The sequence below is a fragment of the Kogia breviceps genome, chromosome 12 (assembly GCF_026419965.1).
Source record: "Kogia breviceps isolate mKogBre1 chromosome 12, mKogBre1 haplotype 1, whole genome shotgun sequence".
NCBI classification, from domain to species: Eukaryota; Metazoa; Chordata; class Mammalia; order Artiodactyla; family Physeteridae; genus Kogia; species Kogia breviceps.
In genome coordinates this window covers 10,324,557-10,560,954 of record NC_081321.1, presented here as the reverse complement: position 1 = coordinate 10,560,954, position 236,398 = coordinate 10,324,557, and the positions used below count along the sequence as shown (strand labels likewise).

Genomic DNA, 236,398 nt, shown 5'->3' with positions numbered 1-236,398 from the left:
AAAACAGATAGGATCAGACTAAAAGAGAGAATAGTAGCCCAAAGCAATTGTAGAGGAGGACTGATGGAAAAGGTAGGAAGGGTTCTGGGGGAGCTCCAAACTCAGGAGGAGCAGATAAAGGGGCAAGAGAGAATCTTAGCATTAATCAACCCTAGGGTGGAGGCTACCATTGCCAATGAGAGTACACAGACTTAGGGGGAATGGAGCCAGCTCAAACCCTGTCCTGGCTCTGCCTCTGACCAAGGCTGAGGCAGCCATTGCCAGCACGCACATTCCTGCCCACACCTGGGAGGAGGGGAACTAGCTGCAGGTAGGAGACCACCGAAACCAGCGGGAGCGAAACCAGCTGAGTAGTGTGGCAACAGCCCCACTGGCCCTGACCCAGCCTCTAACCAAGTCACACATACCAGGGAAAAAGTGAAGCCAGCACAAAAGTGCAGCCCCAAACCCTCAGGGCCTGGCTATGATGCAAACCAAGGTAGAGACTACCACCACATCTGGGAGAAACCCAACTCCCTCAGGGCTCCTGCTTCAGCCCCTTGGGTCCCAACTCCACTCCTGACGGGGTGATAACAGCCATTGAGCATAGGAGAAGCTCCAGCTTGCACCTGCCTCTGGCTCTAGCTGCTCCAGCTCCAGCCCTACCTCCTACCAAGGTGGGGCTGCCAGCACACCTGTGGGAAGACATGCTCATTTCAGATCCAGCTCTCCCACCAAAGCCACTGGGTACCAGAGACTGTACAGGATGCTCCATTCAAGGACACCCCTTCAAGACCACAAAAAGTAACTGTTTCACTAATTTCATGGGGACAGAGAAAGTTAAACAAATTGAGGGGCTTCCCTGGTGGCGCAGCGGTTGAGAGTCCGCCTGCCGAGCAGGGGACACGGGTTCGTGCCCCGGTCCGGGAAGATGACCCATGGCCGCTGAGCCTGCACATCCGGAGCCTGTGCTCTGCAACGGAAGAGGCCACAACAGTGAGAGGTACCGCAGAAACAAAAAACAACAACAACAACAAAAACAAAACATATTGAGAAGACAAAGGAATTTGTTTAAAATGAAAGAACAAGAAAGAAAAGAAACCCAAATGAAGCAGAGATAAATAATTTACCAGATAAAGAGTTCAAAGCATTAGTAATAAGAATGCTAACTGAACTTGGGAAAAAAATAGATGAACACAGTGGAAATTTTGACAAGGAACTAGAAAATATAAAAAAGAACCAGTCATCACTGAAGAATACAGTAACTAAAATGAAAAATATACTAGAAGGAATTAACGGCAGATTAGTTGATACAGAAGAACACATAAGTGACCTAGAAGATAGAATAATGGAAATCACCCAATCCGAATACAATAAGAAAAACAAATTTAAAAAATGAGGATACATAAGGATAGCATAAGGGACTTCTGGGACAACATCAATCATACTAACATTAGCATTATAGCAGTCCCAGAAGGAGAGGAGAGAGAGCAAGGGGTAGAAGGTGTATTTGATGAAATTGTGTCTGAAAACTCTCTGAACCTGAGGAAGGCAATAGATTTCCAGGTACAGGAAGCACAGAGAGTCATCAAGCAAGATGAATCCAAAGAGACCCGTATAAGACATCTCATAATTAAAATGACAAAAGCTAAAGAGAATTTTAAAGGCAGCAAGAGAAAAACAAAGTCACATATAAGGTAACCCCCATAAGGCTAACCGCTGATTTTTCTGCAGAAACTTTGCAGGCCAGAAGGGAGTGGCATGACATATTTAAAGTTTTAAAAGGGAAAACCTACAACTTAAGATACTATACCTTCAAGGTTATCATTCAGAATTGGAGAGATAAAGAGCTTCTCAGAAAAGCAAAAACTAAAAGAGTTCATCAGTACTAACCCAACCTTAAAAGAAGTGTTAAAGGGTCTTCTTTAAGTGAAAAAAGAAAAGGCTACAACAAAAAATAAGAAATCATAGGAAAGGAAAAATTCCACTGGTAAAGGCAAATATATAGTAGAGGCTGTGGATCAACCACTTAAATAAGCTAGTATGAAGGTTAAAAGACAAAAAGTATAAAATCAACTATAACTACAATAAATAGTTAAGGGATAAACATGAAAATGTAAAATATGATATCAAAAACAAAACATGGGGGAAGAGAGTAAAAAATGTAGATCTATTAGAATGTGTATGAACATAAATGACTACCATTTTAAAACTAGTAGATATAGTTATAGTTCAATGTATATGAAGTCCACAGGAACCACAAATCAAAAACCTATAATAGATACACAAAAAACAGAGAGAAAGGAACACAAAGATAACACAAAAGGAGTCACCAAACCACAAAGGAAGAGACTAAAAGAAGGAAGAAACAGAGGAGAACTACAAATACAATGAGAAAACAAGTAACAAAATGGCAATAAGTGCATACCTATCAGACATTACTTTAAATGTTGACAGACTATATATGCTCCAATCAAAAGACATAGGGTGGTTGATTGGACTAAAAAATTACCCATCTATATGCTGCCTACAGAAGACTCACTTCAGAGCTAAAGATAAACACAGACTGAAATTGAGGGAATTAAAAAACATATTCCATACAAATAGAAATGAAAAGGAAGTTGGGGTACCAATACTCTTATCAAAGTAGACTTTAAAACAAAATAGATAGATAGATATAGATAAATGTACATGTATTCTATATACTAACCCACTGGTAGGACCTAGCAGTTGTGACACCCAAATAGCAATGAACACAACTAGTGTCCAGATTGTTGCTTCTAAATACCATTGCCAAAAGGAATGAGGGCTCCTTGCAGAAGTGATTGATTTTAAGACTAGGGCAGGAGGGAGTTCCCTGGTGGCTGAGTGGCTAGGATTCCAGTCTCTCACTGCCGTGGCCTGGATTCAATCCCTAGTTGGCAAACTGAGATGCCACAAGCCATGTGGCACAGCCAAGAAAAAAAAAAAATACCCTTAAAAAAAAAAAAAAAGACTAGGGCAGAAAAAATACAAAATAAACCTGGAGCACCTTGTGTTGACAGAAAGTAATGAAGTGCTCAAAAACAAACCAAAAAAAGTTGGGGGCATGTCAAAATGACACAGAAGCCAACCTGAAAGAACTCCCTAATGGTTAAAGCTGGAAGAAATTTAGCAATAAAATAAATAATGAAACTTAAAGGATAAAGTAGATATCCATGATTCCATACCAAAATAAATGTGATTAAATATACAAATAAATGATGGAGATGAGATAACACTTCCTTATGGGATAATCCAATTAAGAAGTGTAGAAAAATGCAGGAAAAAGAAAATGGCTATGAGAACACCAGAGTAATAATTTTTACAGATGAGATCCATCAATTAATGCTAAAATTAGTGGGTGACAGTTTAAGGACAAACAGGATGTTTGTATAGTTTCAAAGTATCTCCCCTCGAATGTTTATTATTACAAAGGGAAAGTAGTCATTTAAAGTGGAAAAGCCTCCGACACCACCTTAACCAGATAATTAAACCTAACTTCACCGGTAACAAGACATATTAACATCCTGTACCCCCTCATACAATGTCTTGAGAGGGTTTCTTCACCTATGAGATATTTTTCCTTAATATGCATAACCTCAATCTCATCATGAGAAAACATCAGACAAAATCAATTTGAGGGACGTTCTACAAAATACTTGACCAGTTCTAGGAATAAAGTTGGAGGAAATAGTGAGACCCTATGAGAATTAGCTTAGGAGATTCTATCCTAGGTTGAAGGACTAGGAAATGAAAAATGTTTGAAGTTACAGAGATGATCAGTAGAGGTACTGATGGGGATGGAAAAAGATATTCCATGCAAATGGAAATCAAAAGAAAGCTGGAGTAGCAATACTCATATCAGACAAAATAGACTTTAAAATAAAGACTGTCACAAGAGACAAGGAAGGACACTACATAATTATCAAGGGATCAATCCAAGAAGATATAACAGTTGTAAATATTTATGCACCCAACATAGGAGCACCTCAATACATAAGGCAGATGCTAACAACCATAAAAAGGGAAATTGACAGTAACACAGTAATAGTGGGGGACTTTCACACTCCACTTACACCAATGGATAGATCATCCAGACAGAAAATTAAGGAAACACAAGCCTTAAATGACACATTAGACCAGATAGACTTAATTGATATTTATAGGATATTCCATCCAAAAGCAGCAGAATACACTTTCTTCTGAAGTACACACGGAACATTCTCCAGGATAGATCACTTCTTGGGTCACAAATCAAGCCTCGGTAAATTTAAGAAGATTCAAATCACACCAAGCATCTTTTCCGACCACAATGCTATGAGATTAGAAATCAATTACAGGGAAAAACAACTGTAAAAAACACAGACACTTGGAGGCTAAACAATACGCTACTAAAGAACCAAGAGATCACTGAAGAAATCAAAGAGGACATTTTAAAATACCTAGAAACAAATAACAACGAAAACACGACAACCCAAAACCTATGGGATGCAGCAAAAGCAGTTCTAAGAGGGAAGTTTATAGCAATAGAGGTGCTGATACCATTGATAATGGAAGAAGGTGGAGAACAAGGTAGAGAGTATTGTAGGTGAGCCAACTCTTTGTTTATCCTAGCAGGAAGTCAGATAATGTCGGATTGATAAAACAAGAAACAATAGTATAGGCATATTGGCTTGATTGATGCTGACACCTTCCAAAGACCTAAAAACAGAAATAGTAAAAAGGGACAACCTCAGAGACATTGTACTAGAGGAAGAGAAGTGCAGGTCAGGTGATTTGCTTCTCATTATAAACACTGATTATATTCTTATTCTTTAAACTATGTGCATTAATTGCTTAGATTATTTTAAAAAATAAATAACGGGGAGGGGCAATATAGGGGTAGGGAATTAAGAGTTACAAATTATTAGGTATAAAATAAGCTACAAGGATATATTGTACAACACAGGGAATATGGCAAATATTTTATAATAACTATAAATGGAGTAGAACCTTTAAAAATAGTGAATCACTATATTGTACACCTATAACTTATATAATGTTATACATCGACTATAAAAATAAATTTTAAAAAATACAAAAATAAATAACAGATAGTATTCCATAAAAATTGGGACTACTATGTTTTTGAAAGACTCAGAATAAAATTTGTTTAAAAATTAGATGTTCCCCATGCATAGAAAATGAGATTTAATAAAACAAAGAAAAAATAATTCATGCAAATTTTTTTCAGAAACCTACCTATTGCACAAATGAAGTACACATGTCTTTCTGAGAGCATCTTTTAAATGATCACATAGCCTTTGTTTTTGTAAATGAGAAAAAAACAACAGAAATGATGTGGGAAATTGCTCCTTTTGTGCTTGAGTCACATGAATTTTTATTCAGCCAGCAGATGGTAGACCAGATGTTGGATAATATGTTCTGAAAATGACCTTGTTTTATTAAGTGGTGATAAGTTAACCATTATAGAAATAGAAGACTTTCCAGCCTAGAATTCTCATGGAGACTTTGTATTTGCAGCAATAGCACATTGTTTTCATGTTTGCTAAAAATGCCATTATCTTTTCTATATTTTTATAGAATATAAAACTTTGCATATGTGTTTACATATATCATACAATGCAATCCCAGTTAAAACACATCTTATCTAGCACCTTTAAATAATTGCAGTTTAACATTGTGTAGATTATTCCATCAAATTGTTTAATGTATTAACCTGACTGCAGTGTAAATAGAGCTCACAGCAGAGAAACCAGTGACACACTCCTGGTTTATGTCCTAATATTTGAGCAGACCCATGACTCAAAACTCACATTTGTTACAAAAGACATGAGTTATCACTTCCAGTTCCATATTTCTTTTGAAATAAATAATCACATCTTGTGGTTTGTGATAGGGCAGATGTTTGGTAAGAATGGGAATTGCACAAGAACCTTCTGCAACTTCTGAAGAGATCCTAAATTACTCAGTCACTCATTCAGCTTAGAAACAAACATTATATAGAGCAGTATTTCTCACTCTGTGATTCTGTGATCAGGGATCTTTTTTCATTTCAAATTGACCAGAGAATGATACTTTTATAAAACACAGAAGCACATGCTTAGATATTATGGCAATGTCCATCTGCCATTGCAAATCAGGACTGGCCTGCAGAGCCCCTAGTAGAGAGGACCATACATTCAGAAATGTAGATTTCAGTCTCAGCTTTGCCACAAGCTAAACCAAGAGCTTCTGGGCCAGTTGCTTAACCCTCAGGGCTGCTGCGAAGACCAAAGGAGTTTTTATAGATGAAAGCTTTGTAAAGAGAGGAGAACTATATTCATATTCCTTATTATTCTGAAACCCTCTGGACCTCAATTTCAATCTGACTCGAAGAGAATGGAAGGAAGTGATCTGTATAGTACTTTAAACTTTAATGATTCTGTGTATTGATGCATTTGTTTAAAGCAAGAAGGGTGGACAGTGTGTGGATACAGTGTAGTGCCAAGAGGTTTCTAGGAACTGGGCATAGAGCAGATAGTGCCTGGCCCCTCCTGTCTCCTCCCCCTTGGCTCCCTGGGTTGACTGATAAGAAGACATCCGAACAAAGGCTGCTCTTGGACACTTACAGGCTCCACTTGGAAGAGAACTTTTGTGAATCCTGACCAGCAAGTTGGGCACGGGACTCAGCATTACCATGGGATCAAGAAGTCCTACATCCCACCACCCAGTCCCCTCCATGAGGCCCTTTTCTCCAGAGGAACAGTGTCCTGCCTTGATTCTGCCTTGTTGCTTGTAAACTTCTTCCCCAGAAAGAAGGCCCTGTTTCTCAGCTACAGGGAGAAGAGTCTACTCCAGCTAGTTTAAAAGTAAGGAGTTCACCAGTAGCTCCCCCAGTCTCTGGAAGAGCAGGAGAAGCAGACCTAGAGGCCACAAAACCAGGAGTCTGCAAAAATGAAACCTGGATTGTCACACAGAGAACTGTTTCAGCGAAGCACCACAGGACCCTGCTCCCCAGCACTGTTAAGAACTGTAATCCAGAAACCCACTACATATGCCCCAGAGGACCAGATGCTTCTGCCATATGCACGCTGAAAATACCATCTCCCCAAACAAGGCCACCTCTCTCATTGCTCCAAGTTTTCCAGGATGATCTGCTCCATTTCCATACGGACATGCCATATGCCACCACCAACCTGTCTCAACCAGTGAGAAGGAAGCCACGTAGTTCTTAAAAAAAAAAAAAAAAAAAATCCCAAAACAAAGCAAAAAAAAACAAACTCAAACAAAAAACCTATCCCGTAGTATTACATATAGGAGGTAATCAATAACACAGGTTGATGATTTCACTGCTGATATTGATCATGACTTTGCTTGTGCTGATTCCACTGCGTAGAAATCTCTCCCACATTCTTCACTTGTGCTTTGAGATTCCTCTCAGGCATCGTCTCCTCTTGCAGGACTTCTGTGACCTCCCCCATCTCCTCCATGCCCAGTGCCCATCCTCTGTGCCCCCCAAAGCGCCCTGGCTTACCTCTATCACAGCACTTACCACCTGTGAAGTGAACTGCTGACCTTCTAGGCCCCTTCAGACCATGAACTCCTCAAAGGCAGGGGCTATGGTTCATTCATCTACAGCCACAGAGCCTAGCACAGTGCCTGGAGTACAGTAGTCCCTTCACATGTGCTTATTGAAATGCAACTGTGATGTAAATTGATTTGATTTTTTTAACTATCCTTTGGCTTAAAGTCAACTGGGCCTGAGATTTGTCAGGAGCTCGCTAGGCTGAGAGAAAGATCTGAGCTGCTCATCGTCTGTGTAGCTGATTAAAGCGGCAAGCCAACAAAGAGAGCGAAGCCTCTAATCATTTACTGAGATGGTACAAGCAAGAGTCTGAAACCAGAGGAAACACCACCTCCCCCTGTTGCATTTTCCCCCATGGAACAGCACACCTGGTAAGGGTCAGTGGACCAGCACGGATGGCATCATCTCACCGTTGAGGGAGCCTCTGCAACAAAAGGCTCTGGCTGTCTTACTGACTGTGGGGTCAAGAGAGGGCAAGGGGGCTTCCCTGGTGGCGCGGTGGTTGAGAGTCCGCCTGCCGATGCAGGGGACACGGGTTCGTGCCCCGGTCCGGGAAGATCCCACGTGCCGCGGAGCGGCTGGGCCCGTGAGCCATGGCCGCTGCGCCTGCGCGTCTGGAGCCTGTGCTCAGCAACGCGAGAAGCCGCGAGAGCGAGAGGTCCGCGTACCGCAAAAAAAAAAAAAAAAAAAAAAAAAAAAAAAAAAAAAAAAAAAAAAGGGCTTCCCTGATGGCGCAGTGGTTGAGAGTCCGCCTGCCGATGCAGGGGATACGGGTTCGTGCCCCGGTCCGGGAAGATCCCACGTGCCGCGGAGCGGCTGGGCCCGTGAGCCGTGGCCGCTGAGCCTGCGCGTCCGGAGCCTGTGCTCCGCAACGGGAGAGACCACAACGGTGAGAGGCCCGCGTACCGCAAAAAAAAAAAAAAAAAAAAAAGAGAGAGAGAGAGAGAGAGGGCAAGGGAGCAGGGCTAGGAGTGGAAAAGTGCTGGATCCTGGGTCAAAATAGGGTAAAGTGTCTTCAAGTTTTCCTCTTCCTCCTCCTGATAAGGAGGTCTCCACAGAAACACCTGGAGGGATTCTCTAGCCAAGGCTTCAGATAAAGAGACCTAGGAGGGAAGGCACTGGGCCAGGAATGCAAATGTGCAAACAGTACGATGGCCTGAGGGCCTGAGTCCTTGACTTCACCTCCCTCCAGAGATAGCGGTGCATGACCTGTGCACCAGGCCTGGTGTAGGGCAGGCAACGTTCCCTGTGAGGCCTGCCAGGAAGAGCCTATGGAACTGCCTACGGTCGGGCCTGAAAAAGTTCACACGTAAGTTTTTAACTAGGACCCATCCTCCTCAGTATTAAAAAACCAAAACACAGAAGCAATAACCGAGAATGTCACAGCTGCCTCCCAGGCCTTCCAGGGATGTGCACACAGTAGTATACCCCTCTAGGGACAAATTCCTGGGGGAGGAGTCCAGACCCACAGCTCAGCTAAAGTGAAGAAGGAATGCACGCTCCTGTAGTTAATTAGGAGAGGCCAACGAAACTGACCTAGAATTTATCTATACCTTGGAAAAACTGATGCAGTTCTTCTGTAAAAAAATAGAGTAATTAAGAAAGGAAACCCAAAAGTTAATATGTGAGTTGTTTCTTCTCAACACCAACAGCCAATTCTCTGACACCAACCGGTGACCAACAATTCAATTCTATTCTGACAGTAGCTACCAACTTAGCACCGACTCCACAGGTTAAGGGCTCGGTCTCACAAGACTCTCTCCACACCAGTTGCCTGTCACAAGTCCCAGAGGGCCACCCATATTCTGACTGAAGCTATAATCCAGAGGTTCCCATGACCCCCTCCTCAGGGTCCATAATTTGCTAGGACAATTCACAGAACTTGAGAAAACACTTTATGTTTCCCAGTTTATTATTGTTAAAAAAGAAACACCAGGCCCCAAATGGAGTCACTTGTGCTAAGCCCATGTCACCAAAGTAAGACTTAATATCTAACCTTATAGTCCCAACCCCTCAGGAAACTTCAACTAGTCGACCTGGAATTACCTAGTCTTGCCCTATAGACTCTTGCATTCCCTTTAGGAGGTGACCTTGCCTGAAATAATGCATTCTTTGCTAATAATTTGCCCCCTTTCTGCCTTTAAGAATCTTTCCTTTTGTACAGCTTAGCAGAACTCCCTTCTATTTGCTAGATGGGATACTGCCTGATTCATTAATTATTTAATAAAGCCACTTTGATCCTTAAATTAACTTAGTTGTATGTTTGTTATTTAATAGTTTGATGGCAGCAGCGGGACGGAGGGAGACTTTCAACAGCTTCAAAGACAAGGAGAAGCACAGGAGCGGTACCCGGTGACCTGTTTGAGTTCACTCTCTTTCTCACCGTTTCCAAGGCCCACGGGTAAGTCCCTTCTTGGTTCTCAGCTCTGCCCTCTTTGCCCGGAGCTCCTAATCTAATTGGCTTTTTCCGTAGTTACTTATTTGGTTGGAAACCCCAGCCCTTGGTTTTGTCCCCAGATCCCCAGTTCCACATCGGGAACTGCAGGTAGTTATTGGCCAGAGTTGGGCTGGGTCTGACTTAAAAGCCGGACTAGATCTGGATTCAGACTAGATCTGATTTAAGTAGGACTGGGTTCAGTGTGAGGCCTTGAGTGAATAAAATTTTAAGTAAAGGCTGTGTAGCTAATGGGAATCTCAGAAGTGTAAAAAAAAAAAAAATCACAAAATTGGTGAGCATGGGAAGAGCATTTAATAGAAGCTGTTAGAATATTCACCACCTAACCCAAGGACTCTGGTGTTAGGACAAGTTGGTCACAGAATGGGTTAGATCAACACTAGGTCACCTGCCAACCTCAAGAAAATTTCTGTGCTGTGAGGTACCCTGCAAAACACCACACAATCCCCAACCCGGCAGTACATCCCTTTTATGTATTATTTTGGCTCTGAAAGACCCAAAACCTTCTCTTAAAAAAAAAGGGGGGGGGAAATCCTTAAAACCCAAAGAGTTAAGCATGCCACCTTCCTACATACCTGCTTAAGAACTATGGTCCAAGAAGCTATAAATATCTACCAAAAATGGTCAAAATCTCGCTAAAGACAATCTGGAATTTTGTGTCCTGAGAACTTGCCTTGGTAACCGTCCGGTTGGGGGCCCCAAAATATGGCCAGACAGAAATGTGGGTTGAACACCATTTGGTAAGGGTCCTACCAAACTGCTGTCAGCCCTCAGGGAAATCACAGTGGCCACTATGAGGAATGTTCCAGTTGGAGAATATCATTTAAGAAGTGCATCTAAAAACACAAGGGATACATATTTTAATTGGTGTGAAGAAGCCTCCAAAATGTTTCAAAATTCCAAAAGAGCCCATTAAACGATTCATTGCAAAATGCTAAAATGAAAAAAGTAAGGACATAAAAGGCACCTAAAACAAAGGCTATAGGACTGATGTCATTCCTACGTCTCCACTGCATCCTCCTTTATTCGAGTACTTATTCTAGCAATCCTCTGTCTGAATTGCCTTTCTATGCTGAAAAGACTATTAAACAGTTACCTTTCAAAGAGCTTGGCCTGACTTTCTGCCTCCCTGGGACATGCAGGCTGTTTGTTCTTTCTTTTGGCTATCTTTGGGAGTAACTCTGGATCTTGAGAAGGCAGTACCTTTTTCACCCTCTTTGAGGATGACTTTGGGTCCATGAAGTTGTTTAATTTTGCTAGAAATATGTACTGTTTGTCCTGGCTGAAAACTGGCAAGACAGTTAAAATAATTTTTAAGTAGCTCTGTGGTCAAAAGTTGCTCAGAGATTGGAAGCTGATATTCAGATCCTGATAGGAATTTTTTTAAAGCCTTCTCCCCTAAAGAAATTAAAGATAATGCAGTTGGATGAGTAGATTAATCCATAATATCATTTAAGCCTCAACCCAATGTCTTATGGAATTGAGAACAACTGTCAAATTTTTACAAAACTAGGAAGACAGCTCTAGAGGCAATTCAAAAGTTCACTGTTCCTTTTTATCAATCCCCAAACCTCCCCTATTTATCTTAAAAGGCTTGTAACTTACATTGTTTCCCTCTGTCTCTGAGATGTAAATGTTGAAACACAAACTTCAGGGATATAATTCTTATAAGAAAAATGAAAGGGGGGAAGATCATTTGAAACTTAGGATCAAGAAAAAAAAAAACCCAACAACTTAGATCCAACTTCGTCAATAACTAGTAAAATGAAAACTATTTATTAGGTCTCTTTGTGTTTGGCTGTGTTTATGTGTTGTAGATGTGTGGCATTTACTACCTCTGGATGGTATTACTAAAATTAATAGTTTGTAAAAGAGCTCTATTTAATTGGCTTAAGTGCTTATATAAATATAGTATTCATAAAAATTCTTATAAATATAATAGAGACTAACCGAAATGTTTTTCAGGTTCACATGATCTGGGAAAATATTCAGTATTAACGCTAGTTTAAGTTTGCTGGTTTAATTAAAGCAAGCATGTCTTTAGGGTTATCAATGTTAAATGTAAAACTTTTATTCTACCTGGGTTTACTAATCAAATAAGGTCCTGTCATCTCTGTTACAAAATTTGTCTGCCAGAAAAATAACTTTGGATGATGGATGACTCTTGTCTAATGTGCCATGAAGTTCTTGTGGGTAGCTTAACCTAAATGTTGAGAACAAATAAATTAAATAGATAGGAGTTTCTAGGTAAACTTTCTAAGCCATTTTTTTCCAAATCTTTCTGATAACCTAAAACCTTAGAACTTTGCTAAGTTAAATTAAATGAGGGAAATTCACTGAATATTTAGATCATTTCTAAATAACAGACTGAAATATTAATTACTGACATAAGTTTATTCACTTTTTGTTTCCTTTTTTATAGAGGAATTAGACATATTTGGATCTATTAGGAAACATGTTTTGTGCCAAGCTGAGAAATTTACTATAAAAAAGCATGTCTCCAGAAATTACAAAAAATATAAATTTGCCAGGCCACAGAATGCTAATACAAAGGACAATTTACAATTGCTTATTTCTTAGCTTTCACTAAATATTAAGGGCTTCTAAGGATTAAAAATAATTCTAATATATGTGATTGAAGCTACTAAAAATAATAAGGAAAACATTTCCATATACAAGAAAAGATATGTGTTTTCAGTAAATAGGTATAAGGAATGGAAATGCATTTTGTTAAAGGAAAAGAAAATAATTTTGTCCTGGCTGGGAATAAGGGAAAAAATAGGACAAAAGTGAATCCAAAATGTATGTATGCAAAAAGAAAATTTGGAAGTTTGTGGAAAAGGAATATTCGAAAAAGAATTTTAGGTGTAGTCAGGACAGTCTATGAATTAAAATACATTTAATTAAGTAAATGAGCTTTCATATCAAAATTAAGCTGGTTCAAAATTATAATTTGGTTTTCTCTCTCTTTTTTGCCAAGTGTTCTTGGACTTTTGGTCTGCTTCTGATAATAACAGATTGTAAAAGATTTTTCTTTATCTTTTAAGTTACATACCCAGAAAACAAAGATTTTGTCTTTTATCAAAATAATTTCCTGTGCTTCATGTTATCTTTATCATCGGATCTTTGATTACTTAAGTAAATCTATCTTCTCAATATTGAAAAGAGATAAATTTTACTTAGAAGTGTATAATTTTTTTTTTTTTTTCTTTTTTTTTTTTTTTTTTTTTTTGCAGTATGCGGGCCTCTCACTGTTGTGGCCTCTCCCGTTGCGGAGCACAGGCTCCGGACGCGCAGGCTCAGTGGCCATGGCTCACGGGCCCAGCCGCTCTGCGGCATGTGGGATCTTCCCGGACTGGGGCACGAACCCGTGTCCCCTGCATCGGCAGGCGGACTCTCAATCACTGCGCCACCAGGGAAGCCCAGAAGTGTATAATTTTCTTTATTTGCCTCTGAAGTCTTTGTCACTTTGGTTAAGTAGATAACTGAGTATAGTTTCACAGTGACCTAGGATCTTATATTTGACCAAGTGTTTTAAAACCTTTTTTGACATTTTTCACAAACTTTCCAAAATTCAAATTCTAAATAATGTCTTTTTGACCTTGAACTAACTTGGGTTTTTCCAACTTAGAAAAACCCAAGTTAGAACATCTGAAAAGATTCATTCTTTCTCCTTATAGAAAGAGAGGTGTTACACTAATTAGACTTATCCGGCATATTAAATTACATGAGAAGCATTGTTAATTTAAATAAGTGATGATCAACCTTAGGTTATATTATGTGGGTGAATGTTACTAATATAAGTGTTCTAGACATTGTATAAAATTCCTAAAATTCAGATATGTCCTGCCATAATGTTATCTGTCATAAATCTAGTTATCTTGAAATGTTATGTGTCACAGAAATAACCAAATTTTCTTGTCAATTCCATTATAATGAACTTTCATCAGATCTTTAACAATGGGCATTTTAAGCCTTTTGTCATTTACAGGCAATTATTGTTTACTACAACAATTTTGCAAAAGTGTTCCTACAAAGGTGTTTGAGCTTTAGAAAAAATTCATAGAAAGTACTCTGACAGGTACTGTAGAATACAGTTTCTGATCTCTTTAAGATCATAAAACTGAACTGGGTAAAAATTTCCAGAATTAATGGAAAAACAATTCAAGCAGAATAAGAGTTAATAACATGGGGCTAAATGAAATGAAGATGATTATAATTTTTATGAATTTTGCTCGTTCTTTTATGTTTTGCTTTTCCAGATTTAAGGAAACCTTTCTCTCTTTTCTCTTAAAGCTATCAAGAATTTAGTAAGATATGCCTTTGGAAACAAAGATGAAACATTTACACTTTCTTCCTACCTAATCCCTCTAGAATTTGGAAACTTGTTCAGTATTCTTTTCATGGCAAAAGAGTTAGTTATTTGCTAAATTCAGTAAGAATCTGTTCTCCTTATAACAGAACACAGTTGGAAGTATTGACTATATCAACAAGGCTTTGACTGGAGTATCAAATTTGAGAGAAATATGCATAGACTCAGGTATGACCAGACAGCTTTAAGGAACGGCTTGAACTTTGGATTGGCTACTTGACCAGGAGAGATTTTATTAAGAGTTCAATCTATTATTCCTTATAAAAAGGCCTAGCAAAGCAGGCTTTAAAAAGCTTATATGGGGCTTCCCTGGTGGCGCAGTGGTTGGGGGTGCGCCTGCCGATGCAGGGTACACGGGTTCGTGCCCCGGTCCGGAAAGATCCCACATGCCGCGGAGCGGTTGGGCCCGTGAGCCATGGCCGCTGAGCCTGCGCGTCCGGAGCCTGTGCTCCGCAACGGGAGGGGCCACAACAGTGAGAGGCCCGCGTACTGCAAAAAAAAAAAGCTTATATGGTCAAGCACTAGTCTTGCTGCACCCATGTAAATAATCAGATGAGGTTTAATGCAAATAAATTAGTTTTATTTTGATTATCTTTGATTAAAAATGGGGGCAAGTGTAGAAAAAAAATTATTTTTGCGCCTTTTTAGATATCAGATTTTAGTCTTTAATGGTTTTGTTATCTCCCTGTAAACTGGACTGGATCCTGAATTCTTCTAGTTTCCTCAAACATCTGGCTACAACTTTCCAAACTAATGTTTTCCAACTTTCTCCCACCCTTCTAATTTAGAATCACTAAGAACAGAGACTACTCTTGAATCTCCTTAGAAGGGACTGTACCAGGTCCTCCTTACTACCCAGATAGCAGCCAGACTCACTCTCCAGTCCCTCTCCTCTCCCCAGAGGTGCAGGGGCAAGTCTGAAAGTTCTAACCCTCTAATCAATCCCCCGGTTGGTTTTTCTGGTGACCAGCCCTCATCCTGAAACTATCTAGGGGCCCCCAGCCTTGAATCATCTCATTAGCATACAAAAAATACTCTTACTGCTCAGAAAATTCTCAGGGTTTTAGAAGCTCTGTACCAGGAACAGGGGACAAAAACCAAATAGTTTTTTAAAATTATATCACTGTCAGGCTTGCAGAGGGTGGATATCTTGGGAATAGAATTGGGAGCTAACTTGCAGCTCCCAGAAACTGCTATCTTTTTATTTATTTATTTATTATTATTATTATTTTTTGCGGTACACGGGCCTCTCCCTGTTGTGGCCTCTCCCGTTGCGGAGCACAGGCTCCGGACGCGCAGGCTCAGCGGCCACGGCTCACGGGCCCAGCCGCTCCGCGGCACGTGGGACCTTCCCGGACCGGGGCGCGAACCCGTGTCCCCTGCATCGGCAGGCGGACTCTCAACCACTGCGCCACCAGGGAAGCCCAGAAACTGCTATCTTAAATATCATGCTCAATAGATGGACGATAGTAGTAGCAGTAGTACATATACTCATTATTTATGATTAAGGTTGACTGGATACTGCATTGATTCCCAGGGCTGTTTGTAACAAAACCATAAACTTGGTGACTTAAAACAACAGAAATGTATTCTCCCACAGTTTTAGATACTGGAGTCTGAAATTAAAGTGTCTGGGGGTTGTGCTTCCTCTGAAGTCTCTGAGGGAGACGGTTCCTCATCTCTTCTAGCTTCTGGTGGAGTAATCTCTGCCTCTGTTTTTACATGGCCTTCTCCTCTTCTCTCCAAGTCTATCCTCGTTGTCTCATATCTCTTAAAAGGACACTTGTCATTGAATTTAGGGCCCATCCAGATAGTTCAGAATAATCTCAAGATCTTTAATTTAATTACATCTGCAAAGATTCTTTTGCCAAATAAGGTCACATTCACAGAACATGGACATATCTTGGGGGCCATGGTTTGACCTACTATAGATACATCCTGCCCTACTCATATAATTTCAAAAGGGGGGCACAAGCCTTCCCCTTTTACTTTATTCATTCTCAAGGCAGAGAAATTTAGACACAAGTCTGGATGAAAGCCAGTGTGGAACCAGAGCATCCCTGCAGGAGACATGAATGCAGATCCTTGTTCTTTTCTTCCTCCTCTTGACTCTCTTGCTCCAGACTTCTGTGACCAGGAAGGCCCAGGGGACAAGGGTAAAATCCATTGAAAAGTACCACAGTGCTGGCTGCTGGAGATAGGAAATGATTACGCTTTAGGTGAGACGGGTAAAAGAAATTGAAATTCCTAAGTCCAGCTCCACTCATAAGAATGGCAGATCAGATTGAAATTTGAACGCCTCTCTGGCAGCTTTATCAGCACTATCTCATGAAGCTTCATGGTGATACTGCATTTTGTAACTGAGAAAACTGTGGCTCCGGGCACTTAAAGCAACAACTTGCTACTACTAATTGGTGGAGACAGGGCTTGAAACCAAGGTTGCCTGTCTGCAAAGTCTCTAAATCTGTCAAGCCCAGCCGGGAAATTGAATAGCATTCTGTGAAGAATGGTGATACTCAGCAGAAGTAGCCATCTATGGAGTTGTAAGGGGAAAACCTCCTAACCACAAGATATCTAAGACTGTGGGATAACCATTTCCCTTTTGCCAGAGATCTTACAAAATTAGAAAGGCCTTTTCCGGGACTTCCCTGGTGGCGCAGTGGTTGAGAGTCCGCCTGCCGATGCAGGTCCCTTGTGCCCTGGTCCGGGAGGATGCCACGTGCCGCGTAGCGGCTGGGCCCGTGAGCCATGGCCGCTGAGCCTGCGTGTCCGGAGCCTGTGCTCCGCAACGGGAGAGGCCACAACAGTGAGAGGCCCGCGTACCGCAAAAAAAAAAAAAAAAAGAAAGAAAGAATCCGTCTGCCAACGCAGGGGGCACAGGTTCGATCCCTGGTCTCGTAAGATCCCACATGCCGCGGAGCAACTAAGCCCGTGCGCCACAACTACTGAGCCTGCTCTCTAGAGCCCCTGAGCCACAGCTACTGAGCCCGCATGCCTAGAGCCCCTGCTCCGCTACAAGAGAAGCCACTGTGACAAAGAGTAACCCCCGCGAACCGCAACTAGAGAAAGGAAAGACCCAATGCAGCCAAATATAAATAAATAAATAAATAAAGATCATTCACTTATTTTTTTAAAAAAAAAAAAAAGAAAAGAAAAGAAAGGCCTTTTCCCAACTCATTCATTTCTGTCTGCATCCCCAGCTTTCTTCAGATTTACTATGTTTGTTAAACCTTAGGTACTAGAGATATCCTTTAATTCAATCCACTACAACCTCTTAAGTAACAATTATACAGACTCTGTAGCAATAAAGACAAGCAATTTGCCTAACATTACACAAGTACTGAAAGTACAGGCCAGTATTGGGACACAGGTTGCCCAGAGACCAAAGCCAATGTCGCAATTGAAACTTTGGGGTTACTATTCGCTCTCTCTTCTCAGTACCACTCATTTGGCACTTGTATTTATTCTTTAGTCATATTGGATATATATATACATATACAGTCATCATTGATTGGTCTAAAAGTTTCTTGCAGGCAGGACATTTGTCTTACACCTCCTTCACTCTTCTGTCACGCAGATACAGAAGTTTAGAGAGAGAAGTTTCTTCTCTATTTATTTGGGCTGGATGTCTTCTTTCTGTTCTCCAGATCCAATCTGCTTAGTATGGCAGCACCGAGGAGGAGAAGTAGTCAGATCCTGGGTGTATTCTGAAGGCAGATCCAGCAGGATTGGCTGACAGTTTAGAAGTGGAAATAAAAGAGTGGAGGTCAGTTCGATCAGCTGAAGGTATTTATCCTGAGGAACCGTAGGAAAGGAGTGGCCCTTTCCTGAGCTAAGGAGGACTGAGGGAGGAGCAGTTTGAAGGAATCAGTAGAGGTGATGGCAGTGCTTGAGAGTGAAAAGAAGATGGGCTCAAATCACTGAGGGCCTTGAACTTTACATTCATGGCTTTGGCCTGGTTTTTGTCAAGAAATGGGCGATCAGAGAATGACACAAAGGAAGATAAGTCTACATCAAGGAAGATGCAATAAAATGGCAGAGAACAAAAAGCCTCTTTCATTTTCAGCATCTGTGAGCAGACTTACCAGAGTCATGTACCTGGTGTGAGAGCAGTGAGAATTTGAAAATCCAAATAGAGAATCGACAGGATTTAGTGACTGATTAGAACTGGGGGATGAGGAAATGGGAAAAGTCAAATGGAACTCCAAGTTTTTGCGCCTATATGAGTGGAAGATAATACATTCCTGGTGGAACACAGACGTTCTGTTACCTCAGGAGACGTGACGTTGAGTATGGCTTTTGAGCTTTTGCAGGGTGGTGACCTTGTTTTATTCACCCAAATCCATCCCAAGGGCATGATAGGAAGCCAAAAATGTTTGTTAGATATTTTTAAATGATTGAATAAACAAATTCGGAGATGATGGAACAGATTGGAACTTAATGCTAGAATGGAAATGATAACAGACACTTACTGTAAACTTAGAAAGATATTTGCAAAGTATTAGTTGAGGTCTGTAGTGTAAACCCTGACAGATGTTTCTTTTTTTATTCTTTGTACTGCAAGTGCCTGACTTACACGCTTTGATTGCTGAGGCAACCATTTCAAAGGCAGATATCCCGAATAAACACACGGCCAGCCACACGACTAGATAAGAGCCAGACACCTCCCTGCACTGAGGCTCCTTTGTCTTAGAGGTCTTGACTGATTTAAGTACCTGACCATTGGAACCACTTGTTTTTTTCTCTTCCCACACTCTAAATTCCTGCTCTTATGTTTTAAAATGACTGATAGTGAGCCTGCAAAGCCCTAGTACCCCTACCCTAGACTCCAGTAAAAACAGGACGCCAGGCTCTTAACTCTCTTTCTCTACCTGTGACGGCACTGTGCGGCCCCAGGTGTGCTGTGTAATTTCTAGGTCCTGTAAGCAGTGAGCCTTTATTTTTTTTTCAAAGTTTCCTGATGGTTATTGCTGAAGGGTGTCTTGAGATCATAATAAGAACCACAACAATAACATTGGTTACTGATAGGCTGAGACCAGCACACAACAAGGTCACTAAGATAGATGAAACCTCTGTGGAAAATGAAGGACGAGAACAGAAACTTGAGGTCTCCTGCCTATAGCGGCAGGAAGCAGAAGGTCAATGAAAATGAGTGAAAGAAAATAAGAGGTGGCCTCATAAACACCAAAAAAGGAGGATGTTTGAAAATAGGGACCTGTCACCTGAGCCAAACACTGCAGAGGGCAAATAGAATCCAGATTTAAATTAAAAAATCAATGGTATGGCAATTAGGAGTAGACTTGTGAACTTCAAGAAGTTTCTGGAGAATGGGTGAAGGGCTCGCTATCAGATCAGAAAAGACTCCTGCCTGCCCTGAGACCTTGGTGTATCCTTAAAATCATAATTTAAATTTTAGCAAATAATTCCTCCTACAGAATGCATGCCGACAAAGAGAATTACAAAGTCGTGCTGCAATGCTGGGTCTTTGGGACCATCTGCTGACTTCCTCCCATTTGATCTAGACTTTGTGCCTCAGTGAAACCCCTAATGACTACATGTCATGGATATTTGGGACCTGTCTTTGATCATTTAAACTATGATTACTGAATCCACAAATGGCAGAGGTCTCCTGTATATCAAAGGAAACCACTCTGGAGCCTCCTGATTAAGATCTAACAAGGGTTGGGTAAAGGCTTTTGCTCCATGCCCAAGAAATCTACTAAAGTCAGTGGTTCTTCCGCTTTAATTAGATTCCCAAGCCTTACTGTAGAAATTCTGATGTCATAGAGACCAGGACTCTGTATTTTTGATAAGGATCTCAGGTGATTGTGAGGCTGGTGGTTGTTAGAACTGGTATTTGTGATATAATCAGAACTTTCCTAATGTTTATTATTTTTTAAAAAATGATGCCCTGAGAGTTGTGTCTAAGTTTCTGTTTTCTTGCTACAATTTCAATCTTAGACTAGTGATCATTCTTTCCTATGTCCTGTAGAGTTCTCTCTCTCTTTTTTTTTTAATACAAGGAACTGGATTGTTTTAACTTGGCTCCAAAGCCTAGGAGGGGATTTTGAAGGAGGACACAGGGTGGCCCTGAGGACAAGGGAAAAATCTTAGGTATGAGCTCAAAGATGCGTCTCTCAAGCATGCATGCCATCAGCCCAGGGTCTAGCCCTTTCACCTAGCTCCCCTTGACTACCCAGTCACCTGCCTCGTAACCAGGATGAGGTTCCTGTGGGCTAACCCCGGGTGTGAGGGCCCAGAAGGGCCGGAGCAGGATTTACTCCCCTGTCACACGGCCCTTTTCGAATTGGCTTCATCGTCTAAACCACAGGATGAAGAAAATTATTTGAGTGACTATTTTCTTAATTCCCCCAAAGATGGTACATAACTAACTACATTCTAGATGCATAAGAGAGGTTAACTCGTTACATACAAAGGACGTCTTTGGCCTTTTAGGGCTAGATTTTCTCAAGGAATCCTGTTGAAAAAGCCTGGAAGGTATCTGGGATACAACCATACTCACTCACCTTGGTTAGGCTTCTACACTCCTTAGAAGTGAGTCCTAAGAGAACACTCACCCCGACCCTGGCTCCCGGTGGAAAACTTCAACAGTCACTTAATTGTCATACAACTTCTAATTGAAATCAAACTAAAGTCTGTAAATTGGCCCTTATATTAAAATCCTTTTTTTTTCTTGGCCATGCCACGCAGCATGCGGGATCTTAGTTCCCCCGCCAGGGATAGCACCTGCTAGTGACCCCCTTCAGTGGAAGCGAGCCTTAACCACTGCACCGCCAGGGGAGTCCCTAAAAGTCATTTTTAATTTGGCAAAGCAATATATACTAGGTTCCATTCCATACATAAATAATGTAGAAAATGAAATTGATGGGCCCGACTTTAAATGCCTTAGTACACATTGGAAGCTCCACCCCACAACTTTGCTGAGAGAAACATGCATTATAAAAGGCCGCACCCCACAAGTTGTGAGAAGTAGCATTTTCAGTATCATGGAGTTCTAAGTATTGTCAAAGTTCCCTTATGATTTCTTCTGTCATCCATGAATTATTTAAATGTGTATTTTAAAATTTTTTAAATGTTTGAGGGAGGTTTTTGTTACCTTTGTGTTATTGATTCTGATTTAATTTTATTGTGATCTATTAATTCTTTGTAAGTTGTGGATACTTGCTTGATAGCCTAGAACATGCTCGATTTCCATAAATGACTCTAGTGTGCTCGAAAAATAATGTGTGCATTCTTTATGCAATTTAAATATTTTTGTTGCTGGCTCTGCCAACAGGAGGGGCATTTAAAACTCCTACTAAAAATAGTCCCTTCCTGTTTTTCAGTCCAAACCGAAAAGAAATTCCTTTCTATGCAGCAGCATGACCCTTTCTACATGCTTTTAAACGCACCCCTTTCCACTACCCTTCTTCGTGTTCCCTATGGTCTTTACCTGTTCACATCCAACACCATCCAAGCTGCACTACTATTAGCTGTTCCAGTGAATGTGGGAGACATTCGGTCTTTTTTCTCTCATGCTACTTTTTTCTAACTTTCTATTTCTTTATTGCATGAGTAGCACATTTTTATTCTAGAAAATTTTGAAATCACAGATAAAGCAAAAAGAAAATAAAGAACACCCATGTTTTCACATAGGTTTCTTTATATAGGAAAACCACTCCTAATATTTTATATTCACATCCATACTTATGCATCTATGCATCCACACTTAATTATTTTACGTAAATGGATAAGATGCATAATACTCTGAATTTATGTTAATATGATTTATCTAGCTCGCAAAGGTTCAGAGATATCCCACTTTCACAGCCAATGTGGCACTAATAATTTGGCAGGTATATGCTCCCTTGCTAATTTCTTTCCCCTGATGTTTCAACATGACCTCTGCCTCAGCAGGCGGTATTTGTGTCTATTCCAAAATGCATTCTGGTTAGATGCTTATGCCCCTAAGACCTACCCCTGTTTCCCGAGATCTCATCTTTCACATAACCGCAATCATGAGAATTTTTTTTAAGCTTTATTTATTTATTTATTTGCGGTACGCGGGCCTCTCACTGCTGTGGCCGCACCCGTCGCGGAGCACAGGCCCCGGACGCGCAGGCGCAGCGGCCATGGCTCATGGGCCCAGCCGCTCCGCGGCATGTGGGATCTTCCCGGACCGGGGCACGAACCCGCGTCCCCTGCATTGGCAGGCGGACTCCCAACTGCTGCGCCACCAGGGAAGCCCGAGAATTTTTTAATCTAAAAAATCACACAGATTGAGGTTTTGAAGAATCAGAACAGGAAATTGAGTCTATGTTCTGAACCAGACAGCTGCCCACTCTAGCTAATTGTTTTTGTTCTGACTTCAGGATCTCAAGACAACTGTTTAGCCTGCCTATATGGAGCATATGTACCAGTCACGACAACATGGGTATTTCAGTTTGCACAGATTTCCTATTTCTTATTATAAATGAATGCATTGTAGCTTTTACTTTCATCTCCTCTTTTTATTTTATTTATTTATTTATTTTTATTTAGTTTTGGCTGCATTGGGTCCTCATTGATGCACATGGGCTTTCTCTAGTTGCGGCGAGCGGGGGCTACTCTTCGTTGAGGTGCGCGGGCTTCTCATTGAGGTGGCTTCTCTTGTTGCGGAGCACGGGCTCTAGAGCACAGGCTCAGTAGTTGTGGCGCACGGGCTTATTTGCTCCGCGGCATGTGGGATCCTCCCGGACCAGGGATCGAACCCGAGTCTCCCGCATTGACAGGAGGACTCCTAACCACTGCGCCACCAGGGAAGTCCCTCATCTCCTGTTTTTAAATTGAAGCAGTCCTCAAGAGATTGGTCATCTCTTATTAGCTGACAGTCAACGTCCTGCACCATCAGAGCTGAGGACCATGGGACATCACTTAGGCAATTTCATCATTGGTAGTCGCCTGTCTGGGCTCCCAGCCAGGAGGTTCCTTGAGATACCTTGTGTCACTCTGTCTACAGCAGTTCCTGCTAAGTTCCACTCCCAATGAAACAAAAGTTTTGCCTCATCCTTGTATTATCACTTAATACCTTATTCTTTACATATCATTTGAATGATAGGCCAATGAATTTCAAATAACTTTTTAGTGGTACAATTTTTTCAACTAAATAAAGCATGGAATTCTCATGCTTTTGAGTTAAACTGTGTGGACAGAGGAACTTCAAAACCTTTCCCCTGTCTGCCTCCTCTTTCTTCTTCCTTTTTATTTTTTACTTTGTTTTATTGATTTTTTTTTTTATTGGGGTATAGTTGTTTTACAATGTTGTGTTAGTTTCTACTGTACAGTGAAGTGGAGTTCCCTGTGCTATACAGCAGGTTCTCATTAGTTATCTATTTTATACATATTAGTGTATATATATTAGTCCCAATCTCCCAGTTCATCCCACCCACCCACCCACTCCCCCCTTGGTGTCCATACGTTTGTTCTCTACATCTGTGTCTCTATTTCTGCCTTGCAAACCGGTTCATCTGTACCATTTTTCTAGATTCCACAAATACACACTAATATACAATATTTGTTTTTCTCTTTCTGACTTACTTCACTCTATATGCCAGTCTCTAGGTCCATCCACATCTCTACAAATGACCCAATGTTGTTCCTTTTTATGGCTGAGTAATATTCCATTGTATATATGTACCACATCTTTATCCATTCATCTGTCAATGGACATTTAGGTTGCTTCCATGTCCTGGCTGTTGTAAATAGTGCTGCAGTGAACATTGGGGTGCATGTGTCTTTCTGAATTATGGTTTTCTCTGGGTATATGCCCAGTAGTGGGATTGCTGGGTCACATGGTAATTCTACTTTTAGTTTTTTAAGGAACTTCCATACTGTTCTCCATAGTGGCTGAATCAATTTACATTCCCACCAACAGTTCAAGAGGGTTCCCTTTTCTCCACACCCTCTCCAGCATTTATTGTTGTAGATTTTTTGGTGATGGCCATTCTGACCTGTGTGAGATGATATTTCATGGTAGTTTTGATTTGCATTTCTTTTTTTTACACCTTTATTGGAGTATAATTGCTTTACAATGGTGTGTTAGTTTCTGCTTTATAACAAAGTGAATCAGGGCTTCCCTGGTGGCGCAGTGGTTGAGCGTCTGCCTGCCGACGCAGGGGACACGGGTTCATGCCCCGGTTCGGGAGGATCCCACATGCCGCGGAGCGGCTGGGCCCGTGAGCCATGGCCGCTGAGCCTGCGCGTCCAGAGCCTGTGCTCCGCAACGGGAGAGGCCACAGCAGTGAGGGGCCCGCGTACCGCAAAATAAATAAATAAACCATCTAATTAGTATTCAACTTGTACAGAAACTTATCTCCTAACCTCTGCTTCTTCTGCTTCAGTCAGCCCACGCTTGATTCACATCTCAACCCTATACCGTTGTCCCAAAGCCAAGACACGCTAGTGGCCTTACAATCACTGACCAATGGCAGCCCCACTTTTCTGTACCCAATTTACAAGACACCTGCAGTCTGGAAATTATAATGGATTGCAGCTTTTATAAAGCACGAGCAAATGAGTCGAAGAGAGGATAGGCAGACAGTACAGAATTGTATTGCAAGTCATCAAGGGACTTTCCTGGTGGCATAGTTCTTATAAGAATCCGCCTGCCAATGCAGGGGACATGGGTCTGATCCCTGGTCCGGGAAGATCCCACATGCCGTGGAGCAGCTAAGCCCGTGCACCACAACTACTGAACCTGCACTCTAGAGCCCGCGAGCCACAACTACTGAGCCCACGTGCTACAACTCCTAAAGCCCATGCGCCTAGAGCCTGTGCTCCGAAACAAAGAGAAGCCACCGCAATGAGAAGCCCGCACACGGCAACAAACAGCAGACCCCGCTCGCCGCAACTAGAGAAAGCCTGCGTGCAGCAAAGAAGACCCAACGCAGCCAAAAATAAATAAATAAATTTTAAAAAATAAGTTATCAAAACAAGCTCTGCAGGCATCAGGCTTGAGCCCAGGATTTCTGAGGAATGTCCATTTTTTCTTTGGTTCTGCAGCAGTTTGAACTCCATATTCTGATCCCCAAGTACCAAATGATCAGTTTAACTACCAAAACAACCTACACACAAAAAGATGGAGGAAAAGAACAAAAAAGAAAGGGAAAATTAACTACAGAAGTAAATATACAGAAGAGAAGTTGAATAGTAGTCTAAAATATTACCCTACACATTTTTCTTCTGAGAAATTCATGTTTGACTTAGTAAATTTTGCACTACTAGGTTAATTCTAAGAGGCTAAGGCTTATCGCTCAAGGAAGAAGAAAACAAAAAGACCAAAGAGTAAAATTTGTGGTCTTGCGTAGACACAAACCATAATCTTCAAAGCCATTAAAATGTAAGGTTTGTGCACCTGAGAAAGAAAAATGTTTTGAAATATTCAAAAGCTTGGCTTGGACACTTAAAAGACACAGTTGAAATAAAAGGCCATAAAGTATATTCAAGAACAACAAATTGGAATAAGGACATATAATAAGGTAATTTAGTAGATAATAAATGTTTGTAAGGTAATAATTTATAAGGATGTATAATAACTCTTATCCAAGCAAGTAAAAAGTTTGAAGAGTGGTTAAGAGAAATGCACAGTAGTCTGACGCAGGAACCAGCACCATCCTTCCTGTAGGGGTTGAGTTGCCTATTTGATGGGTGGGGCAGGATGTGGGAACATTTGGTAATAGAAACTCCAGTTAGGTCTAGAGTTAGCAGAGCAGAGGAGGTTGTGTTTAAACTTTCCAGAACGTAGCCCATGAACTTGCAAGCAGTTATGTCTCCTACATGACATCTGAGTTGTAGACAAGCAATGACCGAAGGCGGCATCTGGGGAGGCTGACTGACACACGCCAAGTCGGCGTATCTTTGACTCCCTTCTGCACACAGTCCCCCACAGGGCTCAGAGGGGTCTGATAATGAGCCAGAGGACCCAGCCGAATCCAAGTCCGGTTGGAGAGGTTGCCAAGAGTATTCAAAAACAGCTGGCTGACTTCCAAAGAAATGTGTGTTTTCTTTCCATACCAAGAGGCGACATCCCAGCTGGAGGCCGCATTTCCCGGCCTCTTTAGCATCTAGGTATGGCAGTATGTCTAGTTATTGCCAGTGGAATGTGGGCAGAAGTGATTAAGAAGCAGGAGAACTTTCCCATATCCTTTCCCCTTCTCTGGCTGGAAGAAGACATTCCAAGACCCCGAGTGATTGTTCCTGCATACAGTTGGACAAGCACGGTGAATTCACAAGGGGTACCTAGGATATACTAAATATTCACAGGAAATAATATTCTCAGTAGGACATACCACAGTGAACCAAAGGGGGCATTTGAGATATTATCAATCTTTGAGGAAAACATAGTACCATCTGGGACACCGAGTAAATTACTACTTCTAAATTGTTTGGCCCTAACTAATTAAAAACAGAAACGGTTAGATATTTCTTTGGGCCTGCAGCCCCAAGAATGTATTACTGAGATGCTCGGGGGACTATGAGAAAGGAAAGATTAGAACATCTGCCTTAGAGAACGGTGGAACCACAGGTGAAAGGACACCGGATTCTTACATTCTACATGAAAGAAAGCCATGGGCTTCCCTGGTGGCGCAGTGGTTGAGAGTCCGCCTGCTGATGCAGGGGACACGGGTTCGTGCCCCGGTCCGGGAAGATCCCACATGCCAAGGAGCGGCTGGGCCCGTGAGCCATGGCCGCTGAGCCTGCGCCGTCCGGAGCCTGTGCTCCGCAACGGGAGGGGCCGCGACAGTGAGAGGCCCGCGTACCGCAAAAAAAAAAAAAACAATAACAACAGCCAAAAAAAGAAAGCCAGCAACTAAGCACCTCCCACATTGGTCTGGAATATGAGTCAGAAATACATTTTGGTTGCATTAATCCATTGAGCTTTGGGAGTTGATTTGTCATTACCTAACTAATGCACAGAGCACATAGGAATCCAGACCTGAGGCCAAGAGCCTCAGACGTCAACGGTGGATTCCTGCCACTGTTGTGCCGCAAGGAGGACACAAGAGATGAACTTCATCTCACTGGAGGCCACCAAGCCAAGAAGGTGACTCACAGAATAGATGCCTCCTATTCAATGCCCAGTCAATCCAGAAGCCCCTGAAATGACGATCAACCTCAGGAAAGGGGGAAAGAATAAGGAGGAGGTGCAGTTTGCTTAGAATTTAGCCCAAATGAGACTGAGTAACCTTAAGTTTGGTATTCTCAAATTTCTACCATCGATGGATAAGTGTTTGAATGCTAAATTAAGTATACCTTTTGGAAAAACAACAAATTTACATGATGTACATTTTATTCTGGAACTGTAAAATTTTGAATCCACCACATACATGTTACAGCAAGGGAAGAAACACAGACAGAGGCCACTGCCTCTGTTTCTAAACCTGGTCCCCCAGCTCTCGTTATTCATGGCTTCTCTTGTCCTGTTCCCTTTGCTCTGGGCCAGCATCCCAGCTGGTTGGCGTTCTTTGCCCATCGGAGTGAGGGGCCTGAGTCACTGCGGTGGGGCGGCCGAGGCGAGGTGACAGCGCTTTAGTTAACCTTTCCAGGAGGACACGGTGATACAAGGGACTCTTCTGGGCTCCCTTCTGCTGAGCAGCAGCGCTGTATTCATTCAGCTGTCAGGCTCAGTCACTCTGACCGACACTATAATCCTATCCTTGCCCATTTCTTTCAGAGGAGCCCAATAAAGGCCAGGCACAAATTTAAAATTGCAGTTCAGTGAAACACTTATTGTGTCTCTTGGTGGAAACATATCTCCTCCCTTGCTCACTGAAACTTCAAAACCAATAGATTCATGAAAAATTGGTAATAGGAATTGGGTAATGAGTGGTAAGTAGCCCAAACCACACGTGTCTATCTGCTACAGAAGTGATAAAAACATTGCACAGTCAACATCTTCTTTGGTTCCCCCTCCCCTCAGCTTTGCTGAGTTTAGCTGCTTACCTCCCTCCTGGATATGTAAACTGACAATTTAAAGAAGGCAAAGTTTATCATCCTCGAATTCAGTGATTCTCAACTGAGGGCAATTTTGCCCCCTAGGGGAACGTGTGGCAATGTCTGAAGATGTTTCTGAGAGTCACAACTTAGAGGGAGGTTCGAGTGGATAAAGACCAGAGGATGCATAGGACCACACCCACAACAAAGAATTGCATGGTCCAAAATGTCACGGCACTGAGGCTGATAAACCCTGATCCACTTAATTTGTTTACATGTGTAACTTGCTTCCCGCACTAGAATGCAAGCTCTGTGAGGGCAGGGGGTTTGTCCTGTTTACTGTTCTGTGCCTGGAACGTGGAAGTCAGCAAATATTTGATGACTAAATAATAGATGAATGAGTGTCTCGCGTAGTTCTATCAGGCATTCTTACACATGATTGCATCCAACCGCTTGCTTCTTGGATTGGAAGGGTTATAGGGTGAAGGAGGGTGGTGGAGGGTAGCATGATTGAAATATTTGGGGTGGCACAACTTCCTTTTCTAAATGTTTTAAATCTATTTTACACATATTAGTGTGTATATGTCAATCCCAATCTCCTAATTCATCCCACCACCGCCCCCACCCCCGCTTTCCCCCCTTGGTGTCCTTATGTTTGTTCTCTATAACTGTGTCTCTATTTCCGCCTTGCAAACCGGTTCATCTGTACCATTTTTCTAGATTCCACATGTATGCGTTAATATACGATATTTGTTTTCCTCTTTCTGACTTACTTTCTGACTTCCTTGAATGTCCTAATATTCTCTTCCTGACACGGCAAAATCAAAATGTTCACAATTTTCCTTCACTTTTATTTTCTAACTTGAAGAAAAATGGACATAGCAATTTTTACAGTGTCCTCAATTCCTTCATTCATGTCTATTCATTACATGATATTATCATCCAAGTACTGTGATAGGTGTTGTCACCAAACAAAATTATGACTTAGGACTCGTGTTTAACATTTTGCACAGAGATTTGATGTAATTGTTCTGTATCTTTCCTAGCGATTACAAATGTGTTTCCCCTTCCAGGAAATGTGCCTCTTTTCCTCCCTTCCCCTTAACACTTCAGTTAAGCTTGGAAGAAAGATGGAGAAGAAGGGGGTGTCTAGGCCCCCAGCTGGGTTCCCTCACCGACCCTTAAGCAGAGCTCTATTGCAGCAATAACGCCAGCTTCCAGTACCTGTTTGTTTATACGGTTTTATCCCTGCCTGCCTGTCATAGACTTGCTGTTAATGGTCTTCATATCACTGGTACCTGACACAAAAGGTGGGCTCAACAGATGCTTACTGAATAAATAAAATGCCTTTTGCCTACTTCACAATGTCACCTAGGGCACCCTCTGCCAACTGCACAATGTTACCCAAGGCATCGTTTTGCCTACTTCACAATGTCACTTTCAACTGATCCTGCACAGAAATGGGGACTTCACAGGGGTCTGGGGGATATATCTGGTTTCAGACCCGTCTGAATCACTCGCCAGTGGTGGATCCAGCCAATGAAGAGAAAAGCAGACGATCCAAAGTCTTGAGCAACCGCCAATGGATTGGGGTTAGACGGCCTGAGATGGAAGGGCACTAGTCCTGGAGTTAGAAGGACCAGTGAAGACCGCTCCAGAATGGCGAGGAGTCGGAGCTGCGTGGAGGCAGGGGTATGCATTTCTCCACGGCCCAGGGGGTCTCCTCCCAGCTGCTGCAGACGAGCGGCCAGCCCTAGAGGCTAGCGGTGTGGACATGAACTGATTTGTTCCAGCCCTGGGCCGCCAAACCGCCCGACGAGTGAGGAGAACAAAAGCACGTAGCCTCGGCAGGTCCCAGAAGTTTAGGAGAGGAACAGTCCCCAGCCCTGCCCACAGGGCGCTAGAGGGTCAGAAAGGACCCGCCCTTCCCCGACTGGGGCTCAGCAGGGCGAAGGTTGTCCTCAAGGCCACGTGAGCCTTCCTCGCCTCTAAAAGCCCCAAACAGGCCGGGCTCATGAGAGAGGAAAGTTAAGGACGCCCCAACCTCTGCATCGCTGCGCCCCGCTACCGGCCGCGGAACCGCTCTGCCAACAGCCGCCTGGTCCAGCCGAGCGGAGATCGCGGCCGCCGAGCGATGTCCCGCCGCAGCCCGGACGGGAGCCTCGGGCTGCCCTCGCCGCCGGCCGCGCTGCTGCTGCTGCTGCTTCTGGCCGCCGTGGTGCCGCCGGGCCTGGCAGGTGAGCAGCGCGCCCCGCGGGCAGCCCAGGCGGGGGGCGCCGAGAGGGGCCCTGGACGCCCGCGCGCTCCCCGCTGCGCCCGCGCCGCTCGGTGAGCTCCAGAGTCTGGTCAAGTTTACTTCCCGCGGTTGTGTCCGTCTGGCTTCTGGGTGGGCGCCAAGGAACGCGCTTCTGCCGGGGTTGCTCCAGCCCTGCTGGAGCTCGGGGATGGCCCCAGACGAGGGCATAGGGTGTGTGCTTCTGCGAACTTAAGAAGAAGTGCTGGCCGGGATTCTTGGCAGACAAATCGGTTCGCTCCTGCTCGACTCTTGGCTTTGCTGAGCCTTGGCTGGTCCTAAAAGCGTCAGCCAAAGGACATCTGAATATATTTATTCGCACCATAGAGAGGTATGATCCCGAATGCCACTTTTTTTTTCTTTTGCCTTAATTGACGATGACTTTGGTTTAAAATGATGAGAAGTGCAGCCTGGTATTGTCAGCTTGATATGTGCCAGGCAGCTTGCAGAAGGATTTGTGTTCTTTTATATAATGCTCACTACATCCTAAGTAGGCTTATTATCCCCATAATACAGATGAGAAAGTTTGAGACTGAGAGAGTTCAGTAATTTGCATAAAGATACACAGCCAATGAAGGCAGAGCTGAAATGTAAAAGGCCATTTACTTGACTACTCCCCTCTTAGTAAAACAGGTTTTAAAACGGCTTTATTCCTACAGGCATTGACACTGACCCTTTGACTAAAGAAAAAAAAAAAAAGTTTGGGCTTTGTCACTTTCACTCCCAATGAGTAAAACCAAGATTAAGTAAAAAAAAAAAACAAAAAAACCTGAAAGCCGTGCGAAGTAATATTAAGAGAGGATTCATTTCATTTTATTTCCTAATCCCTTTTCTGTGCTGACCTTGTGCAAGACTAGGGTGGGGTTCGAGAGAGCCCTTCTTGTTCCTCCACCTTCCTTCAGCAAGGGTGTGCGCTCGCCAGATTTCAAGGGCTTTGCTTTAGCAACTTGCCCACTTACCATTCTTAAATCTTTCCAGTCTTTGAAGCTGCCTGGGCTTCTGAGCTCAGAAGTGACCAATCCCAGGCTCCTGACCCGTGACTTGCCTGCACATTCTGGAGGTGGCGGAGGCCCCGGGCCACGCCTTAGCCCATTGAGACTGCTCATTAGGACACACCTGGCACAGGCTAGGGAGTGCCCTGGAAGTGGAAATGGCTTCTGTGTCTGGAGTGCTGGTGGAATCTTCTCTCCCTTTCCTGTTCTTCTTTTGGCTTATTGGGATTGTTTTAAATGTTTCTGTAGATGCGAGGGGGCAGCCTGAGGAGTGAGGTGGAGACCTTGTTTTTCTGAAGATGGGGCACTGTTTATTCAAGAAAATATCAACCGACAAGAAACAGCTTCTTAAACTGAGTTCCCCAAATAAGAAGCTGAAGCCATGCCAGGTGGAGGGAGTCAAGGCAAAGAGTGAGGGCACTTCTGCTGCAGCTGATCCTGATGGCACTGTGCCCAGCAGTCCAGAAAGACGTCTTATCATGGCATTGGGGGATGACTGGTGAATCCCACGCTGACTGTCTCAAAAGATGCGATCTCTGTTTCCTTTGTTCCACCCATATTAACCTGCTTTCTAGTGCAGCTTTTGGGGTCTTTGTCTTACCCTCAACTGTTGGACTGCCAACAACTTTGGGGCAGAAATTGGGGCCTTTGCTACCCTTTGCTTTCCATGTTCTCTCTGAAATGCCTAGCTCAGTACTCGGCATTTAACGAGTGCCCGATAAACACTCAAGGGATTGTATTTTCAACCCCTTGGGATGAATTTTATATCTGCTAACATACACCTCTTTATCCAAAACCAACTTCTTTCATTTTTTGAAAGTTACGTTGTAGTTTCATCATACTAGAAATCGGCAAACAACTACCAATTCATCCTAGCCGTATATTTCAAACTATTAAAGACTTCAGACATATAATCGCATTGCCTTTATCTTTCCAGACTTTCAAGCCCCACATGTGTTTTTAGGATGTCTTGTGTAATTTTTCTTTTCTGTTTTTTTATTTATTTTATTTTATTTTTTTGCCGCATAGGTTACATCTCCTACCAGGGATTGAACTCGAGTTCTTGGCAGTGAAAGCTCTGAGTTCTAACCACTGGACCACCAGGGAATTACCAGTTTTTCTAAGTTGTATGTACAGTGCAGTCAGGTTGTCACCAGGGAAAGAGATGGGTTGGTTGCCAGGAGACCCGTAAGGTGGCGTGTGCCTTGGTAAAACTGGTTCCAGATCTGGCCCTGGGACTTGCAGGGCCAGACTCCAGAAATTCATTCTTTCCAGTTCTCCAGAGCTGGTCAGACACAAGGAAGCTGACTTGTCCTGATGAACACACGTCTATTCATCAAAATACGAATTGTTGTTCATTTTTATCAGACTGGTGATTTGTGTAGCCTGCTCCAGCCACATCCTCACTGTAATCAAACGACACAGGATAAAAGAACATCAGGGATTCTTAGGCTGGGAGCCTGATTCATCTGTGTCTCACTAGGACTGGACACTTCAGTCAGCCGATGGTTCCTCCTTACCAGACACTGCTTGCCCAAAAACCTGGTCACCAACTCCTTTTCCACTCTCCCATGACTCACCAGTGCCACGTGACACTAACCGATAGCCTCTCTAAAGAGGCTAATCCCTTTATGTGGCTGTCGAGGAGTTTACAGTCCTGGGAGTTGTTCAGTCTCCTTAACTGATGTAGCAGACGTATGGCTGAGGCCAACCTCAATTGATCCTTTATCTCTGAGAACTTTCTTCTTTCCAGATTCCCTGAGGAAGTCGCTCCATGTGTTCACTCTTTCTATGGCAGGTCTTCATTCTTGGAAGTCCAGTATTAGAGAGATATGATGGAATTCCAAGACAGAAGCCATAGAGCCAGACTGCCTATGTTTGAATCCTGGCTCCAATACTTACTAACCACATGACCTTCGGTCAGTTATCTAACCTCTCCATGCCTCAATGTCCTCGTCTGTAAAATGGGTATTATAATAATATCTATATCATACGTTTGTTGTGAGGAACAGTGCCTGGCACATAGTAGGGGCTATAGAACTGACCAGCCACTGGAGTTGCTTTTCTCTGAAAAGGCATCGTGGACCTCTTGATAAGGCAAAAAGATTACAAAAGGAGTATTATAAAAACAGAATTTTTTCTTAATCATGGCCTAGCCTTTCAGGGAGTTGGGGGCCATACCAGCACATTAAGCAGCCGTTTCAGAAAACACTTTCCTGGGTTATAACTGTCTGTAATCATCCTGATTATTTTTGCCGCAGTGCAATTTTTATTAACCATGGCTGCTTTCGAATTTCCCAACACTTTTCTGTCTTTCTGAGACTCACTAGGTCTTCCTACAGCTCATCCGCACTGTCTTAGTGTTTTAGACCCCGAAGAAGACAGTGCTCTGTGTGAACGCAAACATTTCCTTGTGCTCTTTCTATACTCGTTTTTTTTTTAATGTCGTATCTTTCTTTTTGAACTTTTAGTTTTATATTGGAGTATAGCCGATTAACAATGTTGTGATAGTTCCAGGTGCACAGACAGCAAAGCGACTCAGCCATACACGTATCCATTCTCCCCTTAACTGCCCCCCCATCCAGGCTGCCACATAACACTGAGCAGAGTTCCCTGTGCTATATGGTGGGTCCTGGCTGGTTACTGGTTTTCAATATAGCTGTGTGTATATGTCAATCCCAAACACCCTCACTATCCCTCCCCTCCACCCTTACCCCTGGTAACCATAACTTCATTCTCTAAGTCTGTGAGTTTGTTTCTGTCCTGTAAATAAGTTCATTTGTATCATTTCTTTTTATTTATTTATTTTTCTTTTGTATCATTTCTTTTTACTTTCCGCATATAAGCGATATCATACAGTATTTCTCTTTCTCTGTGTGACTTACTTCACTCAGTTTGACAATCTCTAGGTCCACCCATGTTGCTGCAAATGGCATTATTTCATTCTCTTTAATGGCTGAGTTGTATATATGTACCACATATTGTATATATGTACCACATCTTTATCCATTCCTCTGTTGCTGGACATTTAGGTTGCTTCCATATCTTGGCTATTGTAAACAGTGTTGCAACGAACATTGGGGTGCGTGTATACTTTTGAACCATGTTTTTCTCTGGGTATATGCCCAGGAGTGGGATTGCAGGGTCATATGGTAGCTCTATTTTTAGGTTTTTTTTGGGGGTTTTTTTTTTTTTAATATTTTATTTTTTAATGGATTGAAATCAACTATGAGCTTGCTTTTTATTTGTTTGTTTGTTGTACGCGGGCCTTTCACAGCTGTGGCCTCTGCCGTTGCGGAGCACAGGCTCCGGACGCGCAGGCTCAGCGGCCATGGCTCACGGGCCCAACCGCTCCGCGGCACGTGGGATCTTCCCGGACCGGGGCACGAACCTGTGTCCCCTACATCGGCAGGCAGACTCTCAACCACTGCGCCACCAGGGAAGCCCTATTTTTAGTTTTTTTAAGAAACCTCCATACTGTTCTCCACAGCGACTGCGCCAATTTACATTCCCACCAGCAGTGCAGGAGGGTTCCCTTCTCTCCACACCCTCTCCAGCATTTATTGTTTATGGGCTTTTTGATGATAGCCATTTTGACTGGTGTGAGGTGATATCTCACTGTAGTTTTGATTTGCATTTCTCTAAAAGTTTGCGATGTTGAACATCTTTTCATGTGCCTCTGGGCCATCTGTATGTCTTCTTTGGAGAAATGTCTATTTAGGTCTTCTGCCCATTTTTTGATTGGGTTGTTTGTTTTGATGATGTTAAGCCACATGAGCTGTTTGTATATTTTGGAGACTAATCCCTTGTCGGTCACATCATTTGCAAATATTTTCTCCCATTCTGTGGGTTGTCTTTTCATTGTGTATATGGTTTTCTTTGCTGTGCAAAAGCTTTTGAGTTTAATTAGGTCTCATTTGTTTATTCTTGTTCTTATTCCCATTACTCTGGGAGATGGATTGAAAAAGATATTGTTGCAATTTATGTCAGAGAGTGTTCTGCCTATGTTTTCCTCTAGGAGTTTTACAGTGTTTGGGCTCACATTTAGGTCTTTAATCCATTTTGAGCTTATTTTTCTGTATGGTGTTAAAGAATGATCTGATTTTACTTTTTTACATGCAGCTGTCCAGTTTTCCCAGCACCATTTGTTGAAGGGACTGTCTTCCCACCACTGTAGAGTCTTGCCTCCTTTGTCATAGATTAATTGACCATAGATGCATAGGTTTAATTTCTCTGATGAAGAGACAAAGCAAATCTAAAAATCAGGTATCAATTTACTGAAAGCCCTTTCGAAGAAGGAAAGCTGCAAAGCCAAGGTACACAGAGGGATGCTGAATGACCATGCTCATTGAGCATAAAAGAGAAAAGCAATTCAAGGATCACAGTCAGTAAACTATTAGCCAGAACCAATCTGGATAGATTAAGTTGCAATTTTATTGTTTTTATATTTTTCTCGGACATATCTGCCTCTGCTTTCTCATGTTTCTTTTTTTCTCTAACTGACTGACTATATCAGGCAAAAATGGTATTGCTCAGGGTTGAAAACTACTTCCTCTTTCATAAATGAGGTGCTAGCAAACTTAGGTTCCAAATATGGGAAAGAGTGATTTAGGCCACTTATGATTATCTTACAAATTCTAAGACAGGGTTAGGAATTTTTTTCCAATGGAAAACAATTAACTCATAGAAAATATTAGAATAAACAGGTAAATAAAAGAAATTCAATTTGGGTGTTTGGGATTTTAGAGAGAAATAGGAAAATGATGGGACCTCTTTAATATTTATTTACAGAAGAAAAATACTCTGTTTTAGAAAGTAATATTCCCATTCATTCAACAAATATTTATCAAGTGCATTGATTCTAAGGATGTTGATGTTAAAAAATGTTTAAATCTGGGACTTCCCTGATGGTGCAGTGGTTAAGAATCCTCCTGCCAATGCAGGGGACACAGGTTTGATCCCTGGTCCGGGAAGATCCCACATGCCGCGGAGCAGCTAAGCCCGTGCGCCACAACTACTGAGCCTGCACTCTAGAGCCTGTGCTCCGCAACAGGAGAAGCCACCACAATAAGAAGCCTATGCACCGCAGCGAAGAGTAGCTCCCGCTCGCCGCAACTAGAGAAAGCGCGTGCACAGCAATGAAGGCCCGACGCAGCCAAAAAAAAAAAAAAAAGTTTAAATCTCATTTTCATTTTCATGACTCTAGAGAAAATATCAACACGTGGCCTTTGCCCCTTGGGCATCTGAACGTCCTCTAGGCTCCTTACCCAAGCTTGAAGACATAGCGACTTGAGTTATTTTCGATTAACTTCTGTGAATGTTCAGATAAATTTCACTTTTGGGTCAAGAACACGCACAATTAAACTAGATTCATCACAGAAACATCACTGTGCCAGCTACAGCACTCCTAGGATATAGGGTCATAAGCAGAAGTGGCCCCTGCCTTCACAGAGCTTGTATCGAGCTAGATTATATTAGAATTATGTGATATTTTTCTACCTTTTTGCTATTACCCTTTCCACACCATTCGCCTCACAACATGGAGAAGTTTTTTTAAAAACAGAAAAGCATAAGGCTTAAGACTTGATACATGGAGGAAACATTGAGGAACGGAGGATATCAATTAGGGGTAGCAGGAGAAACTCAGATTTTGGCCTAATTCTCAAAGCATTTGCTAACTTGGTCACTATGTTAGCAGTAAATTTTTCTCATTGAATTCTCTTGAGGACTGGGTAAAGGTGTTTTTTTTTTTTCCATGCGTGGGGGCACATGAGTGTCAAAAAAGCACAGATTTACAGAAGTTTACTATTTGTGGTCAGAAAAGTAGGTAGTACCAGTAACAGTGAAACAGCCACCCTTTTTCATTTCATTTTTCATTTCCCCCAAAGCTCACTGGAGGTGAGGGTGGGAGAGAATGCATGAGAAAAGCTGGGGAAGGGCTGAGGCTGTGGCATTTGTGTCCCAAAATCAGTTTGGAAAACATACGTATTATATTTGGGAGGAGAAGAAAGGACGTATCTCTGGATGATGCCCACAGTTGCCCTGCTGTGGTCAGTTGACTCAGTAACAATTAGACTCATTCATCCCCAGGAGCCTGTTGACAAGTGTTCTGCGCCTGCCTATGTTTATGAATGCCGCTGCTTCCACTTTACCGTTTTTAAAGAAAGCCCACCAATATGGTCATGACTCAGTTCAGAATAAACTGAGTTTCCCGCTCAAGATCATTCTTTAAGGGTCATAATCAGCATGAGCTGATTAGCATAGCTTGACCAAGTCCCAGTGTATCACCCTCTCGGACCAAGGGGCCACGATGCTCCAGTATTAAGTTTCTAATTTTAGTGCTAACTTTCATAGACAATCTTTGCATCAAAAAGATAAAATACTGAGCCAGTTTTGAATGTGGAAAATAGATAACCATATGTAAATATTTAATCTGAGCTTTATAATATCTTAACCACTAAAAACTTAGTGTGTCCAAAACTAAACTCATATTCCCGCCCAGACCTGTTTCCCATCTGCTCCCTCTATCAGTGATGATACAACAACCATCTACTGAGTCACAGCCTAGAATCTGAGTCATTCTGGCCTCTTCCCACCTCTTTGATGACCTTAATATGTTTGTCTTTAACCTGAGCAGCTGTACAGTGGTTTCTTAGGCAGAGAAATAAATGCCCTACATACCATTTCTTTTCTTCATTTCGTCTTTTTTCTTTTCTCTCTCTTCCTAAGTCTTCCTTCCTTTCATAGATGTTTGTTGAGCACCTTTTGTGGGTCAGACACCGTATCAAACGCTGAGGAAACAACCTCTGGCCTCGAGTTCACAGGCTAGGAGCAGGGGCAGACATATAAATTACATTACAATGTGATAAAACTGGAAGAAGACCTGCTTTCAAGGTACATGGAGCTTGTAGAGCAAGTCAGTGCCTACAAAGGGAGTGTTGCTTCCTGAGTCTTAAATAGCAATTTTGAGATCGCTAGGTATTTAACAAGGGAGAAAATGTCAGACATAGGAAACAGCATATGCAAAGTCAGAGGTGCTGGACCAGCTCATGGCAGATTGGAGAGCTGTGTGTGCAATGGTTTCAAGATCACAAAGTGCATGGAGTGGTGGATGAAACTAGATAGGTAGGCAGAAACCAGGTCATGAATGTCCAGAGGGTAAGTCAAAGAATTTTCATTCTAGGAAGTAGAAGCCATTGAAGATTTGGGGTAATTAAGTAAACAAATCAGTTTTGCATTTTAGAAAGGTCACTCTGGCAAAGTATGAAGAATGGATTAACGGTCAGAGAGACCTGGAAAAAAAGCCTCTTCATAGTTCGGACAAGTTGTGTTACCGAAACTAGCATAGAAATGTAGAGCTAAAGAGGCACTTTCTAGTGGTAGAGATATTTTGGAGGTTTTGATTAAACATGAGTTATGCAGGAGAGAGGAAACCTGGATGGACTTGGGTTTCAGGCTGAAAGATCACAGAGCTAGGAAGCAGAGGATGGAGGATGGATTGGGAGAGAATATGAATTTTGTTTTGGCTATTTTAAATTTCTAGTGCTGATGGAATCATCCGGAAGGTGTTATCCGTTGTGCTGTTGGGTGTAAAGATAAAGAGGAACCCATGGGAGAAATAGGAAAAGGCAAGCAAAGGAGGAGGTGATCCAGGAGAGATTGTTGTTCCGGAGGCCATGGGAGGAAAGAGCTTGAAGAGTAAGTGGGCACCAAGGTCAAGTGCTTTCAGAAATTCACGTGACATTAGCATTAAAGGATTCCATTTGTGATCCAGAGGGGGCTGCTGTGGTTGGTTTGCTTTGAGCTGCAAGATAATGGAGCAAGTTAATATCCTAAAGGGGAATGAGCCACTGCAGAGAGAGAGCTTTAGGGTACAGGAGCAAGAAGATAGAGGATGGAACAAAGTTCCTAATGAAAGCGAGAGATCCACCTAAGGAAAGTGGTGGGATCCAGAGCACAGGTAGAGGGATTGAGGAGACCAAGAAGGGAGAGATGGACACAGGAGTTATGAGGATCAATTCACGAAATTATCAAGAATTTGAGGAATTCACAGGTGATAGTTTCTATCTTTTCTGCAAAATAAGAATCTCATGTCATTTGTGAAGAAGTAAGCAAGAGACCCCCACTTAAGTTGGAGGAGGCAGAAAGGCAACAACCATGAAGAAGGAGAAGTCAAGCCATCCGGGAAGAATTTCCCAGTCCTGGCTTCCAACAGCCCATGGAACCAGGGACTTGAACCAGCCCCGGCCAAAGACCTTCTCCCAATTCTACGCTTCCTGGGTTCTGCTAAGTTTTCACCAGGCCTTTTTTTGTTTGTTTGTTTGTTTTATACAAAAAAGAGAAGAGACTTTCCGATATTAGGGGAGGGAAACTAGAGCATAACATAAAATAGAGTTAATTTATTTTCAAAGCACACATAACATGTTCTTTTAAGAGTTAGTAGATTGAAGTGCAATGGAAATATTAAAAAATACTAGTGATTTTTTTAAGTGGAGGAGACCTAAGTATTTAAGACTCACCCATCCTCTTTTTTTTTTTTTTTTTTTTTTTTTTTGTGGTACGCGGGCCTCTCACCGCTGTGGCCTCTCCCGTTGCGCGGAGCACAGGCTCCGGACGCGCAGGCTCAGCGGCCATGGCTCACAGGCCCAGCCGCTCCGCGGCACGTGGGATCCTCCCGGACCGGGTCACGAACCCGTGTCCCCTGCATCGGCAGGCAGACTCTCAACCACTGTGCCACCAGGGAAGCCCTCCCCCATCCTTTTTTAAAAAATGTTTTTGACCAGTTGTCTCAAATTCATCTGATCTCCTATTACCTCAGTTTTGGAAACTGCCCACCACTGACACTCCAGGACAACACAGACAGGCTGAACACAACTTTTTGACCAAGAGCTGAACAAGATGTATTGTAAGAGGTTTCTATGTATCCTGAGAATAATTGGAACCACACTCCTTGGAGTTTCTCTCCTCCTTGGAATCACAACTGCTTATATCGTTGGCTACCAATTTATCCAAACAGATGATTACTCTTTCTCTTTTGGACTATACGGTGCCTTTTTGGCATCACACCTCCTCATCCAAAGCCTGTTTGCCTTTTTGGAGCACCGAAAAATGAAAAAAGTCTCTAGAAGCCCCCATTAAGTTGAAACAAAACTGTTGCTCTTTGCATCGCTGTGTATCAAGAAGACCTAGACTACTTATGGAAATGTTTGCAGTCTGTGAAAAGGCTGACCTCCCCTGGAATTCAAGTCGTCATGGTCATAGATGGAAACTCTGAAGATGACCTTTATATTATGGACACTTCAATGAAGTCACGGGCAGGGACAAATCAGCCACTTATATCTGGAAGAACAACTTCCACGTGAATGGTCCTGGCGAGACAGATGAGTCACATAAAAAAGCTCACAACATGTCACTCAGTTGGTCTTATCCAACAAGAGTATTTGCATCATGCAAAAATGGGGTGGAAAAAGAGAAGTCATGTACACAGCTCTCAGAGCACTGGGACAAAGTGTGGATTATGTACAGGTTTGTGATTCAGACACCATGCGTGACCCTGCCTCATCAGTGGAGATGGTAAAAGTTTTAGAAGAAGATCCCATGTTGGAGGTGTCGGGGGAGATGTCCAGATTTTAAACAAGTATGATTCCTGGATCTCCTTCCTCAGCAGTGTGAGATACTGGATGGCTTTTAACATAGAAAGGGCCTGTCCATCTTATTTTGGATGTGTCCAGTGCATTAGTGGACCTCTGGGAATGTACAGAAACTCCTTACTGCATGAATTTGTGGAAGACCGGTACAATCAAAAATTTATGGGCAGGGGACCATCCTGGTGGTCCAGTGAGTAGGACTCTGTGCTCCCAATGCAGGGGGCCCAGGTTCTGTCTCTGGTTGGGGAACTAGATCCCACGTGTATGCTGCAACTAAGGATCCCGCATGCCGCAACTAAAGACACGGCGTGAGCCAAAAATAAATAATAAACAAATAAATATTTTTTAAAAAATTTATGGGCAGCCACTGTAGTTTGGAGATGACAGGCATCTAACAAACCGAGTGCTGAGCCTGGGCTATGCAACAAAATACACAGCTCGATCCAAATGCCTTACTGAAACACCTAAGGGATGGTTAAACCAGCAGACCCGTTGGAGCAAGTCCTGCGTCCGAGAGTGGCTGTACAATGCAATGTGGTTTCATAAACATCACTTGCGGATGACCTATGGAACAGTCATCACTGGGTTCTTCCCTTTCTTTCTCATTGCCACAGTAATCCGGCTCTTCTACAGGAGTAAACTTTGGAACATGCTCCTTTTCTTGTTAACTGTCCAGTTAGTGGGTCTCATAAAATCATCTTCTGCCAGCTGCCTTAGAGGAAATATCATCATGGTCTTCATGTCCCTCTACTCAATGTTATACATGTCAAGTTTACTTCCCGCCAAGATGTTTGCAGTTGCAAAGATAAACAAAGCTGGGTGGGGCACATCTGGAAGGAAATCCATTGTTAATTTCATAGGACTCATTCCAGTATCAGTTTGGTATACAATCCTCCTGGGTGGTGTGATTTTCACCATTTATAAGGAATCTAAAAAGCCATCCTCAGAATCCAAACAGACAATTTTAATTGTTGGAACATGTCTCTATGCATGCTATTAGGTCATGTTTCTGACACTGTATGTGGTTCTCAACAAAAACTGTGGCAGGCAGGGGCTTCCCTGGTGGCTCAGTGGTTGAGAGTCCGCCTGCCAACACAGGGGACACGGGTTCGTGCCCTGGTCCGGGAGGATCCCACATGCCGTGGAGCAGCTGGGCCCGTGAGCCATGGCCGCTGGGCCTGCGCGACCGGAGCCTGTGCTCCGCAACGGGAGAGACCACAACAGTGAGAAGCCCGCGTACCACAAAAAAAAAAAAAAAAAAAATACATGAAGAACTCACATTTAATCTGATACTTATATGAAAATGGAAAGAATTCTTTGTTTATGCACTTTTTCCTTATTGCACATCCGCCTAACAGTGTTTTGCCCTATATACCTCACTAGTCATGCTTTATGTGGGTAACCATGGAAGAAGATTTTGGAAACTCAAGGAAAAGTTCTTTCAACATATACAACCTAACTTATGGACTGTGTTGATAGCTAATTTTTTTTTAAGAAAGTGTTTTCTGTTTAACTCTACCAGATGAAAGGCCGAAGGCAATTTTACAGGCCATTGTCTGTGCTGTATTTTTATATAATTGTACTGTGTTTTAAAATTCTGTATGCCAATTTTAAAACAAATTTTGTATATTTTATATTTTACTTCTCTGCCTAAATACACCTGTTCTTCCTTTTTTTAAAAAAATAAAATAGGTTCTGAGAAAATTCATACTTAAAAAATTTCTACCCAAAATGTGAAGCTTGGTTGACGGTGTTGTTCATGATGGAAAGAATAAAATGTTTTTCTCTCTCTCTCCCTTTAAAATTGAACAGTTTGTTTCTGTGAAAAAGTATTTAAACTTTCAATATTTTTAACTTTTTTTCATTTCTTTAGAAAAGGCCAATATACCTGTCACACTTCAGGAGGAGAAATTCATACTTATGTGTACAAAAAAGAAGTCACTGAAAATCAAGGCCAAAGGGGTAGAAAAGTACAATTTTTCATAAGATTGAAAAAAAAAGGGAATGCTGTTCTCAAAAGAAAACACTAGGCATCCAGCAGTGGACAAAATCTGGGTATTAAAGATAGTCTTTGGAGATTCTCACAGTGTTTTCCCAGGCTAAGTAAAAAGGAAAGTGGGAAAAAATTATCTGTACAATTTGGACAAATACAAAGCAGTTCATCATTTTGTTCTGTGACCTGTATTCACTGGATCCTGTCTATATATTGAACATACTTTACCTACCTTTTTTTTTTCCAGCCTGTCAGTTCACTTTACATGTTAGTATGAGGTTTATAGGGTTGAGTGGGATAAATTATAATAAGGCTAAGGCATAGAGCTTCAAAATTGGCAGAATCAAGCTCCACATGTCCTCTTTAACTTTCTAGGGAAGATTTTTTCTGAATTATACAGATAATTGCTTCATCTCTTCTGTTCCTGGCCTACATAAATGTGTTTACATAGTAGACATGATATCAAGGCTTAATAGTTATATCAAGAATTGGCACATAAAAAATTGATGGACCAGGTACCCTCAGCCTTGTTAATTTAGCTACTCTGGGGTCTCAGTTATCCAGTTTGACTTTTGACATGACCCATCTTGCCTTGTAGCTGGTGCTGTGTAGACCTGTGTTTAAAAACACAATTGAACACATGAAGAGTTGCATAAAAAGTATTGTGATGAAGCATAAATGTGGAGAAGTATTCAACCAAGTGTTTCTTGCATTTCTGCTTCCTTTTTATGCAGACACCTGTATTCCATCCATCCTGCTTAAGAAAAAACTGCACATTCTACCTTCAGAGTACAAAAAGTTACATAACGTTCTACAACTTAGATTCTCACTGATCGGACAGCTTGTGAGAAACAGACCATGCCATTAGATGAGACTAAAACTTGAGTTTGCCTTTTTGACTATTTATGTTCTAAGTTAAGCTTTGATAACATTCAAAGTCAAATTCTCTCATTCTCATAAAACATTGAATTAATTGCCTATATTTATTCTAGCAATTATTCAATGTATTTCCAGTATAGGATGTACAGTATAATTGAATTTTTTTGTAAATAAGATATTTTTGATAGGGAAAAAAAAAAGAATTAAGCAGGAGAGATAGGATAGAAAGTGAGAGCATATGGATGCTTTGGCCCAACTATTGAGGGGGGATGGAAAGGGTTGCAGACCAGGGATATGAACCCTATTCTTGGTTGAATGACAAGGTAGGTGAGAGCTCCAGCTCCTGCCTTGCCCAGAATCCCATCTCTAAGGATGAAGCACTTAGACCCACCTCTTTGATGCTCCAGCTACGCCCCTACCTTTGACCTGGTTCTTTGTGCTCTAGGCTCATCCCCCTTGGTCAAGGCTCTGTTTTTTTCCCACTTGTAACAAGGACAAACTATAGTGTGGCAGATTTCCCAATTCTGTTGTAATAGAACAGAACTCTTTAAAAGCAAATGTGCTGGAATTGTTGGTTACATAGAAAAAGAGAGTATCAGTAATTCAGTTCAATGACATCCTATCATTATTCCTTTTTCTTTTTTTCCAGGGGTCTACTATGCAACTGCATACTGGATGCCTACTGAGAAGAGAATACAAGTCAAACATGTCCTAGACAGGAATGGGGATGCCTACGGCTTTTACAATGACTCTGTGAAAACCACAGGCTGGGGCATCCTGGAGATCAGAGCGGGATACGGTTCTCAATCCCTGAGCAATGAGATCGTCATGTTTGCAGCCGGCTTTTTGGAGGGTTACCTCACTGCCCCGTAAGTACCCAGTCATGGTGGAGAACTGCCAGGCAACCTCTGTCCCTTTCTTTGCCCAACAGTGGTTTTTTCTTCTTGACTTTGTACACTAGAATTGGAAATTTGCCATGGTCTTTCTCATATGATAGAAAGATTATGAGAATTACATTTGAACCTGTAGTAGTCATACCTGCCTAGAAGGAGCGAAGCCCCCAACTGTGACACATTTTAAAATCTTTCCCTCTCATGAAACTCTTTTAAAAGACTGCTAAGCCATTTCCTCTTACTAGTCATTTATTGTTGGGTAGAAAGCAAATGGAGGTGGAGTGGCTCTTTGAGGACCACAAACAGAAGATTAATTCAAAATACAAATAAAATGTAACAGCATTTATTTTCAACCATCTTAGAACCATACTTTCAAATGGGAGAAGATTTTAAATTGAAATTTTAATGTCTAACATGAATGTTCTTTCCAACTCTATTGTTATTTAATTCTTGTGTTCTTCCCTTGTCTTATGGAAATAACAAAAAATGTACTTAATAATAATGCAATCATGACTCATCCTTTTTAGAGAACAGATCTTTGAGGAAAGGAAGTTGCAACTCATTTAAACAAGCCTCATTCTTCCTTTGATATAAAATGTCTTGAGGGCGTGGCTTCCTACTATTATGCTGTGACCTAGATTGCCGAGTGCAGTTTAACCAAACCTTATTTTGCACTGTTACCATCTTAGTCATAGTAAATGCAGTGCTGATCTTAATTTGTTTCTGAGTACTGGCAATTATATTACATGTTGAATGACTAATTACTGGACTCTTGCTGCTCTTTTTTAAAATTTAAACTAAAAATTCCTGGTTGGTTTTTTTTGGTTTTTTTTTTCCGGTACGCGGGCCTCTCACTGTTGTGGCCTCTCCCGTTGCGGAGCACAGGCTCCGGACGCGCAGGCTCAGCGGCCACAGCTCAACGGGCCCAGCCGCTCCGCGGCATGTGGGATCTTCCCGGACCGGGGCACGAACCCGCGTCCCCTGCATCGGCAGGCAGATTCTCAACCACTGCGCCACGCAGGGAAGCCCTGGTTTTGTTTTTATACCAAATTTTTGTTACCTTACCATACAAGTCCCCTTAATAGGGGCTCTCAATTTGGAGCTGTAGAAAACTTTATAAACTAAATACGATTTAAAAAACATGTTTAAAACTGTATTCAACATGTAAAAATCTGAACTTTTTCTTTTCCTACAAATCTTTATTTCGGGATCCACTGGTTTCTGATTGCATTCTTTAAATTGAGTTGCAAGTTTGGAGAAATAATTCAGATTGAAGTTGTGTGAACATAAATATATTCAGTGAAGTCATACGTAAGATACATATGAGTTATTAAGGGAAGCTATGTAACTTGAGTGGAGCATCTCTAATCTGTGTTAGAGATGCTAACATAGATTGAATGTTGAGAGCCTAAGCTTGTCTTCCTTGGACTTTGGCATCACTACTAGAGAGCTCGGGGAGTTTGACGGAGGAGACTTCTGACAAAAGTGACCCTTCTGTTATTCTTATGTCTCAGGGAAACCTAAGTTTTAACATCTCACTTTGGGAAGTAGCTCTATCATTTCTTCCTTATTCGTAATATAAAGTACTGACCTATCCTTGAGTTCCTTTATCCACGACCACAAGCTGTGCGGCTAAATAAATAAATAAATGCTACTATGTAAAAAAAAAAAAAGAAAGAAAGAAAGAAAGAAATACAACCAAAACCATCTTTAGAAGGGTATTTCCCAGAAGCTCCTTTTCAGAGGCTGTCATTCTGACTGCATTGCTGAAAAGTCCAATAAGTAGGGGAATTTCTGAATCAGCATGCATTCAAAGGCTCTGCTCTGTGCTTCGCTCAAAGCTCAGAATCGTGGGATGTGACCCAGCAAGCTTAAAAGAGACCCCTGGCAATGGGTTGGGGAAAAGGGAAGAGACAGAGGTGGTTACCAGCTTCCTGCCTTCCTCTTCTGATATGGTCTAGGAGGTGAAGGCTTACTACACATTCTGTTGCCCAAGAGTTTAATTTGGAGGAAGGAGAAATGCCAGATGGAGTAAAGAATCAGGGCTCACAGAGACAAGAGCTCTGGCAGGGAGATAGGGCAGAGGGGAGGCTGGAAGAATTCACATGATGGAGACCCCCAGACCCAAGGCGCCACCCAGGAAGGACGGAAGCTATTACGCACCCCGTGCACTGTCTCAACTGAGCAGAGAGGCATTGGGCCTCCCTCCGAGCAAAGGTATCCAGCATTCTCTGAAGCAAAGCAGCAGAGCTTAAAACGTCAACCCTCTGGAAGTTGTGACTGTAGCCGCAAACCAATGGCGGAGAAAGAATACAAGTCATAGGCTAAAGTTTTTTGTTTTCAGCTACACAGGGACAGTTGTATGAGAAGCAATAGCATCTTCATACACAGACATCATTTCATCAATTTAAAACATATACTGCTGGGGACTGTTTTGCAAAGGACAATTCCACGTACCAAGACACAGCCTTGGAGCCAGGGCAGAGAAGGTGAGTTTGCGCCAGAGGCCAAAAGAAAGAACTGCCTTGTTTTCCTCTCATCTTGCAGAGCTGCTCAGGCAGCTGCCAAGAGCAGTGCGAAGTACAGGGCTGCCACGTTTTTCCACATCACCACATTTAAAATGGAGTGGTGTGCCTTATATTCTCCCGCACCTCAGGGCGGGGGGAGATGTGTGAAAGGACGAACATCGTGGTATGAACGACTGAGACAGGCAGATAAGGACGTTGGTTTGACGGCCTCAGAAAATATAATTTGCTTTTTCCAACCTATGAAACACTCGAGAGACCAAATCAAAACACAAAGAAATACGCCCCTAACCTCCATCGCCGCCTTCGAAGCACGCAGCAATTTGTTGCTTCTTTGAGCTTTTACAACACTTTTACGACACTGTCCCGGGCCCGCCCTCTGGCCTGTATCCGGAAGCTCCTGGCCGTGTACCTGTGCGGCTCCTGCAGGGTTATCTCACCGTGTGCCGCGGAGGCAGATCCACCAGGGCCACAGCCTGCCACAGCCTGCGGTAGGCATTCACAATTTTCAGAAGCTTCTGTCGCTGTCTTGCTCTTCTTCACACTCTCTTCTCCCTCTTCAACTGCCCCACCCCCGGCGCCCGAGGAACCCCTCACCGCGTGATGCGCCGCGCAGACGTGCATTCCGGAGGGGCCCCTGAGGCTTGCTGTGATGCCCCTTCAGCCTCCCGCACAGCCCCTTCCTAGCATCTCTTAGAACTGTGATTCCTGAGAGCCAGACGCTGCCTCTTCCGTCTCCACCTATCAAACTCTTGCTCAACCTCCAAGACGCATCTCAGATGCGCTCTTCTTTTGTTTTATGCTTTTTTTTGGGAAATTACAGTATTTTGTATTGTGTGTCAATATGATGATACATTATATAGCTGTGAGAAATGACCTTGTTTTTATACATCTTTATTGGAGTATAATTGCTTTACGATGTTGTGTTAGTTTCTGCTGTACAACAAAGTGAATCAGTTATATGATGCTCTCTTCTTGATGAAGCTCTTTCTGATTCCATTTCCACTGGATCGGAGCCCCATCTCTCCCCTCCACCACCTGTTAGTGCCTTGAGGACAGGGTCCCCATCTTAATTCATCTTTATATACCCCAGACGCCTGGCACAGCACTTCTGCCCTCCAGTGGTTACTTAACTACAGCCTTATGAAGTTTAATTGAATCCTGTTGTTGTTCCAGTTTTATGAGAGATGAATCGGAAGTGTCAGCTACGTATTTCCGTGTAATGCATTGTCTAGCAGCCTTGGCCAAATGGAATTTATGCCTTCATTTTTTTTAACTCTACTGGGTGGCTCCCTAAGAGTTGCAAATTAAGAGTTTCTGATGGCTCACTAATGATGTAAAAGCTGATAAATAGGCATTGATTTTTAGTAAAATAAGTCAGGAAACCTTTCTGGAAAGAATGGTGATGGGGATGTGAGGACCCGGTCTGCTCTAGTTTTTAACAAAGTGGCTGATCTCTTGTGTTGCTGAGGCACGTGCAGAAATGACCTCCTCTGGAATTACCTAGCCAGGTTGGGTGCCACAGTTCAACGTGACACACCCTCGTTATACTACTTTGTGCCGGGCTCTGGGGATAGAGAGACAGTGAGGAGTGAGTTCCGGAGTACTCCCTCCACGCGTTTTAAGGTAATGTGTTGACACAACAGTTGCTAAAACTGTGATGAAAAGAGGTTCTAGCAAGATTATGGCGCAAATAGAGAGACTAGTCGAAGGTGGAACCTTTTGGGGCGTTTGTCTTACCACCTAGAGATACTTCAGGAATCTCCTCCGTACCCCCAACTTGCTCCTTCTGATATTAGAAACTGAATATGGCTCCAGGTCAAGGCTGTAGCCAAAGCAAAGGTAAGTAAGACACAGTCACACCCTCAAAATTATCAGATGACCCATCAATTGGTAATTATTTGGGACTTAACATGAACCACAAAATAGTGATGATGATGATGATGACGACTAGCACTTATATTTATATATATACACACACAGACAAATATATATATATATATATATATATATATATGTAATTTAAAATATGCCGGGCATTGTTCAAAACTTTTTTTTTTTTTTTTCCCCGGTACGCGGGCCTCTCTCACTGTTGTGGCCTCTCCCGTTGCGGAGCACAGGCTCCGGACGCGCAGGCTCAGCGGCCATGGCTCACGGGCCCAGCCGCTCCGCGGCACGTGGGATCCTCCCGGACCGGGGCACGAACCCGTGTCCCGTGCATCGGCAGGCGGACTCCCAACCACTGCGCCACCAGGGAAGCCCCAAAACATTTTATATATGTTAAATTATTTAATCCACAGCCACGCTGTGAGGTACATATTATTACTATCCCCATATTACTGATGAGAAAACTTGGGCACAGAGAAGTAAAGTAAGTAGCTGAAAGTCACAAAGCTAGTAAGCAGCAGCCAGAATTGGAAACCAGCTGTCCAGCTACGGAGTCCGTGCACATGCACACACACACACACACACAAATGGATTAATCGCAATGGGAAATACTAAAGGAGCCTAATGTGGTCTCAGACCCAGGAAGTAGGAAGTTGAAACAACTAGGAAAGAGTAGGAGAGATCACCTGACAAGCACTAAATGATATGGTATTAACATAATGCAAAAAAGGCTCAGGGAACAGTAGGTGTCCATATGTCTTTGTGATTGTCACGAAGCGTGTATGAGAGATGGAAAGATGGGGAGAGTCTCGGCCAACTTAGGAGGAAACTTACTGACTTTACACACCACGGGAGCTGAAACGAAATCTAACACATCCTCGACATGGAGGCTGGTCTTGGCTCTGTCTGATGAGAGTTCGGAAGCATGGAGAAGTTGGGGACCCTGCTTATGGTCGTAGAGCCTACAAGGAGTGGATGAAGCTTTGAGTTCAGAATTCAAAGCCTCTGCTCTTATCTGCTGGCCTGTGTTGCTCCAGCGCGCAAAAGTACAGGGCCCCAGGCTCAAAGGACAGAGAAGGGCCTCTACCTGCTCAGGGGACTGTGAGTGGATTTTGTTCCTCAGGGCCCCTGGGTGGGGCAGAATCAGGTGAAGCCTCCACTTCTGATCTCAAGGTACAGGTTTCTCTCCCCCAGTTCTGAATATCAGAATCCAAAAGTTTAGCCCCTCCCCCCACAAAAAAAAAAGAAAGAAAAAATTTTAATAATTCTGGCCTAGTTACTCTCCTTTATCTACATCTGTCTTTACTGTTACATGGACCTCCACCCAAGCAACCACCCCCAAGTCAGGATGAATGTTCCTCTGTTTCAGGGTTTCTCAACCTCAGCACTTTTGACATTTGGGATTGAATTATCCTCTGTTGGGCATTGTAGGAAGTTTAGCAGCATCCCTGGCCTCCACCCACTAGATGCCAGTTGCACCTTCCCTCCCCCTACTGTGACAACAAAATACGTCTCCAGACATTGCCAAATGCCCCCTTGGAGGGAATAAATCACTCCAGTTGAGAAACACAGCCCTTTATTGAAATAGGCTGAAAAATTGAGAGGATCTGGAACTCTGGGTGGAGCTGGGCAGGGTGCAGTGATGGAGACTTTAGGTAAAAAGTATGAATTTTTGTTTCTTTACCTGAGTGAGCATTGGTAGGTCAATAGCCCACAAATTATTTTTTCTAAAAACAGAGAACTTTATTTCCATTTAAATCATTTTAATTTTAAGAGCCCATTCCTCTACATGGCAGGAAATGTTACCATAGTCATTTCAATAGGGACAAAATATCATTGAAACTGAGTCAATCCAGAATGTTCCACTCCTCTTCCAAACACTTTTTTCCAGAATGGATTGGTGTTACTGAGACATCTTGGAGGGAGGGGAGATGTTTAAGCTGTGATTGTCCTGTGTCCTTCTCTGGCACATTTACTGAAGTGGAACAGTCTCATTGAGTCTTTAACTGGGGTGTTTCCCCACCTGACATCTGAAGAGGCTTCCATGGTCTCCCTGGTCTCCAGCTGCAAAATCAATGCCATCGAGGTTGCAGTAGTCACCCCAAGTATAAGTCCTCTGCCCCCAGGAGGTCCATCAACTCCCAGTGTCCTCTTATTCCACCCTAGGCCAGACAAGAAAGCCTTTGGCTGCTCCCTGAAACTCATGGCGGGGTGCAGGGGTGCTGCATTTGGCTCATGAGCCCACACAGTCCTGGCAGCCATCTCTACTTCCCCACGCAACCTCAGAGGGAAAACTGAAGGGCTTTTGCTTCCCTAAGCAGCTAAATCAAGCCATTCCACTCACCTGGAGTTTCTGCATTCCATTCGCCTGAATATGAGGCCAGAGCAGAGGGTCCCTTCCCTGTCACCCACATACCTGTCTAGCTTTATTGCTGTTCTCTCCCTCAGTTTTAGAGATGATAGAAAAGGGACCAACTTGATAGAAGAATAGGTGTGGCAGCATAAGAGATATATAAACAAAAGTTAAATATGATCATTCCGTTTTGAAAAAATATTGACAGATAATTTGAAGGAAAAGCACTCATGAAGTTTGTTGAATTCAAAGACCATAAAATAAAAGATTTCAAAGGATTTTAATGTTCTTTGCCTCACTGGCAGTAAAACTCTATCCTCATCAATTTCAGTTCTGGAAACTATTAGATAAAGATATCTAAAGTTCAGTGCTGGGGGCCAGATTCCCATTTTGGAAGCTGAGTCATGTCCTGCTTACAGTGCTGACCTCTAGGTCGATAAAAAGCATCAGATAAAAACCAGAACTCAGACTTCAGGTAAACTTCCAGTCCAGAGGGTGCAAGGGGCTCACAATTTGACCCACTTTGCTCCAAACTTGGAGCAAATAGTAGATAAAATGTATAGAAAGAGAGCATCATGGTAAAATAGCTGCCCCCCCCCAAACAAGATTAAAGATCTCTTGAACCAGAAATGAAGCAGAAAAGCGATGGGGTAGGGGTATGGATCTGCTGGGCCCTTAGCATGAAGCAGGCAGAGACAGCCACCCCTGCTGGTGGCTGAAGGCCTCGGTGATCTGAGGGAACTGAATCAAGCCTGGGAAGCAGAAGTAACCTTGCTGCTTTGGACTGTTTGGAAAATAGGAGGCCACAGAATAACTTCTGCTGCTGTGCACTCTGGTGTAGAGATTTATAAGCAACCGTGAGCTTGACGGGAGGCAGGGTGAGCAAAAGAACCAAATCATCCATATGTGCTTGTTCCAGTACACATATATGTGCAGCACTCCATGGGAAAGAAGTCCCCCAAAGCCGCTATAAGACCTGGTTCTCAGGGAGTCCGATGGAAGTGCCTAGAAGAAAATGAGAGGCAAGAAAGAGGGAGGGAGAAAGGAAGGGGGGGGAAGAATTTAAGAATGTAAACAAACACATAACTTAAAATGCCTGAATACCAAGTTCAAAAAAGCACAAAGAAATTGAATGCTAAGAAAAAGTCAGCAAAATCAACAATAAAGTCATTAATACACTCCAGATTAATTTTTTTTTTTTTTTTGTGGTACATGGGCCTCTCACTGTTGTGGCCTCTCCCGTTGCAGAGCACACGCTCCAGACGCGCAGGCTCAGCGGCCATGGCTCACGGGCCCAGCCGCTCCGCGGCATGTGGGATCTTCCCGGACCGGGGCACGAACCCGTGTCCCCTGCATCGGCAGGCGGACTCTCAACCACTGCGCCACCAGGGAAGCCCTCCAGATTAATTTTGTAGATGGGTTTAACACAGACTTTAAATATGCTTAAGGTACTCTAATTTTTAAATGAAGGAAAACTTGGAAATTCCCTGGTGGTCCAGTGGTTAGGACTCTGCGCTTTCACTGCCAAGGGCGCAGGTTCAGTCCCTGGTTGGGGAACTAAGATCACTCAAGCTGCAGGTCACAACAATGACAACAAAATATATGTGTATACACACACACACACACACACACACACACACATATGAAGGAAAACTTGAAAAATTTATGGAACAAAAAGGAAGAAATAAGAAGACAGGTATATATTTTAAAAGAACCTGCTTGAAATATCATAAATGGAAATTAATTTTTTAAAATATCAATAAGTGGGCAAACCCTGGACTAGACAAATTCAGAGAAATAATTTCTGAATCAGACATTAGTATTGAGGGATTTATACAGTACACTGCCCAAAGAGAGAAAGGGGTAAAAATAATGAGAGAGCTGTTATTAAATAGAGAAGTTTGATTGAGAAACTCCAACATGTGTCTATTAGGAGTCCCAGGAAAAGAAACTGGAGGGAATTGCAGATAAGCAATAGTTGACAGGGTAATAGTTGAGAATTGATCAAAATTGAGAAAGACACCAGTCCTTAGTTGGAAGACACAGCCTATCAAATTGCTACAACACAGAGGATGAAACTACAGAAAGTTGAGGATAAAGGGAATAATTTTAAAAGCTATCAGAAAGAAAAACATTGATTACAAAGGAATCTCAGCTTGACTGACAGCATACCTCTCATTAGCAACAATAGACCCAGAAGATATGAGGATGATATTTTTAAAGTACTGAGGAAGAATAACTAACTAGAGTTTTAAAACCGTTTAAATTATCCAAGAGCAAGGGCAAAATAAGGATATTTTTAGATATATAAGTTAAAATATTTTACCATGCACAGACTTCTATTAAACTATTATAGGACATACATTAACAAAAATAGCAAGAGGGAAGGAACATTTGGGATATAAGGAACAATAGTTAACACAAAAAACAAAGAAATTAATAAAATTTGATTGTAAAAGTTAAACAATAAAAATTATTTTAATTTTTTTTAATTGAAAAGGTAAAACTAAATCTTCGAACAATAACGTGATGGGTGATGTCAATGGATAGGTAAAGCTTGCTAAAATATGTATGTTTGGAGGAGGAGAGAAATAGAAAATTCATTTAGATTTTATATAAGAATTCCCTGGCAGTCCGGTGGGTAGGACTCCATGCTTCCATTGCAGGGGACACGGATGATCCCTGGTTGGGGAATTAAGATCCTGCATGCCGCGTGGTACTGCCCCCCCCCAAAAAAAAGTTATTTATATTTTATAATAAAATGCATAATAATGAATGTTTTCACAATTTTTAATGATGATCACTAATGGAATAGAAATGCAGCTGACCCTTGAACAATGCTGAGGTTAGAGATGCTGAGTCCTCACCCCCAACCCTGCACAGTCAAAAACCCTCATGTAGACTTACGGTCGGCCCTCCATATCCAAAGAGTATGTATTTGCTGAAAAAAATCCATGTATAAGTGGACCCTTGCTGTACAAACTCATGTTGTTCAAGAGTCAATTGTACATTTTATATAAAGCTTCTAAATTAGCAGAAGTAAAAAGAAGGATAATGAAAATGTTATTTAAACAGGGACAGCATAAAAGAGGGACCGAAAAAAGGGATGGTAAATGGAAAACAGAAGGGACTGCAGAAATAAATCCAAGTATATTAAAATCACAACAGATGTAAATGGATTATTTTCATCGATTCAAAAACGTTTAATTGAGGAGCTGTTGTTCAAGGATACAGACTTGCAACTAGTAGCTAAGAGTCCTGGAGAGCCAACGCACAGCATAATGATTATAGTCAACAGTATTGTATTGTAAACTTCAGAGTTTCTAAGAGATTAGCTCTTAATTGTTCTCACCACCAAAAAGAAATTACAATTACATGACATGGTAGAGGTGTTAGCTGATGCTATGGTGATAATCCCATTGCAATATATAAATGTACCAAATCATTATACAATGTTGTATGTCAATTATAGCTCACCAAAAATGTTTACTGTATAGCATATGAGGGACATTTAACTTTTGAAATAAGTTTTAAAGAATCTCAAACGGCCAGTAATGCTGAGGGGAATGGAAATTGAAACAAAGAATCATTTCAGATACAACAGACTGTTGAAAATTTGAAAGTCTGACTGTGCCAAGTGTTGGTGAGGCTAAGGAGCGAGGAGAGATCTAACATGCAGGTGGGGAGAACGTCATTTGTACCGTCACTGTGGAGAACAGCTTGGCAGTATCTAGTAACTATAGGTGTACAGAATATTCACCCCAGTGACTCTACTTGTATATGTATATCTACCCATACATACTAGAAAAACAGATGTGTAAAAAGAGACATTTACTCATGCAAGACTGCAGTTGCCTCTGGGGAGAAGGGAGGACAATTAGTGTCAGCGGTTGAGCTCTATCTTCTGTTTTATATCTTTTTTTAAAAATAGGAAGCAAATATGGCAAAATATAATGATTTTATATAGTTGGGCAGTGGATACTTGGGTGTTTGTTATAGTCTATGCTTTTCTATATGTCGGGAATATTTCCCAATTTTCTTTTTTAATTTTTTAAAAATTTATTTATTTATTTATTTATTTTTGGCTGCACTGGGTCTTCGTTGCTGTGCGCGGCTTTCACTAGTTGCGGCGAGCGGGGGCTACTCTTTGCTGAGGTGCGCGGGCTTCCCATTGCGGTGGCTTCTCTTATTGCAGAGCCCCGGCTCTAGAGCACAGTGTCAGCAGCTGTGGCGCACGGCCTTAGTTGCTCCATGGCCCGTGGGATCTTCTTGGACCAGGGATCGAACCCTTTTTCCCTGCATTGGCAGGAGGATTATTATTTCTTTTTAAATTTTATTTTTTATTGACGTATAGTAGAATTACAGTGTTGTGTGAACTACTGCTGTACAGGAAAGTGACTCAGTTATACATTTATATACATTCTTTTTCATATTCTTTTCCATTATGGTTTATCACAGGATATTGAATAGAGTTAGTTCCCTGTGCTATACAGTAGGACCTTTTTGGTTTTTTTAAAATACATCCACTTTAAAAAAAAATAAATGTATTTATTTATTTATTTTTGGCTGTGTTGGGTCTTCGTTGCTGCACGCGGGCTTTCTCTAGTTGCAGTGAGCGGGGGCTACTCTTCTTTGCGGTGCGCGGGCTTCTCATTGTGGTAGCTTCTCTTGTTGCAGAACACGGGCTCTAGGTGCATGGACTTCAGTAGTTGTGGCACACGGGCTTCAGTAGCTGTGACTCGCAGGCTCTAGAGCACAGTCTCAGTAGCTGTGGCACACGGGCTTAGTTGCTCCGCAGCATGTGGCATCTTCCCGGACCAGGGCCCGAACCCGTGTGCCCTGCATTGGCAGGCAGATTCTTAACCACTGCACCACCAGGGAAGTCCCGGCAGGCGGATTCTTAACCATTGCGCCACCAGGGAAGTCCCAATATTTCCCAATTTTAAATTGTGCATTTAATTTATAAAAGAAGATAGGGAAGGTTTGCTGTAGGGAACAACCCAGTTAGCCAAAATGCTGGGTAATTTACTGTGATGGGAAAATCCAAGAAGAAAAATGGAAATGTAATAATTTTCATCTCTCCTTTCAGACATATGCATGACCACTTCACAAACCTCTACCCACAGCTGATTGAGAAACATTCCATGGTGGATAAAGTACAGGAGTTTTTAACGTAAGTATAATAGCTTTCCTCTTCTTATTGCTGTTGAGGCTTCAGGACTTGAATCTTTCATTTCAAACAGCAATTACTCCTTCACCAATTTCTTTTCCATCTCTTAGGCAGGACTCTGGAGTAGTTCTTGTAGTTAAGTATAGCACCTTTTGGTGATGGCATGAAAACTGGTTGTGGACAAATGCCTTCTAATATGTGCTCTTTCAGAGGTCAGGTTGAATACCCCATTATCAATTGCTGACGCAACTAAAGGAAGACCTCACCAGTGCAAGACAGGCAAAGTCAAACCCCCGGATCTCTTCCACCTGGGGGCTCCTCTCCTTGCAGAAATCCCTCCTCCTCCCTCTGAAAGGTGCTTCCATTTCATGGACCTGGTGACTCATCCTAGCTGGGGAGTTAGCTCATATCTAAAGTATAATTCTTAACATCCTCTGAGAATATTTCCATTTTAGTAAAGTTTTCTGAAGACTAATAATTCTCAATATTCAGAAAACTTGTTTTATATTTGTGGGATGACAGACTATGAGACTAATTTGGGGATAAAGGAGCTCTTGGTTTGGCCCTCCAAATTATATACTAAGCAACCCCTTTGTCAGATGCTAAGGTCCTACAGAGCATCTGGGCTAGATCCCATGAAGCAGTGACACTGTATTTTTAAATTGATCTAGAGATAGCCTGAACACATCAGAAATAGCTTTTAGTATACAAATTTATATCAGCTCATCCTGCATAAAGTGCAGACAATAAAAAGAGAAGAGAGAATGAAAGGACTATTTTTTTTTTTTTTTTTTGCGGTACGCGGGCCTCTCACCGTCGTGGCCCCTCCCGTTGCAGAGCACAGGCTCGGGACGCGCAGGCTCAGCGGCCACGGCTCACGGGCCCAGCCGCTCCGCAACATGTGGGATCCTCCCGGACCGGGACACGAACCCGCGTCCCCTGCATCGGCAGGCGGACTCTCAACCACTGCGCCACCGCGGAAGCCCGAAAGGACTATTTTTAAAAAAGACTTTTTCCTTGGACAGAGGCATTGAGGCTGTTATTAGCGACAGCTGGAATAGGGCAAACCATAAACTACAAAAATGATCTGAGAGAAATACAAACACAAACCACCCTATCCTCAAGAGCTTTTGTTTTTCCCTGTTGTTTATCACTTCTATCTGCAAAGTAAAGTTAATCAACTTGTCCTTACCGATTTAGTGAAACATGATTTTATATAAGATATATTTGAACAGTCTATCCTCAACTTTCTTAGGTCTCAGTATCACAGATGAGTAAAAATTACACCTGTGTTTCTAGATAATTCTAGATAGAGCATGGGGGAAGTTATAATGGAAGAGTCATAGTCCTTGGGAGAAATTAAGAATCATTTAGATTTGCTCTGATATCCTTTCAAAGTGATTGGAATGTTATAAGATCCAGAGTTTAAATTATACTAGCTAGCATAAGTATCTGAATATATAATCTCTAAATACTTGGGTTTAATTTAGCTTTGGATGAACAACCATGGAGACCTCTAGTACAAATCTAATTTGTTTTCCAGGAAGCAAGATCAGTGGGCCCGGTATAACATCAAAAATTACAAGGATGACCCATTTTGGAGACATACAGGCTATGTTATGGCACAAATGGATGGGCTATATATAGGGGCAACGAAGAGGGCTATCGTAGAAGGAACAAAGGTAAGATTTTTTAAAAAACTACTCAGGACTTATATGGTATGGCAAGAATATTGAAACTTATCTTTAAAATTATTGATACATTCCAATTAAGGAGAAGATCAAATTAGGACTAGAGAATAAATTTCTTGCACAGAAGAACTGTCTTATCTATGTCATTACTAGCACCTGACTCAGTGTCAGGTTAACTCACAAATAAACCAGCTTGTTTCTGTGTTCTTTCAGTCTATACTCTGGGGTAGGTTAAAGAGCCCCATATGAATGTACTGGCTTTTTTTTTTTTTTTTTTTTTTGTGGAACGCGGGCCTCTCACTGTTGCGGCCCCTCCCGTTGCGGAGCACAGGCTCCGGACGCGCAGGCTCAGCGGCCACGGCTCACGGGCCCAGCCGCTCCGCGGCACGTGGGATCCTCCCGGACCGGGGCACAACCCCGCGTCCCCTGCATCGGCAGGCGGACTCTCAACCACTGCGCCACCAGGGAAGCCCCTGGCTATTTAATTAACCTAATAAAGCAAGTGTGTCAGACAATATTTTGTTAAAGAAAAATGTCTAAGTTTTACAAAATGTACAAGTTCTATGCTTTCATCCTCCATAGCACACACACACACACACACACACACACACACACACACACACACACACACACACATGCCCATGCATCATAATTTTTTTGAAAGGTTTACTGAATCATTGAGGATTGAAAGGCACCGTGTAATATACTTCCAAAAATTAGGAAGATTTTATTTCCTGGGGGTAATATATATACCATACACACACACACACTCTCACACTGGACAAAATATATAAAATAACAGTTTATAGAAAATAGATGCAAAAAATACTCTTAATCATATGAACTTGGCCTTGCTAATAAAATTAGAAATACAAATTAAAATCATACTGAGAAATACTTTCTCACTTATCAATTTGGCAAAAATTCCAAAGTGTGAGAGCATACTGCGTTGGCAAGGCAATGGAGGGAACAAGGTACTTTCCTAGAAGACTGGTGGGAATACAAAGTGGTGTGTCTGCTGTGGACAGGAGTTTTGGCACCCAGTACCAAAATCACTCAGTTACCCTCCGACCCAGTAATCCCATTTCTAGGATTATCACAAAGGTTCACCGGCAACAGTGCAAGCCTATTCATCACAGATAATTTATAATAACGAAAAGACTGAAAACAGCCAAATGCATGGAGGACTGGCTGCATAAATGATGTAGCTATAAACAGGAATAGGGTGGATCTCCGTGTACCGTTATGCAATGACCTTCAGAATCTGTTATTAAGTGTAAAAATGGAAAGACCAGTGTATATCATGTGCTACCTTTTGCATAAGAAACTGAGATAGATAGATAGATGGATAATAGATAGATAAATAGATAGATAATAGATAGATTTGCTCATTTTTTCAAGGAGAAACAACAGTGAAAGAATAAGCCAAAAACTAAAAAATAAATGATTACCTATAAAAGAAGGAAGAAAAGAGAGTGGAGGGAACAGAGATGAAAGCTACATTTCTCTGAATGAAATTTGCTTTTTACATTTGACTTTGGAACCATGTAAATGCTGTTCATACTTATAAAAAAATATTTAAAAGCAAAGCAGTTCCTAAGATCTGAAAATAAATTGACACAAATATACCTAATGGTGCATCAAGTTTGTGGCATAACCATACGGACAGCAGTTATTTCAAGTGACCTTAAAACACAGTTACTGCTGTACATCCTCAGTGGAATAGATGCTACAGACAAGAAGAATCACCAAAACCAAAACCAAAACAAACGACCTTGAATTATAATCTTACTTTAGTAAAAATATTGATATTGCTATTTTGAAATTTGATAGAGTTCACTTGATATAGTAAAATAAAGCAAATAAATATGTTAGATAACAAGATTTTCAGCATAAGAAAAATCAATGAAGTAAAGATCCTGTGTTTTTGTTTTTAAGTTGAAATATAGGTAGCAAATCATTACTTTTAAAAAATACACATTTCCCAGGAATTCCCTGGTGGTCTAGTGGTTAGGATTCGGCACTTCCACTGCTGTGGCCTGGGTTTAATCCCTGGTTGGGGAACTAAGATCCTGCAGACCTAATATCCTGCAGACCTCATGGCTCAGCCAAAAAAAAAAAAAAAAAAGTACACGTTTCCTTGCTTTGTCCCTTGAAAACCCTGGAAGTAATGACAATAGCCTAGACCCAGTATCATTCAGTCTTCACTAGCAGGATACGACATAAGATAGGCAACAATGTCTTAAGACACAAAAGCACTAACCATGAAGAAAAAGATTGACAAATTCAGCTAATTAAAATAAGAATTTCTTTTTATCAAAAGTAGCCACGTAGCACAGGGAGATCAGCTAGGTGGTTTGTGACCACCTAGAGGGGAGGGATATGGAGGGTGGGAGGGAGGGAGACACAGGAGGGAAGAGATATGGGAACATGTGTATACGTATAACTGATTTACTTTGTTATAAAGCAGAAACTAACATACCATTGTAAAGCAATTATACTCCAATAAAGATGTTAAAAAAAAAAAAAGACAGTATAGAGAGTGAAAAGGTAAGATGTAAACCAGGAGAAGATATTTGCAATACATTTAATTAACAAAGGATTTGTATCTAAAGTACATAAAGAACATCAACAAATTGTTAAAAAGAAAATACTCAGTAGAAAAATGGGCAGTGGGCAAAAACATCGAGAGGAATTTCATGGAAGAGGAAATACATATGGCCAATAAACAGGTGAAGAAATGCTCTATTTCAAGAAAATGCATAGTAAAACCACAGTGAGATCCTATTACACACCAGAACTGGGAAATCCCAAGCACTACTGGAGTAAGTAAACTATTACAGCCACTTTGGAAAAGGATTGGACATTACTTGAAACATTTGAGGATAACACATATTCTACAACCTGGCAGATCCACTCAGATGTTACATACTTTCTTGAATATGGGGCCCAAGTACGTAAAAGTTCACAGTACCATTGTTTTGCTGTGAACTGGAAACACCCCAGATATTTATCATAAGTATATTGTGACACTATATATTCATGTAATGGGATACCATATAGGAATGAAAATGAATGAACTATTTCCACATGATCAACATTGGTGAATGTCAAAAAATAATTTTGAGCAAAAGAATGAACACAGTATGATTCTATTTGTACATATTCAAAACCAGGAAAAGTTTTAAAAATAATTGTTTAAGGATTTATACATAGATGATAAAATAATAGAAAAGCAAGTAATGAACAACATGAAATTTAGTAAAGTGGTTACTACTTGTAGGGAAGGGAAGGGAAATGCGATTGGTGACTTCTAAGGCACAGCTAATATTCTATTTTTTAAACTGAGGTGGGTAATAGGAGTTTATTATTTTTCCTTAAACTGTGCATATACATCTTTATTCTTTCATATGTATGGTATCATTCTTAATTTTTAAAATAGGCAAAATATTTAAAAGCAAATTACTGAAAAGATAACTGAAAGATATATTGCAGTGCATCTCAGAGACAATGAACTAATCTCTCTAATACTTAAAGAACTCTTAAAAGTAGGTAAACAATGGGCTTCCCTGGTGGCGCAGTGGTTGAGAGTCCGCCTGCCGATGCAGGGGGCGCGGGTTCGTGCCCCGGTCCGGGAAGATCCCACGTGCCGCGGAGCGGCTGGGCCCATGGCCGCTGGGCCTGTGCGTCCGGAGCCTGCGCTCCGCAGCGGGAGAGGCCACAACAGTGAGAGGCCCGCATACCGCAAAAAAAAAAAAAAAAAAAAAAAAAAAAAAAAAAGTAGGTAAACAAGAATAACCTAGTAGAAAAACAGATAAAGCACATTCACAGTTCACAAAAAATAAATCCAAAGATTTTTAAACATATGCTCAGTGGTGCTCATAGTAGAAGAAATGCCAGTATAAACTACGAGATACTGTTTTTCACCTATCAAACTGGACATAAACTAATTGTTTAATATGTTGTTAGGCTGTACTAGTATAATTGAAATAAGCCCTATGAAGACAATTTGGAAATATCTATTAAAACCAAAATCATTTCTAGAGATCTATTCTACACAGACCCACACCCATACAAAATGATGTGTCCAAGTCTGACTATTGTTACATTATTTATATTAGCAAAAGACTAGAAACCACCTGTAAGTCTACCAATAAAATACTGGTTAAAAATATTATAATGCATCCATTCATTGAAATACTGTTTAAAAGAATGAGGATGAGGAAGATTTTTATATCAAATATGTAAAGGTTCCCAAGATATGAAAAGATATAAAGAGAAAAAAATCAAGGTGAAGAGAAGTACATATAACACACTATCATTTATGTTAAAAATGTATTTGTAAGACATTTTTATTTTATTTTATTTTTTTGTGGTATGCGGGCCTCTCACTGTTGTGGCCTCTCCCGTTGTGGAGCACAGGCTCCGGACGCGCAGGCTCAGCGGCCATGGCTCACGGGCCCAGCCGCTCCGCGGCATGTGGGATCTTCCCGGACCAGGGCACGAACCCGTGTCTCCTGCATCGGCAGGCGGATTCTCAACCACTGCGCCACCAGGGAAGCCCTTCAAGACATTTTTAAAAGTCTAGAGAGATACGCAAGAAACCAATAAAGGTGATAAGCTGGAGACAGGGTGGGTCTTGAGTGAACAGAGGATAGGAGTGAAGAGAATTTCCACTATAGATCTTATAGTTTTAAAAAATATTGAATGGGCTTCCCTGGTGGCGCAGTGGTTGAGAGTCCGCCTGCCGATGCAGGGGACACCGGTTCGCGCCCCGGTCCGGGAGGATCCCACATGCCGTGGAGCGGCTGGGCCCGTGAGCCATGGCCGCTGCGCCTGCGCGTCCGGAGCCTGTGCTCCGCGATGGGAGAGGCCACAACGGTGAGAGGCCTGCGTACCGCAAAAAAAAAAAAAAATTGAATAATGAATGGATTACTTATTCAAAAAAAACAGAGAATGTTTATATAAATAAATAATCAGGTGGTTTTTTTTTTCTTGCTTTTGCTTTTGTTAAAATTGTCATGTGTATTTGTCTTCTCATCACCTCTGCCTGAAAACCAATTTGTAGATGCCTAGCCCTGGGCGACTCTGGTGGTTTGAATCTTGCTGTAGCAGTGCTCTCTAGTTAACACAGAGTTCATGTTCAAGCCTGATAATTGCTTCAGGTTTAATGCTGTCAAGTCTGTTAGTCCTATATTAAACATACGATCAAAATCAAAAGCACCTTAGTTGAATATTTTTGCTGTAAAGCAGTGCTTCTCAGCTAAGAATGACTTCTCACTAGAGGACGTTTTGCAATGCCTAGAGACTTTTTGGGTTGTCAAAATTGGGGGGGTGCTACTGGTATCTAGTGGGTAGAAGTCTGGGATGCTGCTAAACTTCCTACAATGCCCAGCCCCCCTGCCCAACAAGAAAGACTTATTTTGCCCCAAATATCACTAGTGCCAAGACTGAAAAAACCTGCTGTAGAGGAATGCAAGCAGAGTGCTCTGTTTATTTTACTCTCATAGGACCCACTCCCCAAATCTGTGGCTAACAGGCTAAAACGTCTCACAAACTATAGCGTCATAAAAATCATTTTATAAACGACAATAAAATCTAGTGTATCTCTTACATTAGGGAACCTTCACAAAGGCATAATGTAATGGATACCTAACAAGAGGAGCCCTCACAATAGAAAATGACATCTGATTGTCTGCAGTCAATGTTAAGTGCAGTCTCTGTCTTTTCCCAGCCCATAACCCTGTTCCAGCTTCAGTTCCTGAATGCTGTTGGAGATCTGCTGGACCTGATTCCCTCACTTTCTCCCACAAAAAACTCCAGCGTGGAGGTTTTTAAGAGATGGGACATGGGGCATTGCTCTGCTCTTATTAAGGTGAGACATGCGGCAGCCTTTCTCTTTGTCCTTCTGGTCCATATGGACTTTTTCTGTATGTCACCCAAGTATGGTAACATCACTGCCAGCTATAGTTAGATATCAGGTTCCTCTGTCGTAGAAGTTAAGAACTGGAAGGAACTGATGGAATTGGATGTGCATGATGTTACCCGTTTCTTCCATCATTTTTCCCATGCTCTATGTACCTGCCACTCTCACCATCCAGAATCTTCCATTTTGGAAGCTAGGACAGACTCTGTCTGTTTTGTGCACATTAAAGGTTAATTTTCCAGTAACAAAAACAGCAATAAATGCCTTAATTGACATAATCCCTCTACACTTCCTACATTTGTAGTCAGTTATCTGTATACTTCACTATGATTCTGGCTATAGGTTCTTCCTGGATTTGAAAACATCTTTTTTGCTCACTCAAGCTGGTACACGTATGCTGCCATGCTCAGGATATATAAACACTGGGACTTCAACATCATTGATAAAGACACCAGCAGTAGTCGCCTCTCTTTCAGCAGTTACCCAGGTAAATAAATTTAGAGAGACATCTGAGTACTTTGAGTACTATTTCAGGATAAAACCTGAGTGATTTAGAGTAACTGGAATGGAAGAAGAAATGTTTGGTGATTAGCATACATTAATCAAAATTGGTTTTTAGAGTGCTATGAAGTATAGCTCTAATACTTGTATTTAATAGGATGTCATAAACTGTGTTAATAAGGTTGACAAAAATTCACTTCAACAAACGCCAGTTGAGTATTTATTAAGCACAAGGCACTTGCCCAGGCTCTGCAGTGGAATCAAAGGTGAGCGAGGTAGATCCTGAGCTCAGCATCTCCTGAGAGCCTGTCTCCATTTCTCTCTTTTTTTTTAAATTGGAGTATAGTTGATTTATCCATTTTTCTTATTCTTTGCAATATCCACAGATGTTTACCTAGTATGTGGCACCTAGTACTTAATAAATTTTTGCTGAATGGATGGGTGAATGAATGTACAAGCTTATGTATAGATCTTACACAAACAAGATAAGTACTATACAGATAAGAGCAATGTTATTACTGGATACTCTATAGGCTACAAAAGAAGTGTAAGAAATGTTGTGAGTATTCAAAATAGGGGCAGCTCACATCTGATTGTTGGGAAAAGGAAAAAGGTGGACATTTGAAATGAACCATGAATGATAGCTAGAATTTGAGCAGGTAGAGGTGGATGGGAAGGATGGTCTTTGTAGAGTTGGGATTGCAAACTCCTATACCTAAAGGAGACAGAAGATGACGCAAATGAATAAAGGGGCTGGTATAAGAAAATAGAAATGGAAACAATTGTAGCAAACACATGGTCCATTGACAGGGAGCCAGACGGCTCCCAGTGAGTATTGTCACCCAGCCATGTGGAGATCAGTATTTCCATGTCCTCTAGCTACTCAAGAGAGAAATATGGCTTTGAAAAACAAAACCCACCGTGTGAACCCCCAAACGTGTGTCTGCTAGCTGGAATTGCCCTCAACTGCAGGTTTGCAACCTCTTCGGGAAACACCATGAGCAAAGGCAAAGGGGAAATTCTTTCCAAACATCTAAGTGTCCGATGCAGTTGTGATGTGGGCGCTTTAGACCTTTAATTACATATATGCAACTTACAGGATGGTTATACCAACCACCTGTCACATCTAGCTGTGTAAGAGTATTTGTGTCAGAGTATTATTGTCCCTTCTGGCACTGTTGTTCTTCATAATATTAACATCACCCTATTGGGAATTCTGACCAGCGGAATAAAGTGATGTCTTTCTGTCCTTGTGATCTGATCCTTCCTTAGTTTGCTTAACTGTTTTAGTGCTGAGGGGGACTGAGAACTCCTTTCTCCAAGTTAGACTGTGCTTTGATTGATTCTTCTGTGTTCCTTTGGACTGAAATTTAACGACAGCAAGATACTGAGACAGATATGCGTACTCTTCCTCTTGTTTGTGATAAAATGCAAGGTTCAGCTGTTACCTGAAACGTTTGCTTTGAAATCTCTGCAGAATGGTGTTCTTCCACAGTCTTAATAGTCTTGAATCCCAAAGGCAGTGATGGAGAAGGACATGGAGGGATTTCCTATGAAACTTTTGACCTTGCTCATATTTGCATATATATCTTCCAGAATAGGTACATTTAGAAGTAGATATATAGATAATAGAGATTTTTAGAACAATTAAACAGAGAGAAAACAAAAGACTTTTTTTTTTTTCTCCAAGATGTTTTTACAGGAGCCAGTGGAGCAATGTCATTCATCATTTCTCTAACTGGACTGCTTTGTTCTCAACAACAAACATGAAAAAACATGTAGAATTTTATTTATATTACAAAGAATTGTTTAGTTATGGGATCAGCCAAACGGAATTCATCACATAGATATAAAACTAGGCTTTACCATGAACTTTATGCCATGTGTGTGTGCTTTTGATCCCAGAAATAAGCTAGGTGACTTGTTCTTCTTTGGTGCAGGAGTACCATGATAGATTGGGTGGGTTAGGAGCGTGGTGTCAGTTTTGTATTCAAAGGGGCAGGACCTGGAGGCTCTTCCTGATAACGGACAAGGATATTAAGAGTTATTGAGTCAGGGGCTTCCCCGGTGGCGCAGTGGTTGAGAATCCGCCTGCCGATGCAGGGGACACGGGTTCGTGCCCTGGTCTGGGAAGATCCCACATGCCGTGGAGCAACTGAGCCCGTGAGCCATGGCCGCTAGGCCTGCGCGTCCGGAGCCTGTGCTCCGCAACGGGAGAGGCCACAACAGTGAGAGGCCCGCATACCGCAAAAAAAAAAAAAAGAAAAAAAAAAAAAAAGAGTTATTGAGTCAGAACCGATAGATCAAGTCATGATATAATGCATTTATCTACAACTTTCTATTAAAATGTGCTAAGCAGAGTATTTGTGATAAAAAAACAGGACTAATGCAGCCCCTATTCTAACAAACTTTACATTCTGGTGAAAAATAGACACAAATAAAAAAGCAATGACTAAAGTGTGATTTGTGTAATAATAGAGGAGCCTAGTTTGGGGATGATGAGATAGCTTTTAGGAGAAAGTAAAATGTATGTTGAGACACAAAGGCAAGTGTAAATTCCCGAGGCCAATGGGGATAATGGGGTGATAGAATGTTCCCTGTGGAGCAAGCAGCACATGTAAAGGCCTATAGGCAAGAGGAAGTATGGAGAAGGCCAGGGAGAGGGGATGAAGGGCAATGCAAGACCATGAAAATGACAAGTGGAAGTGACATGAATAGACTGGCATTTTAGAATTACAAAATGTCTGGCCCACGAGAGGAGGACAAGAGAGGCTTCCAACAGAACATGTAGAAGCCTGAGGCAACAATCCGGGCAACTCAAACCACATAGCGTTTTGCAGATGGTCAGTCAATATACGGATGGAAGATTGATATTCCTCTTCAAGAAGAAAAACAAGATGTCAAAAATGACTGTGGAATTAATGTGGCAGTAATAGTGCTCCTGTTGTCCTTGCCAGAATCCTTGAGGGATAATTGCCTAATAAGAATTGTTAGAAGGGCAGTCCCAAAACTGTACTCTAGCGTAGGAGAATAGGAGGAACGATAGTAATCCTTCACAATACACTCATCAATATTGCAAAAGGATTTGCTGACCCCAGCTCACCCAGGCTTATCTAAGCTAATCTCATGCTCTGTGTCCACGAGAGTCCCAGCTGACTCCATACAAATACAGGTAGTTATTCAAGGAAAGAAATTAATATAATAACCTCCATCTTAATCTAGAAAGGATTTAAGGTGGGGTCCAAAGGGGCAGAGTAGGAAGATTCTGAGCTCACCCGCTCTTACAGACACACTAAATCTACAGCTACATTTGGATCATTTCCCTCTGAAAAAGATCTGAAAATGAAATGAACTGATTCCCACAACAGAGAATAAAAAGACCACACGGAGACAGGTAGGAGAGGTAGAGACACGGTCTTGCAAAAGACCCCACTTCATTGTGTGTAGCAACACGCGCTAAGGAGGGATCTCATGAGACAGGTGCTTCTCCAGGAGGAGCAAGGAATTTAGAATCTTTCTTCTGGTTGGTAATGAAGAAATCTATATTATTAATGAAGATTTAGATTACACCCCAGCCCCTGCGATCCACACCAGAACGATGAGCTCCCAAAACGTTTGGCTTAGAAACCCAACAGGGCTGATGTCCAAGGGTACCAAAGTGCTATAGGAAACTGAGATTCCCCTAGTAAAGGATTTGCACGTGGTCTTACTCACCCCAAGACCCAGCAAAATAACAACAGTTTGGAAAGTGCCATATGTGAGGAAGATTCATTTGCCAATCTAGAGGCTGGAGAGCCAGGGGACAGCAGAAGTGGTCCTGAAGGCAGAGGTGCTGGCGGAAGCCATTGGTGCATTCTCCACCTAGCATGCTAGCACAGGTGGGTGAGTTTGGATGCAGCACCCTCCCACTGCCTAGCTAAACAGGCAGGGGTGAGTGGTCATTGCAGTGTCCTACTTCCTTGCTGAAGTCTGCACACGCAGTGGTTGCAACACTCCCCTGCCCCCTGGCTGGGGCTGAAGAGCTGCCTTTCTGAAGCCAGTGAAGGGGGCCCCATCCCCTCCACTCTCCAGCTGCCCTGCTCAAGCCAGTGAGCACATTCAGTCCACACAGGGGACACCTCTTGATCCCCCGGCCTTGCTGGCCAGGGGCCCTGGCATTCCTGAGCTCCACAGGACGGTAACGATCAGAAAGACAGCTCTTGGCAGGCTACCACGCCCAGGGCACTGCACAGACAGCAAGCTGAAGTAACACCCAAGTATCCCTGTGAAAAAGACCTATTTACTTAGCCTGGTGCTTCAGCTTCAGACGGACTTCAGGTTTCCCACGCATCTAGAGGCTAAGGAGACATTGCCAGGGGACATAAGCTGGGAGACACCATCCTTGTACACCCCCTTGGCCTCACTACCGCTCGGCAACACTTCCCAGGTAAAAAGCATATACGCTTGTCCGGAGCCCCAATTTTTGCAACTGTCACTGGGCCCTAGGCTGCCAAAGGCCACGCTTACCCTTGGGCTTAAGCGTCTGCTTTCACCTGTGTTCTCACTGCCGTGCTGCTTCCTTTCTGCCCCAGGGCAGCAGGGGAGGTGACAAGTGAGCTTTACTCTGTCTGCTCCCCCACTGGCCCCTGTGGCAGTCACGGCACCCCCTGCAGGCTCCGCAGCACGTGTTCAGCAGTGCTGTGGGGAGGGCTGGCCCTGGCCCCTAAAAGGGCTTTAAAAACCTTGCTTTCTAACACAACCAGGCCTTTGTAACAGATCTCATGCCTCCAGCTGACGAGGTGACTTCCTACTCTCCCGAGTCGGTTACAAGTGGGATGGATATTCTGTGGAGCAGTTGAGGCTGCTCTTCTGGCTCCTGCCTCAGGCTTCTCACCTCTCCTGCCCACAGGTGGGAGTGTATCAAAGGTAGGGGTGTAGGCAGCATGGATAGAGTTCACATTCTAGAAGAGCGCTGATCATAGCATAAGAAGTCTGGGGGAAGACAGCCAAAAGTTGGAAATACGTTGATGTGTGTTTAGTGTATAAAATTGTGAATTAATTAATGACCAGAAAAAGAATTATCATTCACATTTTTCTTTAATTTATTTATTTTTGGCTACGTTGGTTCTTCGTTGCTGCGCTCGGGCTTTCTCTAGTTGCGGCGAGCGGGGGCTACTCTTCATGGCGGGTGTGCAGGCTTCTTATGCGGTGGCTTCTCTTGCTGTGGAGCACAGGCTCTAGGCACACGGGCTGAGTAGTTGTGGCTCACAGGCTCTAGAGCGCAGGCTCAGTAGTTGTGGCGCACGGGCTTAGTTGCTCCGCGGCATGTGCGATCTTCCCGGACCGGGGCACGAACCCGTGTCCCCTGCATTGGCAGGCGGATTCTTAACCACTGCGCCACCAGGGAAGCCCATTCACATTTTTCTTAATGCTGTGGGTAAGACTTGCCATTGTGGTCATGATTAACAAAGCACAGTAATGATTTCTGAGACAGTCATTAGAATTCAGTATTCACAGGTGACATGATAAACGTTGCAGAGTCATTAAGTAAATGGTGTTAAGGAACTGCAGAGGCAAAGAAATCTATGTTGTTTCAGTGCAGACAGGTTACAAAGAGTCATGGCTTTGAGAGTAATAATAGTATTGCTGCTTTTTTCTCATGAAGGGAGATATAAAATTTTCCAGAAATAATGCATCGGACTATAAAGAATACAAAGAGGTGGTACCGGGACATTACAAAGCATCTTCACATACACTGATTGGACGATAGACAAATACATTAGTATGTTTCTCTACTCATTATTCTAAATCTCCATTAATAAATCACTATGCCTCACATGGGCCCTTGAATTTTGTCATATATTTCTTAATCAAATTGTTTATATAGGCAGAGGCCCTGCAAAACTCACTTGCCTGAAGCTCTGGATACTCTAAGAAAGGTGGCCCTGTATTATTGAAGCAAAAAAAGAAGGTTTTGAATAGCCATGGTCTGTTTCAGCTAAGAGGTGACAGGGCAAAGGAAGATAAAAGCCCTAGCTAGTCCTCCGCCAGGATACTGTATACAGACAACTCTTGATATTGGCTATGCAGTCAAGAATCCCATAGGGAATGACAACACAGAAAAGGTAGGCATTACCACGGCATGAACACTGCAGTGCAGAGATCTACTTATCATCAAAAAGAGCACAAATAACAAATGTTGGCGAGGATGTTGAGAAAGGGAACCCTCGTACACTGCTGGTGGGAATGTAAATTGCTGCAGCCACTGTGGAAAGCATTATGGAAGTTTCTCAGAAAACTAAAAATACAACTACCATATGACCCAGGAATTCCGCTCCTGCGTATATATCCAAAGAAAAACAATAACACCAACTTGAAAACATACATGCACCCCAATGTTCATAGCAGCATTATTTACAATAGCCAAGACATGGAAGCACCCTAAGTGTCCAACAGATGAATGGATAAAGAAGATGTGGCACACATACACAATGGAATATTACTCAGCCATAATAGAGAATGAAGTCTGGACATTTGCAGCAACATGGATGGACTTGGAGGGCGTTACACTAAGTGAATTATTTCACTTATGTCAGACAGAGAAAGACAAATACTATGTGATATCACTTATATGTGGCATCTAAAAAATACAACAAACTAGTGAATTTAACAAAAAAGAAGCAGATTCACAGATACAGAGAACAAACTATGGTTACCAGTGGAGAGGTGGGGGAGGGGTTTACAGGGTAGGGGGAGTGGGAGGTACAAACTATTGGGTGTAAGACAGGCTACAAGGATGTATTGTACAACACGGGGAATATAGCCAGTGTTTTGTAATAACTGTAAGTGGAATGTGACCTTTAGAAATTGTGTTAAAAAATAAATAAAATTTGTTTATGTCAAGAAAAAGATCTGCTGATTTCCATTGCATTGAAGGTTTAAGTCAATCAGAGATAATCAACCTGTCAGTAATACTGAGTCTTCCAACCCACAAATATTGTTTCTCTATTTATTTAGGTCTTCTTTAATTTGAGCAATGCTTTGTAGTTTTTAGTACATGGGTCTTACATACCTTAAATTAATTTGAATCCTAAATGATTTTTGATGCTATTGTAATCAGAATCAGTTTTTTATTCCTTTTTCCAATTGTTCATTGCTTGTATATATGCATAAGTTATCTATCGCTACATAACAAATCACCCCCAAAATTAGTGACTTGAAATGACAATAACCATTTAGTATCTCATAGTCTCTATGGATAAGGAACTTAGATAGGGCCCAGTGAGGAGAGCTTGTCTCTACTTCACTATATCCGGGGCCTTAGCTGAAGACTCAGAGACTGAGGGGCTGAAATCTCTGGTAACTTAACTAAAGCTAAATGATGTACTTCCAAGGTGACTCACTTCCATGGTCAATAAGATGGTGCTGGGAAATTGATTCCCCTCCATGGGCCTCTTCACAGGACTGCTCAAGTATCCTCAGGACAGGATTCCTGGTTTCCCCCAGACCAAGTGATCTGAAAGAACACGGCAGAGACAGCAATACCTATTATGACCTAGTCTCAGAAGTCATATACTGTCACTTCCACCACATTCTATTTATTAGAAGGAGGTTATTATGATCAGCCCACATTCAGGAAAAGGAAGTTAGAATCTATCTTTTAAAGGGAAAATTGTCAAAGAATTTGTGGAAAGTTAAACACCACCACAATATAGAAATATTATTTTTTTGTATATTTACTTTTTCTCTTGAGAACTTTCTAAGTTCATATGTCAATCTAATAGCTTTTTTGTAGATTTCTTGGGATTTTTCTAGATACATAATCAGGCCATCTTTGCATAAAGACAGTTTTACTTCTCTCTTACCTTGTATGTCTTTGTTTTCTTTCATGAATGTACTGGATAAGACCTCCAAGGACACCATAGACTAGAAGTGGCATGGAAATCTTTGCCTAGTTCCTGATCTTAAGGGAAAAAGTATTTAGTCATTCACCATTAAGTATGATGTTAATTGTAGGCTTTCTGGATACCCTTTATAAGGTTAAAGAAGATCCCATCTCTTCCTACTTTGCTTAATGTTTTTATCATGAAGGAGTGCTGCATTTTGTGCAGTTGTCAGCTTCTATCTGTGATCATATGATATTCATCATGTATTAATATGGTGAGTTCCACTGATTAACTTTCAGATATTAAATGAACTTGGCATTCCTGGGATAAACCCCACTTAATCATAATATGTTATTCTTTTTTATTTATTTTTTATTCAACGTACTAATATTTTGTTAAGGATTTTTTCATCTAGTATTCATGAAACATATTGGACTGTGGCTTCCTTTTCTTTTAATAGTTTTGGTATTGGGATAAGCTTGTTCTTATAAACTGAGCTTGGAGTTATTTTTTCCCTCTGTGTTTTCTGAAAGAGTTTGTGTAGGACTGCAATTATTTTTTTATTTAAATGTTTTAAAGAATTCATTGCTTAAGCCATCTAGACATGGAATTTTATCTGTTGGAAAGTTTTTAACTATGAGTTCAATTTCTTTCATTAATATAGGTCTATTCAGGTTTTCTAATAACTTCTTGAGTCAGGTTTGAAAATTTGTGTCTTTGAAGGAATTTGCCCATTGACTCTAATTTATCATGTTTATTGATACAAAGTTATTTATAGTATTTTTATTTACCTTTTAATGTCTGCATGATCTGTAGCTAAGTACCCTTAATCATTCATGATATTATGTCTTTTTTCTTTATCAGTCTAGCTAGAGGTGTATAAATTTTATTGATATTTTCCAATAACCAGATTTTATTTTCATTGATTTGTTTCCTATTGTCCATTTTTCTTCCTCATTGATTTTCATTCTTATCTTTATGGTTTTCTTTTTTTCTACTTTGTGTCTAATCAGTGTAGTTTAATAAAGAGCCAAAGGTTTTGGCAGGGACTAGCTGAGATTTTAGAGCTAACTTTCTCTGTGGTTTTCTTGTTTCTAAGGTTTTCTCTAAATTCCCACTTGTTCTTCCAGCTCTGGATTTTGCCCTTTGATAGCTGAAGCAGTCTGAGCTGTATGTGAGCTCGGAGGGGAGCACCCTCTGTCAGAGTTGCAGCAGACTTGTATATCTCACCAGTAAGAATTCGGTCTTACAAGGGTAGATCTCTCAATTCTTTCCGGTTTTATCCCAAGCTCTTTGGCATCTCTCACATCCTTGCATAGTTAGTGGTCAGCCAGGAAGCTAGGCAGAACTTATGTTCAGATTTTGGATCTCTGCTCCTCTATACTTATTTCTTGCTTTCAAGTTTTCCCCCTTTGGGACTTTCCTGGTGGTCCAGTGGTTAAGACTCCCTGCTTCCACTGCAGGGGGCATGGGTTCGATCCCTGGTCCGGGAACCAAGATCCCGCATGCTGTGTGACACAGCCGAAAAAAAAAAAAAAAAAAAATTCCCCCTTAAATTCTCAGATATCTACAGCACTGAACTTTGAATACCATCTCAAGTCACTATGGCTGCAGTTTTCCACCACCAGAGCTGGCAGTGGGGGACTGAGGAACGCACTCAAGCAATGAAGCCACGTACTCATATTCTTTTTTAAAGAAATGTTTGTTTTGCCGCACTGTGCAGCATGCAGGATCTTAGTTCCCCCACCAGGCTTGACCCTGTGGCCCCTGCAGTGGAAGCGCAGAGTCTCAGCCACTGGACAACCAGGGAAGTCCCCGTGTGTGTGTGTGTTACGCGGGCCTCTCACCGCCGTGGCCTCTCCCGTTGCGGAGCACAGGCTCCGGACGCGCAGGCTCAGCGGCCATGGCTCACGGGCCCAGCCGCTCCGCGGCACGTGGGATCTTCCCGGACCGGGGCACGAACCCGCGTCCCCTGCATCGGCAGGCGGACTCTCAACCACCGCGCCACCAGGGAGGCCCTCATATTCTTAACTAATAGGATCAGTGCTCAGTTTTTCCCTGTCTTTGGTCATTTTCTAGTACCTTCAACTAGTCTATTTTGAGTAATTTTATACAGTGTTTATCATCTTTACTTGTGGGAGAAATCGTCTCATTTCTTTGTGCTGCCATTGGAATAGTCACCCTTGGTATGAGCATTTTTATTGCCTTTTAATGCGTTTTACCCAAGTGTTTTCCATATTAACAAAAGTATCACAAGAGCTCCGTGTTGAAGCCTTCGCTGATTTTCAGGCTGCAGCAGCTACCCCTCCTTTCAGCTTCCTCGGTGCCCTGTGCACAGTTTCTTCAGGGCCCACGTTCTGTATTCATGTCTGCATCCTTGCACATTGTAATCACTGAACAAATATTGATGCAAGCAAGGAGGAAAGGAGAAAAGGAAGGAAGGAGGAAAAGATAATGGGAAGAAAAAAGAAAGGAAACAGGCAGACAGGTTACAGATAACCCCTTCTGAGAAAGACAGCGGGGAAATGCAGTGAGAGGTGGAAGAGAGGCTGCCTGAGGGGTCATCATCTACCAGGACATCACAAGCTCATTGTTTTCTCTTCATCCTGCCCTCCCTTTTGCACCCTTTCTTTGGAAAGAAGAGTCTGAGATGTTCATGAATTGGTATCAAGGCATCTCAGATGCAAACCTGTGTGTTCAGCACAGGGATTGGACCTTTGCAGCTAATCCTTTGTAGCCACCCTGATTATGAATGACATGAATAGGACCCAACTAGTTTTATGGGAATTGGGCAACACCCAGGTTTTAAGTAAATCACCTTAAAATCATTTGTGCTTAACTTGTTATTGAAATAAAAAGGAAAGAAGTAATGTTTGTTTAGCTCCTATCTATGTGCCTGGCATTATAACTGACACTCTGTGTATGCATAATACACAGTTGGTGTGTGTCATGTCACTTAATTTTCATAAAAACCTAACAAGGAGGGTATTGTAGCAGCATTTTTCAAATAAAGAAACAGGTTCAGAGAAGTTAAATAGCCAGCTCAGAAGTTGGGCGCTGGGGTTCAAACACAACATATCTGACTATGAAATAAATACCCATTGTTTGTTTTCAGAAATGGTTCTGTTTTGTATCTAAGTTAAATGGTTAAAACTAAAAGAGCCATGAACTCAAAGGACCTCCTGGGATGCCAGGTGGGTGGAGCTTTTGTGTGGGAACAAAAGTTGGGACCTATTCAAAGTGTTTTAATTGAGGATTACAGTAAATAATGATGATCCCTATGAGGCTGAGGCTTCATGCTTAATTATCTGTAAGTGGAGCTCTCTGGAACACACTTAGTGTGTTTCACCAAGCATGCGTGTGTTCCTACTTTGCATCACATCTGGGCATCCCATCACCTCCCACACACATGTACATACCCCTTAAAATTTCCTCTGGAGCTTGCTAAAAATGCAGATTCTAAAGTGCCATCCATAAAAATTCGTATTTAGTTGATCTGGGCTGGTGCATTTGTAACAAGCACCCTAGGTGATTCTAACATATTGGGTCCAAACCCATCCTTTCAGACTCTGGCAGCCTTTCTGGTCTGGGTAGCCATGACTTTGCTCAGCCTCCTCCTGTTTGAAGTTCAAATACTTGAAAGTAAGGGCACAGGAAGATGAAAGAATAGTCTCAAAGCCCCGAGAAAATGTAGTCAAGTCTCCTTCGTAATCCGTAATGTTATTACTTTCATGTGTTATTAAATTGCCTCTGTAGTTGTAAACATTTTTAATGTAATAGTATAATTACTTTTATTAATTTCATGTTACCTCTTTTATCTTAGATCCTTTGATCATAAGGCTGAAATATATACAAACAGTCTGTGATTTAACACATGCCAAGATTCATATCTTCTGCCTTTAAAAAGTAGAACCAAAGCAGGAGAAGAAATAAAAGTCAAACTAGGGCACCCATTCCAAAGGACCATAGATAGATTTTGTAGCACTGCATTTCTGCTTTCCTAAGTATCAATACCTTTCTTTTGTTTTGTATTCCTCTTTGGCACCATCCCAGAATACTGATGACTTCTGCCAGGCCACAGCTGCCTTGAACATCTTTCCCCAGCTAGCTAAGGAAGCTTCCTCCCTTCTGTCTTTCCAGAGATCCCGCCTTATTTTCCACACTTTTCTTGACTGACTGGTCATAAGGTGATTTTCCGCAACTCCACCCTGTCTAAACATGCAACCCGCCATGATTCACTCTCTTCCCAATTGCTTCGAATGTATTTGCTCTATTGTGTATAAGTGTTGTCACTGTTTGCAGTGACTACCTATCTGTTTCCCTCACATCTGTCAGGCGTATGTTGTAGTGGAAAAGGCATGTGTTGAGGTTCAGTCCTAAATTGATTCCTGACAATGCTGTTTATTAGCTTTAAATAGCTAAATATTTTTTTTAATTAGCTCATCTAAGTGCTCTTTTTGTGAAGATCAAATGATGGTATCCATCCTTCTAAAGCAAGGTTTCTGGTGTGTCGGTAAATGTTCGTGACCACCATCTTCTCTTTCTTCCTTGGATTTAACAGTTATTTATTGAGCACCTACTATGTGTCAAATCCTTTTCTGGCGCTAGAGTGAAAAAGACAGAAAAAGTTCCTGCCCTGGTGGAACTTACATGCTATGGGATAGATGGAAAAGGAAACAGTAAACAAGCAAATAATATAACCTAAAATAAATAATTTATTATTGAAGAAAACCAATTTTATGTGGATAATAACAGAATATTGGTTAAATGTAAGCCACCCCTTCATAATTACTTTCTATAATCTTTAAGAGATTATTATCATTATCTTAGAATTAGAATTATACTAATTCTTTTATTTGGGCCACTGCAGGATATTCAAACTCCAGAGTATGGCTTCATGTGCTTGAGTATCTAACAGTATGCATCCTTCATTGGTCACCTTCCTATTGCAGGATTAAGCAGAAATTGTGCTAAAAAAATACATACTTGATAGAAGAATAATTACTGGAAAGTGAAGGGGAAATTGATTGGTTCCAGTTAGGATTTTGGCAGGAATGGTAGTAAATGAATGCCATTCTGGAAGGTAGGAAGACTGAGTCTATTGCAGAGTAGACAGAATAAACGGCTGGAGGGTTTCATGTCCTGGGATAACAAGGAGAGCACAGGCTGCCTTTGCTTAGGCAGGAAGCGGAAGACGTTCCAGCTGTAGACAGTAACCTTACACAGGAGTTCTGGTGGAGACTCAGAGGGGAGCAGAGGTGGGCAGAGGGCAGTGTGGGCATATGCCTTTTGAAGAAGCTCCTGAGGGAATTCTGGTACAGTCTCTGGGCTGAGACCCACTGCACAGTGCTTGAGATACAGTAAGTGTTTAATAAAAATTTACTGACTGTCAGACTGGCTTAGAGAAATCAGACAGCCCAGCATAGGTGGGTGCTTTCCACAGGTCTGAGAAGTGATACTGTTCCTCTTCAGCTGTGGGAAAAAGCTGAGCAGAAAGGCTGAGTACGGTGCCAAGATGTTATTTTGTTTTTTCTCTTTTTTTAAAAAAAAAAAGAAAAGAGTTCCCAAAATGTCACATCCATCTGTGTTAAAATCAAATGGCAGGGCTTCCCTGGTGGCGCAGTGCTTAAGAATCCGCCTGCCAATGCAGGAGACATGGGTTCGAGCCCTGGTCCGGGAAGATCTCTTAGTTGCCGCGGAGCAACTAAGCCCGTGCGCCACAACTACTGAGCCTGTGCTCTAGAGCCCGTGAGCCACAGCTACGGAGCCTGCATGCCACAACTACTGAGCCCGTGCACCTAGAGCCCATGCTCCGCAACAGGGGAAGCCACCACAGTGAGAAGACCGCGCACCGCTACGAAGAGTAGCTCCCGCTCCCTGCAACTGGAGAAAGCCCATGGGCAACAGTGAGGACCCAGCACAGCCAGAAATAAATAAATAAATAAATAAATAAATAAATAAATAAATTGTTTTAAAAAGAGAGAGAGAAAAGAATCAAAATAAAATTTAAAAATTTTAAAAATCAAATGGCAGTAAGACATTTCAAAACAAAATATGTTGTATAATTGGATTACTATTATTATATTAGCTACTGCTGAACCTCCAAATTTTGTGCTGGAAACGTGATTATTATTGCTTTTGAGTCCACACATCAGCTAAATGGTTCTTTCTGGTGTCTCTGCTGGGCACATCGTGCTTCTGAGGTTGGCTGGGGTTGGGTGGGCAGCTCTGCTGACCTTGGATGAACTCTCTAGCACTTTGGGGGACTGGCCAGCTAGAGGCCGGTCCTCCTGCACGTGGTCTCCCATCCCAGAGACTAAATCAGACTGGGCTGGTTTACACTGCTGTAACGGGGTTACAAGAGGTGAGAAGAAGTATGCAAGGTCTCCTGAGGCCTAGACTCAGAACTGGCGCATTTTGTTAGCCGAAGCGAGTTCTGGATCCAGCTCAGATTTAAGAGATGGGGAAACAGACAATGCCTCTTTCTGGGAGATGTTGCAAAGTCCCATTGCTGAGTACGGATAGTGAGGAGATGCAGCACAGCTATTTTTACAATCATGATCCACACTCCTGACCCTGAGCTGTATGTCATTTATGTCCTTTGTCAACACTGAATCTACTCTTTTGGAAGGAAGGAATGTGTGTGGTCTTCAGAGGTTTGGAGCAGGGAACGCATGTGATATGCAAATAAGCACATTTTAAATTTTTTATTTTTTAATGGTTTATAACATTGTATAAGTTTTTTGTGTACCTACATATTATATTTCGACTTCTGTATACACTACAGCATGCTCATTCCCAAAGGTTTAGCTTCCATTCATCACCATGCAGTTGACACCCTTTATCCATTTTGCCATCCCCCTGCCACCCTTCGCCTCTGGTAACTGCTACTCTGTTCACTGTATCTATGTGTTTGTTTTTGTTTGGTTTGTTCATTTATTTTTGTATTCCACATATGAGTGAAATCATATGATATTTGTCTTTCTCCATCTGACGTACTTCACTTAGCATAATACATTCAAGGTCCATCCATGCTTTCAGAAATGGCAAGATTTCATCTTTTTATGGGTTAGTAGTATTCCATCATACACACACACACACACACACACACACACACACACACACACACCCTCCACATCTTCTTCATCCATTCATGTGTCTATGGGCACTTAAGTTGTTTCCATATGTTAGCTATTTGTAAAGAATGCTGCAATGAGCATAGGGCCACATATATCTTTTTCCAATTAGTGTTTTCATATTCTTTCAATAAATACCCAGAAGTGGAATAGCTGGGTCATATGTTAGTTCTATTCTTAATTTTTTGAGGAACTTCCATATTGTTTTTCACTGTGGCTGCAGCACTTTACCTTCCCACCAATAGTGTATGAGGGTTCCCTTTTCTCCACGTTCTCTCCATCACTTGTTTTTTCTACCTTTTTGATGATAGCCATTCTAACAGGCATGAGGTGATATCTCATTGTGATATTGGTTTGCATTTCCCTAATAAGAGTGATGTTGAACTACTTTGTATGTGCCTGTTGGCCATCTGTATGTCTTCTTTGGAAAAATGTCTTTTTAGCTTCTCTGCCAATTTTAAAATTGGGTTGTTTGTTTTTCTGTTAAGTTGTATGAGTTCTTTATATATTTTGGACATTAACCTGTCATTGGATATATGATTTGCAAATATCTTCCCTCATTTGGTAGGTTGTCTTTTCAATTTATTAATGGTTTTTTATGTGGTGAAGAAGCTTTTCAGTTTGATGAGGTCCCATGTGTTTATTTTTGCTTTTGTTCCCCTTTCCTGAGGAGACATATTCAGAAAGATATTGCTAAAACCAGTATCAAAGAGCATCTTGCCTATGTTTACTTCTAGAAGTTTTGTGGTTTCAGATCTTACATTCAAGTCTTTAATCCATTGTGAGTTGATTTTTGTTTATAATGTAAGATAGTGGTCTAGTTTCGTTCTTTTGCATTTGTCTGTCCAGTTTTCCCAACACCATTTGTTAAACAGACTATTATGTTCTTTGTTCCTTTGTCATAAATTGATTGTCCATGTATGTGTAAGTTTATTTCTGGGCTCTCAATCGCTTCCATTGATCTCTGTGTTTGTTTTTCTGCCAGTATCATGCTGTTTCGAATACTATGGCTGTGTAATATCATTTGAAATCAAGGAGTGTGACACCTCCAGTTTTGTTCTTTTTTCTCAGGATTATTTTGGCTATCGGGGTCTTTTGTAGTTCCATATAAATTTTAGGATTTTTGTTCCATTTCTGTGAAAAATGTCATTGGAATTTTGATAAGGAGTGTACTGAATCCATAGATTGCTTTAAGTAATATGGACATTTTAACAATGTTAATTCTTTCAGTCAATGAGCACAGAATATCTTTCCATTTGTGTCATCTTCAATTTCTTTCAACAATGTCTTATAGTTTTCAGTGTACAGGTCTTTCATCTCCATGCTTGAATTTATTCTTAGGGATTTTATTCTTTTTATTTTTGGATTTTATTCTTTTTGATGCAATTATAAATGGAATTGATTTCTTAATTTCTCTTTCTGCACAACATGTATACTGATTTAGTACCCTGAAACTTGACTGTATTCATTTATTATTTCTCATAGTTTTTAGGTGATGTCTTTAGGGTTTTCTATACATAGTATCATGTCAACTGCCAACAGTGACAGTTTTACTTCTTCCTTTCCATTATGGATGCCTTTTATTTCTTTTTCTTGCTTAATTGATCTGGCTAGGACTTCCAGTATTATGTTGAATAAGAGTGGCAAGAGTGGATGCAGAAAAAGCTTTTGACAAAATTCAACATCCATTATGATAAAAACCGTCCAGAAAGTGGGCATAGAGGGAACATACCTCAACATAATAAGGGCCATATATGACAGATCCACAGCTAACATCATATTCAATGGTGAAAAGCTGAAAGCATGTCCTCTAAGATCAGGAACAAGACAAGGTTGCCTTCTCTCACCACTTTTATTCAACATAATATTGGAAGTCCTAGCCACAGCAGACCAGAAAAAGAAATAAAAGGAATCCAAATTGGAAAGGAAGAAGTAAAATTGTAACTGTTTGCAGATGGCATGATATTATACATAGAAAATTCTAAAGATGCTACTAAAAAAACTACTAGAGCTCAACAGTGAATTTGATAAAGTTGCAGGATGCAAAATTCATATACAGAAATCTGTTGCATTTCTGTATACTAACAACAAACTGTCAGAAAGAGTAATTAAGGGAACAATTCCATGTACAATAGCATCAAAAAGAATAAAATACCTAGGAATAAACCTATCTAAGGAGATAAAAAGACCTGTACTCAGAATACTATGACACTGATGAAAGAAATTGAAGACCACACAAACACATGGAAAGATATACCATATTCATGAATTGGAAGAATTAATATTGAAATGACCATACTACCCAAGGCAATCTACAGATTCAATGTAATCCCTATCAAAATACCAAAGGTCTTTTTCACAGAACCAGAACAAATAATTTAAAATTTTGTATGGAAACACAAAAGACCCTGAATAGCCAAAATAATCTTGAGGAAGAAGAATAGGGCTGGAGGAATCATGCACCCTGACTTTGGACTATACTACAAAGCTACAGTTATCAAAACAGTATGGTATTGGCACACCAAAAAAACAGATACATGGATCAGTGATACAGAATAGAGAGTCCAGAAATAAAACCACACACTTATGGTTAGTTAATCCACAACAAAGGAGGCAAGAATATACAATGGAGAAAAGACAGTCTCTTTAATAAGTGGTGCTGGAAAAACTTGACATCTACATGCAAAAGAATGAAATTAGAACATTCTCTAACACCATATAGAAAAATAAACTCAAAATGAATTAAAGACCTAAATGTAAGACTGGAAACCATAAAAGTACTAGAAAAAAACATAGGCAGGACACTCTTTGACGATATTTTTTGGATCTGTCTCCTCAGGGAAGGGAAACAAAAGCAAAAATAAACAAATGGAACCGAATTAAACTTTTGCACAGCAAAGGAAACCATTGACAAAACAAAAAGACAACCTACTGAATGAGAGAAAATATTTTCAAATGATACGACTCATAAGGAGTTAATATCCAAAATATATAAACAGCTCATATAACTCAACATTTTAAAAAACCCAACTTCATTAAAAATGGGCAGAAGATTTGAATAGAAGTTTTTCCAACAAGACATACAGATGGCCAACAGGCAGATGAAAAGATGTTCAAAATCATCAATCATCAGAGAAATGCAATTAAAACCACAATGAGGGCTTCCCTGGTGGCACAGCGGTTGAGAGTCCACCTGCCGATGCAGAGGACGTGGGTTCGTGCCCCGGTCCGGGAGGATCCCACATGCCGCGGAGTGGCTGGGCCCGTGAGCCGTGGCTGCTGAGCCTGCACGTCCGGAGCCTGTGCTCCGCGACGGGAGAGGCCACAGCGGTGAGAGGCCCACATACCACAAAAAAAAAAAAAAAAAAAAACCACAATGAGATATTACCTCACACCTGTCAGATGGCATCATCAAAAAGAACACAAATGACAAATGTCAGTGAGGATGTGGAGAAAGGGAACCTTTGTACATCGTTGGTGGGAATGTAATTGGTGCAGTCACTGTGGAAAACAGTATGGAGGTTTCTTAAAAACTTAAAAATAGAACTACTATATGACCCAGCAATTCCATTCCTGGGTATATATCAAAAAACCCCAAAAACTAACTTGAAAATATACATGCACTCCAATGTTTATAGCAGCATTATTTACAATTGTCAAGATATGAAAGCAACCTAAGTGTCCATAAACAGATAAATGGATAAAGAAGAAGATGTGGGATATATATATATATATATATATATATATATATATATACACACACACGCACACATATATGATGGAATGTTACTCAGCCATAAAAAAGAAATATTGCCATTTACAGTATTACTGGAATCTTCCCTCTTGATACTGCTTTTGCTTCATCCCATAGATTTTGGTAAGCTGTATTTCCATTTTCATTTGTCTCTAAGTTTTTTTCATTTCTCCTTTGATATCTTTGTTGACCCAATAATTGTTCAGTAGCATGTTGCCTAGTTGCCACATATTTGTGATATTTCTGGCTTTCTTCATGTAGTTGATCTCTAGTTTCACACCATTTTGATTGGAAAAGATGCTTGATATGATTTTAATCTTCCTAAATTTATTGAGACTGGTTTTGTGTCCCAACATATGGTCTGTCCCTGAGAATGTTCCATGTGCACTTGAGAATAATGTGTATTTGGCTGCATTTGGATAGAATGTTTTATATATGTCTATCAAATCCATCTGGTCTAAGGTTCATTTAAGGCTGCTGTTTCCTTGTTGACTTTCTGTCTGGATGATCTATTCACTGATGTAAATGGGGTATTAAAATCACCTACTATTATTTTGTTGTCTCCCTTTAGGTATGTTAATAATTGCTTTATATATTTTGGTGCTCCTATGTTAGGTCAATATAAATTAATAACTGTTATGTCTTCTTGACGAATTGTCCTCTTTACCATTACTTAATGTCCATCTTTGTCTCTTGCTACCATTTTTGCCTTGAAGTCTATTTTTTCCCATGTGAGAATGGCTACACCCACTTTCTTTTGGCTGTCATTTGCTTGGAATATCAACTTCCATTCCTTCACTTTGAGCCTGTGTTTCTCTTTAAAGCTGAGATATGTCTCCTGGAGGCAGCATATAGTTGGGTCTTATTTTCTAATCCATCCAGTTATTCTGTGTCTTTTGATTGGTAAATTCAATCCATTCACATTTAAGGTGACCGTTGATAGATGAGGACTTAGAACTGCCATTTTATCTTTTATTTTCTGGTCGCTCTGTATCTCCATTGTTCCTTATTTTTTTTTAAACATCTTTATTGGAGTATAATTGCTTTACAATAGTGTGTTAGTTTCTGCTGTATAACAAAGTGAATCAGCTATACGTATACATATATCCCCATATCTCCTCCCTCTTGCGTCTCCCTCCCACCCTCCCTATCCCAACTCTCTAGGTGGTCACAGAGCCCTGAGCTGATCTCCCTTGTTATGCAGCTGCTTCCCTCCGTTGTTCCTTTTTCCTTGTGTTTCTGTCTGCCATTTTAATATGGTGGTTTTCTATGATGTTTTTCCCGATTTCCTCTTGTTTTTATGTTTCCTCTCTCTGCTCTAGATTTATATTTCGTGGTTACCATGAGATTTGTATGAAACCTATCATGGATAAAATTGTTCTTTTTCTGTTGATAGTATCTTATCTTCATTTGCCTACATGGGTTTCCTCCTTTTCTTCTTCCATTTTTACATTTTCGTTGTCTTAAATTATTCCTTTTTGTGTTATTTGTTACTAAATTAAAGTAGCGGGAGTTATTTTTACTGCCTTTTTCCCTTTAATCTTTATGCTGTAATTAAGGTTTTGTTTTTTTTGTTTTTTTATTTATGGCTGTGTTGGGTCTTCGTTTCTGTGCGAGGGCTTTCTCTAGTTGCAGCAAGCGGGGGCCACTCTTCATCGCGGTGCGCAGGCCTCTCGCTATCACAGCCTCTCGTTGCGGAGCACAGGCTCCAGACGCACAGGCTCAGTAGTTGTGGCTCACGGGCCCAGTTGCTCCGCAGCATGTGGGATCTTCCCAGACCAGGGCTCGAACCCGTGTCCCCTGCATTGGCAGGCAGATTCTCAAGCACTGCGCCACCGGGGAAGCCCTGTAATTAAGTTTTTAACAACCTATTCTGATACAGAATAAGTTGCAATTTTTTTATTCTGTCTATCCATTTACCATTTGACTCAAAGTTTTGTGTACAGTACTTTTGCCTTTTCATTTCAGGTAGAAGAGCTTCTTTCAATGTTTCTTTTAAGACGCATCTAATGTTGATGAGCTCAGTCAGCTTTTGTTTGTCTGGGAACATCTTTATTTCTCCTTCATATCCGAAGGGTAACTTTGCTGGATAGAGTATTCTTGGGTGATGGTTTTTATCTTTCAGTATTTTGAGTATGTCATTCCACTCTCTCCTGGCCTGCAGAGTTTCTGCTGAGAAGTCTGCTGATAGACTGATGGGGATTCCTTTGTAGGTTACCATCCTTTTTTCCCTGGCTGCCTTTAGAATTTTCTTTCTTTGTCATTGACTTTTGACAGTTTTAATATACTGTGTCTTGAAGAAGGTCTTTTTGTATTGAGGTAATTAGAAGTTCTCTTGGCTTGGTGGACTTGTCCATCCAGTTCCCTCCCCAGGTTTGGGAAGTCCTCAGCTATTATTTCTTTAAATAAACCCTCTGCACTCTTCACTCTCCCTTCTCCTTCTGGGATACCCATTACTCTAATGATGGACTTCCTAAAAGAGTCAGATAGTTCTGTAGGATTTCTTTACTCTTTAGATCTTAATTCACTCTCCTCTTCTCCCTGTATCACTTCTAGATTTCAATCTTTAAGCTCACTAATTCTCTCTTCCATGTGGTCTGCTCTATTTCCAGTGCTTTCTAATGCATTCTTCATCTCATTTATTGAGTTCTTCAGCTCCAGAATTCCTATTTGGTGCTTTTAAAAAATTTCAATCTCTTTGGTAAATAATTCCTCCTGTTCATTAATTTCATTCCTGAGGTCGTTGAACTGCCTTTCGAAGTTTTCTTGTAGCTGGTTGAGTATCTTCATGACAGCTATTTTTAATTTTCTATCAGATCACAACATTCCATGACTTTAAATTTGGTTTCTGGAGGACTGTCATTTTCTTTTTGTGGTACTGTGTTACCATGGTTCTTCATGGTGCTTGAAGAACTCTGCCAGTGCATTTGAAGTGGTGAACATGTTTCTTCTTTAGGTAAAGCTTTTGTTTTTTTTCCCCTCACTTGATTATAACTATTCAGCAGGTTAGTAATTCGATGCCTTTCTTTTGTTTCCCAGTAGGTGGCGCTATAGCACAAGTTTTTGGTTTCTCTTACCCGCGCTGCCTCTGGTTATTTTTGAGAGCCGGCACTTTTCACCCTCCGCTGTCTGTGTCAGAAGTGTTGCCTGGTGCCCTCCTTGTCACTATTTCTGTCTCCAGGGTTGTTGCTTCCTTGCTGCTGCCGGTGTTGCTGACAATGCCGCCTGGGGCACGGAGATGGCAGGCACTGCCTTCACCGTCCCTCTGGTCCCACCTACTTCATGTGTTCCAGTCCACCCACCCTTAGATGACAGTACTTTTGCCTGTGGAACTCTCAGCATGCTGCTGTGTTGGGCCGAGGAACCTTTGTTGAGTTATGGATGTTTCACCGGTTTTACTGGTCGTAGATTGAAGGGGAGAGACAAAGGGAGTGTCTCACACCATGATGTTGATGTCAGTCTTCCAAATGGGCACGTTTTAAATACATTTGATAGGATAATAAGGGTAAACTTTTCTGTGTTGTACTAAGCAATAGATCTAAATGGAATCAGAGGAAAGTGGCCATTGTTAATGTTTACGATTCAAGTGGTTACGTATTTTTAAAGCCCTGAAAGATACTTTTATTAACTGTAAGGGTTCTTTTGTTTCTGAATTAAATTTAGCAAGAAGCTTACTATGAAATGTTATTTGCTGGCTGGCTTTCATACTGAAGTGTTTCACTTTACCCTGATCTAAAATAGTGTGCCTTCCAAAGCTACTAGTGACAGGTACGAGCAAGAATACAACTTTACATAGTCAAGGAACATTTGTTTCTCCTATAATGCACTGTTTCAGGACTTTGTCCTCTCTCTGGGCCTTTTCCTTTTTTAAATCTTAAACTCTAACCTGTAGAATTAAACTCCTTGACTAAAGTTTTCTGTAAGACAATTTATCTTCTTTGTTCCAGAAGTTTCGGTGGCCTACATTTTTTTTGTCTTCAACAAACAGTCTTGCTCTTGAATGAAAGACTTCTCCTTTCATGTTAGTATTAGTCACTCACACATATTAAAGAACGCCTGCCCTCTTGTGTCCATGGAGACTACAGTAAGGAGTGAATTAGCAAGTTTATGAAGCCGGAAATACAGAGTTCTAGCCTATGGAGATTTTCTACCAGAGTTTGCTCAAGGCTGCCAAGTACGGTTGTACAGTTCAAACACTGCAGAACAACCTCAGCCCAAGAGCTGAATGAACAGTCATCGAGGGACTTCCCTGGTGGCGCAGTGGTTAAGAATCCGCCTGCCAATGCAGGGCACGTGGGTTCGAGCCCTGGCCCGGAAAGATCCCACATGCCGCGGAGCAAGTAAGCCCGTGCCCCACAACTACTGAGTCCACACTCTAGAGCCCGCGAGCCACAAGTTCTGAAGCCCTGGCGCCTAGAGCCCACGCTCCACAACAAGAGAAGCCACTGCAATGAGAAGCCCGCACACCGCAACGAAGAGTAGCCCCCGCTCGCCGCAACTAGAGAAAAGCCCGCGCGCAGCAGTGAAACCCAACGCAGTCTAAATAAATTAATTAAATTTAAAAAAAAATAACAGCCATTGAAATTCATCTCGTACTTTGCTTGTCAATCACGCCTCCTACGTCTTAGGCTGTGTCTTCCCAGAGGAGTTGCCCATTAAGATTGCATTCAAGGCTGCCATCCCCTCACCAAGCTTCGCACCGCCCGAAGTGTGTATCCTTCTGTCATTTATGCAGATCTCCGTGTTGGCTAAGGACACAGCCTCGTGGAGGCTCATTGTGAGTTAGTTGTACACTGCTCTCATCATGTAACTTTCCTACTCAGAAATTTCCAGGAATTAAAATTCAAAATTGGAGGTGAATGACATCACCTGGTCCCAGGTTAGAGGAAGGGAGTAAGGAACAGGGAGGCAAGAGGAGAAGTGCTAAATCTGTTGGTGGCCATGCAGGGAAGTAAAATGCCGGCCTTCTGACTCCCAGCATATACGCTCTGAAGTCTTAGGCGATCCCGTTATTTTACCCCACCCCACCTATCCCTGTCAGGCCTAGAGTAAATGCACAATAGCTTGTTTGTTGAGTGAATGAATGACTGACTGTCTTTGCCCCGCTCCCAGAACACACACTCTCCTGTGCTACATCTCCTGCTGCTGTGCACCTTCCCTCATATTATTGTCCCCACCTGTGAAGCTCACTGCTCTCTACCTGGTCGACACTTACACAGGCTTCAGGACTCAGATGCACTTCCTCCATGAAGCTCTCCTCTTCGAGCCTTCGTTAAGCCAGAAGAGGGAGCGCCATGGAGGCTGAGCATAGGTGTTCAGACTTAGCGGAAGAGCCCTGGACTGGATCAAGGACCTGCATTCCAGGCCCAGGTCGGCCGGGAGCTGGCTCTGTGATCCTGGAGAGACCCCATCACCTCTCCTCTCGGAGCGCCACTCTGCTCTTTCTGGTTGTAAAGCGTCAGACAATATTGCTGTTGCTCAGTGCGTGGCATGCAGAGTTCTAGTGACGTGACATCAGGGAGCTTCTGAAAATGTATTTTTTTGCATGTTAATAGAAATGTATTTGCTTAAATGTACTGGTTTTGGCGGGGGGGGGGGGAACCAAAAAGATTAGACCCATGGTTCCTTGGATGTTATTTTATGTGATAAGGCTAAGTACTTTAAGTTCGAAAAGAGAGTTCATGTAAGGAAAAATATTAAGTAAAGCATAATATAAGTAGTAATCAGACATGGCAAAAATAATAAAGTAGTATAAAAATGGTGGGAGTTTGCAAAGCCCTGGAGGAGCTCACCACCCTGGTTCCCTTGAACTCTCCCTGGGCTCTTCTCTGACCTTAATGTAGCACCACCAGTTTGTCCATCACTGTTAGTTACTGACGACAGTATAGCCTCTCTCATTGTTACAGCTGTGTCTGATACTCCTTGATCTCTACCACACACATCACAATATAAATCACAAAATAGGCCTTTAAAAAAGACTTGTGGGCTTCCCTGGTGGCGCAGTGGTTAAGAATCTGCCTGCCAATGCACGGGACACGGGTTCGAGCCCTGGTCCGGGAAGATCCCACATGCCGCGGAGCAACTAAGCCCATGCGCCACAGCTACTGAGCCTGCACGCCATAACTACTGAAGCCCGCGTGCCTAGAGCCCGTGCTCCACAAGAGAAGCCATGACAATGAGAAGCCCGCGCACGACAACGAAGAGTAGCCCCCGCTCGCCGCAACTAAAGAAAGCCCGCGCACAGCAACGAAGACCCAACATAGCGAAAAATAAACACAAACAAATAAATAAATTTATTTTTAAAAAAGACTTGTGCCTCCGCTGATTTTCCAACATTTGTAAAACACATTGACCCAGAGTGTCAAAACCATGTTCACTTTTATACATGTAGATACTTTTTCTTCTTAAAAAAATTATGTAGACTCATTACATAAAATTTGGAAAATACAGAAAAGGAGAAAGAAAGAAGGCATCCGTATTCTTACTATCCAACAATGGATCCTGCTAATATCTCCCCCTAATTAAAAGTTCTCCTGGAAGATCCTAGCAAGTGAGGATCTACTCTGTTCGTCATTTTGGAAACTTGGAATAGTCCCGATTTAATGCATTCTTGTCACCCCAAATCATAAAGTCAAACATTTTCAATGGCAAACCCAGGGATGGAGGTCCACTGGCACCTTCAGAAACGGCAGTTGAGTAACTGCCACAGAGGGGAACCAAAGCTGGGAGAGGATAATAATAATAACGGACACTGCAAAATGCATTGTGTACACAAAGCTCTGTGCTAACACTGACGGCTCAATATTTTGCATGTGTGTTATGCTGATTTGTATATTCATGTTTCCTGTAGGGTTTCTGGAGTCTGTGGACGACTTTTACCTTCTCAGCAGTGGTTTGGTATTGCTGCAGACCACAAACAGCGTGTATAACAAAACCCTACTGCAGCACCTGGTACCCCAGTCTCTCCTGGCCTGGCAAAGAGTCCGGGTGGCCAATATGATGGCAAACGGAGGCAAGCAGTGGGCAGAGGTCTTCTCAAAATACAACTCTGGTAAGTGGCCCTGCAGAATAACTTTTAGGCACGTACATAACGTTTAGATCTGGAGTTAACCAGTGAAGCCATACCCACGCCCTGTCTTCATGTCTCCCGATATTTCAGGCACTTACAACAATCAGTACATGGTCCTGGACCTGAAGAAGGTAAATCTGAACCACAGCCTTGATAAAGGCACTCTGTACATCGTGGAGCAAATTCCTACATATGTAGAATATTCTGATCAAACCGATGTTCTGCGGACAGGTATTTTCTTCATGCTAGAAGTCTGGAAGCCTGACGTGCGTGTGTGTGTGACGGGTAGTATGTGGCGTGTGAATGTATGATGCGGGGAGCATACGGTGGGGAAGGAAGGAGGGGAATGCCATTGCTAGTCACACAGGGAAAGAATGACCAGGTTCAGCACAACGTGTAAAACCTGCGCCTCAAACTCTTACGTGACAGCATAGTCTGCTCTTACGCGTAGACTGGGACAAAGCCAGGCATATTCACAATCTTATGACTACTTATGGTTCCAATGTTACCTTCTCTCCTGGGTCCCCAAGTAAAACTTTTAGTTCAGCAACTATTTACGGGAGTGCTACTCCGGCCCAGGGACTAGAAACGCGTGGATGTAGAATCCCCAGCACCCAGTCTGATAGGGAAGCAAGGCACCTAAAGAAGCTCTTAGAACCCAGAAAGCAAACAGCAGTGATGAGCCCTGGTGTAGCAAACCTGGTGGTGAGGCTGTCAGTGGGAAGGGATGAGAGAAGTCGGTTCTGGAGGGCAAGGTCACAGCCCAGACGTTGGAAGTACTGGTTTTGGAGTCCCATTGCCTTGATTTGACTATCTGTTCCTCAAATTCTTATCCACTCTCTCCAAGCCTCACTTTCTTCATCTGTAAAACCTGACAGTAATGGTACAGGTCCCTAGTCACTTATTTGTAATTACAAAGTCTCAAAATTCTAAAAGTCCTTTGTTCCTTTGTTTTTTGTCCTAGCTCACTTGTGGTAGCAAAACATGACCTGATCTGAACTCACTCGATAGCAAAAAACTAACTTGAACTATTTATAGTCTCTATTTATTTCCTCTCCTCTGGAGAGAATTTATACATCAGGCTACAGAGCTATCAATGTCTTTGATTATGAGGGGCTCCCCCCAGAGACTGCACCATCACCTGTAATTTACACACCATTGCTGTTCTAAAATCTGGAAAACCCTGAATTCTGAAACACCTCTGGCCCCCAAGGGTTTTGTGATGTGGGAGTGTGGACCTTTGCGATTTCACAGGGTTGCCCCGATAATTAACTGAGGTCATTTTTGTCAGTTCTTGAACACACTGCTGACACTTAGCAAGTACTAACATCTTGCATTGAACATAGAGCCCAGCACACGTAAGAAGTCCTCACTGAATATTTGTTAAATAAGTGAAAGAGAAGATGAACGTCTGCGTGGAGGTTTACAGGCTAGAAAGGAGCTCAGCAATTTGACAAGGGGACAAGGTCAAACAAATAGAGGCATGAAGACCGTGGTGTGAAGGAGAAACTATTAGCCCAAGACAGCTAGAGAGAAGGCTGCGACCACAGAAGATAGATAGTCAGGGGCAGATACAGCCTTTGGATCCTGCTGAGCCGTCAGTTTAGCCTTTACAGAAAGCCCAGAGATAAACCCATGAACCTATGGTCACCTAATCTATGACAAAGGAGGCAAGGATATAAAATGGAGAAAAGACACTCTCTTCAATAAGTGGTGCTGGGAAAACTGGACAGCTACGTGTAAAAGAATGAAATTAGAACACTCCCTAACACCACACACAAAAATAAATTCAAAATGGATTAAAGACCTAAATGTAAGACTGGACACTATAAAACTCTTAGAGGAAAACACAGGCAGAACACTCTTTGACATAAATCGCAGCAAGATCTTTATTGACCCACCTACTAGAGTAACGGAAATAAAAACAAAAATAAACAAATGGCATCTAATTAAACTTAAAAGCTTTTGCACAGCAAAGGAAACCATAAGCAAAACAAAAAAACAGCCCTCAGAACGGGAGAAAATATTTGCAAACGAAGCAACCGACAAGGGATTAATTTCCAGAATATACAAACAGCTCATGCAGCTCAATATAAAAAAAAAAATAACCCAATCAAAAAATAGGCAGAAGACCTAAATAGATATTTCTCCAAAGAAAACATACAGATGGCCAAAAAAAGCACGTGAAAAAATGCCCAACATTACTATTAGAGAAATGCAAATCAAAACTATAACGAGGTATCAGCTCACACCGGTCAGAATGTCCAACATCAAAAACTCTAGAAACAATAAATGCTGGAGAGGGCGTGGAGAAAAGGGAACCCTCTTGCACTGCTGGTGGGAATGTAAATTGGTGCAGCCACTACGGAGAACAGTATGGAGGTTCCTTAAAAAACTAAAAATTAGCCTTCATCCTTTAGAAAACTGGAGTCTTTGAAAAGGGAGAACAGACAGGTCAGAGAGCAGACGAGGAGAATTAGGAAACTGTTGCAATAGATCAGCTGAGACACGAGAAGGAACAGAACCAAGATGAGGTATGGACCCTGGGGTCAGGGCTGGTCCTTCACTTCCCAGGTCCAAGAATCCATTTTGTAACGACACCCAGAGGGAACCGCCTCACTCCAGGGTGGCTCCTGCCAGCTAAATGCATATAATGTGCATAAAACAGAATTAATTAAGGTGGAAAATTCAATTGCCAAGAAGATCAGATGCTACCAAGTAGCGAACCTGCCTCCTCTTCTTGTTGGAAAATCCACCTGGGAAGTCAGATCATTAGGTGGTTACTTGGTTGGCATCGCAGTTCAAAACTGAGAGCCGAGCTGTCTGACTTGGTCCTAAGAGCCTCATAATAATAGGCAGCCGCCGATTATATGATGGTAGATTCAGGTTCTTTGCAATCCCAGTCCTAGATCCCACGAAGAAATCTACCCTGGGACTAAAACAAGTTGATGCTGATCTGTCTGTAGGTTGTTTTGTTTTGTTTTGTTTTGTTTTCCCCCAGAGGCAAGAAGAACACAGTTAAATTCATTGAGTGTCTACTATATACTTGACATACCTTTTACTTATATTCTTTTGTTTGACCTTCATAACATATTTCCAGATAAGTAGTATTGTCACCATCTTACTGTAAGGGAAGAAAGGCTCAGAAAGAAACATGTGATTTTCCTAAATAATTAAGCGATATCATATAGCCATTTAAAAAAAAAAAAAAAAGTCCCGCAGACCTCCTAGTATTTGGAAGCAGCTGTGATATGTCGATAGAAGCCCTGGGTGTTTTTAGTCAGAAGGAAGGCATTCGACCCCTCTGAACCTGTTTCTTCCTTTAGAAGGAGGGATGTAATATTTATACATCAGCAGGTGGTTGTGATATTGTACAAGATACTCTATTTTAAATCCTTTTTTAATCATGAAGCTTTATGAAAATGTGAAGTATAAAGCAGCCATCTCTATTATTCATTTGAGCTATTCACATGGAGAACTGTAATTCTAAAAGTTAACATTCATCTAGTGCTGACCAAGCACCAGACCCTGTTGTAAGCTGCTCCATCTGTTTGAGCTCATTTAATGCTCACAATGATCCTTACATAAGGTAAGTAACTATCATTGTTCACATTTTATAGATGAAGACACTGAGGCACAGAGAGGTTAAAAAATTCGTGTAAGGTCACACACCTAATAAGGGCAGGACCAGGCTTAAGATGCAGGCAGTCTACCTCCCAAGTTGTATAACCTAGGTATACTGCAATAATACATGTGACTTTTAGCCTGCGCTTTCAATGTTGTCTTTATCTCACTTCTTCCTGATGCTGGCTCTGTGCCCCAGGATCAGCAAGGTTGAATGTCTCGTCATTTGTTTTCTCTTAATAACTTCGCCCCCAGTAGAGGATCCTATAAAACAGTAAGAAGGGAAAAAGGCAGACAAGGGCTAAGAGAATATGGGAGTGGGAATTAATCCCTGAATGGTGAAGGTTGACTGACTGTCCTATAGGCAATGCCCTAGGCCACTGTAATCTGAGCTGTTCCTGAAATGTTGATTTTACTAAAAGTGTGTCACGTGTTGGACGCCTAGTGACGTTGGCATACTGTGAAGCTTTGAATGCAGCTGAGCCTTTATGAATGTTTAGCGTCAGAGGAGTTAAATGCCTACTGGAACCTTAAAGACCATCTCCATTCCCCTCACATTATGAACTCTTCCTTTCCCCCCTCCTGCTAAAAAAAGGGGTTGGGGGAATGAGGTTAACTGCCTACTGGTCTAGCTATTCAACCCTGAGCCTAGAATTCAGATTATCTTCTGCTTACTAGATTGCTTTAAGAATTTGGGGTGAAAAACCAAAGAATCCTGATGCTGTTCTTCCCCTGATGGAACAATCTAGAGGTTACCAAGTCTGTAAATTTCAAAGGATCTGTTTGATTGCCAGGGTTCAGAGTCATTATTTTCTACGTAGTATCATTTTGTAATTACACAGCTGCGCCAATTTTCAAAAGAAAGTACCACGAATAACATTTCTTTTGTTTCCTCTCTCTTCTGTCTTCCTCCCTGTCCATCCCACCCTTCCCTCCCTTCCATTCCAAATTAGGATACTGGCCCTCCTACAACATTCCTTTCCATGAAAATATCTACAACTGGAGTGGCTATCCAATGTTGGTTAAGAAGCTGGGTTTGGACTACTCTTATGATCTGGCTTCACGAGCCAAAATCTTCCGGCGTGACCAAGGGAAAGTGACCGATATGGAATCCATGAAATATATCATGCGCTACAACAGTACGTAGCACATTTCTCAAGAAGCATTCTTCAAAACTCCTTTTCTTCCCCATGGATAAAGAATCCATGTAATTTTATCATCTCTGTACTAGAAGGAATTGTAAGAAGTTATTGAATTATTTAGTATTCAGTTGATACTGTGCATATTATATACACAACAAATAGAATTTTGTCCTCTTTTATAAAAATGATAGGGAAGAAGATTCTACATATTTTTTTAACCGAAAAAGTTATATGTAAAACACAGAAGAAAGAACCCACGTAGGGTACTTTTTTTACCCTACCGTCCCAAACACAGATTTCCTTCCAAGGAGAAAAGCAGCTGCTAAAACAACAATTATTCATAAACACTTTATTTTTGACGAACAGTATCGAGTCAGATTTGTATTTATTTTGTTAAAAAAATGTACGTACATTTGTCCTCTGTTAACCTCTCTTGCATCCATTCTTCACCGTGCAAGGTTCTTGAGACCAGGCTGAGCCTGGAGCAGGGGACTTGCGGTTGCCTCTTCCCAGTGCAAGTCGGAGGTGACTTCTGTATATGGGAGCAGGCTGGGCCGAGGAGGCCTCTGGGATATACTCTCTGACCATTTAGGCTTTAACAGGCCCAGTTTACTGTGGCTGAGTGGATCTCAGAATGGTCAGTGCTCACTCTTTGCCCCGTCACTGTTTCCTAGATTACCAGAACGATACTTACAGTAAGGGTGATCCCTGCAATACCATCTGCTGCCGGGAGGACCTGAACTCCTTTAATCCAAGTCCTGGAGGTTGCTATGACACCAAGGTAACACGCTATTGGTTGGTTGGTTGGTTGGTTGGTTTTTTTTTTAACTTTTTGTTTTATACTGGAGTATATAGCCAATTAACAATGTTGTGATGGTTTCAGGAGCACAGCAAAGGGACTCAGCCATACATAACATGTATCCATTCTCCCCCAAACTCCCCTCCCATCCAGTCGCTATTGGTTTTTTAATTTAATTTCCACCAGTACCTAAGCCTTTTCAGAGGCAGAGCTGCAGAGGTTTTTATGGCATAAAACATAATAATGTCTCTAAACACAAACTCAATTCAGGAATCAGCTTTTTCAGAGATTCTGGTGGTAGGTCCTATTGCCTAACTTCCAGTTCCTGCCTGGCCACTCAGCTGTAAATCACATCATCTTTCTTAGGCTTCTGTTTCCTCATCTGAAAAATGGAAATTAAGAGTTCTTGCCTCAAGGGTTGTTGTGAAGAATCAACATTTAATAGCTACAAAACGTTCACAGCAGTACTTAGTGGGTTATTTGTAAATGTACACAATCATGATGACGATGACGGTGATATTGTGGAGGTTTTATGTTTTACCAGCCCGGCCCAAAGTCCAGAGACCATATTGAGCGCAGTGTGATTTCACGTTAAACAGGAATTGAATGTAGTTGAAGGAACAAGTATTGGACGGGACGCTCAAGCAATAGAGAGTGTTCGCGGTACTCGAATTGTTCAGTGCTGTCACGTGTCTCACGATGTAGGTAATGAAGAGTTTGCAGCGGGGCTGAAGCCCGCTCACAGAGGCTTGTGAGAACCAGTTGTTAAAATAGTTGACACCATGTTGACAGCTTGACATGGTGGAATATTTGCATCATGGAAGTCAGCACACACTACAGATTGGGATCTTTTTCCCTCAGAGAGCGAGTTAGTTCAGAATTTACCAGCACACTACTGGCTGCGGGATGTCCAAGGTTGTGAGTTAGCCCTCTAGTTAGTGGACGGAATCATTCTACCACATCCTTTTGCACTTTTGGCTTGGGCGTGTGTCTTTTCATTTGCATCTCCAGTCCTCAATTCTAGAAGAAATCTGTTACAAGCGGAGTTAACTGTTCTATCTGAAGCTCTGATAACTGTAAGAATGCCAACCCCCCCCCCCATACATTATTTTTTCTATCAGCTTAAGGTCTAAACAGAATATGCTTTAGAATAGTTTGAGCCAAGCTTTAGCCTTAATGACTCTCAAAATGTTGCGTAAGAAAAATTTAGTGGATGTAGCGAGCCTGGCACACGTGAAGCCCCAGTGAATGCTTTTGCATTTATTTCTTTTTAATGGTATTTGCAAACATTCAGTAAAGTGTGTGAAAAGTGTTATATCCATTCCAGAACACACAAAGAGAATTACTTGAACTGGGGAGAACCCAAGCCAAGCTTCCATCTGCCAAATTTTACTTTTGTCAGGAGACAAAGAGCCTGCCAATTTTTCATCAAAAGTCTCTGTTGAAGCATATACTTTAAAAATATCATTTTTCTTGAGCCATTTTGAATATGAGGTAAATCGGAAGTCATGAGACATTTCCTGCTTTTCCCTCTAAGCTTAAGATCTGCTGCCAACCCAATGTTCAAGTGTTTTTAAGAACCACGGACCTCACTTTTTATCGAGTTCCTTCTACTCTAATACTCGTCAGTGCCCTGATTAATAACAACTTTTACTGAGGAATTAATCTATTCTAGGCACTGCTTCAAGTATTTGCTCTCATTAATCCTTATGACAACTCTTCTATGAAGCAGAGTTCTTTACAAATGAGAAAACGGAGTCAAAATACGTTTTGGACCTAGAATTCCGAACATGAGTAACCTGATTCCAGATCTCACACTTTGGGTGGTTAATTTAACACACTTCTACTCGTCAGTGCACATTTCAATGCCAGAGGGATACAGAAGAGCATTATTGTGGAAGCGTGTTAAGATTTTACTTTAAGAGGAGCTAATATTGTGACTTTGGGCAAAGAGCGGGAACTGCAACAGGGATGTCGTCTAGCTTTTTCCCAATGGTTTCCTAAAATGTCCCCTCTTCTCTCTTTGCAGGTGGCAGATATCTACCTGGCATCCGAGTACACAGCCTATGCCATTAGCGGGCCCACAGTGCAAGGTGGCCTCCCTGTTTTTCACTGGAGCCGTTTCAACAAAACTCTCCATGAGGGCATGCCAGAGGCCTACAACTTTGATTTTATTACCATGAAACCAATTCTGTAACTTGACATAAAATGGAGGGAGATGAGATACCAAGGGCACTATTTTAACTACGTTTTCCCATTCAGAATCAGTCTTAATAAAATATATTCAATCCTGTCTATATCACTTTCATTTTTCACTGCCAATTTTGTCATTTTTAAAACAAGCATTTACTATAGGGTGGAGCACTGTAGAAGAAAACATTACATATGATAAATGACAATACCGTTGTAGCACACAAGTGTATACACAAGAAAGTATGGTAGAAATTGCTCCCTCACTCACCGCAATCCAGTCTCTGCTTTTAAGCCTGGCCCCGCAGACCACACCTCCCAGGCTCCCTTGGGCAGCTGTGCCACGTGGCAGAGTTCTTGCGAGTGGACTCTTCCCAAGCTCTTTCCCCTTCTCCCAGCCGGAGGTGCTTAATGACAAAGCCCTAGGGGGTGGTGGGACCTCCAATAGGAATACTCCAATAGTGTTCTTTTTCTGGTCATTAAGAAGCAACAAATGAGTCTTTTTCTGGCGCAGGATAGGCACATAATATAGCAAACTTCAATGTTGTCTCCCATTAGTTAAAAGCATCATATCTAGGAGCAACTCTGCATAACAAACTTTTCTTTCAAAGCTGGAGAACTGTATGTGGTTTGAGTACCGTGGTGCTGTCAAGTCAAGTTAAACGAACCATACTGAACAGTGTAACAGTGACTCTTAACAAGGTGAAAGACTCCCAAAAGAAAAAAAAAAAAAACACAAGGGCTGAGAATAATCAGAAGGAATCAGAGTACACAGGATGTTAAAAACCCAGTAGTTTATTTCAAAGTATAAATTTCAGGCTTGCTGAACAAAATCCCACTACAGTTAACACTTATACAGACAACACTCTACTGTACATTTAAAAAAGAAAAACCCCACAAAAACCTTCAAAACCTAATAAAAATAGGGCAACTTGCTATAGCCCAGTTTCTATTAGACATTAGGAAGGTCTTACATTGTCTTACTATTTACACTTTCAACTGCAATAAAGAAAAGTCAGGATGCAAGTTTACTACAAAGGAATTATTTTTATATTTCATTTTGAAATGGTTGATAAAACACTAAAGCCAGAATTTCTCAAAAGGTGTTTGATTGCCCAGTTACCGTATTTACAAACAAAATTTTTTTTAAAAGATGGCAATTAAATATAAATGATGGGTATTAACTGACTCTACATATAAAAAAAAATGAAAAACTTATTTAGCATGATAAAGTAATTTGACCAGAAGACAAAGCATGTGTTTGTATCATCCTATTCCTCCCCACTGGCTGGCTCAAGGGGAATAAGTTTTAGGAATTGGATAAACCTGCCGCACTAACAAAACACCTTATAGGAATTGTTCTAATCCTTTTTTTTTTTTTTTTTGTCCCAAAATTTAAAAAAAGGGGAGGGGGCATCATTTGCCCAGTGAATAGTAAGGCAGGCAGAATCATACATTGGTTTTAGATAGAGTTATTTTCAACAATCTAATACTGGGACATGGTTTTTCTGGAAATTAAAATAAAACAGGCCAATGATAAAGCTAAAGTAATGAAAAAATCATAGGATACTGAAATAGCCCAAGAAGGAAAGTCCCGGAGAACACTTGGAAGCGTTTGCCGTAAACTACTGTGCTAAGATCACAGTGTGTAACAGTGAGAGAGGAGGATACCACAGGCATTATTTCGTTAATTTTGTACAGTACTGGAAAATTCACAGGACAAAAGTGTATGCAGTATTAACACCTTGCTGCATAAATGATCATTTTGAAAATGTAAGCAAAAGAGCAAACAAAAATAAAAACTACGTTAACACTTAATCCAATACAGCAAGAGAACTGTATGGTGCGGCCCGCCTCAGGAGTTCTGCTGACAGATGGTCCTAAGATTCCAAGCTCCTTGCGTTAGGTCATTTTTTTCAATTAAACCTTTCATTTACTATCTGGCAACGGGGGTCAGGAGAGTGGGGAACACCTCTCTGAGGCAAGCGGTATCCCAATAAACACTCACTTCTCAAGGAAGAAAGCTCTACTCTTCACTTCTCTCATAAACTTCTACTGTGTTATACAGCACACAGTTTTCTGCATATTTTAAAAAGTGAGTCCGGAGAAGCAGAGGGATATAGTTACCTCATAAAGTTACCTGTTAACAACAGATGTCTTTGTATGTAATTTATAAATTTACTGGCAAGAACATAATTTTAAAATGTGAGGCTTACACTTAAAACAGGGTGAAGATTACTCTGACAAAGTGCAAAGTAGAGAGCAACAAACATCACAATTACCTTTAAATGTCATATAAACATTTAATCCTATATTTCAGGTTGAAGTATCAGAAGTTTCCAGGATTTCCAATAAGACAATACTTACACAAGTACTGTCAGGCTAAAAAGGTAGCAAACTTGCATTCCCAAAATGGGATTATCAAGCTAATTTATAACACTCTGTGAAAAGACATTGTGAAATTTAAAAAGGTACCATGGAGTGTGAATTGCTATTAAAAAAATCTGTAACCAGTAGCTATTTCTAGTTGAGTCCTCCATTCTCTGTCCCCAAAGAAACAAACCAAACAAAAAGAAAGCACTCCTCAACATTAAAACCTGCCCCAAATAAAAGCCTAGAGTTCTAGCCTAGCACCCATCAGTAACTCCAATATAGCTGTTGCCTATAAATCCCATGGCAGGCTAAGTGAAGGAGACCATCTTATAATATCTTTTCCCTCAAATAATCACAATTTCTCTTTGTACTTTCCCTCCACCACCTGTAATAAAGAGTTTTATTTTACTGTAGAAAATCTATTTTTAGGGTTATTATTTAAGTATTTTTTTTTCTCTGACACAATATAGGCTAAAATAATATTTTCATTCTACTGGGCTTTCTTCACCTGATTATATAATGCTATGAAAGCTTTAAAAAAAAAAGGATTAGTGAATATAAATAAAAAACGTTCACCAAGGGAACCTTTCTAGGCTAGGTAAGCAAATTATTATCAAGTGACCACAAAACCGGTCAATAAAGAACAATTTTGAACGTGGGCTTTCTATTCTGTAGACAGGAATGATCTTGAACACATAATCGACACTGCAACCATTGCAGGTAAAAACATATATACATGCAGATATAAGATAGGTGCTCACACACATCTAGAAGATCATCAATTTCTCCCTTTAAAATTGTTCATTGGCATGACATTGGCAACTTCTTTACCATCATCATTAGTCCTAGAATGAGTAATGTCTACATAGTTGGTTGGCAAATATGATTAGTGGAAACCTTAATTCTTATTGTGGTCTCATTTTCTGAAAGCAAAAGGAAGATTTTGGATTTACTTTTGGCAATCTGTAGGCTTTCTTCAGCATCAATCAAACTTCACACCCAACATGACAGTACACTGACTGGTAAAAGTCTCTAAAGAGTTTCTTTACAACTAGAATGCTTCCTTATAACAAGCCATCGAAGTTGCAAACAAAGCAGCATTAATATTGAAGCCATAGCTCCCGCCGATAATTCCAGGAAAAATTAATGACTAACTTATTTAAGAAGGTAGGAGTATGAATTCAAATATGATATGGGAAGATGACTTGAAAATTTGTTTCACAAACTCCACAAATTCCTTTCCAAGTATGGCCAACGACATTCACACCCCCCAAATTACACCAGCTCTCCTGTCTTAAGCTATCTACACTCAAACACATACCTGATACCACGTATAGCTGGCACTCAATGAAAATCCATGACCTAAGCTGAACTTGATTAAAACTTTGAAGAAGAACAGAGATGCACAGAAGTTATACCTAATTGTTACATAAAATGACTCCAAAGGATATACTTTAAAATCCTACCCAAAGCTGACTTACGGTAAATCAGACAAAACTTAGCACCATCAAAACAAAGTTAAAAGATTAAGACAGGAAGAATGATAGGAGAATAAAGAAGAAATGGAGCTTTCCCTTTGACAGTTTACTCACTGTATTTTGTGAATTTTACTATTTACTTCCTTTGAAAGAATACTATGCTTTGGGTGATAAGGTAAACTAGATTTGCTTTCATCATCTCTAAAACCTTGCGCAACATAGATACCAAAATATATGTGAAGGAAAATTTTCTTACACAACGTGGTCCAAAAATAAAAAGCATTTATATTCTTGGAAGAAAAGAGCAAGTCAACTTTTTGGAGTTAAATGTAGTGATGTCACTGATGAGACTTTATAAAAGGCTTGGTCTAAAATTTACTTGAGGGAGATGTGCTACGTTTGGTGGAGATAAAGGAGAAATGAGGGTGAAAGGCTGTCAGGGAAGAGTAAATAATAATGGACAAATGGCCCTGTTTACTTTTGTCGTTAATCTTTAAGGCACAAAATAAATGGAAAAACCAGATTAGAAAAGGGAGGGCCCATTGCAGATCTTTTTCATCTAATTGACAACCCAGAAGAGACAAAAGAAAAGATGAACAGACCCTTTCCTGTGTTCAAATTAACCTATTTTAAACTATTTAACCATTTTGCTTTTTATTTTTTCTTTGGGTTCCATTTAGAATCAGTTTAAATCATTTATCTATGAACCTACAGATCTCTGAGAAGCAGAATCATGCCAGATACATACCTCAAATCCTTTGATCTACTTACTTCACACTGGAAGAGAGGTAAATTTGAGAATGAAAGTGGGAGATTCCACTGCAATAAACATATAAATACAGAAAAGCACAAACACCCACACATATACCCCAGCCTCAAAACTAAAGCAAGGTGCACATTTACATTTCAAAACCTTGAAGCTTGAATTGTTCAGGAAAAGATTCTGCTTTATGGGCTGAGTTTATTCTGATTATAAACAAATGTAATGTATATACACATCTGTCCAAGAAATCTTGCACAGTGTGGATTTTACAATGGGTATCATGCACGAGATTAAAGCGAGACCCAAAAGTGGAACTTCTGAAAGAAGAAGAGATAAAGGCTCCAAGGTTTAACTGCTCTGGGAAGAAGAGATCACATCCGTTGACTGAGGATCGCAGAAAGGTCCGAAACGTCCATAAATATCCTTGGCTCGTACTGCAAAGTAGTATTTGCTGCCAGATACAAACTGGGTGAGAGTGCATGCCATGGGCAAGGGAAGCGCCTTGACTTCTCCAATCTTCTTCCACTGGGAGGGCACAGTGGCACTGGGCTCCTCGTGGTAAGCATACAGATGGTAGCTGTCGACAGCGGCACAGCTTCTGTCCACCTCGAGGACGCTCCAGGACAGCACAATGCCGTTTTGACTCTGCACCCGGGCTAACTTCAAGTGTGGCTTCTGAGGCGGTGACGTGCTGGCGGCCTCCGGCGGCAGGCGCTGCGGCTGCGGCGCTTCTGGCAAGGGCGCCGGGTGCACAGGGCGTGAGGGGGGCTCCTAGAGGAGGGAGAGGCACAGCCGTTTGCAATGGCCACAAAGAGAGCCGCCGCTGAAGGCCGAGCGCAGCACCGTAGGGAGCACTGAGAGGGGCTTCACCTCACGCCAAGGGCCCCGGCGGACACCAGGCCCCGTGCCGTTTCCGGCAAAGCTCTAGCTGATGATTTGCAACCGGTCACACCCCGCACGATGAGAGCTAAGGTTCCTCCCACTCTACGTGCGAGGTCTAAAATACTGAGTTTTCCTTGGGAAACAAAAGCCCTTGCTGATGGAACATCATCTTGATAAAAACTGAAATAAGCATCTGCTTCTAACAAAATAATTTATGATTTGATGATCTGGACTACAGATAGTTATTTTAATATAACATAACATTTTTAAATAACATGTGCGGCAGTCTATCATGTAAAATTTGAGTATCAACTCTACTTTCATTTTCCAACTGTTTTTCCATATAAAGACAGCAGCGTATTCTTATAAGTAAGCACATTTAATGCTGAATGTATACTTTGTTCTTGGTCAGTTCTTGGTCGGCGCGAAAAAGGTGACATTTATATTGGACTGTGAAAGATAGAATTTAGAAATGTAGAAATAGTCACGGACCTTTCTGCCGGTAGGAAAAGCATGAGCGAGGGCCTGGGGCCAGGCAAGTGAGGGGATTTATGGGCAAAGACAAGTATTCACTTTGATTTAGATATCGGGTATGTGAAGAAGAACGTACACATTTGGAAAGGTAAGTTAAGGCCAGATGACAAAAATGTATGAGGTATGACCTTGAGCCGGTCACTCAACCCCTCGGTACATTAGCTGCCATACCTATAATAAAGGTATTAAATAAAAACTAAGGTTAGAACGTGAAAAGATACTTTTTAAAATATCTTTTTAATACTCAAAAATGCTCTTTTTAATTTAACCATGAGTTTAAAATGGTCTATTTCACTTTGCATGCCCCAGATGTGGACTCTTTTTACACACTGTTCACCACCACAAGCAAACTCAATAATCCTCAACCATCATTCCCCACAAACATTTGCTCACAATGGTAAGGTCTATTTTCTTCAGTAAACACAGAAGACCTGTCATTTCCTTTCGATATAACCAGTTTAAAGAAAAAAGTGCCAACTGCAATGATATTTGACGGCTTTACAGGTGAGAATTTTGTGAAGCCAAGCACCACACTTACAGTATGCACTTGTGGTGGTCGGTGATGCACTGTGAGCTGAGGTCCTGTTGATCCCAGGGTTAATCCATTGTTTACAACGTATGTAGTTGCTTGAGGCACTCGAACTGTAACACCTATGAAAGAAAATTCAGTGACAAAATTAGAATTCTATTCCAAATTTGGTAGAACACTGAATGGAACATTTAAAGTCAGTAAAGTGATGTTTTTAAAATTCAAAAGGAAAAATATTTCTATTTTTCCTGTAAGTCTATACTCAGCTAAAGTATTATTTGAGCATGAGGATAAAGAAATTCTCACATATGCGAGCTACCAAAATAAAATCTACCTCCGTGAACTTTTCCTCAAGTAGCCACTGAAGGATATATGCTCCCCATGTGAGAGAGAAAATCAAGAAAGAGGAAAACAGGAGACACACACACACAGTGAACAGGAGATCCAGCACAGGAGAGAAATAAATGCAGTCCCTACCAAAAGGACTATAACCAAAAATCGTAGGCAACCCCGGAGGTCGACATGCACAAGGCCCACAGGTCAGCACGGAGCAGCATGACTCTGAAGAGAGAAAACTTGAAGCTATCTGCACAGAGACCTCTGCTGCCTCCAGGACAGGCAAGTTATCCTCGCCTTGTGTGAAGGAGGCTCCTCTTTCTTTCCATGCCCTGCTGATCAGCTGAGGACACTCACTTCATCCAACAGAAAACTCTTCTGACATACATCAGGGCAACAAAAGCAGAAAATTTAGAAGCCACCCACGCCTCAACCACATTCCTGCCGTACATTCAGTACCGCCATGCACCCTGACTGGGGTGGGCCCAGTTTCCCGGAATTCATTCACGACACTGTTGACTGATTTCCCCAGAGAAAGCTCTTGTAAACTTGAGAAAGCTGAAGCCAGAATGTGAACCAAAGACTCTGCTTAGTTTATTTTCTCCTAGAAGCCATCACCTAATAATGGCATTACTGAAGTTTCTTTAAACAGCTGGATTTGCCCTTGCTATTAAATTTTGCAAAACTAAATATTTTTAGTGATAGCTATATAGATTGCAAAACCATACAGAAAAACTGAAAGTAAGTAAGGATGATGGTTACCTCTGATGGAAAGGGAGAGGGATGCAATTCAGGGCGGGCATATAGTAGACTTTTGGATACTGATAAAGCTCTATTTCTTAGGCTGGTGGGGAGTTCATACATGGTTCATTTTGCCATTTTTCTTTAAACTTTAAATATATCTTTTACAGAAACTTGTTTGTATGATATATTTTACTACTGAAAAAATATATATTTTTTTTTCCATTTGTATACACATACATATACATATGGAAATTAACAAGTTACCTTTAACATTTTCCCATCTTTTATTTCTCAGCCACTTCCCATACCTTTAAGACTCTCTCATTGGAGGCTATCCTTTACCATTATCTCCATCTGGGCTGAGTCACAATTGATCATTCCCACTCTAACTAGGCAAGGTGTCTCTTAATAGAGTACAGACCAACATCGAATAGGGTACTGTGATAGTACAGGCCATAAATAATTAAATTGAAGACAATACCTAGAACACATATCATATAATATACAAGCCCAATGTTTCTGGTTAACTCTCCTAAGGGAAGAAAAATGAATTAATAATAGTTTTAACACGATATTTAGCACTTTTTGCTAAATCTAATGTCAATATAAGTGACCCCAACTAAGTGCTAAAGAACTACATGTAACTTGGAGCCCACATACAGGAAAGAAGTCTCTTACTATTTGGGGGATTGACCTGCCGAACAGCAGGAGCCTGCATAACGGTTCCTCGCAGGGGAGCCTGAGCTGGTGGTGCGGGGAGAGTTGTATAAACCACTTGATGGTTTGCAGGAGCTCTTGGTACAGGGAGCCTCGTGGTCACCTGAGTTACTGGACGATGTGTTACATTCACGGTGGTTGGAGCTAATGAAAAGCACAAAAATATATTAAAAATGCAGTAAATTCTATGCTAAGAAAACAGTATTAACTGATAATTAACTTTATACAAAATCTGATTTACTATAATAAAGAGAAATAGAAACAAGCGTCTCCTTCTGTAATCGTGAAAGGTAAGAATGATAGGGCCAATCAAACTTAATATTACTACAATCCAAGCTTCAGAAGAAAAGAGTACCTCAACCGGGTCCAGTGCCCTTCCTACTCTAGTTTAACTAGATAAATAAGCAAGTGAAGATGAAGAAAGGGTTTAGACCTTGAGAGTATGCTCTTATAGGAGTGATTTAAAAGAGTAAATTTTCCCTTCCTCAGTGTTAAATTATTCTTAGCAGAGTGGAACTTTCGGCCCTCCAGGCCTTCTACCGATAGGTATAAATCCAAGAGAGTAACTCTGTGTTCCCACAGTTCAAAAAAACTGGCTATTATAATTGACATTTTCTTCAGATGAGCCAAACTATCTCTTACTCAAAACAATAAAACACCCATTAAAATACAGGCTTCTTCCTTCTCTACTATGGCATTCCTCCTAATTTATGTTCCAGAGAGCATTAACGCCTTGAGTGATAGTAACACATACTTCTCAAAATATGAGTCCTAATGTTCAACTGACAGCATGGAAGTACAGTAATGATTTCAGGAGTTAACAGTTTCTTGTTGATAAATCTCTGAATTCAAATTACATTTTACAAATGACCACATATTAACTATATAATAAAAATCAATAATAAATATACTTTCATATGGAAAAATGGGCTCTATAATAAAATCAATTTGGAGGTAAACACTGGATATAATAAAGACAAAGAGACGGCTTAGTCTTTACATATCCTAACTTTCAACCTGAGTCTTTTGAAAGAGGAAAAAAATAAAGTATACAAGGAGGAATACTTATCTCTTCATCTCTTTATTCCCCATTTTACTATCTATATTGTTCATGGGTTTGCATAATGACATTTCCTTCTCAATTATCTAAATTAGGTGACCGTCATTTTAATTTATTTCACTGGATCAAATTCCATGTGAGCTCAAAGTATACCTTAATGAGGAGAGTGCTTATGTAAGCATTTTGCAGATAAATCTCTTAAGCAACAGGCTATTTTTTGAAGAAGACAACCTGTCTCGATTGGCTTCCAAACAGATTAGGAGATACAGGCGACATCTTGAAAATGTCTGATTTATAGCTTCTTGAGAGGTAGCAGGTAAAATATTAGTGGTTATCTTCTGACAGTAGTGTTAGGCCAGTTAAAACTATCTCTAGTTAAGAATCATTTAAAAATTCTTGTTTGATCAGTCAATTATAACTTCTTGGTTATAATCAGAATGAATCATTACACTCATCCTTTCCAGAGAAACTATATTCATTTCTGCTGTTTACAGTGGCAGATGACAAAGATATATAATTGAACTCTTCTTTATAACTATTCTGTATCAGTGCTGCTACTTAAGACTGTCCACAAAATTAAGTCATACTGCATTCAAAAACATACATTGCCTTCAAAATAACAATGAGGACTATTCTTAATTTTCTGTCTAAGCTTTTTAAAAAATAGTTTATAGTTTTAATAACTTATTACTAACATAATTAGGGTTAAAATCCAGTTCATCTCAAGGGAATGAGAAGACAAGCCACAGACTGGGACAAAATATCTGCAAAAGACATATCTGATAAAGGACTATTATCCAAAACATACAAAGAACTCCTAAAACTCAACAATAAGAAAATGAACAACCCGAATAAAAAGTGGACAAAGAATCTGAACAGACACCTCACTAAAGAAGATAACAGATGGCAAACAAGCACACGAAAAGATACTCAACATAACATGTCATTAGGGAGAGGCAAATCAAATACCAATGAGATTCCACTACACCTATTAGAATGGTGAAAATCTAAAACACCGACAACACCAAACGCTGGATGTGGAGCAACAGTGCCTCACACTCATTGCTGGCAGGAATGCAAAATGGTACAGCCACTCTGGAAGGCAGTGTCTCACAAAACCAAACGTATTCTTCCCGTATGATCCAGCAATCACGCTCATTGGTATTTACCTAAATGAGCTAATTTTCTCTCTAATCTTTCCACTCAATTTCATAGTCATATTTCATTGCAGGCAAAACTAAAGTTTCAGCTTAGTGATTCAGCACATGTACCTGTAGGTAGTAAGTGTATGGTTGTCTGAGATGGTCCACTTGTTGGCACCCCAGATGGCTGAAGAGGCGGTGCTGGCTGGATGGGTTGCAGTGGTCGAGATATAGGCTGAGAAGAGCTCATGGTTGACACAGGAGTGTGATTTATCTTTTTAGGGTCTGTTAATTAAAAGTGACACAATATAATTATTGATAGAAAAATATTAGAAATACAAGTTTATCCTTGCCATTCAGTCACATTTACCCCTAAGAGAACAATTCCTTTGTATTTTAATTAAGTGTACTTTTGCCAATTTGAAAACCAAGTCAGGACACTAGAAGCCCCTTCGCAGGCAGAGACTGCGGGTGGTGCAGGAGGAAGCTTCAGAACTACGGAGGAGAGCGCAGCCACAGGGGTGCGGAGGGCAGAGCGGAGAGATTCCCACAAGGAGGATCGGTGCCGACCAGCACTCACTAGCCTGAGGGGCTTGTCTGCTCACCCGCCGGGGCGGGCGGGGCTGGGAGCTGAGGCTCGGGCTTCAGTCGGATCCCAGAGAGAGGACTGGGGTTGGCGGCATGAACACAGCCTGAAGGAGCTAGTGCGCCACGGCTGGCCAGGAGGGAGTCTGGTTGAAGTCTGAAGCTGCTGAAGAGGCAAGAGACCTTTTCTTCCCTCTTTGCTTCCTGGGCGCGAGGAGAGGGGATTAAGCGCAGCGCTTAAAGGAGCCCCAGAAACGGGCGCGGAGCTGCCGAAGAGACAAGAGACTTTTTCTTGCCTCTTCGTTTCCTGGTGTGAGAGGAGAGGGGTTTAAGCGCGCCGCTTAAAGGAGCTCCAGAGACTGGCGTGGAGCCACGGCTGTCGGCGCGGACACCAGAGACGGGCGTGGGACGCTAGGGCTGCTGCTGCCGCCACCAAGAGGCCTGTGTGAGAGCATAGGTCACTCTCCACACCTCCCCTCCTGGGAGCCCGTGCAGCCCACCACTGCCAGGGTACCGGGATCCAGGGACAGCTTCCCCGGGAGAACACACGGCGCGCCTTGGGCTGGTGCAGCGTCACGCCGGCCTCGGACGTCACGGACTTGCCCCGCATCCGTGCCCCTCCCTCCCCCCGCCTGAGCCACAGCCCCCGAATCAGCTGCTCGTTTAACCCCGTCCTGTCTGAGAGAAGGGCAGACACCCTCGGACGACCTACGTGCAGAGGCGGGGCCAAGTCCAAAGCTGAACCTCAGGAGCTGTGTGAACAAAGAGGAGAGGGGGAGGTCTCTCCCAGCAGCCTCAGAAGCAGTGGATTAAAGCTCCACAATCAACTTGAAGTGCCCTGCATCTGTGGAATACCTGAGTAGACAGCAAATCACCCCCAAATGAGGAGGTGGACGTTGGGAGCAAGATATATTATTATATTCCCCTTTTTCTCTTTTTTAGTGAGTGTGTATGTGTGTGCTGCTGTGTGAGATTTTGTCTGTATAGCTTTGCTTTCACCATTTGTCCTAGGGTTCTGACCAACCTGGTTTTTTTTGTTTTTTGTTTTTTTTCCTTCTTTTATAAAATTTTTTTTCTTAATAATTATTTTTTATTTTAATAACTTTATTTTATCCTACTTTATTTTATCTTCTTCCTTCCTTTCTTCCTTCCTTTCTTCCCCCCTTCCTTCCTTCCTTCCTTTCTTGCTTTCTTCCTTCCTTCATTTCGTCCTTCCTTTCCTTTCTTCCTTCCTTCCTTCCTTTCTTTCCTTTATATTTTTTCTCCCTTTTGTTTTGAGCCATGTGGATTAAAGGCTCTAGGCGCTCCAGCCAGGCGTCAGGGCTGTGTCTCTGAGGTGGAAGAACCAACTTCAGGACACTGGTCCACAAGAGACCTCCCAGCTCCACGCAATATCAAATGGCGAAAATCTCCCGGAGATCTCCATCTCAACACCAAGGCCCAGCTTCACTCGACGACCACCAACGTACAGTGCTGGACAACCTATGCCCAACAAATAGCAAGACAGGACCACAGGCCCATCCATAAGCAGAGAGGCTGCCTAAAATCATAATAAGGCTACCGACATCCCCAAACACACCACCAGACGTGGACCTGCCCACCAGAAAGACAAGATCCAGCCTCATCCACCAGAACAGAGGCACTAGTCCCCCCCCCAACCAGGAAACCTACTCAACCCACTGAACCAACCTTAGCCACTGGGGACAGTCACCAAAAACAACGGGAACTACGAACCTGCAGCCTGCAAAAAGGAGACCCCAAACACAGTAAGATAAGCGAAATGAGAAGACAGAAAAATACACAGCAGATGAAGGAGCAAGATAAAAACACACCAGACCTAACAAATGAAGAGGAAATAGGCAGTCTACCTGAAAAAGAATTCAGAATAATGATAGTAAAGATGATCCAAAATCTTGGAAATAGAATAGACAAATTGCAAGAAACAGTTAACAAGGACCTAGAAGAAATAAAGAGGAAGCAAACAAAGATGAGCAACACAATAAATGAAATTAAAAATACTCTAGATGGGATCAAGAGCAGAATAACTGAGGTAGAAGAACGGATAAGTGACCTGGAAGATAAAATAGTGGAAATAACTACTGCAGAGCAGAATAAAGAAAAAAGAATGAAAAGAACTGAGGACAGTCTCAGAGACATCTGGGACAACATTAAACGCACCAACATTCGAATTATAGGGGTCCCAGAAGAAGAAGAGAAAAAGAAAGGGACTGAGAAAATGTTTGAAGAGATTATAGTTGAAAACTTCCCTAATATAGGAAAGGAAATAGTCAATCAAGTCCAGGAAGCACAGAGAGTCCCATACAGGACAAATCCAAGGAGAAACACGCCAAGACACATAATAATCAAACTGTCAAAAGTTAAATACAAAGAAAACATATTAAAAGCAGCAAGGGAAAAACAACAAATAACACACAAGGGAATCCCCATAAAGTTAACCTCTGATCTTTCAGCAGAAACTCTGCAAGCCAGAAGGGAGTGGCAGGACATATTTAAAGTGATGAAGGAGAAAAACCTACAACCAAGATTACTCTACCCAGCAAGGATCTCATTCAGATTTCATGGAGAAATTAAAACCTTTACAGACAAGCAAAAGCTGAGAGTTCAGCACCACCAAACCAGCTTTACAACAAATGCTAAAGGAACTTCTCTAGGCAACAAACACAAGAGAAGAAAAAGACCTATAAGAATAAACGTGAAAAAATTAAGTACATGGTAATAGGAACACACATATTGATAATTACCTTAAATGTAAATGGATTAAATGCTCCAAGCAAAAGACACAGACTTGCTGAATGGATACAAAAACAAGACCCATATATATGCTGTCTACAAGAGACCCACTTCAGACCTAGGGACACATACAGACTGAAAGTGAAGGGATGGAAAAAGATATTCCATGCAAATGGAAATCAGAAGAAAGCTGGAGTAGCAATTCTCATATCAGACAAAATAGACTTTAAAATAAAAACTATTACAAGAGACAAAGAAGGACACTACATAATGATCAAGGGATCGATCCAGGAAGAAGATATAACAATTGTAAATATTTATGCACCCAACATAGGAGCACCTCAATACATAAGGCAAATACTACCAGCCATAAAAGGGGAAATCGACAGTAACACAATCATAGTAGGGGACTTTAACACCCCACTTTCATCAATGGACAGATCATCCAAAATGAAAATAAATAAGGAAACACAAGCTTTAAATGATACATTACACAAGATGGACCTAATTGATATTTATAGGACATTCCATCCAAAAACAACAGAATACACATATTTCTCAAGTGCTCATGGAACATTCTCCAGGACAGATCATATCTTGGGTCAGAAATCTAGCGTTGGTAAATTTAAGAAAATTGAAATGGTATCAAGTATCTTTTCTGACCACAACACTGTGAGACTAGATATCAATTACAGGAAAAGATCTGTAAAAAGTACAAACACATGGAGGCTAAAGAATACACTACTTAATAACGAAGCGATCACTGAAGAAATCAAAGAGGAAATCAAAAAATACTTAGAAACAAATGACAATGGAGACACGATGACCCAAAACCTATGGGATGCAGCAAAAGTAATTCTAAGAGGGAAGTTTATAGCAATACAATCCTACCTTAAGAAACAGGAAACATCTCGAATAAACAACCAACTTTGCACCTAAAGCAATTAGAGAAAGAAGAACAAAAATCCCCAAATTTAGCAGAAGGAAAGAAATCCTAAAGATCAGATCAGAAATAAATGAAAAAGAAATGAAGGAAACGATAGCAAAGATCAATAAAACGAAAAGCTGGTTCTTTGAGAAGATAAATACAATTGATAAACCATTAGCCAGACTCATCAAGAAAAAAAGGGAGAAGACTCAAATCAATAGAATTGGAAATGAAAAAGGAGATGTAACAACTGACACTGCAGAAATACAAAGGATCATAACAGACTACTACAGCAACTGTATGCCAATAAAATGGACAACCTGGAAAAAATGGACAAATTCTTAGAAATGCACAACCTGCCAAGACTGAACCAGGAAGAAATAGAAAATATGAACAGACCAATCACAAGCACTGAAATTGAAACTGTGATTAAAAATCTTCCAACAAACAAAAGCCCAGGACCAGATGGCTTCACAGGTGAATTCTAACAAACATTTAGAGAAGAGCTAACACCTATCCTTCTCAAATTCTTCCAAAAGATAGCAGAGGGAGGAACACTCCCAAACTCATTCTACGAGGCCACCATCACCCTGATACCAAAACCAAACAAAGACGTCACAAAGAAAGAAAACTACAGACCAATAGCACTGAACATAGATACAAAAATCCTCAACAAAATATTAGCAAACAGAATCCAACAGCACATTAAAAGGATCATACACCATGATCAAGTGGGGTTTATCCCAGGAATGCAAGGATTCTTCAATATACGCAAATCAGTCAACATGATACACCATATCAACAAACTGAAGGAGAAAAACAATATGATCATCTCAATAGATGCAGACAAAGCGTTTGACAAAATTCAACACCCATTTATGATAAAAACCCTGCAGAAAGTAGGCATAGAGGGAACTTTCCTCAACATAATAAAGGCCATATATGACAAACCCACAGCCAGCATCGTTCTCAATGGTGAAAAACTGAAACCATTTCCACTAAGATCAGGAACAAGACAAGGTTGCGCACTCTCACCACTCTTATTCAACATAGTTTTGGAAGTTCTAGCCACAGCAATCAGAGAAGAAAAAGAAATAAAAGGAATCCAGATATGAAAAGAAGAAGTAAAGCTGTCACTGTTTGCAGATGACATGATACTATATATAGAGAATCCTAAGGATGCTACCAGAAAACTACTAGAGCTAATCAATGAATTTGGTAAAGTAGCAGGATACAAAATTAATGCACAGAAATCTCTGGCATTCTTATACACTAATGATGAAAAATCTGAGAATGAAATTAAGAAAACACTCCCATTTACTAGTGCAACAAACAGAATAAAATATCTAGGAATAAACCTACCTAAGGAGACAAAAGACCTGTATGCAGAAAATTATAAGACACTGATGAAAGAAATTAAAGATGATACAAATAGGTGGAGAAATATACCTTGTTCTTGGATTGGAAGAATCAACATTGTGAAAATGACTCTACTACCCAAAGCAATCTACAGATTCAATGCAATCCCTGTCAAACTACCACCGGCACTTTTTACAGAACTAGAACAAAAAATTTCACAATTTGTATGGAAACACAAAAGACCCCGAATAGCCAAAGTAATCTTGAAAACGAATAATAGAGCTGGAGGATTCAGGCTCCCTGACTTCAGACTATACTACAAAGCTACAGTAATCAAGACAGTATGGTACTGGCACAAAAACAGAAATATAGATCAATGGAACAGGATAGAAAGCCCAGAGATAAATCCACACACATATAGTCACCTTATCTTTGATAAAGGAGGGAAGAATATACAGTGGAGAAAAGAGAGCCTCTTCAATAAGTGTTGCTGGGAAAACTGGACAGCTACATGTAAAAGTATGAAATTAGAACACTCCCTAATACCATACGCAAAAATAAACTCAAAATGGGTTAAAGACCTACGTGTAAGGCCAGACACTATCAAAACTCTTAGAGGAAAACATAGGCAGAACACTCTATGACATAAATCACAGCAAGATCCTTTTTGACCCACCTCCTAGAGAAATGGAAATAAAAACAAAAATAAACAAATGGGACCTAATGAAACTTAAAAGCTTTTGCACAGCAAAGGATACCATAAACAAGACCAAAAGACAACCCTCAGAATGGGAGAAATAGTTGCAAATGAAGCAACTGACAAAGGATTAATCTCCAAAATTTATAAGCAACTCATGCAGCTCAATAACAGAAAACAAACAATCCAATCCAAAAATGGGCAGAACTAAATAGACATTTCTCCAAAGAAGATATACAGATTGCCAACAAAACACATGAAAGAATGCTCAACATCATTAATCATTAGAGAAATGCAAATCAAAACTACAATGAGATATCATCTCACACCAGTCAGATTGGCCATCATCAAAAACTCTAGAAACAATAAATGCTGGAGAGGGTGTGGAGAAAAGGGAACACTCTTGCACTGCTGGTGGGAATGTAAATTGATACAGCCACTATGGAGAACAGTATGGAGGTTCCTTAAAAAACTACAAATAGAACTATCGTACGACCCAGCAATCCCACTACTGGGCATATCCCCTGAGAAAACCATAATTCAAAGAGTCATGTACCAAAATGTTCATTGCAGCTCTATTTACAATAGCCAGGACATGGAAGCAACCTAAGTGTCCATCAACAGATGAATAGATAAAGAAGATGTGGCACATATATACAGTGGAATATTACTCAGCCATAAAAAGAAATGAAACTGAGTTATTTGTAATGAGGTGGATAGACCTGGAGTTTGTCATACAGAGTGAAGTAAGTCAGAAGGAGAAAAACAAATACTGTATGCTAACACACATATATGGAAACTAAGAAGAAAAAATGTCATGAAGAGACTAGGGGTAGGACGGGAATAAAACACAGACTACTAGAGCATGGACTTGAGGATATGGGGAGGGGGAAGGGTAAGCTGTGATGAAGTGAGAGAGTAGCATGGACATATATACAGTACCAAATGTAAAATAGATAGCTAGTGGGAAGCAGCCGCATAGCACAGGGAGATCAGCTCAGTGCTTTGTGACCACCTAGAGGGGTGCAATAGGGAGGGTGGGAGGGAGGGAGACGCAAGAGGGAAGAGATATGGGAACATGTGTATATGTATAACTGATTCACTTTGTTATAAAGCAGAAACTAACACACCATTGTAAAACAGTTATACTCCATTAAAGATGTTAAAAATAAAATAAAATAAATAAAAATTTAAAAAAAGAAAAAGAAAACCAAGTCAGGACCTTAAACAATTCACTGTTGGCTCTATCACAGATTCTAATTCACATTTAAAGAAAACACAGTTTTACTTTTTTTTGTTTTTTAATGAAAGAATCCTACTTCTAACTCAATACAACAAATTTAAGGCTTTAGCAACTGCTACTTTAATACCTGAGTGTTGATGAAGAACAATGCACTTTAGATGGGAGAATTTAAGTAACACCCAGTGGTGGGGCAATGGAAAGAGACTCCAAGAGGCAGGAGTGATAGAAAGGGAACTGGCAAGAGCGCTGATAACAATCTTCGCTTACTTTACTTTTTTATCTAGAACCAGCCCTACCTGTGTCTTCTCAAAAATAACCTGTACTTATTTTTGTGCTCTAGGAAATCCTTCCATTAAGATTTCTCTATTAAAAACAATAGTAAATTCAATACAGAAAACCTGAAACTCTTAAACAATAATCAGACGGGCATGAATTCAATGCTGACAAATGATGGCGCAAACCTTCCAATTTTACATCAGTTTTATAAAAAAAAAAATTGACTTTAATGTCATATAATGAATTGTATAGCTACTTAATTTTGTTTTCCTAAAACCAACTTAACTATCTTATTCCCTAAAATGTAATTTTAAAAAATCTTGTTTTTTAAAAAAATTTAATATCTTTAAGGTAAAATAATTAGCACCTGATCCTATTAGATTTTCCATATGTATTATACAATTACCACCACAAAGTTTTACAAATATGTCTGTGAACAAAGTTATTCCCAAATAAGTTTGAGAAATACTTTATAGCTTGAATCATTCTTGGATATTTACACTGTAAATTAGCATAGCAAAGGCTCGGAGTAATCTGTATTAAGGAAAAAAATCCATATAATTTTAACTCAGCATTTTCCAAGCATATTTAACCATGAACTTTTATTCACAGAACACCTATTAACACTGTGGAAGAATAACTGGGAATATTGGTTAATATCTAACCAATATAATTTCTAAATATTATAACAGATTAATATTGAGAATTCTGGGTGTGCATGGTTTTTAACATTACTTTCATTTAACATCTACATTAAAACACACACACACGGAAAAAACATTTAATTTAAAGTCAAAAGACCTGAGTTTAATTTGCACTCTGAATCTATCCTCAACTCTAAAATGAGCAATATAGTGTTATTGTAAGGATCAAGTGAAATAACAGATATAAAAGAAGAGGTGTTACACAAGTCAAATATTCTCCTAGTTGCTCTGTTTTCCTTTATGCCTTGCTCATATACATTCAAGATTTGATTTTTATTTTTTAACTCTAATCTTAAAAACCCTCTTTCTAAAAAGGATACAAATAATGGGGTAGAGATCTGTATTCACTGAATATAATGGATTAAGAGAGAAAAATGGTATCAAAGCATTCCTTAGTATGATTACTTATATTTAAGTACCTTGTGAAGCTCCACTGTCTTCATCATCCATTGTCAGATCAATGACCCCACCTGAATCGTTGCCTGTGGCTTTTCCACTCTGAAAAACAAAACATCTGCATTTTGCAAAGGAAACTCTGGCAAACATAAGGAAAACAAAATAATACTGAGGGGAAAAAAGGATAATGTATAGCCTGGTTCAATTTGGACAGCTAAATGGCTTTACCTGAAGAAAGAGAGTTTGTCAGATAAATGACCCAAGGATACTCATGAGCTAAATAACTGCCACACAAAAATAACTTTGAAATCTTTTCACAATAAATTCTTTTTTTTAATTACACTGTCAATTGCATACGATCAAGTGTTTTAAGTGATTAAATTGTAAACAATTCATTTTTTCTTTTTTTTTAACTTTTTCTCTCTTTTTTTTTTTTGATGTGGACCATTTTTAAAGTCTTTGCTGAGTCTGTTACAATATTGCCTCTGTTTTATGCCTTGGTTTTTGGCCCCGAGGCATGTGGGATCCCATCTCCCCAACGAGGGATTGAACCCATACCCCTCACATTGGAAGGTGAAGTCTCAACCACTGGACTGTCAGGGAAGCCCCATACAATCCATTTTCTAACATTTAAATGTTGACCAATCCTACACTTAATTATCAACATTAATTCACAAAAACACCAAAGGCAACTTTAAAGCCAGAATTAGGTTACATAAAATAATATATATTTTTTCCCTGAAGAATGCTGCCGTATGATAGGATTACATCAGTGCTGTAATCAACTGCCATCTAATTTGACTGAAGTCTACCCACTGTCCAAAATCATTAGAAATGTAATTTTAAAAAATTTTAACTATATAATAGCAACAAAAAAGGAGAACAGTACCAAACAGACCTAAAGAGCTAAGATCTTCAAGTCTAAAAAAAGACTGAGTGCATCTTTTAGTTCCAACACATACAAGCTATGTGAATTTATGATAAAAGGACATTTCCTCAATTTCCAAAATGTGGATATGAAGTCTATTATAAGGATTAATCCAAATATGCATACAAAGAGCTTAACACCAGGCATGATACATGGTAACTGCTTAATAAATGCTAATCATAATTACTTTATGATATATTACATCAACTCCAATTGATTAAGGCTTTCATCTACAAAACTCCAATTTTGCAAAATTAAAGAAAATAATTCTTTGATGTTAGATATTCAGGCCAAATCCAAACACAATGATGTAATTCTAAATCTTACACTTATAAACCTTTCTTTGATAATGACTTCATAGAAAATGACTGCTTTACAAACATCACAAATCTGAAAAATCCAAAATGAAAAGTTCTTAACAAACCCTTGAAGAATATAACAGAATCCACTTGCTACAACAGATCTATAAGGTCCACCTTTCAAAATAAGGTCCACTTTTTAAATTAAGTTTTAAATTCATCAAAAATTACTAGACAAACATGCAAACACAAGTAAAGTAGAACCCAACTAAAGACAAAAAGATAGTCAATAAAAATAACTCCAAGTGGAGCCAGATGTTGAATTCAGCAGACTTCAAAACAGCTGTTAAAAAATATGCTCAAAGAATTACTAGAACAAATAATCCTAAAATTTATATGGAATCACAAAAAACCCAGAAGTGCCAAAGCAATCCTGAGGGGAAAAAAACAAAGCTGGAGGACTGACACTTCCAACTTCAGACAATAAACAAAGCTACAGTAATCAAAACAGCATAGTATTGGCATAAAAACAGACATATGGATCAATGGATCAGAATAGAGAACCCAGAAATAAACCCACACACCTACGATCAATTAATCTTTGACAAAGGAGGCAAGAATGATACAATGGAGAAAAGACAGTCTCTTCAGTAAGTGATGCTGGGAAAGCTGGACGGCCACCTGTAAATCAATGAAGATAGAACACTCCCTCACACCATACACAAAAATAAACTAAAAATAGCTTAAGGACTTAAATATAAGACATGATACCATAAAACTCCTAGACAAGAACATAGGCAAAACATTCTTTGACATAAATCATAGCAATGTTTTCTTAGTTCAGTCTCCCAAGGCAACAGAAATAAAAGCAAAAATAAACAAATAGGATCTAAAGAAACTCATAAGCTTTTGCACAGCAAAGGAAACCATAAACAAAATGAAAAGACAACCTTTGGACTGGGAGAAAATATCTGCAAACGATATGACTGACAAGGGCTTAATTTACAAAATGTACAAACAGCTTATACAACTCAATAACCAAAAAACCAACAACCCAATCAAATGATGGGTAGAAGACTTAAATAGACATTTCTCCAAAGAAGACATACAGATGGCCAATAGGCACATGAAAAGATGCTCAACATCGTTAATTACCAGAGAAATGCAAATCAAAACTACAATGAGGTATCACCTCAAACTGGTAAGAATGGCCATCACTGAAAAGTCTACAAACAGTAAATGCTAGAGAGGGTATGGAGAAAAGGGAATTCTCCTACACTGTTGGTGGGAATGTAAACTGGTTCAACTGCTATGGAGAAAAATAAAGAGGCTCCTTAAAAAACTGAAAACAGAGTTGCCACATGATCCGGCCATCCCATTCCTGGGCATATATCTGGAGAAAACTCTAATTCAAAAAGATACATGCACCCCAATGTTCACAGCAGCACTATTTACAATAGCCAAGACATGGAAGCAACCTAAATGTCCACTGACAGACTGACAGATAACTGGATAAAGAAGATGTGGGATATATATATATATATATATATATATATATATATATATATAAACACATACACACACTCATATATACATATATATATAATGGAATACTACTCAGCCATAAAAAAGAATGAAATATTGCCATTTGCAGCAACTTGGATGGACCTAGAGATTATCGTACTAAGGGAAGTAAGTCAGACAGAAAGACAAATATATGATAACACATATGTGGAATCTAAAATATGATACAAATTGACTTATTTATGAAACAGAAACAGACTCACAGACATAGAAAAGAAACTTATGGTTACCAAAGGGGAAAAGTGGGGGAGGGATAAATTAGGAGTTTGGGATTAGCAGATACAAACTACTATATATAAAACAGATAAACAACAAGGTCCCACTGTATAGCACAGGGAACTATATTCAATATCTTGCAACAACCTATAATGAAAAAGAATATATACGTATGTATAACTGAATCACTTTGTTATACACCAGAATCTAACACAACATTGTAAATCAACTATACTTCCATTTTTAAAAAATGAAAAAAATATGTCAAAGAATTAAAGGAAAATACGATATTAACATGTGCAAATAAGAAATCTCAAAAGTAGAAAATGAAAAAAACATGAAGACAACAGAAAAATTAAGATGGAATATTTAAAAAATCAACACAAAATAAAAGCAGGAAAAAAGTACTCAGAAACAAAAAAATAGATGACTTTTTTTTTTTGGGGGTGGTACGTGGGCCTCTCACTGTTGTGGCCTCTCCCATTGCGGAGCACAGGCTCTGGACTCACAGGCTCAGCGGCCACGGCTCACAGGCCTAGCCGCTCCGCGGCATGTGGGATCCTCCCGGACCGGGGCACGAACCTGTGGTCCCCTGCATCGGCAGGTGGACTCTCAACCACTGTGCCACCAGGGAAGCCCGATGACATATTTTTAAAATTACAGAACAGAAGACCTAAATTCAACCATATCAATGACTATACTAACTAAATGGAATGAAGTTTCCTATCAAAATTAGGGATTGTCAGATGAAATAATATATCAAGAAATCAAGAAATAACTAGTTTTCTTCTCCTAGATACTCACTTTAAATACAAATACACAAACACACTAAAAAAAAGCAAGCATAAAAAAACTGTTGTAATCACATTAATGTTAGACAACATATAATGAGGTAAACCTTATAACGATAAGAGTCAATTTGTCTATTTCTTTTATTGTTTTCACTAATGTTTTGAAGCTCTATTATAAGGTGCATATTTTTCTATAATGTATAATCTAATAGGAAGAGAAGATCTATAATCAATGATCTAATCTACATTATATTTTTATTTACCATAACCTGACTGATAAAATTCATCTATTATCACATACTACAGGTAGTTTCCTGGTTATATTTTCTTCTTGAGAAATAAAATTGAATTATTTCAATAACTATTAACAGCAATTATAAGACAGTCATGGTAGCTGGCACTATTCCCATCAGGCTCTGTGCTAAGTGTTTTATCAATACATTCATTAACAAATTTAATCTTTACAATAATCCTGAGGTTGAGACCAGCATTAGCCATATTTCATAAGTAAGGAATCAAGGTGTTAGATGACTTATTCAAGGCTTAAACATTATTAAGTGACAGGAGCCACTGTCTGACTCTAGAGCATTATTTCTATGCCACTAGGTGCAAATTTATATATCTTCACATTTTTTCTGCCATCAATTCTGAGAAAACGTATGTCATCAGAGACATTACATGCCTGTATCTGCATTTACACACATTACAGAATTACTCAATTTGAAACTATTAAAAAACATCTTAGTTGTGTCAAATTGGTTTTAATACTAAGAATCTATTTTATTAAAAAGTTACTTAATCATGTGTCCTTCCCCCAAATGAGACCACTCTCATTAAGTGAACACTAAGAAAATTTCAAGAAAGCAAACATACTGGCTTTGTAGGTTTGGGTTTTTTTTTTTTTTTTTACTGAAAAAACAAGAACATATTTGAAAGGCAATAACTAGAACATATTTGAAAGGCTAGAGTAGGACGCTTCAACAATTGCAAGGGAAGTCATTAATACAGAAGAGCTGGTTGTTCACTCCACACACGTCTCTCCGAGGGGACTTGGGAACTATAGTCAGGCTTGGTTGGCTACCAGGAATGTGACCCTTAGACAGTTTACATTAATAAATGATAATTTTCTTATGTACACCTTAAACAGTGTCATACTGGCTTATCAGGATTGATCTGCACAAACATCAAGTCTGACAACGCACACCTGATTTCATTGTTGGGGTCCTGAGTTTTGACTGCCACGGCTGGTTACAAAGAACGACACAGCTCTATAGTCAGCTCAGACACTGATACTCAGTCAGGCTTCTCTGGGCAAAGACTATTGGCACATGTCCCTGCAGTTAATAACCAGAGAGACAGCACATCTGCACAGTTCTGGATAGGAGAGAACACGGAAGCCTCAGCCTGACCGCACTTAATCCCACTTGATCCATATTTTTTTCCTGCTGTTTTTGCCCTCTACCTTTTGCTGTGATAAACCATAACCATGAGTATAACCTGTCACAGGTCTTATGAGTCCTTATAGCAAACCAACAAAATTGAGGCTGATCTTGAGTCCCTCAAAAAAGTAATATAAAACTACAGATGCAGCAGAAAAAGATTTCTATACTGTTTTACAACATATGATGATACTTCGAATAAATAACTTTTTCCACCATATGAAATATATTTAGTAATGTACTGTATGAAATGAGATCTATGAATAAAATATGTAGTAATAACTCATTATATGGAATATGTTAATAAATATTTGGAGGACATCAGAGAAATCTTCATTCAAGGACTATAAAGAGAATATTTTACACATTTAATTATTTTCAAATTAGCTATATCTGAACAGCGATCATTTCCATACAAGCCATCCAGATTCATTCTAATTTATAATAGCCTTAAAGTGTTCAGAAGTACAACTAAGTAAGATTTGGCAGAGAAAAAAGAAGTTGGCAGAGTATACTTAGAAAGTTAACAGTCTAAAGAATCACAAGCTACCTGTTTCATACCAGATTCTACTTGCTACTAAGTAACATACAGGGGAAAAACCTAACGATAATTTCTTAATATATCTTCAAAAAACAATAGTGTTGGGGCTTCCTTGGTGGCGCAGTGGTTGGGAGTCCACCTGCCAATGAAGGGGACACGGGTTCGAGCCCTGATCCCAGAGGATCCCACGTGCTGCAGAGCGGCTGAGCCCGTGCACCACAACTACTGAGCCCGCGTGCCACATCTACTGAGGCCTGCACGCCTAGGGCCCGTGCTCCACAACGGGAGAGGCCACGGCAATGAGAAGCCCATGCAAGGGAGAGTAGCCCCCACTCGCCGCAACTAGAGAAGGCCTGCACGCAGCAACAAAGACCCAACGCAGCCAAAAATAAATAAATAAAATGAATAAATTTATTTAAAAAAAATAGTGTTACCTTAATCAAGGTATTCAGCACAACAACAAAAATTTTATTTGGGGCTTCCCTGGTGACGCAGTGGTTGAGAGTCTGCCTGCCGATGCAGGGGACATGGGTTCGTGCCCTGGTCCGGGAAGATCCCACATGCCGCGGAGCGGCTGGGCCCATGAGCCATGGCTGCTGAGCCTGCGCTCCGCAACGGGATAGGCCGCAGCAGTGAGAGGCCCGTGTACCGCAAAAAAAAAAAAAAAAAATTTTATTTGTAACCCAAAAGAGCCAGTAAAGCATCAATTTATAACTGGCAGCACATATATATTCCCAAAATGGTTTCTTATTATAATAAAACTTGCATATTATATTTATTATTTAAATCCATAACTGGTACTCATTCAAAGCTGAAAATCTTGCTTTTTTTGACCAGGCATGACTTTGGCACGTTAGCTCCCTAGTCATGCTACCTATATGTGTTTTTCATACAATGGTATTGAATTACTCTTCCTGTAAGCCAAATAAAATAACCACTGAGAACTTAATATTTGGTTGCACTGTCTCTTTGCTACCTGATGCAGTCACTATTTCAGGCATCTTTTGGATTGACTGGTACAAGTTGGTTCATCAAAATGTAAGTTATACAATACAATGTAAAGTAAAACATTTTAGATTCTAAAACCTGTGAAGTGGGGAGTAACACATAATGTTTTAGAATTTCTAGAACATAATAAGCAGCTGGGTGTGACTGGATTTTATATTATTTTGTTTTGTTGTTTTTCTTTAATTTAAAAAGGATATTTTTAACTAAAGAATTTTAAAAGTATAGCAAACTTTTATATCAATATTACATATACTTTATTTCAGCAATCCAGTATAACTTTTTGCAATGATGAAAATGTTCTGTATCTTTGTTTTCCAATATGGTAATTACTAGCTATATTTGGCTATTGAGCCTTGAAATGGGGCTACTGTGATATAGGAAGTAAATTTTTTTATTTAAGGCTAAGTTAAATTAAATTTTAATTTAAATGGCCAACATGTGATTAGTGGCTACCACATTAGAAAGTACAACTTTAGAAGAATTATCATTTTTAACAGCATAAAAACACAGCCATTACAATGTCCATTTTCATGTCTTGAAACATTACCTAGTGTGTCCAGACAAACAAGAAAAAAAATTACTGAGGGAAATAAAGTTGTTTGTAATTTCTTTGTTTAGTTTTAGGTTTACTTTATAAAGTAAGGCTAGACTTCCTATAAATGTTACATAAAAGTCACTGAATATATCAACATTTCCTATACCATGTGTCTTCCAGAAAGTACTCTATATACTTTTAATTAAAAACATAGCTACTACAAGACATCCTCAGAAGCAATCAAAACTCTGATCTTTAATATCATATAAAAAGACTGCTAAAATTTGTAAGAAATAAAATACGTCTAATAGTTTTCTATAAAGCATGGTGTACACCTATCTTTGGTTAAAAATCCATCATTTTAAAGGAAAACAGTCAAAATTAAAGATCATTATGCCCTTGTTTTAAAATTCATGTAATTTATTCATGCCTGACTTATTCAAGATTTTTTATTTTTTTGGAAAAAATATATGCATTTCTTGATATGATTAAGAGGAAGGGAAGAAAATAAAATTAGACTATCAACAACTTAATGACTTCCCTATAAATCTATTACACCTAAAGCAATACAGTAAAAGAAGTATGATGAACATTGTTAATTTAATACAAGAAAAAAGTAGTTACTCCATTCCTGAGTGATTCAAATTTAACATGAAAAAGTACCAGGACCGGCAAAGTGCTAATAAGCTATCAGAAAGACCAAGATTTTCTTTCCATAAAAGCTATCTCTGATCAGTTTGAAGAAACTAAAATGATGTCTCTGTGTGTGTTGGCAATGGCAGGACAGAGGATGGGTGGGGGGGACCCCCGCGGGGGAGGTAAACCAGTGAGACCTTCTTAAAAAGATAAGCCAGGAAGAAATTATACATGGAGACTTTAAACTTCACAATATATGAAGAAAAACAATTAGAATGTCCATTATATATAATCCAAGCAGTTAGTTAATTTAATAAACATATTATTTCTAAGAGAATTACTAAGGAAAAAAACTCAATTCTTGTCAAACAACACAGAGACACTGAAAATTTTTGGACAGTTGTAAAAAACAGAATAATTTTCATTTTACCAAAGAATATCGATAGAAATTCATTCTCTTATGGACTGTAATTAGAATTTTACTTTGAAACAGTAGGAAAAATCTTACCTGTGATGTGCTATCAGCTGCTTTCTTATTAATAGAAGCATCTATTGTTTTGTTTGTCTGGTTTTCTGAGGAGTCAAAAAACAAAACAAAGCAAAACTCAGAGCTATTCTTAAAGGCACCTACAAAATGTGAAAGGATGGGTTGCTTTACATACAACAATTCATGTTAAATTTTCTCCAATTTTTTTTGTCTGTCAACATGTTACATATGTAAATAGATCCTCCCATAGACCACCACTACAAAATCTTTCAGAAGGACAAATTCATAATAGAGATCAAAACACTTCACATACTCATTAACCAAAAATTTAAACTCTAACCTAAGGAATATTGCAGGGAAACAATTTAAGACATGTGTAACTTAAATGCTGTAACATGAATGGTTAAATAAAATATACTCCTTCCATACTATATACCTTTGGAGAAAAATAATTTAATAACATGGCAAAAATATAAAAATTCACTAGAAAAATAGTTACAAACAGTGATTTTGATGAAATATATATGGATAATCTCAGTAGGTCAATCACAGATGATTCTTCTTTATTCAGTTTTCAATTAACTTGTGTTGAGTTTGTGGCATATGTGTGTGCATGCATGTATGTACACACACACGCACACACATACATATGAAAGTTGTACATACAGAACTACAACTATATAGTTGTAAAAAAGATAGCTGAATGAAAAAACAGCACAGAAAAGAAACCAAGTAGGTTTTTCTGCCTCAATTTCTAAAGAGAAGGTATTAAATTTTATCAAATGTCTTGAGCATCTACTGAGGTGATTAATCAGTTTTTTCTCTTTGGTAATGTGGTCAATTATATTAATAGGAATTTTCTAATGTTGAAACATCCCTTCCTTGCTTTTTGTCGAAAAAAAACGGTCAAAATATGGCACTCCTTTCATCTGTAAATCTTCATAACACATATATAAAGTAAACCATTTATATTAAAAAAACAAAACCAGAAACAGGAGACAGAACCATGTTATTTCTACACATAAATCTGTATGTCAAAAAAATCAGGATAAATATCTACCTATTAAAAAAGAGGGTTTTCTAGGCTAGGCAAGTAAAAGGAGGCCCTTACAATTTCTCCCTACCCTATCTGAATTATCTTAGTTCCTTTCATAGGAAGAATATATATTTTATATATATATATATATATATTTAACTCTAACCTAAGGAATATCGCAGGGAAATAATTTAAGATATGTATAACTTTAAAAAGATATATACGTATCTTTAATACCTTAAAATTACTTCATTTACAATGAATCAGCTTCTGTTCTGGACTGTGAAGTTCCTGAAATACTACTTAATAAAAAACGAATTCCAGGGCACTGATCCTACATGGTTGAGTATTAAATTACACTTATGACAGTACCAAAACATCAGCAATTTACTACCAATTTTTAATACATATATACAATGTCAGAATACATTCATTTGGATTTAAAAGACATTTTCATTTTCAAATGAAAATAAAATGTAAATTCAGAAGCAAAGTACGTGAGGGAGCTTCATTTTTATTTTCTGTTGAAATATCCTCATACAATTATCCTCAAGATTCAGAGAAGATTTAGACTGCTTAATAAAATGTTTTAGTTCTTTACACACACACACACACACACACACACACACACACACACACAAACACACATTACTAACTATGAGAGTTTTGTTATCCAGAGTGATTCTTTGACCTAACTGTCTCAGGACAAAGAGTTAATTATTCACAGAGTTGTAATAATATTCCTTATTCTAGATTTTCAGTTAACTTCTCCTACCCCTTTATTACAGATTGTTTTCTTGATTCTTAATCATTTTATAGTCTCACTGCATCTTCTGTTTTCTTTTACTATAATATCTACTTTAGATAAATTCTGAAAGTAAAAAGTTACAAATCAATGTATCAAGCAATAAAATTGGCAGGGTGTAAAGTCAAAAATTGTATCTCAAATTCTTTCTGTCATATGGGAAACATCTCTATCTCTTTATTTTGAAAAGATATTGTCACTTTTTACCAACACTGCATTTTTACCAGAATAATAAAAAGGTTTTACAGGAGTGCCAATTAGTAGTATACCCCGGTAGGTGCTGGATAATGGTATGAACATGAATGCAATGCAAGACCTTTAAATCATTTTTACAACACCATCTCTCATTCAGATCACTCCAAGAGCCTCCTAACTATTCTGCCTAACTCTGTTTTTCCCCCTCTAAACCATTCCCCTCACTGCAGCCAGTGTTCATGGATGTCACACTCCTTCCTCTCTGTAAAAGTCCTTTAAAACCCTATTTCCCACCATCTTTCCATTCACTCCATTCTCATACCATCCCAGATCTCCCATATCCTCTCACAGAAACCTTCATATCTTTACACTCATCACATTGATAATTAATTATTTATTTAATATCCAAGTTCCGTATTTGATTATGAGCTTGGTTAGAATAGGGACTATTTTGTACATTTCTGTGTATTTGCAGGATTTTAGAACAATACAGGCATTCGATATTTTATGAATGAATGATATAAGCTATAATTTGGTCTCTACATTTCCAAGTAGTCCTTAGGACAATTTTTACTTTACATTTTACAAAAAATATTGACTTACTCTATGGGGATATATGTATATAAAATACATACAAATGCATGCTGTCTAATTACACAGTATATGTTCTCATTAAGTAAATAAAACCTACATAAGCATAGGATTTAAAACTAATTACTTTATCACATTAGGGATGTATTAAAGTTTGGCTTCAACCTTCATATTTAGCCAAAATTTGCTATTTGGCTTCAGCTTAGGCTTTGGCAAGCCTCAATAGCTAAATGCCTACTTTAATGCCATTTACGGCACCCCTAAAATTATGTATGATCAAAGAACATATCATCTCATAGGATCTCATTCTAATTAACATTATGAACAACATAAAAACAAAGCTTATCATTAACATTTTTGGTTAATATCTAATAATTTACTTTCAAAAGTAGGTAAGCATTCTAAATAGAACTCAAAATTAAGATCTCCTTTATATAATTTATATATTAAAGTACATATAGATGTGTTAAATATATGTTAAAATATAAAATTTTAAGTATAAGTATAAATGTATATTATCACAAAAGTAGATTGATGTTCTAATTAATAATAATGGGGAACTATTAATTTTATATACAAAAATAATCAAGGACAGTCAAGTAATTAAATGAATACAAAACAGACTAACACTCATTACAACTAATAAAACGCACTAAGCTAGATATCTTTGAGAAAAACATACCTTTTGTGTCAATAGATGTTCATAAAATGTTAACAGGATAATGAAACTGAATTACAGTTCTGATACTGTAGAAGTATTTAGGGTACTTGCATTCATAACATTAAACAAAATAATCTTTCAAGTTATTTATTTCTTTTCAGGCCATGGTCTTTCAGGGAAAGTTCTATATTTAAGAATATATCTTATCTTGTGACCATGAATTAAAAACAATGTCAACTAGGCTCAAAATTTCATAAAGAAGAAAAATTCCAGAATTTCATTAAAAAATGTCCATGATAATCATCCTCCACCTGACATATTAAAAAATAGTAATGACTGGAAGAAAAATAAATTAGAGAAATATGAAGTAACCCCCCAAAATCTTGCTCATCACTGACCTCAATTAAAAGTAAGCATCTTTAGCATATAAGGGTGTGATAGCACATAATGCTAAAAAAATATGGTTACTGTACCATGCAAATATTTAATTTTAAATACTAATAATAATTCTATTTGAAATTTCAGATTTACTCTTATATCCCAGATGTTAATTGTATGAGGATGATATACAGCTTCAGTCCAATATTAATTTTTAGCTGCCATTCATTTACTCTCTCAATAACTCTATGAAACACCATCACTATTTTATGAGAAAATATACTCAGAGGGCAAGTACACTACCAAGACTACATGAGAAATAAAAAAAAAACAAGGCTTCTATATCTCACTTGTAAGAGTAATTTGTGCTTTATAATCTGTTTCTTATATTTCATGGTCACTTCCTACATCAGTAAGACAGATACTATTAGCAATTTCATTATATACATGAAGCCTAGGCTCTCTTTCCTGTCTTTCCAAAAGCAGTGGGGATAAATGTGAAATCAGAAATGAAGAATAAGCAAGTTCAAGAATGCATAAAAAATGTATGCTTTTTAAGAACAAGGAAGACATAGAGTTTTACAGATTTTAAAAACAGGAACAATCAAGTTCTACTTTTTGCAATACTTCAAAGTATGTATACATATGCAAACATAATCATGTAATATGTCATATGGGAAAATATATAAAAGAGAAAAGAAAAAGCAAGCAAACATTCTGTAGTAAATTAAAGAGGGAAGACCTACTTTTAAACCACTCAAATTTGCAAGATATGCATGATGAATGCACAGAGGATTTTTCCAAATGGGTAGGGACGATATGTGGTTTTTATTTTCTTCTTATTAGCATATTATGTCAATTAGATATTTTAAAATATACTTGCTCTATTCAGATATATCTGAAAAATGTATTAGAAAAGTAATTCATAATGCTTGCTACAAAGCCTAAATTAAAAATTTGCACAGATGAGGAAAACTAGTAAAAGATAAATTACAAATGCTAACTTCTCACTCAAAATAAACTCTCTCTCAAATCCCACTGTAACATCATTTCTCTTAGGTAACAAAAAACTTACTAAAAATAATCTCTGTGAAAATTCTATTTACTCTGTTCTTCCAATAATGCTAGTCACTTACACACACACACACACACACACACACACACACACACACACGTGTTCAAATTACCTATGGACTATTAACATGCTTGCATTTCTATTATTAAACCTCCATATTGACTTACCAATTCTTGTGGTGGTAGTGCTGCTCTGTTCTGCAGGAGATGAAGTACTAAAAGCAGAAATTGGAATTTTCATCTGTATAGGGCCTCGATTATTTGATGGACTATAGAGTCCTGATGGGCCTACTGTGGGTAAAGAAGTCCTTGTGGCTTGTACAATAGAGTGCGCTGTTGGAACAGCCTGTACAGCAAGTGTTGTTCCTAATGGTGCAGCACTGGCAGGAGAATTCCTTTGAATACTAGGACTGGGCACAGAAGGAACGTTGTTTGGTTTAGTGGGGTTTGGCAAGGATGGCAAAGATACTGGATTTTTGGTAAGACCACTCATTGTAGGTGGGCTTTGTACAGAAATGAATTCAACGTTGCCAGATGGTTGATTGGTCACTAAAGTCCCTGGATGGCTCTGTAGGAGCTGAGGTTGGGAGGATACGGCAACAGGTACATGCAAAATCACTGGTAAAGACTGTAAAGAGATTGTAGGTTGGGGATTTCCACTAGGCACCTGAGTAGAAGCAACTACTGTAGCTGTGTTGGGTGCAGGAAGAACTGACGTTGCTGTCAGAGAACCCGAAGTCACTGGAGGCTGCAATTTAGGTTGACTACTGACAACTGTTGGAGGAGTGACAAGATTGGTTGAAGATACTATAAAAAGAAAAAAGAAGTCTCAGTTTAAATAGCTATCTTTATCAGCTAAGATAATATAATACAAATTTGATGTATTGCAGTATATACAGTAAAGTCTCTCATAATTAAATTTTTAATTCAAGATTTAAATCCTTGAATTCTTAGATTATCTGTAGAAGCATTTTTGCATCTGTATTTGGTACATTATGAAAACAGCACATGTTTTATGATTAAGGCAGAGGACTGCTATCTCTGTATAAAAAAGAGTCTCTGAAAATTACTATACTTACTTCAGAGTAACTAGCTGGAAAAACAACTAAAAAACATTGAAAACTAGGTAAATGTATAGACAATTTTGAAAGTACATTAAAAATATTATAAATGCCTTAGAACACTGGCAATACATAAACTAGAAAATCTAGAAAGAGTACCATTAATGAATAACAGGTAAACCTGGTGATGGTATTTTGTCATTTGGACAATGTGAAACCTCTATCTGTGGATCAAAAATTTTACTGGATTCCCTGGGGAGGAATTGGTGAGGAGAGGCTGTCTCTATTAACACTCTATTGACATTATGTGATATGGAAAATAGCGTGTTGAAGATGAGAGATGAATTAAGGAGCAGATAACAAAGAGCAGAGAAAATCAAAATGCTTGTCACTGTAGTTTTATAGTCATTTTAGTTCAACCATTTGTGTTTAGTCTCATTTGAACAGGTTTAAAATCAATGACCAAGTTTCTTCTCAATGATTTGTAGTCTTTCCAAAATCATAGGCATGCTAGAGCAGCAATTCTCAAGGTGCAGTCCAGGGAGACACCTGGGGATTACTGAGACCCTTTTAGGAAGTTTGAAATGTCCAAACTATTTCCATAACAATAATAAAACATTATTTGACTTTTTCACTGTGTAGATATTTACAATGATGGAGCAAAAGCAATGGTGAGTAAAACTTTTGATGTCTCAGCATAAAAATCAAGGTAGTCGTATCAAACTTTAATGCACTTTTATCACTGCATTCTTTAACACCACATGTGCACAGTAAAAACCACAAAATCAGTTTCATTTAAGAATGTTCATTATGAAGTAGTAAAAACTACTAATTCTATTAAATCTCAATTCTTGAGTATAGTCTGTCTTAATATTTTATGTGAAGAAATGGGAAGTACACATAAAGCATTACCGCTGCACGCCAAATAAGGATGGCCGGCTCAAGGAAAAGTGCTTGTAAGACTGGCTGAGTTGTAAGCTGAGCTAACAGGCTTTTTTAATGGAAAACCACTTTTACTTGAAAGAATTACAAGCATACTGTGGTTATTCACACTTGGGTACCTGGCAAATATTTTCTTGAAAATAAACCAAATACGGCAGTCACTTCAAAGAAAACGACCAACAGTATTTATTGGCAATAAGAAAATTTGAGTTTTAAAAAACAAAAATTAGAACTTTGGAAAATATGTCTACCTGCCACTGAGGGCATGACAGCTTCCCAAACCTTTAAAGACTTGTCTGAGAAGAACTGATAGTGAAATAAATAAATATGATTGATTTTTTTTTTTTGGCGGTACGCGGGCCTCTCACTGTTGTGGCCTCTCCCATTGCGGAGCACAGGTTCCAGACGCACAGGCCCAGCGGCCGTGGCTCACGGGCCTAGACACTCCGCAGCATGTGGGATTCTTCCCGGACCGGGGCACGAACCCATATCCCCTGCATCGGCAGGCGGACTCTCAACCACTGTGCCACCAGGGAAGCCCCGATATATATGATTTTTAAAATATATATATTTATTAATGAAATGTGTCAACATTTGGAAGACTTAGAAAACTCAGTGAATATTTTCCAAATGATCAATGATATTAGTAAAAGATCCATCCAAGTATAAGACAGACAAATGAATTTTAATGAAAAATTTAGAAAAGTTTATTGGTGTGATTTCTGATTCCACTTTGTAACTAACCTTTAAAAAACGACTACTTGCTGTATCAATGAAGAATATCCACAATTCACTAAAAGGGCTAGGCCTTTTCCAACTACATATTTGTATGAGGCTGAATTTTCTTCACATATTTCAACTATAACAACAAATTGCAACAGATTGAATGCAGATGCAGATATGAGAATCCAGGTTATCTTCAGCCATCTTAATGTTTTAAGTGAGGTATGAAAGAGATTTATAAAAATTTAACACAATAGCACTCTTTTTGCTAATTTTTTTAAAGCTTGGAAAAGAGCTACTTTTCATCAAAACATGTTACTTACGGTTCATAATATAGGTTTGTAATAATTTTTTTTTTTTTTTTTTTTGCGGTATGCGGGCCTCTCACTGTTGTGGCCTCTCCCGTTGCGGAGCACAGGCTCCGGACGCACAGGCTCAGCGGCCATGGCTCACGGGCTTAGTTGCTCCGCGGCATGTGGGATCTTCCCGGACCAGGGCACGAACCCGTGTCTCCTGCATCGGCAGGCGGATTCTCAACCACTGCGCCACCAGGGAAGCCCAGGTTTGTAATAATTTTAAAGTGAATAAACATTAAAAAATTTTGTTTTAATTTTCACCATAGTAAATATCAATTAATACACCCACATAAACAAAGCTCTTTGGATTCTTAATAATTTTTAAGATTATAAGGGGATGTGAAGACACCAAAGTTTGAGAACCACTACAGTATAGATCTGAATTTCTGTATTTTCATGCATATCTGCAATCCTGATTTTTAAATAAACTTTGTGCTTAGCACTCAGTTTTACATAATTGTGCTCAGTTTCTTAGTCCATTTCAACCTCAAAAGAACGTAAGAAAAGAGAACCAAAACCTTCAATTCCTAAGAAAATGTATTTCAGTGTTCAGAACATTACCTGTATTCACAGGGGTTTGAAAGGATGGCGGTGTGCTCTCGCTTATATTTCTTTTGGACTCCAACATCTGTCTCACTGTGTTTGCATTTCTATGAAATATATATACACACAAATGGTCACTTGATATGCCATTCTAGGGGATATCTATTTATGTATAGAGAAAGCAGTGGCCCCTTGGAAAAAAGGGTGGCTAGACTTGGATATTAAAGCATTAAACTGAGAGTGAATGCAGAGAAGCAAAGCCGGCACAAAGATTTTGGAATGCTGGGGTCTACAGCATTAGGGGAGAGTCTTCCTTCTATATTCTATGTCCTCAATACTTTAACCTGAGAACCAAATGTAGGTCCGAATATCTGCACACATTAGATTTTATCACCCCGATGAAAGCATTTCTCAATTACTTAATACTATTTAACACAAGTGGTTAAAGAAAGCCTTATGATAAATTAGCAAAATCAATATCCACAGGTGAACAATTTCAACAAAGCAAAATGGAAGCAAATATACTTAATCCAGTATACCAAACACTTATCTCTACATAAATATACAGAATCACAATCCAAGATTTTTCTGCAAAGAAAATCAGAACCTTGTTCTCTTAATTAAAAACTTGATAAATAGACTGTTTACAGTTCTCACCTGTAGGGCACACTGTTATTGCTGCTGACATCAACTACAGACTTTCCTGGTGATACAGGTGGGTTTGGTGGATTCTGGGGGAGAAAAATACCAAGGTAAAATAAAACCCAATTCACAAGGGATCTTTTAAAATAAGACCTTTAAATGCCTTGTCAATATGTTATCTGTTATTTCTCTAATATAGTGGAAAATCTTACTGAGAAAAAAATTTAAATCTTGGCATTGCCACTTGTTAATAAGGCCCTTACACAAATTACTCAGTCTATTGACACAACTGCTTATCATATGAAAAGTGAATAGAATAATTCTTAAACCTCAATTTTTGATATGAGTAAATAAAATAGAGAATAGGAAAGTAGCTTATATGTTCTGACAGCTCAGTAAACATTAATATGAATCTAAAGAATAACTGGACACTCATTCAATAAATATCTAGTGAATGCCGACTATATATCAGGCAGATCAGGCATGATTACAAGCAGAAACTCAACAAACAAGGTAAGTATTTTTCCCCAGAAGTAACTGATTGCCAATTAAGTGGTATCCTAGGTCACAAATCAAAATTATATTTATAATTTTTGTTTAAAAAATAAATACTTGCCACTATGTGACTTATAATTTCATAAAAAGATGTCCCAATTCTAAACTTCAGAACAAACTAATTTAACCCTTTTCTGCTCCCCAAAACAGGGAATATAGAAAGAGAATTCTAATATTTATATGCTAATTACCATTATTTGGGCCTCCATCATTAATGACACTATCATCATTTATTTCTTAAATTGAGAAAAATAAATAACTCCACTCAAGAGTTAATTAAGTATAATAATACATATAATATTAAACAAAAGGTGGTAAGAGCTTAGGATCACATCAAGCAGATGCCACTAATCACTCTTCTCAACAACAAATATATATTGCTGCTTTTTATAGGACAAAAGGATGATTTTAACCAAACAGTATAGTGTTGTACTAGTTATCTGTTTAGAGGAGACAAAAGATAAAGAATTAAGATAAACTGTTCTAACCTGGCTGTGGACGCAAAAACATTTGAAATAAATAGAAAAACAAATGAAAGTAACACTGTAGTATCACTCGAAAAAGTTTAAAAATTTTAGGGGAAAGAAATGCATCTTCTAACAAGTCTTTGAGTAATTAGTACACTCAAAATAGATAAAATGAAGGTAAACAACATTTCAGGGAAAACAAAAAAGGAGCAGTATAAGCATAATAAATAAGTATAACAGGGCTTAGAGTCATCAGATGGAGGACCTTAAACACTACAGTGTGGTGATATCAGCAAGATGGCAGAATTGGAAATCCTATACCCTCCTTCCCTCATGAAGACAATGATTTAGCAACATAAGAACCAAATTTCACTTGTAAGAAGTCCAGAAACCTGTTGAGAGATTATAGAACCCCAAGTGAAAGCAAGCCCCAAAAGAGATATATTGTAGTGGGTAGGAAAGTCTGCTACTCTTACCTACCATACCCCATACCCTTCCTCGCACAGTGTGGTACAATCAAGAAAAAATTCCCAACAGCTGTCCTGTCCTTTGGGAAGGAAAGAGAAGAGTGGAATTTGCATGCAATATTCTGGCTTTTTGGGGTACTGATAAGGCACTGGCTTCAGTCTCACCTGACTTGGATAAAGCAGCACAAGTTGGATGTCTGGGGACTAGATGAGAACAAAGGTGAACCCCTCGGCTTGGTACCAAAACAGAGAAACTGCAGTAACACAGACAGACAGCAGGGGTAACTCCAATATCATGGCTTGCTAAAGCAGCAGCAAGACTACAATATGGAAAGTAGATACTAGGTGAGGGATGGGAAGTTCCCAAGTAGAAATAGATAAACCTCTTCAGATGGGAGATACATGCACAAGCTCCAAGAAAATGCATCTTTAAAAATAGGTTTGAGAGGACACCAGAGTATCTACCCAGACTGACTAGTAAAGGTCTTCATCTGTATAAAGATATTACAAAAAGATGGGGAGGGTATTTTTTCAAATGCTCTGATTTCAACAAAAGAGAACCAGACATACAAATAAACAGGGAAATATGTATCAATCAAAGAAATAAAATTCCAGAAACTGAAGAAACAGATCTATGAACTACCCAACAAAAAATTCAAAATGAGTAACATTAAGATGCTCAATGAGATAAAAAAGAACAGAAAACGAAATGAAATCAGGAAAACAATGCAAGAAGAAAAAGAAACTTTATAATAGAACCAATAGAAATTCTGAAGCTGAAGAATACAATAACTGAATTGAAACCTTTACTAGAGGGGATCAAGGGCTTCCCTGGTGGCACAGTGGTTGAGAATCCGCCTGCCGATGCAGGGGATACGGGTTCGTGTCCTGGTCCAGGAAGATGCCACATGCCGTGGAGCGGCTGGACCTGTGAGCCATGGCCGCTGAGCCTGCGCGTCTGGAGCCTGTGCTCCGCAACGGGGAGAGGCCACAACAGAGAGGGGCCCACGTAGCACAAAAAAAAAAAAAAAAAAAAATAGAGGGGATCAAAACCAGACTGTATCAAGTAGAATAAAGAATCAGCAAACCTGAAGACAAGTCACTTGAAATTATTGAGTTAGAGCACCAAATAGAAAAAAGAACGAAAAAATTAAAGACAGACTAAGGGATTTATTAGACACCATCAAACGGACCAATATACAAATTTGGGAGACCAAGAATGAGAAGAAAGAAAGTGGGCAGAGAGCCTACTTAAATTATAGCCAGAAACTTACCAAATTTGAGGAAAAAACTGACAAATTCAAGAAAGTGAAAAACTTCCAACTGGAATTAACTCAGAGACCTACACTAAGAAACATTATAGTCAAGCTGTCAAAAGTCACAAAGATTTTAAAAGGAGAAAGAGAAAAACAACCCATCATGTTTAAGGCAGCTCCCATAAGATTATCAATGGTTTTCTCAGCAGAAACCTAGCAGGCTACAAGGGAGTGGACTGACATATTCAAAGTGCTGAAAGAAAAAAACTGCCAAGCAAGAGTACCATAACCAGCAAAACTATCATTAAAAAATGAAGGCAAAATTAATATTTTTCCAGTAAATAAAAAGCTGATGGCATTCATCACCACTAAATCCACCAAACAAGAAATGCTAAAAGGAGTCCTTCAAGTAGAAATGAAAGGACACTAGACAGCAACTTGAAAGCAAATGAAAATATGAAATTCTCTGGTAAGAGTAAATATACAAACAAATGCAGAATCCTGCATTACTATAAAGTTGGTGCAAAAATCACATAATTCTGGCACAGAATTTAAGTATAAAATATAATTGTAAATCTATGTTAAAGTATACACAATACAAAAAGATATAATGCATGGTATCAATAACATAATGTAGTGGGAGGAAAGATGTGACTGAAGTTGTTACTAGTTTAAAATAGGTGTAAACTTAAGATATTTTATGTAATCCCCATGGTAATGACAGAGAAAATACCTATAGAAGATACACACAAAAATGAGAAATGAATTAAAGCACTGACACTACTAATTAAAAAATAAACAAAACACACATGAAGTAAGCAAAAAATGAAGACAGACAAAACAGCTCAAAGACAACAGAAAATATTCAACAAAATGGTAATAATAAGTTTGTCCCTACAATAATTACTTTAAATCCAAATGGATTAAATTCTCCATAGAAAGATATACCCTGGCTTAATGGATTCAATAAAACAACAGCAACAAAACAAAAACAAAAAAAAACACAAGGTCCTGCTATATGCTGTCAACAAGAGGCACACTTTAGGTCTAAAGACACAAACAGGCTGAAAGTAAAAGTAAGGAAAAAGATATCCCATTCAAATGATAAGCAAAACAAAGTAGAGGTGACCATACGTATTTAAGATTAAATGAATTTGAAATCAAAAACTATTACAAGAGACAAAGAAGAACACTATATAATGAAAAGTCAACTGACCAGATATAACATTTATAAATATATATGGACATATCACCTATGCCCCCAAATGTAGGATGTAAAAATCGTGTTTTTTCTACAAAAAACCAGAAACGCCATAATAGTAGGCGTCTTCAGTACATCATTTTATATAATAGATAGATGTTCCAGACAGAAAATCAGTTAAGGAATCCCTAGAAATGAACAAGACTAAAGATCAAACAGAAAAATGTAGAAATTTTCACCCAACACACATTCTCCTCAAGAACACACAGAACTATCTCCAGTATAGATCATATATTAGGTCACAAAATGAGCCCAAACACATTTAAAACAATGAAAACCATACCAAATATCTTTGTGAATCACAATGGAATAAAACTTGAAATCAACATCATAAGGAAAATGGAAAAAAGTCACAAATATGTGGAAAACTTTTAAAAATCCAGTGAGTAAAATAAGAAATCACAATGGATACTAGAGAATATCTGAGATATACATAAACAAAAACACAACATACTAAATTTACGGGAAAATTGATGCAGCAAAAGTAGTACTAAGAGAAAAGTTTGTGGTGGTAAATGCTTACAAAAAAAAAAAAAAAACCACCTCAAATCAACAGCCTAACTTTACACCTCAAGGATCTAGAAAAGAAAAAAACAAGCTGAACTCCAAGTTATAAGAAGAAAGGAAACAATAAAGATTACAGGGCTTCCCTGGTGGCGCAGTGCTTGAGAGTCCGCCTGCCGATGCAGGGGACATGGGTTCGTGCCCCGGTCCAGGAAGATCCCACATGCCGCGGAGCGGCTGGGCCCGTGAGCCATGGCCGCTGAGCCTGCATGTCCGGAGGCTGCGCTCCGCAACGGGACAGGCCACAACAGTGAGAGGCCCGTGTACCACAAAAAAGCAAAACAAAACAAAAAACAAAGATTACTGCAGAAATAAATGACATAGAGAATACAAAATCAATAGAAAAAAATTTAAAATTGGCAAAACCTTATCTAGATTACCTAAGAAAAAAGAAAGAAGGCATAAATAAACAAAATCATAAATGAAACAGGAGGCATTATAACTGATGTCATGGAAAGAGAAGGATCATAAGACACTACTGTGGCAACAAATTGGATAATCTAGAAGAAATGGATAAATTCCTAGAAATACGCAACCTACTAAGACTGAATAAAGAAGAAATTAACTTGAACAGACCTAAACAAGTACAGAGATTGAATCAGTAATCAAAAACATCCTAACAACCAAAAAAGTCAAGTACCAGATGGCTTCACTGGAGAATTTACCAGACATTTAAAGAAAATCAACATCAGCCCTTCTCAACTCTTCCAAAAAATTGAAGTGGAGGGAACACTCCCAAACTCAATTTATGAAGACCACATCATCCAGATACCAAAGCCAAAGACACCAAAATAAAAGAAAATTACAGGCTTATATTCCTGATAAAAATATATACAAAAATTCTCAACAAAATGCTAGCATATAAAATTCATCAGCACATTAAAAAGAATTATACAACATGGCCAAGTAGGATTTATCCCTGGAATACAAGGATAGCTCAACATATGAAAAACAATCAACATAATACTCCACATTAAAAGAATAAAGGGAAAAAGAAACCACATGATCTTCTCAACTGTTGCAGAAAAAGCATTTGACAAAATTCAACACCTTCTCATGATAAAAACACTCGACAAGTTAGGAAACTACCTCAATATTAAAAAGACCATATGTCAAAAGCCCATAGCTAATATCATACTCAATGGTGAATAACTGAAAGCTTTCCCTCTAAGATAAGGAACAAGGTAAGTTTGCCCTCTCTCACCAATTTCTTCAACATGGCACTGGAAGGGCCTCACAAAAGCAATTAAGCAAGAAAAATAAATAAAAGGCAGCCAAATCAAAAGGAGTAAAAGTATCACTGTTCACAGATGACATCTTATATTTAGATAACCCTAAAGAGGCCACACACACACGAAAAAGTCTGAATAAATGAATTCAGCAATGCTACAGGATAGAAAATCAACACGAAAAATCACTTACATGTGGAATCTAAAAACTAAGACAAACTAGTGAATATAACAAAAAAGAAACAGACTCATAGATATAGAGAACAAACTAGTGGATACCAGTGAGGAGAGGAAAGGGGAGAGGGTCAAGATAGGGATAGGAGATTAAAAGGCACAAACTATTATGTATAAAATAAATAAGCTACAAGGATATATTGTACAGCTCAGGGAATATAGCCAATATTTCATAACAACTATAAAGGGAGTATAACTTTTAAAAATTGTGAATCACTATGATGTACACCTGAGATTTATATAATATTGTAAATAAACTATACCTCAACAACAAAAAAGAAATCCAATGTCTATATACAAACAATGAGCAATCTGAGAAAGAAATTAAGACAATAATGCCATTACAATATCACTAGAAAAAATAAAATATTTAGGAGCAAACTTAACCAAGACAGTAAAAGACCTTTACACTGAAAACTACAAAACCTTGTTGAAAGAAATAAAAGACACAAATAAATGGAAAGACATATTCGTGGGGATTGAAAGACTTAATATTGTTAAAATGTCCATCTTATTCAAAGCGGTCAAAAGTTTCAATGCAATCCCAACCAAAATCCCTGTCATTTTTTGCAGAACTAGGAAAAAGCATCCTAAAATTCATATGGAATCTCAAGAAACCCTGAACTGCCAAAACAAACTGAAAAAAGAACAATGCTGAAGGCTTCATACCTCCTGATTTTAAAAGCTACGGTAATCAAAACAGTTTGGTGCTGAAATATAGACAGACACATAGAGCTGTGAAACAGAATAGAGATCCCAGAAATAAACTCTTATATATACACTCAAATGATGTTCTACTAGGGTGCCAAGGCTACACAATGGGGAAATGACAGTCTTTTAACAAATGGTGTGAAAACTGGATATCCAAATGCAAAAGAATGAAGTTAGACCATTAAACCATACACAAGAATTTATTCCAAATGGATTAAAGACCTAAATGTAAAACCTAAAACTATGAAATTCCTAAGAGAAAGCATAGGGGGAAGCTTCATGACAGTGCATTTGGCACCGATTTCTTGGATCAAAGCAAAGGCAACAAAAACATAAAAAGACAAAGGAGATTACATCAAACAAAATTTTCTGCACATGAAAGGAAACAATCAACAGAGTGAAAAAGAAACCTATGGAATGGGAGAAAATAAGTGCAAATCATGTATCTGGTAAGGCGTTAATATCCAGAACATATAAAGAACTCCTACAACTTAACAACTAAAATACAAGTAACCAGATTTTAAAATGGCCAAAGGCCCTGAATAAACATTTCTCCAAAGAAAATATGCAAAATGACCAACAAGCATATGAAAAGATGCTCAGCATCACTAATTAGAGAAATGCAAAACAAAACCACATTGAGATACAGCCTCACATCTATTAGGGGAGTCACTATCACAAAACAGAAAAAAACAAGTGTTGGCAAGAATATACAGAAATTGGAACCCTTGTGTCCTGCTGATGGGAACGTAACATGGTGTGGCTGCTAAAGAAAAGTCTGGAGGATCCTCAAAAAAATAATCACAGAATTACCATATGACCCAGCAATTTCACTTCTGGGTATATATATCCAAGACTTTGATCTCAAAGAGGTCAAAGAGGTCACACCAATGTTCATTGCAGCATTATTCGTAAGAGCCAGGAGTTGAAAGCAGCCCAAATATCCATCAATAAATAAATGGATAAAGAAAATGTGGTATATACATACAATGGAGTATTATTCAGCCTTAAAAAAGGAAATCCTGTCACATGCTGTAACACAGATGAACCATGACGACATAATGTTTTGTGAAATAAGGTAGTCACAAAACAACAAATACTGTGTGACTGCACTTATGAGATATGTAGAGTAGTCAAAATCATGGAAACAAAGTAGAACAATAGTTTCCAGGAGTTAAAGGGGAGGGGAAATGGGAGTTGTTCTGTGGGTACAGTTTCAGTTTTGCAAGATGAAAAATTTCTGGAGATCTGTTACACAACAATGTTAATAACACAGGTAACACTACTGAGTTGTAGAGTTAAAAATGGTAAATTTTACGTTAACTATTTCTATCATAATTAAAGTAAAAAGAATTTAAAATATTTTTAATAAAAAAATTGAAATGTAGGATTTAGATTCAATCTAAAATTTGAGAATCAATTATAAGTCATTGATTTTCATAGATAAAGGATGAGAAATATCTTGATATTTATTTTACAGTAAAAAACTAGAGGGCTTCCCTGGTGGCGCAGTGCTTGAGAGTCCGCCTGCCGATGCAGGGGACATGGGTTCGTGCCCCGGTCCAGGAAGATCCTGCGCTCCGCAGTGGGAGAGGCCACAACAGTGAGAGGCCCGTGTACCACAAAAAAACAAAAACAAACAAACAAAAAAAACTAGAAAGGATGAAAGTTAAAGATATCAGTCATAGAGCAGTAAAATAGATTAGGTTATGCGTGTGGTCTTAATAGCAAACTGCCTATGAGGATTTTCTATTCTTTCAGAAATTAACAGAAAATGTTTTAAGACAAACCTGAATAGTGGGGTTCACTACTAACTGGTTAATATCAAAGAACCAAGGAACAAATCTAAATAGAAGAAAAGCATCTGAAGTATCATTGTTTGTTTAGTTATTTTCGTAAGGGGGATAAAGTTCTAAACATTCTTTCTATATGTCTTATTTTTACAACACAGCAAGACACAGATGTAAAAGTACAGTGGATACCATAATTAAAGGGAATTAAACATGAAAGTACAAAATCTTTGAAATTTCTACAAATCTCTCTCACAAGAAGAAAACATTAACAAGAATGAGTTAGAAAGATGTCCAAGTTTTGAAATTTAAAATTGGCCTTATTCACAAACTAAAGAAGGAAGGAACAAAATTTGAAAAACTGAATACTACACCTTAACATTTCCTTCAAGTGCCACACATACTAACTGTCCAAATTAATCTTTTCCAATCTTTAGGAATTACCCAGTATTTGTCCATGTTTCCATACCAGTTGTAGCCCTTCAAGACAAACTTTTCAGGGATTGTAATATTTTCATTTTTATTCCTTAAGGTCTCTGCCTATCTTCTTTAACTAACAAACAAGACTTGGAAAGTAGCTCTGAGAACAAATTTGATATGCATAAACACTGGAAAAGTACATGGTGGGCAGCACTGTTTAGTTCAGACACAGGATGAGAGGAAAAAATGGAAATTCATATTGCACAAAACAATGGAAAAATTTCAAACCCCTATATTTGGTTGATGCATAGCAAATAAAGGTTAAACAAAGATTTATACCAATTTTCTAATACAAGAAATAAAACAGCTTAGTTTTTATACTGTGACAAAAAAACAAAGCTGAGAAAGTGGAGTTTAAAATCAGAGAATTAATTACATCATCAAAGAGGACCATAATTAAAAAATCTTTGGCTGTGGCCAAATGAGGGTTTGATGAGACTAGCCTGTGTAAACAAAGATAAAAACTATCAGTTGTTCAAGGAAAGAGAGAAATCGGAGCTTAAAAAGTTTACTTAAAAGAATACGGAGATGCAGAACAGATTAGTAGTTGCCAGGGTACAGGGAGTGAGGGTAGGGTTAAAGCAAGGTTGAAAAGAACAGCATGAGGGAGTCCCTTTATGGTGAGGGAACAGTTCTGTATCTTGATGGTGGTGGTAAGTTATATAAATCTATACATGAGATCAAACTGCGTAGAAACACAGACACACACAATTAATTCGTGTAAAAACTGGTGGAAACTGGTATGGTTTACAAAACTATTTAGTAGAATTGTACTAATTTCTTGGTATTGATATTGTACTACAATTATAGAATATTTCACCATTGGGGGAAGCTGAGTGAAGGGTTCATAGAAGTCTACATATTATTGTTGCATCTTCCTGTGTATATATCATTATTTCAAAATAAAGTTTGTTTTAAAAAGTCAAGTAGGGCTTCCCTGGTAGCGCAGTGGTTGAGAGTTCGCCTGCCGATGCAGGGGACACGGGTTCGTGCCCCGGTCCAGGAAGATCCCACATGCCACGGAGCGGCTGGACCCATGAGCCATGGCCGCTGGGCCTGCGCGTCCGGAGCCTGTGCTCCGCAACGGGAGAGGCCGCGGCAGTGAAAGGCCCGCGTACCAAAAAAAAAAAAAAAAAAAGTCAAGTAAAGAAGATTTGAAAATGATTCAAGACAGAAAAATCCTACAGTAATAATAACTATTACTGAAATAATTATTATTGGCAATTACTATGTCCCAGGCAATGGAGATATCAAGACACAAAGAAAGGTAACTTGCTCAAATGATTAAAAAAAAAAAGAGGTGGAAAAGAAAGAAATTCAACTAAAAACAATACTGCAATGTACAAGTGCTATACTAAAAATACATATTACTGAATAACTAAGAAAACAACAAAAGCGAAAGTGTGACTACAGACTACAGTTTGTGTGCTATACTATGATGCTTAGACTAAACTACACGGGGGGAAAAAGGAAGAGGAGAACCAGGCTACTTGAGGCAGTGTAATACTAAAACATTTTGGAGGAAATAATAGTCTAGACTAGGACACTAGCAAGTACAGGCATACCTTGTTTTATTGCACTTCACATTTTTTACAAATTGAAGGGTTTGTGGCAACGTGGGTCAAGCAAGTCTATAGGTACCATTCACGTACCTATAGGTACCTATAGGTACCATTTTTCTAACAGTATTTCCTCACTTTGCATCTCTGTGTCACATTTTTTGGTAATTCTTGCAATATTTCAATATTTTATATTATTATTATATTGCTATGGTGATCTGTGATCAGTGATTTTGACATTACTGTCATTGTTTTTTGTTTTGTATTTCTTAATTAAGGTATGTACATTGTTTTTTTAGACACAATGCCATTGCTCACTTAATAGACTATAGTGTAGCATAAACATAACTTTTACTTTTTTTTTTAATGAAAAATTTTTTTACAAATTTGTGACTCGCTTTATTGCAATAATCACTTTACTGCATTGATCTGGAACTGAACCTGCAATATCTCCAAGGCATGCCTGTATGTAAAAAGAGAAACATGGTAAGGCAAATCCCCAAAACATAATTTTAAAGATGGATAGAAAATACAATTTCAAGAATGCCTTATATAAACAGATTAATATGTACTGATGTATGAAAACAGTGAGGATTAGAAATGGTTAATAATTAGTTCTAGAGCAGCAGCTCCGGAAACAACATGCAGGAAGTGCACAGTATGAAAGCAAATTTCAGACCTGTAATAAAGAAAGAGTTTCCTCCTAAATCAGCACTTCCTAATATTACCACTTAAGGCTAAATATTAATTATGCAAGAATAGAAATTCTTACTTCTTGTCTTTTCTTAAGATCTTCTTTGGCTGCTCCAAAGCGTTTGGTTAACCTGGCTATCTTGGCCTAAAAAGAGCAAAAATGAGACAGAAATCAAATGGCATTATAGTATTAAAAAGAAACCCATGCATACATAACAAGAAACCCACAGGTAACAGGATCCTCAGAAGATAGCAAACAGCAAAGAAAATAAGGCAAGTTGACTGTAAAACATATATTTGAAAAATACAGAAAATCATAACAAAAATGTAAACACTCTTAATTTTATAAGATTGGCTTTTTTCCTCCTTGAACTGTGGACGTTTGCTCACAAACCAGTATATTTCTGAATATGTGTGCTTGCGTTTGTTATTTTTTAACACAGTTGTAACCACACTTAATTTTTTCACTGAGAAGTGTATATTAAGCATATCTATAAATCCCTTACTGATAGTACATATGAGTATATGTATAATATAATGAATCATTAGTTATACAGTCTCTTTCCTACTGGATGTGTTCAATTGTTTCTTAACTAACTGCTGTAGTCAAATAACATGCAACTAATAATTTTGTTCTCTCAGATTACTTACTTAAGCTACATTCACAGAGGTGGAATTCCTGAGACAGAGTATATTTTTAAGGCTCTTATCTAAATGCTTTTCAGACAGGCTTTGTTAATTTACACTTTCAATAGCAATGTATAAAAATGTTCACATGATATTACTCTTTGAAGCATTTAATTTCATATTGTGTTAACCTTTAATAAACTGACAAAAATGTTACCTTCTTAGTGCTAACATTTGTCAGTGAGATTATTTTATTAATCATTTGTACTGCTTATTAAACACTGCCTGATCACATATTATGCCCACATACATATTGATAAAAATTTAATACCAGAGGCAGAAAGGAAAAAAATAGAAAAATTACCCCATCACCACATGAATATTTTCTTTGTATTTATTTCCTTTAAGTCTTTTACTAAGGCATTGCTATGATACTCAATTGTTTTTCTTGTTGCTACAGCTGTCATTTTATGATAAATATATTTTTAAGAATTTTAAACTTCTGAGTGCATTCATGAGGCCTGCCTAAGGAAGTGCTCTTCCAGATAATTTCAATTAGCCAATACAATCATATCATAAAAAGAAAATATTATTTACTTTTAAAACCTTCTTTCCCAAAATAGTCACTTCTAAAGGAGACCCCAAAACTTTAAAAGTATTCAAGTCCACCGATATGGGCTAGGCAATCAATTACCTATGACTCCCAAGGTGAAGATTTTCCTCAGGACTTAATTATTTATGCATATTATTAACACCTAAGGACATGTGCAGCACAATTTTTAAAATTCTTAATATGGATTTACCTTCCTGTGACTAAAATATTTCAAGTAATTTTTTCAAGAAAGGTATATGAGAAAGTATTTTCTGTACTCCAACTTAAACAAGAATGTCTTTCAGGGCTTCCCTGGTGGCGCAGTGGTTGAGAATCCGCCTGCCGATGCAGGGGACACGGGTTTGTGCCCCGGTCTGGGAAGATCCCACATACCACGGAGCTGCTGGGCCCGTGAGCCATGGCCGCTGAGCCTGCGCGTCCGGAGCCTGTGCCCCGCAACGGGAGAGGCCACAACAGTGAGAGGCCTGTGTACCACCAAAAAAAAAAAAAAAAAAAGAATGTCTTTCATTTTTTTCTTTTGGCAGGCTACCTGGTAGGTATTCTATAAATTGCATAATATGTACAGTATTATTATTTGCCCTTAAAAACAAAAGCAAATTTAAAACATTATTTTGTAGATGTTATATATGGGGAGAGGTCTAGAAGAATAAACACCAAAGCTAATGGTGGTTACTTCTGGAGACTATGATTGGCAGGCAGTGTAAAGAGAGCTTCAATTTCATGTCATATACACCTATAGTATTCAAATATTTCTTTAAAATAATTTTTTATCACTTCAAAATTTAAACTACTGGCAGAGGAAAAAAATAACAAAATTTAGACACAGACATGCTTTCTTCTGCCATTTAATATTATAAAAAAGAAATCAAAGAGCAGACTTTTTGTGTTGTTTTAATCTAGGGAAACTACACTTTTCAAATTATAACTCAAAATATCTGTCATAATATGTCTAAGATTGGGTCTCTTTTTCTAGCAAGTATTCTGTGAGATCTTTTAAAAACTCTATAAACAAGTCATTTTTTTCTTGAAGGAAGGTAATATTCTATTACTATATCTTTGATTACTACTACTATTTCATTTGCTCTTGGCTTCTTAGGCATATCTATCATTTCTTGTATAATGGCACAATGGTACCTGTTTAAAAGTTGCATAAATTGTTGGGATTCAGACACACTGGGGCCTTGTTTAGCAAACTACGCAAACCAAGAATTTCTTTGTTATGTACCAAGGAATATCTCAGGAAGTAATTCTGTGTGCAAAAAAAAAAGTAATCGTATATCATTTGCCTAATAACAAATATTAGCACTCAAAAAAGCTAGTGAATAAGCAAACACATGGTATTCATTATTCAAAACTCTCTCTTGGATTAGGCAGCCACAGATTTACTCGCTGAGGGAGGTGAGTGGGAGGAGAGACTGAAAGAAAAAACTGAAAAAGCTATTTTCAGTTAAAACTACTTAAAATGGCATTTTATAAATCATAACCAATGGAACATTGGATTCCAGAGTGTATTGACGGCTTTTCCATTAAAAATCCAGTTGAAATTTTGAGTATCCTGAATTTGCATAGTGATTTGAGAGGAATCAAGTCTTCCTATCCAGGAACATGGTACATCACTGTTGACTCATGTTTTCTTTTTGTTTCTGTTTTCTTCATAATGGTCTTGAAATTTTGTTTTTTGGTTTATTCTTAAGTATTTTCTTATTTTTATATGTCTAACATATGTGAAACCTTTTTCTCATTACAATTTCCCTGGTAATTGTAACAACAACAACTGGTTGTTGCTGATGTACAGCAAGGCTACTAGAATAGGTTTTCCTTTTATCAGTTAGTTGCTAAGCATTACAGTTTATCATTTACCATTATTACTCTTCATTCCCTTTTTTCTGTTTTTATTTTATTGCCCTGTCACCAAGTTCTAAATAGCAGCACAGATAAGGCATCCTTGTCCTATTCTCAACTCTAATGGAAATATTTCCAAAGATCCACTATTAAATATTTATAGCAGGTTTCTGATAATCTTTATGAGATTTAAGGTACTTCCCTATTTTTTCCAACAGCTGGTCAGTTTTAGCAAATCCTCCTTGTTTGGTATCTACTAAGATGATCACACAATTTACATCCTTCTTCTGTTAGTACAGTGAAATATAATGGTTAATATTGAACCAGCCTTACATTCATGAGAGAAATCAATGCTGGAAAATAAAACTGGCCTATATTTGTTCTTTTCTTATGCCACAGAATTCCACAGTTGGGTGTGCTTCTTAAAATGAGGCCTCATCTTTTCCTATACTCTGGAAGTGTTTATATGAGAAGTGAATTACCTGTTCCTCAAATGTTTGTCAGAACTTCTGGCAAGGCTTTGGGGTCTAATGATTTTTTCAGAAACAGATCTTTCACTACAAGTGACTACAATTTTAACAGAGTTCCTCATAATTTTCAGCTTTCTACTTTCTTCTTAGATAAAATGGACTTCAGAGGTATAAGGTTGTATATAATAATGTTCTCTTACTTAAAGAATCTCCTCTAGGGCTTCCCTGGTGGCGCAGTGGTTGAGAATCCGCCTGCCGATGCAGGGGACACGGGTTCGTGCCCCGGTCCGGGAAGATCCCACATGCCGCAGAGCGGCTGGGCCCGTGAGCCATGGCCGCCGAGCCTGTGCGTCCGGAGCCTGCGCTCCTCAATGGGAGAGGCCACAACAGTGAGAGGCCCACGTACCACAAAAAAAAAAAAAAAAAAAAAAAAAAAAAAGAATCTCCTCTAGATCTTTATTTCTTGCCTTTTTGAATCCTTATACAGTTTATTTGTAGATCAAAAATGTATCTACTTTTAAGGCTTTTCAATAAGCTTTTGTCTTTATTGCTCAATCTTCAAAAAGGGTCGGCTTTTTTGCTATTTCTATTAACTCCTTCCTACTTCTCTGGGTTTTAGTTTGTTATTGCTATTTTTCCCTAGCAAAGGAGATGCACATATAATGCTTTTTTATTTTTGTTAGTAATAAATTAAAGTTTTAAATTTCCCTTTGAATACTGCATCAGCTTTAACTTACAAGTTTTAATATGTAATGTATTATTATAGTTCTGACCTAAAGAGTTGAGAATGTTCATTTTAAAATTCCTCTTTGTAATTATCTGGAAGTATATTTTGGGGGAAGGTACCATCTGGGAGAGGAGAAAAGCTAAATATTTGTCGATAATTTCCAATTTTATTACATAGTTACTACTGAATCCACAACAAATGATGGTGGTTAGCATTTTAAGACGTTCTTAGAAATCACTACATTTCTAATGTGACAATGCATTAAAGATATATAAACCTAAAAATTATATATTTTCCTACTTAAAAAATAATAAAATTCGTGGAAATAACTGCTTGGATTTACCTTACAATTTGACATCTCTGAAAAAGTGAAAATACACAAAACTTTTTCAAGATTCAGAAAGCAAAGGAGTTCCCTGGTGGCGCAGTGGTTGAGAATCCGCCTGCTGATGCAGGGGACACGGGTTTGTGCCCCGGTCCAGGAAGATCCCACATGCCGCAGAGCGGCTGGGCCCATGAGCCGTGGCCACTGAGCCTGTGCGTCCGGAGCCTGTGCTCCACAACGGGAGAGGCCACAACAGTGAGAGGCCCGCATACCACACACACACACACACACACACACACACACACACACACACACACACACACACACAAAGATTCAGAAAGCAACAATTCCTAAATTAACACAGAAAATAATTATACAATGAATTCTCCATATATTCCAACATTGACAATTTTTTCAGTTCTTATAAAATATGTTTAGTACACAGAAAATAAGCTAATAATTACAAACAGGCTTTATGGACAAAAGTCATAACACACAGTGAACTATTATTTAAAACTTAAAAATGACTTTAATCAAGAGCTAGTCCATTGAAAAATTACATAAGAATGGCAACTAATTTGAAAATCCATAAAACTCTAACTTCATCTATAGAGAAATTTATACATTAAAAATTATAGCAGAATAGAGACCTTCATGAGTTCCTTCTAGAGATAAAGTCCACATTACTCAATTCTATCCTCTTACCACAGTTTTTAATGTATGGTAAATTTTTATACTTATGGCAAAGGATCACAAGTCCTTTAAAAGTCTATTTTTTGTAACTGCAGAGTTAAAAAAAAGAAGCCACTAATATTAAAATTAATATTAAATTATGTATTCCTTAAAGCAAAATACCTACTAAGCCACTGGTGATTAATTATTTGCTTTCAATTGCGTTTTGACTTTGAATGCTATAAAACTCATACTGGATTCTGCCAAAGGAAGTCAGGTATAATAAATGAGTATATATGCATATCAGGAAGATGTACTCATCTACTACTATGATATGAGTTACAGAAGTACTATATACACACTGCAATATTTTCAAATAGTTTATTGTCAGCTCTACCTAAAAAATAGTAAATTATTTAACAAAATACATAATTATTTGCTGAAGCATATGATAAAGTAAGTAGACTTTAAGTTGAAGAACTTGAAAACAATAATTATTAAAATACTGAAAGAGTAAGTGACATCACCAAAAATGCCTGAGTAAGGAACTTCAGGGTTGTCTCTTCCCAAAAGCAACTAATTAGCTTGCTGGCATTGTTAGAATCAACTTCTGGAATCTACTCAAAAACTTACAATAGCTAAGGGAAGACTTAGGGAATAATAAAGCTGCACTTTGCAGTATGACAGCACTGGGGTCTTTTAAAATTGTCCTTTATGATTCCCCACACTCAGATCAGCAGCAGCTATAAGGATGACAGCTGGGATACCTGGAGCAAGTTATGAGTGCCACAGGAAACAATATGCACCTTATTTTCTCTAGTAACTCCCTCAAGAACCAGCACAAAGGCTGGCCTTTGATTCACCCAAGTCTGAGTAATTCCCAAGGCTGAGGCAGCATTCCAGACAGATTTTCCCAAAAAGATTTAAAGGTGCTGGTATTGGCACAGCAGCTTGAGGCATAGAACAATTTGGACAAAGAATATAAAGAAAAGCCTGGAATGGAAAAGGGCAGAAAAAAGACACACAGCAAAAGGGGGCTTTAAAAGCTCTCACCCATGTCAGGAAATTGAAAAGAATATCTGAATGCCCAAGGCAGAATGCATGCTCAGAAATGGGCTGAAAAGACCCTAAGCTTTCACCTCTGACTGGCTTTCAGAGTCTGTGCAAGCAGGAAGGGAAGGATAGGGCAAGTCTGATAAAGCAGGTTGTAAATGGCCTAGATTAAGTGTGGAAGGAGTGCCCCAACACAGCCAGGCTGCAAAGACTTGGGAGAGTAATTTTTTTCCTTCTTTAGGCTCCAGGCATTTAAGGTAACTGTCAAAACACAAGCTGACCACTAAGCTAATAAAACATAGACTTTAGTGGTCACACACAATAATGAATACATAATTTCCAAAAATAGTTGAGAAAACTCACTAAGCAAGCAAACAACAAACCACAACAAGCAGCAACGACAAACCCTGGACAGGAGGGGAAAACCTGATTTTCTGAACTGCCACACTACAATATTCAAAATATCCAGTTTTCAACAATAACAACAAAAAAAATTAGGAGGTATACAAAGAAATAAGTATGGTTTATTCACAGAAAAAAAAAAGAATTAACAGAAATATAGCTCAGGCATAGGACTTACTAGACAAAGACTTTAAACAGATGGTTTTAAGTCTATTCAAAGAGCTAAAGGACACAACATAAAAAGTACTTTAAAAAAAAAAAGAAAAATAATGTCTCACCAAACAGAGAATATCAATAAAGAGACAGACATTATATAAAGAAAACAAATATAAATTCTGGAGCTGAAAGTACAGTAACTGAAATTAAGAAATTCACCAGAGAGGTTCAACAGATTTGAGCAGGACAGGGCTGTAAAGGAACAGTTTTGTATACTATTGAAGATAAGTAGGTATTAATTCAAGATGTTAAGTGTAATCCCCAGAGTAATCACTAAGGAAAAAGCTAAAAACTTTACAGAAAGAGAAAGAAAAAGAAAATCAAAATGGTTCACTGGAAAAAAATCAATCAGAAGAAAGCAGTAATGTAGGAATTAAGGGAAAAAAAGGTTGAAGACAAATAAAATTGCAGGAGTAAGTCTTTCCTTACCAGTAACTAATTTAAATGTAAACAGACAAAAACTCTCTAATTAAAAGGCAGAGACTGGCAAAGTGGGTAATAAATCATGACCCAACTCTATGCTGTCTACAAGATTTCATCAAAATTTGAAACTTTTGTGCATTAAAGGACATTATCAGAAGAGGAAAGTGAAAACAAAACTTACACAGTGGGTGAGAATATCAATAGTTATAAATCGTGTATTACTAAGTGTTCAGTATCCAAAATATGTAAAGAACTCTTACAGCTCAACAACAGAAAGGCAAAACAAACATAACAAAAAGAACTTGAATAAATATTTCTCTAAAGAAGATATGCACATGTTCAACACAGGAAAGGATGTTCAACATCATTAGCCAATAGGAAAATGCAAACCAAAACCACAATAAAATACCACTTCACACCATTAGGATGTTATAATAATTTTTAAAATAGACAGACAGTAACAAGTGTTGGCAAGGATGTGGAGAAATGGAACCCTCACATTGCTGGTGGGGAGTAAAATATAAAATGGAGTAGCTGATCTGGGAAAAAGTTGAATGTTCTTCAATAAATTAAACAAAGAATTACCATATGACCCACAATTCCATTCCTAGGTATATGCCCAAAAGATTTGAAAACAGGTATTCAAACAAATATTTGTATATGAATGCTCATAGCAGCATTATTTACAATATCCAAAAGGTGGATATTGTAAATAATGCCCAAATGCCCATCAAATGTTCATCAGCCAAATGCCCATCAAACATTCATCAGCCAAAGAATACATAAACAAAATGTGTGTGCGTGTATAACACACAAGTTAACATCTTGAATTAATTCCTACTTATTTTTAATAGTACAGAAATATAAATATTACTTAGCTATGAAAAGGAATGTAGTACTGATACATGCTACAACATATATGAACCTTAAAAACACTGTGCTAAGAAAAACAGGCCAGACACCAAAAGTCACATATTGTATAATTCTGTTCATATGAAATATGCAGCACAGGTAACTCAGTAGAGACAGAGAGGAGATTCATGCTTCCCGAGGCCTAGGGGGAGAGGGAAATGAGAAGTGACTGCTCAATGGGTATAAGGTTTTCTTCTGCATTGATGAAAAATGTTTTGGAACCAGATAGAGATGATGATCATACAACAGTGTGTATGTACTAAATGCCACTGAAGTGTAAACTTTAAAACGATTGTTATCTGAATTTTACTTCCATAAACAAAGAAAAAGATGGGAACTAAATTGGGCACAGTAAAATTTAAATAAATGGCATGGTAAGGGCAGATCATAAATGAATGGGAGAAGCAATATGAACTCAGAGGCCTGAAAGAAAAACACTATGGACATTAATACTCTGTAGGACAGTGAAGCAACCAGTGGGTATTAGGAAAAGTGGATCAAAATCTAGGAGATCCAAATTACAAATCAAAGAATGAATACAGGTTTAAACCGGTACACAGTTGAGCAAACTGGACTATACAGAAGAGAATGAACAAGTAGTATTTTAGAAAGATGAGTACAATGATTGAGAAGGACCAGCAAAGATTTAAAAAGCAGTACCAAAGTGGTCATGTAAAAGGTTGTTACTATAATCAAGAAATTGGGTAGGGGCTTCCCTGGTGGCGCAGTGGTTGAGAGTCCACCTGCCGATGCAGGGGACACGGGTTTGTGCCCCGGTCCGGGAAGATCCCACATGCTGCGGAGCAGCTGGGCCCGTGAGCCACGGCCGCTGAGCCTGCATGTCTGTAGCCTGTGCTCCGCAACGGGAGAGCCCACAACAGTGAGAGGTCCGCTTACCGCAAAAAAAAACGAAATTGGGTAATGATGGCCTTGCAGATAGAAGAAGCAAAAGATAGAATTTTATAAGAAAAAAAAAGTTGTAATTTGGCAACCCACTGTGCATATGTGAAGCGATACAGAGGAATCAGTTTCCAAGAACTAAAAAATTGTGAATAACAGGAACAACGGGAAGATATTCCTTGAAGATTTTTCTAAGAATTCAAGAATTGTGAGAAAGAGGAACAATGTGAAGGGGGACTTATCTGTGGAGAAGATAATTGGTTTGATGTTGGAAAGATTCAGATTCTGAGGCTACAAAGAAATATCCAAGTGCAAAGGTTTATTAAATGTTAGATGCAGGGCTTCCCTGGTGGCGCAGTGGTTGAGAGTCCGCCTGCCGATGGAGGGGACACGGGTTCGTGCCCTGGTCCGGGAGGATCCCACATGCTGCAGAGCGGCTGGGCCCGTGAGCCATGGCCGCTGAGCCTGTGCGTCTGGAGCCTGTGCTCCGCAACGGAAGAGGCCACAACAGTGCAAGGCCCGCGTACGGCAAAAAAAAAAAAAAAAATGTTAGATGCAGACTTGCATCTTAAGTAAGACTATAAGAGTCAGAATCTCAGGTTCTAGAAACACAAAACCATAGATGCAGCCATGGGAGTGATAACAAACGAATGAAATTACTTTCTTAAATCTTCAGACATTTTCAAGTTTTCATTCAAAATTCTTAACAGTATTAGTAAAATAAAGTTTAATGATGAGACAATGCTATCACTATATAAGCACCTGCTAAAGGTAAGAAACAGGACTAGTGTTGTCCTAAATGATATATTACGAAATTATTAATAATAAAGTCTTTGTAGGGGCTTCCCTGGTGGCGCAGTGGTTGAGAGTCCGCCTGCCGATGCAGGGGACACGGGTTCGTGCCCCAGTTCGGGAAGATCTCACATGCCGCGGAGCAGCTAGGCCCGTAAGCCATGGCCACTGAGCCTGCGCATCCGGAGCCTGTGCTCCACAACAGTGAGAGGCCCATGTACCGCAAAAAAAAAAAAAAAAAAAAAAAAAAGTCTTTGTAGTAAAGTCTCACTGTGAACAAAACTAACAATATGAAACCAAAAAAGTAACTTTTAGGCTGCCAAATATAATACCTAAATTCTAGTCACATTTGGTTGCAGTTTGCTTTTAACTGTGAAGAAGCAACTTGATTTTCATGGACCACTTCTCCCTCATCTGTAAAAAAGGCTCTATAAGTGGTTTGCAAGTCAGCATCTGAGACTATGCTTATATAGGATGAACGTACTGATAAAATTTTCCAGTTTCTTAGTCTTGGAATAAAGTGAATTACTGCAGCATGCTACCGTGTGCTCATTTCAACTGATTAGAAGCTCTAGCACTACATGTTAACATACAGATGTATTTAATAAAAAATTAAAAGTAGTAATTATTATTATTTTTTTGCAGTACGTGGGCCTCTCACTGCCGTGGCCTCTCCCGTTGGGGAGCACAGGCTCCGGACACGCAGGCTCAGCGGCCATGGCCTACTGACCCAGCCACTCCACGGCATGTGGGATCCTCCCGGACCGGGGCACGAACCCGTGTCCCCTGCATCGGCAGGCGGAATCTCAACCACTGCGCCACAAGGGAAGCCCAAAAGTAGTAATTATTAATAAATAGAGATTAACAAGTTAATATCTTTTAAAAATACAATTCATGGGAGAAGTAGATTATTATAAAAAGAATCACAGCAAATATTATTTAGTACTCATAACATTTTAGATGATGACAGCCTTTCTTCACTGAATGAAGAAATATTTAAGATACACTAAGTTAGATTATTTCTGAAGCTCTGCTATGGGTTGAACTATGTATCTCAAAAGTATATGGGGCTTCCCTGGTGGCACAGTGGTTGAGAATCCGCCTGCCGATGGAAGGGACATGGGTTCTTGCCCCGGTCCGTGAAGATTCCACATGCCGCGGAGCGGCTGGGCCCGTGGGCCATGGCCACTGAGCCTGTGCGTCCGGAGCCTGTGCTCCGCAACGGGAGAGGCCACAACAGTGAGAGGCCCGCATACCGCAAATGATAGTCTGAACCCCAAGTATCTCAGAACATGACCTTATTTGGAAAGAAGGTAATCACAGAGGTAATTACAGCTGACTCTTGAACAACACAGATTTGCACTGTGTGGGTCCAATTATACATGGATTTTTTTTTTTCAATCAATATAGTACCTGGGGCTTCCCTGGTGGCGCAGTGATTGAGAGTCTGCCTGCTAATGCAGGGGACATGGGTTCGAGCCCTGGTCTGGGAGGATCCCACATGCCGTGGAATAACTAAGCCCGTGAGCCACAACTACTGAGCCTATGCGTCTGGAGCCTGTGCTCCACACCAAGAGAGGCCGCAATGGTGAGAGGCCCGCGCACCGTGCTGAAGAGTGGCCCCCGCTTGCCACAACTACAGAAAGCCCTCGCACAGAAACGAAGACCCAACACAGCAAAAATAAATTAATTAATTAATGAACTCCTACCCCCCTCAAAAAAATATAGATAGTACCTATATTTTCACTTTACAGATCTTTAAATTAAGTGTGGGGAAAAGTTTGTGTTCAATTAGAGATCACCAGATGTGAAATCAAAAGAACTAGGGGTGCTTCCCTGGTGGCGCAGTGGTTGAGAGTCCGCCTGCCGATTCAGAGGACACTGGTTCGTTCCCCTGTCTGGGAAGATCCCACATGCCGTGGAGCGGCTGGGCCCGTGAGCCACGGCCGCTGAGCCTGCGTGTCCGGAGCCTGTGCTCTGCAACGGGAGAGGCCACAACAGTGAGAGGCCCGCTTTTGAAGCAGATACCAGTGTACAGATTTTTAACTGCAGGGGGTGGGGACAGCACCTCTAACCTTCACATTGTTCAAGAGTCAACTGTAGTTAAGATGAAGTCATACTGGAATAGGGTGGGTCCTAATCCAATATGACTAGTATCCTTGTAAAAAGGGAAAATTTGGAAACAGACAAACATACAGATACAGCACCATGTGAAGATGAAGCCAGAAATCAGGGTGATACTTCTACAAGACAAGGAATGCCAAAGACTGTCAGTAAACCATCTATAGCTAGAGTAGACATAAGGAACAGATTCTTCCTCACAGCCCTCAGAACCAGTCCTGATGACAGCTTAATCTTGGACTTTCAGCCTCCAAAACTATGAGACAATATGTTTCTGTTGTTTAAGCCATCCAGTTTATGGTACTTTTTGTTAATGGTAGCCCTAGCAAACTAATAGAGGCTCCCTTTATTTCTAATACTTAAAAGTTAAATATACTTTATTATTGTCAACTTCAAAAACATATCCCAGAAAGTAAGTTATAAAATGATGACACACGTATATGCAATTCAAGTCAGTGTACAAACCTGTAGTTCAGTTAAAACTGTTTTATGCCTCTTGTTACACTCAATCTTTTCCACTCGTGTTTTCAATTCTGCCAACGTCTTATCAAATACACCGCACTGTAGCGCACACAATTTTTCTTCCAGCAACCACTGTACAACCTAAAAAAATACATATTCCTTTGTTATAGCAAAAAAGGAATTTCAAGCAAGCAGCAAACAGTAAATATTCTGAACTACTACTAAGATAGTACTAATATATTAATTTAAAAAAAATACTGGCATCCATAACACGATGCTATCTGCTGAAGTCCTCCACTTCTACATATATAATATCTACTATAACACAATAAAATGTACTAAAAATAGAAAATTTCCAGAGGGTGAAATTTTTAAAACATTTTGAAATTGAAGTTTTAATATTTTCTTCCCACACCCTCTACTGTGATTTAAAAGAAACCAGTTGAAGGTAAGGAGCAGGTTTTAAATTTTCTAATCTGTTACAGATGATATTTTTGTGAGACACTAAGAATGTCACTGCACTATGAAATTCCTATAAAACATTTCTAAATGCCTACTCACAATTTCCATATATCTCATTATGGATCCATAACAAACAGGACACACAGTGCAGCCCATGGACCATCCCCGAATTACACTGCTCTAGAGGAGTAAACCCTCAATACATACAGAAGTATATTTCAAAATGCTTTCTCATAGCTATCTTCATATTTCTAATAGCTCTATAAGAAAGACTAAATAAGCGTTATTATCACCATATGGTTAAAAGAAAAAAGACACTGGGAGAAAAAGAAGCCACTTTTGTACTGCCTCTCTGTTCCTTTCTCTAATGGGGATATTTATACTTTATCTGAGTAGAGGAACACTGGCCTAGATTATTTATAATTTCACCATTAAATCTGTAAGACCTTGAAAAATTTTCACGTGAGTCTTCTACTCTTCTCTTAAAAAGGCATTTGTCATCAATATTTGTGAACACATCTTGAAAAATATATTAAATACTTTATATTTTCATTATTTCTATCTCTAGCCTAACACATATAGGGGGAAGTATCCAAAGTCTGTACTTTAAATATTCCCTTTCCCTAGTCATTCGAAAGCCTTGTCCATACCATTTTTAATACTAAGCCTAAGGTACATAACAAAGTTTTTAGAATGTAGGGACTTACAGCCATGAAACCAGCTTATGATAAAAATTATAAAAACTAAAATGTTAATCTATAAGACTCTAATGTTTCCACTAGAATAAAGTTCAATATAGAAGAAAAAATAAAAGCTGAAAACTGGTATTCAGTTTTGTTACTAACGCAAATAAGAAAAGAAGCCATAATTTCTCTCCCGTTTTGAAAATTACTACCATATCTAAAAAAACAAAACAAACAAACAAAAAAACTCTTTAGCTTCAAGAGTCATAAGGAATTTAAGAATTAAATTATTAAGGGTAATAAGCTTAACCAATTTCTTCAAGTTTTTTCTTTCTATGAAAAAGCTGAATATCTCAGTAAAATACAAAGTAACGTCAAAAATCTAGAAGAATAAAGATGGTGGTGTTTTTTGTTTGATATGGTTTTAACTTATAATCTCTAACACCTTTTGTAGCTTCTGGTTTATATCTCCTTTGGCTGTAATCTTTACTTGAAACTCTGCCTCATATTCTTCTTCCATATATCGACGGCGTTTGGACTGTACATTGTCCATGTCCTCTGACTTAGAACGTTTTCTTCTAAAAAATTCACCTGAGAAGAAAAAGCATAATGACCAGTCAGCTGTTTTTATTATAGATAGACCTTAATGCCTCTTCTCCATCCTCAGGAAAATATTATTTCTAGCTATCAAAATAGCACTCTCAATAAATTATTTTATGAATTGTTTTTGTGATTAGAAAAGTAAATAGATAGCTTTTACCTTAAACTTGAAATGATTTTCAATATGCTAAATGAGAACCTCCAAACACTAAATAATTAAATGTACAAACAGGAACAGAGAACATTTTTTCCTTGAAATCTTCGTATTAAGATGCAAGCTCAACTAACAATATGGGATGGGAAGAAATCATCTCAAATTCATTCCTTTCACTAAATTCTCTAGTGTATATGAATTCTCTGACAAAATACAGTATTCATTCACAAGTCACAGATTTCTCACTATTTATTCTAACATCACATGCTTCTACTAACTGTGCATAGCTTTAATTATTTAATTCTTCATCCTCAGTAACTTTTCTTCCTCAGTAAGTTTAGGAAAAATTCTTCCTTAATCACCAGCCTTAGGAAAATAGTATTAATTATTCTTAACATATCCTAATAAATTTCAAATATATAAAAATAATAAAATTAATGTCGTTATAAAGGTAAATGTACTTTAAACGGGTGAATTGTATGGTATGTGAATTACATCTCAAATAAACAACCTAACCCTACACCTAAAGCAACCAGACAAAGAACAATCAAAACCTAAAGTTAGTAGAAGAAATCATAATGATCAGAGCAGATATAAATGAAATAGAGACAAGCAAAGATAAATGAAACTAAAAGCTGGTTCTTTGAAAAGATAAACAAAATTGATAAACCTTTAGCCAGACTCGTTAAGAAAAACAGAGAGATCACTCAAATTAATAAAATTAGAATTGAAAAAGGAGAAGTTACAACTGACACCACAGGAATACAAAGGATCATAAGAGACTACTACAAGCAACTGTATGACAATAAAATGGACAACCTGGAAGAAATGGACAAATTCTTAGAAAGGTACAGTCTCCCAAGACTGAACCAGGAAGAAACAGAAAATATGAACAGGCCAATCACAGGCACTGAAACTGAAACTGTGATTTAAAAACTCCAAACAAACAGAAGTCCAGGAACTGATGGCTTCACAGGCAAATTCTATCAAACATTTAGAGAAGAGCTAACTGCTATCCTTCTGAAAATGCTCCAAAAAATTGCAGAGGAAAGAGAACTCCCAAACTCATTCTATGAGGCCACCATCACCCTGATACCAAAACCAGACAAAGATACCACAAGAAAATCACAGGTCAATATCACTGACGAATATAGATGCAAAAATCCTAAACCAAATACTAGCAATCAGAATCCAACAATACATTAAAATGACCATACACCATGATCAAGTGGGGTTTATCCAAGAATGCAAGGATTTTTCAATATCTGCAAATCAATCAGTGTGATACACCACATCAACAAACTGAAGAATAAAAACCATATGATCATCTCAATAGATGCAGAAAAAGCTTTTGACAAAATTCAACACCAATTTATGACAAAAACTCTCCAGAAAGTGGGCATAGAGGGAATATACCTCAACATAATAAAGGCCATATACAACAAACCGACAGCTAACATCTTACCCAATGGTGAAAAGCTAAAAGTATTTCCTCTAAGATCAGGAACAAGACAAGGATGTCCACTCTCACCACTGTTATTCAACATAGTTTTGGAAGTCCTAGCCACACAGCAATCAGAGAAGAAAAAGAAATAAAAGGAATCCAAATTGGAAAAGTTAAAAGAAGTTAAAAGAAGTTAAACTGCCACTGTTTGCAGATGACACTATACATAGAAAATCCCAAAGATGCTACCAGAAAACTATTAGGACTCATCAATGAATTTGGTAAAGTTGCAGGTTACAAAATTAATACAGAGAAATCTGTTGCATTTCTATACACTAACAACAAAAGATCAGAAAGAGAAATTCAAGAAACAATCCCATTTACCATCACATCAAAAAGAATAAAATATCTAGGAATAAAGGAGACAAAAGACCTGTACTCCAAAAACTGTAAGACGCTGATGAAAGAAATGGAAGACGACACAAACAGATGGGAAGATATACCATGTTCTTGGATTGGAAGAGCCAATACTGTCAAAACGACTATAGTACCCAAGGCAATCTAGAGATTCAGTGCAATCCCTATCAAATTACCAATGACATTTTTCACAGAACTAGAACAAAAAAATCTTAAAATTTGTATGGAGACCCAAAAGACCCCAATAGCCAAAGCAATCTTGAGAAAGAAAAACAGAGCTGGAGGAATCAGGCTCCCTGACTTCAGACTACACTACAAAGCTATAGTAATCAAAACAGTATGGTACTGGCACAAAAACAGAAACATAGATCAATGGAACAGGATAGAAAGCCCAGAAATAAACCCACACACCTACGGTCAATTAATCTACGACAAAGGAGGTAAGACTATACAACAGAGGAAAGACAGTCTCTTCAAGTGCTAGGAAAACTGGACAGTTACATGTAAAAAACTGAAATTAGAACACTCTTTAACACCATATACAAAAATAAGCTCAAAATGGATTAAAGACCTAAATCTGAGACAGTACACTATAAAACTCCTAGAGGAGAACATTGGCAGAACACTCTGACATAAATCATAGCAATATCTTTTTCAATCTGTCTCCTAGAGTAATGGAAATAAAGCCAAAATTAAACAAATGGGCCTAATTAAACTCAAAAGCTTTTGCACAGCAAAGGAAACCATAAACACAAAGAAAAGACAACCCACAGAAGGGGAGAAAATATTTGCAAATGATGTGACTGACAAGGGATTAGTCTCCAAAATATACAAACAGCTCATGTGGCTTATTATCATCAAAACAAACAACCCAATCAAAAAATGGGCAGGAGACCTAAATAGACATTTCTCCAAAGAAGACATACAGATGGCCAAGAATCACACAAAAAGATGTTCAACACTGCTAATTATTAGAGAAATGTAAATCAAAACTACAATGAGATATTACCTCACACCAGTCAAAATGGTGATCACCAAAAAAATCCACAAACAACAAATGCTGGAGAGGGTGTGGAGATAAGGGAACCCTGCTACACTGTTTGTGGGAATGTAAACTGGTACAGCCACAATGGAGAACAGTATGGTGGTTCCTTAGAAAACTAAAAATAGGGCTACCATACGATCCTGCAATCCCACTCCCGGGCATATATCTGGAGAAAAACATAGTCCAAAAGGATACATGTACCCCAATGTTCATTGCAGCACTGTTTACAATAGCCAAGACATAGAAGCAACCTAAATTTCCATCGACAGAGGAATGGATAATTAAGCTGTGGTACATATATACAATGGAATATTACCCAGCCATTAAAAAGAATGAAATAACGCCATTTGCAGCAACATGGGTGGACCTAGAGATGGTCATACTGAGTGAAGTAAGTCACAACAGAGAAAGAGAAATATCGTACGATATCACTTATACGCATAATCTAAAAAGAAATGACACAAATGAACTTATTTACAAAATAGAAACAGATTCACATTCTTAGAGAATGAACTTATTGTTACTGGGGGGTGGGGGAAGCATGGAGGGAAGGGATAGTTAGGGAGTGTGGGATTGACATGTACACACTGCTATAATTAAAATGGATAGCCAACAGGGCCTACTGTAGAACACAGGGAACTCTGCTCAATATTATGTAACAATCTAAATAGGAACAAAATTTTAAAAAGAATTGATACATGTATATGTATAACTGAATCACTTTGCTGTACACCTGAAACTACCATGACACTGTTAGTTAATACTCCAATATAAAATAAAAAGTTTTAAAAAAAATATGTAAAAAATTTAGAACTGTGTCTGGTACATAGGTAAGTGTTATCAACACAGTTGCTTTTATTATTATTAAGTAGTAGTATTATTGAAAGTTTAAAAAAATAATAACTTACATAGTCACAGATGGAGAGCAGTATGACAGGGAGAGTTACAGAGCCCAACCTAATGACATTCAGTAACATCGTTTCCCCTTCTCATACAGCTGAAGAACTTTAGGTAGATTGAGACACATACTTCCATTTGCCTATATCATCCCAGACAAAATTCCTATGGTCCAATGCTCTAAAAGCAAATCTAAAACGATTTCTCTCAAGACATTCAGATAGCACCTTACTAAACAGTAAGCTTAAATCTTTCTATGGAGCAATGGAAAGAATAAATAAATAAAACAATAAAGTACATGAAATAATTAATACTTTCAAAGATCCTTGGGTTAGCCATCAACAAAACGATTTAACTGTGGCTTACTTAAACTGAAAAATTTTACAAGCATCTCATGGACAGAAAAGTATTTTCCACAGCCTTAAAAGCAGAAACAATTTTTAAAACTATTTCAGGTTTGTTTGTACATGCTTACTTTTCTCAGAAGGTCTTCCATCTTCATGTATTACTTGCTCTTCTTCCTCAGGTTTGCTGTCCTTTTCATTATTTTCTACTTCTTCTGTAACAAAAATAGAAAAGGAAATTTTCTTCCATCAGAATTTGTAACAATTCATTATAATTTATACTTTTGGTGTAATTATCCAGTTGATAATATTTTAGGAAATCAGTCTCAAAATGTAAAATATTGGGAATAAAAAGGGAGCATGAACTGGTGGAAATAAGTGGACAAGTCGAGTTTTAAATGTTTCTGCAAGTTCATAATAAACTCTTAACATGAAAAAAATTAAATAATATAGATTTTAAAACAAAGAATCTTAGTAATTTACTGTCATCAATAGATTAATAAAATGTGAAAACAACTACGATAAAGCATTCAGACTCCTTTACATTCAATTATTAAAACTAAAACAGTGGTTGTGGCAATTACAAAAAAAAATTATAAATTACTGGCGAACTCAGAACACCTAATATTTTGACCAGACAGGTTGAATTATTAGGTTATTTTAACGGTTACGGATAGGGAAAAGCTATCCTAAAGATAATAAAAGTTCTACTTAAAAATAATAGCTACTTTGATACCAGTGCCAACAACTAACTTAGCTCAGTGCTTGACATATATTAGTTCATATCCCCCCAAAAATCCTACACTATAAACAGTATTTTTGCCATCATATATATAGATGAGGAAAGTAACGTTCAGAAAGGTTAAGTACTTTTCACAAAAGGCGCATAAAATCTAACCACTAAAGAGTGCTACCAAAAAAATTTGCTAAAAATAGCCATACAATTGCATTGTTACAACAAATAAAATTCCAGAGGCACCGGAAATGGCCTTTGGTCAATCTATAGCTCCTCAACTAACTTAATCATTTAGGGGAGAAGAACAAGCCACTAACATGTTTGGGTTTCTATTTTTCCCCCTTACACATCCCTGCAAGTGGCTCCCCTGCAACTTCAATAAAGCATGCCATATTTCATCATAGTCTATAACCACAATTAAATAAACAATCATGGGTATATAGAACTATATAAAGATTTTGATATGGCATCTCTGCTCCAAACACCAGGGTTTTAATTTCAACAGCCCTGACGGTAGAAGTCAAGAAAAACTTAAAAAAATTTTTAGGTGAAAATTGGCAGAGACTAGGATCACTGATGACCCTATTACAATGTTTTTCACACTAAGATAAACAATAAAGCTGTAAAACGTGAACACAGTAATACAAAAGAAGGACGTTTACATGGTATATATAAAGATTACTGAGACTATTTTTAAACTTTAACATAAATGAATATTAAAAAATTAACTTTCCATTTACCACCCTATGCTCATTAAGAAATTTTTTTAAGATCTCATCCCTCAACACCAGTTCAATGAAATGAAAGTTTGTTTTGTTCCCTTGTAGACTGCACACTCAGTACATAGCATTTTTTCCTATATATACTTTTCCAAGTTTTCCTGCCTTTAATACTGAGGATGGTGACTCCTATAGTTTCCAGAAACACAGAGTAACTGGGTTGCTTCAGATGAAGGTTTACTTAGTCTTTATTTAGCAAACCATCCTTCCACCCAAAGAACAAAATTAGCCCTGGCTCCAATTAGGGTTACTTCAAGCCAGATCAGAAAACAGCAAAGCAAACTGGCCTGGTTTGGTCTGCCTCTTTTATGCATATGTTAGCTCCTTCTCCTCCCACAGATATGTCAAGCTTAGCTCGCAATTCCTTCATTTTATTCAAACAACTCCTCTTATCATCAAATTCCCATTTTCCAGGTATGTTTAGAAGATATGACTGGATTCTCAATACTTAAAACACTCATTAGGAGTTTGAAATAGACAAACAGAATTAAAATTTAGGCTCGAGTTTTATATAATAAAGAAGTTGGGATTTTTTAAAAAATGGTACTAACAGAGTCTACAGAAGGGAGTAAGGCCCTATATTTCTTTAATTTTTGTTTTTGTTCACAAAGCCTGTAAAGAATCTAAGTGAACCTCCATCAACTCAGAATAATAATCAGAGGCTCAGGTACACAATGTTATATATAATTTCAAGTAGTTTCTGGGACTCCTAAAACTCATCCAAATACCTGGGTTTACGACTGTCTTTTTTAGAATCTGTCTTCATTCACAGTTTCTGCTAAAATTCCTCCCATCTTGAGTATAGCCTCATATATTGGCATACATTCACAAACAGTTCTATCTGTGGTATTCTTTCCTTTCAACCAAACTAGACAGTAAGCTCCTTAAGAGCAGGTACCAAACCTTGTAACTTTAGTAACGCTAAAAACTTTGGGGAAGAGCTGAGACAAAGTAGATATTTAATATCTTTCTAATGACTGTTAACTTTAATAAAATTCTTTAAATGAAGGTGGAAAAACTGTATTGAAGAAGATTAGAAGACAGAATTTACATTAGGGGTTAGTTTCCCATTTTCAGAATTACATAGAACTTTATTCCAAGAAAATACGGACAAAACCGTTGCCCTGGATCAGGGGTTGGCAAACATTTTCTGTAAATGGCCAAAACGAAGTATTTTCGATCTTCTGGGCTCTATGGTCTCTGACACAACTACTCAATTCTCTCCCTATGGTGGGAATTGATGATAAACAACATATAATATGTAAAGAGATAGATGTGGCTATGTTCCATCAAACCTTTATTGACCAAAAACAGTTAAGGCCTATAGGTCACAGTTTGCCAATCCCCTGTCTTAGATTAATGGCTCTATGAGAATAATTAAAACAAAAAATTCCTACAGACTAACTGAAGACAATATATCCATCAGAAAAAAATGGGCAAAGAAGAGGAACAAGCAATTTATAGATAAGGAAGACAAATGTAAGATTCTCAGCCTCACAAGAGGAATCAGAAAAATGTGGCATTACTGGCAATGTGACTTTTCCAGAAAATTTTTAAAAGCTTTATTTAACTAATACAAATCTCTAAATAGTATCTTCCATAGTAAGTTTTTGTGCTCCCTTTTACAGCAAAATTTGGGGGGCAAGTTACATTTTATTATCTCCAATTCTTCTCCTCCCCTTCTCTCTGAAACTCAATTATCAACTAGGCTTTCAACTGCACTGCCCCCTGTCAAGGTCATAAATGATCTCCGGGTCATTAAATATTTCTCTTCCATCTTAACTGAACAAACAGCTGCATCTGATACACAAAAAGAGTTACTCCTTCCTCCTCAAAACATTCTTTACTTGACTTCTAAGGCAACAAAATCTCCTAATTTTCTTTCTAGCTGAAGATTTTTCTTGGTCTCCTTTGCTGGTTCTTCCTCATATCTTAACCTCTAAATACGGGACTGCCAAAGACCTCAGTTCTCGGATCTCCTCTCACTGAGTTATACTCACTCTGAGGTGATTTCACCTCGTCACTCAACTTCGACTAATGTCTATATGGTATCTACCCCTAATTTTTTCTAGACAGTCCAAGCCTCTGTTCTAAAATCCAGCCATATATCTAACTCAGGAAATAATCGTCATTTGAAACTGATCTTCCTCCCACACTCCCCTTTCCAAAACTTGCTTCATCTTCGATCTCCCTCAACTCTGAAAAGAAAAATCTGTAACTTCTACAACAATGTACAGGTATACAAGATTCCATAAAGAAAATCCAAGTACCTAAGACACAGTTGAATATAAATGGGCTGAGATAATAAAGAATTTTAGCTGAACACATTAAATAGTGAAAACAAAATATCAATAAATTTTAATTATCTAAACCATGGCAATTCTACCACTATTAACCTAAAGCAAAATTAGAAACCTTAAATTCTATTCCCATGCAATTATCCTCATTAGCATTTATGTTCATCTAATTTATCTTAAGGATCCAATGAAAGGGAAAAACAATCAGATATTTTTAAAATCTGAAATAATATTGGGAAGGAAATTATGTCAGAGCTTAGGGTAAAATCTTATTTACTCTGAAACAGATTTTTCTCCTCAAAAATATTAAGAAAAAACAATGTTTAAAAAATTTAAAAACCCGAGTAGAAAAGAGCTCTCCCTCTCATTTCGACATAAAAAACAAAATGAGAAGGGCCAAAAGGGAAGAAAATAGAGAATGCAGTAGCCTGAAAGCTAAGGAGAATCTCAAGAGGGAGGAATTGTTATTAAGAGGTCATCTAAATATGAGAGAATAAAGACAAATAAAGGATGCCCCTGGATTTAACAACATGAGCATCAATGTCACTCCACTGAGAACAATTAGGAAAGAGGCTGGGAACGTGGAAATCACAATTCGATTAAGTTAAAGAGTAAACAGGAGGAGATGAAACTGTGCTAGCTTTGTTAACATAACTTGAAGAATGGCACTGAAAGACAGGAAAGATGGAACAGTAATAGAGGAGAGTATATGGTATGGAGAATACATGGAAGGTAACTAATACGTGTACCTCCTCTGGTGTTGTTTGAATGTTCCCAAAGAGAAACCTTTATTTTCCTAGACTTCTTAAACAGACTATGATTGTAAACATTTAATGAGTATCAGGTAGTATACAGTAGTATTAAGCAACAATATGACAGTGTCCTCAGGCCTACTAAGGAATATCTGCAGTAGTTTTTTAGGTCTTTCATCTATCTTTGTAAACCTGAAATAGCTTGTCCATTTGTTTTCAGATATCTTTCATTATTTTTTGCTGCTGCTCATATCCATAACTGCTATATTTAAAACAAATTTGCTGAAGTGTCTGAAATAATAGAGGTTTATGTTTTCCTACTAGTACAGCACATAAATGTTAGTACTTAGAGGGAAAAGCCAGACTTATAATCCTGTGTTCTGAAAACATTAAAAATTAGTCAAGAATAAAGAATCTGAAGAAAGAAATACCTCAACAAATGAACAACAGCAAATATGACACGTAACAGATTCTACTACCATATAAACAGAAGAGAGAACAGTTTAAGAACCAATGAAGAAACCATACTTCAACTTACAATACACAAAATCTCCTTTGGGTCAGGGGACAGAAAATAAAAGTTCAGTTACCAGCTAAGAAATTAAATCTATCACTAAACCTACTCTAACAGCATACAATCAAATAAAAGTCTAAAAGTAACCAAAAATAAACCGAACTCTGAATTTTCAAAGTATACAAATAGGAATGGCTTAATATTCATCTTTCTGCATTTAACAGCACTGGATGGGTGGGATGGTCTCCAATCTCTAAGATTCTGACATAAAGGTAAAATGTATAAACTCATTAAATAATTAACCTTCAATTTGCTCTTTCTTATACACACTACCAAAAGATTTTTTAAGGACTTACCTCAATATTACTCTCTATATTCTCACTGAAAAATGAGTGAAGTTCTCCTTAAACATTGTGATTTATTATCTTTCCAAAATGTAAATTTCATCATGTCATTCTTTGCTGCTTGAAATCATTCAATGGCTCCCCGGTGTTAGTATGTTTTAGCATTGTAAGCAAGGTCCTCTGGAACACTCTTCTCTTATATTACCAATTAATTAATTCTACAAACATTTACTGAGCACTAACTGTGACCCAAGCATTATTTTGGCCTGATTATGATGGCTCAAAGCAGGGGTGATAGCAGTGAAGACGTATGAAGAGACTGCACTCTAGATCTATTCTGAAAGTAGCACCAACAGGATTTCCTGAGAGATTGGATATGGACTATGAATGAAAAAATAAGAATGGCTCCAAGATTTTTGGCCTGAGCAAGTAATATGGAGCTACAATTAAGAGGGATTATCTTCATTAAAACCCTATGTTACACAGAGAGTGAAAGGAAAGTGCTTCCCTGAATACACCTATATTCTCATAAAGTTACTCTCCTCTAAACTCCCAGCATACCAATTTAACATTACTACTGTATTCACAACCATGTATTTAATGGCTTGCAATTTAATTCTTGTCAGAATCATCAGGGCAAGTAATAAACTTTATCTTTAAATCCCCAAGCCAAGAAGAGCTTGGCCTTTCTATATATACAGGTTTAATAAATGAATGAATGCTCTTTGGAAATGAAGTCATTTTTTAATAAGAAAAAGTTTCTATCTCCAAAAGTGGGTATGATATATTGGGGGTTGGATGGGTGGGTGGGTGGGAGGGAATCCTCTGTGTCTTCTAGGCTTTTTTTTCTTTGAACAAACTAAAAACCAGATGTTGTTTTTCTTATTACAAGGTCACTCCACTCACAGGGCTCTAAGGCTAAGAGAATGTGACACAATGGGAACATACAGGTATTCACACCAGTCTGAAAATAACTGTGAAAGTTTCACATAGGAATGATGTTTCAGTTTGACCTTGAAAGCAAAGTAGGATTCTTCTCATTTGCTCTTTTTTCTCTAGTAATAATAAAAGAGATGGAAAAGACAGGCATTGACCAAATCATGAAGTTTATATAGCTTTTATATAAGGAGTTTGAAATTACCCTAAAAGTATTGGGTTGGCCAAAAAGTTTGTTCAGTTCTAACTAAAAATAAAGGACAAATTTTTCACTTTCACCAAGAATTTTATTGAACAGTATATTCACTAACCAAACTAACTTTTTGGCCAACCCAATAATAGTGATCTAATGAAAGAGAGGAACACAGTCAAATAAAAGAGATTTAAGTTACTGAGAGATCATTCAAGAAATGAGGGGAGTATGTTAGGTAGAATCAAGAAGGCTTAGGAAGCAAATGGATAAAGTCTTTATCAAACATATAATTAGACCTCTAGGTTTTTGGCTTCCAGCAATGGTGGTGCCATTCCCTGGACAAAGAATATTAAAAGAATCAGATTTCAAGTGGAAAATTAATTGTAAAATGGAATTTGTTACACTTGAAGCAAATAAATTAAACTAGTAGGCTTTTAGATTCAAAGTTATTTGGTTGCTAAGTGACAGCATGAACAATTGCTAGGATTTTGATCAATTATGTAGTGGAAATTGTTATATCACGGTGTTATACTGGCCCATCTTATCTCTATTCCCAGTCTATAAGTCCCTTACGGGCAAGTGCAAAATTTTCTACTTATTTTATCTCCCTTCTCAGCACTTCACACAATGCTGCTCTCAGAGTGGTTCTCTGTAATTATAAATTCTGTGAAGTTAAGAACCTATGAAGTTAAGAGATCATTCTAGTCACCATCATTCTCAACTTTCTCTGTAACTAAAAGAAATTTAAACTTTAAGAGAATGTTTTACTAAGCAGTTTATCAAAGCTAATCAAAATCTTTAGAATTTAAATAATATGCTAACCTGGAGAGCATGTCTCATTTTGTGATACAACTTCAGATTCATCCTTTTCACCCGAAATATCCTCTTCATCAGAGAGGACCAAAAAGGCTTCTTTTGGCAAACTCTCACTACTTTCTTGTTTAGATGGTGAACCAAAAGAACCTTCCATCTTTTCTTCCAAATCTGGATTTGTCTCATCAATTGGAAGGAGAGAAGCTTTAGAAAAGCAAGTAAGTTCATCTTCAGCAGGTGCAAGCTTTTCCAAAATAGGAATGATTTCATCTGTCTCCATAGAATCTGTATTTTCTAAGACATTCTCATTTTTGTCATCTTTTATAACATTTTCACTAATGGTTTCTGCAAGTTCTGCAGAATTTTCTTCTTCAGTCTTTTCACTTTGGTCAATCTCAATACTGCTAGATATAGCTTCCTCTCCAAGAGCAGATTCTGTGAAAGCATCTTCTTCTACCTTCTTTTCAGGAGACAAATCTGAACAAATAATTGTATCATCTGTTTCTAGAGCTTCTGCATCAACATCAACATTACTATCAGCTTTATTTTTCTCATCAAATGGGAAAATTTGATCTAACTTTTCATCATCTCCATTTTTTTCAAGAAAATCATCACCTTTATTGCTACTAGGCTCTGTACTATCAGTTTCAGGAACTGGTTCACAAACTGGTACAGAACTTGGTTCAAAGGTTGGATCAAAGACTGACTCAGAAGTTGGTTCATCAGAAGTTGGTTCATCAGATGTTGCATCACCAGAGGCCGAATCACCAGAAGCTGGATCACCAGAAGCCAGATCACCAGAGCCTGGATCATCAGAGGCCAGTGATTCAAAAGTATGATCACCAGAGGCTGGATCATCAGATGCTGAATCACTGGAGACCAGTTCAGTGGAGACCGATTCACCAGGGACTGGTTCATTGGAGACCAGTTCATCAGAGACTGGCTCACTGGAGACTGGTTCACTGGAGACCATTTCACTGGAGACCAGTTCACCAGAGGCAAGATCACCAGAGACAGGATCACCAGAAGCAGGATCAACAGAGGTGGGATCACCAGAGGTGGGATCACCAGAGGTTACTGCTTCAGAGGCCAAGTCTCCAGAGGCAGAATATCCAGATACCAGACCTCTAGCAGCTAGCGCACCAGAGGCTGTATCACCAGAAGATGGTTCAGCAGTCAGTTTAGAGGCTAGTTCAGGAGTTATATTATTAGGAGACACAGGTTCACACTTTAAATCATCATCCTGCTTGTTTTTTACATTAACATTCAAGGTAGAGAGTGTTTCTTTCCATTCTGATTTACTTTTTTCAGGGTCAAAACAAAGCTCTTCAATGCCATTCACCTCTTCCTTGTCATTAATATAATCCATATTTTCCAAAGGTGAGGTTGGGTCCAAGTCTCCATTTTCATGGTTGCCATTTAACAACTTGACATCAGTTTTCAACAGTTCTTCTTTGACCTTGTACACTGCTTCAAGTTGTTGACGATCACTCACTCGCATTGTTTTTCGAGCCTTAAAGACTTTTTTCTGAGGTTCTTCTACACTATCCATTTTGAATCTTTAAAAAGAGAAAGAGAAAGATAGAGTTTAACAATTGAAACGGAAGCCACCTAATTACAGACTTACTGCAAACTGATCTTATAAGCAAGCAGCCCTTTATGTAATTTTGAAATAATTACATATAGAAAGCATAATGATCCTTGCTGTGTGTTAATTTTCATATTTATTGAATTTATATAATATAAAATTGATAACAGATACAGTTCACAGGAGATCAATCACTAGGCAGTATTAGGGAAAAAGTGACTAATTTCTAGTTTTCATTCTCAGTAAGCTAATGGATTCACAGAGTCCAGAGGAGATACCATTAGAAAATATATATGAAATTAAAAAGTAGCTGTCAAAGGAAAAATAAAAGTATAAGAGAATGAAAGCAGTAGGGGAATGGGAGAGAGGTATAGAGATAAGGGGAAAAAAAGAAGGGAGAATTAAGGAACATAAGGAAAGATTATATTTGCAACCAGGAATATCTAAATTAACAACTGTAAACACAGTAATAAGAGGTTACTATCAAGAAAGTGGGGCTTCCCTGGTGGCGCAGTGATTGAGAGTCCGCCTGCTGATGCAGGGGACACGAGTTCGTGCCCCGGTCCGGGAGGATCCCGCATGCCGCAGAATGGCTGGGCCCGTGAGCCATGGCCGCTGAGCCTGCGTTTCCGGAGCCTGTGCTCCGCAACGGGAGAGGCCGCAACAGTAAGAGGCCCGCGTACCACAAAAAAAAAAAAAAAAAAAAAAAAAAAGAAAGTGAAAAGACACAACAGAAGGAAATACAGTCGACCCTTGAACAACAGAGGTTGGAACTTCATGGGTCCTCTTAAACTTGGAATTTTTTCAATAAATACATACTACAGTACTACCTGAACCACAGTTGGTTTGATCTGTGGATGCGAAGGGACAACTATAAAGTTATACGAGGATTTTCAACTATGCGGAGGGTCGGCCCCCCTTAACCCCCACATTTTTCAAGGGTCAACTGTATTTACAAATCATACATTTGCAAATAACATATCTGATAAGAGACTTGCATCTGGAAAATATAGAATATAAAATATTGTTGCAGTTGGAAAATAACAACAAAAAAAAATTTTTTTAATGGGCAAAGGACTTGAACAGACATTTCTCTAAAAGATACACAAATAGCCAATAAGCAAGAAACATGAAAAGATGCCCAACATCATTTGGTCACCAGAGAAATGCAAATCAAAACCAAAATGAGATAACAGCTCACACACACCAGGATGGCTATATCAAAGAAAATAATGAATGTTGGCAAGAATGTGGGCAGGGCTTCCCTGGTGGCGCAGTGGTTGAGAATCGCCTGCTGATGCAGGGGACACGGGTTTGTGCCCCGGTCCGGGAAGATCCCACATGCCACGGAGTGGCTGGGCCTGTGAGCCATGGCCACTGAGCCTGTGCATCTGGAGTCTGTGCTCCACAGTGGGAGAGGCCACAACAGTGAGAGGCCCGCGAACCACAAAAAAAAAAAAAAAAAAAAAGAATGTGGGCAAATTGAAACTCTCCTGCAATGGCAATGGGATTGTAAAATGGTGCAACTGCTCTGGGAAAACAGTCTGGCAGTTTTTCAACATGCTAAACATTAATCATTAATTTTTAATCTTTCCCTTTTTTTGTAAGTGTATGCATGTAAAGCTATAAATTTCCCTCTAAGCGCTGTTTTAGCTGCATCTTACATTTTAATGTGTCATATTTTTCATTGTTGTTCTATTAAAATATTTTCTAATTTCCATTGTGATTTCTTCTTTCATCTGTGAGTTAAAGTATGTTTCTTTAAAGGGTAATACACTATGACCATGTGAAGCTCATTAAAAAAATACAAGGTCAATTTCATATTAAAAAATCAAGCAATGTAGATTCATGAGTGAGTCACGAAGCATTATAGCTTTATTTTAGGCCCAACCAAGATGTCCACTTGATAAAAATACATTAGAGCCCTAAGCCCTAATTCCTCAAATTGTGATCTTATTTGAGCAGGGGCTTTGCAGAGATAATCAAGTTAAAATAAGGTCTTTAGGGTGGGCCCTAATTCTATATGATCAGTGGCCTTATAAAAAGGGGAAAATCTGGACACGGACACACACACACACACACACACACACACACACACACACACATACACGGGAGAACGCTGTGTGAAAAATGGAGTGAGTCAGCCACAAGCCACAGCTGGGAGAGAGGTGTAGAACAGACCCTTCCTTAGCTTCCTCAGTGGGGGCATGGCCCTGTCAACACCTTGATTTCAGACTTCTAACTTCCAGAAATGTAAGACAATACATTTCTGTTATTTAAGAAAAAAAATTTTTTTCAAGCAGTGTGATTTACCACATAAACAGAATAGAGGATGAAAATAAACAACAGATCATCTCAACAGACATAGAATATTCATTCATTTGACAAAATTCAACACTGACTCATAATTAAACTCTCAGAAATCTAACAGAAGGAAACAACTCGAATCTAATAAAGATTATCTACAAAGAAAACTGCAGATATCATACTTAATGGTAAAATAAGATCAGAACTAAGATAAGGATATTCTCTATCATTGTTTCTGTGTTAACATCTGGTCAGTGCAGTAAGGCAAACAAAAGATTTGGTCCTAGAGAAAGACAATGTTGCCAGTCTATAGTGAAATAAAACAAACATCCTTTAAGGACTAAGATATATGGAATAAAGAATATAATTTTTATATTGGATATTCACTTAACATCACCATTACCAGTAGGAATGATGTTAGGATATACTTGCTTTGGTTGGAGAAGGGAAAAAAGCAGCCTCGTAAGTCTGGGAACTTATCTAAGGCTCAAAGCTCAGTGTTGTTATAAACTGGTTTGATGCTTACAGCTAAATCATGTTGGACATAAAACGACCTCACCATTCAAATTAGACAACGTCACTGTGCAACCCAGCATCCCCTAAAATACTAAACATCTCCCTCTCTGACTAAATAAGTGATAGCTACACTTTTTTTTTATCAATTGTAGCTTTATCCTCGCTGTAGTTTGTCCTCCCTATAGATAACAGTTACTGAGATACACAAGCATAGAATTGCCCCTGCTTTCTGATAGCACCTAATACAGAGTAAGGCTCTACTGCCTCAAACCACCCCCCACCCCCACCCCCCACCAAAACCCAACTATACTATAACTGAATCCTTTACCAGGTTTTTTTTCTAACATCCTCCTACTGATATGCCTCGCTGTTTCCCCATGGTGAACATTCTCTGTCACTGCAACAAATAACAAACCCAACCTGGTCAATTACAGGTTTGTTCTTGGTGTTCCACTGTTCCTCTACCTGAAAGGCATAAAACTATGGCCCAGCCTATTTGCTGGAGGCCAATAAAGCCTGAGAACCAACCATTTTGTCACAGTACTTCTAGACTGTGGTATAAAATCTGCATTCATTCTCTTACTTTAAGCCAATTACTTATATTTCTTGGTCTTTCTAGGTTTTTAATTTAAATTATGGAGCTGAGTGAAACTATTTACAGAAATTACCTGAAAATTGAGAAGCAACGTCAATGCAAAATTATCATAGGCACTATTTTAAGGGTTATTAACTGCAGCTAAAATTTAAACTTCAAAATTTTTCCCACCTACCATCCATTCAAAATTCACACTAACTGAAAAATTTTCTGCAAAGATACAATGCAAATTTTGTAGTCACTTTTCCTTGCTGACTCCAAACATACAAAAGGATTAAATTTACAGTACAAGGAGTATGGTTACCCTTTAAATATTTTCAAATACTGAACTGCAATTCTTTTGGACTTTGACCTCATAACAGCCACATTTCTCAACTATTATGCATAAGTGGCAGTTATTGCCAGTTGCATTAAAAGCAAACATTCCTCTTTTTTTAAAAAAAGTATATTTTCATAATTTTTAGTAATCCCATTACGAACATGAACTCTGCAAACAGAAACATGGATTTGAATTCTAGCTCTCCGATATACTATGTGACAGAGGGCAAGTTACCTAGCATTTCAATGTTTAGTTTCAGCCACCTTAAAAAGGGAATATCAGTACCTGACACAGAGGTTGTAATAATGATTAAATGAGATTCTATACATTAAGCACCTAGAAGGTAGTAAGCACTCAATAAATGTTATTATCATAATTGTCTATGTATATTCAGAATGGTTTTAGGCATAAACTAGAGAATCTGAAACAAATTTCTCTTAAATACTTCTGGGATTTTGTATATGAATTAGAAAATCCAACAAGCAAACATCACGTTCAATGTTAATAGCCACCACCAAGTAACATTTAATAAAAATAAATGTTATCGAAGCAAGCTGGTTTTATCAACAAAACTGCCATTCAATTCAGTACACTAAAGGACTACCTATACAAAGAATTACAGAATAACTACCATCTATACCCACAAGGGTGCACACTACAGCCATTTACAAGATTTTTTTATGGGTTCTAAGCATAATGAATAACAGACAAAGCAATAAGGAAGTAGCATGAACAACCGCAGCATGAACAACCAGTTCAAACTAGTTCAGCCATATCTATGAAAACCAATCAGCAGTTAAGTTTTTAAAAATCTATTTTGCATGAACAATGTATATTTAAGAAAGACACACATTAGAGAAGGGTGTGTTTACCTGAAAACAGTCTCCATGACTGTATTACCGGAATAAAACATTTCTAAAGATCATTTTAAATACTATCATCTGGAACTGAGATGCCATTCACAAAACTATTTGACAAAAGAAAAACTACTTTTTTAGGTGGCAACACTAGAATCATGAAGCTCTCACAAGAATGTAATTTATTTTCACAGGAAAAAGCATTTATATTTTACAGCAGAAAATGTCTGCCATATCTAGAAGTAAATGTGTAAAACGTGATGAACTACTTTCTCCTGAAAACATTTTTTCATGAGAAAGACAGTAAGAAAAAAGTGTTTTTAGGTCCTTACTCTATATATTCAGATTCAAGAACTCTAGGGAAATACTATCAGTATAAAAAAAAATTTTTTTCTACAGCATTAACAAGGATTTTACCTTTACTTAAGGAATTTATATTTAAATAACCAAGAAGGGTGTGTTACCTGCAAATAAGTCTCTATGGCTTGGAATTTTTTTTTTGAAATTTGTGTAAATTATTTTTAAGTAAAGCCCAATGAGCCTCTTCTTCTTTAAGTGAAACCATTATTTTCTTCTCTGCTTCATCCCCCTCCACCCACTCCCTTCACACTCTTCTTTCTAGCAAAGAGATTATAGCTATGAAACAACAAAGGGAAGTATTACCAAAAGCTGCAATGTCTCAGCCTACAATCTGCCTGCTCAAAAAGCTCAACAATTTAAGTGGCTATTCAAGAGCTGGTCACAAACTCAGCCAATCAGTAGCCAGCATTCTGATTCCTGCCCAGCAACAGGAGACAGACAATAAGGTCAGAAAAACATAGTTAAAACCTGGATTCACAACACTTCAGTGAGGTTCTTTGTCTGATAAAAGTAATCTAGAACATAACTGCAAAGAATTCTAAGTCCATAAATATACATTAAATATACCATATAAATAAATTAAAATGAGATAAAAGGTATAAATCTTATTTATTTTCATTTAAAGTATGTTTCCAGAAATATAAATCCATTCCCTACCTGGGGAATGAGTCAAACATGGACAATGCATAACAAGAACATACTTTTCTACACAATGGGTTAGAATCTGCAAAATTCAAATGTAAATTTCTTTTTAAAATTCCATAGTCCTTAATGTTTATAAAACATTTATACTAAAAATCCAGCAAAACCTTAAATCCAAACAACTAAAAAGATTATTTTCATACCCACCTACCTCTATTGTTACAGATTTCCAATTCCAAAAATTAATTGTGTTCTGGACCCAAAGGTTTACTATGGATAGCATTATAAAGTGTTTTGTTGTCTACTGCACTGAACTGATTTAATTTAGTTTGATTCATCTAATGAAATTAAAATGTGATTCTTGATAACCTGTATTAAGTGTTGTAAGTACAATTACTACATTCTTTTCTCCTTAACTGCCCTTTGCAGCAGGTTACAAAAAGGTTATGAGCTCTCCCCTTTTGAAGAAATAAAGCAAATGTGTATATTACATAGTAAATACTCATGTAAACTGAAGGGAAATTTTTCCTATATTACATCATCCTACAGTCCTTTAAATGTAAAATTATAAAATAAAAATAGGAAATCTGTCATCAGAATATTTTTTTCTCAAATTTACTACCTATAAAATTTTCTTAGTAATAAACAATTTTTAAAATAAACCTCATTTTTTTTCTCCTTCAATTACAGATAAACCCTGTAATTTTTCAAACACACCCAAGAGGGAGCTTGCTGCAGCCATACTCTTAGTTTATATAATCTCCCCATAGGAAAAATAAATCAGCAGCTGCTTGAATGCTTCAGTCCTGTGAGAGAACTGAAATTCACTGTCTGATTGGCTCAAAGCCGTAGTTTGCCTAAACCAATCAGACATCAGCATCAAGTAACTTGCCCGGCAACAAGGGAAGCAGATGAGGGCAAGTGCTCTACCAAAAATCCAAACGGTGTGAAATTAAAGGTGAACGATGAAATTGACACATATTCGTAATATACCCCCAGATTCTTTGCTTCAATAACAGGTCTATGGTCGGGTTTTTCTGAGTAAATAAACAAGGATCTATACTACTGCTTTCCAAGAACTGCCTTAACTAACAAAACAATAGTAAGTACCAGGACTGTTGGGTCAAAACTGCGCGCACACACATAAACACTATGTTAATTCAAAGTATTGATACTTGATGAAGTATATTTAAAAGTAAAACTTTAGCAAAAATTTGCAAAATGTTAAGCAAAGCTACTTAAGTGGACTTGACACTTCTATCTTTGACACACAGTTACTCCAATTAAATTCATGCTGTTAACTGACATGAGTATAACATTATTCTGAATAATGGGATGCTGAAAATAACTTTTATTCAGATCTGAGTTTGTTAAATGGTTTAAATAAATATTAGTCAATAGGCTTGACTAATAATGGCTTACTCCTAAAGAATCAATTTATGCTGAGGATTCCTAGCCTCTGTAGAGGCTCTGCTACTGAGTTCTTTAAGAATCCCATTGTCAGTTGAGAACTGTGTGATTTTACTTTGCACTCCTAAATTTTACTTGAGAATTCTGCAATATTTCTGGCAATAAAACCATAAAGAATAATCAGTGTGTTGCACAGTAAATGTTAATAATGTGTGTACTGATTACTGCCCATTAATGAAGACTCTGGTGAAACTGCTAGTGCAGGGGTTCATCCTCTTGATACTTATCTGCTCAAATTTAGTATACAGACTTGCTAAATTTTTCTCTTAAATACTGGATATCTTGTCATCTCTGTCAATAATTATTTTTCTAAAACTATAGTAAAACGAAATCACTACTTCTGTTAAAAATCCCACAAAGATTTTCATCTTGTTTCCAAACTTCTCTCTCCCAGCCACTCACAAAGCACTGGCAATATTTACTTGAGGATCCAGAGTCCCTTACAGTTCACAGCTCTTCATTTCTACTATGCTATGGTTCTTCTCTCACATGCATAAAAACACTGTCAAGAGCTACCCTAACCACACTTTAAAAAACATTAATTGGTGAAATCTGTTCCTCACCTAATACTCACAAATTCAGTAAAGTATTGAATGTTCATAATATTTGACACAAGAAATAACCCCTCTGCCTGTCATCAAGCTAATTATATAAAAATATGTAATGGAATATCCCCTCGGAAACAGGGAGTTTGCTTTACCAACAATTCCTTGGACCAAACAGGAGCAAATCAATATTGGTTATGCACATCAAACCAGAATGGTCACTACAGTCTAACTTGTTGCATTCACTGATATTGATCTTTTGAGAAATTCTAAGATAGTGTACATGAAAAAAATACAAGATACCTTAAAATCACTTCTTCAAGTGCATTCTGGAGATCATTCTGTTACATAGGCAAAGTCAAATTAATTGACCTGATCCAACAAATGCAATTTTAGAACACACTTACCAAATTACACCTCCTTAGAAAATTAGCCAGTTATCCATCAGAGCCCTACCCACTAGCTTATCCCACTCACCAAATTCCATCAGCAATGAGTAAAGTTACAGAAAGCCAGATGATTCCTCAGGAATTTAAGAACCACTTGTCCAAAATTTTTCACACTTTACCTGGGTGAATTAAAACACCCAGAATGGGCTTCCCTTCCCAGGTGGCACAGTGGTTGAGAGTTCACCTGCCGACGCAGGGGACGCGGGTTCGTGGCCCGGTCCGGGAGGATCCCACGTGCCGCGGAGCGGCTGGGCCCGTGCGTGAGCCATGGCCGCTGAGCCTGTGCGTCCGGAGCCTGCGCTCCGCAACGGGAGAGGCCACAACAGTGAGAGGCCCGCGTACAGCAAAAAAAAAAAAAAAAAAAACCCAAACACACCCAGAATGATTTAGGACAAGTTGAAAGATGTAAATCCTTTAAATGCCAGGAAATACCTTTTACTTTTCTTATTGACCCAACCTAAGGAGAAAGAACGGAGAGCTTACTTTATGTGTCAGTCAGCTTTCACTAGGTGATAATGCAGTATGAAAAAAAAATTTTTATTGGCTAATAGCTAAGATTCTTCTTCATTCTAAGTCATAGGCTGAAGAAGCAGCCACTATTCCCCCACCCCCTGCAATTCCAGGTCTTGTAACAGAGAGAAAATCCACAATGACAGAACCATACAGTATACAATGGTTTTAAAGCTTTTTCTTAGACATAGTATGCACTACTTTCACTCACATTCCATTGCCTAAAGCCAAGTCAGACATTAAGAGGGTAGAGAAGAAAAAAGCTCTCACGGGGAAAGACTTCATGTCACATGGCAAAAGGCAGGGATATATAATCTTACCAGAACAAGAATAACAGTGAACTATATAATCTACCACACCTCAAAAATACATAATTATAAAAGCTTAGCACAATAAAGATTTCTAAACTAACAAAACTGAATCTACTCCATGTTCCAGCATTACCATAACAGTTGTCATAGGATAAATGACCCAGACTCTCTAGATTTCACGTCGCTCAACTGTAAAACTAAGGTTAGACCAGATGGTTGCTAAGTTTGATTCTAGCTCAAATTTTGTATTATTTTACTAATGTCTAGCTATATTGATGCTCTTTTATAATTAATTTTTCATTATGAAATACAGTGAACATGCAAGATATAAAGTCTGATATAATGAACATATACGTACCCATTATCCAGATAAATTAAAAACAAAGCCCTCTGTATAACACTACCAGATAGCATGCTCCTCCTTCCCCATCCCCAACTCCTTAACACAAAGATAAGCAGAATCTTGAATTCGATGTTTATTATTCCCAGGCATACCTTATACTTTTTCTATATTATAAATTCCCCCTTTCATTAATGAAACAATACACCTTAAAGGGATAAAAGGAACTGACACTTATCAAGGGGTAATTATATGTCAGGCCCTAAACCAAGGCATAGTCTTTTCCCATTTATTTGACAAGTTATACAAATTCAACTTTATATCTGAATTAATACATCAATAACCATGCTGCTATCATTCATTCCATTACACAGATAATAATTAACTTAGTAAGGTCAACAGACACCCAATTTCAGCATGGAGTTGTCTTCATTGCATATGAACCTTTCTTATGCATTTCATCCTTTAAATTTTGCAACCAAAATAAAGGGAGTGTTCTAGCATTCAAAATGCTAAGCGATAAACTATACTGTATTTGCCACAATTTTCTTCTCTATCTCTTTGAAAATGGAAGAGTCATTTACTATAATTGCTAAGGCCTATCCACACAGTAAATGAGTTCTGACAGTACACACTCAATTTCACCACCCTGCAGACTGGTTCATATATTAGCTCCAACAGTATTACCAAGAGGTTCTTAAACATTCAAGTATCTTTTTTTTTTTTCCGGTATGCGGGCCTCTCACTGTTGTGGCCTCTCCCATTGCGGAGCACAGGCTCCGGATGCGCAGGCTCAGCGGCCATGGCTCACGGGCCCAGCCGCTCTGCGGCATGTGGGATCTTCCCGGACCAGGGCACGAACCCGTGTCCCCTGCATCGGCAGGCAGATTCTCAACCACTGCGCCACCAGGGAAGCCCCTCAAGTATCTTTTTAAAAGTAACTTTTCATTAAGTCATCCAAGCAAATAACAACAGAACTCACTCAACAAACCAGAGACAGTTTCCTCAATCTGATACAGAGCATCTAAGAAAAACCCACAGCTAACATCATACTTGATAGTGAAAGACAGAAAGCTTTCACCCTAAGATCAAAAACAAGACAAAATGTCTGCTGTTACTGCTTCTATTTGGCACTGACTAGAGGTTCTAGCCAGGACAATTAGGCAAGAAAACGAAATAAAGGTCATGCACCTTGAAAACAAGAGTGAAGCTACTTCAACTTGCAGATGATAAAATCCTGTACATAGAAAATCCTAAGGAATCCACTAAAAACTGTATTAGAACCAGTAAATGAGTCTAGAAGGTTGCAAGATATAAGATCAAGATATTAAAAAATCTGTTGTATTTGTATATACTTGCAATGAACAATTTAAGAATGAAATTAAGAAAACAATTCCATTTACAATAGCATCAAAAATAATAAATTTAATAAAAAGTACAAAACTTAATACTCTAAAAAACTACAAAACATTGAAGAAATTAAAGAAGACCTAAATAAACAGAAAGATAACTTAACCTCTTGAATCAAAAGTCTTAATATTAACATGTCACTACTCTTGAAACTGATCTACTGATTCAAGGCAAAGCCTTGGCTAGGGTTGAGGGCTGGGGAAAAAATGAGGAATGGCTGCTAAAGCGTACAGGATTTCTTTATTATGTAATAAAAATGTTCTAAAATTAATCGTGGTGATGATTGCACAACTGTGTGAATATTTCAAAAACCACTGAGTTATGTACTTTAAACGGGTGAATTGTATGGTATGTGAATTACATCTCAGTAAACCTTTTTTTTTTTTTAAATAGCAAAACTAGAGTCGAGTATTTTTTCATTTATTTTTAACCTATGACTTTTACTGAGTCACACTTTCAAGATGGACAAAACAACTATACCAAAAGAACTGAGTACCGGTTCCTATTTTAGGGAATTTACATTTCTAGGCCAACAAGTATACGTACAATTATACTAGTGATAAAAGGCAATATACAGGAAATAACAGCAATCTTGTTCTCCATGTGTTCATCTTAAATAAGCCAATTACTTTTTTTCCCTTTCCTAAATGCGACATAATTCTATGATATGTTTATCTCACAGGATGGTAATAATGGGCATGAGATACTCATGTAAGATAAAAAAACAAAACAAATTTTATCAACAAAAACAGTACTGAGCACTCCAGGTACATATATGAATAAAGTCTTCTACATACGGCAAATGCAATTAACCATCTTTACCAAAAGGACTAGGAAGTCTTAAGTGAAGCAGGAGCATTCCCTTGTATTATAAACTGGCACTATAACCAAAAGGCCTTACATGTAATTAATGATAATATTTATAAATGAGGTATACTTACTGAACTTTCTGGAGTTACATAAAGCTTTGTCACATTTTATCAATACTGTTTTTATTCAATATGAAGTGTCTTGCCACTGTATTTACCAGTACTTTACATGTATCTTTCTAGAACTAATTATTAGGGGAGGTAATGGGGGGATGGGTGAAACAGGTGAAAGGGATCAAGAGGTACAAACTACAAGTTATAAAATAAATAAGTCACAGGGAAGTAATGTCACAGCACAGAGAATATAGTCAATAATATTGTAATAACTTTGGTGTACAACATATAATAATACAGAATCATATGTTTTATACCTGAAATATATAAAACTGTAAGTCAACTATACTTCAATTTTTAAAAAAAAGAAATAATTAGTATAAATTGACTGAAATAGCTATGTTTAATGAAACACTTTGGCACATCTCATCATGTATTTAGTATAAGATTAATACATTTTAAGTGCCCAAGCTTCATTGTCAGAAAACATCTTAAAATATGCTGGTATCATTATGACGTACTTCAGAGGTCATTTAACAAAAGAACAAAAAATAAAGTAAGTAACCTGGAATAATATTTATGATCTACACAGTGTCTGGCATATAGTATACACTTAGTAAATACTGACTAAAAGAATAATAGGCTATATACATACAACTAAAATCAAAAATAATTCTTAAGCGAAAAAACTTAAATTATTCTTTATAAAGCAAAGGTAGTAATCTAGAATATTTCTGACAGAATTGCAAACTAACATGCTGGCATGTTCAAATACAGTAGGTTTACATACAGAGGTCAACCTTCCTTTGAGGAGTCAGAATGCTTATTTACTAACAAAAAGTAACATATGCCTACTTACACAAAATGCTGCCTCTGACAGGGTGCAATACATAGCACCATTAAAATTAATCTAATATGACATGAGAGATATTTTTCAAGGCTCATAAAACTTGTTTAGATAGTTGATTTTACATTTCAAAAACTAAAATACCGTTTTGAAAGAAATCTACTTTTGCTTATTACTACATAATGATGAAAATCCTTTAAAATAATAAACATACCCCAAAGGAAAAAACCCTGCAGCCATCTTATCAGTTCTCTCACTGCAACAGAAACTGAAATACAATTTGCATAGTCACTGTGGTTGGCTAAAGAAAGCAGGTTCATGTAACCAATCAGAAAGCTAGAAATTGGGCAATCATAAGGGGAGAAATTTTTAATCTGCCTGGCAACAGCCTAAAAATAGAAACAATATGCTAGTATGAATCCCAGAATAGATGTGACTATAAGAGCAAAACCACCAGCAAAAACACTTTACTTTCTTGGGGAAAAAAGAGGTACCTTGCACTTCATCATCTAGAATATTAAACTTGCAACTTTTTCTTACCAAGTGGCAATTAAAGAAAAATGAATGCTAAGCTAAATTAATGGGCCACTTTCAAGTTACATGCCATTATCCATATTATTTTACTTATATACATATGTGTGTGCATGTACATATATAAGTGTTCTTTTTTCAGGAGAAAAATTAAGCACTTTAATCATAGTTCTTTCATCTCTAAACCTCTAAAAAATCTCTCAAATCTGAACACCACTGCATTTTTTTCTAACACTTTTCCCCTGCAATCATTTGAGAATCTTACTTAAGGGTAAAAGACTATTTACTCTGTATTAAAAATACAAAGATTAAATAATTTATCAAAGCAGATCTCTAATTAGGGTGGGGATTATGCCTTATTTATTTTTGACACAAACTTGTTCCAACATATAGTAGTGTCTTCCACATGGTAGACATTCAATAATTGTTTCCTCAATCAAACTAAAACAATTCCTGTCAGTGAGGAAAACAAACCATCTTATTGTATATGTCAAGTAAAAGTTAAACATGTAAATATGTAATCTGTAAAATACTGCTATCTTTGGTTTTTCAATTTTGTCTAATGTGGGATAATATTAAAGTTGACAACACTTGACTTTTCTTATTCTGTCACCCAAATAAAAGAATGTTTTTCATCATTCTAACTTTCCAACCTAATTATGTTTAGTATGCATGTTTCCTTGTACATAACAAATTTACTTTGGAGAAATTTTAATTCCTAAAGATGGCAAACAATGTGCAGTCTAATGTAATAACTATGAAGATTATGGGCTACTGAGGAATGAACAAATTTAAAAATAAATAAATAAAAAGAAAGTAAAGACAAAAGGAAAAAGAAAGGAAAAAAACCTTTTTAACTTCAAAAATTTAAATTACAGCTGCTGAAATGAAAGGCTGGTTAGACAATCAAACCATATTAAAACAAATGCTATTTATCAAATCTCATGTTCTATACATTTCTTACAACAAACCCTCCATCGGTATGTTTTAGTGATGTGGTAAATTAACTTTAAAATGTTTTCTTTGGTCAAAAAATGAATTCATATATTTGATACTGGAAAGCCTTAAAAAGTTCATCATGAAAATTACATGTAAAGGACTTATTTTAATAAAGCTTAGAAACAATGTCTCTAAAACATACAAGAACGCAGAACAGTTTTAAGTAACAAATAGAGCTCCTGTGAAGGATGAACAAACATCAAATGAGCAATCTATTGAGTAGTATATCCTTTTAATCTAGACATTTAAGGATAGCTAGATTTTAAAATTAAGTTTAACCATGCCTTTAAAAACATAAATACTATTATTTTAAACACTGGTCTGAATGAAAAGTAACAGCTTATTGTCTTCACTTTTCTTAACGTTGTATTCACATGTGACTTGGATATACAGATCTAACTACAACTCTATTCACATCTTTAAGATAACTTAAATATTATATGCACATAGATCTTGTTTATTTATCTGAACAAATAAACTAATAAACTATGATCCTCATCACAAAGGAAAGCAGTATGAATTAACCTATAAGTTACAATTAGTGGGGGAGAATATAACAAATGGGTCAAAATTTGATAACAAGACACAAAAAGTGGGAAAAAGTATTTTATATTTCCAGATATGTAAGTCAAATATCCCTTTAGATATACATCTCAGCACTTCATATTTTCTTAGGTATTATTTAAAGCAGTTATAATACTTTTTAGTTTTACTTACACTAGCCAGTTTCATTTCAAGAGAACAGAAAAAGCATGAGGTTTGCAGAATATTATTCAAAGTAAACATTTTATCACACACCAACAGGAATTTTAGGGGGACTAAATAATCATTGGAACCTTAGTGTTAAAAATTAGTATAGCAACTAAAATGCCCTGGACAAGTTTAGATATGTTCCAGAAACATCACCCTCCATCCCTCCATTCTCTTCCCCATCTGTAGACCCTCCCCTCCAACAACCCACAGGAATTTAAAATGTCAGCTGAGAACCAGATGTTCTGTGGCCCTAGCCTATGGGTAGAGAAGTCTAACTTTAATAACAAATATAACTAAACTGAAAGACGAAACCTAATCTTCTTTCATATCCCAGAGGAAACTCAAATTCTTCTTTGTACCTATAAGTTTTCTCTTCTGTAGCAAAGCAATATTGCTAGTATGTTACCCCTTTGCAGCTCTAACTAAAATTCTATTTACCACAGCTTTTTGAGCTGATCTTATCTGCAAATCTGTATCTTTCTTCAGTTAGAATTTAAGGAAAAAAAAGTTATGCTTTTGATAACAAGATCTCTCCTGGGCATACAACTCAGAATGGACCAGCACCCCTCCAGGGAGCAAAAAAAGAAAAATTACATTCCCAGTCTGAAATCTTTCTGGCGAACAATGCATGAGAATATAATCTACTTGCTTCAGGCAAATATTCCTAAAAAGCTGAGTTAATATAGGGTGGGCTATCAGAAGCTACTATCAAAAGTTTGTGATGTATTTTAAGAAAATACAGAGTTCCTTTACCCAAAACCAAGGATTATCACTTTGTTTCCTCTTTCAGAACCTAAAAAAATCTGCAGATCCGACCAAAAAACACTATACTTTGGAAACTCTCTTAGCCTCTCTCCTCTTAACCATCAGACCATATGAGCTGATGTTTTCCATCCATTCTATGAACATACAATTGATAACCACAAGCATACTGAGATCTCATGTTCTACTCTCATCTAAATCTGTTCATATTAGTTGTGCTTATTACTGAATTCAGTTGTATGTTTCTAATTTAAATTACAGAATACAATTAAACGTCAAATAAACTGATGAAACATAAGTGCAAAAAAAAAAAAAAAGAGCTGTTAGATCTGTATCAGTAAGAGAATAATGCAGAAAAAACACAGATTGGAGAGATTTGGGTTAGGCAAATCATTTAAAATATTTAGGTCTAAACTTTTCCATCTGGAATAAATGGAAAACAAATTAGAATACCTGAGAGAATACTTATATTTTGATTCTTAAATACAATTTTAATAAATTCCACTCTAAAATCCACTGCTCTACTGAGAAATGGCTAAGATAGCTTGGTGTACTCATGCATTTCTCAAATGCCTACATGGTCACTATTATAGGACAATTTTTAAGACACTAAAAAAACAATGTGATTAAAAGTATAAAAATATAGCCAAAATTTAAGTGTTACAACATGTAGATTTTAACATAAATGTGGGAAAAAAAATATAGGCAGTAATACTATGTGTGGTAATCTTTCTACATGAATGACCATGAAACTTAGGAGAAGTACTCTATTTTCCATTAACTGCCATCTCTCCAATATAGACTATTTAATCCTAATAATCAAAAAAAGGCTATCAGATGTGTGATTACAAATAAGACCTCTACAGAGCCCTTACTGTCTTCCTGATAGGGTTAGTACACCCAAGTTTTATGAGCCAGATTTCTAAACACTGACTCTGCATAAAGAATAACTCAAATTTAAATGGGATGAAAAAAAGAGTATGCCTTTCTTACCAATCTCAATTTCAATTGCACTTCTGCTCATAACCCTATTTATAATTCAGTTAGTTACATCCACAAGACTTCACAAGTAGTTGCTAAGAAACAGTAACATGCTGAGTTCAGGGCTACTGGAAATCTGGCTGTCTGCCACATTAAAATATTTAACTGAACCTAGAGCCTCCAGAATTTAAAAAAAGAAGAAAGGAAAGAAAGGGAAAAGAAAGGGGGTGGGGGATTTTTTAAAAAGCCCAAAGAAATACAATGATAAATGCAATACGCCACCAAGTTCTTTTCAAGGGTTCACAAATTCAGAATCAAAGACCTTATTTTGGTATTTTCAAATATTTGTTATATTTCTCTAGGAAATTTTTTATCATCTTTTAAATGTTGGAATAAAGACTCTGAAGCTATTCTACTGGAGAACAGAAGACATGTGATTAGCCACGTCACTGTTAATGGCATAACAACTGACTCAATAATATACTCTGCAAAGAATAGCCCCAGTCTGTAGGAAAATGACTGAGACTTCCTATGCTAGATCTTGAAGGCCCAGAGACAAAAAAACTATACATTCTCATCAAAGTACTCTATCCCTGTAGGCCTGGTTAAATACTAAATGAAGAGAAATTTTCTACCCCAAACTGCACTGTTTTTCCATTTTAAACACCTCTAATAATTAAAAAATTAAGCATATTCAGAAATGTATTAACAACCTAAAGTTTAACTGTCATTTTTCAACAGAACCTGAAAAGGCATTGAATGTTTCAAGACTCATTTACTGATAAAAATGAAAATTAAGAACATAAAGATTGCTCCTTTAGCTGATAGTGGCTACTTCAAACCAACAGGAAACTTCACATTTAGTAGTAAAATACCACAGGCATTTCCACTAAAGACAAAAACAAAAGTGTAATACTATATTCACACATTTATTGTTCTAGAAATCCTGACCAAAGCAGTAAGAGCTCAAACAAAAAAGATATAAAGAAGAAAACATTTAATTCAGAATAGCAAGAAAAAAAGGTATCTAGAAACATTAACATATAAGAAAAAGATTCACAAAGCTATGAAAATATGTGAAATATTAGAACTATGTCGGGTATATGACTCAATGTAGAAAACTATCAAAGGCACAGAAAAGTACTACAAATAACCACACGTTTTGAGAAATACGTGAAAGATTAAAAACATGGCGGGGTTGCACTCCTGCCCTTCCCAGCTGGACCTTCCTTCCCTCCTCTGCTCGCCCTGTCTTCTGTGAGTGCTGATCTGCTGATCTTCAGATCTTCCATGCACACCGGACACTGCACTCAGTCAGGGTGCCTCACACGTGCTGGCAGGTGGCAGGTGGCCAGCTCTGGGCTGCGCCACCGAATAAGCGGGGATCGCAGCCCGGGGTTGGGAGGTAGGCCCACTGCGCAGGCGCAGCGGCAGAGGAGCTGCTCCCAGTTTAAAACAAAACAAAACAAAACAAAACATAGTGATACGGAATTAGTTCCCAGAATAAAAAAGAACATCTAATTAGTGAATAAAAAGGACAAAAAAATTAAGAAAAGTAAAAAAAGAAAAAGTAACTCATTAAAAAAAGTTAGAAAAAATGTTCAACTTCAAAATAATCAGGGAAAGACAAAACAAAGAGAAAATACATTTTCTTTTACATCAGATTGGCAACTACTTATTGTTAGCAATAATGTACAGCAATGAGTAGCATCATACACTGCTGGTAGAAGATTTCACTGTCTTAACTATTTTCAGGGGCAAATAAGCAGGAACTGTGCATCACTTTGACACACCAAAGACACTTTGAGATGTATCTTAAATACACTAATAATATGTTTTTAAAAGGTAATGTATCAGGATACCTACTGTTGCACTGTACTAGCAAACAATCAAATTTAGCATCCATCACTAATAGTTAAAAAACACTTCAGCATCCACAGTAAAGAATAAAGAACACTAAGAAAAGTAAAGAATGTGGTAGATTTCTTTTAAAGGCATGAATATTAAGTGTACAAGCAGCTAAAGAATTCACAGTACTTAACAGTACAAACACTGAAGCCAGACATACCTCTTTGAATACTGGTATGATCACTTCCTTGTTAAGTTACCTGTCCAAGACACTTATTCTCTCCTTGCCTCAGTATCCTCATCTACAAAATTGAGACTATTATAATGCCTGTCCTCATAAAAATGTTATGGGGATTAAATGAGAACGTAAGTAGAAAGTTCTCAGACATATAAGTGGTCAATAAGTGTTTCCAGTTTTTATGCAATTATGTTTTAAAATGCAAAACAATATATTTCTAAATATTTATATATCTCAATATATAATCTGAAATATCTCAAGTGATATTTCAAAGTCTGGAAGGATAAATGCCAAACTAGTTACAGCAGTTCACTTAGGGAGAAGACAGTAGAATATATAGACTTTCACTTAAACTTGCTATATCAGTTTCAATTTTAAAATGAAAACACATTCATGTGATTTTTATCTTAACAGTTAAGCTCATTCCACTTCCCCCAATCTCCTTCATGCTAATGCTAAACCAGGGCAGCAGTGACATTTATGAATGTGGAAAGGGTAGTGACCCACACAAACACTATGCTCCAGAAGAGACAGGGAAGGAAGGCTACCATTCAAAACACAAATTCCCAGCATATGCCATGAGAAGCAAGTACCACCTCCTTCACAATTACTTGGGTCAGCATCTACCCAACATAAAATAGGAAAACTCAAACACAAAAATGAGTACAATCAATTAAAAATTCGGGGTGGGGGGGGGAGGGTAGGGATTATACAGAGGAAAAACAGAAAGAAAGGAGGCATAGGGGATACACCCAGAAGCAACAAATTTCACCAAAGAGGAGTTATAGAAAAAAAGAACTGAGAAAAAAAGAAGATAAGAAAAAAATTCACAGACCCCCCCCCCCAAAAAAAAGTTCTCCATAGAAAAGGCCTACTAATTACCAAAACAGACTAAATTAAAATAAGGAAAAAAAAGTTTTTAACACTTAGACATACTGTGTTAAGATTTCAGAAAACCAATATGAGTAAATACTAATAGATTTTTTTTTTTTATCATTTTTAACTACAAAGGAATGAGAATTAAACTGACATCAGACTTGTCATCAGCAATACTGAATGCTAAAATAAACAACAATATCCTCAAAGTCCAGGGGAAAAGTTATTTTTAGCCTAGAATCCTATTGCCAGAAAATCAACAAGGATAGAAAAACTAAAGGTATTACTTCTGAGCAAAGACTAAGGAAACAGATTATTGCTAACATAATTATATAAGGATATACTACAGACACAAGATGGCAAAAGGCCCTAGGAAGAAACTCAGATGAGGGAAACAGCAATGCTCCATAAAACAAGTAAAACTCATGGGCAGACTGAAATAACTGAAGACCCACCATCTTTAAAACAAATATTCTGGAATCAAAATCCAAGATAATTACAAAATGGGAGTTAATGGACTTAGAGATTGTGGAATACGGCACAAAAATTTTTTAAAAACCTATCATCTAAAAATAACTTAGGTTTCAAACTGGGTGAAATATAAATATCATCAAATATGTGCTATAAAAAAGAGACATACGTTAAAATAGCACAAAAGGTTGAGAACTAAGAGGTGAAAAAGGATACATGAGGCAAATGCTAACTAAAAATACAAAAAAAAAAGTTAAGTATTTATATAAAGCCTATATGTAACATATTAAAAAAAAATTCAAATTGAAAATCAAGTAATGGGACAAAAAAATATTTCTAATTAATAAACGGTACAATCCACTAGAAACATTATCTTTGATGTATCTAAATAATATCACTTCAAATCACATAAAGAAAAAACACGTTTTTTAAAATTCAGGAAAAGACTAATAAATCCACAGACACACCTTTTCCTAAAATCTACAGATAAAAACAAAAGTAATATAAAAAAATGCATTTCTCAATTAACATGCTAGAAAAATAGAAAAATACATAGAATTGTATATCCAAAATATCCAGAATACGAAATTTTTATGAACAAAACCAACATACATTAATATTGACTGTGCATGTGGTGACAAGGAAATCATAAATTCCAAGACCACCCCCCAAAAAAAATTCCCACAAGGCCACATTTTCTGGCCATAACACAATACATTTAGATAAACAATAATCAAATGAGAGGGAAAGTTATCTCCTTATAAATTTAAAAAAAAAAAAAGAAGAAAAACAAAACAACTTTGGATTAAGGAGGGAATCAGTGGTAAAAATAATAAAAATGACAAAGTATTAACAAAATACAACCCAGGGAATTCAACTAAAATGATACTCTGGAGAAAACCTTAAATGTATGTATTAATAAAAAAGCACAAACTCAAAAATGCTAGTAAAAGTTATAAACCCAAAGCAAGTAATTACAATAAAAATGGAAAATTATCACGGGAAACTCAATAAAACAGCAAGCAATCAATGAAACCAGAAGCCAGTTCTTTGAAAAGACTACTAAAAGGGGAAAATATAGCAAGGAGAATCTAAAGAAAGCATAATAAACAATACTAAATCATGAAGAAAATATAACTACAAATATAAGGTAATACTCTTGGTTCAAATATTTAAGTATATTAAATGTTATCAATGGAATACATGAAAAAGACTGAGGGATTTTAACTTACCGCAAACTCAGTAAAATTCAACAGTGGGAGGTGGCTGCCAAAAATGTCAATGCAAAGTTAAACTGCAGAACAGAAGTACACAGTCAGAGGAAAGGGACATTTTTTAGTAATACATTTACTTATGAGCATCACAGATAAAGAGAGACTTTTAAGAATAGCAGGATAAACAAGAGGATAACCAGGCTAAAGAAGGACCTAGAACAATGTAGTGTATGAGGAAACGTTGGAAAAACAGAGGATATTTAGCCTAGAAAACGCAAGGGCATTTTAATGGCTTTCTTTAAATAGTGCAGATCTGTCATGTAAAAAAGAGAGATACACAGAGAAAGAGACAGACACAAGGTAGAGGGCAGGAACAAAACAATGAAAAGCCAATTTTGTCTCAAAATCTGCAAACGTTAATTTTTTCAGATGTCCAACAAAAGAAGGAACTGCCTTAAGAGAAATTAGAGCCTCTCTCTTCTGTCATTAGAAAGGTTGATGCAGAAACTAGATAATTACCTGTCAGAAATACCAAACAGTAGACTCCCATGCAAAGTGTGATGTTAGAACTACTAGATCAGTTAGGTCCATTTCACTTTGAAGATTTCATAAGTCTACACTGCTTGCTAAATAAATGTTGGTTGCCTAAGAGGAGCACAAAAATGAAAAATTGAAATTTTATCCCCCAGATTTTTGGATCACGCACACTCAACCTCAGCAGTCTCAAAGATTACACATCTTTATGCTCATGGCCTTTATTTTTTTGTCTTACCTGCTTCCTTTTAGGTTTATTTCTCTATAGACAGAATACTCCCCTGTCCTACTTTCCATCATCTTTCTCTTCCATGACCCCCAACTCTAATACCAATCAATAAATTCCTCTGTTTTTTGGTCTAACAACTCCTTGCCTCTTTACCTATATATATAAACCAGTCAGTCTATTTCCACCGTCTTCCCAGACCAATATTCTCCCAAACAATGGCTCAAGAAAGTCTGAAAATATTACCCAACCATGCTCTCCACACCAGGAGAACACACCAACCTCATTCTTCCATCCAACCTCAGGCACATTAATCAAAATTGATATATTTCTACTATCAGCATTTCTCCAATCCTAGTGAATTTGTTTACTTAGAGGAAATACACCCACAAACATACATTTTTATACTTCAACAATACATTAAAAAAATCATTTTTAAAATCCCAAGCAATATTGTCAAAAGGCAACAGGAAGTAGTTCATGCCCCTGAAACATGAGTGTGCCTTCTATCACAGCTGGCCTCTAGTTTTTTTTAAGTACTCAACTACACAGTAGTAACAAATGACAGCTACCTTTCAGAATCTAGAGAACTGAAGTCCCACCCAAAAGTAACACTTTCAGTTTGCAGAAAGAACCTGCTATTTAACTCCCAAAGAAGGCAAAGGCAGAGAACTGCCTAATCTAATTCACTTCCTCCACTTCTCTAAACTAGCCTCTCTAAACTACCACTAGAGTGGTAGCCTCTAAACTACCACTCTTAAAAAAAATAAAAAAATAAAAAATAAAAAAAAATAAACTACCACTCTTCACTTCATCCAACTTCCTCACCTCCCCACTCTCATCCCCCTAAAATTATTATTAGATAAATCAGTAATATATTTTATCATTGGCCATACTGATATCAGTATGCATTTCTTTATAAACATAAATCTTCATATCTTTACTGTAATGATTATATATTCTTTATTTTATATAGTTCTTTATTTTTATTTCAATGAGATTTTTTTGTATGCAATTTTTCAGACATACAAAAAAAGAATAATATAACAAATGCCTGTGTACATTTCACCTACCTTAAGAAATAAAATATTAGATTCAATAGAATTTCTAATTAATATACTCATGTTAGTTTTAAATTCTTAAATTCACTTCATAAAATGGTGATACATTTAAATATGTGGAAATTGAAACGATGAGGGTGGTAGGGAAAACTTGACCATGTTTTATATATATATATATATATATATATATATATATATATATATATATATATATACACACATTATCTAATGTATGCCAATGAGCCCCTTGTAAAAACATAAGCATTCTGATTTTGAAGAAGTCAAATGGGTACATTTAAACTAAAACTTTATAGTTTAGTAAGGTTACAAAATGTCATCGCTCCGTATGTACCAGTTGGTGTCACTACAATGGAGAACACAGTACTAGGACTATAATGAAGAGAGACCTAAAACTGATTTCTATGTAATGTGAATATATTGTATGCATGAGTAGTATTTACATATGACACCCACTGTTAATTTCAATTCCAACCTGAGGAAAATTAGAGAAGGTGAAAATAATATTTTTTTAAAAATCAAATCCAAATATGACATTCAGAATCTCCTAAAAATTAACATTAAACAATCTAGTAATCCTGGTATTACTAAAACTAAAACAAACAAAGAAAAACTTCCCAAAGGTGAGAGACAGATGTAAGGCCTGAGGAGGGAGGGGAGGCAAAAGGGTTATCACAGAAAAAGGACCTGAATCTCTTACCTGTGGGCAGCTTGATACTGTGAAAAAGACTTCCTCTTCTGTTAACCACTGCTACTCAGTTCATCTGTATAAGCATTAAAAGCTAACGCAGATTTCTAGATCAGCCTTTTTGAGCCTGAATTCCTCGTTTGGTACATATTCATTAAAAAAATAATAATAATAGGAATACAGTAGATTGGCTACATATTAAAATTCCTTTCAAACAATGGTTCACATCTGTTGTGTAGTTTGTGCAGCAAACATCCCATCAGCCACAAAAGCCAGAAGACATCAGACAGCGTGTCAATGAAGCTCACAGAACACTCAACATACATCTTCCAAAGGACTGTTGCAAGTGAAGATGCCTAGAATCAGAATTCTTTTGTATGGCTTTCTATGCTGCCAACTATTAGGTCTGCAGCAACTGTGTGCAGTTAGGTACCTCCCACATATTACCCAATAGTATCAATAGGCATGAATCTATAAAAGCAGAATAGAAATTTAAAAGGCTTATAGCTTCTTACTATTCCACATATTCACTGGCAATTGTTCAGGTCTCAGTATTCCTATTCTAATGCATCAACTCTGTTCTTTCAGTCCAAAAGGCTGCATTCTTATACATTCCATACAGAAAATCCATGACACATATTATTTGCTGCCCTAGTACAGCCAGACTGCAGTTACAGCTAGCTGGCGCCAGAAAGAACAATTTACATAAAGCAGTCCTCATTTCATGACCAAACTAAAGAAGAATACTGCTGAGTAAACCCTCCCCCATTCGTTCCCCAACAGGCACTGACTGGTTCTAGAATATATCTAGTTATCTATTTACTAATATGATTAAAATCCAGGTAATAAGAAAAACTCAACTTGTAGTTCTTATATAACTGAAACCCACCTCCACCCCACCAAAAATATTTTTAACCCCCAGAGATATTCAAAAGCCTTAGTTTATTTGTGGCATGGGCCAATATAATTACATAAATCCAACGACCGCTATTTTTAACAATCATTAAAAATATAAACTATAATTCATATTAGCTAAAAGCTGTCCTCATTCTACTCTACAGCTGCCTTTCAAATTTAACTAATCACTTAAATAGTAAATGATCATTAAATAGATGTGTTCTTAGAACCAAATTCCTTTATGTTTCACCAAATATAACTAGACAATACATCTTCAGGTATCACTGTTGTGATGCTTAAATAATTCAACATATTTACCACTAGTTAATACTACTAAAGCATGCACTGAATATCAAAACTCAGGCACGTTATATTACAAATATCTACACAAGAACATATTTTGTGTGGCATATTCTTTTTTGAACCTAAATCATTTGTGGATTGTTTTAATTGGCCAGATCTGACTGGGCAAGAGTTGAATCATTATCTATGAAAGTCTTCTGTTTAAAATTTTTTTATAGTTACTTTATGACCTACTAATAAATAGTTCTATACCTCCACTTCTATTTTTCCACTACTTTATTGAGTTTAAATATATTAAATTTCATTTTCAAATAATAAACGCAATACTAGTTTAGTGCCACATCTAAAATGGTAATAAAATGAAAAGTATTTAATACGCTAACTAGGGGTTATCCAAAATATGTTCCTTATTTTTAAATCTTATTTTCAGCTGTCTTAAAACATAGGTCTTAAATTATCCCTATTACACAATAAGGATAATAAGGCCCTAAATAGGGGAATGATAAAGTTACATATCAACAGGAATTGGTAGACTTCTAATATGTGGATAATCCTAAATGTTACCCACATTATCTTTGATAAGCAGTAGTAGATTTCCTCAAACAACTATACTCTCTTCTTGGGATCTGTGCCCCACCAGCAGCAGATGAAGGGACAGGGACAAATGCATAATAAGATGTTATAACTTCATATAGTAGACCCTGTATAAGCAACACTTTGTGGGAGGAAAGGTCTTATACCAAAACAACAATTGATCATAAAATCTCAGGGTTGGAAATCATCTAAGTATTGTATTCCTTCCATTTTTAATTTTGCTTCCTCCTTCTCTCTTTCTACTTTATACATCCAACTATTTGAATAAAAGTACTTTAAAATCAAAGGACCTAAAATCCTTTAGTCCATCAGAAAATATAATGTTAATAACAAGTATTTAGATACTGTTTTTGAAAGCCAAATAAGTTAAACAATCCCCTCACAATGAATTAATCATAAGAAGCTCAAATTCTCTACAGCCTGCTTAAGTGCCAACAATGGAAGTTACCAATCTAGCTGAGTGTTTCTCAAACTAACAATGGTAAAGACCCAATGTTTTATTTCCAATCCATTACATACCAATATTCTTGTAATACAATGAAAATGAATTATTTGGGAGAAAAAGGCATATAAATTAAGCCTTTTTCTTATTTGATCTAACTGATATAAAATTATTTTATTAGATAGATATAAAATTTCTAGACACTTTTTTTTTTCTAGACACTTAATTTCAGTTATCTAATGGAGAACAAGGAACAGATGAACTGATGAGAACTGACCTTGAACTGATCCACAGAACACATTCTGAGTAGGGCTCACCTAGGCACTACTTACCCCTTCCTACCCCTGGCATTCTCAATCTCTCAGCATTTTAAGCATCTCATATTTACTTCTCTCTTCCTTTTTTCCCTGCCCCAATGTAAACTCCTTGAGGGCAAGGGATATTGTGTACCTGCCATCAAAACAGTGCCTGGCAAATAACAGGGGCATAATAAATATTTGTTAAATTTGTTGAATCAATTGATCAATTCACAGTCCATTTTTGTTCTCACTCTATCATGCTGCCCTGGCACAAATAAGAAATCTTGTTTTGTCCCCTTTAGGTTCTTTAAAGTCTTCAGTCTGAGATTTAAACACCTTGCTCTCGGGCATTTTTACTGTAGCCAGGTCCCTAACAATCCCCTCTCCCTAAAGATCCTTTTCTAATGTATCCAGTACCCCAGATTTCCCCCCCAATTTCATAATGATTGAAAAAAGAAACAGAGAAAACAAAATCTGTGCTGGAGTAAACCTTGTGAGGAAAAAATAACCAATCTTACTCACACAATTTGTATCACACATACACAAGGTACTTTGTTATGCCCATTTAAATCCCAGTATCAACTCTGTATGGTACTTTATCCCCATTTTAAAGATAAGAAAACTAAAGTTCTGAAAATAAGCAACTAGCCTCATCCCATAAAAAATAATGCATAAGACCTATTGAGCACTTACTATAAATAGCCATTGTACTTTGAGCACTATTATACACTTTTCATATCAACTTCTAACTAGTGAGTGGAAGAACATGAATTCACCTTGACTCCAAAGTTCGTGTTCTTCCCTGTAGTCCAACCACCTCCCTTGTTTAATGGTCACAAAATGGCATTAAGAGCTTAAATAATATATCCAAACTATCCAACTACTCACTAGCAGCACCAGAACTATCATTTCCTGACTTCTATACTAATATTTTCCACTTTGCATGCCATGATACTTGTATGTCAGCAAAAGAAAACACCAGTCAGATGATTCCACTGGGCAGCAGTGCCTGGTTTACTTCAGCAGGGAAGGTAGAAGCCCTCAGGCAGACGCAGAAGCAACTCTTTTCTCTGGTGTTAAACTCTCTCCTTCATTAAACTCTAAGATTCATTGAGTCGATAAGCACTATTTTCATCATTTCCATATTCACACATTAATGTCCAATAACAGACTGTTACAAATTACTAATGAAAACACTTAGTGAAAGTTCTAACCTGAGCAATTTATTAAAAATCCCTTCTTTGAATAAACTTTAAGCATTCTCCCAAATCACTTTCTCTTTCAGGAGTGTAAGAAGTGGAAAACAGGGGAGCCCATCAGTGTTTCCTGTGCAAGTTAACTGGTTTTTCAATTTTCGCTAAAGTTTTCTCTCTAATTTGAAAGCCATTTTCCAAAAATGAGTAAATTTCTTTTAGCACTTCCCTAGCGTTACCTATGTCATGGTATTTACATGAATGCTAAGAAGCTGGCTTTTACTCTGGAAAATGTGGAATTCAAATTTAAATCAGATCATTATTATACACCGCCAGCGTTTCACGGGTCATCAAGGTAGTCAGTCTTCACATAGTTGAGATGGTCAATGTTTTGTAAACAGAAGTGAAATTTTAACAAAAATAACAGCCTCTGAAATTATCTAGTCTAGTGCAGTTTAAGAACACTTTCTTTTAGGAACTTACTCATTTTAAGTGCTAAAATTTCTTAGCTCAATCAAGTTAGGCAAAAATCTTTTATAAAGTTCATTTCATTTACCTGTTCAGGAAACTGCACATCTTGAATATAATTTAACATTTTTTTATTCAATATCATCATTAAGAACATCAAGTCAATAAATAGTGATGTCTTTAATAGTGATAACATGTAAAGAAAAGAGAATTTATCACATTAAAAGACCTCAAGGAACTTGTATGTTTCTAGTTTGTATTTTTTTAATAGCCTCACTTTCAACCAATTGTCAGTTTTTCCTATTCACTGCATCTCCTTCAATCAGCCACCAATGGTACTCTAATATAAAAATCAGGACAAGAAAAACGTTAGCAATGTGCCATATTTTCTAAAGAGTAAGCTGACTTTACATATGCTATCTCTCCTACCAAGTGAAGTAGGTTAGATTTTACTTATGTTTACTTTCTTCTGGATGAGAAGCTGTATTTTAGATATTTAAGGTTGCCAACAATCTGTCAAGTAAGTAGGATAGGGATTTAAAAGGAACAGCTCTCAGGGGCCCAGAAGGTAAAGTGAATCAATGAAGAGGACCAGCTGTGTGGAGTAGGCCCTACCTGAAGGAGACAGTAGCTACTCAACTGTAGGTTATTTTTCTCAAGGAAAAATACATTTCTAGCACTGCCCAATATTCTATTTTCTAAAAAATGAGACATGCAGATTTTTGTGTAAAATCTGACGACTTTAAATGTTAACTAGAGAAATACGGCAGTGGTTAAAGGACCAAAGAAGTCTGCTGGCTGCCAGTTTGTGGCCACTGAAAGAGAACTATACTGTAAAGATTCTCATTTGTACTGAAACATATAAAACTCTAGGCCCTGAATTCACATCATCTCTTTAGAGAAGTTATTTTCTCACTGCATATTTGTACTACTCAGCCAGGCTAGAACTGAAACATTTCTCCTACTCTGATTCTGTAATGACAACATTCTATATTGGCTTTACTTAATAAACACATGTGCCACTACCCACATACAGCAAAGGATGGCTAATTTATTTAACAGAGTAGAACCCAGGAGTGCAAACATGAATATATCAATTACCAAGTGGATGCTTGGTAATTACTTCTTGCTTCTAAGCATGAGTTCTGCTTCTTGCTACTTCTTGCTTCTGAGCATGAGCTCTATGAGAAATTTCCCATTCTTTCTAAACATACCACATTCCCTGATCCAATCACATTTGATAAAGTATATGACATCTGAGAAGCAAAGAAACTGAAGAGCATTCAAATACTACTGGAAAATTAGCATGCCAGATATTTGTAGAGTATTTCCTGGTACTATTCAGAAACAATATATAAACTAATCTTCAACATATCCCTGCCAAAGAGATAGGATTTTTTTCCTCCATTTTGTACATAAGGAAATGAGAGTCAGAAAATGGAATGAGTTGGCCAATATACGAAAAGGGTAGCAAAAATAGAATTCAAAATTTGATTTGAACTCTTGGTCAGTGTTCTTTCTACTACCTCAACATTTCTCTTAAAGGTTTATGCTAGTGAAATGGCTTGTGAAAAAGGGTAAACAAATGGGGAGGACAAGAAGTGACAAAATAATAACATAACACCTCAATTACCCAGCACCCAGAGTTATTATGCCCTCAATTATTCAGCGTAATAGCTAGCCTGGAATTCAGCATAGAAAATTTGAAAACTGTCACCAACCCCAAAAGTAATAATCCCAGTGAGGTCTAGTTTATGTTTATAGTTGCAAAAATGCAACATGGCACTGAAAGAATTAGCAATAACATCCTGAGTAACCACAGAGTGTTGGTGTTTCCCCATGTATAAGTAATAATCAGTGGATTCATCTTGTGGAGGGGAGGGTGGATGTGAATATTACAGTCCACAATAGAAGGCAAGAAAAATGGATCATTAAAATTTCCCTGAGGTCCTACTCTGAAGGTTAACATAAATTGATCAATAATTTCAACCTGGCCAGTTTCTCTCCAGCAATAAAGAATATCAAACCAAGTAGCTGGTTTACATGATATGCAATTTTTGAAATCCAGTGAGCTGTTCATACTATGAGAGGCAAAAAAAAAAAGAGTGATTAGAGTCACAGCACATTCACTTTCCTATGTCATACTCACTCTAGGGCACAACCTTACTGAAGTGAAATGCAGGATGGATAGAACCTCTCACATATATTGGATTTGTCATGCATATTGGATTTGTTATGCATATTGGATTTGTTTTCTTTTTCCCTTTCAGGAGCAAGCTCCTATATACATTTACATAAAGAAATGTTCAGATTATGAGAATCCATTATATCACACAAAACAGTCCTAACAATGTTACAAAGTAATAAGTTAAAGGAAGTAAAATAAGCATACTACAGCTGTTGATAAAACTGAGCTAATTATTCCAAAAACATTTTAGGCCACCGAACAAATAAATACTGATTAAGTTAGGAAAAACAATAATGTTGCTAAAAAAAAATTAAAATAAGAACAAGTAAAAACACAATTTCGGGGCAAGTCAGCAATTTAAACTGTTAAATCATGTAAATATAGAACTTATATACTACCTTCATGAAAATTTGTAAGTCAAAAAAGAACATGAAGAATATATGTTCTAGAATACTTCTCAAACTAAATTCCATAGTCCCTTAGCGCCTGGATGTCTACAATAAAGTGACCTAGATCCTGACACTAATAATAAGATCAAAATTGTCATACATGATCTGGTTTCAAACCTTTATTTTCACCATAACAGCCTAATTGTTCTCATTTTATTAAGAAAATTAATAAGTAAATGTTATAAATTTACATTATAAAATAATTACACAATAATAAAATACCATACATATATCCCTTTAATATACTGGGGTCCTTCATAAGAATTTAAGGTGCAAAAAGTTGCTGTCTTTTAAAAGTTTCTGTATTTGGAAAGATCAAAACGTACTGTTCTATGTCATATTAGTCAGGGATATATTCAAAATACTCTATTGACAAAGCTAGAGGAATGCACAATACCATTTAGAAAAAATGTTATTAAGTACTGCGATTCAAACATCAGTGCTTTAATTATAACTAACTGTTCTGCTATCTGAAATAATACACGAATAAGAATTTCATTCTACTTTCTGGGCCACTATGGACTTACAATATCTCAATAAACTTTCCTATTGATACTTCAGAACAATGTTAAGAAAGCTTTTTGAAAATTTTGAAACTAAATTTACAAAATTATTGAGTCATTACTTTTAAATATATCACAGATTTTAACTAAGATAAGGTGGACATCAACAGTTAATATCACTTAACTCAAAAACTGAGATTTACTTCAGCCCTGTTGTATAAGCATACATTAGATACAAAGAAAAAGGGTATCCAGACCTAGAAGATGTGAACTATTTCTAAATTCAAAATCTGAATCTGAATGCCAATTTAAGCAAAAAATAGGATGAAAAGTTAGCCCCATCAAAAATGTGAAAGAATTAGATGGCTGGGAGGAGGCAGCATAATGAGAAAGAATTGAAACCCATAGTAAAAAAAAAAAAAAAACAATCTAATAGTGTTAAAAATTTGTTTATTTTTATAACTGTGATTTACATCCAGAGAATTAACATTCTTCCCAAAAAGCTACCAAACAATACCTCCAAAACACACACACACACACACACACACACACACAAACCCAGAAAAATCACAATCTTCATGCAAAACACGGCTTACTTATGGCTTCTTTTTAAAAAAATCTACTGAGATAATATATTGTTTTTAATTTCTACAAATAAATATCAAGCAAACTAAAATATCCAACGTAAAAGGAACATTAAGTTAATCAGGGCCAGAAAAGCACTACTGTGGTGATCAATTGTTCTGGCAATGTCAGAACATAAGACGGTGAGAAATTACAGGAATTTAACCTTTGACCTCACCATCCTATGTACTGTTTCCATAACAGAGGCTTCAATGTTCTATCAGCAAACATTTCAACTTCTTAGCAAGCAAGCTCTAAGTTCGCCTTCCTATATAAACTTAGTAAAATTCAAATGTTTTTTAATTAAAATGTTCAGAGATAAAGAGTAATGTGGTTCTTACCTCTGGTCCTGATGCATGTGACAAATCTCCTCAGTGGCATAGTGGCTGCCTAAGCAGCTACAAAGACTAGGGTAGCAGCCATTTTGAGACAGCTGCACTGTCTCAGTTGCACTAAAGTGTAATTAAGATGGCTCCAGTGTGCACTCAAGAACTCACACAGTGGAAACTCAGCTATGTATCAAACAAAGCCCCTCCCACTTTGTCAGCCTGCAGGAAACTGAACACTGACAACAGCTAATGCATATACTGCAACAAACAATGCAGCTACTCACAACACAGCAAACAGAGAAGGCAGCAAGCCAGTTTTGTAACATAATGCCTGTGAATTCCGACTTGCAATACAGAGTTTGGGCACATCCTGATCCCAGACAGCTTGAAGTCCATGCCACATATTAGCAGTTACAGAGATAGAGCCAAATCACACACAGCAAACATCAGGGAATTTGCTTGAAAGAAAGCCTCCATTTCAGTCCAGAAAAAAAAAAAAAATGTCAAACTATGCTCAAGGTCCTTTTTTTTTTTTTTTTTTTTTACTCTTTTATAGTACTTTTTACATGAAAAGAGTGCCAATTTTTATAATTTCTAGAAAGTTAAGTTGTTTAAATCCTGATAATCAATTTCCATTTATAGAAGGCTAGTTAAAGGTTTTTCCCACAGACTCTAAGCGCCAAAGTGCTCAAATCTAGCCGAATGGTTAAAGCTTGCAATCAAATTATTGAATCTTGACAATAATTTTAAATAACTGCTGGGGAGGACTAAAGACATTAGAGTTACAGTGGCAACAAAGCTTATTTTGAGTAATCTGCCATAAAGATAAAAACAATTTCTTCTCTTCTGTAGTCCAGATGGTCACAAAGACATCTCCAGGTGAGTAGTTGGTCCCAGGGCAAATTAAATTTCATGCCATGGCTCAGACCTCCCAACATTCTGACATGGGTGAAAAGCAAATAAAATAAAGAATGTAGACACCCACGGGGGAAAAAACAAATAGGAAGAACAAAAGCGTAAAATGCAGTCTGAAAATGGGTGTATTAAGAAAACAAATTTGTTTTAACAGTAACCAACCATCAAGAGAAGAACAAAAAGCACAGCAAGAACCTGTTTGCTTGATAGCGCACATCAGCTAGGAAAATCCATCTTTTCCTTTTGTCTTACTTGGTTTACCATCCTAAAATTTAGCTGCCTTGTGCTATTTTGTCTCTATCCACCACTAGATGTAGGTATTTATTAAAACACGTTAAGGGTGTAAGGGGGTGGTAGGGGTATAGCAAAAAGGAGATTGGCCCCATAAACTGATGATTGTTCAAGCTGAGTGACGGGCACATGGAGCGCACTATTTCATTCTATTTCTGTATATATTTGAAATTTTTCCATAATAAAAGTTAAAAAAAATACTCAGCTTTTAAAAAGTCCTTATTTATTCTCCCTGAGGTAAACCAGATAACGTAAACTGCTTTAAGTACTGTATGAGGAAAAAAAAAGTTTATAGTTGACCTAAGCCACATTAATTCTTCAAAAATATAATGGATTCTTTGAGGGTGGCTCAAATCTATTTGTTAAAAGCAAGAGGTAAACTGGGAAAGATTCGAACAGGATAGACATTACTGGAGCACTAGAATGTGGCTAAGGTTAACGGAAAGACAGCCGAAACATTTAGAGCTGCCTGATGATGAGCAGCAGATATTCAAGAAGCAGATTCTTTCGGAAGCCTGTTCCACAAAGGTTTAAATTATGTAATATACCTTCAAACGTGCGGTGCTCCCCACACCCCCCTCAGCCTCCCCCGTCTCGCCAGTCACCTTCCAATGTAAATACTAAATACTTTTTTCTCAGGCTAAGCTTTCCCGGGCAAGCTAAGATGCTGGCTATTGGCTTAAAGATCTACCTTTTCACCCAATTTAGACTTCAAAATAAGAGACATAATCTAAGTTCCCTCCTTATACCAATCCTCCTTCAGCCACTACAATCATTTTACTACTAATTTACTATATCCTCTCTATTATCCCAAGGCACGTAAGTCAAATCAATATAATGACTGCCTATTTCATACAAGGGGCTTTAGAAGACAAAGGAGTAGGGAAGTCCATTAATATAAATCAAGCCTTCATATAAGTTTTTATATATATTGTTTAAACTAATTCTCACATTAACCCTACAAGATAGGTTTTATCTCTAATTCGTGATTGAGGAAACATGCTCGGAAATTAAATAACTTCAGGAAAGTGCTAATAGCTAAAATACATCCTAGACTACACTCAGGCCAAGCCCACTGGAGCTTTGTCAGTCCCTTCCCACACTGGTTCTGTTTCTGTGCATTACGGAAACAACTTAGGAAAGAATAGCGGTTAGGCTGTTATTCAGGTACCTGGTGTCACTGCCAATGTTTCATTCACTCTTTATCCCAAAGAGATTATCCTGGTTCACCCAATAAACCCTATTCATGATTCAACCTAAATTATCTTATCACTGACAATCCCTTCCTTGCTCTCCTTTCCCCTTACTATGCCCAACCCCCAAACCAGGTGTAATTGCTCTCTCAAGGTCTTTTATATATACCATCATTATACTTAGCATATTTCATTATTTATATCTTTATATATGAGTTCTTAAAGGACAGAAACAACTTAATTCACTTTCCACTCACTTTCATAGTGTGAAATAGTATTTATTTGCTCAATAGACAATGAGTTGAAAGTAATTCCCTGTGTTTTCATTTCTACCACAAAAATCTCCAAAAATTCTACACCCTTAGGAACCTTCATTTTTAGGATCTCAACTCTTATTACTTTCCAGGAAGAAGAAGAAGTCAGCTAAGTTTTTAGTCTTGACCTAAACAGCTCTGTACTTCAAAACCCAAGGTGGAAAAAAATACCTTTTGCAGGGCACTTTTCAGTTTTTAAAGTGTTTTTAGAGGCACTACATAGGAGCTAATATGTGTTAGAATAAAGTCTGAAAAAAGTGTATAAAAATTATAGAAATAAATATATTATTTACTTTTAAAAGTTTTTAACATTACTAAGAAAGAGTACAGCTTGATTATATAATGTCATAGATTACAAGAAATTTGTTTTTGGAAGGGTTAGTCAATAAACCCAATCATTGCTTATTTGTGAAAGCAAACACATTTGGAAGGCATTTCTAATGTAAGGTAAACATCTCCATGATTACTCAATGTTTTACCTCTTCCTAAATAAAACTAGCCCTTTCATAATTTTTTCATTTCACTCTTACAATGACCATGTAAAATAATAGTGCTATAATCTCAAATTTTTCAAGACCAGAGAATGTAATCATTTGCCAGGGGTCACACAAGTAGTAATGAAAAAGAACTATAGGAGAATTAAGTTTAGTCAACTACTACACTTTTTATATATCATATATCACACTATTAGAAAACTCTGGGGCTTCCCTGGTGGCGCAGTGGTTAAGAATCTGCCTGCCAATGCAGGGGACATGGGTTCGAACCCTGGTCCAGGAAGATCCCACATGCTGCAGAGCAACTAAGGCTGTGCACCACAACTACTGAGCCTGTGCTCTAGAGCCTGCGAGCCACAACTACTGAAGTCCACGTGCCCTAGAGCCCACGCTCCACAAGGAGAGAAACCACCACAGTGAGAAGCCTGCACACAACAAAGAGTAGCCCCCATTCGGCACAACTTGAGAAAGCCTGCGCTCAGCAATGAAGACCCAACGCAGCCAAAAATAAATAAATAAATAAATTTATTATTTTTTTGGGGGGGACTTCCCTGGTGGCACAGTGGTTGAGACGCCGTGCAGGGGATATGGGTTTGTGCCCCGGTCCGGGAAGATCCCACATGCCATGGAGCGGCTGGGCCCGTGAGCCATGGCCTCTGAGCCTGCGCGTCTGGAGCCTATGCTCCGCAATGGGAGAGGCCACAACAGTAAGAGGCCCGCGTACAGCAAAAAAAATATATATATATATATTTTTTTTTTTTAAAGAGAAAAACAAACTTTGCACATGCAAAATATTGAAAATTCCATGGAACCTAAATAAATGGTTTCAGTGTATTTCATAGAAAGTAAATACACTTTTCATTAATCTAGTTAATACACTTTAATTACACAAGTTATTATCAATATTTTATATATATATATTAAAAGAGAAAAGGAACATTAGAAGGCTACTAAGATGATAAACCAAAAACACCTAACTTCACTCCCTCAAATCCCACTAAAACTACAGTGGAGTTTTTTTTTTTTTTTTTTTTCGGTACGCAAGCCTCTCACTGTTGTGGCCTCTCCCGTTGCGGAGCACAGGCTCCGGATGCGCAGGCTCAGCAGCCATGGCTCACGGGCCTAGCCGCTCCGAGGCACGTGGGATCCTCCCGGACCGGGGCACGAACCCGCGTTCCCTGCATCGGCAGGCGGACTCTCAACCGCTGTGCCACCAGGGAAGCCCTGGAGTTATTTTTTGAAGGCATAAATCCTCAAGAACAAAGAGAAAAGTAAAAGGGACAATAGCTACATGATTTTGGGAGCTGGAAAATAAGCAGAATCACTAGTAACTAAGTCAGCAGTTCCCAAATCACTATATTCTAAGCTGCATTGGGGATAAATTAAGAACCAATTTGATTTACATGGCAGAAATTTCAAAAGACATAGAAACTAGAAGAACTAAGCACTTTGGAAATTGGGGTGAAGGGAGCAAATAGTAGGATGGTATGACTAAAAAAGAGAATACTAGTGAAAGCTGTTGGTGAAGCAGTAAGATACCCTAGATGTCCCTCATCACATTCCACTGAATGCCTGCTCTCCCCAATCCTAGCAGAGGTCTGAAAACAATATCCACAGTTAAAAATGAGAGTAGCAGGGCTTCCCTGGTGGCGCAGTGGTTGAGAGTCCGCCTGCCGATGCAGGGGACGCGGGTTCGTGCCCCGGTCCGGGGGGATCCCACGTGCCGCGGAGTGGCTGGGCCCGTGAGCCATGGCCACTGAGCCTGCACGTCCGGAGCCTCTGCTCCGCAATGGGAGAGGCCGCAACAGTGAGAGGCCCGCATACCACCAAAAAAAAAAAAAAAAAAAAAATGAGAGTAGCATACCAAAAAGAGGGACTGAGTGCTCGAGAAGAGAACCCAATCCTCTTCTTCCATTACTCTCCCAGAATGCTGGCAATCCGATCCTTATGCTCTATGTATGAAAACGTAAGACTACTCTCTGAGGGTAGTTAACAAGCACAAGACAGGCACAAGACACAAGGCCTTAAGGTCTTGGGAGCTCTCCAAAAACAGCCCACCCAGATGAGCCTCTATAATGAAGTCCAAAACTGACAAATTTAGATACGCTAATCATCTTTTTACTCTTCCACAACATATTATATACAGTCAGGCAAGGAAGAGAAAGGCAACTAAGAAAAGTCTAAGATGGAAGATAGAGATAAAAAAAATAATAATAAAACACAAAGCAACAGACTACACAGGGAGAAAACTTCAAAAATAAATTAATATCTATATATATCAAAAGATGCTACATTCATTTGTTAAGAATAGAATACTACAGGCAAGGATTACAAAACAGAAATTAAGAATATGATAGAAAAAAAATGAAAAACTCAATAAAAGGACCTGATGATAAGAAATCTACCTGAGCAAAAAGACAAAGCTGTAAACAAGAGAGAGAAGAAAATTTGAGTATCCATCCAAACATTCACATTGGAATGATAGAATGGCAGAAAAAATCACCAATGAAATCATTTAAGAAAAATTCCAGGACTGAAAGGCAACAGCTGCAAAATTGAAAGGGCCTGATGAATTCCAGCAAACAATAATAAATAGATCCATATCAAGGAATTAAAGTGAAATTTCAGAACACCTGGAAACTAATAACAGATTCTACATGCTTCCATTGAGGGAAAAAATCAAAAATAAGAACGGCTTCAGATTTCTCAGTAGTAACAGAAGCAAAAATATAATGGAGCAGTGCCTTTAAAATTCTAAAGAAAAATGATTTCCAACCTAGCCTTGTATACCTAGCCAAACTATCAATCAAGCATTAAAAATATAAAATGACAATTTTCAGACACACATAAGTCTCAAAGAACACATCTCCTATATATTCTTTCTCAAAAAGCTACTAGAGAATGTGATCCTCTCCCCCTAATGACAGAATAAGTCAATAAAAAGACATAGCACATGGAAAACAAAGGCCCTACACAGAAGAGGGGTGAGAGAAATCCCCACAATGGTGAAAAAAATTCTAAGGATGAAAGTGGTATACCAGATATAGAAAGCAAGTAGGCTAGCCTGAAAAAATGAAAATCAAGAAACAAAATGAGTCACGATCCTTGCTGCCACTGTACCTGAGTACCTGAGGGGAGGGGGGAGTGTCTTCTAAATAAACATTTAAAAATCCTTAGTAAAGGATTGTACCAAATCATCTCAAGTATTACTATTACATGGATGAAATTCATGGATACAGGCAGCCTGGTATAAAATTACCTTCATGGATGGACCTCTGTCATAACTGTATCAAGAGAATGAGTCATGATTTCCATAATTCTGTTAGTTCAGGGCAGACAACTTTGTGTAAGTAGATTACTTAACTCTAGATCAGGAGAATAAGAATTACTTCGGACTAAATGAAATGATTTAATTGTGGTTAACATTTTATTTTTAATAGTCATATAAGAAAAATACTTTCTTCTTAATCTACTTTTAACCCTCAATTTAAGATATATTTTGTATAAATAGTAATTTAAATAGTATCTTGATCCAATACCCTCAGAATTCTGGGGGGACAGAATATCCTATGAAAGACCTTAATACAGGTTTTAAGTTAATAAACTATGAGAATATTTTAAGAACAATTCTATAGAAAAATACTGAATATATTGATTGCCTTGTTTAAAAACTACTTAGAAGAATGATTAAATCTCGTATAAAGTATTATAACTGAGTCTCTCTACTTTTTATGAACCCACCTACATAGTTTCAATGAGAATCTGTTTTCCTTCCTTTCAGAATAAAATGGATAAATCAAATTTGTAACCATGACCACAGAAAAATGCAACCTTTAAAAACAAATCTCTTTTAATTAGCTATGACAGGGAACAAGGACTGCATCTCAAATGTAGAAATGATGCCTTCTAGGTCTTCACAGGAAATCAATATAGTATCTCTTTCATAACTTATGGATTCCCAGCTTTAAGAGGAATAAAGAATATCTCTTCCTGACAGACAAGGAACACTGACAAACATGGGACTCTTAGAGAACCACGATACCCTACAGTTTTAAGTAATGCAGGCAAAATCTCATTGAGATACATTAAATGGCTCTTGGTTCCTAATCTTGTAATCAAGCAAATAAATAAGTAAATTATTATGCTTTATAAAACTAGACCGAACTTAACTCTTAACTCATATCAAATGGACACAGTTTTGTTAAGCAGACAAAGGGATGCCTTTCTATACTCATCAATATGTCATTAGTTCAATAAACTAGTCAAACAAAACATCGAAATAAAGAATCAGAAAATTATTAAACAAACTTATATGATCAAATCTGTACCTGAAGGGGCAGAAACTTGGCCACAGGAAGGGTTATGGTAGAAAACTGACACTTTGTTTTGCCTCAATTTTAAGTGAGCATGCCCAGGAAGTTCCATAGCTGAAGGGTAAATAAGGGGAGAGGGATCACCCTGCACCCTAAAATTACAAAAAGAAAACAGGATAATTCTATGTGGATCTAGCTCCCAAAATAAATGACTTCATCTCTAATTTTGGCAATAATGACAGTCTGAAGAATTATGACAAACCTTGAAGATAAATAATTAATGTGAGAAAATGGCTGCTATTTAACCATGATGAGGCTCAGAGATTTAGTAATCTTTGAGGGGTTTTTATTCTTTAAGTACTCTGGTGGTGTTTTTTGGTTTTGTTTTTGTTTTAATTTAATGAATAAGTCCTAAAGCTGGACTCTCACAAACCTTTGCAAATAAACTACGTTTCTAAATGCATATTTTTCCTACTAGTAAGGGGCATGATCAAACATACTTTTCTAAGTTGCTTTGCTTTTTAAATGTATATAAGTTCTAGCTTCAGTAAGGAAGAATACTCTCATTTTCCATATATCTCCTCGTACTGCAGGGCTCCCTAAAGCTTCACATAGCTGCCTCTTAGTAAATATTCATGTCTTACTAATAGATTCATCAATTGGTTGAAGCCAGAGATGAAAAGTGTGTCAGGAACAAATGCTCTCATTTTATATAATTAATCTCATTTAATCTTTCAAAATAAGCCAACCAGGTAGGTGGGTATCACCATTTTATATGTAAGAAATACTGCTGGGAAACACAAATTGGCCAGGTTCCAATACAAAATTACTATACTTTCCACTTCATGGTATTACTGACTGGTTTTAGGAAAATTCTTTGTGTTTTCTTCTGTTCTTTCTTTTTCTTCTGTCAATTTGCTTGCATATTTTTAATCTGCCAACTATTATATTGCTTAAAATATGTTTGATGAAGAGAATTACACAACAAAATAATTATATCATTCCATCTTTTCATCAAACCCTTATTAATTTCATACATGTGTCCTTCAGAATTATATTTTAGAAACTTATTATTATTATTTTAAACTTTTTCTATTTCTTAATGAATGGGATTGAAGAATTTTTTTCCAAAAGTTATTTTACTATTTATAATTTTCCAGATGCAAAGTACCTGTCATATCTTTTGACAATTTACCCAGTGGATACTTGGCTAGGTAAACTTCATGGTTAATTATTTAAAAACAACAACAACTAAAAGTTCTGACCTGTAGATTATCATGCATTAAATGAAAGGAGCTACATCTACAAGAAGATGGGCCCCAACAATTAATTCAAGGACTCTTGGATCAGCTTCAATGGTTAAACCCAATGCATTGGTTTCAAAATGGACTCACAGGATTGATTACCGTGGGGTCATGTGTATTGTTGATGTTAATTGCCTTACCTTGTTTATTACGCTTTATTGTTGGCCGTCTCGCTGCTCTTCGTCAGGAGGTGTATGGGTTGAAACTGCATTATCAAGCTTTAAAAAATAAAAGAGGGGGAAATGTGGCGAGCATTGCCCTCTGAGGAAGGCGCCATTAAGACCCTCATAAGCCTCAGGGCCCGATTGTACTCTCCTTGGTATGCATCCTGGACGTTATGGTATGAATGTAAAAAAGGAGATGGCCTTTGGCCAGATCGCTCCAGGGACCTGCTCAGTTAGTGTGAGTCCCTGGTTGTTCCCTAAAGCTAGGAAAAGCAACCCTGGAGGGGAAATTGGTGCCTTTGAGGGAAAAGCCGAGAAGCCAATCAACCAGCTGATGCCGATAAGGCGTGACTAAGCCGAGAAGCCAATCAACCAGCTGATGCCGATAAGGCATGACTAAGCAAATTCCCTGCTTTAGGGGTATAGATATGGCTATGCTTTGTTATTAAACTTGCCTTGCAACCATAAAAAAAAAAAAAAAGAAAAAAAAAAAGAAAGGAGCTAGAACATCTTACTTTTTTTTTTTGCACCCACCTAAAACAAAGGGGATCTATTCTTTTAATAAGCAAATATTTCCTGAATATTAAGGTAGCTATTGTGGAATGCAATTTTATACTTTTATTAGCAGTTTTGTTATTACATAATTAGAAAGGGTTTGTCTTTAAAATGCGACATTTGCCAGATACATCAGTAAGATAAAATTCCTAACAGCAGGAAGCTTATAAAGTACTACACAAATAACTATAAACATAAAAGTTGAAAGGAATAAATGCCTTTAAAAAGGATACAAAGTAAAAAGAGAAATTAGAGAACTTCCAGCTGAGGATAACAATATCCTTTATTAGGTACATTATGTAGGCACCATGGCATCAATGATTTTTTATTTACAAAAATCAAGGATTTATATCAGAATGTGTTCTCCTAAACATAATACTTTCTTTCCCACCTCTGAGATTTTGAATACCCTCTTTATTCCCTTTACTAAGAATATCCTTCTAATTCTTCTTTTAAAATACAACTCTTCTGGGACTTCCCTGGTGGTCCAGTGGTAAGACTCTACGCTCCCAATGCTGGGGGTCCAGGTTCGATCCCTGGTCAGGGAACTAGATCCCGCATGCCGCAACTAAAGATCCCATGTGCCGCAACTGAGACCCGGTGCAGCCAAATAAATAAATAAATTTTTTTTAATTGTTTTAAATACAACTCCTAAGGTTTCCTTGATCTCCCCCCAACAGACTCCCACTTTCTGTGCCTTACACAGATATCTATTGTGTTACACTTATCATCTACAGAGAGCTGTTTTTAATTACTTACTTATTACTTACTTATCAGATAAGTGTTACTTGTAAGCAAAGAATTTATGACCACAGTTATTTTTTACCTGTGTATATTACAAGGCCCTCAAAAATCACATTTTCCATCTTGAGAAATCATAAACTCAACTTTGAAACTAAAAGAAGCAGTTCAAACAACTGTAAGAGTTTACCTACAGTCCTTCATGCTTTTAAACTAAGTTAACTGGCAAGATTCAAAGATAGAACACTGAATTCTTGCAAAACTAATCATGATTTAATGTTTTCAAAAGCAAGCAGAAAGAGGAAAAACTCTGCCTAATAAGGTAAATATTTATAGTAACTACAGTCTGTCAGGAATCATGACTACAAAGCTCTCAAAATTCCATTTCAAAGGAAGATATATAGAGTTACAACTGGATCTAATTCTTAAAACAGAAAACCAGTTTTTGATATCAAATTATGAATTAGAGAGACCACTTCTCCAGCTGCCTTTAGTAGCAGAAAAGGCTAACTGTTCTCTAATACCCATTTCTCTCCTTCTTTTATAAAATTTTTTAATTTTAGCTGAACACATGGTTGTCCAGCCAGATACTACATTTCCCAGCCTACCTTTCCCAGCTAAGTATGTTCCAGAGATTAAACTCTCACCCATAACACATGAATCTACATGATAGTACTACTTCCAGATGAGGCTCTCAAAACAATGAGTGTGCACTCCCATTGTTCTTTCTCCCTTGCCCCTGGCTGGTGAAAGCAGCCATGTTCAACCCAGAAACCATGTTCAACATATGGAAACCATACATTAAGCCAAAGCCACTTACAAACCTGAAGAGTTTTCCTCTGTATTATTACACAAGAGAAATAAACATCATCCTTAATAGTAACAGAGTGTCTCAGAGCAGTTTAGCCTTTACTGTAATCCAATCAGCTCCTGACACTGACTACCTAAAAGGAAATAAAAGAAGTTCAAAAATGGTCTCTTTTCCATACTCTTCCCCATTTCTTCCTTTTCTTGAGACATTTAATCTAATAATGGTAACAGGGCAGGTACACTCCTAAGCTGGAAATTCTTAGTTGAAAATGAGCTGAAGCAGTCAAGTCATTCATTATTGTTTCACCAATCTCTTTTTCTTTTGCTCCTGGTCCTCAAAACAGCAGAAACTCTTCCTACCTTCTAAGTTTACCTTTCCACAAAATGGAAGACATCATCTTGGACAATTACTGGCTCAAGGAGAGATCCTTTTACAGCCCTGTCAGTTCTGAGAACCACTATTCCAACATACAATTCAAATTCCTTATTAGAATGTAAAAGTGCCATACACATAATTCCTGGGTACCTACCAAGACAATAGTTCCCAAAGTAGCACAGGGCTACACAAACAACAAAGAACGGGAGAAAGGATTAACATAATAACATAATGAAAGTTTACTTTCATTATGAAATGATGAAAGTAATTTCATAATGAAATGAAAGTTTAACATAATAACACTACTACCTCACATCATCATCATAAAAAGGGGTCTCTCTCCCAAAATAAAGGGAATATATCTAGTTATTCCTAGTTATCAGAACTATAATTGATAATTCTGTTATTTTGTATAACACAAAATAACACAAAATTCTTAATAATATTCTAAACAATGAAAAATTACAGACATGAATAAGTGAATATTTCTGATGGTAAAGAATATTTCTTATGGTAAAGGTAATCTTCATTCCCCAGACATTCATATTTACATAGGTCCAATTATAAAGACTCTCAGGAAGGTAATATCAACTGTACCCTTAGGCCTGCCACATTTTTTGGAAGGTGACCAAGGAGATGCCCGGGTTATTCTCTTAAAGACTCAAAAACCCAAAGATCAAAATTCAAAACTGAAAACGTTCACATTGTATAAATAAACACTAGTGCCCTGGTTTTCTCACTTTGCAGCACTTAAAAAACTGGAAATGCTGCCCAGCAATCATAGTGTCTCCAATACAGGATGGATTCCACCATACAACTTGAAGCATATATAAACAGTTTAATTTTGTGGAATTCACTTCTCTGTTTTGAAAAAAGTAAAATAACAGGAAAAAAACCCCACTGATTTCCCCTGTAGATTGCATGACAATCTAAGAACACTGAGAAGTAATTTTTAGTCTTGGACTCTCTAAAGAACATAACAAGATCAAATGGGCAAGGATTTTAAAAAAAGAAGCTCAAAAAAAAATTAAAATAAAATAAATAAATAAATAGAAAGAAGCTCCACTAGTGGATAGGTATTTTCTAGATACTCTAGGAAACTAACAAGGACAATGCTCCCCAGAGCCACTTGATATTTTTGTAATCTACTGTTAAAATATCACCTTATTTTTTATTTATAATGCCCTACAGCTGTTAGGAACACAAAAGCAAGAACTTTACTCTCAAACTTCTTTCTACATGTGACTCCTTTGAAAAACTTGGTATGACAATGTATGAATTTTCCATATACCTCAAAACTTAAAAACAAAAAGTATAATAGAAATCTTTCTAAACCAAATCATACACCTCTTTGTCTTCTTGAATAAAATTAGCATAATTAAATATTCCTATAATTCAGATCATAATAAGATCATCTATTACCATAATGAACGTGCTATAAATAATAATTTGGCTTTAAGAATAACAATTCCCAAATTAAATAACCTCAAAACTAAGTTTGTTGTTGTTGTTGTTGTTGTTTTTTGTGGTACGCAGGCCTCTCACTGTTGTGGCCTCTCCCGCTGCGGAGCACAGGCTCCGGAAGCGCAGGCTCATGCCGCTCTGCGGCATGTGGGATCTTCCCGGACCAGGGCACGAACCCGTGTCCTCTGCATCGGCAGGCGGACTCTCAACCACTGAGCCACCAGGGAAGCCCTAAAACTAAGTTTTTTAATTCTGTTCTAACACTTGAAATCTGACCGTTCTTCACTATCAAGATGCCAGCCATCTCTTCTTGCCCCTATCCATATGCATTTTTCTAGTAGCATTTCTCCTGTCCCTAATTATCTATTATAGTCTGAAAACACAAATACCATAATACATCAGAACATGAAAAGTTCTCAGGTAAGGGCAAAGGTCATACACAAAAAAATAAAAATATGCAAACTTCTATAAGTGAATTTGCTTGAAAAATATCCAAAGACAAAATTTTTTCATTAGAAAGAAAGAAAATGCTGAAGAAAAGCCAATAATATCTTAACACAATTTCTACCTATTTCCTAGATTTATTTTTATAAAGCCAATAATATTTTACCATTTGATTTCTATCCTTAACTTCCTTGATTTCTTCTTTACATGCAACCACCAATTTTTCAAGTTTAACTATATTCAACAAAAATATTTTTACAATAATCTGACATTCTTTCCTGTACCTAATATAAAAATAATTTTTAAAAAGTAGGATTACAACTGAAATACACTATCAATCAAAATTATACTTTTCACTGCAATCAGCACAAATAATAGATTTAATAGAGAATGAATGTATACTAATACTTAGGGAAACATCCTCATGAGAGGAATATTTAATGTTACCAAAGAGACTAAAAAGAAAATTTTTTACCTTAATTATATATTATTTATTAGGCTCCATACTGGCCAAAAAATGAATCAGATAACTTTTCAAAATTTCTCTGTTTAAAAAAAAAAAAAAGGTTGGGCTTCCCTGGTGGCACAGTGGTTAAGAATGCACCTGCCAGAAGACCTAAATAGACATTTCTCCAAAGAAGATATACAGATTGCCAACAAACACATGAAAGAAGGCTCAACATCACTAATCATTAGAGACATGCAAATCAAAACTACAATGAGGTATCACCTCACACCAGTCAGAATGGCCATTCATCAAAAAATCTACAAACAATAAACGCTGGAGAGGGTGTGGAGAAAAGGGGACCCTCTTGCACTCTGGTGGGAATGTAAATTGATACAGCCACTATGGAGAACAGTATGGAAGTTCCTTAAAAAACTAAAAATAGAACTACCATACGACCCAGCAATCCGACTACTGGGCATATACCCTGAGAAAACCATAATTCAAAAAGAGTCATGTACCACAATGTTCAGCAGCTCTATTTACAATTGTAAGGACATGAAATCAACCTAAGTGTCCATCGACAGATGCATGGATAAAGAAAATGTGGCACAGATATACAATGGAATATTACTCAGCCATAAAAATAAATGCAATTGAGTTATTTGTAGTGAGGTGGATGGACCTAGAGACTGCCATACAGAGTGAATAAGTCAGAACGAGAAAAACAAATACCATATGCTAACACATATATATGGAGTCTAAAAAAAAAATGGTTCTGAAGAACCTAGGGCAGGACAGGAATAAAGACGCAGACATAGAGAATGGACCTGAGGACACGGGGAGGGGAAGGGTAAGCTGGGACGAAGTGAGAGAGTGGCATGGACTTATGTATACTACCAAATGTAAAATAGATAGCTAGTGGGAAGAAGCCACATAGCACACGGAGATCAACTCAGTGCTTTGTGACCACCTAGAGGGGTGGGATAAGAAGGGTGGGAGGGAGACGCAAGAGGGAGGAGATATGGGGATATATGTATATGTGTAGCTGATTCACTTTGTTATAAAGCAGAAACCAACACACCATTGTAAAGCAATTATACTCCAATAAAGATGTTAAAAAAAAAAATCCACCTGCCAATGCAGGGGACACGGGTTCGAGCCCTGGTCCGGGAAGATCCCACATTCCATGGAGCAACTAAGCCCATGTACCACAACTACTGAGCCTGCACTCTAGAGCCAGCGAGCCACAACTACTGAGCCTGCATGCTACAGTTACTGAAGCCCGTGCACCTAGAGTCCATGCTCCTCAACAAGAGAAGCCACCACAATGAGAAGCCTGCGCACTACAATGAAGAGTAGCCCCCGCTCACCGCACCTAGAGAAAGCCCACACACAGCAACAAAGACCCAACACAGCCAAAAATAAATTAAATAAATAAATTTGGAAAAAAAAAAAAGGTCTACATTAAACACAGAAGAAAAATTCTGTTTTCAAATACTGTAGAACACTTTATCTTTGTAACCTATTTTTCTCATTTCTAACTTCATACTTGCACTATTTTCATGATGCTATATCCTAAAGCAGATTAAAACTGGAAATGTTGTCCTATATCCCCTACCATGTCATCCCTATTAACATTATACCATTATAGGAAACCAGTAAAATAACACCTTAATAAAAAGTAACAGTACCACAATTTTTCTCAGAGTTCCTAAAAACAATACATTTTTGTGGGATCTACAGGAAATGCATCATATTCATGAATTTAAAAAAAAAACTAACAGTATAAAGATGTAAACTTAACCTAATTTAGGTTTTATGCAATTCTAAACAAAACTTCAAATAGTTGACTTTTTTAAAACTTTGCCAAATGTATGTACAAAAGGAGGGAAAATTATCTTAGAAAATTGTGAAGAGGAATGATATCTACTGCCCCTTCATATATTTATATAGTCTATAGCACTACAGCAAATAAGACAATGCAGTACTGCTATATAAACAAGGCTCAGTTCCAGGGTTGTTAACCTGCTTTTAGATTTTACATTACATACTCCTGTGAGAAGCTGATAAAACTGTAACTCTTTCCCCAGAAAAACAAAAAAAAGCACATATGTACACTCACACAAAACTGCGTATATCATGGAATCCACGGAAGTTTTTTAAGTATCTATAGAACCCCCAAAGGTCTATGGACCTCAAGTTAAATATCCCTAGTAAATGAAGCAGAATTGATAGCTCAAACTTAGTTAAGTTATGATCAAAAGAAGAAATGTATCAGCAACATAAAATTCTAAGAAAATTAGGAAAAGATGGAAACTAGCAACCCATCTTTACAAAATGTCAAAATAAACTCCATAGAGGATAAAAGGTATTTTTAAGGTAATTAAAACATCTAGAAAAAATAACAGAACATTTAGTTCATCTTACAATATTTTTTATGCAGAGAAGTCCTGGAAGAAATAACACATGAAAAAGCAGTGCATTTGACTTCATAAAAATGTAACAATTCTAAATATGTAAAACCACAGCAATTAAAAAAAAAATCTTAACTAAAAAAAACTTCAAAAAATATGAAAAGCAAAGGCTAATATCCATAAATAACTTACTCATAAGGAAGACATTAACATTTACCGCAGAAAAAGATACACAAAATAACCTCAAACAGCAAAGTCACAAAAAATGAGAAAGTTGCATATATATTAAATATTTAAAAGTTCAATTTCACTAGTTATCAGAAAAAATGCTAACCACGAAATTGATGGTGGTATAGGAAATGCTTTCCGATAAAACTAAGTTTTTATCAGTTTCGTAAATTACTTTAAAAGCCCTTTGTAACAGTAATTTCAAAAAAATATTATGAGATGTAGATCACGACTCATGTACAAGGATGTTCACTGCAGCTTTATTTATAATAGAGAAATGGGCAACAAAATGTTCAATAAGTTAAGAAAGATTTAGTAAGTCACAGTACATTCTTATTAAAGACACCAATATTTAATGTAGCCATTTAAAAATATATTTCAAGAACATGTGATAATTTGGGATATTTTCACAAAATAACTATTATGTAGTCATTAAAAAAAATTTCAAAAGAATAATGAAATGGATAAATATCCACAACATAATACTAAGTTAAAAAGGTAGGAATGAAATTATGATCCAAATGATAAACTAATTGATCAATCAATAAATGGAAATGTCACAAAAATCACAAAAAAATAAGTGTTTATTTCTAATTAATTTTCAATACTTTCCAAATGTGTATAATGAAAAAGATTTTAAATGACTCCCAGTAACTTGGTATTCATTCGGTAACCTAGTCTTAATATTAACTGAAATTCCACAACATGCTTGTTATTGATAGAGTACCAATGAACAAACAGTAGATGTTCAGACAATTCATTAATCTTACTTTTAAATTTATAGAACTATATTTGCCTTTCTAACAAATGTAACAGCAAAACTGTTACATATTTACAATACATATTTACATAGTACATTATGTTCTTCAGTGTTTCAAGTGCCTATTATGATCTTCCACATTAACCTAAGAGGCAATCATTTGTATATGCAAATGAAAACATAAGCTTAAATATATAAACCAAAATATTTCACTTTTTTGGAAGTGAAGAATGAACCATGCCCTATGATCAAAGTTCTTTTCTTAACCTAACACATACACACAGACATAGACATAGATACAGAAAATACAATGTATTTCCAACTCTAAAACACCTGAAATAATGTCTGGAGGGTGGAGGCAGTGTGCTGGATAATTACCCTGGAAGCATAAAAGGGAAAAGATTACACAACTGCCCTCTAAATATATTTCTCTGTAGAAGACTTCAGAGGTTCAAAAATTATATCAACAAATTTTCTGTTGAGAAAAAAAGAATTATTCCCATCACTGCATTCTATCTCCTTTGTGATGTCATTTTTTAAAATTCCACCAACCAAAAGTACTCTCTTCAATTACATCTATTTAATACTTAACCGTTCTGGTAGGCAATAAAGTCCCTAAACCAACCAAGATTATAAAGCAACAGCCACTTCTTCATTTGACAAGTGACTGACTTAAACTGAGTTACATAACCAACCAAGAAAACAACTGTTGTATATACAAACCACAGTTGAAATTTATGACAACCATTTACAAGTTTTCAGCCCAGTAAGAAATAATTTACACAATGGTAGAATTATATCAAATCGTATAAAACTTCTCCCAGAGGTTTATGTAAGATTTAAATATAGTGACACTACCATTTTAAAGTAAAATAATCAGTCACATACTTATAACTACTTTAAGCAACTAAAACCAGGAACATACAATTTTAAAAAATCTAACACAATTGTATCTTACACACATGTATATATGGCAGTTTGGTTTTTTTTAATCAACTGATTTATCAATGATTCACAATTTCCTCATAAAGGCCTCAGTGTAGTTGGGAGTTCTTTGTAGAATTCTTTATCAGAAAAATTTACCAAGTTTAACTACTATATTTTATATATCATTACAAACAAAATGCTAAGGAAATGATTCATTTTAAAAGTCAAGGTACCAAAAATAATCTAACTGAAGCAGTAATGGACAAGTGATCAGAGACAGAAAAAATGTAAAACTCAATTGCAAGCAAGATCAGAGGCACACTGATTAAATTAAACTTCACCGACTGAGGATCAAATATTTTTTTAAAAAATACCCAAGGAGATTGAGATTTCTTTTTAAACGACATTATATAGATTCTTCCAATGCCCCCTTCCCCTCATTTTTCCAAAACTCAAATTGTTTCTATTCTGAAAACATTCCATAACAGAACTGGTAAAGATAGGGTTAAAAATGTATTTGCAAATATGCAGTTCAAATAATTGCACTTCCCGTGAGAACACCACTAGGTGCTGATCTTCCGCTCCCTAAATATAAACTTGAATCCAGCAATACCCTTAAAGTGAAATAAAAATCGAGAACCACAGGGGGACAATCATTTTTACACAAAATTAAGTCCACAGCTTCTCAGATAATCGGAGAAATACAAGACAGGAGTTTGAGGTCGGTACAGGAATACAACATAATAGAAATGTTTTCCTTTTAAAATATAGGAATTCGAGCGTAACAAAACGAAACCCCTCAAGAATGAGGAAAATTAAATCTAGAACCCGAATGGCGTCCAACAAGAACATTAGATCTTGAAAATGAATATTGCGCTTGCGCAGCCACCGCCCCGCCAGCTGCACAACTGCAGCTAGAGCCCGACCCCGCAAGATCACGTGCTCCCATGCAGCGCCCGCCCGCAGCTCCGCAACCGCGCAGGCGCAAACACAGCTCCCGCAGCCGCCATAATGCGGTCTTGACTCTTAAGAAATACAATAATAATTTAACAAAATGTGGTTATAATAGCCCCTGGGACTCACAAATACCTTTCGAGGTGGGAGATGAGGGAAGGGGAACCAAGTTCCTTCCTACAGAGCCGTCCCGCGCAGCCGTCCCCACCGCTGCAGCCTCAGTCTCGCGCGCTTCAGTCGCCGCGCCGCCGCCGCCGCTACCGCCGCCGCCGCCGCCTCCGCAGATTCAAAAACAAACCCGCTTCTCCCTTGCACGCGCCGGGGCCGTTATGCAAATTATCGTAGGCGGGGCTCGGCGGTCGTAATATTGGTCACGCCCACCCTGCCTTTAGCCAATGGGCTCACGGAGTGGCCGTTCCCCATGCAAATCTTCTGGTTTTTTATTTGAATGAGAAAAATTGGCCCCGCCTCCTGCCGTGGAAAAGAGAAGGAAGTCTGAGGTGGTGGCGCTGCGCCTTTCAGTTGCAGTGAGGTGTGTTTTTTGAGTGGAGCCTTGCCCAACCAGTGAGTAGCGCTTTGTGAGCGCCCTCTATGAGCCTCAGGAAGGAAGGAAGGGAGGGAGGAAGGAAGGAAGGAAGGAAGGAAATAGGTAGGTGAAAGTTAAAGAGCTGAGGGAAAGATTTTCGAAAAAGGCTGGAGTATGTTAAGTTGTTTATCGTTTATATTAAAAAGTCAGAAAATATACTTCAAACTGTATAAGTCACGAAGGAGTGGCGCAAACACATCTTTTCTTTCAGTCCTGTGCCAGAACAAGCGCTTCCAGTCATACCCTTCCACCTGTTGTATCCCTGTTATTCAGTTTTATTTTGGGAGCCAACCCTTCATGAAGGCCACAGAGTGTAATGAAAAAGGTGCCTCTGTATTTGTTGGGATATCTGGGCTCACGTCCAAGTACTCCTGCTTACGTGCCTGTTCCTTGAAATAAGTGCGTTACTCAGTTTTCTCTTCTCTAAAATGGTGATAATGGCTGTAATTCAAATCAGTTGAGAGGGCTAAATGATAGGATAAATATCAGTGTGTTTTGCAAAGCAAAAGCAGCCTAGCAAATATATGGTGAGGTTTGGTTGTCGTTTTTTAACATCATTTCTCCCTTAAATTAATCTATTCGTTCAATATTTATTTAGCAATGCCAGTGTTCCAGACCTATATTAGGTGCCTGTCCTCAAGAAATCTCTACTATAGTGAAGGAGACAGAAAAGTAAACAGGAAATTTTTGTAAGTAATAAGAAATTAGTGCAGGGTGGTTAATACTTATTTCTATAATGTGGGGCTTTCAACTTAGTTGGAATACTTGCGTGGCTTTTAGGGGGATCACCTAATCTAGACTTGGAGAATCAGTAATGCCTTCCAAGAAGAAGTAATCTCTCACATGAGAACTGATTTAATAGATTTCTTGCCTAAAAGCTGGACTTTATTGTGAAACCAATGAGGAATCACCTAAAAGGTTTTAAGTTAGGAAATAACACAATTAGATTTGCATTGCTTAATTGCTAAGCTTTTTAAAGTCCTTAGCACAGAACATAGTACATGGGTGCTCAATATATTACAAATAGAGGCTCAGTTATAACAAATTATGTATTGTAATTTATTTAGTACGTAGTGCTCAATTGTAAAATAGATGCTCAGTAAATTATAAATAATATCAATATTTAAAGTTCCATTCTATAATAAGAGAAATGGGATAGGAATAACAGAGTTCATTATGTTTCTCTTTGTCTTCTATAAGCAAATAGAAAGGAATCATTTTTATAATAGTTCACTCTCAATTGTCTTGACTAATGGCAAAGGGAAAGTAATTGAACATGAACTCACCAATTGATCAATTTTCTTTCTTGCTCATATTCTAGACTTGCCTCCCTAAAGCTCCAGATAGACAGTTTTATTGTGTTTGAATCTCCTCAAATATCCTCAACCACATGTTTACAGTCTCTTTAGCTGTCTACCTGCTGGTTAATCTAACCAATCATTCATTGTTTCATTCAACAAGTACAGCCTTTATTATTTATTCACACACTGTTCTAAACATTGGGGATGCGCAGAGGAAATGACACTGCCTCTGGTAAGGAAAGAGTCATATATACAGATACACACTATGAGATCATTACTATCATGGAGGTATATACTAAGTATAAAAGAAACGTAAAACAAAAGAACCTAATACTTCTTCATGGAATATAGGAAAATTTCACAGAACAGGTGATGCTTGATCTGACTTATAATATATTACTTAAAGTGGCTGTCAGAATAGGTACAAAAGAAGGAGAATTCAAATTAGGTAAAACAGAAATGCAAAGACACTGAAAAAGGAAAAAGGCGTGGCTTCAATTTATAGGTGGGATTATATTCAGAATGTTTATCAATCCTTGTGGTACCAGGCACTGGTCCATTAGAATACAAGAAGGTTTGAAGACCCCCTACTTTGTCAAATGTTAATCCTCTAGTTGTAGGATTGTGGAGAAGTCCAAGGGTTCTTCAGCTGGGCACCAAGACAGACTGGCTGGTAGGAGGGGTATTCAGGGTAGGGCAGCTACTTACCAATCAGTACTGAAGGATTTCCATATTTTACCCACCATTGTGAGCTTATTTATATATACAAGCTGAATAGACTTCTAGAAAAAAAGTGCTGGAGTAAAGCAATATCACAAAAAAAATCCAAAAACAAGAAGCAAAAAAACCTAAAATAATAAACATTTTTAGGGGCTTCCCTGGTGGCGCACTGGTTGAGAATCTGCCTGCCAGTGCAGGGGACACGGGTTCGAGCCCTGGTCTGGGAAGATCCCACATGCCGTGGAGCAACTGGGCCCGTGAGCCACAATTACTAAGCCTGTGCATCTGGAGCCTGTGCTCCGCAACAAGAGAGGCCACAATAGTAAGAGGCCCACACACCGCGATGAAGAGTGGCCCCCACTTGCCACAACTAGAGAAAGCCCTCGCACAGAAACAAAGACCCAACACAGCCATAAATAAATAAATAAATAAAAGAGTAGTTTGAACAGTTTCAAAAAATAAATAAATAAAAATAAACATTTTTTAATGAATTTCAGTTGTAGCAATTGAGCGGCAATTGAGCAAGGAAAACTGGATTTTGAAAAGCAGTATAAATTTGAAAAAGGAACAACTGAAGAGGAAAACTGAAGTTTCTAAGTACTATAATATGAGACAGTCTAATTTAGTGATTACAGAAATGGGCTCTGAAGATTTACTACCTGAATTAAAAACTTTTCTCTACTTCTTACTTACTGCCTGTTCTAAACTTCTCTAACCAAATGGTTCCAGAAATATCAAATGGACATGAAAAAGATAGCCCTTATCTGGTAAGGTTTTTACAAGGATTAAATTCTGGTAAAACACTTCAAGGAATACTGGGTATATAGTAATACTTTGATAAGTGTTAGCTAATAGTAATCATAGTACTAATAGTAGTAGTAGTACTAGTAGTATTTGTCAGAGTAGTAATGGTACAGGTATAGATCAGCTTGAGCAGTTTCTATCTGTACATCCTATACTACCATTAAGAAAGAATATGAATTAACTATAACCTGATCATTCTTATTATTATCCTCCATTTCTCAGAGAAGTTTACTGAGGTGTTAAGTAGGCAAACCTGGGAAAATTTAAGAAATAACTTCTTGGAATAGGAAGTGTGATAAATAGAATTCTAAGATGATCTCCACCCCTTTGCGTTCACACCCTGTATAATCCTCTCCCCTTGACTATGGACAGAACCCATGACTTACTTCTAACCAATAGAATATGGCAAAGGTGAATGAATTTTTCAGATGTAATTAAGGTCTCATAAAAATTGATTATGAATAACTAAAAGAGAGATTATCTTGGATGGGCCTGACTTAATCTGGAAAAAGCCCTTTAAAAAGGAACTGGGCCTTCCCTGAGGAGAGAGGTTCTCTTTAATGGTTTGATGAAGTAAGCAGCCATGTTGAAGAAGCCCACATGGAAAGTTACTACAAGTGGCCTATAGAATCTTTGGATAGCCTCTAGAACCTGAGGATGGGCATTAGCCAGCAGTGAGCAAAAAAGCCAAGACTCTCAATCATATAGCCAGCCATAAGGAAATGAATTCTACCAACAAACCAAATGAACTTGGAAGTAGATTCTTTACCAGTCAAGCTCTCAGATGAAAATTCAGCCCAAATAACACCTTGATTATAGCTTTATGAGACTCTGAGCAGAGGATCCATCTAAGTCAGACTCAAACTTCTGACCCACACAAACTGAGATAATAAATGCCATTATTTTAAGTTACTGAATTTGTGGTAATTTGTTACTTGGCAATAGAAAACGAATACAGGAAGTCATCAAAGAAGGGAAGGGATACCTTAAAATCTTTGAAGGTAGATAGGTGACCTAAATGGATAAAATGGGTCCTAAGTAAAAGATATTGCCTGGCATTCATAAAAAGACTAGAACTAGTACTGTAATTATAGCTGGGCAAGAGGGACCTATGTTTGGGTCCTCATATTTTAGAAGGCCCCTACATATAATAAACATACACACATTTAAAAGAACACATGAATGCCTTTGTCACTCAGAATATGACAGTCAGCAGTACCACATGGGGAACTGTGATCTTAAATATCTGCTCTCCTAATACTTTTCAAGGCCTCAGGGGAATGATTCTCCATATTTCTTGCTCTATGTCCTCAAAAACAAAAGGAAACTATCAGAATGTTGTGAAGGTTAGGGAGTAGAGACACACACACAGCTTTAGAGTATGCAAATATTTGAGCAGCAAGATAGGCAAGAAAAAAACTTTAACTTCTCAGATGCTTCTCTGCTATTAGTGCAGACTTAATAGATTTTTGTACAGTGGATTCACTTGCCAATAGTGTCAAACCTCCATTTTCTTGCTTTTTTGAATGGTCCAGTTTGTGGTTCTGTAGATACTCAGAATTTATTGCAGTATTCCTAACATTTGGGGAAAAACATTAATATTAAATAATCTATGTTATTCTTATATTTGTATACCATACATGTAGATGTTGATGAAACATAAATGAAACGTGATATTCAGTTTTTAAATTAGCAACTAAATTACACTGAGTTCTAGAATTATAAGTAATTCTATTTTCATAAAAATACTTCATTCCTGAGCAATGGGTCAAAAAAGAAAAGAGAACTCAAAAAATACGTTGAGACAAATGAAAAAGGAAGCACAACATACCAAAACTTATGGAATGCAACAAAAGGATTTTCTAAGAGGGAAATTCATAGTTATAAATGCCTATCAAGAAACAAGAAACTAACACAACATTGTAAAGCAATTATACTCCAATAAAGATGTTAAAAATAAATAAATAAAAAGAAACAAGAAAAATTTCATACAACCTAACTTTATACCACAAGGAACTAGAAAAACAAGAACAAATGAAGCCCAAAGTTTGTAGAAGGGAGGGAATAACAGAGATCAGAGCAAAAATAATTAAAATAGAGGCTAAAAAAAAAAATTTTTAAGATCGCTGAATCTAAGAGGTGGTTTTTTTGAAAAGACAAAAAAATTGACAAACCTTTAGCTAGACTCACCAAGAGAAAAGACTCAAATAAGTAAAATCAGAAATGAAAGAGGAGAAATTATAACTGATACCCTAGAAATACAAAGGCTCACAAGACACTACTGTGAACAATTATACACCAATAAATTGGACAACCTAGAAGAAATAGATAAATTCCTAGAAACATACAACTACCAAGACCGAAGCATGAAGAAATAGAAAATTTGAACACACCAATTAACTAGTAAGGAGGTTGAATTAGTAATCAAACATTTTCCAACAACAAAAGTGCAGGACCAGATAGTTTCACTGGTGAATTCTACCAAACATTTAAAGGCAAGCTAATTCCAATTATCTTCAAAATCTTCCAAAAAAATAGAAGAGGAAGGAACACTTTCAAATTCATTTTAGGAGGACAGCATTATCCTGATACCAAAACCAGAAAATGATGCCACCATCAAAGAAAATAACAGACTAATATCCCTGATGAACATAGATGCAAAATCTTCAACAAAATATTAACAAACTGAATTCGATTAGCAAACAATACATTAAAAGAATCATAGACCGTGATAAAGTGGAATTTATTTCAGGTATGCAAAGATGGTTCAACATCTGCAAGTCAATCAATGAGATACACCACATTAAAATAATTAAGGATAAAAATCATGTGGTCAGCTCAACAGATGCAGAAAAAATGTTTGACAAAATTCAACATCTATTTATGATAAAAACTCACAACAAAGTGGGTGTAGAGGGAACATACCTCAACATAATAAAGGCCATATATGACAAGCCCACAATTACTATCACCCTCAAGGGTAAAAAGCTAAAAGCTTTTCCTCTAAGATCAAGAACAATACAAGGATGCCCACTCTGGCCACTTTTATTAACACTGTATTGGAAGTCCCAACCAGAGCAATTAGACAAGAAAAAGAAATAAAAGTCATACAGATCAGAAAGAAAACAGTAAAACTGTCATTACAACAGTTTTATGTAGATGACATGATATGATATACAGAAAACCCTAAAGAGTCACAAAGAATCACACACACACACACACACACACACACACACACACACACACACACACACCTGAATAGCCAAAGCAACCTTGAGAAAGAACAAATCTGGAAGCATCATGGTCCCTGATTTCAAACTATATTACAAAGCTATAGTAATCAAAATAGTATGGTACTGGCATATAAACAGACATATAGGTCAGTGGAACAGAACAGAGATCCCAGAAATAAATCCATAAATAAAGAGTAATTTAATTTACAACAAAGGAGCCAGGAATATACAATGGGGAAAGGAAAGTCTCTTCAATACATGGTGTTGGGAAATCTGGATAGCCACATGCAAAGGAATGAAGCTGGACCACTGTCTTACACCATATATAAAAATTAACTCAAAATAGATTAAAAACTTAAGTGTAAGAACTGAAATCATAAAACTCCTAGAAAAAAACATAGGATTTAAACTCATTGACATTAGTCTTAGTGATGATTTTTTTGGCAAAGGCAACAAAAGCAAAAATAAATAAGTGGGAGTATACCAAACTAAAAAGCTTCTGCACAGCAAAGGAAACCATCAACCAAATGAAAAGACAACCTACAGAATAGGAGAAAATATTTGCAATTTCATAATTAATAATGAGCTAATATTCAAAATATATAAAGAACTCATACACTCGACAGCCAAAAAAAAAAAATCCAATTGAAAAATGGGCACAATATCTAAATAGACATTTTTCCATGAAGACATACAAATGGCCAACGGTACATGAAAATGTGATCAAATCACTAATCATCAGGGAAATGCAAATCAAGACCACAATGAGATATCACCTCACTCTTATTAGAATGACTATTACCAAAATGACAAGAGATAACAAGTGTTGACGAGGTTGTGGAGAAAAAGGGAACCTTTGTGCACTGTTGCTGGGAATGTAAATTGGTGCAGCCACCATGAAAAACAGTATGGAGATTTCTCAAAAAATTAAAAATAGAACTACCATATGATCCAGCAATTACACTTTTAGGTATTTATCCGAAAGAAATTCAAATACTAACTCAAGAAGATATATGTACCCCCGTGTTCCTTATAGCATTATTTATAATAGCCAAGACATGGGAGCAACCCTAAGTGCCCATCAATGGCTGAATGAATAAAGAAGATGTGGTATATATAGAGAGAACAAAATATTATTCAGCCATAAAAAAAATAAGAATGAAATCCTGCCATTTGCAACAACATGGATGGATCCTCAGAGCATTTGGCTAAGTGAAATAAGTCAGAGAAAGACAAATACCATATGATCTCGCTTACATGTGGAATCTAAAAAACAACAAAAAAGCAAAGTAGAAACTAAACTCATAGATACAGAAAACAGACAGGTAATTGCCAAAGGTATGGGGTAAGGAGGTGAGTGAAAGGGGTCAAAAGGTACAAATTTCCAGTTGTAAATAAGTCATGTGTAAGTAGTGTATGGCTTTGTGACTACGGTTTAAAACACTGTATTATGTATTTGAAAGTTAATAATAGACAAACCTTAAAAGTTCTCACTGGGCTTCCCTGGTGGTGCAGTGGTTGAGAATCCGCCTGCCGATGCAGGGGACACGGGTTCGTGCCCCGGTCCGGGAAGATCCCACGTGCCACGGAGCTGCTGGGCCTATGAGCCATGGCCACTGAGCCTGTGCGTCCGGAACCTGTACTCCGCAACGGAAGAGGCCACAGCAGTGAGAGGCCCGCGTACCGCAAAAAAAAAAAAAAAAGTTCTCACCATAAGAAGAAATTTGTAACTATGTGTGGTGATGGATGTTAACTAGACTTATTGTGGTGTTCATTTTGCAAGATATACAAATATTGAATTATGTTGTATATCTGAAACTGATAAAATATTATGTGTCAATTATTTCTCAATGTTTTTAAATTAAAACTTTTTTGCATCAAAGGACAATATCAAGAGACTAGGAAGATAACCCACCTAATGGGACAAAATCTTTGAAAATCTGAATGAAAATCTAGAATTTATAAAGAATTCCTATAATTCACAACAATGACAACAACCATACCCAATTCAAAAATGGGCAAGGGACTTGAATAGACACATCTCCAAAAAAGATATACAAATAGCCAATAAGCATGTGAAAAGATGCTCAACACCATTAGTCATTGGGAAAATGCAAATTAAAATCACAATGACATACCACATTATAGAAATTAGGAGGGCTATCACCAAAAGCAAACAAATAATAATAACAAGGGTTGACAAGAATGTGAAGAAATTGGAACTCTCATGCATTGCTGGTGGGAATGTAAAATGGTATATCCTCTGTGGAAAACAGGTTGACATTTCCTCAAAAAGTTAAATGTAGAATTACCATAGGATCCACCAATTCCATTCCTGGGATATAAACCCAAAAGGATGGATAGAGGGAATCAAAGAGATGTTTGCACACCCATGTTCATAGTAGCATTTGTCACAATAGACGAATGGTGGGGGAAAAAGATGTATCCATCAACAGGTTAACAGATAAACAAGACATGGTATATATACATACAGTGGAATAGTATTCACCCATAAAAAGGAAAGAAACTCTGATACATGCTACAATATAGGTAAGCCTTGAAAACTTTATGCTAAGTCAAATAAGCCAGACACAAAAGGACAAATACTTTCTAATTCCACCTATATGAAGTACCTAAACTTGGCAAATTCATGGAGATAGAAAGTAGAATAAAGGGTTACCAGGGACTTGGGGAAGTGGGGAATGGAGAGTTACTATTTAATGAGTTCAGAGTTTCTCTTTGGGGACGATGATATATGTTCTGGAAATTGATAGTGGTGATGGTTGCAAAAAATTGTAGATGTATTTAGTGCCATTGAATTGTATACTTAAAAATGGTTAAAATTGTAAATTTCACATCATGTATATTTTCCCATGATAAAAAAAAAAGAACAGAGGACAAAACATGATCTTGGATATTATAAATATCATCACCAAATTTTTAAAAATTAAAGTATTTTTGGAATAAGTTGTCAAGTTCAAGAAAGACAAACAGTGGAAAATAAGAGAAAAAGAATTCTTTAAAAAAGGATTGCTCCAGAAGGTCCAGCATCTAACTAATAGTTCAAAAAAGAGAGAAAAGATCCAAGAGAGGGGAGGAAATTTTCAAGAAATATGAAGAAAGAATTTCCCAGAACTAAAGGATACAAGAGTCCTAATTCATAGTGTTCATTGCAATTCAGTACAAAACATAAAACATGTACCTAGGCCCTTCACTTTGAAATGTCAAGATCTTGGGAAGAGAGGAAAGATCGTAAAAGCTTATGTCAGGGTGGGTGTAGGGGGATAATAGGCCACATATAAAAATAAATAAACGTGATATTAGTCTTCTTCTGTATTGGAAGCCAGAGAAAATTTTGAAGTATTTTCTTAAAATTTCTGCGTGAAACTGCTTCTCAACATTTAATTTTATAACTAAGCTATCAATCAAATATGAAGCTAGGATAGAGACATTTTCAGACATGCAAAATGTCAAAACTTTACCTCTCATATGCAATTACACAGGAATCTTAATCAAGGATGCCATCTACCAAAAAGAGGACATTAACCAAAAAGAAGTGAGTAGATTCCAGAAAAGAGATCCCAATATAGTAGAGAGACAAAGAAAATTCAGAGGATAAATTAAAAAGGAAAAGAAGTCATGATTGGAGCAGGATAGGAGACTGCTTGAGAGAGATCTCCAGAGAGGAATACTGGAGATATTAGATAATCTGATACATTGAACCATGTGAAAAATTATCTTTAGAGGATGTTTAAAGGTGGGGTAAGATAATCCTCGATAAAAAACTGCTCACCAAACAAATGAAAAGCAGGGCAATTACTATTTATAAGAAAAATTAACTTAGACAAGGATATATAATCATAGGGTACTATTTGGTTCAACAGCAAATAATATTTACCTGGTATTAATAATGTATATACTGGATGTTCAATTCATAATGCTTTAGCTATATTGAGAGAATAAAGGGAAGGGTAGTTTGGAGGAATGGGGTATAAGTGAGGTTAATCCTAATCTACCATACTCGTAAATTATAAGTCAATGGGTGAACAAAGAGATAGTGATATATGAATGTAACTTAAAAACATGTGGCCAAACAACAGAAGAATAGAGTATCAAAATTGTAAGTGGTTGTTTTTGGAGAAAGGGTTAGAGTAGGGAGAGGTAGAGTGCTTTTTTTACTATAAGACTTTTAGCACTATTTGATTTTTAAACTATAGACATGTATTTGTTTGGTAAAAATAAAAATGAATATGTTAATAATAACTTCAGCAA

At 38.1% G+C, this 236,398-nt stretch overlaps 2 protein-coding genes and 1 pseudogene across 6 annotated transcripts; 2 read left to right on the top strand and 1 right to left on the bottom strand.

Annotated features, from left to right (window-relative positions):
* The first annotated feature begins 30,275 nt into the window (after positions 1-30,275).
* Positions 30,276-98,806, top strand: PLBD1 (phospholipase B domain containing 1). Its single transcript, XM_059082227.2, has 11 exons — positions 30,276-30,602; positions 44,819-45,038; positions 56,917-57,000; positions 58,541-58,679; positions 64,423-64,563; positions 64,957-65,101; positions 90,721-90,921; positions 91,030-91,170; positions 95,517-95,702; positions 96,380-96,486; positions 98,534-98,806. Exons 1-11 carry the CDS (start codon positions 30,500-30,502, stop codon positions 98,699-98,701), a joined length of 1,635 nt encoding a protein of 544 aa, XP_058938210.1. The 5' UTR covers positions 30,276-30,499; the 3' UTR covers positions 98,702-98,806.
* On the top strand, positions 40,549-42,375 carry LOC131767129 (hyaluronan synthase 2 pseudogene; annotated as a pseudogene).
* A 661-nt stretch (positions 98,807-99,467) lies between the features above and the next one.
* On the bottom strand, positions 99,468-225,932 carry ATF7IP (activating transcription factor 7 interacting protein). 5 transcript variants are annotated; one of them, XM_067008759.1, is made up of 16 exons: positions 225,618-225,770; positions 215,338-215,415; positions 172,905-174,454; positions 165,663-165,746; positions 161,076-161,221; positions 159,489-159,626; positions 147,008-147,073; positions 135,678-135,751; positions 135,039-135,127; positions 131,564-132,202; positions 126,677-126,741; positions 118,215-118,293; positions 109,382-109,537; positions 107,012-107,194; positions 105,263-105,375; positions 99,468-104,079 (listed from the first exon to the last, which is right to left on the bottom strand). In XM_067008759.1, exons 3-16 carry the CDS (start codon positions 174,445-174,447, stop codon positions 103,657-103,659), a joined length of 3,798 nt encoding a protein of 1,265 aa, XP_066864860.1. In that variant the 5' UTR covers positions 174,448-174,454; positions 215,338-215,415; positions 225,618-225,770; the 3' UTR covers positions 99,468-103,656. The 5 variants fall into 5 exon arrangements, with proteins under 5 accessions (XP_066864860.1, XP_058938200.1, XP_066864859.1 ...); XM_059082217.2 differs by lacking the exon at positions 215,338-215,415 and having other exon boundaries at positions 225,618-225,932; XM_067008758.1 differs by lacking the exons at positions 215,338-215,415; positions 225,618-225,770 and adding an exon at positions 206,386-206,482.
* Positions 225,933-236,398: the final 10,466 nt, after the last annotated feature.

Coding starts and splice junctions, on each gene's coding strand:
- PLBD1 (XM_059082227.2), top strand. CDS start 30,500: ATGTCCCGCCGCAGCCCGGACGGGAGCCTCGGGCTGCCCTCGCCGCCG. Junction 45,039..56,916: donor GAGGGTTACCTCACTGCCCC/GTAAGTACCCAG, acceptor CTCTCCTTTCAG/ACATATGCATGACCACTTCA. Junction 96,487..98,533: donor GAGGTTGCTATGACACCAAG/GTAACACGCTAT, acceptor CTCTCTTTGCAG/GTGGCAGATATCTACCTGGC.
- ATF7IP (XM_067008757.1), bottom strand. CDS start 187,124: ATGGCTGCAGGGTTTTTTCCTTTGGG. Junction 174,455..187,098: donor GCAGGGTTTTTTCCTTTGGG/GTATGTTTATTA, acceptor CTCTTTTTAAAG/ATTCAAAATGGATAGTGTAG. Junction 109,538..118,214: donor AGACAGTGGAGCTTCACAAG/GTACTTAAATAT, acceptor TTTAATTAACAG/ACCCTAAAAAGATAAATCAC.